The 288,358-nt window shown below is 39.8% G+C and overlaps 1 protein-coding gene and 2 long non-coding RNA genes across 16 annotated transcripts; 2 read left to right on the forward strand and 1 right to left on the reverse strand.

Annotated features, from left to right (window-relative positions):
• The first annotated feature begins 14,234 nt into the window (after positions 1 to 14,234).
• Positions 14,235 to 222,594, forward strand: NTRK2 (neurotrophic receptor tyrosine kinase 2). Of its 10 annotated transcripts, XM_032675906.1 has the most exons (18): positions 14,235 to 14,975; positions 33,398 to 33,472; positions 33,715 to 33,786; positions 40,043 to 40,111; positions 43,142 to 43,296; positions 57,154 to 57,290; positions 60,282 to 60,414; positions 61,970 to 62,269; positions 67,062 to 67,094; positions 71,182 to 71,282; positions 72,567 to 72,666; positions 94,515 to 94,586; positions 132,632 to 132,820; positions 162,929 to 163,059; positions 169,191 to 169,363; positions 173,438 to 173,672; positions 216,249 to 216,407; positions 217,263 to 222,594. In XM_032675906.1, the coding sequence occupies exons 1-18, from the start codon at positions 14,767 to 14,769 to the stop codon at positions 217,446 to 217,448; spliced, it is 2,529 nt and encodes an 842-aa protein (XP_032531797.1). In that variant the 5' UTR covers positions 14,235 to 14,766; the 3' UTR covers positions 217,449 to 222,594. The 10 variants fall into 10 exon arrangements, with proteins under 10 accessions (XP_032531797.1, XP_032531798.1, XP_032531801.1 ...); XM_032675907.1 differs by lacking the exon at positions 94,515 to 94,586 and having other exon boundaries at positions 14,236 to 14,975; XM_032675910.1 differs by lacking the exons at positions 132,632 to 132,820; positions 162,929 to 163,059; positions 169,191 to 169,363; ... (1 more) ...; positions 216,249 to 216,407; positions 217,263 to 222,594 and adding exons at positions 103,696 to 103,746; positions 105,045 to 105,113; positions 105,982 to 109,122 and having other exon boundaries at positions 14,238 to 14,975.
• LOC116780657 lies at positions 147,790 to 177,679 on the reverse strand. 5 transcript variants are annotated; one of them, XR_004354558.1, is made up of 4 exons: positions 177,307 to 177,679; positions 169,147 to 169,256; positions 155,793 to 155,896; positions 147,790 to 147,915 (listed from the first exon to the last, which is right to left on the reverse strand). It is a non-coding gene; the product is annotated as an uncharacterized LOC116780657 (long non-coding RNA). The 5 variants fall into 5 exon arrangements; XR_004354557.1 differs by having other exon boundaries at positions 155,781 to 155,896; XR_004354556.1 differs by lacking the exon at positions 147,790 to 147,915 and adding an exon at positions 150,388 to 153,603.
• Positions 191,804 to 192,373, forward strand: LOC116780658. The gene is made up of 3 exons (XR_004354560.1): positions 191,804 to 191,996; positions 192,127 to 192,128; positions 192,299 to 192,373. It is a non-coding gene; the product is annotated as an uncharacterized LOC116780658 (long non-coding RNA).
• Positions 222,595 to 288,358: the final 65,764 nt, after the last annotated feature.

The following is a 288,358-nucleotide window of genomic DNA, read 5'->3' on the forward strand; positions in this document are numbered from 1 at the left end:
ATCTCTACTTTTCTAGGGGTCTGCCTAGAACAGGGATAATTCAACTTTATTTCAACAAAAGGGGTTTTGGGGGATGAGTGTTGTGTACTGAGTTTTTTCTAATGCGATCATGTGGTTGAGGTAGTGCTGTCTTGTAAGTGCAGCCTTTTTAAGGCTTATTGGGTTTAAAGTGCTTATACACTCATATATAATCCTATATCTACACAATTCTCTTTCATTCACTTATAGACATTCATGCAGACAGCCGTCTCACTCTCTCTTCTCATGCATACTTATGATTTTTATTAGGTTTCTGTATTTTAGCCACACAGGTCAATCTCAGCAATAGTCAACAGTTATGTGTCTTTGTAGTCTCTCCAGTTGTCACCTCCGGCGCTTGCTCCTGCTGTGAAGGTGTACCTACATAAGGTTTGACACATCTGGAAGGAATCCATTTTAGTTTTGTGCCTGTAGATATGCAAGCACATGCTCTTCCCCATGTTACAAGATCTACCGGTCCCATCCATTGTCCCAATATTAAGTTCTTTATCATGACTGGTGGCTTGGGAGAGGAAAATGCTTGGGGTCTATGTTGTCTTTCGTATCTACTTTGGTCTGCACTGTCACAATTTAAGAAGTTTAATATGTATGTCGCTTTCCACAGATGTTCCTGTGGGCTACAGATGGATTCCCCCTCTTTTTGTTTTTGCAGCATGTCCTTTAGGGTACGGTGTGCTCTCTCCACTATCGCCTGTCCCGTAGGTGAGTGCAGTATGCCTGTGGAGTGAGAAATTCCCCAGTCTATTAGAAAGGATTTGATTTTTGCTGAATTTTAAGCAGGACCATAGTCAGTCTTTATCTTTTTCAGGGTTCCTAATGTTGCAAAACAGTTAAGCCAGTGCCTTATGACATCTTTTGTCTTTTCCCCAGTATGTGCAGTGGCAGTTGTATATCTGGAATGCCTGTCAACTGTAACATGGACATATTTTAGTCAACCAAACTCAGCTATATGTGTGATGTCTGTCTGCCACATCTCATTGGCTTTCAGTCCTCTGAGATTAACTCCTTCCTGGGATGGCATTGGAGTAATTTGTTGGCAGTCTGGACATGACATGATTATGTCTTCAGCTTGGTTAATGATGATCTGAAATTGTCTTTTTAGAGAATGTGCGTTCTGATGGAAAAAGGTATGAGACAATTTAGCTTGCTCGAGAATTCTAGGTACTGTGGCAATCATAGCAGCAGCATCAGCTCTTTGGTTACCTTCTGCTATGGGCCCTGGTATTTCTGTATGCGAACGAACATGCATTACACAGAAGTCAAATTTTCTACAGTTAACAAGAAACCATACAGTACGTATCTCAGCAAATAAGTGGGGATTAGTAACATCTCAAAGAAAGGAAGCCTCGAGATGTGAGACTAAACCTGCTGCATAACACGAATCTGTGGCAATGTTAATTGGCTGATCACAAAACAGTTCAAAGGCAATACAAATGGCTGCGAGTTCTAAGACCTGTACTGAGCCACGGTTTATGGTCTGTACCTCTTTGTCCCATTGTCCTGTGACAGAGTTTACTCATGTCAGTGCAGCTTTTCTGGACTGCCCAGATGTGTCAGTAAAGACAGTAGGGCCGTTTACCGGTTGGTGTCGACATTGGCGTGTGGCTCTTAAGGGTAGATTACCCATTTCTGCCCAAAGTCTGTGCTTAGGATAATGAATTGAAATGTCACCATCATAGCCCGCCAAGGCTGTCTGGAATCCAGCATCTTCTGCCAGTAGCCAGTCGAGTTGTGCTTCGTCGCTGGGATGTAGATGGTTGCAGGATCCTGTCCATCCAGCTTCTGTAGACATCCTCTGCCTTTAATGATAAGCTTAACAAGCATTTCATTAATTGTTCACACAGTCTTTGGTGGTGAGTGGGGCAGAAATAGCCACTCTAGGATCCTCAGGGGATCAGATTTGGCCTGATCCCACTGGAACAAAACTGCAAATGGCTGGAACCTGCTAGGAACAAGTGCAAGGCAAATGTGAAGGTCAGGATTTCATCTTCTGCCTTGTCTACTCTCAATCACCTGAGAACATGTCTTTAAGGTCTGCTTTGCCTCTGCAGTTAAGAACTGAATGGATGTTAGATCTGGATCGCCTTTGAGCAGTTCAAAAAGAGGATGAAGCTCCTCTGTAGTTAAGCCTAAGATAGGCCTTAACCAGTTAATAGCTCCTAAGAGTCGCTGTAAGTCATTTAAGGTTAAAGTGTCTTTTACCTTGATCATCAGTGGCTGGGGTGCGATTTCCTGCTGCGTGATCCTCCATCCAAGATAGGCCCACGGATCTTCTCTGGAGCGACCTGCAACCCTGTTTCTTGGACAGCATTAGTCAGAGCACTTATGACAGATTGTAACTCGGTCTCTGTGGCCATGGTTACTAAGATGTCATCCATGTAATGGTAAATAATAGCTGAAGGGTGAAGTTTTCTGACAGGGTAGAGAGCCTTAGCCACAACAGTCTGACAAATTATCAGAATATTTTGCATCTCCTGGGGCAAAAAGACCCAGTGGTACCTCTGCATAGGCTCTGTGTGGTTTAAAGTAGGGATTGAGAAAGCAAAACATGGGGCATTATCAGGGTGTAGGAAAACGGTGAAGAAAAAGTCCTTTAGGTCAATTACCATTAATGGCCATCCTGCTGGAAGCATAGCAGGTGAGGGGAGTCCTAGTTGTAATGCCCCCATAGGTTCTATGACTGAATTCACTGCTCTCAGATCTTGCAGCATACGCCATTTGCCACTCTTTTTCGTAATGCAGAACACCAGAGTGTTCCACGGACTGGAGGTTGGCACTATATGTCCTGCATTTAGTAGCTCTTGGACTAAGTCTCTCAGATGAACGAGCTGTTCCCTTTTTAAGGGCTGCTGATTGACCCATATAGGGTCATTGGTCTTCCATGTCAGCTTAATTTGTCCTTTCAGTGAGGGCTGATCAACAGCCCTCACTGAAAATCCTGAGCATCCCTTGTCGCAATTTGCATGACAGTGCCAAACTGGCCTAATACATCTCTTTCCCACAGAATGCACGGGATAGGAGCAACAAAAGGTGCTATCTTGGCAAACTGCCCCTCTGGCCCCAACACTGTATGCACCTGTGCACTCTGCCTAGGCCTCTGCATACCTCCAACCCTTCGGATAGTCGAAGCAGGAAATACAGTGGGCCAGTCAGCTGGCCACTCAGTGTCCTTTATGATAGAGACATATGTGCCTGTGTCCATTAAGCCTTTAAATCTGCATCCATCTATGTAACAAGTCATTATAGGTTTTGCCGCAGAGACAGCCCTTGCCCAAAATATTTGAGGCTTGTCTGTGCTCCCGAAAGCCCCTGAGCCCCTTTCACCCTCCCCAGGTGGTGACGCACTGTAGGAAGGAATTAACTGGGCAAGTCATTGTCCCTCAGCTACGTAGCAGGGAGGCACTGGTGTCCATGCCATAATTTGTATTTCACCTTGGGAGTCAGAATCAATCACTCCAGGTAGGACAAACAAACCCATCCTAGTGGTTGATGAACATCCAACTAGAAGGGCATGGATTCCTGGGCCTAAGGGTCCGCAAACTCCTGTGGGAATCAACACTACAGCAGTGGAATTTATGTTTAGTGGTCTATCGGAGGCCAGGTCCAGGCCTGCACTTCCTGCCATGGTGGTGAGTAGGTCACTAACCAATTTTCTTGGGCCGTATTTATTTGATGGACTGGGGCACGCGGCTTCACACCCCACTTCCAGTTTCCTGATGGGAAGGGTTTTACCTCAGGTCGACTCAAGTCCAACCTTCACTAGACCACTGCTTCCCTTTATGACACCTTTGGCATACTGCCAAAGGGGTTTTCCTAGGACAGTTCTTATAGAAATGATCGGCAGCCCCACATCGGTAGCAGCTGCCCTTCCCTTTTGTTCCGTCCTGTATTCTCAGCTGGGCACTTAAGGCTGCTGCTAGAGAGGCAGTATGATGTTCAACTGATCCGACATTCTAACATGCTTGGACCATCTCAGCAATCGTGCAGCTTTCCCTTTCAGGGATGGTCTGCAAGGCTCACCGACAATCCTGGTTAGCATTTTCGTAAGCAAGCTACCTGAAAAGCAATTCTCTCGCATCTTCGTTTTCTATCTGCCTGCTTAATGAACCCTGCAGCTGATTGAGGAATCGTGAGAAGGACTCTGTTAGTCGTTGTAGGATCTTTGCAAAGGATAAATTACTATCCCTGTCTGTGTTAGGAAGCCTCCTTACTGCCTTTAAAGACATTTTTGTGATTACCTCTTATGTCTCTCGAGGGTAACCAACCTGGGATTCGGGTACCGTGTAGGCTCCCTCCCCCATCAAATGATTACAAGTCACACCCGCCTGCAAGCTGCTAAGATCATTTGCATAAACCATGCAATTCTCCCGGAAGTCAGTAAGCCAGATGCTGTACTAGGTTGTTGTTAAAATCATTTTTAACAACATCTTCCAATCTTGGGGGGTAAAAACATATGTAGTACTCAGTGTCTCCAAATACAAAAACATATGAGACGAGGAAATGCCGCTTTCTTTAACAATTTGCTCAACTCCTTAGTTACATCCTAAGGCAGACTGAAATTGAGGGTTTTGCCGCAGCTGGTAAATGACGTGCATTTATAACCTTCCAATCTCCCGTCCACATCGCTTCCTCTCGACACCTTTCCCACTGGCTTACTGAGCACCCACTCGCACACACTCGTCCTCACCCAGAGGAACCACAGTGGATTCCTCTCCTGCATCTTCCAATGCCTCACCACTCGCTGTACCAACACACTCAGCTCCTGGTAAAGGCATGCCAGAAGATGGCTGCTGTGATGGAAGAGGCAAACCTTCCCCGTTTACGCAGTTAGGACAAGATGGCTGCGGGGCTGGAAGAGACGGCCCGAGTTCTGGTCCCCTGACCGTGTGAGATGGCAGCGCCCATGCAGCAATCTGCTCGCCACGTGGCCGTGACTCATCAGCGACCGTAGGGGGTGAGTTGTCTGGGATCCCCTCCCCCACACCACAGTGGGAATTCGAAAACTGCTGCTCTGTAACGGCTCCACAGTTTGAATTTTGTGCCCCATAACCACAGCCTGCGAGCGCGCAAAAACTCAGACTAGAGCCGTAACTTACATTGTTCCCCTCCCGTTCCTGCCCATGGTAAGTCCAACTCAAGTCCATTACTAAGTCCTCTCACCTACTTTCCTCTTGCATTGCCTGTGGTTCCCCCTCACTCCTGTCTTTAATCGCGATCTCTGGGGAATACCTATGCCTAGCAGCATTAGTAGGGGGTGCAGGACAATTGATGTTTGTCTCTATGGAGGGATTTTGCTTTCTTTGAGCAATTTGTAGAGCATTCAAAACTTGTGTCCAGGTAGGCAAGCGTTTAAAGGCTTCTACATCACTGAACATTGATCTTTCTCTCATTTTTCTCCCGATCCTTTGCCAGGTGGTTACATTTAAGGCTCCAACCACTGGAAGCCCTGGTGCAATTACTCTTATCCATTGCAACAGTTCAATCACATTAGCTTGCGTTATTTCTGTGGGATATTGTCTTAATAATAGGCACACAGCTTCTGCGTCCTTGTCTATCTCCCTGGAGTCTGAACCTCCCATGCTGGCTTCTCACCTTGAGTTCTCTGCCGCCTTTTTTCCTTGGTGTACCTTGGTGCATGCAACTTCAGTTTTCAGAGCTCCTTCCCGCAGTCCTGATGCGCTGGTCTCCCAATGCCTGAATTTTTTCTTCGGAAAGCGTTGTTTTAGCTTTTAAAACAAGCTAGCCCCAAACGCTACCGCAATTACCCTGATACAGGGCAGTCCCCATTCACCCCTGGCACAGGGGAAGTCCCATTTCGGGTGCCGTGTGTGGCAGTTTATTACTATATTATATAATAGACCCGCATGGACCCAGTTGGTTGAGGGTTCAGTAACCAGATCCATTTATCAGAGACAAACAACAACTTTTATATGCACTTTGAAAGTACACGTCACAACACGTGATTCTACCAACCAATCACACAGACTACTCCACAGCCCATGTGTGCTGGAGTACATAGGAGACTTCATTTCCCAGGATGCTCCTCAGACATCCCTCCTATAACACGAACCCTATAAACAGGTACTTCCAGGAAATGATCCATGTGATCTGGTCAGACTTTACTGTAGGATGAGATATATCAGCCATTGTCTATTTCTCATGACTAAATATAAAAGGAACATAGAGTTATACAGTGAATTTCTACATGTAATAAGATGAATTTTGACACTAAAATCTGTCTCTGTTGCTAAGGAAAATGTATCTTCTTCAGAAGATGATCTTTCTTGAGGAGATGTCTTCAAAAGCAGATTAAAATGGGCACAGCTAAGAAAACCTGTTTGTTTGATATTAACAGGTTTAAAGCATCTGGCTTTTTTTTGGCTTCTTTTCTCATTGTGGGACAAAATTACTGACAAAATTACTAACCAAATCAGAGAATTCTTGCTGCAGAGACAAAGCAAAGAGGAGTACCCAGCAGTACTCATGAGGAGTAATGCTAAATTCACCTCTTAGGTGTGGGGAGCAGTGAATACACAGTACTTGTTCATCTTTCCCTGTCATAGGGTGAGTTCCTCTCCTGTTATTCCATCTACTTGTCTCTTCAGCTGGAATGGCCTGAAATTCTGAAATAGCTGAAAAGAGAAAAGATCTGGCGAAAAACTGAGAGGCGATGATGTGCCACCAGTGTTGTCAGTTACTCCACCCCTATACTTGTATTTACCTAAAAAATTTAGAAGAACCCCTGTGACATGACTGAGGTGTGGTATCTGACAGAGGCCCAGGAACAAAGAGAAGCAATTAAGAGGTACTTCTAATGGGAACAGATCCCAAAAAGCATTGTCTATGTAAAAGACAAGTAAAAGCACCAGTCTCTGAGGAGAGAAGCTGCCCTTCAGGTAGGATATGTAATGAAACTGCAAAAGATGGAGGAAAAACAAGTTTAAATGCTGTATATTGGCAACCTTAATAGAAGGTTCTTTTTTGCTCTGTAATTCTTCGATAAAATGTTCAAATGAAAAATATATTTAGTGAAAGTTCAGGCATCAACATGCCATGTTAAAAAAAAAAAGCAGCAGCATAGGAAGAGAACAAAATCAAATATTTTGGACATGAATAGAATACATTAACAAGAATTCTCATAAATCTAAAAAAGATAATCCCTAAAAAAACTTAAAGTGAATTCTACTGAAAGTAGGTATAAACTTTCGCTACATTATCACTTCAAGCTAACACATGGAACATAAGGCCAAAGCAAAAAAGTACAACTCAAACAGAATTTAACTGCTAAGAACTAAGCTGCGCTTAATGGATAAGCTTCAGATAATACAAATCTTCCACTGACTTCAGCATCAGAACCTAAGTTGTAAGGTGAATTCACCTTAAATTGCTGTAAATATTGTTAATAGTCAAGAGACACTCCTTTCTGCACTAAACTGTACATAATGTGCTTCATACAATTGGTCCACCTGCTTAGACAGCAAGCTGGACACTGCCTTAACTAGACATTTAAAGAGGGTAGCAAAAATAGCGAGATTGGTTTAAGCTAAAACTTTCAAAACCCAAATGTTCTCATAGTTTAAACTTTTATTGCATTCTCTGTGAAGAGAATGGTGACTATCAGCTCCATCTTTGATCTAGATGTTGCCAAACCACAAGGCAACATTGTTTGCTGAACTTCAGAAAACTGAACCAAATGGTGCCTCTGTCTTAACCAGACATGGCCATGTGAAAAACCAATGTTATTTGGATCTTGGAAAAAGGATTTATAAGTGATGATGATGGTACATCTTAAAATGTCTCCTGCTCTGTATGGTTGCTGTGGGAAACTGAGGGGAAGTACCATAGAAACCTAAACATTATGTAAGAGTCCCTCATGCCCTGTGACCAAATCTGTGTGTTGCGGAGGGGAAAGGTAGACAGGGAGAGACAAAAAGGAAAGAGAAGCTGTTAACAAATACTACATTTACATAGTATTGCCTCTAGTACTAATATTCTTAAGAAAGGGAAATAAAAATTAAGAATGCTCCCATAAATGTGATTTTCAGTTAGAAGATTAGATTTATCAAGACATTCACAGTACATTATCCATAAGTGGAGTAATGACCTCCAGCTACAGTTGTTTTACCAGCCATCAGGATCTCTCAGTCCTAAACTGATCAGCTGGAAGCAATTGATTTCTAACCTTCCAGGTCTCTACTACTTTGATTGCTTATCACTGCTCACGGCTGTTACCTATGTCATTGTGACAAGAGGCATGCTCAGACATCATCAGTAGTTTTGGAACAGAATTACGATGTCCTCTGCACGCCATCAACAATGAACATAACTGTACAAGCAGCATTTTCCCTTGGAGAAACAGGCCTTATAATGAGATTTGCCCTTTGTTTGAATGAAATGCTAGCATAGCCATGACAAGCATAACTGCATCATAAATTAAATTATGTCTATCTTGAGCAATAAATTACAGAGCTTTCTTTCTCCAGGTTAGTGTATTTCCCACAACCTGAAAGGACAAGGAGTCATAAATCATAATCATGAGCAATGCATATTCATGTTATGTAGTCCCTGTGCATATAAATGACAACAGTAGCAGTAACTCAGCAACTTGTAATGCCAAGTGAAGCTAGCTTGCAATGTTCCAATAGCTAAGTTTTCAGATGATTTTGGATCTTTTTAATTAGTGTCCTGGAGACTGGGTTTTGGGGAATCCTTTTTTTTTCTTTCTCTTCTTGTTCATTGACTACTGTAAAGGAGGATTCAGAATATCATGTGCTCATCGTGGCAAAAAAATCCTACCATTTTCTCCCATTAAACTGGAAGAAAACTGACAACTGACTGACAGATTTTTATTATGTTGCCATTTTCCATCTGTTGAACCCTCTTAATCAGAAAGACAAGTATGATTTGCACAACAAAATATATGTGTGCAAACAGACATATAGACAGATGGATCATCTCAGGAAAAAACAATTTCCCTGAACTGAACAAGTCCATGCCATTAATGCAAACTTAACCTGAACAAACACTGTTTGAAATAACCCAGCAAGACATCAAGGCTGATCAGTTGCTTTGGGATCCCTGTTGCTGAAGTCTTACTGGTCGGCACATAATTTATCTTTGGTTTCAGTTGTCCATAAGGTGATAACTGGATAGTTGCAGAAACAACAAGCTGCCCAGTTTGGCTAGCTGCAGAGCGATTCACAAGTGTGGTGGAAAAAATAGACTGATGTTGGGGTAAGAGCCTGCAGTGACACAGAGGGGGGGCAATTAAGCACATGGTGGAGGAAGATACCTTTTCAAATTTTTGTTCTAGTTTGACCACCTTCAGAATGATGTTTGCACTCACACATTACCAGGAAGCCACTTGTGGAGCCCTGTCAGCCAGAAAAAAAGAATGCTGCCTTGGACTTCAGCAAAAAAGGGAGATCCATGTTCCTTACAATCACTGCTTTTACCATTCCCCCAAGAAATACTAATTTTTTTTTTTTATAAATGAAAAGGGTCTTTCCCTCCACTCTATGATGTGACTGCTTATTGATGAAAAGAAAGCAGCACTGCTCTTATAGCAAACAAACGTGACCAAGAGTAACCAGGAACTCTGTGATTAATACCAGCAGCCATCACACAAACACTGGCTATGGGACAAGAGGCTAGTTAAACGTCTTGCCCTCATAAGGGCATGGGCGTGGCATGGGGAACTTCGACACTTTGTAGGGATATGAAAAGCAACACTCCATGGTGTGAACAATGTCCCTAGAAGACTAACTGTCCTTTTTAAAAAATCTCAGGTGGACATCCAAGGCAATATCGAGCTGGACCCAATCACTGTACACTCAGAGCCCCATTTTATTCCTTGTTTAATAGAAACATGGTAGTTAGTCAACTTTTCCTTCGCCTTTTCTCTTTTTTCACTCCTTCCAAAAACAAAAAGATGTGCTAATTTTCTTGAGCACAAGGTGGCAGGATTCAGCTTCCCTTAAAACCCAATAAATGCTGAACGGTACTTGAAAGCGTTAAGGTAAACGTTTCCATTATTAGGAATGCAAAATCAGCCATGATCAAGTAGCTAGATAAATCTGCAAATAGGTGGAACACTGCAAAGAACAAAAGGCAGGCTAAAACACTCAGAGAGTGCCTCCTGTTTGAAGGAAATTCAGAAAAGAGCTGTGTGGAAACCAATTTTTGTCATTGAGGGAAAAGATGTGGGAGCTCATTTAAAAGAGGCAGGTACATCTCAGAGTAGTTATCAGCCCAGCAGACACTGGTGATTGGAGTTCATAGGCTTGCTCTGGGTTGTGGTGCAGATGCATGTCTGATCACAGTTCTTGAACACAAGGACATCTTTGTATGGAAAGTTTTATGGGAATTGGGATATTTCTCTAGAAAACAAAAGGCTTCTGACAAGATCATGAGTTCCTATGAGGTGTCCAACCTCTTCCTCTTGTAAGAGCTAAATATTTCGAAACTGGAAGCTAAATGTAAGCATTTATTTCTACGCAGTTTTGATAAGATTGGTCTTTCTGTATACACACACTTTTGCCAAGATAGGGTACACAAATCATGTGACCTGTTCTCAGACTCAGCAGTATAATTTCTTATTCCCCCACCTAAATAACACTACTCTCAGGGGGATTCTTTGAATTTTCAGGTGCTGACTTTTTCCCACAAATTCATGTTATCCACCTTTACAGATATGTACTATAATTTCTATTCAATGATACGTTCTTTATATATGGTGTATGAATTAAAGCTTCAGAGTGATTAAACTTAACTTTAGGATAGTGATTTCAAGGAAACACTGAGTATTTCAGCATGTTCAGGTTTTGCTCCTAATATACTCAGATGAATGTGCTGCCATGTAACTTTATCTACAGCAGTAAAAAAAATGGGCAAAGAAATGTGTATTGCAAGGAAACAGAATTTTTGAGAGGTCGTTAATTTGCCTTCATCTACCTAAGGCAAATCTGACTCCACTGGCCCTGAAAAGGTTCACCTCACTTGCTCTGAGAAGACTCTATTACTCAAGATTTCAGTGTTCTCCAAAGTGATCTATTTGTGGTGCTTAACTGTCCTTTTCATACAAAAGTTTTCATAATGTCAAACATGAATCATCCTTGTTGTAAATCAAGTGTATTACTTGTCCTATTCCCCAGACAAGGAAAAAAATATTACCTGTCCCTTTGCATGCCCTTTTACATATTTCAGGGGTGTTATTGCACTTCCCGTCAGACTTTCATGCACTGAAGAAAGCCAGTTCTTTCAATCTTGACTCAGAATTCCTATTTACTAGCCCTCTAATCACACTCTATAGCTCTGTCATATTTTCAACTTTGCTCCAGTTTTAACACCTTCAGGATGATGTTTGCTTTTGCAGCACTATCAGAAAGCTATTTGTCTCTACTGGTTTAGTTGTGGCTCTCCCTTAAGTATTGATTCACATTGTGGCTCTTAAGTACTGATTAATAGGAAGTACTTGAGTATTTGAAGTTCTTTCCTACTTTCTTTAATCTGTAAGAAAAAAACATAGAATACATAAAAATAAACCTTATCTACATAAAATAAAGTCATGACTTACCACAGAAATTCTTTATACAGCTATCTAAATAATTCTAGAATTTAAAGACTCAAAGCAGGAACTGTGCTTATTGAAAGAGTTGCTGCTTCCCCCACTAGGTCAGCAATGGTATTTCTCAGTGCAGCATTCCCTAGCTTTCATTTTGACAATTCTGGTGGCACTTTCAGTCTGCTATCTTCCCCTAATCTCGCCTCAATCTATTTTGATAAAATACTAATTTCAGTGGGGAAATAGCTTTTTAACAGAATTTGGTATTTTACCATCACGTTTTCACACCTGGTAAGTTTTGGCATTGTCATGCAGATATCTATGTCTACAAACTTCTAAGCAATGATTACTGTATAACTCAGCAACACCCTCATGAGAGAATTTTTGAATTGCAGAAAATATAAACTGATGTTTACCACAATGGTGATGATTCCTTTTCCAAGTGTTTGCTCTAGCATTATTTAACGCTTACCTGCAGCCTTATGAATTTATGGTCTTGCCTACAGAACTGTGTCGTTTCAATACTATTGAATCATCTCATTAGCCAGTTTGATCCAACTGCATAGTTTTATCTAAAACTTCTTTGACAACTTGTCAGTTTTGCAAATTCATGGAAAACAGAGACCTAAGATGTCTGTGAAGTAATAAAGTTTAAGTATGTGCCCATATATGATTAGATAGCTGTGATCTAATTGTCATAAAATCACAAGTAGAATTGCAATGAGTAATTATTGCCATAAAGAGCTGATGTCTTCATGTTTATCCAGGAGAAAGAGGGGGAATAAAGCATATTTTCCAAAGCTGTAAGTAGATTTCTCCGGAGAACAGTAAAGAAGGTTTTACGGCAACTTACAGATTTCAAAATTTTACTTCTGTCCTGCATTAAGGATCTTATTGAAGATTGAAAATAGAATCATATTGCATTTTATGCTAATAATTTTTCTCTCTTTTAACACATGCCTCCAAATCCTTTAAAAATACCAAACTGTTTTGCCTCTAGAAAATTCTTCCATGACCTTTTTATCTTACTAGCTATCCTCCTATAAATACCTTGTTTGGAGAAATATTTTATTTTAAAGCTATTAGTGCCTTAAAAAAAATTGTATTAATTGTAGACAAAAGGCCTTTCACTGAATAATATTTTGTATGGTCCTTCCATGTTTTTATGCTGCATCATTGGCTTTGTTATTCCTTGAGCCTCTCTTCATCTTCCTTGTGTTTTATTTAAAAAAAATAAAGTGCTGAACTTGGTAAGGAGGCAATATATTCTGAGTATCTCTGTAAACATTTTACTTAAACTTCAAATAAATTAGGTTTAAGTATATCATGATCAATAGTATTTTTCAATTATGTCTTTTTGTCTAGTCTTCATTTGTTGCCTCATGGGGAAGTATAAATCAGTGTTTCAGCTAGGTATAGCTTTGACTTTCTTAGCAGGATATTCTTTGAAAGCAAAACTAACCCTGTCTGTGGCCATGCCAGGCCTACAAATGCATCTAGTAAGATGGGGATTTTCCTGTTAGCCTGAGCAAATGCAAAAAGAATGAAGTGTGCTTTCAATTAATAAGTGCCATGTCAAATTGATTCTCGAGCACTTTCTATCAGCCTATTGACTGTTTGTTCTGTATCTTAGTAAGAGGAATTCTGTAACCTTTTCTTTCTTTAATTCACCCAGATTTACTAATCTGAAAATAATTAGGTAAGAAAGGTAATTAGGTAAGAAAGGACCATCACCATCTTTTGATGTAACAGCAGAGGTTAAGTGAAGAACCTTTTGACAGAGAGCAAGGACTACCCGCCGTGTACCAGGACAGAAGCACATTGTCTCAGAAACGGCAAGGGAAGAACATCCCAGGTCAGCTGCTCTTTGCACCTGCGAATGCGTGACACACGTATGTCGTTCGGACTTGCCTCAGCCTCGATGCACAGCAATGATAACTCCTTGCTGTGTGCCGGGTGTCGTCCCCCTGGCGCCTGGGGGTCTATGGGGCGGTCGAGGGTTCACTGCTCCGCGCGGAGGCAGTGCGGGCCGGACTGCGGTACGCGGCGGCGGCGGGACGCGCGGTGGCGCCTGCGGAGCGCTCAGTGCGGGGCGCTGCGGCGGGATCCGGCTCACCGGCAGCGCTGCGGAGCCCGCAAGCGGGGGCGGGGGCAGAAAAACGCAAAGCACCCCGACCGCAGAGCTGTCAAGGGAAGAACATGGAGTACTAGAGTCGCTCATCCGTTGATTTCCGGGGTTCTCACACCATCCCCGATGGTTTATCACCCGATGGCGAGCTCTCGCCCTGGCGGGGATGCCAAGTGCCCCTCGGCAAAGTGCCTCTGTCTGCCCGCCGGGGCAGACAGCTCTTACAAGCGGCGGGGCGCTCCCCATCCCGCAGGGTGTGTGTACGCTTCTTTGTGTGTGCGCGCGTACGTATGTGCGAGGCTGAAAGCTCAGGCGCAGCCTGCCTATTTGGTATCTGCTCTTCGGCAACCTCCCTTTCCCCCGCTCCCCCTCCTCCCTCCCATGTCCTTTTTTTTTTTTTTAATTATTTTTTTTATTTCAAGCTCATTTTGTGGAGTTTCTGCCCCTCTCTGCGTCAGCCCCACGTCACTTTGCCGGCAGCTCCCCGTCTTGGGCTGGAGCAGGAGCCGGAGCTGGTTTATTATCAGCTGGAGGGAGGAGGAGACGGTGCGTAAAGCGGCGAGCGCGGAGCCCCGAGCCCCGCCGCCGCCGCGAGCTGCGCCTCCCTCCTCATCCGCTCGCCCTCCCCCCGGCGGGCAGCGCCGCCCGAGCCCCCGCAGGTAGGCGCGCAGCCTCCGCCACCTGCCCCCGCCGCCCCGCGCGTTTTGCAGCATCATCGGGAGTAGCCACAGGGGCAGGCGGTGTCGCTGTCAGCCCGCGGGGCCGTGGGCAGGTGCCGCGCCGCGCCGGAGGCCCCGGTCGGCCTCTGCTCCGCGCCGCCCGGGTCCGGCCCCCGCCGGCTCGCGCAGTGCCCGGGGCGGACAGCGCCGTGGGGCGGTGTGGCTGCAGCTGCGGCGCGCCGATGTAAGCACCGGTCCCGGCTGCCCGCCCGCGGCGCGGAAGGCTGCGCACCCTCCGGCCGAGCGCCCCGGCAGCGGCGGCGGCGGCGCAGGGAGCAGGAGGCCGTCGGGGCAGCGCTGGAGTGAACGGGGACGGCATGGTGTCCTGGCGGCGGAGGCCGAGACCCGGCCTGGCGCGGCTGTGGTGCCTGTGCTGTCTGGTGCTGGGCTGCTGGCGGGGTGCGCTGGGCTGTCCCGCGTCCTGCAACTGCAGCTCCTGGCGGATCTGGTGCACGGAGTCGTCGCCGGGCATCGCCTCCTTCCCCGTGCCGCAGCGGAGCGCCGAGGGCGACAATGTTACCGAGATGTGAGTACGGGGCCCGGGGCCAGGCGCGGGGGCGGCGGGCCGGAGCAGGCGGGGGAAGCTGCGGGCGGCGGTGGCGGGTAACTGGCCCGCGCCGAGAGGCGTTTAGTCCGCGGGCAGATGCGGTGGCTGGAAGCCTAAAAGCCCGTATGATTTAATTTGGACGCGACTTTCCAGACGTACCGTTGTCAGCCTGTTTAGATGGTGAATCCTAATTGCCGCGATGCGGTTCCCAGGGCACTGGGCGGGGGTCGCCGCCGGCCGCAGCGGGAACACGGGGCAGCCGGGGAGCGGGACGGGGGGCTGGGGCTCCTCTTCCGCCCCCTGTTCCTGCCCCTGCCAGGGGCGCGCACCGGTCAGCCCGCACCTCTGCGGCGGCAGCAGGTATGGTACGAAGGGTTTATTTTATTTATGGGGTTTTTTACATTCTCTCCCTCAGTTTATTGCTGCGAACCTCACCCCAGATCTCTCCTGTTCTCTTTTTCTATGAAAAAAAAAAAAGAAAAAAAAAAGGAAAAAAAAAAAGAAAGGAAAGGGATGCGGCAGATTCTGGTGGAAGTGACAGCAAACTATCCTCCATGCCCTAGCCATAGGAATGCGAACCTGGTTTGCCTTTCTCAGTGGAGGTGGCTGGAAGGAGAAAATACGAAGTCTGCAGAGGAATGAACATTGTGCTGTTTGTCAGCAAGTGGTAGGCGATTAGGAAACCCTAATTAAGCATGAGGAAGGTGCAAAAAAGTTTTTTCCCCCCCTCGTTTCCATGTGGTACTTCCATCCTCGTTGGCCTGTAGACGGTCTTTGGTGAGGGAGTGCTCTTGCTTTTCATGTTAAATCCCGCATCCTTTCACAACTCAGAGCACTGTGGCGTCTATATACGTTCATGAGGAAACTTGAAAAGGTTCTTGCTGAGCAAAAAAATTTGAGTACTGGATGTGGAGATGATAGCTCTCAGGAAAAAACCATCTCAAGCTGTCTTCTCCATCTTCTTATTTCCCTGTTCTTATTTCTGAATTGCTTTCTATGGCATTTAATGTAAAAGATACCAGAATATTTTCCCCAAAATCGATTCAGGTTTCTCACTATTTGGCTTCACCATCCTTCTTCTCTTTGTCAGTTTCCCTTAGAAGCAGTATAAAAATACTGTCGAATACAGTGTGAGTTTAGATTAAATTCTAGCCTTTGAGCTACATTCCTACAGTTTGTTGAAGTCAATTTGCTGCATTTCTCTGCTTGGGGAGAAAGCTGGAGGCATTCATTTCTACTACTCATACATGGCCTACCTTTGGTAGATTTTTAGGACCTATGGTAAAGAAACAGTCTTTCTGAATTGTAACTGTTATTGATTTAGATGTTTGTGTAATATTCTGTAGATTGCTCAATTGGAAAAAAATTACTTTGAGCTATGCATCTGTGCTCATTTAAATAGGCTTTGTAGCTTTTTTATCTGGTGCTTTCAAATTAGAAGTAACAGAGCCATTTTCCCTTAGAATTTAATCTCTGTTTAAAAGGCCAGAGGAGAAAACAGGTATTGTAAATATGTGTTCCAGCCATGATTAACTTAAAACATGTCTAATAATTTTGTGTTGCTGGTTTTTGTTTTCATTTTCCGGGTTTTTTTTTTTGCGCATCGCTATCTTTACAGGTTTTTTTGGTTTTTACTGTATCATTCTGTGACATTGCACATTGTTGTGTTTGGTGATCTAAAAATAATTTTGAGTCATGGATTTCTCAGGAGATGCTGTCACACATATTTAAGATGGTCTTTTCATGTGTACTTTTAACATAAAACACAGAGGCCCTTCAATTAGTTTATAGGCATAAATTAAAAATTGGACTGCAGTAGCTGTCACATTATTTCGTTGTGTGACCTCGGTAAACGGTAACTATGTAGGGAAGCAGTTCTAATACAGTAGCTACAGATTGTGGAGCCATTTTTAACGCTGCAGATCTTGCTTTACTCTAGCTAAGAAACAGGTTTAAGAGACTGGGGCATTGCATTTGACTTGTGAATCTTCAGGCCTGGTTCTTCTTTTATGTGGTTTACAGATACAGGAGCACAATTCCATTGGTCTCTGGTGGAATTCCTCTTGGTATAAATAACAGGAGAAGAGTGTAAGACAATTTCAAGAATTTGTTCCCTTGTATTTCCATAGTGTCTATTGAAACCAGTTCTTTATTTGTTGGTTATGTACTGCTCTTGATGGGAGTGGATCCCACAGTCCTAGGCAAAACATCCACAAGCACCTGGGGCATGTGTGCTGACTCCAGTTCCTTACGTGCGCCACAAGTACGGGAGGTTGGGATAACTGCATGGTCAGGGTGGGTGTGTGAAGTCCGAGGTGGTTCAGAGGGTTGGCTGTGGGCCAACTGGATGGCACTGAGCAGATGGGATGTGAATGGGCAGCCAGAGTTTTCCCCTTTAAGAGGTGGGATAGAAGGCTTGAGCAGTGTGGTAGGAATAGCAGAGCTGAAGTGCCATGCATGAGGCAGCCTCCGTCCTTTAATGCTCAGGTGCTTCAGCTCTGTTTTGGTCTGTAAGTAAACTGCAGTTTAGAGCTTAGTAAGCAGTCTTGTCCCAGCTGAGCTATTTCTTGGTTCCTGGTTGGATCCAACATCCAGATCTACTGGGGGCAGTAGAAAGACACCCAGAATGCTTCTGCATCAGCCCTGTGAGGGCCAGCTGCTGAAATTTTGTGTGGGAGGGCATAAGAGTATTTATGCCTGATGCTTTCTTAGTCATCTTCCTCACTCTTTCCTTTCCTAGTTGTTTTTGTATAGTTTTCTATTATAGTTAATAAGATGCATTTTAGATTTGTCCAGCTGGCTAGGATGATGATGTGGGCTGGCCTTTATCTAGAAAGCAAGCGCCAATGCTTATCATAACAGGGTGTAATTGTAATAATTGTTTGGTTGTTTGTATATTATTGGAGATAAATTGAACTCTAGAGTGAGATCCTGCATTAAAATAACCATATCAGTCATTGAAGCTCACATTAAGAGCCAAGGACCAGCAGTGGTGAGAGCAAAATAACTATATCAGTATTGTTAAATCCATACATTGTAGGCACAATAGCAAATCAGTAGTTCTTGTCAGGATCCCTCATTACAGAATATCAATAGAGTAGTAAATGAGTGATTTTTAAAGTGTTCAGGACTTCTTGTAAAAGGACCAGTCTAATATTTTCTCGCTAAGTAAAATCTATTGCTGTTATATCTCAGTGTATATGACTCTTTGAAGACTTTGATTTAAAAGTGATTTCTTGCAGTGCAAGTATATTCCTGGCCTAGTTTCACAGTTCTGCTTTCAAGTCATTAATATGTTTACTTATGATTATTCAGGTGAATGGGGTTTGAAATTAATTGGTGTTTTTCAGGAAGAACTACTTGCCAACAAAACAGTAGATGACTTTTAAACTCTTGCCTGTTAAAACAGGGGTGATTGTTTATTGCGTACATTTCAAAACCACAAAATAAATTTCTAATGCAGTTATATAAAGCACTCTAGAATTGTTAATAAGACAGGATAAGTAATTTATAGAGTAAATTATTTAGCAAGTCATGTGAGCTTGTGCTAAAAAAAGGCAGGTTTAAATTCATTTGAAGATCAGAGCTGTTGGTATTTTGATTTTTTTTTCATTTGATATTTCTAAACTGTTGTAGATTGAATGTAATATAAAACTGGCTACAGGGCCTCTCAACCCCCAGCCCCTTCCTCCTCAAAGCAACTTTTGGCTGTGCATCATTGCATGAATTTGGCTTGATTGAGAAGTTATTTCTGGTGACTTGGAATTGTATAATAAAACATGAGACACCAGGCTACAAATTGTTAAGGGGACTTTGGACAGTGGTGACATAATAGCTGTTTTTAGGATATTGTCCTTTTATTTTTCAAATCTTTTAAAGATCTGGGTAAATGGTTAAGGTGAGTGGAAAGTAAGGACTGAAAATTGGTTTTCTAAGTTCTAGGCTCTAAAAATACTCCAAATATCACAAAGCATTGGATTTTGTATATACTGGGGTTCTTCTTTTGCTCCCAGGGAACCTTTTGTGTGTCTTGTTTTAGTCCTTGTCCTTACGGTTTGTGAGGACTGATGTGGCTCCTGGGGGTCTCCGCTCTGGCTGTCAGGCTGAGACGAAATAGCTCACAAGGCTGGAAGAGAGCAGCATCCATCAAGAGAAGCTCCCTATGGGCAGGGTGGCAGGGGAACACTGTCTCTCCCTCTTTGTCTTTGGTCACTCAAGAATTTTGAGAGGTTTTGGATTTATATACTGAAATGAAAGCTGTTTATATAAATTCAAGAATTTGGTCTTGAATACGTTGTTTTCAAGAAATTTCGACTTCTTTCCATACTAATGAGAAAACAGGGCTCGGCAGTGCAGCCTGTGATATCTTTAGGATGACATTTTCCAGATTTCTCAGGTTCTATTTTTTCTTCATTATTTTTATGCTGCCAAGTGTAAGGGAGAAAGTAGCTTAGCAATATTCTGGATCCCTGATCACTGTAAAGTAAAAAATTTTACATAACTAAACAAGGACCTTATTTCTCCATTTTGGATTTCGTTTTAAAGTGAAGAGGGATCCCCTGCCCTCCTTTATTTTTTTTTGATTTCTATTCTCTCTCCTCTATGTTTGTCATCTGTCATAACACAAATGTCTAACACTGTGTCAGTGAATGTGGCCATCCAGATGCCCTTGCCCAAGCAGGATGAGTGTAGCAAGTAATGAGTAATAAAAAATGAAAAACGGAGGAAAGAGCTCTAAAACTGTTTCAATGTTTTGTTGATGTTAAATGTATATTTAGCTTTTTACATGTGATAAACCACTCTTTCAAAACTGTCCTTTGAAAAGTGAAGCACTGATGGTATAAATTCACTAATTCATATGCATTTCAAATGGAGAAATAAATCCATAGAGGTTTGAAAGCCTGTACTGCCTGGGATGTGAATATGCTCTGCTACTGGATGCTGTTTGTGTCTGCAAAAGTCTCTTCATCCAGAGGTATGTAGGCATATAGCTGCTATTAAAATCAAATATAATTAGGATGCTTCTTCATTCCTGTTTGATTATGAGCCTGTATTTTCAGAAACTGCAAGAGGCAAACCAGACTACTCCCCCTCCTGAATGGTGTGGTTTATATAGCTACCGTTAAGCATAACATTACAGAGTCACAGAATCACAGAATGGATAACATTAGAAGGGACCACCAGTGGTATCACCTAGTACAACCTCCCTGCTCAAGAAGCTTATTCTAGAACACGTTGCACAAGACTGTGTCCACATGGTGCTTAAATATCCCCAGTGAGGGAGACTCCACAACCTGTCTGGGCAATCTGTTGTACGGTCACCCAAAAGTAAAGTTGTTCTTCCCTGTGTTCAGGTGGAACTTCTTGTGCATCAGTTTATGCCTGCTGCCTCTTGTTCTGTTGCTTGACACACTGAGAAGAGCCTGACTTCATCCTCTTGGCACCCTCCCTTCAGTTACTTGTGTATATTGACAAGATCCCCTCTGAGTCATCTCTTCTCAAGGCTGAACAGGCCCAGCTACCCTAGTCTTTCCTCATATGAGAGATGCACCGGTTCCCTAATCATCTTCGTACCCCTCTGCTGGACTTTCTCAAGTAGCCCCATGTCTCTCGTGTCCAGAGGAAATGGACACAGCACTCCAGATGGTGACCTCACTGGAGCTGAGTAGATGGGCAGGATCACCTGCAGTGACCTGTTGGCAATGCTCTTCCTAATGCACCCCATGATACCATTGGCCTCCTTGGCCACAAGGACACCCTGCTTGCTTATGGACAGCTTGTTGTCTGCCAGGACCCCCAGGTCCTTCCCTGCAGAGCTGCTTTCCAGGTCAGCTCCCAGCATGTGCTGATGCCTGAGATTATTATTCCTCCCCAGGTGTAGGACCCTGCATTTGCCTTTGTCAAATTTCAGACAGTTCCTCCCTACCTGTCTCTCCAACATGTTGAGGTCCTTCTGAAGGGCTGCACAGCACTGTAGGGTATCAGTCTCTCTTCCCTGCTTTGTGTCATCAGTGCCCTTGCTGAGGAGGCATCTGTCCTTTCATGCAAGTCACTGATGAATAAGTTAAACAACTGTGGGCCCAGTATTGAACCTTGGGGGTTCACCAGTGACAGGCCTCCAACTAGACCCTGTGACATTGATTATGACCCTCTAGGATCTGCTGGTGATCCAGTTTTAAATCTACCTCACTGTCCACTTCCATAGTCTACACTTTCTAAGCTTGCCTATGAGGATATCATGTGACACAGTGTCTAAAGCCTTGCTGAAGTCAAGGTAGGCAATATCCACTGCTTTCCCTCATCCATCCAGGTAGTTGGCCCATCATAGTAAGCAATCAGGTTGGTCTAACATGATTTTCCTTTAGTGAATCCATGCTGACTACTCCTGATCCCCTTCTGGTCATCCATGTGCATTGGGATGGCCTCCAGAATAAGACACTCCATCATCTTTCCAGCAATAAAGGTGAAGCTGACTGGCTGGTAGTTCCCTGGGTCCTCTTTCTTGCTCATTTTGAAGATACCTTTCTTACTGTCCTTGACATCCTTGGCCAGAATTAAGTGCAGATGGATCTTGGTCTTCGTCATCTCATTTATGCTTACTCTGACAACATCCCTAAATTCTTCCCAAGTGGCCTCTTCCTGCTTTCACCTCCTCTGTATCTCCTGTTTGTGCTTCACTTTTAATAGGAGTTTCTTATTCATCCATGCATGTGTCTTGCCCTCTTTGCTTCACTTTTTGCTCATCAGGATGCACTGATCTTGAGCCTGGAGGAGGAGATGCTTGCATATTGACTGATGAGCTCTCTTGGACCCCTCTTCACTGCAGGGCTCATTCCCATTGGATTCTTCCAAAAAGGTCCCTGAAGAGGCTAAAGTTAGCTCTCCAGGGTTGTGATCTCACTTGCCACCATACAAGGGGCTGAACTCCGCAATCTCATGGTCACATTGCATAATTGTAGTGAATTTACAGGAAAGGAGCCATGCCATGGAAATTCCGTTGTGAACTTGCATTTATTTTTTTAAATTTTCATGTAAGAAAATGACCTGCATTGAGTGTTGATCATCGACAGAGGTTATAGCAGAAACTTAAATATATTTAATACCAGTTCAGCTATACATTTCTGAGTTGTGTTATCATTGTTAGGTTACATTCTTGGAGATCAGATTTGAGGTCAGTATTCTTTTATTCTTAGACAAGGCCTGAAGCAGTGAGATTTTCTTTTTCAGAAGTAAGATTAAAATGGAAGAAATAATGCCAAAGGTGTCCAAGGCATTTTCAGGGGCACTTTAAGAGATCATAATCTCTGAATCGTGTAACTTGAACTTTACTTTTGCTAAGTCCTGATCTAGCAAGGTAATTAGATGCCCTTTATTTCAGGGGGAATGTGAGTCTGAGATTCTTGCCTTCTTAAAATCAGTGACAATAAGGGATGGAATTAGTGTTTCACCAGGGTAGTTTAGAGTATATATGTGAAGGATGAAAAGAACCTTGATTCAAGCATTTTCCTGCCTGTTTTAAGTTAGGAAGAGATGGGGCCTGTTGCTCCATCACTTGATATGTTTTTGACTTGCAGCTTTTTTTGCTTTTCAAATGTTTTCATACTGTATGAAGACAAAATGCATTGAGACGTGAAGAAGCTCAGATTATTTTCGTGGGGGAGCCTTTTACAAAGTTTTAGATAATTTTGCATTGAAATGCAACTGCAAAACAGTTGCACCTGCAGGTACTACTACGGATCGATAGAGGGTATATGGTTCATTGTATACAGTTGTCTGATGTAGAAATAAAAGAAAGGCAATGCATTTATCAAAGTTAGTCTGTTTCCAGACTGTTGCTGAAACAGGCAAAGCAGTGAAATGGCGAAACTTTGGAGGTCCTTTTGGAAGGGTCTGTCCACAGAGCTGTAGTTGGGGCTGGGAAAGTTGCCTGCTTTTCTCTTGATTCGGCACTCGAGCCAGCAGTTTTAGATTTAAATGAAATTAGTCTTACCTTCTCAATTTCCTAACTGTACCTGTAAAACTAAGTAAGGCTGTGTTGAGCAGGTATCTTGTGAAACACATTACCCCACATCACGTGCTCAGATGCTGTACTCCATACGAAGGGTGTATGGGGTGTGACTTTTCCCATTCTTTTGCAACAACTGCCTGCTTTCCTGAATGTCATATGGCATAGCAAGCATATGTGAATAAATCATGTGCCCGTACTGAGCATGTCAGTCTTACTGGGTAGGGACTGGGAGACTTTTCACAGCATGTGCTGTGGGTGTTATGTGGTGGACTTCTGAATTGTGTCTAGGACTGTTCCAGGCCTCGGCATTTAAGATCTGGCAACTCCCTACTAACGATATAGTGAAGGCAGTTAACTCAGCTCGCTATTCTCCTGCCAGCAATGGAGAACTCACTTCTTCCAGAAAGTGATTCAGGAGGCTAAATTATGTTCCTAGTGCAGATTACCCAATGGAGTCATCCTCTTTCCTCTCCACTGATTATAAGAAAATATTGGGGACTTAGTTCACTGGAGTGAGGGGCAAAAACAAGACCTTCTTTTTAGCGAGCGGAGTCATTCTGTAGATGTAGAGTAAGCTGATTTTCGTGGTTCCAGGTGAAACATTTCAGCATGCATGTGAAGGGCTGCTCTGCTAGAAGCAGAACATGGGGCTGAACCAAGGTCTTGCATGTCAGCATCTTAACTGCTGGTCCTGTATGGTGTACAGATGTGGGCTTGCCTTGGTTCTTCCTGTCTGAGTTGCCTTCTTTGGCATATAGTATTCAAATATGCTTTTGGGTCCAGGAGCAGGACAGTCTGTTTAGCTAAAAGGCTGTGACACTTATTTGTGTAGTGAGACAGCTGCATCCTGCTCCTTCTCCACTATGTGTTCAATTACAGTAAAAATTAGAACAGCACAAACAGGTAAGATTGAGATTGCCCTCTTTCAAGTTGCTTTATAAGTATGGTATTTTCTGAGAAACTGGGATCACATTCCCTTAGGAAGCAGAACGATTTGAACATGGAACCCCTGGACATTATTTATAGCTGGAGCATTATTTATGGCATTTCCTTCAACTCTGTGGTCTTCAACCTCACACAGAGATGTCTCTCTTTTTTTTTTTTTTTCTCCCCCCCCCCCCAGCTGAATCTATCTGTTGAATATGGGTCTAGTTCAGGAAGCTGAAATTTCTTTTTTTCTTTTCTCCACCCACTAAATGGGTGAATAGTCTACTGCATATTCATCTCCTATTCTCCCCTCCAGTCTTGCCTCTTTTAATTTTTAGAAAAAGGTTTTGGAACACATTATGCATGCTGTGATCCTTACCTGGTAAATATATACTGTAGTCTCCAGCTGGGAGCAGTTTTGTTGACTTCATGGGTCTAACTAAGCATATGCTGAAGTGTGTTAAGTTTAGAGTGGTGGTAAGTAAGCATCTTTTTAAGACTGCTGTGTGCATATTTATAAATATTGAGAAAATTACAATAGATTTACAAATATTTTTAATTGGTGCAAATCCATGTGACATCAAGGCACCTAAATAAAAAAATATTAATGCTGGATACTGCTTCTGCAGTACCTGTCACTGCAAATTCTGGATCAGGATTTGTGTGCAATGACTGTCATGTTGCCTGAAACCTATGTCATTTGAGGGATGTGAACCGAGGTGGCACAGCTGCAGAAATAGATGCCGCTTGTCCTGGAGGTGGGTGTGGGTGGAAGACTGTCCATCTTCCCTGCTCTGGACGTTTCTCCCAACTGTTCATGAAATTCCTGTCTGCACAGAGACAGGGCAGTTGTTCCTTCTGTTTACGTGGTCTGGTAGTGTGCACAGTTTTCGCTAGAGCACGTCTGCATGTTCTTATGACTTTCAATAAACGGTTTAACTTGTAGCAGCTTTGCTCTTCTTTTTTTTCACTCTTTCTGAAATGAAAGGTTTAGGAGGTGAGCTTCCTAATAGTTGGAGCTATCACCAAAATGTCTACTCTGTCTTATATTTGCAGGTGAACGCCTTTACCATGTACATCCTGGGACAGGGGCAGTGCTGCAAAAGGTGTGTAGGAAGGAGTGCTGAAAGGTGTGCACATCAGTGCGATGTGGTCATGAGAACTGTAGGCAGAAATATGCTGGTGGAGGAGAGGAATACTACTCTACTCATAAGCAATAACAAGGACAAAAGCTATAGAGGTAAATGAAGAATTCTGTGAAAGTAGTGGTGGTGAAGAGATGGCAGCTTTGCAGAAATAGTGAAGAAGTTTGAAGAATACTGTTGCAAAAGATGTCACCTTTTGAAACAGGTACATGCAGGATAAGAGTTTTGTTTGAAGGTAAAATGGTAGAGAAGGTGACCTAAGACTTTGACATTATATTAAAATGGAAAATTAATACTTACAAAAGAGTATGTTTTCCTAAAGTAGAGCAATAAATACATCCATGAGCACGTTTTTAAGTAAAAGTTGATGACATTCTGGAAGGGGCAATGTGTATATGTCACGTAGCAGAACAGAAATACAAGAAGAATACTGAAAGACAGACACAGAATGCTTGTCTGTGTGTACCATTGCAACTGAGAATTTTCCCGGGATCAAACTGATCTAGTACAGGAACATGGAAAGTTATGGAAACAGTAGCAGCAATTTGGCATTCAGCAGAAGTATTAAATATACTCTGGATACTGACAAATGTGCAGAAAATATAATAAACATATCATTATGCTAATATATGCAGTACGAGTAAGAAGCTACTTATATTAAATGAAGAATGGGATTCCTCAAGTGAAAGAATGCTAATGGAAGAAGCAATAAATTCAGAAGATTGGCTAACTAAAATAAGAAGTGGACTATGCAGTAATGTAAAAAAATGTGATAAAAGAAAGTTAAATAGGTAACTATGAAGAGCGCATGAATGTGGAACAGTGAAGAATGCCTTTGAAAGGGTTTAGCAAAAAAGCAATATAAGTGCTGTTGAAATGCTCTCTGAAAAATGCATTGGTTAAATATAAGATTCACTTGGACATACAAAAGGTGGCAACTTGTTCTTGGCCTAGAAGAGTGAGGTAAATGTCAAGAGAGTCAATATCACAGAAAGTCAAAAGGACAACCCATAACCCTTTTGGAATGCTTTGGTAACATAATGTGAAGTTTTATTCATGTATGTCTTTCATTAAGAGACAAGAATGTCTTCAAGAAGACACAGATCTGTTATCAGGGCTACACAAGATGCTTCACAGGTTTTGGGAAGGAGTCTGGGAAATCAGTTGTGACCCATGGCAGCAGATGGTATCATTTGAAGAATGGAAAAACATCTACCAGTTGAGTTCTCTGTGTAATAATTGCATAGAAAAGGGGTAGAGATTATAGCCATATGTAGTCTCTCGAGACTTAAGTAAAAACAGAAGAAAGAAACTTTTTGCTGGGTTATGGAAAGGGGAATATTGTTTGTGATGTCAGGAGTCAAATTGTTCGGCAAATTTAATGTATTAACAGGATATAGATGGATTTTCTTGGATAGATGTCCTTAAGTTTTGCAGCTTCTCTCCATCATTTGGAAGTCGTACCTTTTGATCTGTATTTGGCATGGGATGCACTGAATGCAGTGGATGAGACAGTGGACAGTGTAGCAGGTACGTCAGACATACATCTCGATGATCCAATGAATATCAGACCACACTGAATGGAGTATTTGACATTCTAAGAGCCAGTAATTTTAAACTGAAGAAAGCCAAGTATTAATGTCTAACAGTGGAAATACTATATGTGGGGGAAGACTGATCTCAGAGGAAAGTTCAGAAGGAAACTCTTATGTTGAGTCAAACAGTGAAGGAATACTGAACATGTCAAAACCCGGAGATAGGAAAAAACCTGTTGTGAGGGATACTGATTTATGTCAACAAGTGCTATCTAGCTCCAAAGGACATGCAACTACCAAAGACATCTCTTCCACTGCCTGAGCATGGGTACCTAAAGAGAATTCAAAGGTTTTGACATTAACCAAGAAGCTTTAATGTTTTGATTCACTGAAGGACATAAAAAGATGCACATAAAGGACAGTTATGAGGAATCTTGCTGTGCTGTTATGGAACTGATGTTTTGCCATTCTCGTTTGCATGAAGGACAGTGATAGCTAGAAGAGGTGGTGTATGCAACTGCTGAAAAGAGTATTTACGTTACTACTTTTTGAAGAGTCACTGCACACGTGGTTCTGTGGAAGAAAGAAATGTCACATGTATTTGTATTTATTTATTCCTCTGAGATGCTCTTTCTTCCTTGCAAGCCAAATAATAACAAAATTAATAATAACAAACCCAATAATAATAATAAAAATTAGCTTTATGTCTGCTTTCTGTTGAGTAATAATGAAAAGCCACACACACGGCTCTCCTTTTGTATGTGAATTTATTGTGTGATTTTTAGCATATGTATTGTAAAGGAGCTATATTGGAGTTTAAGCCTCCTCCTAGCAGTCTGCAGAGATTACTTCATACCCAGAGGATGAAAACATGTTTTCTAGATAAGTACAAGGTCAGAAATTAAGACATCTTTTGAATAAATAGGTGATTGTTTGGCCAGCTGACAATAAAAAGGAATATCAGCATTTCCAAAATACCTTTGCTAAAGAAAAGCTAGACTGTAGTTGTCAGTTGTTCTCTGGAGAAATGTCAAAAATTGATGTCTTGGTGCAATATCAAATGTATAAACTTACAGACCTCAAGGAGGAGGACAGGTCTCTGAATGGAGAAAATACTTAAATAAGTCTTGCATGCATTTGGGGAAAAGTAATTTTGGAGGTGGAATTCATCAAGGACATGAATCTTAAATCTGGAAAGCTGCATGAAATGTCTTGAGAGTTTGTTTGATTTGGTAGTCTGCTATTTGAAGAAAATAGAATAAACACCTTGAAGCCAAATCAGAAACATAAGTAAGCCCAAAGGTGTTTTATGTTTCATTTTCCCTGCCTTATAGTAACTGTTTGCTTAAACTTTGCATTTTAGACATACTAATTTATTTTTGGTTTTGCCTTCATGCTGTAAAGAGGAAACTAAAGCTGGCTGGGAAACTGTGGGCTTTCCATTTTCTAGGCAGTTGTAGCAGTAAGCAACAGCATGGATCTGCTCCTTCACTGCCATAAGAAGATTGGTATCTCCACTAATTTCCTGTTTTCTTCTGCTTTAACATGGTGGGTTGGCACTTATTGTTCAGGATGGTGGCTTTGGAGAAGCAATTTGCAGTGGCATCTGTGCTACTGATTGGATAATCATAGTATATTGATGTGGAACAGAATGTCTGGGGCACACTGCCTCCTGGCAATTGACACAGCTATACATCCAGAATAGGGAATTCTTGAAGGTAGCTGTGATCTCTGATCTTTGCTGTGAGATGCTGAGTCCCAAATTGTTCTGAACAACTTGTTACTTGAGTGTAGTCTATGTGTAGTGCAGGATTTGCTCAAAAAAGTGCATGCCTATGTCTGTGAAGAAAGATCCCAGAGTTAATTATATTGCCTCCAGAGCTGTTGTACTGGCACGTGGAGAGCTACCTCCTGTAATCTTCCATGACTCATGGTTAAATACTCTAAATGGGAGGAAAGAACCCTTAAGGAACCCGTGATACTGGCAAACAGTTTTTTACTCTTCGTGAAATACAATGATTCACAGTTTTAAAAAAAAAACACCAACCACCAGAGCACTTGCTCTGAATTTGTCAGGAGACACCAGGCAGCCAAGGAAGGAGTTGAGCACCTGCTTGTAAAATTGCTGAATGATAAGTAAGTCCTCCATGAACTAACTTGATACTCTGCCTCTTTTCTGAGTTATGGCACGGTCTTTTAGCAGTGGAAGTTCTGTTTCTTAAGGTTGTCTTCATGAAAGCTGGCACTTATGGTACCAGATAGATTAAGCAAAATATAACAAAATGATTGGAGTAAACCTGTATATCTATAGAGAGGACTTGTTGTTGTTGCTCATTGCTTGCTGTTAAGAGATTCCTTCCTAAAGGGAGCTTGGTCCTGTGTAGAACAATTTCTTGATTGAGCAGAGATTGTATCATTGGTACCTACATCTGTCTGAAACTTCACATTCCTGATGTACAACATTATGTAGGTCTGTGCTTTGTTTTCCAACCATATGAGTTCACACCACTTGAGCATTACTTTAAATTTGGTTTCAGAGGGGCTGCAGTTGAAATCTATTTGAATATGCCAAGTTTCATCAACTATTGTGTCAAGCTTACAAATTCTGCATGATCTTAATGCATAACCATAAAGCAGGCCAGGTTTGTTGAAAATGGCCCTAAGTTTTAGCTTACCTTTTGATGAACTTGGCATGACAACTGTAGTTTGTAAGAAGATACAGCACTAAGGAACTTTGCAATGTTTAATTGTTAATGTTAAAATAAAGCCCTCACAGTAGTGTAGACTGGGGACATACATGTCTTGTCATTAAATGGTAGTTCATCTACTGACAGTTCAATATGTGAAGTATGCTGCCTTTTTCCTCTAAAGGTTCAGTGAAAAAACAATTCGGAGTATGAAGTTTTCCCAAAGTTCAGAAACATTTCACCAGTGAATATGAAAGTTTTTAAAAACTTTTTTTCCCAGCTGTATGAACCAGAGCTGGACATATAATTGATTTATTTTTTGGAGTGTTAAGCAAATATGTTTCCCATAAAGGGAGTTTTCTGGCAACAGAAATACTTTTGGAGCTGCATTACAGTATTACTTGTTTGCGTCTATGTTCTTAAGACTAGCGTATACTGAGGTTTTTTTCAGCATGTCCTTATAGCTCCAAATGGAGTAATATGCTTTAGCATACATTAAGCTGGAGGAAACAGTTAGTTAGGAAGGCATACTTCTACTGGTCAGTTTTTTTCAGGTTAAGGAAAAGATTTCAAACTTGCAATGAAATCTTCTTTGAACTTAGAGAGGAACAAAATAATCTAGGCCACTTTAAAGATCAGAACCTGCTTTCTCTTTATGCTTTTGGAATTGAGAGGTTGTTATACATAATCTATCCCTAGTGTTTCACTTGTGTAATGAGAAGAATTGAAGACAACTCTCTTAAAGGAGATCCTACTTGGGGGAGTTAGGTCTTTTACAATAGGATTTTAATCTATCATTTCCAGAATGTTGTAGCAGTGATGAAGTGTGAATGTGTGACATTATTCAATAGCTGCTGAAGTGTGCTGAGATAAATGTGTTATTGTAGGTTGCAATCTGCAGTCAGTAGGTGTGTGATTCTGAATGCCTTTATTAGAGTTAATGAGTAGTTTACAATGGGGAGATTAAAGGTCTGAAAGCAACTATTGTTTACTGATTACTCATTGAAGGAGAGGCAGAATGCTATAGTATAATCAAGCAAATAGTATTGTAGGCAGCTGCAGATTTGGTTTAGAGGCAGCAGTCAGTATTTGTGATCTGTGTGATCTGTCCGGGTACTATCCAGCCAGGTTTTGGCGGTGCTACACTCTGCTGTGGTGTGCATTGGGAGCTTCCAAGCTCTCCATGTGACTCCAGCCATCTGTGAGTCAGTATGTTTTTCTTCTGTGCTGCAATAAAAATCTTCAGTTAAAGAATAGGGTGGATGTTCTTAAGGGCAGGCAGGCAAATTACATTTCTTGGCATCGCCCACTGCAAGTCAAAGCTCTTAGAGTATTAATGTTTGATGATAAGTAACATTAAGGTAGAGTAGTTGTGAAGAAGGTAAAAATAGACTTCAGAAAGGGAGAGGTTTTATTTCAGGTCTTCCTCTAAATTAAACAGAAGAACAACTTCCCCTTGCAATGTACAGTTACATCATTCTACTCCTTTCTCTCTCACTGCTGTGACATAGCTGCAGAGGCTTAACTTAAAGCAGACTTGTTAAGCGAGTAAGGAAGCATAAGGGGATGTGACCTGCTTATGGTAAATTACATCTGTCCACTCTTTCTTGCAGGATTTCCAACTGCACGAAATTTGCTTTACTGTCGTGTTCTGTACTAAGATTTTTTTACAAGTGTATTGTAGAGCACTTATTGAGTTAGTTGCACTTAGACAAAAATTCTTCTGTGTCCCTATTCAAAGTATCGTCGTGGAAAATCAGTGGTTTCTTTTGGTTCTCTCGGTTAGGAACTGGAATTGTAAATCATTCATCTTAGAGAATCTGCTCTGATTTCTTTTAGGGGATGCAATAAGAGAAGGAAAAAAGGTACCATAAATTCATGCCACTTCTTCTTCCCGAATGTTGTCCTTTTGGTCTATTCCCTAATGGACCAACACTGATCTTTTATATAGATTGTGTGCTCATACTCAGATCTTTGTTCGATGTAAATTGTGTTAGCTTCATTGGCTTCAGCAGAGCTGAGCTGTTTTACACTGAGTCTTAATACAGGATGTAATACAGTGACGTATTTCTGTACAACATTGTAAGTTATGTCAAGTTCTGCAGCTTCTTTTAGTGGGTGTTTCTGGTTAAGTATTTATATGATTAAAATTGGAATGTCAGATTTGGATGGGTGATATGTGTGTTTAAGTGATGGGTGTACATTTTGGCAGTGTTTGTCAGAGATTTTTTTCGATGGCTTAATCTTTAGCTCGTACAACTGATTTCTCTGTTTATTTTCTTTAAGTCTGAGTCTCTTCTCCCTCTGTGTTTCATTGTCCATTTTCCTACATTCCCACTCTTTTGTGATTTCCCTATCTCTGTCTGATCTTGACAGGATTCCTGTTGGTTGAATACTGAGGACAAGATGAGGAAGATATCTTTGATAACTTTATTTTAACATTATGAGGTCCAAGTGACAGAGAAGATGATACATAATTAAACAATGAATTCTTCGGGGCATGTTTAGAGGAAGTATGATCATTCATTTCCAGGATTCTTAGATGAAAGAACTGATAGATTTTTATGTACGATTTCATTGTTTTTACTTGGCAAAATAGGTAAACTTACGCACCAACCAACAAACAAATAAAATAGATTAGTAAATGCCGAGATAGGAAATCAGCTCATCTTAAAAATTCAAGAAAGGAAACACAAAATATGAAGGACTCTTATCTTCTAATGAGTACGCTGTGTTAATCTTATCCTGAAAAGTCCTGAAGAACAGTTCAGTGTCATATGATGCTGTAGTAATGTGTTCCGTCTAGTGTCATGCATTGTCTTTTTACTGCCCTTCTTCTTCTCAAGGGACAATGAATGCCATTAGAGGAAACCTTTTGCTTTTCCTGGTGCATGGCAAGAGCAAAGCCCAAGTCAGCATTGCGGCTTTGGAGGAGAGCCCAACCCGACTTTGGGATTCTCAAGCTTCTGTTGGGATTTGGGAACATAGTGAATTTTTCTAACACGCCAGCGAAGGTATATGGATGGCCTTTGGGAAAGCAATACACCTTCTTTCTAATTCACCAGATTTCCCTTTAAATAAATTTTAAAAAATACTTAGAATGAATAAAAGGTTTCTTCTAGCAAAGAACGACTCCTCCTTTTTAGGAGAACTTGCATTTTTGCTTAGTTCAGCATGCTCATGAAAATACAGGTCAATCTCTGAGTTTTTCTGGGACTAGGCTTATCTTCTGAAAAATCTGGAATCCTGTAAATCAGATATATTTTTCTGTCCACAATGCCAGAAGAATTGCAAGTTTCCACCAATTTCTTCTTCCTAGACTGCATGATTTGCACTGTGAAATTCCTTCTTGCTGCAGAAGAGGTAACAATGCATTATTTGTGAACATTTTAATTTCCGGTCTGTCGGATGTCACTGGTTATTCATAGATCTCACATGGTGATAATACAAAGGACCGGCTCACATACCCACATCCTTTTGGGGTTCGGGCAGATACTAATGCTATGTGAGTGGACTCAGTGCTTTGGTCTAATATGGCAGTTTGTCTTCTCTTATTTTCTGCTTTTCTGTGTAACGTCATGAAATACAGTCTCTCTTTCCTCAGTTTTGCCATTACCACACCATGTAGAAAGAACTGAAATTACTTTGTGTCAGGGAAAAAATAAGTTTAGCAAGTGATTAAGTTAACATGGGAGAAAAGACTAGGGCAGTTTGATTCTCCCTCAATATAAGTGAGGATAACTCCACTGCTATTATTGAAGTTGGCCCCTTCACTGTTGTTAAAAGGGACATGTGTCTTGGAGAACAGTGACACTGTAATGCAGCTTTATTTGGCTTTCAGGTTGATTTGTTTTCTTCATTTCCCCTGTGTAAAACTAAACTTTTCCCTTTCAGCAGTGCCTCACAAAGTACTATTTAAATGATGGGGAAGATTTTAAGGACCACTTTTGCTTTGCATATGGTCTGAGTAGGACTTACTTCTAATTGTAGTAGGTCAGCAATCACTACTGACTTTCATACAGCAGTGCATGATCTCTGAACACTCAAAGCCCTGGAAGGGTCCACTTACATACTTTTTTCTGTCTTGCTTTTTCAACAGTTACATCGCAAACCAAGAAAACTTAAAAAGTATCAATGACAATGAGGTTGGATACTATGTTGGACTTAAAAATCTGTGAGTAGGGGATACTTATCTTATAAAGCTATCTTTTTTTCTATTTCTTTCATAGAAGCATATGGAGACATTATCAAAGTGTAGATCTCACTTTTTGTGTTAGTGAGAAAAATTGTAAATCTTGCAGTTGAGCCTTGTTGAAATTTCACCAAGACTCTTACTTTAACCATTATTATCATTATGCTTTCCATTATATTTTAAATGAAACATAAATATTACAACAGTTTTATTTGTTTTCCCAGGACTGTGGTGGATTCAGGCTTAAGATTCGTGTCCCGTCAGGCATTTGTGAAAAATGCGAACCTACAATACATGTGAGTAAGAATAATGTCTGTCTTCTAAGTTAAAACTGTCTAACTCATGTTAATTTATTGTTAATTTATTTCTGTCTCTTACCATTTCCTTAATAAAAAATACTTTAATAAGTCAGACTTACAATGTTCTTCTGTCATTAATTGACTTTAAATAAGGTATGTATGGTAAGGAACTGGCAGATTGTAAGAACACAATGTGGGATGGTAAAAAGACCATGTGTTTCATTATCCTGTCTTTTACAACAGACTTTGGCTGTGTCTTTTGTCGTAAGCAGTGTAGCACAAAGAATGCCTCTCTTGAGCATATGATGTCCCCACTGTGCATCACACTCAGTGACATAGGTTTGACTAGCTGTAGTCTGATTCGATGGGCGGAACATGTTTTCACAAAATTACAGTATATGCCAAATTGGAAGAGACCTGTAATGATCACTGAGTCCAGCTGCTGGCCATGCACCCATTCCCAAGAGCAGCTGCAGTCCATTAGGTGCATACATGAAACACGTCTACTATAATTTGACCAGTACACATGCCCAGAGACTGTGACATGACTGTGAACTGAAGTCCTGGGAGTGACCAGAAGACTTACTTTGAAAGCTCACACACTAAACTAATACACCTAAAGCAAAACATAGGAATGAGGTTGCTTTCACACCCAAATGCGATTTGTAGATCATGAACTTCAGAATTGATGCCTGTGCAGCTTTTTGACTGTGTTTTTCTAGATTTCTTATGCTTTAGATTTAGCAAAGGCTAAACTGATCAAAGTTCTCTTTTTAGTATGACTTTTTTGCTTTTATCCTAATGAGATCAGGAAGACATTTTACCAAACCTTGAGTTTGTAAGATATTTCTTTGTAATAGGGAAGAACTGCTGAACAGAGAACAGGGTTGATTGTTTTGCTTATGAGATGAAATCACTTTCTGAACTCTGTTTTCCAAAGAATGGCAATTAGTTCATGTAAGGAAGTGGACATGGATCTTCGTTTCTGCCTAAACAATTAGTGCTGTCCTTAACGTGGAACAGTCACTGGAGGAGTGTGAAACAGATCTTCTGAGCCTGTGAGACTTACATATTACTTCAGACAGTCATTAATAAAACAGGTAATCAGTTGGTACCTGTAGTGGGTTTGTGTAGCTAAATAACATTTTTTTTTCTGGGAGGAAACTAGGATAAGTCACCTGACTCAAACAGGAAGATATTCCATACCATGTTACGTCAGCAAAAACATAAAAAGAGGAGGAAGAGGTAGCTTGCTCTCTTCTCTTCTGGGGTAGCTGTGTGGAGTGGTCAGGCAGTTCCATCAGGAGAGGAGATCGTTGGTTGTGGGGAAGTATCTTTATTTTCAGTTCTTCTCTGTATGCCTATTGCTTATAGTGTTTTCTATCTTTGTGTAAATATAAATAATCTTTCTTAGCAGCTTCGATCTAGTAGTTTTTCCCTTCCCTCTTTTCCCCCCTCCCTCCATTCCCTCCGGAATGGAGGCCCAGTGGATATGTGGTTGTTCAGCCAAAGTAAACAATAACAGTACCATAAGGGAATAATCTTCTGTAGTAAATTTGTGTGTTTACCTGTGTAAAAATTGCTCAGTGAATTATGGTTATAAAATATGAAATTCCATTTGCACTGGCTGTGGAAATACACAATACCAGTAGAAATGCACAATAAGAACGTACTGTCTAAGAGACACATTTGCAGAGAAAGACTTAGTGACTCTGCTGGGACAGAATCTCAGAACAAAGCAAATCCAAGTCTGGAATCAAAACGAATTTTGTGTTACATTTTTACCTCTTTTTCCCATTACTTTAGTGGCTGGGAAGGAATCTGTCAAAATATTATGTAGTGATTAGGACACTGAATCTACTCATCTTGCAGGATACTATAGAGAAGAGCAACAGAGCTATAAGGAGCTTGTAAGGCAAATAATGTAAGGAAACTTAGAGTCTGAGTCTGTTCAGTGCAATAAAGAGAAGACTGAAAAGGAACATCACTGCAATAGGACAAGGAATAATGTTTTGAAACTGAAAGAGGGTTGATTCAGATTAGGTATAAGAAAGAAGTTTTTTACAATGAGGGTGGTGAAACACTGATGCAGGTTGCCATAGAGGTGGTGGATGCCTCAGTCTTGGAAACATTCAAGGCTGGATAGGGCTCTCAGCAACCTGGTCTATTTGATGTTGTCCCTCCTTGTTGCTGTGGGATTGGACTACATGACCTTTAAAGGTCTCTTCCAACCCAAACTATTCTATGATTCTGTGGTGTCTATGATCATCTTTGCTTTAAAAGAAGAGTAATTATGATGAGGAAAGCAATCGATTCTCTCCACGACTATGAGTGCAGAGTGAGAAATGATGAGTTTAGTTTGGAGCAAGGTAGACAGATATTTGGAAGACCTTCACAGCTATCTGGGAAAATAGGCACTGCAAAAGGTGAGAAAATTGATGGGATCCTCTTGAGAGGCTTTTTTAACCTGTTGCTTTAAGAAAATGGGTTTCATGCAGTCATAAAGTGTCTCTGGCCCCAGTGGTTGCTTCTAACCAAAACTTGAACAGGTAAACACATTTTCAGACATCTGACCATTTAAGCAGAAGAGGGACACCCTATTAAAGTTACCATTTAAGGAAAAAGTATCATTGTGTATATATGACCTGCTAGGTTTACAGAACCCACTTGGATGAGATGCCCTTAAAATACTTCAGCCGTAGGAAGAGCTTCAAATGGAGCATGCAGTCAAATGGGGAATTGCGTATCTGTTGGTAAGCAGGCTTTGCTAGAGCTGAAGTTCATGAACCTCCTTGTTAGAAACAATTTAGACTGACTTGACATCTGTTCAGTTGATGGACATGGATGCTTGATGCAGAATACTTACATTATGCACCATAAGCTTATCCAGTATCATACTGTGTTTTCTTTTGGTGGGGATTTAGTAATGTTAGCAGAGACAGGATAAACCCAGATAAGATGGAAAATATTAAGTGTCACCCGCTGCTCTAGATACATAGAATAAAGCAGTAACTATGGAGGTATTTTTTACCGAGGCTCATCTGTTATCCCTGCAAAATGCATTTGTTTGTTTTCTCTGGCAAGTCTTTATGCGCATCAGAATGTTTCTGAAACCCCCAGTGAATCACGGTTTGTTGTCATCAGCAATAACAATCCTGTTGACTGCACTAGGAATGAGATATAGCTCCTGTTATGTTTGGGACAGTGAAAACTATTAAGAGCTGAAATAATTTCACTTTTCAAGAGTAAATTCTGAGTACAGGTCTTTGAAAAGTTTTACATTTTATTTTGAAACAAATTTGTTACTATCCCAATTAAAGCTCCAAACACTTTTCTGAAGACTGATGTAACTATATAAGCTTTAATTTTACTATGATACTATTACAGCTTTCTTTTTCTTCTATGAAAATCTTTTAATGCAGTTAAAGGGCTCTTATGATATGAAAATAATATTTATTTTATGAATCATACAACAATATCAGTTTAAAATAAACTTGTTAACACACATTTCTTTAAGCCCTTTTTGGTCCTTACCTTATTTTCTTGGTGAAACTTATGTAGCCCAAATATCTTTCTAGCGTTATGTATGATGGAAAGATTTGTGTAATAACATAAACAACAGGAAAATAAATGCCCTAATGGATACTACTTAAGTGTAATTAATAGCTTTGCTCATCTAATTCTGGTGTTTTCATTGACCTTAGACTCAAATTAGCCAATAGTTGCATTTTAGTAGTGCTGTAGTTTATAAACTTATCTGCTGCTAACAGTAATTTGTTGGAAATGTGTAATACATATGCATAGTATATTGTCAGTGTCTTTAAATATTAAAACACATTTTACAGGGAGTCGAGATTTCCAAAAACTTTAAAAAATAGCTGTTGTTACGTGCCAGGCTGCATCTAACTGTGTTACTGAATCATAGATTTGTAAGTGTAGTATATATACAGCTCCAGGTATTAAGATGAATTTGTATCTCAACACTGTTCAGGTTTAGGCAAGACAGCCAAATGAAACAATTTGAGATGTACCTTACTGCACACAGGGCTGGCTCATAGGCAGAGCAGGCAGTTGCCTGTGCAGGGAGACTGAGTGTAGCAAAATGGCCTTTTCTTCACCTCTTTCCCCCAGTTCTCCTTAGATCTATTCCCTCTCCTTCTTTCTTGCTTCTTCCCCTTGCCAGAAGCACTGTAGGTGGTAGACTATACCCATGTTCCAAGCTTTGTGAGTTTTTATGCAGCTTCCTGGTCTGCTTTTGGTCTCCTCATATTGCCACAGGTTTGCTTTTAGTTGAATTAGGTATAGCAAGTTTAATGTGAGCTTGATATTTGCATGTGAAATACAGGTGTGCTTTTAACTGTATTTGGGTCCTGTCTGTGGGTAAAGCTTTGGAGCCAGGCTCTGTACCCTTGACTTTTTTTTCCCCCATAATTAAAAAAGTCTTTAGAACCCCAGATGGATCTTCTTTGGGCTGCTCACCATGATCTTTTAATGTATAGTTCAATTGGGGAACTAATTCTTATTCTCTTTTCATGAAAGTGGAAGTGTGGTCCTTAACATCTTCAAAAGAAGCTTGGCAGTGATTTTTTCACTTAACATGAATTAAAGAGACTGCAGCAGGCATCCCTGTAGTCAATACAGAGTGCTCACTTTATGAAAAAAAAATAATTTAAATTTACTGTCCAAGTATTGTTTAAGGTGATAAATTCATAACAGTGGTCTGCAAGTAAAGCCCACTGTATATATCTGGTTGTCTTTAGGAAAAGGTAGTTATTGTGCAGGTAAGAGATGCAGGTGTATGCCTTGTTTGGTAATACCACAGGGCCATCTGCATGTGCTGCTTGTCAATGTCAAAACTGGAAGGATTCTCTTGCATGGTGAGTGTAGAGTTTCCTGTGGAGGGAGGGTGTTTGATGTGCCTCCATACAGGAGGCAAAAGCCCAAGCTGACAGGAGGATCAAACTTCCTTTATTCAACCTCCCAACACAGAGCATATACATATTAGGAAAAAAACATAGTGACAGTTTTTGTTTAAACACGACTTCTGTTCTATATGCAAATTGTACTTTAATGTTGCTATATCCAATCAGGGTCCATGAAGCATTTCCACCAGCATCTTGCCATAGGCAATCTAGTTCATCTGACTAATGAAATAGTACCTCATTTGTTTTGTTCTCACGCGTAAGGACCAGTCAGTTTGTAAACCTCAGGGTGTTGTTTGCCAGAAGGAATCTGTGATGAAATGTAGTAAATCTCTTAAAATAATCTCTTAAAGATTCTCTTATAAACATTTGTAGAGAATCCAACTTGTAATTTCTGTGAAAGTTATCTTGTACTCAGAGATCAAGGACTGAAAGTTGGGAAGTAAACACTGTGTTCTTTAGTCAGGTTAAAAAAAATAATAATTAATCCCTAGTTTTAAATGCAAAGCAACTTTTAAGTGTGGAGCCTTTACGGCGCCTTTATAATACCACATAAAACTCATGGTATTTTGGCTCATAACTCTGATTTGTACTTTACTGCTGGCAGTTACACAGTTTACTGCTCTATTGGTAGACCGATAAGACTGTAGAAAAACTAGCATTATTTTGCTTTGGGGTAGAGAAAGCAATTTTGTAAGCCTATGAGAGGAAGAGTATTTCTGGTTCAGATCAGCATTTCTTTGCGGAATAGTAGAGGACCTTTCCCTAAATTACCACTGGAAACCGTAAATGCTTAATTGACATAAAAAAGCCCAATACATGCATTTTACAGTTTTCTTTTGATCTTCCATGTGGGTGCATAGTGTACATGCAATTTGAAAAGAACAACTAAAAGGCTCTGATACGGATGTGTGCTAGCATGTGAGGAGGGCTTATGTGAGTGCAGAGTTTGGTGCAGCATCAAAGAATGGAATACACCCATTTCAGATGAATTAAATTGAGCATGTAATTAACACGTGGACTTTACAAAATACTTTTGAAACACAGTTAAATCTGCTGCTTTTCTGCAATGAACAAAGTGCTAGAAGTGAAAATATTGATCCCTGTTTGATTTTGAGTGTATTTGACTTTAGGTGCATTCTGGTTTCAAACCCTTGAAACCCTTCAAACCATGAAGTAATACTGAACACTGTCTTTTTATAACTGAAGTCAAAGGACTTTCAGAGCTCTTAATTATTGAGTTCTTAATTATTTTCTTGAGAGATGCAAACTGTATTTTCAGTGTAAGAAGAAACAATTCTAATTAATGTACTCCTTCTCTTTTCCCATAGTAATTTATCCAGAAACAACCTCTCAAGTTTGTCCAAGAAGCCTTTTCACCATCTGGGTTTGTCTGATCTGTAAGTTGTCATTTTTTAAAATATAGTTTATTTTTGGCTGGAATGGAAGAATAGGACTTTGAAGCTTTTTCTGTTGAAGGTAGAGGTCCATCAAGGATTAGGGTGAAATTTTGATCCAAAGAAAGCATCGATGCTGGACACTTAAATACAGAAATATTTTCATTCCAGGGCTTCAAGAAAGTCAGGTATATATTTTAAATCAATTAGAGGTCAAAATAGCCTCTTCCCTTCAGCTTTAAGATATTCTATTGTGAGGGTACTTCACACAAAACTGCTGGTGTTTATATTAAATATTTGAGCTAATGAAAATACAGTCTTCCACAGATTTTCAAATTAAGATTCTCTCTCATATTCTTATATAGGCCTCACAGCTGCTATGCTTATGGTTGGCTATTGAAGAATATTTTTATTTTCTCAAATTCTTTGAGTTGCACTGTGCTTTATATAATCATTTAGTAATGAAAGCACTGGTAAACATATATTTATTGATGGTTTCAATATTAACATTTTTATCTTCTGTTACATCAACTGGATTTTTTTTTAATTGGTATACATTCCAAAATTTTGGTCATCTTGTACATTCTCTGCTAATATGCAGAGAGCCTGCAGAAGCTTTAGGAGGGCTGGGGCTGCACTGGAGGGGGAGACTGCTCTCCTGGAGCTCAGAGCAGAGTTAGAAGTTGTCCAAAAGTGCAACAGCAGACATGGAATCCTTGTTCTTTTCTGGTGAACTTCAGCATGTGAGAAGTGAAATGAGGAAATCTTGGTGCTAAAAAAGAAGGTTGTGCCCTTTAGGTACATTTTGCTGATAATTAAGTTGGTATAATTATTTTCTTTAAAGCCCAGGGAACATTGCTCACTGGAATTTTCTTTCATAACTTGACGGTCGCTAAGCACTGTGATGGAAAGACTAGCTAGTTGCAGAGCACTCCCATTGCTTCATGTTCTGTGTTGGTCTGTTGGTTCTGCATGAAGAAGCAGGGGAGGGGTACTGGGAGTGAGCCAGACATGGGAAAAAATGGGTGATGCGAAGGTTAAACAGAGTAGTGATTGAGAGATGGAGTCAATGTGTGATGAAGTACAAGTTGAGAGAGAAAGGGGATACAAAACTGAGATAGAGTGTTGTGGACTTGGGAAAGGGAGTGTAGGAGTAGATTAACTGAAGTTACGCAAACAGACGTGATGAAAGTGAGATAAACAGACATAAAGTAAGGGGAGGGATAAAAGCAGAGCCTGAAGGGAGGAAGAGTAGTGATAAAATCAGTATAGTTTAACAATTCTGTTTTTAAGTAATTAATACATAGGTGGAAGATCAGAAGCAGGGGAGAAAGAAGAGTGTGGATAGATGAATCTGAGATAAGAATGTTGCCATAAATAGCTTCTCAGGAACCTTCTGACAGAAAGCTGACAAGTATGCTTGTACTGTTAGTACTCTTATAAATCAAAATGTAAAGGGATGAAAAGTTCAGGATAGGCTGTAGTCGAGGCTATTCACCAGGTATTATAGAGATGGAGGTGTCACTTTGGAAGGCTTCTTTTAGAACAAACAAACTGCACCTGTAAATTTACAGCAAACAAGATAAAGACTCATAATTTGCTTTTGCTAGGTCAGATTCTTTCTTTCACGCAAGTGTCTATAAAGGGCCATTATGCCTCCAGCATCATGCCTATGATATGCCTACCTCCTGTGGTGCATTTAGCACAAAATAAAAGAGTGGAAGAAAAAGACAGCTCAGTCACTGGTCAAGAGACATTCCTCTTTTACAGGGAAGCTATAGGATGAAACAGAAGATGGAAGTAAATCTGACAGTTTTGAAAATGCATGTCATAGGCTTTGACCCAAGAAATCTTCACGTTCATACTGTGTCTTGCACAAGCCATTTTTGTCCATTCTGTTGTGGTGTTGAAGTCCAGCAGATGATTTGTGTGATTATAAATTGCTCCTTTAGAGACTTTAGAGGATGAGCCCTGCATTTGTTAATCCTCAAAGAATTTGAGATGACTTTTGGGGGAACAGGTTATGGCTCTGATAAGCTGATTTTTTAATTATTTGCATACTTTATGTCCTTAGGAGGCTTTTATGAGCATAGATTCTGTGAGAAACTTGAGCTTTTGTGCGTTGAAAATACCCATGAATCTTTGTTAAGAAAAAGTTCTCCTTCTAATGAAATGCCTTAAATAGTTACTTGCTCACCCACTTTATTGAATCTCATGTATGCCTGTAAAAGAAAAAAAATAACACTGGGTAACTATTTATGTAGACATTAGGATGTTTCTGTTTCTATTTAACTTGTGCATTACTGCATCACATTGTTGTGTAGTTTTATTAAATTTTAAAACTAGAAGTTGTTAAGTTCACTAACCTATAAATTCTGTGCGGTGTACCGTATCCATTTCTGTTTCAGGGCTGTGTTTTCAGTTAGTATTTCTTCCTGACCTTACCTAAGGTTTTACTGTGAGATTTTCTGAAAGTTTTGTAGTACATAGTAGAACATTAGGTAAAATCGTTTTTAATGATTAGACTTTGTTAGTACATGTATATAATCCAAAAGTGTTTGACTCTATAAAGAATTTACAGTCTCACAGCAATAAACTATATTTGAGGTAACTGAGGAGAGACTCAGGTGTAGAAAAGAGGAATTCTGATCTCTGCTATGAAAAAAATGGACCTTCATAGAAATGCCAGTTCTCCAGTTGCTCCTGATTTATCCTGATGAACTGGAAATAGTAGTCGAATCTCCTGTGTGATTTCTCCCACCTGTGAGAGTTTGGGTCCTTGGTGCACGCAGAGCTTAGTTCCCTACATGGAAACTGTTACTGACTCGCAGCTTGCACTGGGCTGTTTACCAAGGTTGCTTACCTTATGCTTCTTAACTAGAGGGTTCTACTTGCATACTTTAACCTTCTTAACTAAAGGATTCAACTTCTACTTTCACTCAGCTGAATGCCTGGACTCCCCGTGCCCTTCATTTTTTTCTATATGCATGACACGTTTTTTCTTCTAAATAAATTAATATTTTTTTGCTATAGGATATTGGTGGACAATCCATTCAAGTGTTCCTGTGAAATCATGTGGATCAAGAAATTTCAAGAGACCAAGTCTTACACAGAAACTCAGGATTTGTATTGCACAGATGAGAACAACAAGAGGACAGCCTTGCTGGATATGAAGGTCCCAAACTGCGGTAATATTCTTTTAACATAAAACTACTGCTAAATTATTGTGAGCCAGGAAAAACAAACATGCTTTTTTACAAGGTACCTCTCAGAATGACAACAGTGCTCTAAAGGAAAAGTTTTCAGTGGAGATATTGACCACTCTGTCATCTTTCACTCCGCTTGTAATAATTTTGGTAATTTCATAGAATCATAGAATATGCTGAGCTGGAAGGGACCCACAAGGATCATTGAGTCCAACTCCTGGCTCTGAACAGGACACCCCAAGAATCACACCCTCTGCTTGGGGGCATTGTCCTAACACTTCTTGAACTCAGACAGGCTTAGTGCTGTGACTGTTCTCTGGGGAGCCTGTTCCAGTACCCAACCACCCTCTGGATGAAAAATCTTTCCCTGATGTCTTACCTAAACCTCCCCGACTCAGCTGCATGCCATTTCCTCTAATCTTGTCACTAGTCACAAGAGTGAAAAGATCAGTTCTTGCTCCTCCACTTCCCCTTCTGAGGATCTTGAAGACCACAGAGATCTCCCCTCAGTCTCCTCTTCTCCAGGCTGAACAGACCAGGTGACCTCAGCTGCTCCTCATATGGTTTCCCCTCCAAACCTTTCACCACTTCATGTAAAGTTGTTTGTTTTTTCTCTTGATTCTTTAAGGATGTTCTTTATTCTAGTGCAGGGAAACAGAATACTGATTATAGGTAGCACACAAGAATTATATAGAATGCATGTGCCTTTGTTGAAGTAAATAGCTTCCAAGCTCAGTAGACATGAAATTTTACCTCCTTGAATTTTTTTTCAGATATTTGTGGTTAATGAGGTCTTTATTTTCCTTCAAAAATACGAACTGTAGTACTAGGACCATAGGAAGAAATTTCAGAAAATCTATCTGTTAATTGAGACTGATTAGCAATAGCTCTGGTCTTCACACATAAAGTTCTGCTGAGTTCATTTGTAAAGGCTATACAAAAGAGTTATATCAAGCTTAAGTCTGTGACATATTGCAGCATACTTTTTCAGTTATCATGTATAGATCTAGAGATAGTGAAAAAATTATGTAACCCATAATGCCATCCCCTTTTGTTTTGTATATGAAGTTGTTGACTGTATATGGTCCTGGGACAGTGGGGGAAAGGTTTCACCCAGTAGTTGAAAAGATTTCTCTTCCTCTCTGTATGAGGGGCAGAGATGGGGTGTTTCTAACATGATATCACATCTACTGGACTCTGGAAATTCCTTTGTGGAGTGGGGAGCTGGGGTGCCCAGCAGCAGGAAGGCAAGAAGTAAGGGGAGCAAGGGCATCCTGATTTGGATTGGAAAAACTGTAAGTGAAGATGAACAGCAGGATAAATTATACCTTTTCTCCTTCCACCTTTGCCCATTGAGTGTTCTTTTCTGCACTGCCTGTATGGAGGGTATGACGTCCTCTGATAGCAGTTGCCAGTAAAGAACAGCCATGATGGGGACCTATTGCAGGCCCAACAAGTGCAGCATTTAATGACAATGATGCATTTTGTGATCACATATCATGCTCTAAGTCTTGTGTCCAGCTTCCTTCTGGGACCAGGTGTGGTGGTGTATTCATGGCAAAAATAGTGCTAGTGTCTGGTACAATCAAAAAAATCCCTGCAAAACGACCTGTTTAGGGGTTCTTGTGAGCTGCAGAGTAGGTCTTGTGTACTCTAGGATCTGATTTACCTGAAATGGGAGATGGTACCTAGCTGAACTCCAGCTGCATAGACTAGAAGGTAGATTCATGTGCTGGGTGTAGAGAGGTTGGTGTGCTGTTGGAGTGACATCGGTTAGTGCAAATCAGGAACTCCAGCACAGTCTTTCGTAACATTCTTGGCTGGCACCTCTATGAGCTACCAGGGAGTTGGGATTTTCCTTTGAAAACTTTTGATGTTAAATACCCAGAATTAAACCTATGAGACATTAGTTCTTCCTCCTGATTTCTTAACCATCTGCAGTCAAAACAGGCTTGTCTCTGACCTCTGGGTGCTTTGTAGGTGCATATGTGTGTGCCCATGCGTGCATCCTGTGGGCATATCTTGACTGAAATACTTGTCATGACAAGGGAAGGTGGTACTTCCAACCAAGGAAAATGAGGAGGAAAGATGAGTATATACAACATTTAGATTGGAAGTTGCAGTATGTGCAATTTGCATATGGAAAACATGCATCGTTTTGAAGATTTGTGTGGATGTCAGCACATGCCTACAAATCATTTATGTTAGCTTTCAGAGTCCAGATATCACCAAGCTTTCCATAACATTTTTTTCCTTATCTTGTAGATGCCCTTTCCCCTTAATTTACCTTTTCCAAAATGAACCAATACAGTGTATAGGTTTTTAATAAAGATGACAACACAGGCTTTTCCTAGACACAGAGCAGAGAATCCCAGATAAAGAGGAATGACCATTTTGATGGAATGTGTTCTGGAAGGTATCTGAAAGATCCGATGCATAGCTCTTTCAGTACCTTTGCAGATATTTTTCTGTATTTTAAAGGGCAAGACTTAGTTTCAAAACAAAACTACTCATGATACTGGTTTATTTCATTTCCAGAACTTTCTGTGAGGCTAATAGGTAGAACTGAAATAGAAGAGGAATTCAGCCTTTTATGTATGTGAACTTTTTCTTCCCATGAGCTATGTGACCTTTTTAGCTCCCTTTAATGTTAAGAGAAATTTTTGGCATGCAGGCCTCTGCATTTTGTTAATTAGATGTTTTCTAATTTTTCTTTGCTAATTAAATGTTTTCATCCTATATTCTTGTTGAATTTGTTAGGTTTGTTTTTTTAAGTTAGAAAATAAGCAAAGCCTATGTTATGTCTTCAGGTGTTATGAATTACTTCATAATATTATAGTTTATATATAAATGCATATATAAAATACATATAACATGTACGTATATAGTTTATATATATACATATATATTACAGTATGCGGTGTTTTGGCAATAGGATGTCTTGCTACTGTGTGTTGTGAATAAATCTCTTGCTGAGAAGTAGATAGAGACCACTATGGTTTCTTGATCATAAGGCTTTAGTTTATACAAATTGATGAGAAAATTAGCAAATTTCTGTGGCACTTTACTTATTGTTTGTAGGGCGGAAGTGTTCAATAATGTGCTGACACTGATTGCAGTTTAGATGCCATCAACTTTGTGATTTATTTTCTTGAGATTTAAATTGAAGTATACTCACTATGTAGAAGATCCTTTCCAGCTACAGTACTAGAAGTGTCAATCAATAATTTTTTTAACTGCATTTGAAATGTATTTAGATATGATGAAAATTGTCAGATTCTCCCAAGTTTTAAATTCACACATAATTACTATGTCAAAGGTTTTCAAGTTTCATCTACCCCAGTAGAACCTTCTGTGTAAGAAATGATGGTGTTTACTTTTGCCATTTTCACAGCATTTGCTGGTTGTCTGTATAGCATGGACAACATCTCCACCTAGTCAGTCCTCTTTTGTTTCCACATGATAAATAGCGTTAGAAAATCAAAAAGAGAACTAAATAAGTAAACACTTCATTCTTATGTTACTTCTGTAAGTTCTGGTGGCAGTTACTACCAGCGTGTTAAGTGCTTGCAAGCAAGGTATGTTGTATACCTGGCATAAGGTCACTCAAAAGACCCAAGAGATCTTCTCCAGATCACCTGGAGCTCACTCAGTGTCAGGGAGGCAGGACCATGTCTTTGAGACTGGTTGCTGATGTGTTGCTCACTCCCTCTGGTAGGCAGTTACTCAGCTGTTACTGACTTCAGTGATACTGGAAGAAATCTTTTTATCTTGTGATGTTTGGGGGAAAGGAATGGCTTCTACAGCTATCTCTGCAGTCCTATGCAGACCTCATGTTGCTCTGGATCTCAGTCTGGTAATGGCATTTTGCCTTATCTGGTAAATTATGCAGATACGATGCCTAATCAGTTTTTCAATTTTGCTTACTGTCACAGCTTTGGATGCTTGTTTATCATCTATGGTTTTTCAGATGCCTTCTGTCTTGTCATTGGTCATGTATGCTTGTGAAAATCTACTGTAAAATGCCGCAAATTGCTTCTGTGTACTAATTTGCTGTACATATAACTAAGGTATGTTTAGACTTGTGTGTTTACATATGCAGCTGTGGAACTGTTGTCTGGTCTGAGAACTGTGGGATTTTATGAATGCTCACATTCTTTGCCTGTCTCCTCCCTTGCACATGAAGTATTGCAGTGTTGCTCTTAGTGCTGCTTCTTGTGTATGACTGACAAAATTTTAGAAGTCATTGTAATGTAGAATTTCAATCTAAGGTGATGGATTGCCCATTTCTTTCTTGTTGGGGAAAGCCATGAATTTTAACAGGCAATTGTTCAGATGACTGCAAATGTACTGGACTGGATCTGGCCTCATTTCAGCCTGTTTCTGATGATTTTTTGGTCCTAGAGGTAAATAAGTAAATGGTAGTACCAGACTGGAGGCAGGTGGTTATAAATTCTAAAGGGCAAAAAAGGCAAACTGAAGGACTGACACATGTGTTTCTTTGAATTTGCAGAAAAGATTGTGTTGTCAATAAAATAGGCAGTCATGGTACAATGCAGTCTAAAACCATAAGTAAAGGCATAATCCAGTGGGTGTTGACATTTTTTTTCATTATCAGCCAGGTTTCACAGATAAGACTATTAGAAGGAGAACATTACAGGCGGAATGAAGTGAGTTTAAAAAAGCCTTAAATGTTCTTAATGTTTAGTTAAAATATTCATGGAATCTGTGGCCTATGTTGTTTATTTTGGCTCAAAAACTAGATGTGATGCATGATGTTTGGTGACAAACTGTTCTTATTTTCTCTGTAAGAGTTTTGATTCTTGTCTGTGATCATGGGCTGTGTGAAAAAGTTTCATTTTTTATGAGACTTCCACAGTATTGGGGTTTCACTGTTGCTCCGGAGTTGAATTAGAGTTTTCCATACTTAATTAAAACAATTTTTTGGCTTACAAGTGAAAACAACCAATAATTTATGGAGTTTGAAAAGGCAACAGTAATCTTATTTTCGAAGACACATACGTAACTTCTTTGTAAGCATGTTTGTAAATCAAACATGAACTTTTAATACAGATGTTTAGACATGAACATCTACATGCTATGTAAATTAGGGATTGTGAATGATGATAATTGAGTGATGTATTTGAATGTCTCATCTTAAAAAATAAAACAGATTTTTGTTTGGTAATTCTGATTGAAGTTCTACTTTAATTTCAGTGAAGCAGATTTGTAATAAAAAGCATGTTAGAAACAGAAGGAAGCAAGGCACTATCCAAGGGAAAGAAATGTGTCTGGATCACTCAAGTATTGTCCCTGAATTCAGCATATTGTGCAGATTTGCAGAGGTGCTCTCTATACCTGACTTGACACACCTGTCTAAGTGTGGAGTACTAATCCACTGAGTAGAACAGCTGTCTGACTCTTGTCTGGCGGTATTCTTACTTTGCTCTTACAGTCTATCTGGGTGAAGACTGATGACTAGATAACTGTATTCTGGAGTCTAGAGAAAGTATCTTTTTCTTTAAAAGTGGAAACTTCTCATGAAGGCATCCCTTCAGTAATATGCTTGGTATACCATATATTTGGTATGGATAATGAAAGCCATAATTTTACTTTTTTATATTGTTCTCTGAAAATATTCCTGTTTCAGGATCACATGTTTGCAAGATTACACAGGTCAGCATTATTTTGAGCATTTTCTAGACACACATGAAATTCCACAAATAATGATACAGGAACTGCAACTGCATTACATGCACTTAGTGAATAAGAATCCATTTGTTAGATGTTTGCATAAGCTACTTTAGGCCTCATTAACTTACATTACAAGGGCTGTTTAGCTCTCAATTCATCTGTTAACCTTGTGGCTGCCGTATTCAGCCCAACTTCACCACATATCTTTGGTTTTCTTTTGAAAGTTGTTGTGGATAAACTGAAGCTTAAATGCCAGGTAACACAATTTCTCTAGGTGTAATTTAATTTGCTTAGCCATTCAATGAACATGGCTAGATACCTTCGTGATAGTGCTAGAAAGGGAAATGTTGACTAGACTGATAGCATCTGTAGGAACACATAGTCTCAAAATTCTTGCAGACAAAGTGTTTAAATAAATACTGTGGACAAGGTCAATTAAACAATTCAGGTGCTGCAGGATCCTGCAGCTTCCTACTAAAACTGAGGCCATGTCTAGGGACCTTAAAAGAAAGGTCCTGAGCAAAAGCTAAGGAGGTGATGTAAACCTTGGAAATGTAAGCCCTTTTTCTGGTTTGAGATATCAGCAACAACCTTCAGAGCTTCTGTACAGGTTGACTGCAGAATTCAGCTCACTGTCCAAGTGAATTTGAGTGGTATGGTGGGTTGACCTTGGCTGGATGCCAGGTGCCCACCCAGCCGCTCTATCACTCCCCTTACCAGCTGGGCAGGGGGGAGAGCAAGGTGGAAAAAAACCCAAACAGTTCATGAGTTGGGATAAGGCAGTTTATTTAAAACAAAAAGTAAAGTGAAGCTTGTGCGCGCAGAAGCGAAAGATAAGACGGTTTATTCTCTACTTCCCATGAGCAGCGATGGTCAGACACTCCTGAGCAGCAGGGCTTCAGCATGCATGATGGTTCCTCAGCAGGCAGCTGTAGGAGACAATGACTGCCTGCCTTCCTGCTCCGTGCTTTAGCTATTCTATCTGAGCTGACATCATATGGTATGGAATATCCCTTTGGTCAGTTTGGGTCAGCTGGCCCACTTGGGTCCCCTCCCAGGATCTTGGCCTCAGCTAAGGAAGCAATGTTACAGTGCTGATGCTGTGCTCAGCAGTAGCCAAAACAGTGGTGTGTTATCAACACCCTTCTAGCTACCAATGCAAAGCACAGCACTGTGAGGGCTACTGTGGGGAAATGAACTCCAGCTCAACCAGACCCAATACAAGTGGGTGCACAGCTGTTGGTGGTTTTCACCTGCACTGCATTCATGATGGCATTTGAAGCCCTGGATGGGGGTATTCTGTTGAGGTAGTGCTTATTGCTTTGGTTGTGAAGATAAGTTAGCACGTTTTGTGGTCTTTGCTGTGGCACACGCTGGCTCTATATAAAAAAGTTTGCTTCTAGTGACAAGTTCTGTTGAATACAGTGATGGAGTGTTTAAAGGCAAAGTAAGAGTGCATTGGCTGTGGGAAAACATACTTTAAATTAGACTCATCATCTTCTGGTGGAGACTGTGCTTGTTTAATTGTTTTCTGTGAAGGTTCCCAGCTGAATGTTACAATCAGGTGTGTCATGATTGGAGAAAGATTTCTTTTAGTATTTTAAAGTATTTGTGTGGCTCGGTGAGCTGCCATGTCACTCTTTCTGCCTCCTGACAGAAATTCCTTCCTCCATAGACTAATGAGGTAGGTGCTGTGAGTATCACATCTGGTGCAGTAAGAAAATGAGAGGTGGAATTCTAAGGTGTGCTGAAGCAGCAATCCACATCTAGCAAGAAGATGTCAGAAATGAGTTTGTTCAGTGTTCATATGCCTTCCAGCTGCTTATTAGTAAATGCTGAAGGCATGGGACAGTCTTAAACTTTGGTCTCAGTGACTTTTCCTCAGGTTCAGTTCAGGAATATAACCTGCAGCTTTGGAGATAAAGTACTCACCACCGATCTATAGAGTGTTTGAGACTATTCTAATTTAACTGTATCAGACCTGTGCAAAGTACCATTTGGTACATTTGGTCATTGTGGAAAACACTCATCAGGATTTTCTGTGCCACATGGCAAGCATATGTCGATTCAGTGAGGATTTAGTGCTTTATTCAATGCCTGTATTTTCCCCTAAAGATTGAAAGAAGTTTTGATATGGGACCGTTTTTTTAATTTACACTCATACTTGGTCAGCAGAGTATGGAAGTTTACTGAGGAAAAGGGTCATAATCCAGGATTCCTTTTCATCTTTTCCCCTTATATCTCTAATATTGATGCCTTTCTTTGTCATTTTAATCAATTGGAAATTTCAAGTTTTGTTGTTCATAATGGCAAAGTTCTAGTGGAGCAATGGAGAGTAGTGCCTGGTGGTTAGTGCAGTGAAATGAGAACAGGAGAAGAATGGGAACTTAGGCCTTCAGAAAAAAAAGGAAGATGGAGATCTTTGGGCTCCAGAAGATAAATGAAAGATGATAATTTGTTTCAAATGTTCCTTATTTCTGCTAATCCTGTATTTTATTTGCCTAACGTATTTTTAATGCTCATTGAAAATGTTTGTGGATATCATCTTGTAGTAACTTTTGTGAGATTTCTGCAACTTATCTCTGTGTATTGAGCATTTTGATTCTGTATTTGTGATACAACAGGAAATGGAAACAATTATTTATGTGTCTTTAATTCACACTTTGCATGTAAAATTCTGGGGTGTCCTGTTTATAGTGTTTTAAAGATGCAGCCAGATGATTTTTGACCCTGTCATTTTGCAGACTTTAAGTGGAAACATGCCCACTTACCCAGTGGCTGAAATCTGGCTCAGAGTTTGTTGGCTGCAGGCTGCAGGCATTTAAACTTAGGAGGTGAATCATGTATTTAACATCTCCTATCTTTATAGCTAGAATTACTAGAAATTTTCCTGCTTAGTGTTTTTTAAACACTTTAAAGCCCATAGGAAAAGACCTTTGAAATTTGTAAATATTACTGTATTTTCCAACAAGGCAGAACTTTAATAGAATGATAAAACTGTTTTCCTTCCGTTGATAAAACCTGTTTTGAGCCAGTGAGACCTCTGAAATATCAAGAGCCATGACAGTTCATAACAAATTACATTGTGAACCATTCTGTTTTCAGGCTCCAGACAGTACAGGTAGTGGGTGTTATGAAGCTGTGATGTAATCAATTGTATGTTTTCTCCCTAGAAAGAAAAAGCAAAACTAGGGGAGCCAAGAACCTTAGACTGTATTGAAACTTTATGTGAGGCAAGTAGACTGGATTTGAGTCACAGTACCTTAAGAATTGTGGTGGATATTGTATAGATTAGTGATTCTGGTAGTCTGCCTTTACATAGTTCAGTTTGATAGATGGTTGCTGCCTCAGTATTAGTTTAATCATTCTGTGTCTGATAATATCTATTAAAAAGATTATTAAGGGTTTCAGATAAGGATTAAAATGACCTTATTAGAAATCAGATGCAGTTGGCTAGTTTCAAGAAAAAAATTGTCATTTTTTCGTGGTAATTACTTGTTCTTATCACAGATTGACCTCCAAAAACATGACAAAGAAAAGGGAGATGTCATGGGCCACATTGAAAACCATTTAGTGACACGGCATCATGTCTAGACTCCAAGGATTTTGTTGACAGACCAATGAAAATCAGGGACTTAGTGTGCAAAGGATTTCATAAATGAATGCAATATTGAATTTACGGTATTCTCCCAGGTACTAATTTATTCGTCATGTAATTTCTTAGGTATTAGTGATACTAATTGACCATATTGAGAGAATTGTTGAAGATTTTTGAGCAACTGAACAAATCCCAGAACTGAACAGATGAGAGTTGAAGCAGAAAAAGTCAATCTGGTACTAATTTTGTAAGAATTTTTGTAGCTGAAGATAGTGAAACAGTATCTTTGGTGTAATGGTGGATTTGCTTATTCTGGCTTAAGACCATCACCTTCGAAAAGTAGCTTTAGTATACTGGCTAAAGTGTTCTTGCTGCTAAGAGTTGAGCTACAGACTACAGCTTTTGTTAATATTCAGTTATTTCTTCATTAGGTTATATCCTTACTTTGACATACAATGACGATCTGGCTCTAGTAAGGCCAGTTTAAGCTTTCTATAGAAAGTATTAAGTAGCAGCATGAAGCCTTTGAAAGCCCTCTAGGAATTTAGGCACGTTCATTTTATGAATTTCCATTGATAGTTGCATAGCCCGATGTGGTAGTAACCTTTAAAAATTGCATCCAAGGTGTTTGGTTTTGTGGTTGCTGAAGTCCCAGCTGTGCACAGGAAAGATGTGAGTAATTCCCTAGTGATGCTTGGCAGTTCCACTGTCTGATGGCCTCGGGTCATCCTTTTGCACTAATGATGGTTTGTGAAGGTAAATGCCTCTCTTCCCTACATAAGGGAGAGTTTGTTCCTTCTGAAGTATGAGATGATATTTGGAGAAGCTCAGCTGGCACAAATGAGTTCCTTCTGCTTGTCTCTGTTGTGTCTAGTTGTGCTGGAGTGAGGGAAGAGACTGCTTATTCTAATCCTGAGCTGCCTATTCCTGGGAATAAAGTGTAATCAAATTGAATAGGAGAAAAGATATTCTGTATGTGGTGAAGAACATAGCTGTTATATACCAATGCATAATGAAACACATGGATTTTAGTGTACACCTTCATCTATTGAACTGGGTTATTTTCTACATTATAGTTTAAAGTTCTCAGTAACAGGTTCCATCCTCCCATTTTTGCAGAGATTGAAAAGCTTTGGGTTGATTATCAAGAAGAAAAGGGATTTGAGAAACAAAATAAAACAAGGTGATTTTGAGGAGATTATTCAGAAACTCTCTTTACTCTGTTCCACTAGAACAGGAGAGTACTCAATAAATTTGAAAGTCACTGAGAAATTTCAGAACTGGTAAAAGGGAATTGCTTTTGTATACAGCCTGAACATTACACCTGTAACACTCATTGCTGCAGAAGGTTGCTAAGGCCAAAAATACAGCAAACTTGAAAAAGACATTGGATACTAAATGGGTCATTGCTGATATCCAAAGTTATAATAATTATTGCTATAAAAGTTTGAAACAGAGATTGTGTTTGAGCTTTGGGGCACAGAGTAGTCTCTGTCTGACAGATATCAAGATGAAACTTATAGAAAGATAACGTCATGACTACCTTTTATGGGCTCTTACCCTACAGTCTGAACTTACTATGCTGGCAGTATACAATAGTATTTGAATCTGTTGTCTGATTGCATGTATCAATTGCTGTTTGCAAAGTCCTTTAAAATGTACATCTGTATCAACAGAAGCGATAGCCATCTAAACCCCTATATTTAACCAAATTAAGTCAGAAGTGAAAGCAACATGGTTGGATATCTTTTATAAGTGTCAAAATGCTACCGACCCATATAAATGATCTCACACTACACTGAGCATACAAACTGAGCATGTATGTATGTATGTTAAGGTCCAGTGTGTTTGGGTTTTTTTTAAAATACAGTTATTTTTCAGTACAGGCTTGTTGCTAAGTCTCATTGCTTTGTTGTTAAGTGCAGTGCATCACGTCTGGATATGAAGCCTTAAGCTACTGTCCACTTTTCTGAAATAGAGCCACATCTCAACCAGTGTGTATTCTGAATGTGTATTCTGCTGTGGAGCAGTTTGGGAGCCACTGGAAATAAAAGCAAAATGACTTTGCAGTTAAAGTTCATTATCTCAAGACATGTAAGCAGAAAAAATGAATCCCAAGGTATTTCTTAGGTTTTCCATCCACCTCATGACTGGGAAAGAAAGTAAAAGAAAACACACACAGCAACATGATTTCTATTTCTAATTCTATTCTATTCCATTCCATTCCATTTGTACTTGTTTTGAGGCAGAGGTCTTGCAGCTGGTTTTTAGTGTAACTTTAGGAACCTATAGAATAATAAGCACTAATATTTTATAACCTTCTGGCATGATGTAGTGTTTCCATTAGAGACTTAACATGACATATGTAGACTTTTGCAAATAAACAGAACTAGATTTAATTCTGGGTGAAAAACAGAGGCAGTACCAGAGAAATTAAACTTCAGTCACCTATCCTGTACATAAACACATTGCAGGAAGAAGTTGTCTCAGAACTTAACAGCTATCAAAAGAGAGCTCTGAGGGATGAAAGTTGGTTTTATTTTATTGGTGGTTTCACCTGAAATTCACCTGTGTTAGTAGGGACCGTGCAGGTTTGCACAGTGAAATGCTAATCTACCAGGTAGACCTTATCCCAAGTGCTAGAGCTAGAAAGAGCAGAGACCTTTAATCTCTTTGGATGTTCAGGTCTGGCAGGAGTAATTGTAATGGTTTTCAGAAATGGTGTGAAGGTGTAACTTTATGAAGCAAATTATCTTATTACTTTTCTCTTTGTTCCCTAAATAGCGTAATTAATATCCAGATGTTCCCTAAGATTAGTTTTATTTCCTGCTCACCTAGTTGACAGACACTGGTGAGATTTGAATTCACAGCAGGCTAGAGCAGATGGCTACCTTTGCTAACAGATTACTGCATCAAGACATACAAACTCCAGCTCTGTCTCAATAAACTTCAACATATGATTTACAAAGTGAACATAATAGAAGAAATCCATGATGCCTATAATGGGAATCATATTACAACACTACTTAAAGCACTGGGAGAATTGCCTGAGCAGTTAGTGTATACTTGTGCCGATCTCCAAATCTTATTAGGCAAGAAAGCATTGCCTGGGAAATTATTCACCTTCTTTTCTGTATTACTTCCTCTAATTTTTTTCTTTTATTGAACTAATTAAGGCAGATTTCCAATACATATAGCTTCTATTGAACCTCCAGCAAACATATGAATGTGTTCACGTTGCTTTGGCAGTAAATTATTTGTTTTGGATATTTTATATAAGGAAAAAAGTCTCTGTTAAACTTCTGTACCACCAAGTCCATGATGAAACTGCTGTAGTCTCAACTAAAAAAAAACAACTGAAAAGAACTGTTGTTTCAGAAAAAGAAAAGTTATTGCAAGATAACTTTGATGTATGATGCATACATATCCAGCACGGTAGATAAGCTTGATTATTTGAGGTGATAAATTGCAAGTAAAACTTAGCTGGAACCATTGCTGAGAAATGCCTCATAAAGGAAACTAAGGCTTTTTACAGAGTGTGGCAGCTTCAAATGATGACATAGTATCTTTAAGAAAGGTGATATTTATTTGCTATGTAAATAAATATGAAATGTGACTGCCTGTGTGCCTACAATCTACTGATATTGCTGTTATTATTTTTGAAGAGGGTCAGTCTGTAATTCTGTGTGTTTTTCTAAGCATTCAGCACATATTTATCCTTTGGGAAACTCCCATTGCTTTTAGTGCTAAAGAATGAGATACAGAGTGATTTATAGCTCTGTAAGATGAAGTGGGAGTCCTTACTCTTGCAAAATCCAGTCTTGTTTCCTGATGAGTGATACCATCTCACTCCTTTTCTGCTTTTCTGAGGGCATTAGAAAAGTCAGCTGAGGTGCCTTGGATAGAGCTCTGTGCAATTGCTAACCCTCTCTTCTGTCCTTTCTCTTCTCTAGTTTGATCTGTTCAGTGCTCTGTTTCCCTCACTTTGTACTTAAGATCTAGGTTTTGCCCTGCTCTCTGTGGTCTCTGTCACTCTATGAGAGGAGGGCTGCAGTCTCCTGTGTGATACTGGGAGCTAATGGGATTTTCTTGTTAGTGTTGTGGAGAACAGAGGACTACCACAATGTCAGTTAGTTGAACATAGAGGTTGCTTTGTGTTTGTTACAAAAAGATAGATAAAGTTTCCAGTTTTGAAGAGTAAGGGAAGGGTTTTTTCCATTTTGAAGTTAAAAACTGAAGTTAGGATAACTTCTGTTTGCAGACCTGACATATTTCCCTATATACTTAACTAGCATAATGTATTTCCTCATGCAGTATTGTTTTCTTAGGATATGAAGCAGAGGAGGTGTAGAAAATACATAGCAGCTAAACATTGTAGTTATATATTTCCAAAGATTCTGTTTGACTGCTTGACTGAATAGTACTGACTAGAGTAAATATTTGATGTAGTAATGGTTTTGCTTGCATTTATATGGCTTGATTAGAGTTGCGTGGTGTCTCTTCTGTCAAATATGTGTGGATGTTTTTTGTTATTGTTTCTATCATAGACTTGCCCTCAGCAAACTTAAGCAATTATAACATCACCGTGGTGGAAGGAAAGAGCATCACGTTGTACTGTGATACTACTGGAGGACCACCCCCAAATGTGTCCTGGGTGGTAACTAATCTTGTTTCAAACCATGAGGTAAGTTTTATATTCAAATATGTGACAATTCGGAGGCAGGTGATACCTGATGAATGATGGAATGAAGTTTCACATCCAGCTTTAGTTAACTTTTTATTAAAAAGATGAAAGAGAAAGTTAATGTTGGGATTACGTTTGTTTTCCAGTTACTTTCAATCATGGGTGACTGTGGCAGTGCTTTTGGAGAATGGCAGACATTTGTTTCTCAAGATCCTGATTTTTACTCTGGTTTTTTGATGTTCACTGCTAAATGAGAATAATGTAAATTTTTGAAAGTAATGTGAATCGGGATACTGAAACACAAGGACTTTCTTGTTATCAGTGATACCCACTTACAGAAAATAAATCCAATCTATCCTAATTGTGAAAAAAGCTTTGTGTTCATAATTTTATTATATTTTCATGTCAAAGGTTTGGTGTGTTGGAATTTGGTTGTAAATATTTTGTGGCTTGTTTAATTTTCCTACCACGTGTTGCTACAAAAGGAAGCCTTGGAAATTGAAGTTAAAATGTTACTAAAAAGAATGGCATGTGTTTGTTTATTTTTTAAATGAACTATGAAAATGTTTTCTCAGTGAAATCATCTAGGAGGGGGAATGTTGTTTTCTGGGATCTTTATATTTTGTGTCCCTACTGTAGACTGTGCGTACACTGGAGATGGCATGATTAAGTTCTTTCTCATGGAAGTATTGACAAAGATGAGGCATTTAAGCAGATATTCAACATGCAGCTACTGACCTCATAAATTGCCATTATTTACACAGTGGAAAAGACCTTCTCTTTATTAAAATTTTGTGGCATTGTTTTTCCTACATTCATGATGATGCACAACTGTCTAAAGCTTCTTGGTCTATACAAGGTGTGGGATGTGTACTTCCAAAACTCTTCCTGCAGTGTGGAAGAGACAGGATCTCTTGGGTCTCATAGTTTTTGTACTTTCTTTCATAAGGTCATTATATCAGGCTTGTATAGAATTTAACTAGCCTGTCTTTCATTTCAACTCCATAAGTAAGAGCTCTGCAGAGCTCTAGTTGTATTTTTAAAGTAATTTTCTCTGATCTGTAAAGTTCCCCAAAGTCATCAGTCATCATCAAGAACAAGAAATTAAAACAGTTTGGAGAATCTATGCCAAGTTGTGCTCTTTTTCTCTCTCTTTTTTTTAACCCTTTTTTTTTTTTTTTTTTTTTTTAATTAGGAGCCAAAACAAATGTGGGTTGCTGTTCAGAAAGTGAGGTCACCTCATTTTTTAACCCTCCTATCTTTGAAATGCCATGATCAGTTTGCTTCAAGCTCTCCAGAAGTATTTTGTCCTGGAATAACTTCATCATGGTGTTTTAGAGGGGCTCATAATAAAGGCTAGCTACAGCCTTAGCCATGGAGCACAGTAGTCTTTTCAGTAGCAGGAGAGCACATGCCTTTTAAACCTTGTTTGCCATTCACAACTGTCCTTTTCTGTGAGTGTCGCTTTCGGTTTCTTTTCTCTCACTTGCAAGTCTCAGTTTCTGCCTCCCTTTCCTTCACCTCATATTCTGCTTTTGCCTGTTTTCTCTCTCTTTCCTGTTTTAAAAGAGACATTAGCAAAAGTTAAAACTAGACTTTAGTTCTACAAAGCTGTATGTTCTGAGTTTCTATGCTGATGTATAGTCTGACTGATGTTGCTTAGATTTTTCTTGCTTTAGATTTCAGTCCTGAACCTGTGGTTGAGCCCCTCTGCTTTCAGTCCAACTTTGGGCACTGCTCACCTCTGAGAATTGCACGCAGAGAACTTTGCGATGGGATGTTTGCTTTTCCACCCACCTCCCCTACTGTAACACTGAAATCAAAGGGACATTTAACAAATGGAGTTGTGCTGTCATCTTGAGGTTCAAAATTCTGGTTGCACAGGACTATATGCACAAGTGTTCCCACAAATTCCTGTTGACTGCCATGTCAGGTTGCTGCAGTTTTACAGATGCATTGTGTTATTTGTTTGTCTTCTGTGCAGTGCTGGTGTGTGTGTGTGTACAGTAAGAAAATTACCTCAAAAGTAGTTTTAAAAAATTATCCTAATTATTGTTTATTTTCTGAACAAAATAGTCTTGCTCTTTGTGAAAAATTCAAGTATGGAAATAATGATTTGGAGATCATATGAAGGCCTGATTTAAGAACATCAGAGTCATTAACAATTAGCTTGCTTTTTGTGTGTGTGTATAATTCACCCATATTTCCTTAATCAGTATGGCATAGCTGCATATTCAGTATGTCATTTAAGACTGTAGATGGACACTGAGCTTTCTAGGAATCATAAGAATCAAGATTTATAAGAATTATCATTCTTAGCTTAATTAGGCTGTACTTAACACATAAAACAGTACTTGGACAATAACATAGGTAGTAGAAGGTATTTAGTTTCTTGTGGAAGGTTTCTTGAGAAAAGAAAGCTTCCAAGAGAAATTTGGTTGAGGAGGTAGAAGACACATCATTGTCAAGGTACAGTAGGGCTCAGAAGGCAGCAGTGGAAGAGATGTCACACAGAATTTTAAAGGAAAGAGAGAAAAGGATAAGTAAAGCAAGGATTGAACAGAATATAGTTAAGAAGAAAAAGTTCAAAGAGAACAGGCAGAGATAGACCACAGAAATCGGTTATGAAGTAGGAGAGAGGGATGACCAAGTGTGTGGGTAGAGAAAAACGCATTTGTGTGGAGAGGATCAAGTGTTAAAAAAAAAAAAGGCAGGGACTGAAAGTGGCAGGACAGAAATATGATTAAGTGCAGTGTTTGTAGCAGGACTTCAGCTTTGAATCCACTGCCACTAACTGTTACAATTGATTCTGTAGGTGATTTAGGTCTGTGTGAATAAGATGCTAAGGTAAGGATTTGATTAATTGTGGACTGATAGAGTTAAAGGAAGGGAAAATGAAAAATGCCATTCAGCTATTGACAATAATGCCCTCCCTCTCCATTGTTCTTAATGCTGTGGTTGACACATACATGTTTTTCTGATCATTTGTAGAGTGACACAAATAAGAACCCTGCCTCACTAACCATAAAGAATGTTTCGTCCATGGACAGTGGACTGTCGATTTCCTGCGTAGCAGAGAACATTGTGGGAGAGTACCAAGCCTCTGCCGAGCTCACGGTATTCTGTACGTATGCAGGCCTCCATACAGATCCTGAGGCCAAACCGCATTAGCAGGAGCTGTTTTGGGTATAAGTGTTCTTTGGTCTCTTAGGTTGTTGAAAAGAAAACCCTTAAGGCGTGTGAACTATCTACTTCAGTTAATGCTAAGGAGTAGCCCAACCAGCAGTTGTTGCATTTATCTTTTTCAGCTCTGTATTCTGCAAAAAATATGTTTGTAACTGCTTCCTCTTTCGCTTAGAACAATCTGTAAGTAAAGGTCTAAAATCCCAAATACTAAATGGCACTATCAGTGTGGGAAGGTTTGTAGTGATGTGCGTGTCCATACACACTATCTTAGGAATTGAGAAGTGTGAATGCATCAAAAAACTTGTAGAATTCTGTGAGACTACAAATGCGTAAGTTCTTACTATCTAAAACAACAGCTGCTTTGTTCGAAAAGTAATACACTCTCAACATTTGTACGGCCAGATATAAATTTATTTGTCATAGCTTTGAATAGTGCATGTATTTGTCAGGGCCAAGGAAGGGGGAAGGGACATTTAGTGTAGAGGCACTGGCTTCTTAGATCTAGGCTCCAGGCTAAATTCATTTTACATGAATTTACACTGTCATTTTACATGACAGTGTGTTTTCACAAGTTCCAACCCTCTGTTTAATTGAAGATGAGAATGGAACACTTCGTAGATGGCAAACTTGGCTCAGCATGTGCTCATGACAGAGCAAACTAGAGAAATCACTGTACATGTAGGTTTGTAGGTTGAAATTGGATATGTAATAACTATGGGAAAGAACATAAACTAGAAATGTTTGAACAGTGTAATGAGATTCTGAGCTTGGCACTGTTATGAGTGATAAAAGGGAGTACAACTAGTTGAAATTGGATGTAGTTAAGAATAAATATAGAGGAAAATTTCCCAGTAGTGAAATAATGGGCAAGGTGTTGGAATAATCTCTTGAGAGAAACAGAAGTAGTCTGTAAACTTGAGGCATTTAGCAGATTTGAACAAGGATGAGAATATGTATAGTAGAAAATCATCTTTAAGAATCCAGGGAATTAAGTAATCTGTTCTGACTTTGATTCTGGGAAGAAAATAGTCTGTAAGTTTGGATTCCTAGCTGAGAATATTTGCAGTGCTACTTGCTTTTGGCCAGCTTTTAAATATTTTCAATACTGCTGTTTTCCTTCAGCACTCCTCTGCACCATTTTTTCAGCAAAATAAAGCTAAAATGTCTCTCTTCCAAGAGAGAGATTTTCTCAGTGATCTAGTAACTGAACTTCCCACACCTTACAGGCTTTAAGTGATTTAACACATGTTCAGTCTTTGTCTGAAACTAGTTTGCTTTGTTTCTTTGAAGAGAAACATTTCAGTTGTAAGCATAGGCAGAGCAGGTGCTTTCCTGTGTGAGCATCCTTCAAATATGTACCATTCCTACTAGTAACATGTATTTGTACTGGTGAATAAAAAATACTTCCCTGATAACTTTGGAGGGAGGAAAGGAAAGGAGGAAGGACATGTTCAGAATATTCTGATGTTCTTCATTCTTTTTTTCCAATACAGTTGCACCGAATATCACGTTTATTGAATCTCCAACCCCAGACCATCACTGGTGTATTCCATTCACTGTGAAAGGGAACCCTAAGCCCACATTGCAGTGGTTCTATGAAGGAGCTGTACTGAATGAGTCTGAATACATCTGTACTAAAATACATGTTATCAATCAAAGTGAATACCATGGCTGCCTTCAGCTGGACAATCCTACACACCTGAATAATGGTGCTTATACCTTACTGGCAAAGAATGATTATGGAGAGGATGAAAAACGGGTTGATGCTCATTTCATGTCAGTCCCTGGAGATGGTAAGTGTAATTTTTTTTAATGTTAGCACTTGCAAATTTATACTGTTGAGACAGTGCTCTTGCCCAGTTCAACTATTTGGAGGAAGCATTTTATAGGACTTTTTTTCTCTGAATAAATTTCTTCAATATTAATTGTAAAATAATGTTTTCCTTGATTATTTTCTTCTTGTTTATTACTTCTCAAGGGAGGCCATGCCAGTGCTCTGTAAATCTTTCCTTTGAGTAGCCATCCTCACTGCCAGCTAAGGCTAATAAAAGGTTGCTTTTCTGAAATTTTCCCAAGCCTGTTTTGATCGTGGAAGGCACTGACTGCCAATTCAGCCACTCTGTAATTTGCTGCACTGCATACGAATGGAATTAGGCAGTGTATTGCAAGACATGGAGGATACCTGTGTAGCATCTAGTGCCTTGTTGCAAAATTGATTGTGCAGTCCAGTGAATTGATGATAATATGTTGTTTAGGCCATCAGTAACCCAGAAGCAGGATGGACAAGGTCTCAGGTGCTTATAGGCATTTTGATGTCCAGTTCCCATTCATCTATGTGGAGGTTGGGCATCTACATGTCTAGGAGTATCACTGTTCAAGATTGCTGCATCTTCAATTGCTCTAAAAGTTCTACCAAGGCCACCTAAATGCTTTTTGGGCAGGCTTAAGGTAGACTAATTCACTGAATTGCAGGGACTACCATAAGTGATTGTTATTCTCTGTGATTTGATCTTTTCTCACATCTTCAGAATCATACATGAAGTGACTACAAGAACAGTCACTGTACATGTAAGCATACTGGTGTATGTGGAAGAAAACACTGAGGGGACCTTGCACACCTGGAGTAGAAATAAAGTCACGGTTTTGTGCAGATAATTACATACTCATATCTGAAAATACGAGCCTGTATGTACCTTTGACTTTTTAGCCATGTGATATAATAAGTTGTCTTCTTTTAAACAGCAATGTGCAGTGCTAATGTTATCTGGCAGGAAAAAAGGGGGATGTTTAAATTCTCTCTTCCTATATCTCAGGCTACAGAAAGTAAAAATATAGTCATATGTCATTTTTTCCCTATCAACTCAGTTTGCTGTAGGGAGAGAGAGAGTAGGTCAAAAGACTTTCCCATCTTTAGAAGGAGAGGATGCAGAGCTCATAAAATCAGACTATTTACTTCTACTGTCCTTAATGCTTCTCTCCTCTTTTTTTCTCTGGAGTTCTTCCTTAAGTAGACTCATTACAGAAACATGCCATGGTTTCAGCTATTGGCATCCTTTAATACTGCTTTATAACTGTTCAGCAAAACAGTTCACCTCATGGATATTCTGTGTACAGTGGAAGTTCTCTTACATGCTGCTTATTTACTATGAACCTGACTTCATTTTCTAATAGAATAACAGTTAACCCCTCATACATTTAGGTGATTTTATAATTTTTTGTCTTTGATCCAAATCCCTTCTCCTGTTTTCCTTTATGCCTCTCCCCTGTACACTGAAAACTTTCCAGTTGTGTTGTTTTAGATCAGTAAATAGAACTGTAGCTATCCTCTAAATTAGAAAGAAAACATTATTTATTTGTTCCATCATATTTATATTCATATGGAATATGTCTATATATTATCTATATATTATTTAATCTGTGCTGTGTTCTTTAGGCATTTCCCAAGTCCTGTAGTGGATTAAACTTCACGAAAAGAGTACAGAGGAAATGGGACTATGTATGGACAGGATGTAACTGCATTAGAAATTAGTTCATATATAGCGAATGGCACCAAACCAGTCTTAAATATTAACAGCAGGGGAAATGGCTTATATACTTAGCCTCTTCAATATTGTTTTTAGTATTTTCCTGTAAGAATTCATGGCATTGAGCTGCTGAAAATGTCACAATGTTGTTGTCTCCTCCACTGAAGCTCACATAAAAGCAGATGTGTTGTATTACAATTTTTGTTCTCAACTATTACTATTTAAAGCACTGTCAAGCTTTTACAAATCCTTAAAAGGCTTTTTCAGTGCTGTTGTTACTGTGTAGTTTCTTCTTTTGGCCCATATATTGTACAATGAATCATAAAGGTTAAGGCCCGTGCCCTGGTATTACGTTCATTTCCATGTCTTCATGACTGAATTAAATATTAGTCCTGATGTTTCATGGAGTGAGGTACACTCATTGAGGTTAAACTGATTCTCTGCTTATTGCATCACTTGGGCAAATGCTCAGAAGGTAAAAACAAAAAAAATAAAGTTCAAAACCTATAATCCATATGTCTAAAGTAAATACACATAAGTCTGAAACATGTTCTACTATCAACAGTGTAATGCTTCACTTTCAGAGTTGCATCAAACATGGTGAACATGTGATTTCTCTAAGATGCTCTCAATTTCCAGCATGCTACTTGGTGAACTTTTTTCACGGGTCTGAGGATGGAGGAAACTATGTACCACAGTGGGATTTTGATGGTGTTAATGATACCACAATTAATGTTGTAGAATAAGAATTTGTTTTAAATATGAAGACCTAGAAGAATAAAGTTTATATTTTATTGGCTAGATTTTAGCTATCTTTAAGCTGCTAAAGTTCTTGGTTTCCTGTTCTTTCTGAAAGTGACTTGATTATTTGAGATGACACTGCAGTGAAGAGTAAGCCAGAAATGGTCATGGTTTATTCTGGAGGCTGTTCTCATAGTTGATCCAAAATGGCTAATGAATGTCAGAGAGATTTTTACCAATAATAGGTATTTTTAATTAAGCTTATTCATCTACCAACTGTCTATGCTAAAATTCAGCTGAAGGTTCCAAGCCACATATATCTTGTTATAGTAAAAGAATATGTTAAATATGCCACAGAAGTAGCATTTGCTTGTGTGGCATAATGTGTTTTACAGATGTATTTGGAATTGAGTCCTTTGCTGCTGTTTTATTCTGAAAACATCAAATTTGTAAAGAAAGAAGCAAGCAATCCAAGTGTAGTTGGTGTAGTTTGTAAAGATGAGTGAATAGGATAAGTCTTTTGATAATTCAGTTACTTAACAACATCTTCTAAAGGGGACCAAAACAATGGTGCCATTCTGTATTTGCCTTGAAAATAAATGTGTGTAAATGTGCAAAATTATTGTGGTGAAGTTTAATGTTAAAATAACTTCAACTGATGATTAAGTAGGTGTGTTTTTTATGTGCTAAATAGAAAAAACAATACTAAGTAGAAAATTGGGAGTTGTCTACGATCTTGATTTTTGAAACTTTATTTGAAGTATTCAGTTATATAAAAGGAGTTGAATAGAGTTGATGACTTCTTAGTTTATATCTCTGGCAGGAGTTAAGGGTTTACTAATCTGCTTACTTTATCCCAATTTAAGTGAACGTTAACAAAAATGTTGCCAGAAATAAAGGACTGGGAGGCTTTTTTATTGTTGTTGTTTTGATTTTTTTTCCACTTCTGATTGCAGAATGTGAGTTAAAAAATACTGTCTTTCAGCAGATGGATGTTTTACAGCAGAAAAACTGAATCCGTGGATTTTTATGGACAGAAATCTCTGGCCAAATGTTGCTTGAGGACAGATAGTGCAACGTTTCTTCACTGGTTATTTATTTCTGTCGATTGACATGATGCTTCTCATGGGGATTATTGAACTGTATCTCTGGATACCAGAATATCTTCAGATGCATTTTAAAATAAACCTAATTATCTGTTGCCACTCTGCACATAGGTTGCAACTAATATTTTCAGCGCAGTTTCTCATGCTGTGAACAATGGCGTTCTGCTCATATTCACAGTGGCTTTATGCCAGTATAATGCCACTGCTGTGGATTTACTGTATAGTATTCTAAACAGAATTATGCTATTTGAAGTTGGATGCATCTTTAGAGATTTTAATTATCTATAGTTTTACTTCCAAACCTACAAAAAGAAAGACTAAAAATATGGAAGACATTATTAGACACCTACTACATAAGCTATGTTATGAATACATTATAAACTAGAATGAACAGGTATGTTAAGATACAAAACAAGTATTCAAAGCATGAATAGTCTAATAGTGCACAATAATTCTATGGGCATTCTGTGCATTACATTCACATATGTGCTTAGCCTTACCTATGTGCAGTAATTAGAAAAGGATGCAAATAGGAACTAGTAAAATTTAGAAAAGTGTTGCCTGGACAGGAATCCATTTGCTTGTGTAAATTCTGGTTTCTGAGACATCTGACTCTTTTGGTAAGAGTTCTGTCTGTGTATCAGCTGTGCAGTTGGCTTCTTGGAAGTATCCTTTTACGGACTGAATGAAATAGTACTGCTTCAGTTGTTGCTACCTCTAGCCCTTAAATTACCAGCTCCCGTCTAAACCGGTTTGCTCTTACAGTGATATAATAGCAATTTCTTTATCAAGTAAAAATCCATAATTGTTAGACCTCACTGAAGTCTGATTCCGCTTGAAGTCAGGGAGAATTTTACCATTGACTTTTCAGCAGGAATAGTTAATGTTGCACTTATTCCATATATATATATTAATAGTGGAAAGTAGGATTTTGCCCAATTAGGGAATAATGTGTGCCCTTGCCAGACCTAGCTTGGAGTAGCTCTTTCACATGAAGCAAAATATTAACCTTTGGGATAGCTCTAAAATGGTTGTAAATGTAATCTGATAAGCAGGTACTGCAATTATTGGTGTTGACTTGCATTTATATAATTACTGGTGATTGCTATGGCGAATAAAGTCAACTCTTAAAACAATTCCTGTTCTTATTCTTCCAGCATTTGCAATCTATTTACATAGCTTTTCTTTTTTTTTTTTCTCTTCTCCGTGTGCAGGTAGTGGCCCAATTTTGGATCCAGACGTTTATGGTATATATTTGATTTCCTTTTTCTTTTCTTTTAATGCTAGAAATTAAGGAACTGAAGCCATTAAAAGATTGAATGTCAGGCTCAGTTAAATTATAACATATTATAACACGATTCTAAAAGGTACTTTGTGTTTTTGGTTCTTCTGCCTTATATTTAACATACATGATGGCAATATGATGTTTTACTTACTCTGCTGCTTTTGATTCACATTAGGAGAAGCATAAATCCACTGCTATGAATGGGTACAGTTGATCCTGTAGAATGAAAGCTGTCTAATGTAGTTCACAGACATTAGGTTTTGTGAACCTTTTGGAGGCATTTCTTGGAGGAAAGAGAGTTCATGATTTCTCCTTATATAACTTAATTTATTTTTTCAGGGATGATTCTATACTTATTTTGCCTCCAAAAATGTACCCCTAAATCCCACTTAAAAATGAAGTTGGCATAAGTAAGTTTTCCTATAGGCAATTTGTTCTGCTCTGTCTAATCATTTGTACCTTCCCTTCATCTCTCTTGCATAAGCAGACCATCAATTCAGTGTAGCTGAGTGTGTGCCAGGAGATTCGATGGCACAGTGTTCACATTAGTTTTTTAGTTAGGAGAAATGTACCTAGTGAAAGCCAGTGTGCACTAGAATAGAAGCTGCAGAATGAAAAGCAACTGGCTAGTTTTACAAAATGTTTCTGGTATACTTCTGGTGAGTGGGAAAGTTCACCTTAACCAACATACCCAAACAACCTAAAGCTGGATCCTATTTGGAGTAATTTTTATTTGGATTAAATGGCCCATGACTCGTTAGCTAAAGCTGATCTAAATGTTATGTCTTTGATTCCATTCCATGTCATTAAACTTTAGCAAATGTGCAATTGAAGCATCAGTTTGACTTTAAATGCTTAGAAATTCCAAAGGATAGCTTCCCCTCCCTCTCTTTCCAAATTTTTTTTTTTTTTTTTCGGTGGGGAGGATTGGGGATAGGAAAGTGGTGATGATTTGCACAATTTCTTCATGTGTTGCATTATATAAACTGTATGCATGAAGATTTTGATTCTGAGTTGTTTATGAAGGCCCTGATGCCTGTGTATGGCTTTAGTCATGTGAGCGCTGTATGCTTCGATTGACTTGGGTAGGATTCTGCTAATATGCTGTCCTTCGAGTTTTGCTGATGGATTACACCCTGCAAGACCCAGTCCTGGTGAAGGCAGCCTTCCTTTTTATTCTTGGCTGTTCTTTCTGCTGTTTAAAAATGCTGTCCTTGTGATGTGAGGTGATTTCCAAATGTTTTCCACTAAGTATTTTGAACATACAACAGAAAATAGAAGAACTGATGAGGCTACATCAGGCTGCATGACATTGTGTTTGCCCGTGGGAGTCCAGACTGCATGGGGCAGTTCCTGCAGTGCATGGAGCAGTCACTAGTGCCTCTAGCTCACCTCTGTGGCACCTCTTGGAAAAGGCGAAGAGGGGAAGCTGTCCTGACACCATCTGGGAAGTAACTGAGAGAAATAAAGCAACTCACTTGGGTATGAGCAGGAAATTTAAGTGCAAAGCCAGCTCCTTTGGCTCTGAGTTCACATTTTCATGCTACGATGCTTCTTCTAATGTGGTTGTGAATGTGAAAGAGACAACCCGCCCCATATCAGTCAAACCCCCAGAATGACTGTGCAGGGCCTGCCCCCTCTGTGTGTGTGTCCCCCCCCCCCCCATACTGATATGACTGTGCTGTTATGTCTATCCCAACTGCCATGCACCTTGTTTCTGAAATTGCTGCAAAATATGTCCCAGCCTCAGCTGCAATTTACTGCAGTTTTTGTAGTTATTAGTGGCTGCATGAGGTACACAGCACAGGAGAACTTGGCCCTGCAGCAATATGAGTCCTACCTAGCATGAGTCAAGAGGCGTGACCCTGTCTCTATAGTGCTCAGTGTTTATGTCAGGATTTCATAGTGAAATGAAGAGGAATTTGTTTAACTCAGAATCATCCAGTTTGGGCTAGGTAGCTGTTGTGTGTGTTTCCCTTGACTGACTCACCCATTTCAAGACGCATTGAAGATCTGGCACTATGCACCTCAAATGCATATGATTCACAATTAGACAGCAGGGAATGTCAGCACAACACCAGTGTACTGATGCAGCCTACTTTAGCTCTTGCCCATTTGAATATAAAAGTGCATTCAGGGGATTCACAGACCAGACCTGAAACACTCTGTATGGTTCTCACTAGTCCTTCAGGGTGCGATTTCCAGTAGCTTAGTACAGATATAAGCACAAACACAACTGCAAATAACATCGTCTTTTGCCCACTGCTACTTACATATGAAATTAAGAGCAAAAAATTTCCTTCTTCGAAGTTTGTTTTACAAAGTCAGATCAGTGGAGGCCCTAAAAATTTGTTTTATATGTTGGTCTTACAAACCTACAATAAATATAAGGTTGGCCAAAATTGTATTTGTGAAAATGTTCCCAGCTAATTTTAAAGGAAGCCCAACCTTCTAGGCCTAGGTATTTGTTATAAAGCAGGCTTTGCCTGCAAATAAATTAAGCAGAAGTCTCTTCCTCTCCTGTGGCAAAGTGTGTAGTCATGGTGACAGATGGTTTTGTCCAAGAGTCCAAGCTGCTTGTGCAGGTGAACTGTTCAGGCAGGGGTTATACTACCCGGATGGGCGAGAAGTGCTGTTCATACTTCTGTTGCTGATGCATGGTAAGCTACACCCATAGAGATGCAGTGCAGAGTTGTGGAATTCAAATGGTAAAAGACCAAGAAATTAATTTTTTTTCCTCATGAAAGCTCTGTATATTTAATATGTATTTTGGCTTGAAAGAGTCCCATCCTTGGGCATGTATAGTTTAAAGCCAAAATAGAATATGTGAGTTGTTTAGACATCCTGACTCTGCTGACTATAGCACTGATGCCAGAGGTAGCTTATAGCTTCCTCTACCAAAAAAGTCTGCAACCTGCTAGTGCCTTGCAGAAAGCGTGTTCTTGAAGATCAAAAGCCCAGTGCAACATCTTGCTAGCACTGCCAGCTGAGCTCTCCAAACTGGCTTTTGGAACTAAAGGAGAATACCTCTGCTGGGGTGCAAGCCTTCCCTGTGCTTACTCAGCAGCAGCTCTGTCATCGGAAGAGCTCCTGCGTCTGTAATTAGCAAGAACTGTGCCTCTGTGCTCTGCTTTTTCAATTTCATGGTTAAAATTTCATCTGTAGGCTTATGGCACTGATTTTAATCCAAACACGTAAAGAAATACCCAGTGAATTGCAAACTTGAATTACAATGCTGGAGGTGCGTTTTGTAATAGGTGCAGTTATTGCCTCTTGTTTCTTTCATCTGCACACATTACAGTCATGAAATTGAAATGTTTTGTGTGTTTCCAAAAATAAATACAAAATATATGCATTTTTAAATTTTATTTTAATGCGTGTTTCTCTTAACATATATTACTTTTGATTATCTCATTTGAATAATTTTGTCAGGAAATCATGGACTATATATTTGTGTTTCATTTTAAAATTATTATAAATAATTAAACCATGTTCATTCTTTGTATGGAATGGTTCTAGATTTACCCCTGCAGCCCTATCAGTGGAATTATTTTGATAAGTCAATAAATTTCTTCATACAGGTTCAGGCACTTGAATTTTTAAAGGATTAGCTGTATGACAGCAATGGTAAATGGTAATCCCTGTGCACGCAACAGAGGTTAATTTCTAAGACTGTCCTATATTTGACTGAATGCAAGGGTTCAGTGTAGAGGGCAGTCTTTCATTTTTAATGGGAATTCAGAAATGCATTAAAATAGCTCTCTGGATGGAGTTCTCGTTTAACTCTAGTGTTTCCAGCAGGAATACACATTATGATGTAGATTGCTTCTTTTTTCATGTTTGTCAGTCACAGCACATTTGTTCAGTTATATGCTATAGTGATTCCCCCCAAAACATTCCAGCTTCATTAGCAATTATGGGTTGTTTCCAAAGAGCTAGAAGTCCCAAAGTTGATAGTGACCTTATCATCTTACAAAGCCTAAATAATGAAAACCATTTCCTCTCCAAAGTGACAAAATTATAAAAGCAACCCTTTTTCCTTTCTTAAGAGTATGAAACCACGCCTAATGATCTTGGAGATGCCACAAATAATAGTAATCAAATCACTTCCACGGATGTTTCCAACAAAGAGAATGAAGATAGCATCACTGTAAGTATATGTGTTGTTTCCTGATCTGTGATTTTTGTGAACTTCCTGGCTATAAAACTCACGAAGCTGCAGACACTGTAATAGGACCCTGAGCTACCAGAACACTGTAACTATTAGTGTGTTGTGATCAAAACTCAGAAAAAAAAAGGAAAAAAAAAAAAAGAACAATCAGTGCTCCCCACTCATGTCCTCCCCCCGTTTTTTTGAAAGAGTGAATCAATTTTCAGTTCAAGTAAAACTGTTATTTTATTTCTTGCTTTTCTGAACAACTTAACTGTAATTTTTTTAGCCTAAGACTTCGCATTTAATTTTTAGTTAAGGAGAGCAGCTCTTCATTTACAAAACAAAGACATACAAGGTAGTTTGAAGATTGTTGTTTGAATACCAGTCCTGGAGTCAGCTTCTCCTTAGAGAAAGGATGGGCTGCAACGAACTTTCAAAATCTTATTGTATGGTTTTAAAACATGATTTCTTGTAGGTTTTTGTTTTAATGATGTGTAATAGATTTTAGTAAAAGTGGCTGAATTGGTATGGGCTTCCTCCTTTGCTGCCTTGCCTCTCATGCTTTCCTGAACTGAAATGTTGGAAGCTGATAGTGGGTTACCAGCCTGGTTGACGTTGCAGCCTCCCTCCACCAGTGACTCGGTAAAGCAGCAAGCAGTGGGGCGTGTGCATTCATGAACCAGAGAGCAAACTGTGAGCTGGGACACTGTGCTAAAAACTGGGAGGATCCAAAACAGTCTTGTCTCATCTGATACTGGAGTCACTGAACTGCTGAGGCGAGAAGGGAGGGATCTGTGGAAATCCGCTGGTCGAAGCCTTTAATCAAAGTGGGGCCAGCATGGATCCTCTTGGGTGTGTCCTCTCTGGTTTTGATGTCTCCAGTGATGGAGGCTTCCCACCCACTCCAGGTAATTTGTACCAGTATTCAACCATCTTCACAGTAAATTTTTTTTCCTATGTGCTTTTCTTACGTGTAACATGCCACTTTTCTTGTAACGTGCCACTCTGCTGGAAGGGAAAGGGGTGATATATGCTCCCTCCCACCTGCTTTGAATGTGTAGGATGTTGAAAAAGGTGTTCTTATAGCTGTCTGAATCTCTGCTCCCTGCAGAATAGAAGAAACCTCAACAAGAGTCTGTTTTCTGTGCTATTTGATTTGAGTTCCCAGTTGAAATGAATCTCTTTTCCTGACTGGATTAATCTGAATGTATGCTGGATATCTTTGAAGGTAGTTTACAAGTGCAAAACAAGCAGTTCTGTTTGTGTCCTCTTCTTTTTTAGGTGTATGTTGTAGTGGGAATTGCAGCATTGGTGTGCACTGGGTTAGTAATAACACTCATTATTCTGAAGTTTGGAAGACACTCCAAGTTTGGAATGAAAGGTAAGCGGGGGGGTTTTTTTATACCTTCTGGAGCTGTTGTGGGTTGTAGGAATTGATACTATAGGTGGTTGTTCTGGGAACAGTCAAAATAGCTACATTAAATGCTATCACATTTAATATTTTTTTTATTCATCAGGTAAGTAAGGGCAGAGGTAGATGCAGAGAGAGTGTAGAATTTTGGATGATAAATATTTTTTCTCTTTTGTTCTTATGACAAATCCCATTTCTCTGCCGCCTTCTGCAAATCCCCCTGAGACACTTCCTGGAGTAAAATATTTCTCAAGACAGTGTAGGTAGGAAGAAGACAAGAAATTAAATTTATTGTGCTACAAGTTTGATAATAACAGTTTGATGAGGATCTATGCTGTATGTAAGAGGTACAACACAGGACAATACAACAATGTCGCGTTAAGGTGATTCAAGAGGAAACAATGACAAGAGTGGAAGGTGCATTTGCAGTGGATCCTGTCAGATTCTGACAGATGCATTTTCTTGTGCTTCTTGGGGAGTAGCATGTGGAGGAAGTGGCGAGTACTCATGTCCCTGTGAAAGAGGGAAATCTCAGCCCTTTGTTTATTCATTTATTTATTTTACAGCCGGATGGAGGTATATATAATACAGAGGTACCTGCAACAACTCCGTTACCATATTATTTTACTGATATCATCAGTCTGTGACTGCTGATGTGAGTGAAATGGTATTAAAAAAAGAGAGAAATTTAAAAAAACCACTATGTACTAAAGGAGATGAACTTTTGTTCTTAGTATGCGTAGATGAGGGTCTGTGGAGAATGTGGTGACTAATCTTCTGTTAACCTCATGTACTTCCTCTCAACTGTGCTTATGGCATAGTACCACATGGATGTATATTTCGGTAATCCTTATGTGCTCTTGGCAAGTGGTCTTTTCAGAGATATCTACTGTATATTTTGTGTTCTTGTATTCTGTTTAGAGTAGATTTCCTGGAACAAATGAAATCTGAGCACAACAGAAATGTAGTGGGTGCAGATCAACTTGCTGGGATGGTAACCTTTTCTTTCACCTCCTTCTGATACAATACAGTCTCTGCTCTTTGGGGTAGCATAAGAAGAGGACAATCATTTTGATATACTCTGAATAACAACACAAAGTCAGCAGGATAGAGCTGCAGTTTTGGCGGAAGGCTAGAAAAAACTTTCTGTGACTGAACAACAGTTCAGCATAAATTTTACTTGTGTTTGAGGCTTTCTGAATTGCATTTACAGAGCTGAAGTAGATGGAAGCTAATTGAGAGAAACAATGAGAATTGTCTGTTGTTAGTTCTTTAAAGCTGAGTACTTGTTAGGTTTTTCCAGATGTGCATTAAATATTTCAATGCTATTGGAGAAACTAGGAAGTAAATTCTACCCTGAGGGAGAATGCACGAAGTTCTGTTTTGTGTGGTAGTGTTAAATTACCTTCCAGGATGCTATTAGTTTTTTAATATCTTAAGATACAACTCTTCTCACAGAAATAATGCACTTGCCTAATCAGTAAATTTGACCTGAGTAGTTCTTTGTTGCAGAATTGTCCATGTAGATCATATTTTCATAAGGATATATTTTGTGGAAATGACTATATGAAATAATGAAATGGCAGCAACCTCATATATATTGTTTATTTTTAAATCTGACCAGTGATGGTTAGGAAAATCTACAGTAAAATGAGTTTACAGTTCAGGTACACCCCTTCAAAAATTAATTACAGTCATGGTATGTGTGGTAATGGTGAAATGTCACTGTGAGCTACAAATAACTCTTTAATGTTTCACTAGAAGGGAGTGACTTTCACTTGACCCTTAAATGGACCTCAGACTTCTCTAAAGTGTGCATTCACACCTCAGCTTCACACTGTGGATTTATCCATGGTCCAAAGTCCCAGAAACTCTCTCTCCCTTTATCATTATCAGTATTATTGAATTGACCCAAGATTAGATTTTTATAGATATGCAATACCCAGACTAATAAGAAAATATTACCTGCTCTGAAAAGCCTGCAGCGTATGTTGAGAATTCATATAAACAACTTGGTGTGTTTGAACATAAGAAAAATAAGGCAAAGATGACAAGAAGGGGGTTTTTTGATCATTACTGGTCAGCAGAATATATTTAAAATGTGTGTCTTGGAATTTGTGAATAAAAGGATCAAGCCAGCTACCTGAGAACTCCTTGAATCATTTGCAATTGAATTTAGTGACAGCAAAATTAATCCAAACTGCATAAAGACAATGTGCTGTAGTGGTAGTTTAATAAACAGTCTTAACAGGGAGGTGGGAAGGAGTGAAATATCCAGATTGCCATGGAAAATATTTATAAAACAAGATTTTAAAGTCCTCTCTAAAATTAATAACTATTTTGTATTCATAAGAAGTAACTTCCTGAGTTATATCAAGCAGAAATGCATGAAAGGCTGTGCTTCATTTTTCTGTTACCTTCTGAGAACACAATGTGGTCACTTTGGACACCTTGTCATTAAGCGTCTTCCCACCCTTCTTTAGCAAGCGGTTTGGAGAAAAACTCCAAGTAGTTACTCAGTAACTGGAGCAGTCAGACTGGCACCAATGGTATTTTATATGCAACCATGTATATGGAAAAAATGTTCCACTGAAAATCAGAAAAAGAAATGTGTATATACCCAATCAGCACTGTCTGTGCCATAGGAAATGTGAGGGATGAAATTTTCATCTCATTGAGGTTCTCAGCAGGCATCTGTAGCTTCTGTAAACATTGTTTTACACCTCATGTTTTTAAATGCCAGTTGGTCCCATCTTTTACATGGGCATCGTTTTCCCATTTCTTAGACTGTGTCCTTGCTGAGTTCTTCTGCACTTAGAGCTCGAGCGTAGTTGGAATGTGGGACTGACAGTGATAAGAGTCCCCAGAAAGAGATGTGGAGCAGGCAGTTGTATCTGAGCTATGCTGCCTCAGAGCTGCCCATACCTAGAAGCACTGCTCATGCTGAGGAGCTGCTCAGCCTGCCACAGAGCTCACATTCCCCATTGTCTTCTTTTCCTTACCGGACAGAGCAGAAAAGTGTCCACTTTATGTGTTAGGGAGTATCAGGTCCTCTGGGAGCTTTTAGTTCTTTGGCAGTACTGATCAATCTCTTATTAAGACCTCTCAAAGAGTTGTATAAAAATTATTTTTTTTTTTACTTTTCTCTATTCATTTGGTATATCTAAGGTAAGAGAATAAGTTGGTATATGTTAATTTCACTCAGTTACCTTTCCAAATTGTAGTCATAGAGTATTTTTACAGGTAAGGAGGGCAAGCAAAGCACTCATTCACCACCAGTAACAAAATGTAAACATTTTGTTTGTGTTCTGTATTCTGATTGAAGTTGGATTGTCCTGTTTGAAGCAAGCAATTGTTTTGAATCTCGCCTTGCTTCTTTTTAGTCTGTCTTTTAGAGCTAGAGAAGATAGGAGTTTCTGATTATTGACTTTGGGAACAGTATTAGTATAGAACAGATCTTTGATCGGTACTAGAAGAGACTTAAAATAGGGTGAGTAGAAAAAGCTCTCATGTTGTGCTAGACTTCCCGACTTCTGTTGCAGAATTGGTCAGAGTAACTGGTGAAACATAATTCTGTATTGGTGCTTGTGTACATTTTAAACACCTTCTTATACAGAGTCTGTTTGACAACAGCTTTGTATGAAAAGCTGCTTTTCATTCCTTGAATCTGGAGGTGAGGTTTTTAGACCCTTGTAAGATGCAGCATAAATGGTTAATTTCTTAAATGCATTTGTTAAGACTTATGAGTTGCTCTTATAAAACACTTTGGCTTGCTTGCTGGGGGATGTGAAAGTGCTCATGGTGGGAATTCAATGAAAGCTGCCAAGACAGCTCTTACAGTTTTGTGTGTATTTCTGACTCCATCTAACCAGCTTATGAAACTGAAAAATAACAAGGGAGCTGAAGTAGAGAGGGCAAGGGAGTGTTTGTGAACTCCCTGAGAGGATTTGTGGAAGAGTAATTCTAGTCCTGTTTTATTCTACTTTCCATGTTGAAAACTCAATATAAGTAATCAAATGGTTGCAGCATAACCAGCCCAACAGACAGTTTGCAAATGTTAATAAAACCACTGAGCATGAATGGAAGTATAGAGGAAACCGATGGAAAGTAAATTAGTGGATAACTTTAGAACATAATCATTCAGTTAAAAGGATGAAAACATTTTTGTTTATTTGAACTGTAGTAAATTTTAGCACAATATGTCTCTATTCCAGTGACAAGGCAGTATCGTTGCTGCTCCTTGCTTGCTAGGGAAGTTGGAAGTGGATAGTTACGGACAACAGTATTATCGCAGCAGCCTTACTGTAGAGATAAATGGAGTTTGTGTAGGTTTTACCAAAATCAGAAAGGAAAGGGAAGCCACTCTTATCCAAAGCAGCACCTTTTGTCTTTTAAGAAGTTAACAAATAGCATTTGACAGAAGTAGAGGAAAATCTGCGTACTTAATCCATGTGGGGTGAGAGGAGTTTTTATTTCTGTGTTTGTAGGAAGTTTCTGTCAGTGCTTTGAGCTGTGTGCTGTAATGCAAAGTGCAAAGGTGAGAGAACAAATAGTCTGAAATTCGCATTATACTTAGACAGTGCCAGTTATCCTGTCTGTGGGCTTGGGTGTAATGCTTTGAAAGGTGCTTCTCCTTCCCCGAGCACTCTCTGAACTACCTACCATGTCTAAATATAAGTCCTGACTATGAATGCTTCACCCCTTTCAAAATCTTGCAAGTCTGTGCAATTCAGGGTACAGAAATTTACCTTTCTGTGATTAAGTTATGAGATTGTACAGGTTGATCCAAGAAAGAAAACTGTCCCTTTTAGGACACCCCAAAAATACTACATTTCCTTCAAGTCCTTGCTAGCTGCTTCTTGTCTTTTTTGAGTGTAAGTTTAAAATTTGGCCTCTCAATGAGGATGCCGTTCTCTTTTATCAAGCTGATTAAAAGTTAGGAACACACCCATGTGTTTAGCCTGCCAAGGTCGAAACTGTATTTTCTCCTACTTCTTGATAGCTTTTTCTCTCAGGTGATTTCTGTAACTTCTGCACTGAACCCTGAATGTCCTTGAAAACTTTTAAATAAAGGCACTGGTTATTCCAACAGGAGCACACTGATAGTCCAAGAATGTTTTTTCTTCTTTGTATTTCATTCACTATATTCTGTTTGCTTTTAAACTCTTGTTACATTTTGAGTTTTGGCCCAAAAGAAGCACACAGGAAGGCAGCTTGGAACTCATCTCATTTGCTGCATATTTCTCAGCTGTTTTACTGTATTTTAGTTTGGCTAAGAAACACTGTACAAAAAGCAAGATAAGAGCCTCCTTAAAAAGCAGTATTGTCATTCTGACACAATGATGTGACATAATGACCAAAAGACTTTAACCCTCATTTACCCATATTTACATGACTTCAAATACAGTGCTGTCTAGGTGAAAGTGGAGTGCTTTACCATTCTGTCTGACATGTAACCATTTATTCAGGCTTTTGCATATTCTTTTGGCTGTATTTTTAGGGCCATCAAGAAACATTTTTCCTGTCTTGCTTGTCTGTAAGCATATAGCAAATGGTCATTGCTTTTCTGCTTTAATATATTTTGTTTGACTTGTTGTTGGTGAGGGACTGATTCCAAGCTACTTAAAAAAACCTCCTGCTTCATTCACATTGGTGGTTGAAAAATTCAGATTTAGGAGAGTTTAGATGACTCTGGGTGGTTTGAAGTACTGATGTGGGAAAAGGGAGGGCTGTTCTGTTTGTTATTAACTCATGCATCACATGTCTGGCTTAAGCAATTGGCTTACTTTAGGAGAAGGGTGAAATGCCGTTAATATGCTAACACTTTTACTCCTTTTAATTCTATACTGATTACAAAATAGAAGCTTTTATCTTCTGCAAAAACCTGCAGTTTGATAGGTGTGATCTAATGTTCAAATTGGTCTGTAATAAGCTTCTAGCAGTAATGGCTTCCTGGACAATTTTGCCTTGTTTGACAAATAATTCAGAAGATCAGTTTGTAGCTTGGGAACACACTGTTTGACTTTCTTCAAGTCACTGAAATACTGAACTTTTTGAGTTTTCATTTATACCTATAGAAGTGCTTTTGTGCTGTGTTGTACCTACCTAAATGCCAATTCTGTGGGTGTCAGTCCTTTAGTGTCTTTAGAACATTCTATTATTTAGTCAATGAGCAGAATATAAAAGAGAGATCAATTCATATGAGTCAGTGTCATAAAATCAGATGTAGAGAAACGTGAATGTGCTCAAATCTACAGTATTTTTAGTGAGTAGACAATGTAAAGGCAATGATGATATTGCTCATCTGAACCACACACAAGGAGTTGTTTTTATTATTTGACAGTCATTCTAATCCCTGCAGTCATGGGCAGATCATACAAATTGTCTGTCTTAGGTGCACCATTTTTTTAATGGGGGCAGTAATATTACTTTACTAGATGAACATTTGGAAGATGGAGTTGTTAATACTTTTAAGTACCTTACTTTGAAGAAGCAAATTTTTATTAAGTACTTTTAAAGAATGAAAGTTTGTATTAACTGATCCATGAAAGTAATTTTGCGTAGAGGATTTTACAAAGACCTTAAGATATTTAAGCCACCATTCTCTTGTGTTTCAGTAAATAAAAGAACATTGTTTCTTAAAGCTTTGTACTGGGTCCATGTCAGCCTATCAGAATGTACTATTGGGCATAGAGTTCCATTGTTATAATTTATATAAAATTTGGTCTCTAGGACTCAGATGTCTGTTTTGGTCTGCTACTGTTTTTCCTGAATCCAAACTGAAGTGCAAGATACAAGAGAGGAATGTAGCTCTGTTTCTGTAATAGGAACAAGCAATGGATGACATGCCTCATCTATGAAAAAGGATTTATGAAGTGTCGTAGTTTGACTCGTCCAGCCTCCCTCTGGGGCTGGAAATGGTTAATCCCAAGTGAGTTTCTGATGCAGAGCCAATAGAAAGCTGCAGTACATCCCTGTGAAATTACCATATTTCATAGGCTGGAAAAGAAGGCTTGTTGGCCTAGTTGGAAATTAGAAGCAAGAGACAGCAGAGGGGCCAGTGGGCCCCCCTGTGGGGGGCCAGGCCTCTCTTCCCCCCCAGCCAGGCCTAAGGGGTGGCCTGGCATGGCATTGGAGTGGCTTGGGCTGAGCTGGGTCCCTGGCCAGAATATGCAGCAGCCAGGGAGCGAGAGAGAAACTCGCGAGGAGTTTCCCCGGATGGCCTTGCTGCCTTCCCTCCCTGCGGGGGAGGTGTGGTGAGGCTGGCTGGGCCCTGCGGCAGCCAGGGAGGGGACTTGCGGTGCCAGCAGCAGCAACAAAACACGGCAGGGAGCGGAGCAGGCCTGGAGTGGCCCAGACGGTGCCAGCGACCATCTGGAGCCGGCCAGAGAGACAAGGGGCCCTCCAGCTGGGAGAGAACTTGCAATGGAGCGAGCCTCTGCGGACTTGCAGCAGCAGAAACTACACAGACCGAAGCAGTAAGAGAGGGACAGGCAGAGGGAGCCCGGAGGTGCCCTGTGTGAGGTTTGGACCAGGGCAGCTGAAACGAAGGACACAGGGGATAGCCCCCCCACACATTGCAGCCGAGCTGATGCCTGCAACTGAGACAGAGCAGAAGAAGTCTGCTGGAACATTTTCAGGGTAAGAACTGAACCAAAAACCCCGAAAACGTTCTGACCCGGGGAGCTTGATGCCCAGGGACAGGGACTTCCATGGAATAGAGAACAAAGACTGTAAGCTTTAACTTCCTACCCTCCATGGTATGACCATTGGTGAGGTGAGTTTTGTCGCTGCTCGCAGTCCATGGATGAGACCCTCAATTTGGAATTGAGGGGCAGAGTAGGGGTGAGAGACCCCTCCACATTCTAATGAAGAGAAAGAGAGATTTTCCAGCTGCGACAAATCAGAACTGCTGCCTTAAAAAGGAGAGACTGTGCTGCCCTTAAAGTGAAAAAGACTTCTTCTTTCCTTCTGGACTTTATGGGGGGAAAGGAGGATGGTCTATGTAAATATATTGTTTTACCATAGGAGAGATAGGATTGTTGTATAGATATATTGTTCTGTAGTATTTATTGTGTTAGTAATAAATTTTAATATAATTCCCCTATGCTGAGTTGTGCCTGTCTGAAAACTTCTCTCACGTTGGAGCAAATTGTGGGCGCTTGAAAATTGGCTTTTTGGGGGCTAAAACCACCACATTTTTGGTGGAGAATGAGGGCATCGATCCCGCTACTTCTCGCTACCCTCGGGCTTGGGGCCCCTAGGCCACCCTCTCTCCTCGTGGTCTCTTAATTCCAACTGCCCGAACAGCTTCTCTTCCAGCCTATTAAATATAGAATTTCGCAGAGGTGTTGTTAAGTTTTTGATTGGCTCTGCATTGGAAGTGCCACTCTGGAATTAACCATTTCCAGCCCCAGGGGAACTGAACGAGTCAAACCACAACATGAAGACAGCTCAAATTTGAAGCTGGAGAATTTTTAGTGAAGTGATGTGCATTTGACTCTGATTTCCTTTGGTTGCAAAATTTAAACTCAGTTGTAACGATTGAGGCAGAAAAGAGGTTTTTAACTTGCTGAGAGCTTTTCATTATGCAAACTACTACACTGATATTATTAACACTAGTATTATTAACAAAGGAAAATTATCTGAGGCCTCAAGTCTCTTACTGGGAAAAATATATGGAAAGAAGTGTAAACAAGTACTTGTATTTCACTCTCCCTCCCCCAAAACAATATACAAGCAGGTGATGAGATGAAGGAGTGCACATGTATATGATGTACCTGAAGTGAAATGGAGAACTGGGCAGATGCTGACTAGAGAACAGCTTAGAGACAAAATGGAAAGAGACTGAAAAGAAGACTATAAATGTATTCAGTAGAAATAAGGAAAGCTGAAAATCATGGTTGCTGGGGCTCCACCTTGGTATGGGCTTAGGCACACAGAAATAGCGGAGCTCCTAGGTCAATGTAGTGACAGATGAGAAGAATCAGTCTTAAAGGTGTAAACTGCAGAGACCCAACCCTGTGTTTAGTCTACATCCACAGTTGCTTTATAACTCTTTATTTTACAGACCCAGAGTTTCTCCTTTAGTTTTTTATGTGCAAAGGGTGAACACTCACCTGTTTTCATATGAACTTTTGCCCATAATACAGGTCACACTGTTTTGGGAATGCATTAGTTTGTGAGGGCAAATTGTGGCTTAGTCCATGGAGAATTTTAGAGAAAAATGAGGTTGGATGTAGGAGGAAATAGGAGAGTGAGAGAAGTGAGAGGTGGGGGAGAAGGTAGATCATCATAATGATACGCTTACCTGTAATCAGAGTGAGGAAGTAATCAGCTGTGGGGACCGAATAGAAAGAATGAAAATGACCAAAGAATAGCAAAGCCAGCCTATGTTAAAGAATAGTTATAGCCAACCTCTATCTGTCTATCTATCTATCTGCCTACCTACCTACCTATTTTTGAGTGGCCCCAGTTCTCCAATGATTTAAGCATCATTTACTATGAAGTACATATGTGCTTGGTTTTGATCACCGTTTGAGGAAATGTTGAGGGTAGGCATGCTAGAAAACTGGATGCTAAAATACAAGCAGTTCTTAAACAATATAGGTGGTGACATGTATAGTAGATTGAAGGTATTCCTGGTAGAGATGAGATCCCTTGTGTGATCTCTAGCTAGGAAAAAGGCTTATAGGGAAATGACTGACAGTAGAGGCTTCTCCTGGAGAAACCTTTCTACAGAACCCAACAGAGGCTGATGGGCACTCTGAGAGTGTCTAGTCCAACACTGTTCAAAGCAGGGTAAGCTGCTGTGGCCAGCTAGAATTGAATATCTCCGAGGGTGGAGGCTCCAAAACCTCTCTAGGCAATGTGTGCCAGTGTTCAATCACCTTGGGTACATTTTTTTTCCCTCCTTATGTTTAATGAAATTTCCTCTATTTCAGTCTGTACCCATTACTGCTTGTCCTGTCACTGAACGTGTTGACTCACACTGCAGAGGAACACAAAAAATGGGTACATGAAGTTGGCATGTGGACAAAAGACACTTTCAGAGCTCTTCTGTATTGTCTTCGGATACTGGCTTAATTGCGAAGACAGGGAAATATTGAAAAGTATGCTGCACACTATTTACAGAACAGTGACTTCTTTTACAGGGAAATTATTTGGCTCAGGTATGTGAGTCTCAGTTGGATAACACTACTGGGAATTACAAGTATATATTGCTTAGGGCTTTGCTCCTCTTATGATAACTCTCAGAGTTTATGAGAGTATCATTCCATTTGTGTTCCTCAGCTTTCAAAGACTGCTGTAGGATTCCTCTTCTTATTGACTGGCATTGATTTCTATAAATGGCTCTGAAGTTTGAACCTTTTTCCTTCGTTTTCCTCCTTTTTTTTTTTCTTTGAGCTTGGGACAAACCCTTTGCTTGCAATAGTAGATAATACAGTTACACTGCATCGTAAAGTTCTCATTTTAAATGCTTGATCACGTTAGCTACTTATCAATTGTGTTAACAGATGCCAAGATATTAGTACACTTGAAGTGCTCTATTTTTGCCATATTCCTGTAAAAGCGTTCAGTATGGAACTTCGCACAACAGGGGAAGATTCACCACGGCCTCAGAGCCTGGCTGGCACAGAACACTATAGTCTAGCTCCTCAGCTGTTGCTATTCTGCTTCCTGCAGTGGAGCCATGTCTTTTTAAGTAGTATGTATGGAATCACAAAAAAAATTGAAGACTTGTTAAAATATGTTCCAGGCAAATGTGTGCATCTAAAAAAGCCCCACAAACAAAAACTGCTCAGAGATTGAATATGGTTTTCAAAGTTTTCTGATGCTTATTTGAATTTTCCCAAAGTCAGACAAACTACTTGTTCTTTCTTGCTTGATTTTGTGAAAACACAGAAGAGTAGCCTTTTATCAATAGCTTCCTTTAATGCATCTGAAAATTCCTTTGTTTTGTTTGTACAGTCTCATGACATTACACTCTTTGGGTCTGAATATTTGGAGAAAGCATCAATAATAGATTTTTTTTTTTGCTAGGTTCACAGTATCTTTTCTTTCAGAATGAACAAGAAGTACTGTAAAGCCATTCTTGTAGCAATGCTGTTGCAGCTTAGGAAAAAATGAGGAAGTACGAAAGTTCAGAGGAATTAAGAAAAATTAAGACAAAAGATAGCCAAACCGCTTGAATATCTAGTAAAGGGAACACTTCAGGTTTTATTTAAATTCTGGGCAAAAGTTCAAATAAAATTGTATTATTTGAATTCATAGACCCTTTTTATTTCTCTTTTTCAGACGCACCCCCTGATGCATGTTTAATATCTCCCAGGACATCTATAACCTGGGATCAGCTTTGTATATTAGCTGTTAATTCACTACAGTCAGTGAATTCCCCAAAGTTTTTTTTTGTGGGTAGCTGAACACACCTTTTCGAAGTGACTCATAGCTGTTCTCAATTAACCTTTTCCTGGAGATACTGTACCACCCCAATGCTTCCTTACTAGTGCAATATGAGTATGCCTCTCTGCCTCGCACCGGCCAGTGTTTTAGCCTTTCACATTTATTTACTTAAAACATTAGGGCTATACTCAGTCCTCAGGCTGGACGATAATCCAGTGTAAAGATCAGAATAGTGTATTATATATAATGACTTTTTTCCCCATAAATGAATGATGAGTGAAATAGGAATGGTCTTCTCTGTTTTGAAGGAGCTTTTTGTGCTGCCCTCAAAGTCCATTTTCTTCTGACACCTGTTCTGTATCCTACACAAAAATCAGAATTACCTTTTTAAACAAGTCTTTCATTCTCTCTGTTTTGTCCTCTACCCTGTTTTGTCCCATTTATTGCTGTTCACTTTGCCATTAGCGGAAACCAGGAAGAATTGATGCCATTTCTAGTATGGCAATGAGAAACCAGAAAACACAAAGGAAAATGAAATCTGTCTTTGAAAATTTAAAAAAAGAAAATAAATTAAGGAGGGGTTGAGAATCTTTCTGCTTTTTTCTGTTTGATTTTTTAGAGCTTCTTGAAAAAGAGGTTTGGGAGGGAGCAATGTAATAGGATACTTTATAATGAAGTAAAATGGGCAAACTATTTGGTAACTGTTATTTAGCCTAGATCAGTTTTATTCTTAGCATTAAAGGTTAATCTCAGTGTTCCTTCAACTGCCTGGCATAGATGAGTACCCTGGAGCACAAAGAGGAGTAATGTAAACAGGCAAGAAGTATTTATAAAAAGTTCTTCACCTTTTGCTGCTAGATGACAAGGCATTTTGTCTGACCGAAAGAGGTTATGTTTAGGTTAGATATTAGGAAGAAATTCTTTACTATGAAAGTGGTGAAGCACTGGAACAGTTGCCCAGAGAAGCTGTGGATGCCCCATCCCTGGAAGTATTCAAGGCCAGTCTGTATGGGTCTTTGAGCAACCTAGTGGAAGGTGTCCCTGCCCTGCAAAGGGATTGAAACTAGATGGTCTTTAAGGTCCTTTCCAGCCCAAACCATTCTCTTGATTCTTTTTGTCACAAAGTTTCGCTTCTTCCTGGTACTTTGACCAGCCAGTCACAACTGTGGTCCTCCTCCCTCTACAGTCCCTTTGCTTCTTGCCTGCCCCAAATATTGATGGTATGAAAATAGAGAACTGGCATGTCTGAGAACTCAGATCTTTTCCCTCATACCCATTTTGGATTTTAAATGCATCATTCTTGTGAAGTAAGAAGAGGACGGCTTACAGTTGTGGCACAATTTAGTCCCTGCCACAACTCTTCAGCAGAGCATATGTGGAAGCAACTGCAGCTGGAGGAGTTCATTCATAACCCTCATGAGGAGTGCCTGTGTTCCTGGATTTGCCTCCACAGTTGACAGGGCCAGGCCCAACATGGAGACATACCCTAATATGGCCTTTAAAGCAGGACAGATTTTAACTTTGGTTCTGGTTAGAAGATGTTGTGAGTAATTCAAACTGGTAGAAAAACATTCCTTAAAAATCAGTGAATTGAGTTACCATAACACTTCGTTTCTTGTGGAAGCTCTCAGGCTCAGGAGCTGGTGCCCACAGATGAATTATTTGTTACTGAAGATGTTCCAAAAGAGGTTTGTGGCCTAATCGCTCTGTTTGTTCCCTCTTGCTGGAACAGGCAGCAGAAGAAATATACTTTGTAGAAACATGCCTTTTTGCACAATAGTGTCTAAGCTAGAATCTGCTGATATCCTTTTTTTTTTTTTTGAGGGCCGTTGTAGTGTTCTCTCACACAAGCTGTACTGTTATGTGTCCTTCTGTGGCAAGTGGGGCTGTGTACTACAAGCAGTCCATATCTTGGGTCTTCAGCTGCTCTGATGCAGTTGTGCATGTGTTGAATGTCTTTCATGCTCTAGCTGCTTGAAAGTCAAGTTAAAACAGGTCAAATCATGTGTTTGTGTCTACCACAAGCTAAATATTTCTGCCCATGGCCATCCTCTTGGAGGTCTCCTGTAAGTGCTCACAGCCTTCAGTCACTTAAGAGAGCAGAGAGCCTCCCCTGCTAAATTTCTCTCTTTCTGTGCTTTTGAGTGCTAGCTTACCAGCTAGGCAAGTATTGTAGCTGCTTTTCATTATTCCTGGAGCTTCTGCATTGCAGCTGCTCTTGCAATGGCCTCTCCCAGCACGTTCCAAACATTAACGCAGACTATTCTGCTGCCATCAGAAGTCATCATGCAACCTGCCAGTGGCACAGTAAAACTCAGGTGCCTTAGGAGTGCAGACTGTGAGTCAGGTGGATGGCACAAGGCCTGTTCCCTGCCCAGCGGCTCTCAGTTTGAGCGATACAGCTATTAAGCACAAAGTCATCACCTCGGGCACATGAAATCTTTGTGGTGTGGTGTGGCAAAGGTGTTCTGGTATGCACTTGCTCTGTGCTAACATGATCCCTCAGGCAAATGCTTTTGACTTGTGTCAGAGGCTGGGCAATAGATTTTTCGTTTGGTTGGACCAGCATGGCTGTTCTTGCATTCTGTGCTGCATAGAGGAAGGCTGACGAGGGAGAGAAACTTTCTTTTCTGTCTATTAAGCAGCCTGTTGTTTTGGTAAAAAAGGGTATAAAATAAGTACAGATGGCTTTATTTTAGAAAAGGAATAGTTTGGAATGCCTTATGGGTGGTTTAAAGTGCAATTCCCCGGCAATCTAGCAGGAAGGCAGAGGAACCAGAGGAAACATTCTTTTTACTCCTTGGCAAAGCAGGCTATACCTGAGTCTTGGACATGGCATATTCTACGGGTCATATGGCACGCACAAGAGAAGCATGATAGCAAACCAGCAGAGAAACTGAGGAGATTTTATGCTTTCAGGCTGTTGGACCGTACTGTCCTGAGGCCATAGAGAGACTTGGATAATTTGAACACCAGCTTTTCCTTTTGGTGTGTTCAGACAGTTTCTCAGGTCAGAGTCTATGTGTTCCTGCAGAGACTGGAAGTGTCTATCCAGTTACGTGGCTCAGGCTGGAGTGTGCCAAATTTGAATAGGGAGAAGTTGATATTCCAGGGAGAAGGATGAGACTGTCTTTTTCTGCCATCCTGCAGGTGTTACCTGTGGCAGCTCTGGGCTGACAGTCTTGCCCTCATGGTGCTAAAGGAAGACTCATACTTTGTGTTTGCAGTTTCTATGCAATTGACTGTGACCCATCTGTGTTCTTTTAAAAATGTTCGTGCTACAGTAGACATTCGCTATTAATCACAATGACATCACCTAGAGTTTAAGTGCTTAGGTACTGCAGTGATGGTAGTTATCACAAACTTTAATTTGCTCCCAGCAGTCAGGACATTTTTGCTAAGTAGAAGCTATACTTCTACAAGCAGGTGCTTTGATTGATTGAAGTATAAAGCTAGGCACCGTTCTCACTGACCACCACCTGTTGTAAAAGGATGTTCATGTGAACTGTTATGTACATCAGCTGACACTGGAACAATGGTCTCTACCACTGAGCTCCCATACTCTGTGCACACTAAATTCCTGTCATTTATTACTTGCCTTCTAAGTACAAGGCATAGAGCTTCTGAGAGTTTCCTAGTGTCTCTTCCAGCTGTCCTAAGTTTCAAGTTTACTCAAATTTTAGTTAAATACTTCAGAGTTAGCTGGTTAGGCACTCTGTCTTTTTCCAGTTCCTTCCATTGCAACTGGCTAGTGATAACGTCTCTGTGTTAAAATCCTGAAAATGCAATCAAGCCCGTGAGCAATATTATGGAAATGCTTTAATTGAAATGTTTTCGTTCAGTTCCACAACTTGCTTACCAGTTTGTTTTGCTTCAATATGAGGTGGAAAAAAAGAACCTCAGCTACGGTGTCAGCTTCAGAATTCAGTGTCTATTACCGTTACTTAGTCAAAGAGTTGTCTTGATGTTTAAAACTGAAGGAGTACCCTTGCTAAGTGCAGGGATTTTTGAAAGGGGAGAAGGAACTAGGCTGATAGAATGCATCACTGGTATCTAAAGATGTTGGTATGGTGATGGCATCCTCCATAAAATACAACAAAAAGGTCAGTGAGCCAGACTTTTTTTTCTACACAATGGCCCCTTTATACTATCCTGCCAGTAAATGAATGTAGATGGGAATCAGACTCATTTAGATTGATGGGTGTTAGCATTTCTTTGGGGAGAGAAGTGCAGCAAGCAGAGGTACTGCGGTTAGTTGTGTCAGCTTCTGTGTGCATCTGGGAAAATAACATGGGAAACTAAATCTTCCCAGAGAATAGGTGGAACTTAATCTTGGCCTTTAGCTCCTCAATTAACCTTGGCACTGTAACACACTGGATTCTGGATGAGTGAGGCATCTTAGACAGCTCCTTAACCAGGGGATGAAATATCAGTGTTTTGCTATATTACTGCTTCCAGACAACATGGCAGGACTTAAAAAAAAGGTAACAGAAAAGAAACCCAGCTAATAAGGTCACTTCTGAATCTACTCTGGACAAGATATGAACCAGGACCAGTTCTTCTATGTCTTAGCTTCTTCTATGTTATGGAGGAGGGAGTGTAAGAAATATCAGAGGGTGCTCTTACCTGCACTTCAGATGCAGTCGACTTCATTGGCTGATGTGTGTGTAATGCACAAAAGGTACAGCAAAAAGTATTTTGCTGGTGCCAGTGAGAAAACTGTGTGTGTCTAGTGGTAGACACAAAAACAGGTTGTAGACTGAAGTGATTAATCCTTTTTACACAGACCGAAGGGTTCACGTACATTCATGTTTGTGGTCACATATGCTTGCACGTTCTTGGTTTCGTGTATAGCCTCTCAGCTATAATCTTTGAAATGTGACTCAAAATAGTTTTCTGCTTTCTTTAGCGTAACTTTTATGGTGTTTGAATGGTTTTATTTGTCCAATCTAGTCATAGTTTAGTCACTTAACCAAATTCATCAATTTTTTAAATACTGCATGACTTCATTGCTTTTGAAATGTGACTGTAGTTCTGGCACATTTCTCTTGTTTAATTTCACTAAAAGGGTTTGCTAATAATGCAAAATAGGTCTAAAAGATGATAGATCTAGGATGGAAAAACATGAAAAGCAAATTTTACGTGATTTTGCATGATTCCTGCAGCCAGAGTCAACAGATTCAGTTTTCCTTTTCTGTAATACAATGCATTCTAGTTCTTTGTGTAGAGTTTCATCTGTCTTCAACAGTACAACACTTGGTTGGAGATTCTGTGTGTTAGCATCACCTTGACTGCTACTTTGTGAAGAAAATTCCATTTTCTCCTTTGTTTTGAAACTGACTGTAAGGAATTCAAGGATTGTTTTGTAAGGAAATGTAGTGTGTGGCAGTTTGGATTGTACAAATAGCTCTGAACCATGAGTCATGCAAAACTAAGCACAGGTAGTGAATGATAGGTTACATAAAACTAATAGAAAATAACTGCTGTGGGTTGGGACTACACTGAGCAAGATTTTGGGTACATACAGGGATACTGTAGTCAGAAGATTAGTAGTCCAAGAACAAGAGCAGGTAAACCTCCTGCAACAGTGAGAAATATAGTAATAGTTTGAGAGACAGATGAGATTACTTTATTAAAAAAAAAAAAAAAAAGGAAAAAAGACAAGCTGGTTGTTAGAGAAATTGGGTTAACTGAGAAATGATGGAGAGAATGCCAGAGAAGTGAAAAAAGAGGTAAGGAAAATGATAAGAGGACAACTTCAGCTCCAAGTGAGAAGACCAGAAAAGGTAAGCAGGTGGGGAATTTCTTAAATTGTGATGGGGAAAAAGGAAACGGTTGTTGTGAAATTAAGAGAAAGCAAGCCAAAGAAGGCTAAACAATGACACCTTTTCCCAATTTTGTACTGGAAGGATTGTTTGTATTCTGAGTAGGAAGAGAAGAGTGGGAAGGTATTAACATGAGAACCTGAAGTTGTATAGGAGTTGCTGGAATTGAAGATGCATAGTTAGTTGTGATGAGGAAGGTGGGACTAAAATCTGTCAGTTGGAAGAATGACAGAAACAGGGGTAGTGTGATTTCTTGTCTGTCTGGGGAAGGTCCCAACCTGACTTTGAAAGCATGGTCTCTGATATCCTAGAGAGAAGCAAAAAAATCAGTGAGAAAGTGATTGAAGAAAGGAATGAAAGCAAGAGAAAAAGCCCTGAGGGGAGAGGATTGAGAGCTGTGGAGAGTATCAGCTCTGATGATCTCTAAGTGAGAGATAGGCCAGGTGATGTATCCCAGAAAAACAATGTAAGAGTTTGTTCTGGATGAGGCCAGTATTGGGAATGCAACCTTTACAAGTATTTTGCAAATGTTGCCAGACTTAGTCTAGTCACCATAACTGGGGCCAGGAGCTGCCCTGAGCTCAGGAACAGCAGAGTGAAAGCTTGGGAAGCTGGCTTTTCTCTTGCCTCTAATTGCTGCCAACATGAAATTAAGCTCTTACAGTCAGTGGAACTCTATGGTTGTTAGGCTGGTTTGCTAGTGTGGAATTTGATACTAGAAGGTATGTATGTTTCAAAATAATATCATGGGACCAGAGGAAGAAATCTGTGCTTCTCTTGTGAGTGATGTCTTGATGCTTAGTTGTTAACAGCGTTCTGCTGTCACCTGTTTTTTATGGTGTCCCTCACTGAACCTGCATATTCATGAATTCCAGTGCATCTTTTTAAGAAAACCAACCAACCAACCAACCAACCAAAAATATTTAAACTTCCACTTGGGATGCACCAAGGCCAGACTAATGGCACCCAAAATCAGACAGGCAGAGCCAGAAATGTGCTTCTTGTGCCACAGCCACTGTAGAATCAAAGAGATAGGAAGATGAGAAAGTTTATTCTGCAAAGCTCTGTACAGTGGCATTTAGCCTGGCCTCTAGCCAGGACACTTCTGTTGACAGAGGTTTACTTAATCTGTCCTGTGCTATTCACATGTGGTCACAAGATTGAATGTGAACACATCAAAGAATACAGTAACAAATGCAAGCAGTAGTCAGACTTTCTATGATTATTTCAATGAATACAGTGAATTTCAGTGTGTACAATGTATACAGTTAAAATAATGAATGCAAAAGAAATGAGGCCTCTCCCACCCACCATGTGCAAATCATTGTGCATGCAGAAACAGATGATTAAAACTATGGATAAGCTTTGTAAAATTAGAAGAACGGCTAGTCCTGTTGTGTTGGGTGCTATAGGGTTCAGCCATCAGTGAGAGCAAACCTTTTTGCCCCAGCCTGTGCTATTGCTTTTTCAGCACCACAAACACCACTGATGGAAATAGGAGCTACCAGTCTGCAGAAGCAGCATTGTGATAGACTCCACAGATAGTAGCATGCATGGAAGAGGAGATTTTTGCCCTTGGCCTGGAAGTTACAGGTTTATGCATAGGATTATATGCAGCTTATTTTTTTGCTCATCATTACAGGTCCTTTCTGATGTTAGGTGGCTATAGTAGTTAAAGGTGGTAAACTTTATTTTTAGAGTTACGTTCCACTGTCTTTTTCTTGATATTGTATAAAGTTTATGTAAGAGCCATGAGGCTGAACACAACCATGCAATCATAGTGAATGTTCGTAAATAGGAATGAGATATTTAATAATGATCTTCTGATTTGGAATATTCTTTTTCTGTTTTGTTGCCTAGAAATACTTCACATTGTCTTGAATGAATGTGTAGTTTATTTTCATGTATGGATTGTAAATGTGCTGTTTTTGAGGAAGCCTGAAGAAAAACCCACTTGGATATGTAAAAAACTGGAATTAAGAGCATGCTGTGGGAGCTCATTAATGATTCAGGATGATTGGTTTGAGTTTCCCATCCTTCCTTTCACAAGGCAAAATCGGATCAATACTTTTCTTTCAAGGTCACAACTGCTGCTTGGTCTCTGTCCTTCTCACAACCCTTGCCCATCATAGGAGTGTTTTTGAGGATTTAATTACTATTTTAATTGAGGTTATCATCAATAACTCTTAGCATAAATGTACTTGGACAGAAAGTCATATCATTATAGTAGAGGGCTCTGCCTTGATTCAAGTACAGGGTGCTGTGCTCATAAATGGCTTTGTGTCAGGCATGAAACGGGCTCTCCCTCTGTCATATCTCCAATAATCCTGTGGTTGTATTAGGGACAGGAAAGCTGTGAAGCAGTGTTATATTATATGTCAGTTATTTGATTTTGCAAGATCTGTAAAATAGAGTTGAGTTGTGGAAAATTAAGTTTCTGTCTTTGCAAGGGAAAGGTTTTTTCCACTGCATGAGCGATGATACTTCTTAATGTGTTCTGGCAATTTGTTTTCCAGAGCTGGAAATGAAATATATATTTTAAAAATTACTATTTATTTTGTCTACTTTTTTGGTACATTTGTGACACATTTTTTCCGTTTATTTAGAATTAAGTTCAGTGTAGATTAAGTAAACTTGTTACGTACTCATTAACTCACCTTACTTTCTGAAGTTGTATTGTAAACCCTAAGGGGAGTACCAGATCCAGTATTTAAATTGCAGAAAAGGAAACAACATTCCTTTAATGGGAGTGGAAAAATTTATCTTTCCTGGTTTGAAAATACTGTAAATGGTAAAAAATACTGAAAAATATTTTAGTGTCTTTTGTTTAGAATCATGTTAGACTGTTCTCTCATCCAAGCATTTGCTTTCTGAATAAGCTGCCAAAATACAGGTTTGATGTTTCATCAAGAAGCAAGCAAGGCTGCCTATGCCTCTTTCAATACTTCAGCTTTCAGGAAGACATTATACTACTTTACAGTGTCTGCTTTTAGAAAGTTAAATTCTGTGGCTTAAAAGTGATATTTAAGATCTGTTAACTTGAGTAGAATAAGCTGGATGTATTTGCAGGAGCTAAAAAGGTTGATCCAGTATGATTTTTATGTTAGCTGAAAAATAACAAATAAAATTCAGGCAATTATCTCTTCCTTCTCCTGCTTTTTAGGAAAATCTGGACAGGATAAAGGTCTAAAGTCATGACAGACTTCAGAGTTATCATAATAATTTCAGGAGCAAGCTTCTGGAGGTCAGCTTTATTGTAGAATATTATGAACATAGTTAATCATGCTTGTTGAACATGACAGGTCTAAATTTGCTCTTGGTCATAATCCCTAATCAGTCAGAGAAGGTCCATGGTTCATGTAGCCCATTCTCCTGACAAATATTTAATATTGCCCAAATCAGTTTTTTATATATTCTATTGATTTTATGCTGTTCATAAAATGCTAGTAATAGAAAATCTATTTCTGTTGCTGTTTTTTAACGTTAATATAATTTCTGAGGAAAAAGCTCTTCAGTGACTCATGTGAAATATGTTGGAGAGAGTTTGTGTGTACATATATATAAAATGTGCAGTTACACAAATTTTCAAGCAGTATAATTTAAGTAGATGATTTAAATTGAGCCTTGACATTTTGGCTGATGTTCATTTTTATATATGTATTTTTTTTTTAGATGTTTTTCCCTGTAATTGAATTCATAACATATAACCAGGTCTGCTGGCCATAGATCTGCTACCTTTGCATGTGAAGTTCATTTTTTTCGTGTTGCAAAGAATACTTAGCACTGAATTTCTAAATTTTCTTTTAACGTTTATTGTGATGCCTCATGCTGAGGTACCTTGGAGTAGAACAGGAGGAGGTGTAGAAACCTGTTGTTTAGCTGCATTGCCTTACAGGAAGCAGTAAGGGAACACCAGGGTCTCTGACACAACAGAGAGCTTACAGAAGCACAAGTTGGTTAAAGGTTAATGGGAGCGAGGAATTGGGCCAGGTGCTGAACAAGCTGTTTTGATCTTATGTCTTCTGAGAATTCATTAACCCAGTGAATTCTTGACTTGACCATTAATGAGTCAGGTTTTTGCCTCTATATGATCCCCAACAAAAGTGAAAGTCCCAGACATAACCCATAAGAGCCAAACAAAAAACTCCTGCATGCAGGATGACTAAGAGTATGACTCTTGACTTCTGTGCAGAAGACTTCTGCACATACATTAAGTTTGTCTTTGCAGGCCAAGAATATATACCAAGAAGAATTTGGCCAGTGACTGAAGAATATCTCTTCACTGCTTATCATAAAGCATTAAATGACACATATTTTTATAGCTCTAAAATACGTGTACAAGTTGTGTCTGATAGATTCCAGTCCAAAAAATATCAATAATTATAGCCTTCCTCATGTTATAGATGCCTAAAGGTGAAAAATGTGAACGGACAACAATCTAAAAGTATCACAATGAATGTTTTCCCTTCAGCAGAGTAGGATGAAATAAGGCAATTGATGAAGAAATATAAATATAAAAAAAAGAGTAGAATTGGCAATTGCAAACCAAACCCTTGACAACTGCATTAATGGTAGTGCATTCCATTCCAGTTCATGGTGAAGTAAAAGGAGTTGGTCTGGTAGATCAAATATGGCTTTCATTGCAAGACTGCGACAATGAAGGTGAGATAATAAAACTATTCAGACTAACCTGTAAAGAGTGTTGTTATTAAATATACCTGATGAATTTATAGAATTATTTATTCTTAGAGCAGATGTAATTATAAAATAACTATATTTGTTTCCAGTTATTTTTCCAGGATGTATGTATCCTGTTATGTCTACGTCTGTATACATGAATACATACATTTATTTTAAAAAAGTATATATGCAATCGAAATTGTGAATAATTAATGATGCATGTTAGGTTCCTTTATGAATCTGGGAAATTCTTTTTGTCTAAATGTCAGGGCTTTGAGCAGGGTTTAAAAGGGATTTTAGGAAATATTTGAAAAATTGGGATGGCCCAAATAGTCATGTGAGAATGTAACTTGCTGTCCCATTTTGCTCATTGCAAATATATTGTGGATCAATTGATATGAATCCATTTGGTGTAGCAAACCCAGCTGTGTGTTCAGGGAGAAGTCCCAAATCTTGTGTGTAGACTACTGATCTTAGATGTGTGTTCATTTTGGGTGGGTTTTTTCTTTAACTTTGTTAACATGTTTTCAGTCAACATCTTATTTTCCAGTCCAGGCAAGAGTAAAATCACAAAAGCTCTCAAGTGCCTTTAATACTGTTTTTCAGACAGAATGTCAAAAACCGCTTTGTGTTCCATCAATACTAATTCATGGCAACAAGCCTAAATAATTATAATTGGCCAAAAGCCAGGCTTTTGGGCCCTACACTAATGAATATTGGTACAATTATTTTGAAAATTATAAAACCAGTTGCAATAATAGCATGCATTTCACCTAACTGACTCACCTCTTCCAATTAACTTCAGGTAATCAGAAATAACTCGGTTCTGTATTATCTTTTAAGTGGTCCCCCTGGAGAGTAGGCAGTGTGTGATTTGCATGTACTGTATAATTTCACTCAGTTCTGGGGCAAAGCACAGCAGTGTTTGAGGCTACTAGTATGCCATCAAAGCAGCTGGGGCTAGGGCACATTCTCTGGCCCTTAGGGAAAGGCACAGATCATGACCATAGGTTTAAATCTCTCTTCTCCCTCATTCTTCAGATAAGATGGCTTCATACATACTTGAAAATAATTCCTGATACACATTTGAGACATACTGGAACATTGTCTAGGAAACTGCCATTTGTCTTAGGCCAAAACGGCAACTTACTTTAATGGAGAATAAATAATTGTGGATGAAAAAAGATACACCGTTGCTTATGCCTGGGCTCTGATGTCTTTTTATTTACTGACACAAATGTATTCTTGAACCTCTGTCTTTGAAGTCTTTATGTTAGCACACAGGTCTGGGAGCAAGTAGGCTTGCACATCCCATTCACACCAAGGAGGTTTTGGCTTGTTATCTACTGTTCTGATCTTTTTGTGTGTCTGTTCCACGTCTGAATTCACATGATTACTCTAGTTTGGTAGAGTCAATCAAGCTCTAGTTTGCAGCAGCCTTGCTCCATATAAGTCTTGAGTTTAGTTTCTGGGAGGAGGTTGGGGAGGTGGGGATGAGATGGGAACGCAATCTCATGAAAGGAAGGTGGGAGTAAGCACTATTGCTGGTTCTTCTTGCAGAGGCAGTAGCTGAAGTGGAGAGCATCACGTTGGCCAGTGCTGGCAAAATCATGGCCAAAGCATTACCAAGTTCCATGGACTCCTGACCTGTAATTGTTGCAGGCTGGGACCTGTTTGGTTTCTGGAGCCCAAAAGTCGGCATTCTGTATGCCTGACCAAAGAAGAGTCAGGTGTGCGGGATTGTCTATTTATTGATTGGAAAGGCAAGAATATTTAACTATAAAGACTGAGGACTCTGCTTTTCTTAAAAAATTCTTCAGGGTGAATTGTCACCAATGAAAGCATAAATATTTCAGAAGAAATATCACTTATTTCAAATTAATTTCAGGCTTTTATTAACCTTAATACAGGTACAAGGAGGGAAATTCAGAAGGCTCACCCTGGCAATGCTACAGAGATAACTGAACAACAGCACTCTTCCTTTCCTGGTTCTGTCCCTACAAAGTTATATGACAGTAATATGTTTGATGGTGGTTTTCTTTGATTGGGTAACAGGACAGGAGTTTGTTTCCTTACACAAGAGGGAAAGGATATTTGCAACCAGCAGTAGAACAAGAGGGCATAGTCTTAAGCTGTGCCGGGGGAGGTTTAGGTTGGATATTAGGAAGAAATTTTTTATGGAGAGGGTAATCAGGCATTGGAATGGGCTGCCCAGGGAAGTGGTGTGTTCTCCGTCCCTAGATTTTTAAGATGAGACTGGATGTGGCTCTTAGTGCCATCGTCTAGTAACTGCAGTGGTGTTGGATCAAGGGTTGGACTTGATGATCTCGGAGGTCTTTTCCAACCCGGCTAATTCTGTGATTCTATGGAATAGATGCAGGACCCAACTGTATATTCTTCAAGCTGCCTACAAGATATGTGCAAAACTTTGAGGTGACTTTTCGGTAATGTAAATTCAGACCATGACATTCATGAGGAAACATCCTGTGCCTCATCCTTCACCTACCTCAAACCCATTTGTTGCTGTGGAGGGAGGACTAGTGTAGTTAAAAGTTCAGTGGAAGGCAACTGTAAGATTGTCTCTTCCCTGTTCCGTAGCATTGGATTTATGGTAAGAGATGACTAGGAGCATTTTTATGGTATTTTCGGTTTTTCCCTGGGAAACACCACTGGTGACTGGCTGCCAGCTGGATATAACTCCATTTACCAACACCCTGTGGGCCCAGCCATCCCTTCAGTTTTTAACCCCATGAACAGCACTCATCCAAGCCATAAGCAGCCAGTTTATCGAGGAGAGTGCTGTGGGAGATGGTGTTAAAGGCTTTACTAAAGCCCAGGCAGACAATATTCACAGCCCTTCCCTCAACCACGAAGTGCATCACCTCATCATAGCAGCAGACCAGGTTTGTCAAGCAGAACCTACCCTTCATATACCTGTGCTGGCTCGGCTTGACTCCCCATGGGAAATACTTGAGCCAGGATATCCAAGTGTGGCAGTGATCTCTGCTCCTGGACCTTAAAATCTGCAGAGGAGGGAGGAAGAAGAGATGTATAGAAATGTAGTAGTCTTCATGGAACATGACATTAATGGGACTAGCTGGAATTTGGCTCTTGGTTGCTTGCTATCATTCCAGTATCTTCTTCATTGACCATGTATAGGTCACTTTTTTTAAGGAAGATTTTTAATTGCCACATGGAAGTGCTTGATTAGTAGTGACTTTAAAGGAAGGCAGTTGAGATTAATAAAGTAAAAAAATGCCACAGTTGTTTTACTAGAGGCACTGAGCGATTATGAGATACATCCTGTAAGAAGTATTCAGATTTCACAGACTCAAGATAAAATGCCATAGGAAGGAGGACTGTAGCTGATCAAAGGTGTTAATATTATTGTATGGCAGCAGTAAACAAAATAATCCCATTATAATTGAATATGCGTGAATATATGTTATGAGTTCTGTAACTCATATTGTACTGTAATGAGCAACATTATTTCCCTAATTTGTATATAAAAACTGGCTTACCAGGTCTTGTCTAGAGGTCATGTCTTGAAAATATAGAATATTTCTTGATCCTTGGAATTATGCAAGCTAAAAGGATGTTAGAGTTGTCTTCAATATTTGGGCAGTCAGAACAGTTTCAAAGTTGATAGTGGTTCTCTTTTTCAAAGGGACAAGACGTAATTATGCTGTCCTTTCATGTGCTCTGATTTTCTTTATTGTGGCTGTAAACTGATGCTTGTCAAAACTGTATCTGTTTAGTAGGGTTTCTGTATTTTACATGCATACCAATTAGTGTATTAAACACAAATCCTAGGAATGTCATAAGCTAAAGAGTCTTCTTTCCTAACAGCTTTGACTTTTCAAGTACTTGCAGAAAGCTTTGAGAAAGCATCCGTTGATCTATCGATTGATCTCTTGGGCATACAGTGTTTCATGCAAATAAAGTGTAAAGTAACCCGCAGCCGTCCGTGTTTTAAAATGTGTATGCAGATAGTAATTGCTACGCTCTTTCTTATTAACTGGGTTTCTATTAGTGCGCATTTGCTGTGGTTCTGTGGGGAAATGCTGTTAATATAGGGTTCTGTTAAAATTTCTGAACAGTTCCTTATTCACACTCTCGCTTTTTTACTTTAACCTGTACCTGAATTAGAAGCTGTCCAAAATATATATACTGACTGTCTCTGTGCACTGGTAGTTTGAGCTTCAGCTCTTGATGTCCTTGGCTCTCAGTAATCAATAGGAAGCAAAACAACTACACCAACAACCTCATCACTGTAAAAGGAAACTTCTTTTGGGTAGTGTGTTTGAAGATAGGAGGATAATGGCTCTCATTGAGAAAGATGGAATATCTTGTCCTTAAGAGTGCAAACAAAAATGTTTTGTTTTCTGCTGCCTGCTTGGAAAATGAGCATGTCTTCCAGTGTGTCATACTGGGAAATAAAATCAAAACTCCAAATCAAACTAAGGAAAAACAGATTAAGATATTAAATGATCCTTGGTGGCAGTGTACAGGACTGTTACCCAAAATATTTTTTGCCTCTAAAATGCTGAGTAAAAAGGTTGAGTTTTAGCATCTCTTAGTTCTAACTTATTTCACAGTGAGAACAGCTTTATAGGGTTCTGTACTAACATATATATAATTCTCTTCGACCCCCATTCTCATTTTATGAACTTGTAGATCGATGAAACAAACCATTAAATAGATTGAATACTGCCTGCAACACTGATGTAGATGACTCCAATTTTATTAAGCCTATTTGAAAATCTCATACAGGTTGCAGCATCCATAAAATGACAAACTGTGGAGCACAAATTTAAACATTAGAGGAAAAGATTCATTCATGGCTAGGCTTCGCGAATGAAAATTTGGGAAGGCACTATCCACATTTGCTACAGGCACGCTGGTGGCTTTTGAGGCCAATACGTGACAGACATATCCGGTTGCAAAAGGCACAGCAGAAGGACTCCTTAGATGGTGTATTCTGCAAGACACAGTTGTTTCTGCGTTGCCTTTTCTCCTCAAGAGTGATCCTGCGTGCGTTCTCAAAGGAGACAACTGCATTATAGATGCTGTGTCTCCAGGCCTCCTGATTGGAGGCCAGAGTAGACCAGTTATGATGATCAATATGGCCAAGGCTGAGATGTTGTTTCAGGGAGTCCTTGGATCTTTTCTTTGGGGCTCCTCTCATGCGGCAGCCGGTGGCAAGTTCACCATAGAGCAGGATCTTAGGGAGGCGGTGGTCCTTCATCCTTGAGACGTGTCCTGCCCAACGCAGCTGTGTTCTCAGTAACATGGCCTCAATACTTGTGACAGCTGCTTGCTCTAGATCAGATGTATTGGTCGCAAAATCTGACCAGTGGATGTTTAAGATTGTACGGAGGCAGCATTGATGGAAGCGTTCTAGGAGATGCAGGTGGTGGTGGTAGACGTCCCATGATTCAGAACCGTATAAGAGAGTAGACAGCACTATGGCTTTGTAAACACTGATTTTGATACTTTTCTTCAAGTGTTTATTACACCATACTCTTTTGTGGAGTTTTCCAAAAGCACTATATGCCTTTGCTAACCTGTTGTCTATCTCTCTGTCTGTCTTACCATCCGAGGAGATGAGGCTACCAAGGTAGTTAAACTGTTGGACTGATTTGAGCTCTGATTGGCCAATGCTGATGTGGGGATGATGGGGGGCTTCCTGAGGTGCAGGTTGATGGAGGACCTCTGTCTTCTTTAAGCTGACTTCCAGCCCAAAGAGCTCAGCAGCATCTGCAAAGCAGGATGTTAAACACTGCAGAGCTGCTTCTGTGTGGGCGACAAGGGCAGCGTCATCAGCATAAAGCAGCTCCTGGACAAGATGGTTTAGGGTCTTGGTGTGGGCCTTCAGTCGCCTTAGATTGAATAGACTTCCATCAGTACGGTATCGAATGTAGATACCGTCCTGATCATTGAGGTCTGCCGTGGCCCGTAACATGGAAAAGAAATCTTTAAAATACACTGGATATTTTTAAGAATTGGAAAGGAGAACAAAAACTTTTTAGTTTTGGGTTACTGTAAATAGTCCTCAGTTTAATATGATACTATATTGATTATATTGTGTGCTGCCTTCCTGTTGTAAGCAACTGGAACATGTAAAAGGATCAAGACTCTTTATCTTGATGTACAACTTCATGGGATAGACTATTTAGTCTGTTTTGCTCCTAGTTTTTCCAGCTGCTAAGTAAATTCAGTTATGGGAAAATCTGATCTGAAGAGAGACACTGATGTGTAATTGAGATACAGAATTTTCAGTGAATCCCTGGCTGCTAGTAAGTTAGTTTGTCTTCTATCTATGCTTTTGTCTTTCGGTAAAAGAGTAATATTTATATTTGTCATTAGAGCTCTTAATTATAGGAATTAAAAATATGGTGTTACTTCATATATAGTACTTCAGGGGTTAAAAACGATCATTAGAAGGAAGGAAAAAAATTATATTAAATGTTTATGTTACTATGCTCTGAAGCACAAGGCAGTATTGAGCCTGGTGCATGCAAAATCTGCAAAATTCTGAGAAGAAGTATGGATTTCTTAAGGCAACTTCATCTTCTGCTGGATTGCTCTAGAAGACATTCTTCTTCTTTGTGCAACAAACATTCTCCAGAAATCTATACAGGAGCCTCTTCTTGCTTGCCAATAAAAATTAGGTGACATTTTGTCCTCATTTTGCCACAGCATTAGCCAGCACTGCTCTTTGAAGCAGTGGCTTAAATCCAACAAGCAAATAAAACTGGGAATAAATTGTTTCATTGTATTTCCTACTGGAAACCAGAAACTGATAACACAACTACATATTCTCTTTGCCTTCGTCCCTTCCAGTCAGCAATTTGAGCTTCCTCTGTATAAATCATGGTTCATATAAAAAGATCAGAGATACATGTCCTGTATGCTTGATTTCCTTCAGTGGAAAAGAGTAAAAATGTAAATTGTTTTTTGATTCAAAATACTCTGTTTGGATCAAGGATCCAAATAACATTCTGCTTATAATAAACCTTATGCACTTGGTGAAGAGAGAAGGTGGGATGAGACTTCACATTATAGAAAGTTTCAATTTCTCAGCAATTCTTTTGCTTGTACTTTCCCTTGAATGCTTGAGTTTACATACATGATCTCCAAATTTACGCAACTCATATGTAGAGACATAACTGGCAAGTGAGATGTGAATATATAAAATTTATGTTTTAATTCACTTAAGTCATCCTTACGGGAAACTTTTATTTATTCTGACAGAGTTTAGATCAGGTTTGTAATGACCAAGAAAGTCTGACTGCAGACCTCCAGTTTATATACAACTCATTGAAATACATTATTTCAAATCCTGTTGGAGCATAAAGGATTTTAGATGTCTAAAATTTAGCATCTTGCTTTGAGAAAAAAGTTCAGAATATGACCATGTTGTAACATTTTCCTTTCTGAATGACTTGAGTGGGGGCTTGTAGAGAGCATAACCAGTGAGAAGGGGGATGATTGAGATTGTTTGGAACAGGTAGAAATTGAGCCCATGGATGTGTGACTGTTCTCAGAACAGTGATGTTCCCAAATATGGCAATACATTAGATATTATGATGCATAAGATGTTATGATGCCAGTGACTGCTCAGTGTTTTGTTGTGTGCTTGTTGAAGAAGGAAAAAAATTGGCTTCTTTACATATAAAAAGGATCATGTTTATGAAAGGCTCTTTCAGAATCAGTTCAGTATGTATAAACACAGGGGTTTGCTGTCATACCTTTTTTTTTACTCTTTCTTCTCTAATGAATAGAAAAGCTAGAAGCAATTCATCAATGACAGTTTATTCAGCTCCAATGTCAGTAAACTTTTAGGACATTACAGGTCGTCCAGTATCCCAGATACAGGTCTCCAAAGCTCGTGAGATAGTCATCTGTGGTACTTCCAGAAAGTAGTATTAAAAAAGTTCCACTGATGGCTCAAGTGGGTCCTTGTTAATAACATAATTCAAACTAAATAATTTCTCTTTGGGGGAGAGCAATTAGACTTAAATTTGATATTCTCAAAATAGTGTACTCCAAATTCTTTAGGCTGTTTGTTTAAAGACTAATAATTAATACAATGCTGATTTCAAAGCTCTTTGAATGAAAAGCTGCTGTTGGAAATAAAGTTATCACTAGGTTACATTTTAAGCTACTTAATATTTTCTTTACTGTCTTGGATAAATTTGCATTTGAGAGAGACAGATTCGTAATGTTCCTTTAAAGGATGAATGAAGTTCTGCTATTCCTTGTACAGGGAAGAAGGATAGTTTTTTTCTGTCTTCCACTTTTATTTTGAGATTTTATTTTTATTCTTTAGTGTACTTTCCTCTGCAAGTCTGAGTGGCAGCTTATATAACAGCAGTATTCTTTTAAAACTAATATTAAACTCAGAATCCAGTGTCCTGACAGCAACTCAAGGCAAAATCAGGCTTTGGCTCAACTTGCCTGACTGCATTTGAGCATTTGAACTCTAAGAAGCCAAATGAGAGGCTAAAAGTTAGGACATAAGAAATCTTCTAAACAGCCACTGCCTGTAACATTTTGCCTTTGTTAGCTTGATGACTCCAAATAGTCAGAGATCTATTGTACCAGTTAAGTTCATATTGCCTGCTGCTTAATGGGTTTGCAACTTTTTGTACTTTTTCTGGAACCATTATTTTAAAGCACTTCCATTCGGTTTCTGCATCTTTATATTTCAGTCCTATTTCCTTGTTTCATTTCATTGGTGTCCTTCTAGAGCCTTCTTATCCCCTTCACACACCCCACTTCCCCCCTCCTCTCCCCTGTTCCCTCCTACCTCACTTCCCACAATTATGCTGTATTCATGTATCCTTTTCATTTCTATGTACTTCACCTGGTTGCTTTCCATGTTTCAATGAATAAAGTCAATAGACTCTCCTCTTCTTTTTCACCTTTTTCTTTTCTTTCACTGTTTTCTTTTCTCTCTGATTTTCTGGACTCCTTTCTGTTAACCAATTTTTTTTTCTTTAAAAGAAAGATATAATAATAAATATTTAATAAAAATTTAATAATATATTTAAAAATTCATTGTGATTAATTCTTCTGCCTTCAGTAGGACTTCAGGACTCTCTTGTGGACTTCTTGACTCCTGTAGACTGCTCAGGTCCTAGGTCTGCGGCTTCTTTCGTAGTGGTTGTTTTAGATACCACTATTGACTAATAGGATTACTAATATACATGCAAAACCAACTAAGAATATAGAGTAAGAGAATTAATTAGGTTGAAAAATACCCTTAAGATCATGAGGTCCAACCATTAACCTAACATTACCAAGTCTACCACTAAACCATGTCCCTAAGCACCTCTGGTGGTTTGCAAGAACACATTGGTTCACTTTCCTAAAGTTTCCTTAAAGTTCAGTTTCCTTAAAGTTCACTTTCCTTAAAGCCTTCCCAACCCCCTCCACCTCCCCGCATATGGCTTATCATGATCTGAAATTTACAGGAGTTGTAAGCAGATCTGTTTTCTACCTGTGTTTGCCCATGCACTATTCACTGAGTAGTAGTTCAACAGTTGAAACTTCTCAAAATTCAGAAATGACTTTAAACACAGCAATATGATTTCACTGTGATTGCAGCAGACCAGGTAAGAAACAAACTAAAAGGCCAAAAAGCTTTCACTTGCAATTATTTACTTTGATGTTAAAAGTGTGGTATAGATGTGTGGGTTTACATGTATGCGTCCTTTGACTTAGTTGACAAGAATGTATGCAATCTCACATATTTAAGAAAACAAAATTCCACAGAGGAAGTCTGAATGGCCTCGGAAATTTGAAGGGAAAGTAGCAATCATGCAGTAGCTCTCAGTTCTAGACTACCAAAACCCCAACAATATTTCTCCCTTTCCATCTAACCTGTAAATTCTAAACCTCCTTCAGAAAATTACTTACTGTTCTGAAATGAGGCCGATACTATATTTTTGCGTGTGAATTAGCAGATCCCTTTGTTTTTTCTTGACATCTTACGCTAAACCTTATTAATTGTTTCAAAGAAAAGACATTTTACTGCATGCTTTTAGAAATGTGGGGTTGCATAAGCTAGCACATTCAACTTCTGTATGTGTGATTACCTCCTTTCAGGGTAGAAGTACTAAGAGTGCCTCAAGATTAGAACAAGCAAGAAAATGCAGTGTAAATGAATTAATCATTGTTACTAACAGTCACATTCAACTTCTCTTGAAACTCATAATGTAAGTTCCAATTTTTTAAAGCAAATCAAGATTTGGCTCTGAATTGTTTAAATTTCTGTGGAATATTGATAAGCTTTCGGTCTTTACAAACATTGAGGACTTATTAAACCAGGTAAAAACACCCTGAAAGCAAACAAACAAAAACTACTGCTGAAATTTACATTTGCAGATGATTAGTATAATTCTCACACATGTTTTTTTCAAATGTCATTAGAACAAGTAATGGTGACTGTCAACAGTGATGTACATAATAACTCAACTGCATCAGATAACAACAGACTGGGTAAGACAATGCTATTCTAGGAAGTATCTGTGCCACAGAGTCAGCTAGTTTAATTTTGCACAGGGCCCTACATAGCATTTTTTTAAAGTTCTTAGCCTTAGACAGTCAGGTAAGGTTTGGGGGATAGGTTTCTCCTTCATCTCAGAACAGAACATGTCCTAAGGATTTTTTTTTTGTGTTTCAATGTGCCATCATATTTGTTGATGTTTAAGTTTCTGTTCATATTTAAAAACAATAAATGTCAAGATAATTGACTAGTATTTCCCCCAGGTCCACTGTTTTTCTACCATTACAAAGTCATTTAATGACATTAAAGGCAGGAACCTGTTTGGAGAAGGCAGAAATGATGATGTGCACAGAGCTGAGGTGTGGAAAGTTACAGAGGACCCTGGTGTTGTACTTAGAATATCTCTCTGGTGTAGAGGGGTACCCTTCACTTAGTTGGTGTAACGTACTAAAGACAGAGAACTTAATTGTGCACACCAGGCTTGTTCACCGTAAACCTTTGCACAAGGCAGAATACCTGACTGAAGTTTTTCTAACCCATGCATAGTACAGTCCTTGGTTGAAAAATTCTGTATTTATTGCATTACAGCTCAATATGAGTATGCGTTAAAGACAAACGTATAGCACACTCTATACATTCTTAGTAAGCAAATAAAATCTTTGGCCATAAGATAGAGCTAATGTTGTCATTTTCATAAATTCATATACAGTTTTTATGTAACACTTTATGTATGCTTTAAATGCATTTTATGTGTATGTGTTTGATTGTTAAGTATTCATTTGTATTTGGTCTTTTATATTAATTTTTCTTTGATTTTTTTTTTTAAGCATGATTTCTCACATTTTATTTTGTTTCTTTTAGGTTTTGTTTTATTTCATAAGATCCCACTGGATGGGTAAATGAAATAAGGAAAAGATGAGAGGGGCTGTATGCTGCACAGTAGGGAGTGGACAGTGTTCTTGCCCAGTGAAGTGTCACCTCCCTTGGATTCTCTTTTAGTCATTGGTTCTATATGGAGAACTGTAGAAGTACATTCAAATCAGTAGCTGTTTTTGCAAGAGTGGGGCAAAGCGAAGCCCTGAGGCAGCTAAAAAACTCAAGAAAGTCCAGAAATAAGCTACCACTCTCTTTCCTATTGCCTTGTCCTCACTGTATCTTCCAAAATGACATTGAGATGAAATGACATTATATTGTTTCCTCTGTCAACTATTTTTTCTGTTTGAACTTAACTGGAAAGATGTTGATTTTATAAATAATATTTATCAAAGGTGAACTGCAAAGCTGCTTTGATTTTATTGCATTAATGCCTCTGCAAAACTTCTGCATTACTTGAGTGTGTGTGTAAGCTCACTGATTTCAATGGGAATGCTCACATTCTTTAAAGTTAAGTTCTTGTATATTTGCAGGATACGGTCCTAAATCATGAAGCAGTAAATTGCAGAGCTGGCCCTGCAAGTCTTTTTATGAATGTAGTTCCACTGACTTTACCAGGAAGACGGAGAGTCTAAAATGTATACAGAAAGGTGGCAGTACTGTTTGTTAGTGTGTTTGAGTATTGAAGCAGCACCACCACTTAGACATTCAGTTAGGTCATGCTTATTCAAGATAGTCCATAAGTTTAGATGAACATACAAATTTGTAGTAGGACAGAATGCTGATTCTGAGCCAAGAATAAGAATAACATTATGTGGCTGTTCCTTCAGACTGTAGACTTAAAGGCTTGTTTAACTGTTCATATTTAACTGTGAAGTACGCTTCAGAATATGCTTCAGTATACTTCAGAGAAGAGTTTAACACGTGAAGCTAAGTGAAGGCACGAGCATATTGCAAGAGCAAGTATGGCATTTAGATGGAGTGCTAGAAATTAATTTTCATTCTATTTACCTATCAAATCCTGAGTTTCTACTTTGATCTTTTCAGTTTAAGGAATTCTAAGAAATATGAAGTTTCTGGTTTGTTGTTTTTTTTTTTTTAACTGAGAGCTACAAAGACTAGCAGCAAAAAACTGAGATAGGTGCTTATGTTTCTGTCCATTTTGATTACATTTTTGAGATACAGTTTGATTTCAATTCCTTACAATTATGTGTAGTAAAAAAGCAGAGTAGGTACTGTTTGTGTCTCCAGTATTTGCTTTTCATTGTTACTGCTTTTTAATTGCAGCCATTTTCAATCTTCCATCGTAACACCATTGTCTTGTCTTTTGCTGCAGTCTTTACAGCCATACACCATGCCTCTCTTTCTACAATACTATCTTGACTCTTTTGTTCTATATCTATAAACTTACTTGCTTTTTGCCTTTTTAGACTTAGTCCTTCAGCTTTTTTCTTGTGTTCTCTTGAGTCTCTTGCATCCAAGTTCTTTATTCCTGCTGTGCTCAAGTTTTGGAAATATCCTTTTTAGTCAAAAAATGTGTCTACACTTGCATTCTTCTAGGCCTATGTAGTAAGAAATTTCCTCTCTCTTGCCACTGGTTAGGGATGGGGAATGGCAGTTGCTAAAAATCTGTCCTAAAGATGTGTTCTTCTCCCCACACTAAAGAAGAGGACAGAACTGGAAGTCTACTGATGACCTAGGAATCGTGTTATCTTTGTCGCCCTGCACATACTGTGGTGATTTGGGGAGGGATGGCAGCAATTAAGGATATCCATCATAGTTCTGTTTGAAGTTAGATGACAAGTGTTCTGCTGTTCCTCAAAAACAATATTAGGAATGTTTGCTTTTTTTCTCCCTAAGTCTATGTAGACATGGTCTTATTTTCCAGAGATCATAACTTTCTCTTCTACTTACTGGTTCACTTTTAACTTCTTTTTAATTATTTTCTTCTCAGACTTCTTGCTTAACCATGCATCTCTCTTCCTGTTGAAATAATATCTGTTGTCACTGAGCTGATTCTAAATCAGTGGAGAATCATTTAGCAGCAATATCTGAACTAAAGTCAGTGGACTTACATCAAACATATGTTGGATCATGAGCAGTGCTTGACCAGTATCTGAAATTCCAGTTTGAGGTTTTGTTGGTACAAAGTCAGCATATCTCAGTTATGTGCTCACAATTTGTTTCCAAATAAACAAGGTGAGAATCTGAGCCCTTTTCTTTTAGCAGGGAAAAAGCAAACTCAAAGAGCTGGAATTTGGCAGTTGATTTTTGAAATATTTAACTTTAAAAGGTAGTTCTTTCAGATTCATAATATTTCTATGCATGAATATGCACAGTTATTGATTGGGGATTTTACGTAATTTTTTGTAATTTATTTTGTAGCACTTTGCAGTTCATCTTTATCATACAGGGGTAGGTTTGACCTTCAAATGTTTCAGTATGTACTGACACAGTGTTTTGGATTTTATGTAATCATGGAGGTAACTTTAATAAACAACAACTGATTTATGCACCACTGAAATATATATATTTTTATATCTATATTGTAGAATATCCTTCTTACGTATTTTGTACTACATTGTGTTAGCCACACAACACACTATTACTTGATGCAGATATTCACAGAACCTTATGGATTGCAGCACCTGATTTGTTACTAATAACATCTTAACACAGAAGTTTAATGCTTGATGGAAAGACTACGAGTTCCTGAAACGGTTCCTTTTCAGTATGTGGACAGAGCCTCTTAAAACCAAGGGAGCTAAACGTTTAATGTGGAAATTACAGTACTGACTAGCTCCTGTCTTACAGCTTGATTGTAAGTGACATTGCTTCTAACTGTAGAGATTATGATCTGCCCAAATGGTGTTGGTTTACAAAGGGCTCAGTTAATTACAAGTTCTTGACCTCCTTAAAATAAAGTGAGACTGAAACTAAGAATCATGCAGGAACCATTAACATGGTAAAAGTTGCTGAACAGCCAGGATTTGACATTAAAAAGCTTTTATATTGTTTCACTGAGCAATAAAAGAGGCTATGAAATGTCTAAAGGCAGAGTTGCTATTTTTTTCCCCTGTGCCAGATATGAAACTAAAATAAAAATGTATTTCTAATGTTCTGCTAGAAGGGGTTTATTTGTACTAGAATTTATTTTAGGTAGACATTTAATATACTCAGAGACATACTTAGATAAGCTGTTGAGCACTTTGATGGATAGATTAGTTTGGGGACTGGAGAGGAAGCACTGCTGGGGGTGTTTTGGTTTGGGGCAAGTCATATCATCCATTCTGTTAAATAAACCTCTTTTTGTTGAATTTGGTCAAAGTTTGACCACTGGCCAGGTCTATATTGCAAACAAGTGGATTGTTTCCCAGGCAGAGCCCAGTGTTGTGCTTACTGCAGCTGCCTCCCATGAAAGGCAAAGTAAGGGCACTCACAAAGGCTTCTCCAGCAGAAAGGTGTTTGGGGATCATGTCTTTCTTTCATGAGAGTCATGGGAGCTCACAACCAGGTCAGACAGAGGCTGGTACGAGACATTTTCATGGCAATATGTCTCCGAGTACCCTAATCTGTGAAAGGCAGTCTTCAGCCTTTCCAGTGCCTTTGTCTACCAGCTGGATCTCTCCCAGGCAGCAGTGAAGAAAAACATGCATTTCAGTGGGAGCAAGATCAAGATCCTAGGGAACAGCAGACAATGCCAAGAAAACCTGTGGATAGCTAACTGAAAACAATTTTACTTCACATAGTTCTTGCAGGAATTACTCTTTCTTTTTTGACTGTCAGCAGAAGCACTAAAAATCTATTTTTTCCTAAGAAAGCCAATTTCTGAGCATGGTTTCTCAAAAATTAAAGAACATACGGAATTTCGCCATGTAGGAATGACCGATACACTTCCAACTGGCTCCTTACTCAACAGCCTTCATGCAGAGGTCCATTTTGTCAATCCCTTTATCTCACCATTCATGATAAGTTGACAATTAATCATCACCATGAAGACCATCAGTTTGTTTGCATCTGTTTAAATGTTTAAAAACTTGCAAAAGGTTTGTAAAGTTGGAAGCTATTATCAGATAGACGAAAAAATGTATCCTTTCTGACCTCTTTTTAATTCAGCTGTCCTTTTCCAGTTGTATATTTAACATTTGAAATAATTGCAAAGTTTTTAGTGGATTGGGCGACTAAGTGTTTTGCTCGTGTATGTTTCAAAAGAAAACCCCAAACGCTTACCTGAAGGTTTTTAGTATTTTCTGCGTCTTCATAATTTTCTCTGGCTTCTTCTCTTCCTTCCGGTTTTCAGTCATTCTGTTTTCTGCTCTTAAGAGAACTCAATATCCTCCTTTATGAGCTGTAGTAAGCTCTGTTCTCCATAGGGCACAAATGTGCAGGGTCTTGGAATATCCTTTTGAAGGGCTTTGTCATCATTATGTGATGTGGCAAAGTACTCCAAATTGAATGTAGATCCATGTTGTTCCAGATTTTGTCATCTGATCTCCAGAGCAAGAGTTTGTGGACGGTTGGAAGTGTTGAGAAATATGAGTACAGCGTTATAGGGAGCACAGAGAATGCTGATGCTGTGTATTTCACATGTTACAGCCTGTGTCATTGTGCCACTTCCATAGGAATGTATATCCTCAAACTTTTGAAGCTGACTTCCATTTGTTCTGTTCTTCTTTTGTTCATACAAAATAAATCTGCTCTGAAAATAGCAAATGATGCATTGATTGGAAATAAATATAGCTGTTTAGTTCCACAAGCATGTAGACTGTATGATTGAACTTGCAGAACATGTTATTGTCTTTTAATCAACCTCAGGTTAACTGTTTCCCCTATTTTCATCATAAAAGATTGAAAGAACCCACATTAGAATGTGTATTGTTTTCATATAGAAATGCTTTATCCTTCTAATTTTAATAGCAACCTCCATGATTAGCTATGTTTTTGCAGCTGCACGGAGTGTGGTGGATAAGCATATGTGTCCTGGCCTGGAGCAGAGTTGCAGCCAGTGTAGAGCCAAACTGCTTTCATTTTGAAGAGGGCAATTAATTCCCTGTAATCTCTAGAGGCAGCAACTCACAGCAGTGTTACTAAGCAGATTATGTCTTAATACAGGAGGAAACTTGTCTCGTTGCATACATGTTTTCACTGTAACTTTTTCCTCAGCTGAAATGACAAGAACAATCATATAAGATTTCAGGGAACCATCCAGTATTCAAATAAGTAGAGGGTAAAGTCATGGCTTTCTTATGATAGCTCTGATTTTTCCTTCATGTAAGCAGAGCAGGGCTCATCATCAGGCGTGTCGACCAAACAGGAAAGAAATCTTGATTTTTTTCCTGAGACCTTTTTTTAACGTAACTGTTTCATTGATATTACTGGCTTTACTAGTGTAAGAGCAGAATTGAGGTGCGACATCACTGCACAAACCCAAGACCAGAGTCTTTGACAAATACATTTTAGATGTCTTCCACTGCCATTCAGAGCTTTATGTTCCTGGGTCTTTTTTATATTTCAGGCTCAGTTTAAAAATAGGAAGAGTCATTCAGTCAATATCAAAATATAGAAAATAAGTATTCTTTTCTGAATTATTTTTTTCATACACGATAGCATGAAATTGCCTTCTACCATACCATCACATCATGGATGGTAAGCACTGGGACAAGAGACAACGGGTAGAAACTAAGGCACAGGAATAAGAGGAAAAACTTCTTTGCTGTGCAGGTGACCAGGCACTGGAACAGATTACCCAGAGAGGTCATGGAGTCTCCCTCACTGGAGATATTCAAGAACCGTCTGGATGCAATCCTGTGCCATGTGCTCTGGGATGACCCTGCTTGAGCAGGGAGGTTGGACCATGTGACCCACTGTGGTCCCTTCCAACCTGACCCATTCTGTGATTCTGTGATTAAAGAATTCATAGCTGTGATCCATCAGCAAACTGTGAACCTTTTGTCCCTCTCTTCTCTCTAATTATTCCTGTTGAAACTGTTTCATATTCTTGTAAATAACAGACAACCATTGTTTTTATTCACAAATACCACCATAACAGTTTGGAAAAATCTATATTTATAAAAAATGGACTTGATGAACTTACTTTTAACAGGCCAATAAAGTTTTATAACTCCATATCATTGTGTTTTTCACTGCTTGTAAATTGATCAGATCTTGTTTTTCATTAGTAATAGTACAGTACATTAGAAAATATATAAATCTTTGAGTTCCTCACCTATTGTCTGTTGTTATAGATGTGCTATTTTTTGTTTTCTGATAAACAGTGAGATTCCACTCCTTGATTATATTTTTATCGGATCTTTAATGGTTACTCTGTTTATAAAGCACTCCTCAAAGCCTCTTTGCAGTAGTTTTGTATCTATTTAGTTTAAATGTATGTGCGTTTAATATGTACCTTCAATCACGTATGGGTATTCAGACCAAATGACTACATATTCAGCTATTGGCCATAAGATAGCAACTTTTACATGTCAAGCCGTGCTTCCTCTACTGACTACTTAACATAGAAAAAGTTGATTGTTTAAATATTCAAGTAAGCTGTGCTTATTTTCCAAACTATTTTGAGAAAACATCACTGCTCTGATTTGAAGGGTATGTTTTGCTTTGTGACTGTGTTTGTTGGCCCAGACCATCTGGATTTCTTGACAGATCTAATGAAATGGAGTACACAAATGAAACGATTATGTCACAGTTTATGTCCAACTTCTTCTCTTTTTTTGCTTCTTACTAGGGCATGTCATATTTTCCCATTAACTTGATTACTGTATTTGGACTGCAGCAGATTATATGTTAATTTTCTTGCTTCTGAAATGTTTTGCCACATTTTTCTCTTTTGGGAGCTCAGCAGATCTCTAAGTATTGTACCAAGTCTGCTTTGTATACCTGTAGAAAATTTCAAATATTTCATCTCTTTGAACAGTTGTGGTGTTATGCAGTGTATTTTACACATACGCTTTTTTATCATCATCTATGTAAAATATGCTTTTGGAACTAATTTGATATATCCTCAATATCTAGAAGAAACAGTCTCAATATAAAGGTCAGTTCTTTTTCTAAGAGGAGCTTTCAATAAGACTTGCAGGTAAATTGTGCTGTTGATTAAGCTGCTAGACACAACTATTTTAAAGAAAGCATTCAAACAATATAAAACATTAGATTCTTGAAAATGCCAGATAGAAGAAGATGCTGAGATGTGTTTGATATTTTTCTGAGTGGTAGCAAGCTTGCCATTGAAATACTCGTAATATAGGGTTTGCAGACTCAGTAGAGCAAGGTGTTATTATCTAGGGAGAACGATCAAAAAATGAAGCTGAGTAAAGGCAAAAGTGAAAATAGCCATTTACACTGCCCAGGAACTTAGACAGTCCACACCACACCACAAGAAATAAAAAAATCTTAATATTCTTCATAATCCAAATTAGTGTAAAAATGCAAACAAGGGTTTATTTTTTAATGGACATTAATTATAACTTAACATTATTGTTGTAGAAGTCTATATTTTGTTCTTTTAAATGAGAAAAAAGATACAAATGGCATGTATTGGATATTTGTATCTTGAGAAATTGTAATTTCTGTCTAATTTAATCATTAAAATACTTAAAGAATAAAAAGTTAATTTCATAGGTTAGTTTATAATTCTGTTACTATTTTAAAGGTAAAGTGAATTTAAAGATCACCTTTCAGGTTGAGTAATTGATGTTTCTCCCTCTATTATGTTAGTAATCAGGCTCTAAATGAAAAATGCAGAGCACATAATAAGCAGTTCTTTGTATATTACAGTTCCATGAGAATGGTTGCAAAAAGTCACAAGATACTGTGTTTTAATTTATAGATAATTGTATTGAAAGACCTTTTGGCAGTGTGTTTTACCTGTTAAAAGCAAATACACTGTGCAGTTTTCTAAAACAAGTGTCAGTGAAGAGAATAGAAAGGTGGGTTTGAAAGACAGATGAAAATTAATTTGGATTGGAGTTCTTACTCTGGTAATTGAAGAACTAATTTTAAAACCACTCTGTTGTTGTATTTATGCAATTTGATTTTCTACTGTAGTTTTCAAATTCATGGTTTATTCCCACTATGCCATTTTATGATGCCATGATTTCTGCAGTTTTCGTTGTAGCAAACTTTAGATCTAGTTCCCTAATACATTGCGTCTGTAATCAGTAAAATCCCAAATAGTGTCTCGGATAAGTTAGAATCTCAGTGTGACAGTATCTTTCATACATGCATTTATTCTTGCCACATAAAAGTGCTGTGCTATTTTCACATTCAGAAAGAGCAAAGTATTCAACTGGCTGTTCTAGCCATGACACATTCCCAGGATAGCTGATATGTAGAAGGAAAATATGGAAGTTTTTGTTGGGAACCACATACCAATGACACTACGGATCACATTTCCTCAATAACTCCTTATAGCTGGTATTGGGGATTAGAGTCAGAAACCAGAAAGTGGTGAAACTCCAGATGGACAATTGGGTGTTCCTTCATGACTGGCACGATCCACTGAAGGGTCACCATATTTTTCCCTGGAACAGTTTTAGCAAAATTACAGTGTCTAGACCACTGAAGTCAATGATTCCTCAGGAAGGGATGTGTCATCCCTGCCTCAGGGAACAAGATCCGAGAAAACAATTGGTTCTGTATAAAGGTTCTATATAAACCTTTGTCTGAGAGCTGGATACTGTTTCGTTCATTTTGTTTCTCAGCCCATGCTGAGTGTTTGTGGTGTCTTTACACTAGCAGACATCCCAGCATAGACCCTGCTGCCTAAACCAGAATTCTGCTTTCTTTTTCTAAAGATGCATGCCATGCAATCAATTTTAATGCTTACTTATGAGACCTAGCATGATGGTGAGGTCATAGCTTATACGTTAGCTCACACTTTTCATCCCCAGATGGTCCCATGGTGAAGGTCAATACAGCTAGCCATGTCAGAGATTCCTGGTGCACTTTCTACTATACAATTAATGCATAATCATAAGAAGTTCCTTCACTTTTAAGACATTTCATGTCTTAAAAATCCAGGGAAAAATCCAAGGGCTGTATATACTTGTACAGAATAACCATCAAAATTAGAACAACATGCGAGATCTTAATAAGTCTGTACTTTGTAGACAAAAACATTTACATAATACTTCCATTTGCATTCAGATTAAAAACTGTCTATGTTGCCTTAAATATGAGATAAAAGTCAAGCGTGAAAGAATATCAGTGTTGTCTTTCTCATGGTAAGCCCCGCACATTGACTTTTCCATTAATGTCAGGTGATAAGATGACCTAGCAAGTCGGTTTGTCTCAATTTTATAAGCCAAAAGTAATTTTTTGGCGGTCTGAGGTACTGCCTTTATGTTGTAATGTAACTGTCTGCCTGGTGAAGTCTGTCTTCTGGGTAGCAAATAGTCCATTGACAAATATCTCAGTCTCTGATGGGTCTTGTGAAGGTTTCTGCCCCACAGCTCTCTGTTATTACTCATTGCTTAGTTCTATAATTTTTAAATACGTGCAATGTTCTTTAAATACTACTCAAATCACCAACTCTGTATTTGTTTGCTTACAAGATTATAAATCAAAATCATGGAAAATTCATTGCGATTTGCCTGAGTATTTCCTTTATCCAGGCATCTAACACACAGTTTTTGAGGCAGAACATACGGAGACCAGCTTTCTACTTGTTGTGTGATACAACAGGTTACCTTTTCCCATATGTAGGTTTTGTTTTTCCTTGGGAGTTGGCAGTCTCTTTCCAGGTAAAGAATCACACTTTATCGTACCTCATCAGTGTCTCAAAAAAAAAGGCACGAAGGGCCCTGCACCTCTTCAAGAGGAAGGCAAAGATTTATCATAACTGCTTTTTCTTTCTAAAGAGGATGCCAGGTTTCCATTGCCTGCTGCTACTTCACACTTCATTGGATTCCAAATGTATATATAACCTGTTGCTGTTGAACTCAACTGCCCTGGGACACAGGTGAAGTTGTTACCTGCCATTAGGAGGTTATGGTATGGCCTCTGGAGTCAGTTGTTTCCAATGGCAAGGCTCCAGTATGTTTTGCTCCTGGGTTCTGGTCTGAACTTTGCCCGTGGTGAGTGCAGCTGTAACCACTAGTGATATGTAGTAGATGGCCCACATGATAGCAGTTTGATCAGTGATTGCCAGGGGACAGCTACTTATGCCAGGAAAGGGCAGCCTTTGGCAGATGAAGCAGAGAGGCTGAAAATTGATGGCAGAGAGACTTAATTACTGTGTGATCAATCAAATCACAAAGAGTTTGATTGTCTCTAAGAGGGGAGTGGGAATTCCTAAAAAACGTTTTTTTCCCATTTGGAGACATGCAGGTCTTGCTTTGGGTGCCATAAGTCAGGCTACTGTGAGATTTATTTGTTTAATACAGAATATCATTGTAATTTTAACTCTCAGCATTCATGAGGATTTCCGTCTGCATGTTTCAGGTTGCAAAGGGTCTGTGCTGATGCTTGTCTGGTTGCAACAGAGCCCTGGCTCTGACTTCAGATAGAGCACAGTTCTGTATTCCCCTGTAAAACAAATCGGGGATGTTTAATTCATCTGGGATTCTTGTCATCCCTGCATTTATGGGTGGGAGAACTAGTGTGTGTTTGTGTGGTCCTACCTGGAGTCACATCTTTTTCTTACTTGAATTATGGTGTCTGCTTCAGGATTCTAAGGAAGTCTGCTAGTGTACCACATTGAATTGTTTTATGTAATGTGTAACTGCTTTCTTTAGCATCCTGAAACATTTTAGCATTGCTGCCTACACATTGCAAGTGCACAACTTGTGCAGCCTGATTCTCCCGTGTCTTTCCTTGCATTGCATTTCTGTTTGCGCCGTGTAGCTGTAAAATGCTAACAGATCAATCTGTCCAGCAGTGAATGTATCTGCATGGGATGCAAAACCATGAGGAACTCAAAATCAGTAGGGATGGAGAAAAGTATGAGTCAGATCCTTTAACCAATTCACATCAGCTAAGAAACTAACTTAAATACTTCTTGTTTGTAAGTACTACTACTCCTACTGTTTGGGAATGGTAGATTTTAAAGCTTGAATTTCACTGTCTGTTAACATTTTGAAGGAGTAGACATCCATCTTAGGTCCTGCCAGACATTTAACATAAAAAGGGAATGCTAGCCGGTTGAAGTAATGCAATTTTAACTCCAAAACTGTAAGGTTTTTGTGGTGTTTAATCCATAATAGCCAGATATCACATAAGATCTGTATTTATCTGCAGTTTCATTTTTTCTACAAAATGGCCTTTGAAGATGTTATGTATGTGTAAAATAGTGCTGTATATTGCAGTTTTCATCATGTGTTACTAACACAGTGAATAAAGTAATCTCATTTTTTTACTACTAGTCGTGAATTAACTTTTGTGTGAACATACTTTGAAACTTGCTTTAGAACCGAGATCAATGAGTTTAATTCAATAGGATTCCCTTATTTTAAATTCAGGACTCTAGTGTCTCTATGCTGGTATTTGAATCATTAGTACTGTATTGATCTTTATTCTGTAAGGAACAATGGTCCCTAGCCGTATATTTTTTTCATTAAGAATTTTAAAAAATATCCCTAAATGTGAAAATTTTTTTAGTTAATTTTTTAGCAATAATTGCTTGGCAGTTTGAAATTAAATTGGTGCCAGATGGCATTGCTAGGGAGACTAAAGGTCAGTAATCTGTTGTAATCATACTCTTAAAAATGAGGTTTCATTTAAGAAATGACATCTGTAGTGAGATGTTACTGTTGTTTTCTTATAGAAATTTAAATGGGTGAGTATATCAGGACTTACTTTTTGCTTCATTTTTGTAGACTGGTTAGAAAACTTAGCTGTTTCAGGTTGTCATATCTTTGTTCCTTTGGTTCTGCTACCACATCACGAAAACATGAAGAAATTTGTTGATAACATAAGAAAAGTTGTTACTGTTTTAACAAACTAAATCCTAATGCCTCTGGAAACTGTACTGGAGAACAAAACCATTCCAAACACTCAGTTGATGAAGAATCTACTTTTTTTTTTAAGAGTTTCTGTATCCATTTAAGGTAACATGACCAAGTGGATGGAGCTGCCGGCAAAATCTGAGAACCCCAAGAAAGTGCAATGTCCCTTCCCTGCAGAGCCAGGTAACCCCCTAGGGATAGCAGGCTCCTCTAGTTACAGGTGTGGTCTGGTCACCCCTGGCATAAGCTCAGCGAAACTGTTATGTGTTGACTGCTTCCTACCATCTCCCTTTAGATGTGTCATATCTCTGTGGCACAGGGTCCAGCCTAGAACCTCCCAAAGGGGCATGTGCCTAGGCATTCTCCTAGTGCTGGAATAGCACAGATACTGGATGGCTTCAGTATTTTTTTGTGATGATGAGCTTGATGCACTCCATCCAGCTAGTGCTGTTTTGCCAAGCACCCAGGCTTGCTTCCTTGCTCTTTCCTGCCTCTTGTTGGGCCTTAAAGAAGAGAAGGGAAGGGAGATACAGCAGGAGGGATACACTTCTGCTGGCTCCCAGCCCAGCATTAAGCACCCTCCTTCAAGCTCGCTTGTCTGCCTTTCATCTCTCCTTCCTCTGCAAGCCCACACAACTGTGTGCCTGGAAAGTGAAAGACCAAAATCTTGCTAATTTTAATAATATCAGCAGCATTGTAATAAAAATCTAGATCTGTAGCTTTTACGTGTCTGATAGCATGCAGCAAATCATACCATCTTTAATCCTCTCCATGGCAAAATTCCCACTGACTTCAGTGGGAGTTTTGTCTGAGCATGACCAGAGTTTGAATTTGAGGTTTTGGTCCTATATTAATTTCTCAGCAAGAAAGAGAAATGGATTTTATAGATTTTTGGTTAAACATTATGAAGACATAAAACTGTCATTCTCCGTAATGTAATGGTACAAATATGGGCAATTACCTTTTTGTCATTGCCTCTTGGTAGTAATACAGATAAATTACTTTAACCCATTCCTAACATAATTCATATGCAGCCATATATTATAAATGCTACCTTTCAGTAATATAACTGTCACAAGTAAATGCCACAGCAGCAGGAGACTGTATTTGCCAAAAAGGCTGTCATCATTCTTAATAAAAAGACAGCATTCCTGATTCCACTGTCATTCATAGGGATTTTGAACCATTGTCAATATAGTAACTTACTCCTGGTTGATATTAAGGTGAAGGGAATTGCTATTTCACTTTATCTGCTTGTAGGATTTCATGCTTGCATATTTGGGTTGACTCTTTCACCCTGTTCCTGAATTGCTTTTGTCTACATTTTTGATGAACTATCTGGTTGGAGCTTAGCACATTATTTTGGATTAAGGGAAAACTAAAAGAAAGGAAAACCTTATTTGGCACAGAGAAGTAAGGTGTAGAAGAATCTTTGGGTGAATATGAATTCTTTCATTCTAAATTCTAAATTCTTTCTAAATTCACATTCTTTCTAAAGACTGAAAATTAGGAACCTAATGTACTGAGTGTACTGAAATTATATTATAGATGTGGTGACACCAGAGAATGAAATATACTTATTATGGTCCTACACTGAAGTCCATTTCTTGGTTATCTAATATTGCTGTGCTTGAAGTGAGGGTGTGCATTTTTGATGCACGTAGGAAGTGCACGACTGCCTTTTGCAGTTTGGTCCATTGTGTGTGACCATTGCAGATACCAATTTTTAATCTATTCCAGTGCAAGAGAATTGTGGCTGTGCATGGTTTGCTGTTTTGGTTTTGTTTTTTCCTTTCAGTGTCTGAAGGCAAGATTATTTTTGCAGATCAGTTCAGAGATGAATTACTTAGGAAAGTTTATAAGGTCATCTACTTCAATTGGTGCTAGTGCTGTACATGTGTTCATTAAATTTTTTGTGAAATTACAAACCTCTTTTCTTTTGCTTTGTAGCATTTGCTTTTAATGGTGGTCAGGAATAAGGCTATGCTATCAGCTTCCTTCAGCAGTTCCTTTTTGAGAGAATTTGATTTTCATGCAGATCTGTTCTGATAAATCTGTTGCTAAGAAACAGCCATGACTGAATTTTTGATAAAAGAGGAAGCTAGACTGAGAATAAATGAATGTCATCCTAAAATACTTGAGTTTAACAAGTACAAATGCTATTTAATCCTAACATAAAATTTACAACATCACAGGAGGCCACGGTTCTTAGAAAAAGAGGGGATAGATGAGTCAGGTGGTCAAGAGAAAATCAGTTAAGAAGAGAGAGGCAAAACTTTCCATGAAAAAAGAAGCGAGTAAAGAAGTAGAGGAGGCCCATCAGAAAAATGGTAATGCTAAGGGAAAATATTCAGAAGTAGTAGAAGCAGTAGAAATTATGAAAATATGATGTGCAGCATCCCAAAAAAAGAGATACACTGCTTTACGCAGAGCTGTGCAGAGTAGAAGCAGTGATGCATTCAGTATTTTAGCAAAACCTCATTGTGGTATCATGACCAGTTTTGTCACCAGTTTCACACTTAATGCATCCGTTTTCAAATCTGAAATCTGCTGGAGCCAAACTACCAGAGTTTAGCTTGTAGCATGACCACTTTTGGGATAGCAAACTAGCTGATATGTTGCAAATAGCTTCGAGTATGCAGCATTTTTCTGCTTGCCATAGCAGCAATTTCAAGAAAGCTGGTAGGGAAGAGGTGACAGCAGGAATCTCCAGCAGATGAGGCATCATGTGGCAGGGAGGAGGAGGTGTCTGTAAATGGCAGTTGAGGTTTAGCATACAGAGGCAAGTCAGTCAATTTGTGCGGCTAATCCTATAGCTTGGGAGTGATGCTGCTGGGACAGAAATTTGACACGTTGCCTTTCTATCCGTGAATGTCATTTGCTCCACTGTAGTCATTTATAGATATGCATTTGAAGAGGATTTTGAGTATGTAAGGCGTTGCTGCCTTAGGAGCTGTGCTTGGGGAAAGAAGGGTGTTGTTTGGAGGCAATTTCTGCATCTTTGATCTGAAACTGTATTAGCAGGGATGTTCCTCCAGTCTGTGAAGCTCCCTCCCTGTTATGAAACAGGTGAACTGTTTCATGAACAGTGTCCTCAAAGATCTAATTGACCGTAATCCAGAAGTCTGTAACAATGGAAGATGATTGCTTTTCTTTTCTTTATGGTTTCTTAGAGGTGCACAGAACAACCAAGCACTAGAATGGGTCCATTGGTAAGACTATTCCATTTTGGAGAACATGGCAGACAGAGACTTCCTGTGGATATCACAAGCATTTTTAGTGATACATGATCTTCCCAGAAGATTTTAGCCAGTCTCTTGCTGGCTAGAAAGGTTTTCTGAGCATGGGTTATGATCTGTATTTAAAGGCCTGGGACAGGTTCTGTAGAAAAAGCACTGAAAGGGCTACTGTGGAAGAGACATAAAAGGAATCAGTTTCACTGTTGCTGAGTAATCTAATATATAATTGGAATAAAATGTCAGGTATTAATGTTCAGGAAGGAAAGTAAGCTCCCTTTTGCTTTGTGCTCACTGAGGGCTGGTTTTGGACAGCCTGTGTTCTGTGATGAATTCTCCTGACCTTCCAGCCACCCTCTTCCAAGGCCAGATACTACCTCTCCAGCACATGCAAAATTTGGGTCATAAGTACACAAAGCTTATTCACCTGAGGAGAGAGTGAATTACTTGACAAGAAATAGATGGTGGAGTGTTAGTTCACCATCTTCCTATACTCTCCTCTTCAGGTGTAGGGGGGCATTTGAATTTTGTTTTTAAAACCTGTTTTCCAGGTTGGGAAGTGTTTGGCGACGAAGAAGAGGCAGTCCAAGTCAGTGCAAGTTCAAAAAACCTTTAGTTGGGCTGCAAGATCATCTGGTAAACAGCAAAACCAGACTTCTGCAGATGTTGTTTACAATCTGAGCATGATGTTTGGGTAGATTTTTTGTAATCATTTAGTTTTACTTCTTTGTAGATTGTCAGGTTTAAGGTTAGCTGATGTGGTCGTAAATGAAAAATTAATTGGAAGCTGTTATGTTTGTTGAGAACAAGTTGAGAGGTATATTTCAGTATAATGTTGACTTCATAATTCATGCAATTTTGGGGGCCTATGATAATCTTGTACTGGCAAAAAGTAAGAAATTATACAAGACTCTGTGTTATAAGGTCATGTAGTTAACACTTCCACTAATGAAAGCTGTTAATAAAGGGGGAAACCCTCACTGAAATAAATTGTATGTAAAGATTGCTATTAAATAATGTGTGTTCTAGTAGAATAACCCACATTAGTACAGCACTGGTGTTCTTCTCACCCAACTAAACCTATCTTTGTTCTGCAGGCTGGAAAAGTGATCTTCTAATGCATTGAAATATATATAATCCATTGAGATATGTTGTGTATTTGTTGAACTCTTCAGTTCTGAATAGGCATAAATCAACATTTTAAGACCCTAAAGTGTTTCCCATAAGATCACTCAAGGTCTACCTTTTTGTCATTATGGAAGTTTAGAGCTGAAAGGGACCCTATCCTAAGCCTGTATTTTTTTCAACAGACATTTTCCTCATGTTGCTTCAAGATCTCCAGAAATGGAGGTTTCTGAGTCTTCTGTGAGCAATTCCAGTGCCTGAGGATGTCTTCTCAACATTTTACCTCAGTCTTTCTTGATGTACTTTTGCCATGGAACTTTTCATTTCTGTCCAGCATAGGCATGCAATAAAAAATATCCCCATGCATTGGAAGGCCTATTCGCCTATTCTTGTGTACCTCCTCAGACCTTGGTTTAAGATAAAAGAAATCCCAGATCTTCAGTTTTTCATCAGTCTCTGAGTATGTCTACCTTTTTCCATATCATGTTTTCAGCTGATTTGCTTGAATGGAAGAGGGCTATAGTATCTCTGTACTTCCAAGAAATAATCAGGCTTTGAAAAAAATGAAATAGTGTCATTACTAATGTTTTTTGTTTGTTTTTTTAAATGAAAAAAAGGCACAAAAGCAAATACGAGTTTAAAATCAGGGAGCTTTTCTCTACAATCTAGCATATCTGCCATATAATCTAACCATATCTAACTAAACAGAATTTGGAAAATTATTCAAGTTAACTACTCCAAATAGCTTTGTTCTCTCAGGTAAAGACTGACTGCCAAAGCAGCATGGGGAAACCTGTGTTGCTTCTGTACACTTTTTATTTATCTTCTAAACAAAGAGGACCTCATTCCCGGCCCTAGGAATGGAAATGCTAACACTTAGATTATTTATGATAAGTCTGGAGGGAAGCAAATGTTAATTAAATAATTTTAAATTAAATGAAAGGCAACAAGGATTTAATTTCAGGTGAATTACTATTTTTTACTCAATGCCAACAAGTGTATTCCAGCTGATCTTTTTTAATATTGTGATTTTTCACTGTAGTATTTTTGAAGGATTGTAATTTTACCCACATTTCCAAGATACCCAAACCTGCAGGTGATTATAATTAATGATCTTTATGATCTATATTAAAAATAGATACTTTTTTTTTTCATTCTTTCACATTTTCTGCTGCCTTGTATCCTTACTTCTCTAGCTGATGTATTCTTATTGATTAATATGCCACATCCTGGCTAGATTTTTGTCTCAGGTCTCTGTTTCATTTGAGCTACAGATACTGCCAACATGTCCACAAAGCAGTGGACAGCTGTATAGCCACCATTTATCCTACAACTGAAGGAGGGCAAAGGGCTTGTGAGTCACAAAGGGCTTCATGGTTCAACAGTTGGGGCTGCCAGTTCCTCTCAGGTTCTGATCAAGACTTTGACAGAGATCCCACCTACAGTCCTGGGCGAATCAGTGAGCCAAAGAGCCTTCTGCTCTTCTACCTCCAAACTGGCAATAATAGTAGCATGTACCACATTGAAGACAATCTCTGAGGATTTATTGGTTTTGGTGCTTAAGAATTTGAAGATTATGCCAGATTGCGGTTGTGAGATCTGTTACACAAATGCCTCCCATTCTGGCTAAAAGGAGAAAGAAACTGGCAACCTTTGTGAAGCAGGCTGAGGTTTTGCTGGTGGCATCCCTGGGGAGAGCTGGCACTGGAATGAAGCCAGGGCAGAGGGGGTTGCAGACCTTTCATCCTGTACAGACAGTACTAGCCAATCCAGCATGTATTAGAGACTGCATTCTTGTTACTTACAGGGCTTTGCAGTACTGCAAAGGGGGTTTCTTGGGTGAACTGTCTTGCCAGTCTGTCCCAGACCAAGACACCTGTGTCTTTGGCCCTGCACCCCATAGGTTGCATGACTTTCAGAGAGTGACTTGCATTATGAAGGAGTCCCCCAGCCTATCCTAGAGAGTTCTCCCTTTCAGAAACAATTGCTCTAGGCTTGTGTGTGAAGGGATGCAGGAGTATGTGCATACAGGGAAGTAGATGAGGTTGTGAGGAGAAAGGCAGCTGAAAGGAACTGACTAGGCTTCTTTCAGTCACACACCAGAATAAAACCAAAGCAAAAAAATATGCAGCTGTGGCTCTTAGATTCAAAGCCACAACAAAAAAGCCCTGATGAAATACTGAGTGGCTAAGATCTGTGCACAGTCACGTCAGTGGAAATTACCCAGATTGTGTTCCTCTCTAGAGGAGCTAGGCATTTGAAATAAATTATTCTGCAAGAGGAACGCATGATTTAGGGGAAAAGGCATCTTGACACCTAGCAACACTGAAAATTTGGTACTGTAAAGCTGAATAACATACCTGTTGTTTCATTAGACTCAGAGGTATGCATTACTTAAATTATTCTATGTGGGAATGAAGGCAATCCAACACTGTAGTTTACTTGCTGTGTATGAAAGCTATTCAATGGCAGAGCAAACCACCTTTTATCCCTAATCACCCAAATCAAACATTACATTGAATTGGTGTGATTTCATCATGATTTTCAAACAAACATCTCCACTTTAGTTGTAAGTGAACAGACTCCTAAGGGCTGCTTCTTGAGTTTAAACCTTGATTTTGCGCTACTTATTCCTTCAAGAGACCTTCAAGGAGCCCCCTTACTTCAGTTATTTAGAGAATGTTAGAAGTGCATGCTGATGGGTAACAGAGGCATTTGTCTGCTAGGTGTGAAGATGTTCTCCAGCTCTCTGTTCTGGTTCCCCTGACTTCCTGGGAGCATCTTCTTGGATGGGAACTGAACTTCTTGGGCAGTGTCAAGAAGTTTTTCTCATCTCATATATCAAGAAGCAATAGGGAACAAGCTTAAACAAGCACTGGTGAGTGCAAATCAGTTAAACAGATTGATGATACCTGTCAGAAGATGTGAAATTATTTATCCACTAAACGCCCAAGCCTGGCAAGTCTCAGTTTTCTGAGTCAGAGACTTAATGTCTAACAGTGGCTCAGTATGCTGTTCCAGGATAGAAGGACGTGCACTCTTTGAGCTGTGAAGAGAAGTATCCTTCAGCAGGATGGACTTGGGTATAATGTTGTTTAGGGTGATCTTGCATTTTCTTCACCACAAAGGAGGATTAACCCCCTTATTAATTTTGCAACTAAATGTGACAGTGAGTATAGAAATTACTTCACTCATGGTTAAAATGAATGGCTGTTTTCTGGATAGCTGGCAGGGATGGGGATATGAGATAGAAAGGGTCAGTTGGAAAATAGGGAGAGGCAAGACATGTTATTGCTCCACACAGCTGAACTGCTGACAGAACATGAGAGTACCATACCTTGAGTTTCCCTCATTAAAAGTATCAACAGCTACAAAGCAAAACCATAATTTTAATAAGCCCTCTCTAGATTTGCAGAACAATCTGACTTTGAACAGTTCTACCAAGCAAAGTGAGTCTAAACTGGCTTCTCTTTGAAAGCTTATTCAACCATCTTTGGTTTTTTCTTTCTTATGTTCTATTTATGCCTTTTAATTCAATTCCCTGTATTTGGCATGCAGCATTTTAAGAGAGCAATAATATAAAATAATGTTTCTATAATTGCATGGCTTTCTACTTTGCTGACTTTCTTATCCAGTCTAATAGAATTGCACATTGTATTCCTTGTGTAACTTAGGAATACAAAGGAATATTCAAAGTAAAACTTATAGCACCTTAGTCAAATAAAAGTGTGCCAAGCTGTGACTGATTAGTTGTCTTCCAGAGAGAATAAAAGATAAGATCATAGTTTAAGAGTAAAGCTAAAAAGTTGACTGTTCTGGTAAGAAAGTTGGATCCTACCTTGATAACAGGAAAAATTGAATATCTGCTCTTGCTGCAGCACAAAACTTACCTTTTAATGATGCAGAAAAGAATAACTTAAAATCTACAGCAAATAAGGAAATCTCATGGGAAAAGAAATTTGTGTAATTGCTTTTCAGAACAGTGTATTTAACTAGTGAAAAAACATACCCCTCCCAAAAAGGAAAAAGAGAGAAGACTCAGTATGGCCTGGAAATTTGGCAGAGGTGGTACTGACTGATGTGACATGCAGTCACTGTCCTGCTTTTAACTCGGTGATGTGCTGTTACCATACCTCAGCACAGACTGGTCCCTGTTTGCAGTGGAAGTCAGAGCCAAGGTCCATTGAAAAATAACCCAGCAGTCAACATAATTTTTTGTGGAAGGAACTATGTTTATTAAGGCATCACAGCACAAAATCAACTCAATGAACATTGCTCTTTATGTAATCTGCTTTGTAACACTTGACTAAGTAGATGCATCCTTATAAATCACAGTCCAACCACAAAGCTAAAATTGGTTTGCTTTCCAGAGCACCTAAGCCATTAGTAGTGACTTCAGGGATAATTGAAGTGACGTGTATTGCACAGCAGTGTGTTGTGAAGAGGATGCAGGATATTGTAGCCTCCAAGAGATCTTGTTAGAGCTTGGAGTACAAACATGCAAAGTAGATTGCTTACAACTTTGACACAGCAGGTGAAGGGAGAAGTAGATGGACACACTGCTTGTTTGTGATCATCTAAGCAAAAGTCTGAGTATATGTGCCTGCAAGATCATGCCAGGTGCAACCAAAACCCATACGTTCTTTCTGATTCTGCATTTGAGCACCCCCCTTTTTTATTTTTTCCCAAAACCTGCTTAGCTGAGAATTATTCACTTTGAGACTCTTTCTGTGCTTTGATACACAGATGTAAGACTCCAAGTCTCGGAGCTACGAGCTCAACCAACAGAGTTTTACTTTAAAAATATGCAAGGCTCCAACCATATCTGCCCTCTGGATTATTAGAAGAGCCTTTGGTTCTTTTAACACCTTAAGAGAGAACGCAGAGGAGAAATGCTACATACATTTTCTCAGGAGGGACTTTACTGGTAAACTTTAGAAAAAATAAGAGTTCTCGGCAAAAGTTTAAGAGGTAATATACAACCAGAACAAAGCATTCCACAAAACATTGACTTAGCACATGCTAACACATACAACTTAGCAAAACCAACCTATCCAGTATCCAACTACCCAAAATATTAAGAAAAGAGATTAGAAGAAAAAGAAGAAAAGAAAGAGAAATAAAAGGAGACGTATAGCTACCATTCCTAGATCTAGTGTAGATCCAGCTACAGGAGTCTAGAAATGGTGGGTTCAAACATGTGGACATCACATACCTGTTTTTATGTGCTCTGGCAGACGGGTCTTCCAGCCCACTGGCCACTCAGGGCCTCTGGGGTGAGGTGAAGAGTGGTGCTCCCATGATGTGAGACAATCTAAGGTTGAGTTAGGGGCTCCAGGATGTGGTGTAGACCATGCTTCTGGGCTACCTTTGACTGATAATTGCTCCAGGGTCACCCCAGGAGTCTTAAGGGACATGTGGGACAAGGCATGACCTCACCTCCATGAGATTTAACTTGTCCCTCCCCCCTCCCACACACACACCTGAGTTGTTCTGACCCAATAATTAATATAATAATCTCGTGTCTCATAACAGGAAGGTCATGTGCGTTATTTCAGTGGTAGGCCGTAGTCAAATGTGTTGCTGCAACCAACTACCTAAATATTAGCAGAAGTCTGAAATTGCAAAGCAAATTTAGTCCCAACAAATAGCAGTGTAGATAGGTCTTCGTAGCATGCATGTTAAAACCGCATTAACTCTGATGGTGATACAAGTATCATGAATCATAGAATATAATCACAGAATGGCTTGGGTTGGAAGAGACCTTAAAATTCATCTAGTTCCAACTCCTTTGCCATGGGCAGGGACGCCTTTCACTAGATCAGGTTGCTCACAGCCACATCCAACCTGGCTTTGAACACTTCCAAGGATGGGGCGTCCACTTCACTCTGTAACCTGTTCCAGTGCCTTACCACCCCCCACAGTAAAAAATTTCTTCCTAGTATCTAATTTAATTCCATTGTCTTTCTATTTGAAGCCATTCCCTCTTTTCCTGCCTCTATGTGCTTTTGTAAATGATTTCACTCCATCTGTCTTGGTAGGCTCCCTTCAGGTACTGGAAGGCCACAATTACATCACCCTGAAGCCTACTCTTCTCCAGGCTGAACAATCCTAAAGGCTGTATATAATAATCATAAATCTCCTTCTTTTGTCCAGAAATAGCAGCACACCTTGAAAATAGCTTAAATAAATTTTATTTCTTAATGTAAGAAAACCCACATTTGTTGGTACCACCAAGATCAAGAACAGTGCAAACATGCACTGTTCAAGAGGTAGCACAGAAGCGAGTTATATTTCAGAGAAGAGTGCTGACACTGTTGAAGGTAAGCCACACCCCAAACACAGTAGTGTTTGACTGTTTCCAGTTCTCTATGGAATATGCAGTAAGAGAACTTTGCTGTTTCTGCCTATCCCCATATTATGTGCTGAGGATAATTCCCCACCTAGTTGTTGGAGGTATTTTGGTTTTATTATAGCTCATCAGTTTCAAATAGAATTGGTTTTCTTACACGTCACCACTTTTAAAGAGCTGATAGCAGGTTTTTTGTACATAGAAGGGATTTTTCTTGGGCCTAGGTGATGCAGAATGGGGAGGTCTTTCGCTTAACATTAAGTAAAGGTGAAACTCATCACTGCGGTGTATAGCTTATATCATCTCCAAGGCAGGCTACCATTTCTTGTCTGGCTCCAACTTCTATCCTCTCAAGAAGTGTTGTCTAAAAATGAAATCAAGGAAAGATGCTGGGAAGCACGTTGAAAGGTGCAAAAGGTCTCTGGAGTTTTCTTAAAAGCTCAACCTGACTGTGAATCAGATATTGGCAATAGCTAATAACTACTGACAACCCATGATTTTCACTCCCTCTATGACATTTTGTCTAAAATTTGCAGATATCAGGTGTAAAACAAAAAGCAGATTCTATAAAAACCAGAAGCAGTAACAGGTGATTAAGTGTAATTACCATACTCATTCTGCCTTTGACAAGTAATTCAGTGACCACATTTCATCTGGATGGAACCACACTCCAAGGTGCTTTAAGAAATTACCATTCCTTTTGAACTCAGTGCCTATTCAGAAAAGTGCAGCTCTAGCTTCTTGTCAGTACAGGTGATGGTCTCATCTTGCGTCCCAGAAATGGTTTTGCATTTCTTGAATATCATAGCCAGCTGCAGTGCTGGTCAGTAATTGTAACGTGGCTTAGTGATTTCAAAAAATGAAATGTAGCTTTATAATGAGTAGATAGTCCAGCAAATAAAAGTCTATGTACAAGTTTGCTCACATTGAAAAAAGTCCCAGCAAAGGGCGAGTTGGAAAGAATGTGAGCTCAGCTACCTCTGATACATAAAAATTTCCATCTGTTGATGGAATTGTCTTAATTAGAAAAGAAATAGACAGGAAATAGGATTTTTGAACTCAAACAACTATTCAGAAAGACCATTACATGAGATGTTCACTTGCTAATATATTAGTAAGGGGGATCACAAAGTGATGCAGGAACAAAGTTCCTACCATTGAATTTTTCTTATACTGTTTTGTAGTGCCAGGAATTGCTCTGAAAATCATTTAATTTTCCAGGTTTTCCTTACCAGCATCAGAGAGCTGAATATGCTTGGAGCCTGCTTCATACCACACAGAAGAGTAGCTTCTACCAGCTAGCCTAATTGAGCAAATAGATTTATGGAACAATTGTCTACTTTTCACCTGCAGCACTTTGTGGTTTATACTGATTGAAAAAATAGTTCACCATACAAAATTGGGTCTTGAGGTAGTGCGGAAGTTATACGATGAACAGAGGTCCTACTCATTATCCCACTTTAACATCTGGAAATGTCTAATGGTCACTTTTCCTTGCCATCACTGCATGTATGGTGGAAGCAAACAACAACAAAAAAGCCTTCCCCTGTGCAGCAGAGAACAGCAGGGCTGAAAACGACTTCAAGACTTGCTTCTATTAAGTTTCAGAGCCAAGAGAATTTGCCTGTTTACTGTGACAGAAGGGATTCGACGCTCATAGTATTTCACTATAAAAAGTCTTTGTTTTCCCAAGAAAGTATGTATTAGTCAGCCTGCTTTTTTGAAGCAACTAAGCTGATATTCAGAAAGCTTAGAGATGCAAGGATGTTATCTACCAAAAATTGAATGCAGTTTTAAATGGGTTGCACTCTAATACTTCTACAAACAACACTCATGCATCTGAAAAATTTGTTGTGCTCTAATTTAAGTATCTTCTGTGCCATCTGAGGGACTCTTTCCCGCAATTTATTAGGCTCTGCCCTTCATTAGAGAAAACTTCACCAAAAACTCTTAATCCTGGCAGTTTTCCCAGGAGAATCAATCGTTTGAGGATCTGGGTGATCAGTAATAACAAAACCAGCCTTAGTATTAGTGGTTTCACTTGATAAATTGCAGAGATCTAGGCTTTGGTTAAATTTGGCAACAGTGACTTTACAGTGAAGTGCAAGGTATTTGAAAAATTACTTCTAATGTTTCAAGCTGGGGGGGAAGTACTTTTTCAAACTACAAGAACGTGTTCGTCATGCACCATTAAACCAACTGGGAAGAAAGGAAACCAGGACAGGGGTGTGAATACGCTTGAGTCTCAAAACATAGGGTTGAATAGCCACATACCAGAATATTTAAGCTTTATTCCTGTGAGCCATGTCATGTAGTGATGAAGTGATTTTGTTAACAATACAGTGAGCCACAGAAGAGTAGAGGTTTCTTTAAAGCTACCTTTTCTTTGCTGTGTTTGGGACTGTCCTTTTTCTTATCATATTCCTTAACTGTATGTCTGCTGCGGTGAATCCTGCCTGTCTTCTCTCGTGTCCTCAGTAATGTGTATACAGAACCTGCTACTGGTCCCCATTCTTACTCTCTCTTTCTCTGCATTCCCCATCTCTCCTGCAGACACAGATGCCACCTATGTGGCAGGTTACTCAGCTCTGTCTTGACTCTGCAGTGTTCTTCTGTCCAGCCAAAACTCATTCTGGGAGTGCAACATGTTGCAAGGGGTTACCAGTTACTGGTTACTGAGTAAACACAGCTTTGTATTGTTCTTAAGGTCCTCTCTGCTGCCCCCTTCTTTGGGGGAACATTTGCTCAACCTCTCACTGCTGCCCACAGGCTAAACACAACTATTGTCTAAGGATGCCATTCCAGGATAGACACTTCCAGGGGGTGAATTTTTCCATCTGTTTCTAGCACCTTCTTTTGATGTTACAATTAGAAGATGTGAATGTCATCCCCAAAACCCTAGTTAACATGGATGGACAGCGAAGTGAAATATGACGTGTGTTATCTCTGATGGCTCTTCAGTCGGGAGATGAGGCAAAATGTCATTACTGCTAAATGGTGCTTCTGGTTTTCTCTGAATACTGGATATAAACGGGAAAAAGTGATGTGGAATTTAAATGAAATGGCATTTAAATGGCATAGAATTTAAATGTCAGGAGTTCAAATGTCGTCTGTGCTGATCATGCTGTTAGTTCAAAGGTTCCTGGAACACTGCACTGGGCAGGAGTTTTTAAAATCCATTTACAAGGTATTATCTCAGTGGTACTTCCATTAAAAATACAAACCACAGAGTGGAAACAAAATAAAAACTGTCACTGAATTACTGTTCACAATAGACCTCTTTTTGGAAGGTGACTAGACTCAGATATGGATGGGGGAGCCAGTGGGATGTTCATCTGGGTTCGATGAGCCTCTCTGCAGTGACTCCAAGTTTTGCAGTGCGGTGGGATGTGTCTTTCCCACTAATCAACTCAGCATCCATCTTCTCTGCACCTCTGTGACTGTGCAAATTGTTCCCTAGATTTTTTGACCCTGAACCATGTTTGTTTCAGAAGTTTCCAGCTTCCCACATCAGGATGAACCCATCTCCTCTGTGTCTTTTGTCTTGTTATAATGCCAGGTAGGGCAGGCATTCCCTGGATTTGTGCTGTTGCTGCTGTGTGATTCAAGTAGGGCATAAAGTAAAAAAGTTAGTGCATGTATTTTATAGCCTAATTCTGAGACTGACAGAATGAGTTCAGAAATTTTGAGATCTTTCCCAGTGACAGACTGTGCTGGACGTTGACATATTTAGTCTAGGTGATGTGCCAGTATAAAAATTTGTTTCCTGTTGCACCATTCTCAATCTACTTCCAGAAATATAAAATTTCTGAGGTAAGGTCAACAAGGCACACAAAGAGAGCTGTTGACCATGGACAGCTGGTCAAAACTTCAAAATAAAAGTGGTCAAAACAAAGATAAAGGAATTGTCTAAGGGAAGGATACCATATGCTGAGTTACAAGAAAATCTTTGTTTCTAACTCTAGGTCCTTCTTCAGTTATCAGCAATGATGACGATTCAGCCAGTCCCCTCCACCACATCTCAAATGGCAGTAACACTCCATCTTCTTCTGAGGGGGGTCCTGATGCAGTCATCATTGGGATGACAAAGATTCCTGTCATTGAAAATCCCCAGTATTTTGGAATTACCAACAGTCAGCTCAAGCCAGACACTTGTAAGTACAAACAACTGTATGTGTTTCAGTCATTCATTTTATCTGTGCAAGTGTTGTGGCTCCTTAACAGAATTAGCATGATACAATACTGTAAATTCCTGGGAGTGGAAGGGTGGGGTTAAAATGTATGGAGTTTGTTAAAGGTACATGGGATGAAGCGCTTTACGTCTGTTTAAGCAAAATTCAGCCCTTGTGGTGAATCAATTAAGTCAACTGTATTACACTCAAAGCCCAATCCATATTTCTTCAAGTCATTGGTAGCCTTTCCATTGATTTCAGTGGTCTTTAGCCAGTCCTGTGCACTGAATGTATATTCTTAGGAGAAAATAAATCTTAGGTCAGAAGCAAAAGTCAGTATCGTTACGTATGTGCTACAGTTAAATTGATCATATTGGCAATTAACATAACCCAACTTTGTAATCTGAGTATTTGCAAAGTTTCAAGAATGACAAGGGTTAAAACTTCAATTCTTTTAATTTCATTGTATAATTCAACCCCTGCAGACAGAAAAAATGTTTAATATTTAAAACTAGAGCAGAAGGTTACATGATGGACAATAAATGTCACATACAAATTCTTTCATGTTCAGCTAGAAGCAGGTGGAATGTGAAAAAATATGAAGAGTTAAACATAATTAACTATGAAGTGTTAAAAAAAGAGTATCCCTATTCAGATGCTACTTTTCAAAACTAGTAACAGTTTTAGAATTGAACATGTAAAACGCTGATTTTTGAACCAGCAGTTAGCACTGCATATAACTGAAAAAATACCTAAAAGATATTGTAATTAATAGTAACTGCACTGCTTACTATTTCTCATCAAGACACTGAATTCTTTAAGTGTTTCAGAGAAGGTTGCTCCTGCCTTTTTTTTCCTATTTTTGTGTGTTTGTGTGTGTGTGTGTGAATGTACTTACATTTCTGAAGTGTCACTGGAAGTCTGAACTGTTTCTCTGAGAAGTCACTCCAGAGATTCTCAGTATAGCTAGTGAGCATTGGGCTTGCAACTAAGGGACACTATATCCTGTCTGTATGCTACCCTGAATGTTATCACTTCCTAGCACAAACTATAGTATAGAGGCTTACTGACAAGGTCAAAAACCTTTGCCCCCAGCTTTGTAAAGTTTAAAAGCTGTTACAGGAGTCCTTCTTGACCTGCACATGAGGGCATGCGTTCATCACACATATGCATAGCTTCTAACACTGCAAACAAGGACTGATGCTGAACTATCCTCTTGTCTTGTGAATATTAATGCTTATCTACATCTAGATTGATGTTCCTGTAACACAAGGTCTTCTTCTGCCTTTTTATTGTACATCCTTGATGTTCACACTTACCATAGTTTTTTGTGTGGCATTATTTTGTGATTAGAAATGCCCCATTATCTCTTCTACCAGCAGATAATAATGACAATAATCTGAATAATCTGGCCTAGCATATGCAGTGGAATCACAAGGAAATCACTGAACTGATGATACTTGATCAGCACCAGGAAAATGTTATACAGATGCATTCTGATTGGAACATTAATTCGTGTAAAGAGTAGAAGCTGCTAGATAATCGGAAATGGGCCACTAGTGCTCTTTAATGTTATATAAAAGGCTATGCTTTTAAATATGAGGCTACTGTATCTCTGTTTCCAGCTGCATTAGACAACTTTATAATTGTTAAAATAAACATCAGTAACTGCAGAGTTTTGAACTTCAGCATTAATGTTGAAACAACATACATGCTGTTCTGGGGAAAAACACAAACTGTACCAAAATACAGAATTCTCTCACATTTAGTAAATTGCACATTAAGTACAGGCACATTAAATCACGGCTGACTTGTGTTAAGTATGTCCTGATCCTAAAAATACATAAGTCCGTGTTTGGTTTTGTATGCTGCAATGAAACCCACATGATGTCAGGGAAATTAATCACAGTACATGAAGTTCAGTTGGTCTGTAAATGCTTGCAGGAGACATCTTGGGACTTTACTGTGGTGCTCCAGGGAGGTTTGTGGAACTGATGCTTTGCATTCTGCCACACTGCCACAGTGGTCCCAGTCTTTGTCATTTTGGGGATTTTTCTTGTATTCTTTTTAGAATTTAGCAGAGAGAATCAGGTAAACTGTGGCAGTGTATAAACCAAGGCAGATTTCTTCTACTACTTTGAGCATCTGTCCAATAAAAAGCATAATTAAAATTGTCTTGGACAAAAATGGACTTCCCAGATATAATTTCACATATGCACTCTTTCCATCTTTCTCAGTTATTATTATAGAGCTGTGCTTGTCCTTTCTTAACCTGCCAACTTCCTCCTAATGTGTATATCTGGTATTTATAAACCTCTAAGCTAAGTAGCTTTCATACCTTTTTCCTGTTTAGAATAATGCCAGGTCCAGACATCATCTGGTTTCTCATCTCCAGCAAGATAGTTAACATTTATGTTTATTTCTTCTGCTTTAAGTTCCATTTTGCACTAGCATTAAACACAACAATCACTGATAGACACACTGGAAAAGGTTTCTTATGTATTCAGCATATGTTGGTCTGTGGAAGGTGGTGAGACACCAAGCTAGGTGAAACTGTACACAGATACTATTACAGTTTTCACAGAAATTGAAGGAATACATCTGCTGTGAGTAGCAAGTTTATTTTATTTTATATTGTCTATGTAAGGCATATTTTGACTTATCTACAGAAAACCATTTCCGATTGCAGTGTTTCAAGCTTCATCGCAAAGTATTAGAAGTGTATGGGTTTAAAAGAAAATTAAAAAGTTCATTACAATCAATTTCATTTGAAATTCTATCACTGTATCAGTAAACTGATCCTTTCACTACTGAATAACTAAATCCTGAAGAGCGATGGCTTCTAAAGAGTCAGCATCAGGCTAAAAGTTATAGCACTTTCCTCCTCTTGAGATACAGCCTTCAAGGTGGGAAAAGCAACATGATGAAGACCAAAGACCTATGGACTTCAGGGGTCAGGTTCCAGTCATTACTAAGAAGGACTGTATTTCTCTCAGGTTTCAGCACAATGGCTCATCTGTACCTTCAATTAAAAACGTAACAGTAGAAGCTTACTCTACATCTTCCAATTGGGATTGGATAATATTTCCCACTTTTCTCACCAGCAAACCCACTGATGCTTCTTCAGCACTTGTCTGTCTGACATGCTATCCCAGTACTCCTGGCTTTTCCTTTCTATGCCATGTATTGTTCATTGCTGTTGGCTGGTGGATTTATCTGCCACTCCAATATCTTGAATATTTTCACCTTGAAAGGATATAGTCTGAGGTGCATAGAGAAGTTTGAGATGTGTACCAGATTTCTTGATTCCTTTTTGTATGAAATCAGAAGGTATTTCCATTTGCCAGTACTTGGCAGTACAGTGACAGCTCTGACTTCAGATGTGAGACTTAGGTGTGAGAGAGAGTCTGAAACCTGGACATGCTGAAATGCTCTTTCCACTTAAGGCATTATAAACCAGGTTGTGCTGTGTTAGTGTCAGCCTGCAAAACTCTTGCCTGCAAATTACAAACAAGGTCCAGTTGGTGCTGTTGAAAATTGAGCCATAACTTTATAATGAAGTGACACCACCAGGTCCAGAAACCTTGCATGGATGGCAAACCTTGCAAAGATTTTTGTCTCCTGAAATAAGCTGGACAATGTAACATCTTATGGGCATAGATTCTAACCTTTATTAGGTGGTTAGCTTCACTAATCTGACGAGCTGTCCCAGATCCTAAGATGTTTGATACTTTCATTAATGCCATGGTATTTCAAAAATTAGTTTTCTACATCTCTGCACAGAATCTGTAGTTGCTAAAATTTCAACTAAGCCTACAGAATAGAGGAAACAAAGCTATTTTCTCAAGGAGTGACTATGGACTTTCTTCATCACTTAGTTTGCAGCCCAGCACTTGGAATGTATCAGTCCATTACTGTTAGATTTCCATGCTTAATGGTGGAAATATAGTCAGTAAATAACATTGCTGGTTTTTTAGTAATGTGAAAAGCCAAACCTGAGGAGAGGGCATAAAACACCAGTAGGAGTGCCCAGGCTGAGATTCTCAGGGCAGAACTTGGGTAAGAAACTTCTTGCAGGTGGTTTTGGGATTTTGAGAATCAAATTGTTCTCTGAGCCTTACCTCAGTAACCCCAACACCTGCCCCACAAAGGCACTGTGGTTGCTTGGGTGCAAGTGAAAGGAAGGTTGGATCTTTGCCTTTTAATAGAGATGTTTACGAGCTCAAGGTTTCAGGCCCCCTAAGGTAGATAAATAGCTGCACTGACATCAGTTTGCACTTCTCAGCTAATCTGTGCTTGCAACTCACTCTATTTGATCAATTTCATTGATTTCAGTGTTGGAAAAGAGCATACTGTACTTGGGTAGGCTTACTGATTAGTCAGTGGATGGGTTAGTGGCAAGATGTTTTCAGTGACTGGCCGTATAAACAGCCGTTGCATTTCAGATGATGTGGTGTGGATTGTGACTTTCATATGGGAAATTTAGGTATATTCTTGAGGTAGTCTTAATGTTTCATCCATATTTCTACAGTTTAAGATTCTGTTCTTTCAAGTATAGGGGTCTGAATATGCAGTTTATGTAATAGTTATTGTACTTCCAGTTGGCCTCTATTAGGGAAAGTCTGATGCTGATTACAGGTTGGCAGAATGGCATTTACCCACTGAGTTGTATTTCTCCTTCCAGGCTGTTTGTGGAAGGGTGCAGCTGGATGTATTTCAATACCTGGTTGTTTTTGTGTCTCTGACCACTCACACCCTGCAAGGCAGCCTGGTTTCTCTTCATTTTGGAGTATGTTGACAACCTTCTCACCAGTCACTAGCAATGGGTCATTTAATATGAAAAAAGAAGTAGTTGTCTGTATTTCCAGGGTAGGTTTAACAGAAGAAGGAATTGTGATCACCTGGTCCGTATTTCTCAGGCATCCTTGCCCAAGTAGTCCCACAGCAGAGCCTGGCCCCAGCGCATATGTTTCTTCACTGAGTGCGGACGCTCTCACTGCTGAGCAGGGATGGGACAGACTGGTAATACGAAAGCTGCTGTCAAAAAGGAAAATTCACCAAGAGAGTCTCTGCTATTCAGGGATCTACCAGGCCTCTGACCCAGAGCAGCAGATTTGTCTGTTTCTGGGTGCTGCTTGTCTGCACTCACAGTGTCCCTTAGAAAATAGCAGTGTCCAATGAGCAGACTGCCTGCAGCGGATGGTCTCCATTTGACTTTATTTCAGGTTTTATCTGTCACCTTACACTTTCCTACAGTTTTGAGGAATAGGGGTAATTTTCAACAGACATGAAAAGGTAAAAAATTAATCTGATTGGTCCCTGTGCACAGAAGGAGAATATCGTAAGACAAACTATGGGCATTTTCATCTCTTGTGAAAGGCTTTTATATTTGAGTGACTACAAAAAAAAAGGCTGCTGCAGTGTTTTCTTAGCCATCTAAGCCCTAAGGCTGGGGATTTTCCATCAACTTCCAAAGTTTACAGAGCTGAAAATTTATAAGCAGCTCATTTGCCTATAAAAGAGACCATGTCCTCAACAGCCAGAATGCAGACAGGCAAAACTGATGAATCTTAGTGAAATCCAGACTGGGACGAAAAACCTATCCAAGTTGAACTTGCCATTCTTGGCATTCGTTGTTAGTTGGGATTGCAAGGCTTAACAGGGCGCTCATGTTGAGATCTTCAGATGCTGAAAATCAAAAAACTTTAGATAGTGAAAGCTAAACATGAATGCAGTTGAGATTACAAGGAGGGATATACATATTATATTTACTTATTGTCCTGATCTCACTGTGTGGTTTACTTTGGAGATATTTTATTGGCTGAATAAGGATATAAAGATAAATGGAGGTATATTTTGTTATCTTGACTAAATACTTCTGTATTTTGATTGCATGTTTCAATCCATGGTTGCAGCCACCATTTAAAATTTGTGTCTTTGCAATTGTTCATCAAGTCATAGGCATGTCAGAAATGACAACCACATACATCAGTGATGTATTTTCATTAGTTGTATTTGACTTTTGTTAACTGGGCAAAAGATTTTTCTCCCAGACCATAGCATACTGAGTCTTAGATACTTTTCCCAAAAATGTGGTCACTTATTTCCTTTGTCCAACTAATAAAATGTAATGGGGAATAAATAAATTTATGAGAATCAGATACTTTTACTCCTGCTGCTCATTCTGAGACTTATCAGACCTGCATTTTTTTTGTTTTCTAATCAGGTGGAAGAAAGGCAGGAGCCTTCAACTTGAAAGGTGTGGGTTTCTCACTCATTAGGAATTCAGATCTTGAAAGAAAGGCTTATGTATTTTTCCTCAAGATGTTACTTGTGTTGCTGTCTTGATTTGTCATTGAAATCCATTAACATCTAATAAAAAAGAGGAAGACATCATGCTTTCTGCAAAATATTTGCATTTCATCACACAGAATGTTGTTCAGTGACCCAAATAATTCAGTAAATTATTTGCACCAAGAGTCCAAATGCTGGAAATGCAACTGCAAGAAAGAACAGCTTTGACTTTGATCTCTACTTTGTGGAAAGCACAACTGTTTTACTACCTGGAAATAGCAGCACATGAAACATACTTCAGGGTAAATAAGGTAAATAAGATATTAGAAGGACATTGAGCAATGAAGATCCAAAGTATACATTTCAACAGTGGAGTATGAGGCAAGAAAAAATGAAACATGCACTCTCAGGGAAGTTTCCAGGGTCAAAATTAAGGTAAAGCATACACCTTCTTGTTTAAATTTGTCAGGTAGACTTCAGATAAGAACACTGTTCTTCCTCAGCAGAGCACTGTCTCCATCAAGTCCAACCGTGGGCTAAAGGGGAAGAGCACACTTTATGAAAGATAAGTGAAATTAAACATACGCTCAAGCATTCTCTGCAATTTAGTGTATTAGTTGAGGTCAAAAAAACAAAAATGGTGCTTTTACATTAGGTTTAATCTCTGTGGCTACATTCAGTTTGTCATTTGATAGTACAACTGTATCAGAAATACATACAGTGTCTTAGCACCAAAACACCTAGCTAAATCAGTAATATGTAAATGACAAATAGCACCATTTTTATTGTAATGATTAAATTATGCCTTTCAGACTCTGTGCTGCATGCTAAGTTGTATGGATGTTGATTTTATATACAAAAACCTGCATGGGTAGTACTTACATTAAGCTGAATGGCAGAAAGGGTAATCCATTCTGAAAACCTCCTTATCATAAGCCTGTGCTTGGGAGCAGGATTGGACCTTGGATTTATTTCTTTGTGTCAGTGAAAGTTTTGGTAAATTGAGAAACACAGGGAAGCAAGGTAGTCTAAATAAGAATAAAACGAGAAATTTGAAGTCTGATAAATACAAAAGTCTGAGAAAGTTAGAAATAAATAAGTAACTTTGTAACCAAAATTATTTCATAAACCCTACTTCGAATTTTCTTGAATTCACCACCAAGCTAGTGCATCATTATTAAGAAACATGAGTGTGTAAAAATGCACTTAACTCTGAGCATAAACCGAACCAAAGCTGAATTTTGGGAGAGAATTATCACGAATACAGTTGTCCACAGTAAGCATCAGTTAAGACAGGGTAGTATTTGTTGCAGTTGCAGTGTGAGCCATGTTGGTTTTCAACTGTGTTTAAGCACAGTCTTAACATCTTCACTACTGTTACCAGCAGCTGTCTTTGAGGAATTAAGGCTGTTAGTGCTTTAAGACTGACATTTGAGAGAGGTTTAGCAGTTTCTATCTTGCAGTAGACCATGTGGTTGGCTTTGCAAGTTTGCAGATCTGCCATCTGCAGAAGATTCCGTGGCCCACTCTGAATATATGCATGGCCTTTGTGTTTCTGTATATGAATGGGGGTGACTTGCGAGGCAGTCCACACACCCAGCAGGAGTTCACTTGCTCTGTGTTGTCCCTCCCTTTACTACATCATTTGCATGCTGGCTGTCAGATTCTGTGAGATAGTTGCTTTCCCCACTGTATCCCACTGGTGGTGGCTTTGAGGGTGGAGATGCAGAAAGCTTGTGCTCTCACCCAGAAGTGCATATCAGCTGCTCTTGCTGGTTGATCTCCCAGACATCTTTTTTATTCTGTGGCCTCTGCATCTTGATTATCATCTGCCTTGAGGAACCTTTCCCAGCAAAAATGCCACAAGGTTCATAAGGTCTAAGTATGTTTGGTTTTCATAGGTTTTTGCTGGGGAGCTCCTCATTGTCTCAGATTTAGCTGCATGTGTTTTACAAGCATAGGGTAGACCAGCAGTAAGTGGAACTGAACAGACATTTAAAATATTGTCAGAGATAAAAGTAACACAGTTGGCAATATTACTCTGTAATGTTTTTCAAATTTTTTTTTTCAGCATTAGCTTGTTAATTAACCTCTTAACAGGCTTCTCATGTTTTACAAAATCAATTGGGGAAAAGTTCTAAGGTGTTTAATTAATATGCCCATTTTAGTTTAGACATATATTCTGTATAATAAAATACCTGAGCTCAGCATTTCTAACTTGTATAAAAACTACAATTACATCAATAGACAATTCCAGAACACTTTTCCGTCATTAAGGAGTAGAAATAAAACCTCAACAGCTGAAATGTATTTTACGAACATTTTTAGAGCCCTCCCTTTGTCGCTTTTTCTTAAGCTAGTTTTTTTTTGGTTTGTTGGGCAGAAGTGAGAGCAACTTTTATTACCATCTGCTTTCTCAGTTAAGGATGCGGAAGGGACCTCTACATTGTGGGATGATGACTGAGGGGCAGGAAGAGAGACAGGCAGCCCTTGAGCTCAGTAGTACTTGGCAGTGAGAGTTGGTGTGAATTTCTCAGCCTGTGATTGAGCCAGACATTCCACAGAGGATGGGTTATTGGTCTTCAAAGGTCAAAATGTGGATTGAATCATGAGGCCTACAGATCTGGTGTGAAGTGAACACTGGTTTGGTCTTACTTCTAGCCCATCAATGCCCATAAGAATTGAAGACAATAATTTGCAGATTGAGAGGTTTTCACCATGATCGAAGTACAAAACTGCTGCAGGGGAAAATACACGTCAAATAACCTAAGTCAAGACCCTGCAACAAGGTCTGAAGTTGTTAAAGCTCTGTGGATGAAAAGTTTTGCAGGACCTCTGGTAGCGACTTGCCCAGTACCTTTGGGGGGCAATTAAACAATTAAACTGAAGACATATTGCATGGAGGTGTTGTTTGCATTTAGTAAAAATATGTGGTGTATGCATACCAATTATTGCCTATTTCTCTAAGTTGCAGCATATCTCTGTATAATTAATACTCTGGGGAATTTGGTTTTTTTGTAGTTTCTGCATTTGGGGAATCTAAATTTCATTTTCAGAAGTCAGCTAGGCCCATGAAAGGGCATTCCGGTGCTAAAAAAAAATCAAGTAATTAATTTTTGAAATAGCCCTAAACAGCTTTGAAGTGTAAAATTCAGCATCTTAGTCAGCTTAGTACTTTGTGAAATTCCAGTAAATGATGGCTTCACCTTAACTACCTAAATGCCTTTTGAAACCTGATTGCTGGAAACTGTTGAAAGTCAGTTAGTTGCATTGGGTGCAGGAAAAGGCTCCAAGAGGATCTCCTCAATTTGGAAGTGGACAAATTGCTACAGTGGATCACAATAGTAACTCTGCTAGTACCTTAAAATATTAGCTATTAGAAACCTTTCTTTAAATAAGTATCCAATAAACCTTAAGGTGTGTATTTTTTCCAGGTCTTCTAACACATGAAGATTGGTTAATGCTCAGTGACATATTGATGTCCTTTTGTAAATACTAACTCTGTCTAATAAACAAGCAGATATTCCCTGAATGCTATATAGCACCTTCCCTGACATTAACAGCAACATATTTTTATCCTCCTGTGACCAAAACCCTCAGGACCAGGAGAGCAGAGGAGAGGAGAGATCAGAAGGTCAAAGGCCAAAGGCTCACAGCTCATCCCCAGCCATTGCAGGAGAGAGCTGAGGCTCATCTGCCCTGGCAGGTCATGATGTGAAACAATGTTAGCATCACCAGAGGTCCATTAGTGTTCTGCACCCCGTGGAATCATGGGGTTGAGCCTTTGGTACTGCCTTGAGGGCTCTGAACACCCACAGCTTTAACAATGTGCCTGGAGAAGGGACTGCTGCCAACCTCTGTTTCAGGGGAGGAGCAGAGGCACGTTTGCCGTCCTTCAACTTCTGCAGCCCATGGCTTACTACAGGTGAAAACTGCCTTTGGCACAAGTCATATCAGTTCTCTAGCCACCACTGCGGAGGGTGGATTCATGGGCTGGACTCCTTCAGCTGCCACAGCCAGCCCCAGCAGGCATCAGAGGTGAAGCTCAAGAGCTCTGTGTTTAACTCAACCTTGAGGCTTGTCACCAACTATTATCAACTCAACCTTTCAGTCTTGAGCCCAACTCTGAGACAAGAGATCAGGTGCATGTTTTCAGTGAGGTGTGGTTTCAACACAGTAAATTACAGTTCTTGTGCTGAAGATGTGATAGAGGAGCACAGACTTAAGACTCAAATTCACACAGTCCTTAGAGAACATATTTCTTTTTTGTCTTAGATTTTTTTTTCCTGAAGAGAAAGATGACTATTTCCCAATTCGTTGAAGTCTTTTGCATTATGCATTCTGATGTAGCACATCTCCTTGCTGGAAATGGTTTCCCACCTTTACCACAATGTTGTACTGCACTTTAGGTTTACAATTTTTTGCCTCTCTTAATGGCAGCATTTTAGAGAACCCTGGAATTTTACCACACTGATGAATAAACACAGTGCCAAAATAAAATATCTTTTAGAAATTATAGAATCATAGACTCATTAAGGTTGGAAAAGACCTCCATGATCCCCTAGTCCAACCTTTGACCAAATAAGAAAGACAAGAGTAGTTTCAACTTTTCTTTACAGTGAGAGCTTTCCTCTAGAGGCCCAGTTCAGAACAGATTTCTAATTTTAACCAGTGAGTCTTTCCTACCTCTTGATCTCTGTATGTTTTGAGTTTGGCCTCAACATCTGAAACAGGACTGTGGTAAATGGCAACATTAAACAAACTGTTAAGAGATTTATTTTGAACTGGTAAATTTTATTGACTGTAAGATAGGGTGTTTTCAAGATAGAATAAAGCACATAGGTGTTCACTGGTCCTGCAGAAGACAACTTTGCCATCTCAACTTTGCAGCATCTGTTTATTGATAGAATATGTACACAGAAACATGGAGAGCACTTTCTATTGGAGAAGCACAGAAGAGCGTAGTGTGTTTTTCATAATAATGGAGAGAAAGTGTACAGAGAAATATTTGAATGTTTTTTTGGTCTAGCCTTGGGATGGAGTCTCTTGCTTGACTGTGTAATATTTATTCTTCATCATATAGAAAAGGCTATGCCCACCCACAGTGAGCTCTTTGCCTCATCAGACCAGTTGTCCCATCTAAATGTCTGCAAAAGCCTTTAAGAAACATTTTGTTATGCTTTCTGTGGCATTTCTCTATGGGTCTACTATAAACAAGCATACATGTTAAAATGCACACTGTTCATTAGCTAAAGCTTCTCAAAGATGAGTTTTCATTTTTAGGAAAGAAGGACAATTCTTTAAATGGAAATGAGTCTTGAGTTTAAATCTTTCCTAGATCTTCATACTCTTATAATAAGAAAAGGAAATACTAGTTTACAAGCTAGGATATAAACCCTCTATGGTCACAAGCTGCCCTTTGTTCCCTGTGCAGCTTTCTGCTTGAAATTCTGAGAGGCTGTATCAGTGCTGAGTAGAACTTGGGGAGTTTTGCATGGCATGTTAAGTCTCTGGCTAATCAGGCTAAGAAAGCTATAGGTCAAAGCCTATTTGAACGTATTTGAGCCAAACCCAGCAAGTACTGTTTTCTTTGTATTTGGAATTAGCTTTTGGGTTATTGCTTTTAAGTAAACTAATGAGCCATTTAATACTGTGCAAGCTAAGCATTTCTGCATTCTGATACACTTGAATTACTGAGGTTCTTGGTGTGTGTGGTTAAGTTGTGGAAGCTGTAGGATTACTCTAAATAAAATCACACTTTTGAGCAGCTAGTACTCAGTCTGATCTCCAGAAGGTGATAGTTTGATTCATAGGAGACAAAAGTTTCTTCTCCCTTCCTCTTCAACCCAATGAAAAGTGATGGAGCAAAACATCTGGGAAAAATAATGTAAAGACTTGCGAAATGCACCCTGTACATGAATGCAAAAAATACAAAGTATATCTTGATGTGATACTCTCTTATAGCAAGATTATGGAAAAAAGAAAAGGCAATGCAAACTCTTTAACATTTTGCTTGTTACCTTTAACAGGCAGCTGCTCTGTATGGGCAGAATTTGATGTATGTCCTCAGGCTTTGCTACAGGGAATACCTCCCATGTTGCAAACACGGAGAAAAAATTCTTATCTTTAGGTGCTGTTTATGCCAGCAAGCATGTTGAGGGTGACACTGGCATCAAGAATATAAACTCTGAGACACAATTACTGATAAAACTCATTAGAAAGGACAAAACTGAACCAACATCACAAAGATAAAACTGCTAAATCATGATCAGACAATTGGGAAACTAGTAGGAAAATACAAAAGCCTGCATCTTGTGTGTACTCGAGCAATAACCAGAGAGACCTCCAGTAAGAAGTGGCACCTCGTGAGACTGTGATGTGTATAAAACTCCTTCTCCCAAACAAAGAGAAGGAAGGAGGGGGTGGAGGAGGAAAAAGGAAATAAAAGATAAGAAAGACAAAAGGGTAGGCCTGTTGGCAGTTTACTCTGATTAAGTCGTATTTTGCAGCTATACTGCTCGGAGTTCAAGTGATTGAGGTCACTGCCGAGGTTCTGTCCTTGCCGACTTCAGGATTAGGATTCAGAGAGCAAAAGGGTTTAGGCAAATAGGCTTTGCATTTAATACATTACCTGACTTGTTAAAAGCAGCAGTGTTTGATTAAGAGTTTTTTTAATTGCCTTTCACTAGTCTGATATCTTCATCAAGTTTTCTCTTTTTTTGTACATTTCATCCTGACAGCCAGGATGATTGGGTTGGGAAGGGAATTTTACCCACACTCCTCTCCAGCCCCAGTGAACAGAACTAGACGTTGACATGACAGAGCCTTTTATCTGTGGCTTTAACCATTTGTTGATTTGGTTTTATAGCTTTTAAATTGATGATTATTGCTTATCTAGACGTTCAGGAGAGAGATCTTAGGTCCATGATAGCATTTCATTATGGTCATAACTATAAAATTCCATGGATCTTTGGAGAGTGTGAAAAGATCAATAGAGTATAAGACAGATGAAGAACAAAACTCTCTTCTGGGTCACTGTTTATTTCTGTATCTGTCCATGACCCCCACCTCCAGACACCAGCTGCTACTTGTGCTCCTGGAGATAAAAGGAGAAAGATTATTAGAGTGTTTGTGATTATCAAAGGGATTGGGTATTTAATAGGTATCATGATTTGCTTTAGTTGCTGAAAAACAGAGAAACTGTTCTTCAGATTTTCTTTGTATCAGGAATATTAATATAACAGCACCAACCTTACTGAAGATGAGATGGCCCATCATAATCCAGATTGTTCTAACACACAAATACTTCTGTATGCAAAACTTTTACTGTTCCAAAGGATTTGTATGTAGACAAGTATTTGCAGTAGCATAACAATTAAATTGCAGAATCTTTCTTTGATATTTATTATTTACTCAGTCTGGGAGAGATTTTCAGAGCAATTGCTTTTAACTCACGGAATTCAGATCAGGAACTAAAGTTTGTCAAAAGTAAGTTGTACTCAAATATTGGATTTTGGTTTGAACTTCTATAACTTCATTAGATCTTGGTTAAAACTTTGCTGTGCTTAAAGCTGAGTTTTGACTTCCATTCTCAGCATCCCTTTGACTTGCTCATGATTTTTACTGGGTAAGTTTACTGAGAGTCAAATTTGGTAGCTTCTGGATAAGAATGAGGAGAACGATCAGTGAAGCAGGCATCCTGCATAGGCTTCTGTATGAGACTGGCAACCAGTTCTTCATCTGATGACAGCCTTGAAAGGGTGGTTCCTCCACCATAATACAAAGTGTGAGAGGAAGGTCCTACTTTACCACTTTGTACAGCCAGAATAATGCAGCCTTTACTGAATTATTCCAACTTCAGTACAGCTCCTCCCCCTCCAGAGTTTCAAGGTAGTAGGTGAGATTTCAAATGCACAGAAGTAAACCTGTTCAAAAATGGACTTTTCCTCCCATTACTTTCAGCTTTAAAATGTAAGTGAAGGCAGAGGGCACTTGGTTAAATTTTATCTCAAGTTTCAATCTGAAATGTTGAAATGGAAAACATGTGCATCTTCAGTAAAATTTAAATAATTTGGTATTTTTAAAATTATTTCTTTTTAAATATTCACCAGGGAAAATATTTCAAAATTATGGGAAAGAGTTTTTTTATGGGGGAGGGGAAGGATTTTTCCACTTTGGAATGTTAAATTTTATTCTTTGTTTTAGGAAGCCAAAAACATAACTAAAAATCATCATTTTTCTGCTGCCAAATCTTTGAAACTTTATTTTATGTCATTAATATTTCTTAGTGAAATTTTTGACTGGCTTTATGCTGAAAGTAGTGCTGTGGGAATCAGAATTTTGAATGTCCTGATTGGTGTTCAGTTAAATATTAGTATATTTTCTGTTGTTCCTGTCCCTGTTTCCATTAATTTTCTTGTTGAACTTATCTGGTAAGGGAAAGGACTCTAAAAGACAAAAGGGATTGTATGTTACTGCAAGTGATATCCAACAAGTCCAAACATTCTTGGATTAAAGGGTGAAACTCCACTGAAGTCAATGGAGCTTTAAATTTTGGCACCACCAGAAAATTTGTCCTGTGGAATGAAATTGCATTGTCACATTTTGAATGCTCTTCATTCTCATGACAGACATTACTAAAGGAGTCTCTTTTCAATCACTTATACATTTATTATTTTCAAAACCCATTTCCTCAGAGAGGTCAAAAGCTCTTCTCACCACCACAGGGAGGCCATGGGAATTTAGGCATTCCCATTTAGGCATGAAATACCGTAGGTATCCACCTGCATATAAGATGTTAACACCTTTTTTTAGTTTTTCTTTTTAACCATGCTTTGTTTTTGTCATGAATCAAAAGTGGTAGAATCTAATTATTTTTTGATTGGAAGGGCAAACATTGCAGCAGGAAAAAATGTCATATTAAAATCAGATTATTTCCAACTAATCCATTAAAGAAATTCCCCTTATCCCTGATTGCTCTGTGTCACTAGTGTGGTGCTATAGTACCATTTTTATACCATGTTTCTGGCAGTTTTCAGTATTATCTATGCAGAAAATAGATTGCAGATCTCTTCCAAAAGCCAAACATTTTTTCCTGCTTGGAAAAGTTGGAGTAAAGTAAAGTTGAGTTTTTCCTCTTTACCTTTATTGATATTTTTCCTTAACAACAGAAAACAATGAAATTGTTTGTCATTACTTTTGTCCATTACTTTAGAGCCCTGAGATCCAAACAAGACCTCTCTGTACAAAGCATTGGGGAACTGTGCATCTGCAAATAACCCCTACCTGAAGAGCTTTTGGACTATGACCCCACTCCTGTAACCTGGAGCTACTTGGTTGTCCTGTGGACAGGTTGCAGACCTGGGGCTTCACACGTGGGGTGAAGAATGGGGGAAGGATTCTTGGTTGTCCTGCCTATATGAGCAGGGAGTCTTGGGAATTAAATCCCTTGTCCCAGATCACACAGGAAATCTGTGGCTGACCCTGAGGTGTAAGCCAGATATCCTGTGTGGTACCCTCATCCCCTGGCCCATCCATCCATCCTTGCTCCCCCGTGTCATATTGGCCTCCAGCGCAGAAACTTCTAACCAAGGAATTTTCCATTGAGTTCTGCTGCTGATGAGTTTCTTTCTCACCAATAGGTGGAAACTGACAGCCCGGTTTCTCAGGTGACACAAGGAACGGTTCTGCCATCCCAAATGAGGCAGGAAAAACATCACGCAGAACAAGGAATTTTCCATAAGAAACTGTACCATAGCAACTGAAAAAGACGTTGAAGCACATTATACTTTCTCAGCTTGTTGCAACCTGTGCTTTGATGCAACAGGACATCAGAAAAGTGAAGACTTGGGTTTTTTGTTTTTTCTTTTCCTCACTTATTTCTTTGGCCAGGAGAGTGATTGCTTTAACTGGTGCTGCTTGATCATAATGAATTTATTGCAAAATTGTGTAACCTTTCCACATTCATCTCCAAAGTCTGCCAGAGCCTATGTTCTGGCATGCATTGTCATGCTATAGCTGGGGAGGGTGAGGGGACTACATCTGCAAACTTCCATAAGAGATCACAAGCTTCTGAAATTGTAGGTTAACTAACTAAATAGGATGCAGAAATATTTGCAACAGGCTGGCAGCTGTGCAATATGTGGCATTAAAATAAAGTTGAGTCACTAAGAAGTAGTGATATAGAAGCTAGCAAAAGTTTCTGTCTTTTTTTCTAAATATATCCCAAATATGATTGTCTACTCTAACAGAAAGAAAATCACTATGCAGAGACAAGTGGCTTGAGTCATTGGTTTGGATATGGACAAAGTCTTGCTATATTAGGCGCAGTATTTATTTAAAATGTTGCATAAAATCTTTAAGTGAAGTCTTTGCAGGGTAGATGTTTGTCTTGTTCTTGATCAGCTGTAAAAGGCTATTCATAATGAAGAAATCTAAATTAATAGGATCTAAAATGTTTAAGTGAGAAAATGGGGAAATCTGATTAGCAGTACTAATCAACTGAGGTCTGGAGATGCCTCTTCTTTTCAACTGGAGCAGTTTAGTCATCTTCCTTTTCTTTTTTTTTTTTCAGAGTTCATGCTGTACCCTGCCTGTATTTTATTTCTTCACTGTGTTCCTTCTCAGTAAACTCCACAATGTGGATCATCCTCTCTGCATATATATATCTGCAGATATGAGTTACTAGGTGGAGAGTTGCAGCATGTAGCAAGCACTTTTTCTGTGTATGTACCGTCTTTTTGTTCAAACTCACAACCTGTCCAATATCTGAGGTATTTCTGAGGCAAGATGTCCCTTTTTTCTGTGAGACTTCTTGTTTCAGATTCTCCTCAGTGTCAGTGACAAGTCTGTCACTGCTTTGGGAAAGTTATATCAGAATCCTGCAGAGCTGGACTTGAACTAAAAGCACTGTACTGGAGCAGGAGTTGTCACAGCTAACTGTGACTGTCTTTAACTAGGGCTTCCAGCAAGGTCTACATGTGAAAGCACAGTACTTTTTGTACATTAGCAAGGATAATGCAGGTTTTCAAACCACTTGCTCCTAGCTACTGTCCTAGCTTTCAACTTGGTTAATTATGGGCAAAAAACCTTTTAAAATAGTATCAAGAAGAAATTTTTCCTGATGATGTTTCTCAGATGCTTAGCTAGAATAGCCCTCATTAGGATGCAATTTTCCATTTTCTTTAGTTTCCACAACAACTGGCATTTCAAATGCCTACTTGCCACATTATGAAGGCAAGTGATTCCAGTAGCTCCTGTTCAGAAATCTTTTTTTGTTTACATCTATGAAGGTGTGGAAAGGGAGCTACTGCAAGTAGTTTTGAAGTGTTCATTGTGGTATGTTAATCCCTGAGGGCCTGTTTATTTTTATGCAGGATAGTACATAAAATACTGTAAACTAGCAACATACAGACTGGAATAACCAAAGAATAAGGGTACTTAGCTAGCAGCAGACCTCATGTTTTCTTTTGTTCATGGCAAGTCTTTTTTCTGTGTATGTCTGTGTTTTAAATTAGGGCATGCTGTGGGTTTCTTAACTGTTTTCTTAGCAGCTTCTCTTTGTGACTGTTAATCTAGAAGAACTCCAGTCACTTTCCCAGCTCACATTTTGTGAGTGAGGATTACTTTCATGACATACAAGACAACACTATATTCTTTTTTTGAGTATGTTATAATACACTTTAAGGAGGCCAGAATCTGTAAAATTACAAGGAAATATTTATTGAAGCCAAATACATATCTGAGGAGCTTCCACTTGAGCATTTGAAATTAGGAAAGTGATGGCAGCAAGGAGTTTATGCCATTGTTTTCAAAATATACCAAATAAGAACCTTGGCGAATACGTCACTCTACACTTTATAGCTTTGTGACACTGTTCAAATAGAAAGTAATTAATATTTAAAAAAATCCTCACCACTATTATGAAACATCTAGATATGCATTTCTAGCCTTATTTTCTAGGTAGGGGAAACAACCAGAAAGGGATTCACTTGCCAGAAGCTCATAAGAATTGTTTGCCAAAGCGCTGATGACAAATACCTTTTCATCTATGTGTGCGTGTCTAGGTTTCAGAAGCAAACAATGTTGCCTCTGTGTAGTTTCTCTGTAAGTAAAAATGCAAATATCAATAGTGGTTATTTTTGCAGTTAGAGCCTGTTATATTCTTGGAACATGTGGCTGAATTACAGTTCTCTTACTGAAGAAAATGTTACAAGGAAAGAATAAATGTGACAAGCAATGGTGAAAACAACACACTAACCTATAAGTTAGTTGACTGTTGTATGTGGGAAAACACTGGAAAGACTACCCAACAAGTATTGACATTGTTTATAAACAATAGTTAGTTTCTGACCCTTCCTCTTCTCTTTAAAATTCTGACCAGAAGGAGGCTAGAAATAAGAGTCCTGGAAACTGCTTGAGGGCCATTTTGTGGATGTTGGAGTACCAAAAGGCAAATTATCCCTCCAGCTTCGCAACAGACTTCAGACAGGTCTCTCTTAAAAGCAGGTCTGTGCTTGCCCTCCTGCTGGTGGTGGTCTTGCAGGGGGCAGTAATTAATAAACACTGCTTGTAAGGTGGTCTGTTAATGTACCATGGTAACGTCTTGTCTGGAGGGTTAATAATAATGCTTTGTGTATCTCTGTGTTTTAGCTAAGTGCAGACCGGGTGTGTACCAAAGGACAACACCCATTTCCTTAGCTGCAACTGTCAGTTCCAGCAACTTGAGGCAAAAATCTAGCTGTTCCATTAGTAACAATAAAAATTATGGCAATTTTTAATATTTCCGTTACTGATAAGCACACCAGGAAGTCTGCCATTCAGTTCAATAAATGTAGCAGCTGTTTGTGTTGGTTACTGCTGCTTAAAATGTTTCCCAAGTACATGACTATGTAGGCAGTTGGTATTTATTGCTCTGGGAGAGAACTTGAACTTCAGAAGGAAGGAGAGAAAAACCCTACATTTTGCCTATCTTAGTTCTGTGGAGACTACAGTTGCTGTAAATATCATGGTGTACAGTAGTTGGAACAAAACAGTTTTGGTTTTTAAGAGCAATAGTCATAGAGATGCTAGTTGAGAAAAGAACTTTTCTGCTCCATGCGTTTTTGGTGTCTTGCAGAGACTGCCAGAATTACATTTGCATTAATTTCAGTCTACAACAAGTACTGAAGAGGATTCAACTGAAAGTACTTCCCAAATATGAGGAGCACAGGGGAGAAAGAGAACTATGTTTTATGGTGACAGCTATTAAGCTTTTACAGAATATCATATATATGTACTAGCTATCAACATAAAATTAACTGGTACTAATTGGTCAGAGCTGCCAACTCAGACTGCTTGTGAGTGTAATACTCTTCTTTAGGTCACATTCATTATACTGACATCGTATGTCAGATTCTGAATAAAGTTCATTCAGCCATTTCTGCCGTTCTTGTTTGCCCTGGTATGTATATGTGCTGCCATCAGCTAGAGTTCATGTCTCAGCAAAGACTGGGTCTGTGTGCTTTGAGAAATACGTGTCTCAGTTATCTACCCAGTGACCACTTCTCCAGCAACAGCGGGTCTGTGGGAGGGCATCCTTTGATTGAATCATGCCTGGTGTTTTCTTCATTCTTGGAAACTGACTGGAACAAAATGTTCAAAGCTCTTTCTTCCTCTCTTTCCTCTTTTTTTTTCCCTCTCTCTTTTTGTTTTTCAGTTCCATGCCTCAAAAGGCTGTAACTGGGTTCATTATTGTGTGATAAATCAGCAGTAAACTTCTATGCATTTTGCTTCATTTGGGCAGCTCCTGTTCCTTAGTGACAGCTGCTTGGCTCAGCAGACTGTAATTATCAAGTCAAAACCAAGATGCTTTTAGGTAGTGAAAACATATTGGCAGAGACTGAACTTGTCCTAAACTTCCTCATGGGTCACAGCTTTAAAAGATACCCTTTGTTGTTGTTTTGTCACTGTTGATACAGGGGATTTGACAGTTATTACACTGGACCATGTGGGAAGCTGTTGTTATCCTAAAGGAGTACAGGTCTTTCTTTTTCGTTAGATGCCGACATACTGTGTAGTTAACTTTTGATTAATGTATCTGTGTTCATTCTTTTTCTCTAAAATAAAGTTTTATTGATATGTGGGAGGGGATTTATTGGGAATTTACAAAGCCTTTATTTAAACAAATATCTGAAGGAAGCTTTGCCCAGAGACAGATGCATGGGTTTGTTGTCCATGGTGGAACCAAGGCACTCTCTGATGCTACTTTAAATGTACCTCCATTTGACAGACCGGCTACGTCTGTGACTGTTGCCTCACTGTCCATGGCCATGGAGACATACATAGCATGGCATTGGCTCTGGTCTGCTAAAGGCCAAGAGGCCCTGGGCTGCGTGTTGTGCAGACCAGTTGCAAGGGGCTATACATAGTGGAGACTTCTGCTCCCTCACCAAACTTGTTTTAGCAAAGAAGACGTATTCCTGTTCATTTGTCTGAAATGTAGAGAAACATAATTTCAGCTGACAGATAGCACAATCCAGAGCTCAAGTGAGTGGAAGGAGATTTCTCATATTCTTTGCTAGATGTGTTAGCTTTCCTGTTATGTGAAAATAACATGCAAATCCAAGAGAGGAGAAGAGAAAATACATGACTTTCTTTTGCAAGAGAAATTACCTGTAAAGTCCTCCTGTTCCCATTGACAAGTCACAGGTTTTCTTTTCTCTATATATTATGAGGAAGAATGTGTTTTCTATCAGGACAATTAGAATAGGCACTCATTTTGCTGCCATTTAAAGTGTTCTCAAATCTGGCTGGGCTGTAGTTTAGTGTAATTTAGAGAGCAGTTCCAAGCAGGAGCACCGTTGTTTGCATAAGCAAATCTCAATGCAAGGAGCATGGCACAGTCTCATTTGCATCCTTCCCCGGGATTTGGGGGGGTTGTCAGACCTTGAAAAATGATGAGAAGTCACCCAGACTGTAAAAAACTCATGACCTTTACACATGGAATAATTTGTGTTGTATAAACATACACTTTATGGTATTAGTACTTTGGAGGACAGAAGAACCAGGATACCAGAGGAGGTAATGTGTGGTCTGTAGTAAGCAGATTTTTTTCAAGCTTGAAAAGTTAAACATGTGTTATGTTAATGTGGAAACAGAGAAAGACTTTTTTTCCCAGTGCATTTGCAACAAGACAAAAGAAAAGCCATCTTTACTTTGCAATTTTTGAGGATCCTAAAAAAGCCTCACCATGTTCAGTCTTGCAAACCCTTCATGACTTCATTTGGTTGACCTGTAAGTAAGAACTTGCAGGTCTTCTATTTGAAGCTAGTACAATGTAATAATCTTTTGACTGTGTTGTGGCTGCCGTAGAGGTATCTGTCACAGCCCAGGGATAAAGATGAATTTTCTGGGTATGCTTTGCACTCATATGCTGCCAATTACATCATAACATTGGAATTCTGAAACAGTAGCAGAGGCCAAGGGGGAAATGCCCAATAGGGACATAAGGCTCTGTATATGGCATGCCCTGGCAGAAAGGTGTGCCGGCCTGTCAGTGGAACAAAAGCAGAACAAGTGCCTCATCATGGAAGAAGGCTGAAATGCTGAAGGAGAGCAAGTCTGTAAAAGGGAGTAGCCGCTTTTTCAGGTTCGTTCATCTTTTATAATGTTTTGGTCATCTCTCCTGTCACATGGGGCTGTGGGACAGTATAATTGTTAGTGCTAACCCCTTCTGTGTTTCCAGAAGACAGAGGGCAAACTGAGGTTCTTTCCTTGTCAGTGCATAGAAAGACTTGAGACTTGTTTTCTCTTTTGTCTAGTGATTTTGTTTTTCAGTGAATAATGTGAGAATCCAATCAAAGGGTGAGGAAAGTTTTATATTTTGTTTGTTTGCAATGTCCAATGCCTTTATGTGTCATTTTTGGGTCCTCCTCAGATTCAGACAAACCCAAAACTTTTCTCTGTGTTTAAAGGCCACTTATGGCAAAACTGAGGAAAGGAGGTGGTACACACAGAATCATAAGAGCAAATAACCATGTAGCAGCAAAGCCTTAACTGTATGCAGTTAAGGAAGCGGGCAGAGACTTAACCTTCTGCTTAGGAGTTTACTTCAGTTGGCCCAAAGAAAGCAAACTATAAGATAAAAAATGCATAAGATTCAGCTTTTCTCACAGGAAGCCACACAGTGTAGTGCAGCCTGATAGAACTGTAGAAGGAAAAAAAAATATTAGGAAAAGGGTAAATAATATGCTCAGAAGTGATCTATAAAAGACTGAGTTCTGTCATGTTCTTGTGATATTTTCTCTAATGTTCCCTTTTATTTCTATGCATAATTAGCTGCAACAGGGCAGACCTAGCCATCTAGCATGGCTTGTCAGATGCTATGCTGTCTTTCAGTAAAATAGTTCATCAAAAGGTAAAGACTGGATATGTGCTTAAGTTTTATATAAGGGGATAGAATTTGGGACTGTGAGCCAAGAGTATGGTTTACTCCTTCACAGGCTCGAAAGCTCCATTTACTTTTCATATTTCTTTTTGAAAGGCCACCAGTAAAACACTTCCTCATGTTGAGGTATAACATTATTTCCTTTTCCTTTTAAAATAAGAAGACAAAAAGCAAAGCAGAGAAAAGTACATCAAAACCAAAGCAATCTCCTTTGAATTTCACCTTTATACCCACTTCCACCAGGCTTGAATATGACTCAGTCTCTGAATGTAAGTTTCTTTCAGGTCCTGCTTCTCAGACTGGTGTCCTGAGATGCTTGTACTGGGCTGTGTGTATTTCTGAAAACAGAGATAGAAAAGAGTAAATATTTTTAGTATTTTTATTAGCCCTTCCCCCTCTGCAAGTGTCTATTATATGAGACATGCTACATGGTACTCCCCCATCCTTTGCTGAGTACTTCTGTTTCTATAGCAAAGATCTCTAAAGGTTAGTATCATGCAGTTCATCTTCTGAATTAAGAGAAGGGTGTTGGTGGTGAGATCATAGTCTCCATGGAAGATGGACCAGATTTGCCGCTGTAAAATAATACCAGCAGAGGTTTTATACAATAGCCTTTAAGTTGTACAATCATTAATCGTTTGGAAGAAGTGCATTGAGATTGGCATTTACAAATTAAGTGCATACATATCTGCAAAGGCAGTGTTTTGCCAAAATTCAAATACAGTTTTCTGCTTAAAGCAGATTTAATATACTGTGCTGAAAAGCTTTTAGGAGGCTGGAAGCAGCATAGAAAGAGAAATGCAGGGTGATTAATACCTGCTACTTATTCTGAAAATAGAGGGCCAAATCTAGCTTTCAGATATTCTGATATATTCCAATTGTTTTAACATGTAAAAGATCATTTTTAGGTTGCTAAGGCTTGAAGGCCTTGTGTACCTTAGTTTTAGTATGCAAGGGCAAACTTATGTATGGGTAAACTGTCAATTAATTATTATTTTTTTTCCCGAAGGGTGAATTTAACTCATAAGGCTCATGCATTTAAAACAATGATAGCATTGTTATTGTAATTTATTCTTAAGTAATGTTTATTTGTGTGTAAGGGTCTAACCAAGTATGGCCTTATGTCAAGCTGAGAGAAGGTTGGCCAAATAAACCAAATCAATTACAGTAAAAAAAGAGAAAAATCAAAGGTCTCACCAGAAATCAATTATTAACCCCAAAAGATAGCAAACACTTGAGTTTCAGCCAAGTGAGAAGCGCCATGCAAGCTATAGCAAAATGAGTTTACAACGGGTAAGAGCTATGGTGCTCCTGCTGCTGTGGGCAGTCGGGAGAGGGATGGGCATCTTTCAAGGACCTGCAGCACTGTGTTACATAAGGAAGCCTAATTCTAACCCAGAAAGATAGAAATTCTGGGGTTTAAAGTATAGATCCTGTGAGGATTTAAGTTGTAAAAGAAGCAACTGAAAAGTTAAGCTGCAGCAATCACAGATTTATTTGATTTTTCATCAGATGTATCTCCAGGCAAGTAAGAAGTGCGTGCCTGGGAATTATGCCATTCCTGTGATAATCAGTGGTTTGCCTTGCATAAATGCCTTCAGTTCTTCCTGGAAGATCACTTCCTATTCAATTTGACCATTAAATATATCCTTAAGGTCCACTTAGACTCTGATGCCTATGAAAAACCTGTCAAATCACTGATGGCCGCTCAAGGATAACTGTTTTACAACTGCTGAATTAAACTGGGTTTTTTTTCAAAGAAGCAAAAATCAAAATGCTTCAGAAGCTGTATTTGCACAGGTAATGTGGCAAGGCCCAAGTGCCTTTCTGGCCTCATTCTGGATCCTCCATACTCAGTTTTCTATAGCCTGTACCAGGACCTTTCATTTAGAGTAGAGTACCTGGGGAGCACATGTAAACATGCTGTTTATTTGTTTGTACCTACAACATGTGGGCACCAGTCTTGCATGAGCATTTGTTGCTGCTATATGGTAAAAATTAAACAACAATAGCACTACACAAAAATATATATAGAATAATAAGTAATGAATGTTGTATGTGATAAATACTTCAAATAATCAGAAATATGCAACTGAGCTGGCCTACTTCTGGACCCAGGCAAGGCTGACAAGTTAAAAGGTTATAAAAGGTTACCAGGAAAAAAAAGGCGTTGTTATTGGCTTTTATTGCCATGTTAGAGAGTAGATACTTCAACGTGCCAAAATTTCTATTCTGGCAATAGCTTGTAGAAACTGTAGAGGTGCTGCTAGTGCATAACCAGATGGCCATCAGTCTAGACTTGCTCTCTGCTCTTCACAGTGATTTTGTATCCTTCTGCTATGGGATTCCATCAGAAATTCCACCCCCCCTTTTATGTGGATGAGAAATGCTGTACAGATTTGGAATACTATCTAAACAATCACTTGGCCATTTACACCTGTTTTTTCTAGCAAGATCTTAGAAATATTTGAGTCTTCACAATTGCAATAGAAATAGTGGGAAAAGAAATTAAGAAACCTGCAAAATGTCTTTCTATGGCACCTCATGTCACATCACAAGCTAAGTCTTTTCTATGACTACTTTTTTCTTATGCAACTGTGAGTATGTTTATAATATTACCCTGCCTGTTCGCTTGGCATCTTGAAGGTCTTCATTCTCTTCTCGGAGTCCTGGCACAACAAATTTCATCAGGACTGTTCCACATGTATACTGCTAGCAAAATTTTGGACAGTATTCTCAAAAGCAGACTCAGGAGATGATTTAAGTGGGCATGTAACACAACAGGATTTTCTGGTGTTGGTAGTTCAGTGAAGGGTGATGGTGGAGCCTGTCTGCTGTGGCTCTTAGCGTCCATCAAGCAGTGAGACTGTGTTTCAGGCTCCCCCTAAATCTTCTCTGCTGTTCTCATGAGGCATGTGGGAACACATTTGAGACTTACAGCACTTATGGTGTTGTAATTGGGTGAGGTGTTCTAGATGAGACACTGTCATGCATACCACATAACTGTGTAATTTTTGTGCTCTTTAGGAAACCCAGCCTTAAAAGGACTGGCATAATATATGGATGTGCAGAGATACAAGGAGCTGATTTTGTGTTTTTATCACAACCCTGTCAAGAGTGATTAAAGAATGTGCCTTCCAGTTAGGAAAAACAACTGGAAACAACTTATTTTAAAAGGTTGTTGAAAATATTCCAGAGAAAAGTCATGAAAACAACTGGAGAGGATGTTTTCTTGGGAGGAGGGACTTCTGTCTCTTTGCCTCTCCAAGAAGAGTAAGAAGAGTGTTGATTATGTGTGTTTAATACCAGATCTTAAAAGGCTGCTGAGCTATTAGAGGAAGTCTCCTGGAGCCCAAGGGAGGTGCAAACCAGACAAGTTAATGATTAAGAGACAAAGAAAAAGGCATGCATTTTTATTAGCAATGAAAATGATTACACATTAAAACAAGTGGATAGTTCAGACTTTCAAATCAAGACTGGTGCAGTCACTTTCTGGAGGCAGTCTTCTGCTAAGCACAAGTCATTTAGCTCAATACTATGCTCTGTGCAGTGTAGAAGGTCAGCTTAGGTGGGGTAATGGTCACATATGGGGGTAAAAAGACCTATTGTTTGTGACCGAGGGGAAACACTTTTACTCTGTCACGTTGAATTTTTTAATTATGGGCAGAAAGTTTTTAATAATTTATATGCTAAGTATCCTGCTGTCCATGGCTGGATTCAGTCAATCCAACTCAGTGATTTCAATGTGGTGAGGTGATCCTGAGTTGCCTGTTCTGCTGGGACCCATTCCAGAATGTGGTGTGACCCTCTCTGTTCAGCCTCATCATCAAAGATAGGTTACCTGGGGAGTGCAGTCTTGTGCCTGCAGATATGTTTTGCAGGATAAGGCTGATGCAGCATCTCCAGTGTGACATGATGTTTGCTAGTGAGTGAAATATCTAGAGGTCCAACTCTGTTGGTGGGATGTCTCTGTGACCTTGAAATGAGAAGAGAGACTTTTTCTGCAGTATGCTCCCTATTGCCTTTTGATTCCCTGCAGTCATCCATGGGAGCTGCCTGCTTCTAAAGGTACGGCTGTGTGGTTATTATTTAACACCACAACCTCTTCTCAGCATTTACCCTTCTTTAATTTGTTGTCTTGCTTCATATTCTATATTTCATTTCTCTCTGAAGTGTTTCAACTCAGCTTTTAGCTTAATGGAACATATTTTTTGCAGTAATCAGTCAAGATTTTAAATCAGAGATGATACGCTCTTAAAAGTACAAATAGCAGGTCAAGTGCAATTTCCATTTAGAATCAAAAGGAGGAAAATATATAGCTGCCATTTGAATGTTTGTCTGTGTTTGCCTATGAGACAATGTTGTGAGATGACTTCTTTGTTTATTCCACCTCTTTGGCCAAATTCTACTTTTTTTCCTTCAGTGTAAATCCAAGATAATCTCTTGAATGTCAGCAGAGAGAATTTGCTTTATCCTGACACTAACTGAAATCAGATTTTGACCTGAATTTTCCAGTGCATCTGCTGCTGCAATATCCTCCTACTGAAGATGGTGTCATTATGACTGGGGCCCTGAGTTTGCTAAATGGATCTTTTCCTTAGCTCATATAACCATCACATCTTATGTGTTTGATTTACTTACATTGTTCTTACATTTAATCTCTGCCCATTTAGTCGTATTTACTGTCATTTTTTATTTGTTTAGTTACACAATGCAGCTCAAAAAGGTTACAGGGGTGGATAGAGCGTAACAAGTTAAAATGCATTCTGTGCAGACCTCCTCTGCACCTTTCTGTGTCTCAGTTTTGACGGTTTGGTTTACAGGAGGGATTGTTCAGTCAAATGCTTGGCTTATATAAAAGTATTTAACAGCAGCTGTAAGTGTACTGCAGAGAAGTATTTGATATGGTTTTTATTTGGTTTTGCTCTATTGTCCTTCAGGAGCTTTACAAAACCCCCCTTTGTACTGCTAGGGCCAACATTTGGGTAGGATGGGCTCAAAATGGAGAGGACCCACACAAAATTCAGACTCAGTTCATCACTGAGTCTTTGACAGCTGCGGAGAGAACCAAGTGAAAAACTGCCTTTACTGGAATTTTCCTACTGATGCCAGTAGGACAAGTTCTCAGCCCCGTTCCCTGTCTCTAGCATTTGTGCACTTTTTAAGATGGTAATACTGGTAACATGGAACTGAACTTTTCTTTCTGGGAAAGGAAGAGAGACATTCTTCTGGCACTACTGGTAAAGCAGAGGGTAAGAGAATTCCCCAAGAGACGGGGTTGGATGAGAAGTTTTTCAGGGGATAGGAACTAGCCCTCATTTAATAGCGATTATTTTTAAAGCACAGGTCACAAGATATGCCACACTCCAGAGCTCAGGTGGCATGCCAGGGCAGCAGTTCTACCTCTGCCAGTCTGTGTTATGACCAGTATTAGTAGAGGCAACAGATACTGGTTAACTTCTGTCTCTGGGGGAAAAAGGTGTGTTTTGGTTCAGACCTATCTTGTGCTGACTGCATTTTCGGCTTTACTTGCAGAGCCAGTACTGAGGAGGAAGTGAACATAGAAAACAATTCCTGATGACTGCAGGGGAGCTGCTAGGGTAGCTGGCCAAACAAAGCATACCCATATAAATGCATCTCCACAACAAAACTTAAGCTTATGCTAGACCGGAGTTTGACAAAAGTGAAAAACATAAGTATCATGAAGTCTTATTTCATGTATACCTGGCTATTAATGAGACGTGCCCTCTTCCAGAAGACTTGAGATTGGAGGAGGAGGCTGGCAATGCTCCACCCTGCAGCCACCATCTGCAGGGACAGCAGTGAGCCTTGGTGAGTCTGGTGTGCTGCAGGGAGAATCCAGCTTTCCTCATGCTATACGCAGGCTATGGAGGGCCTGCTTACACGCTGATGAGAGGTTTCTGGCGGGTACCAGCTGGGTCTGGTGGAGATCTGCTCCTTGGGTGTGCTGCCCGCCTGACAGACTCCTGATGGATTTCTCACTTTTCGAGCTTGCTCCAACACCAGGTTCCCCTCATGTGCAAGCATGTGAATACAAAGTGTATTTACGTGCAGTGCTCTGGTTTTACGTGTCTGTAGGCTTAGGATGTGGGACACACATATTTTTCTCTTGTAGGCTGTGGTCCTTTTCTCCAAATGCTGGTGATAGGAATAGGGATAGGCTGTGCCATTTCTCCCCACTGTTGTTACCACCAGCACTCCATTTTCCATCTTTTAGTCATGGAGGTAAGGTGTTTTTTGTACAGGTGATCACCCACTTTGGAACAGATTTGTGGCCAAATATGGTGACTGCATCTGCATAGATCCTAAATTATTGGCAGGGTTCAGTACTGCAGTTAAGCAGCCAAGGTAAGATTCAAACCCTAGCAGAAGCCAGCTTGATGCCTGTGCACCCCAATTTAATTCACTGTGTCTAGGATTTAAGTTGCAAATAGGCCTTTTCCAGGCAGGGGTTAATTCCAGTGTTTGCAAAGGCAGCTAAGTGCACTGAGGTTCAATTCATCAGTAGATTCTGTCTGTTTTGTACAGATTCAGCAACACAAGCTGTCCATCCAATTGGCAGCTAAACCGCTTCACTGAGCTTGAACATTGCAAACTGATAATGTATTGTACAAAATTTAGTACAGTCTCTTAAATATTAAAGGTTTTAATGGAAGCTTTTGCTGAAAGGAGAATGTAAAATAAGTTGAAAAGCTTGAGGACTTCAATGAAGTTTCTGTCCACTGTGTGGACTAAAACCTTTGTCCATCTTTTCTTTTACTTCAGAGTAATACTGTAGATCATGTTTGCGAGAATAAAATTTATCTTATTGTAACTATATATAGCACTGAGAAGGAAAGCAGTTGAACAAGTGGTAAGTAAACCAGAGTAATAAGTTGCGTTTAGTTAAAAGAGGGCACATTTGGTTTTCTTGGATTAGCTTTATTTTAAAACTTTTTGGCTTTGGACAAGAGTTCTGTTATTGTTAAAGGCACAAAATTAGAAGAGGTGTGAGAAAGGTTTGCTTTATTTTCTGATTAATTTTCTTAATTTTTTTAAAAAAACAGCATTGGCTCCTATGTGTTGCTCTGCAGCAGTCCTCCTAACACGATGATAACTGACTTTTTCCCAGGTGACTCTGAATTCCACGTCTTCTTATCCAGCAAATGTGCTACCCTCCAACTATAAATATTTAAGCTCAGTCTTTTTGCACAAAGCACTAATAAATGGCACATGGGGACTTTGATTCTTTCCACAGTACGCACCCTACTTTACAGGCAAGCTTGTCTCCATCTGGTTGTAAGCACGGACTCCGTCCCATCCTGGCCTTGCCACTCCTTTCTGACCTCCATTTTGTCTTCTTTTCACAGTTGTGCATCACATCAAGCGCCACAATATTGTTCTCAAAAGAGAACTGGGAGAAGGAGCCTTTGGGAAAGTGTTTCTGGCAGAATGCTATAACCTGTGTCCTGAGCAGAGCAAGATCTTGGTGGCAGTGAAGGTAAAAGAATCTAGGGTTTCCATTACTAATTCATGGTTGCAACTAATACTATTTTATTTGTAATTTATCATCTTCACCTATTCCATAATACAGTGTAACTGTTTTGATATGTGTGGAAAAGTTCACAAGGCTAATTGAGTGTTAAGAGAATGCAGTATTTGATCTAGTTGTGGATTATAAAATGAGATCTGAATCTTATAAGAAAAAGGAGGAAAACAGATTGTGTCACAAGGGGGCAAAATCTTTTATGATCTATCTAGAGTACAATTAGTGAAAAATAATGTCTAGATCATTAAAAATACAGGTGACATATGTGTTATGTGTCTAAAAAAGTAATCTATTACTAGCTAAGTGAATAGGTTGTGTATAATTTCTAGGCAAAGAATGCCTTTCTTTTTCAGGACTATGACATTCTTCAAGTCAACAACTGAAATTATCTGAGGGTAATTGTCATTAATATAGCTACCAGGAATATTAAAACAAACTTGTGAATAGTATTGTCATGTACTGTTAAACACTGGCAGTATGGAAATCCAAAAGTCATCATATGTCAGACCTGGAGGAGTGATTCTTGATTATATACAGCTCCAATCAATGATCCCGAAACAAAGTCCAAAGGATGAGGAAAATGCATGAAAACATGTTTGGAGTTTCAAGTATACAGACAACTTTTACATTTCTGACGGGGGGAAAAAAAGATTTGTCTGATTCTCCTAAAAGGCAAAGAGCACCCGCTATGTTGGGAATCTACCAAGGATTAAAAAGATTTCAAGGTTGATCTCAGAGCTTGGAGACCAAGCCTACTTCACTGCACCAAGTCTTTTCATCCCCCTAAAATTCAAGAGTTCAGGTTGGCTGTTGATCTCAGCTCAGGATGTAGCTAGAAAACAATATCGGTGAAATTACTCTCTCAAAATTTGCAAAGTTTCCCTGGAAACAATCTCTTATCTCCATCTGTAGTGTTCTGCCAAAAACTGAACAAGGTGTCCAGCATTTGAAGTATCTCATTAAATGCAGGTGGAATAGATGTTTGGAATTTGAGCTGTGCCTAGGGGAAAATAATTTTATCTGACCAGTCACAGTTAGGCAACCATGTGTACATGGAAGAAACCATACAGTAAAAGAAATGGAATAGATCATATTTTTGAATTTGGTAACAAGAAGTAGAGTTTTGGACCTGACAGTGAGAGAACATGAAAGGAGGATAGACCTGTAGAGTGATCAATCAAAAATAACACTTTTTTGGGTTTGCCAGGGTTACAGTCTTTATGATAGTTGGGAGTTGTTCAGTCATGTTGACTTGTGAGAAAAAATTAAGCCCTGAAGGGATATAGTATAGACATAGGGAGAAAGCAAGAGATAGGAGATGACAAAACTAGATCTGAATTAATTTTCTATTGTATTTTGGTGAAACTACAGTGGAAATTACCTTTCCTCTATCACTTTAGGGAACTCCTTGATAGCAAAATAAAAATGCTTCTATTCACTTGCTTCGTTTCAAAGTCCTGACCAAATGGAGCCTAGCACTTCTGCTATTCAATGCTGCACTGCACTTCCTCTCTGCATAGTTCAAAAGGAAAAGCATTCAGCCTTTAAAGATAGAGATGTCTCCATGGATTTAGATGAGAAATTTGTCAGTTTTCTGGACAAGTTGCCATACCTTCTTCTTTTTTTTTTTTCTTTTTTTTTTACCAAATCCACTCTTAGTAGTGTCCTTAATAAACATCTTGCGGGCAGCTATGAGAAGAATTATCTCTGGGGACAGGTTATGCCCATTTTATGTTTCTGCCATTGGCTCTTAAAGACATGACTCTGGCTGCTGTCAAAGAGCAAATTTTTTGGTGAACTGAGCCACTGGATTGATCGTTATGTAAGAGGGGTTAATTGCCTAACACTTCTGTCTTTTCCTATGGTACCAACGTAGATCACAAGTATCCTTCAGTCACAGTGGAGGTCAAGGGATGGGACCTAACCGGAGTGCAGACAGCTATCCAGAGGACTGTGTTTGGACCCCACTGCTGAGCACAGGATTTGGCGGTGTCTTAGCTGTAGTCTTAGAGGAGCAGACTTTGATGCCAGCAGCAACAGCAGCTCCTTCTGACACACAGCAAGGGCTTTAGAGAGCTTTAGCCCATGGGCAAAACCAGAACACATCCATCACCATGACATAGATTTGGTGAGACTAGTGGAATATGTACTTGGTGAGGAGTAAGAGCTAGTGCCAAGGGGATTTCAGCAGCAAGGAGGCACAGTCTCACCTGCACAATGTCCCTCAGGATGCTGGTGGTCCCTGGCAGCTGCCTGTGCCTGCCAGTTGCTGGACAACTGTAAGGTTCATGCCTGACTCTGAGCATCTCTCCTTATAACTCCACATGTTTGCTTCTTCTTTTCAGCCAGCTGGTATCCAAAATGCTGACATGCTGCAGCAAATTATTTAGGAGCTAAGAGGCCCAGAAAACTTTGGGATGATAAAAAAAGATCAGGCTTAGCATAAACAACACAAAGAGCTTGAGCTTTTGCTCCTTGGGAGAGGAGAAAGACAATTCGTTTAAATTAGTTTTGATTAGTTTAGTCTTTTGAGGGCAGCACGAAATGTTTAGAAATGCTTACCATGGGACAAACCCTGTGAGCATGGGCACTGTACTAGCTTTCCCCCATGTGAGTTGCCACATCGTTTCAGCACACTATTTGCTGTAGGCACTTTTAGAGAACAGAAGGTGGAGGAAGGAAAAGTTACTCTTTCCTTGAGAGGCATTTTGCTGTGTCACTGTGGTTGTTCAGGCCTGGCTCAGTGCTGTCTCCTCATAGGATTGGATCCCCAGGCATAATCTCTTAGCCTGTCCAGAGCTGGAAGTGAGGCTGACTGACAAGGCACAGGTTAGCAGCTGCCTCTAGCTCCCTTGGGAGGTTGGAAGGGGATTCACCCTGTTCTGCTCAAGGATAGAGCTCAACTAGCAGACTGCTATGTGCATGAGATCAAGAACATTTCCTTGGCACCCGCACAGGAAAACCAAAGGTTTCCAAATCTTTGGATCTTTATTTCCAAGAAGGTGGAAAACCATCCCTTCATTTCTTGAGGACACATACCACTCAGCTTTGTATGGTGTTGAGGAGCAGTAGCAATGATTTCATAGGGGAAGGCTGGAACAGTAGAAAGGTCATATGTCATGAGAATTTCGATACCAAGTCCTGCTGATGTTTGTGACAACCATATCCTCCTCTTCTTGCTCTGACTTGCCCACGAATGCAGCTTTGCGGTGTCAGCATGGGGTAAGGAGCTGGCAGTTCACACTCTCTACAGAGCACAAGTCTGCACAGACCAGATGGACAAGGACTCTGTAGTGGAGACAAAGCAAGGGGTAGTGGTCCAACTGTCACAATGATGAACTTGGCAGATGTGGAGCTTCTATGAGGGCCGGGAGCTCCCTCATAGGGAGCCTGTCCCTCTTCCTTAATGCTGGCTTGAGTGGCTGGAAAGTACATGTGGTTGAATCTCAGATCCTACTTGGGAACACCTAGTGTCGACTGGTGAGAGTGCTTTGTATGCAGAGCTTTGGCGTAGTTGTCAGTAATGATAATAGTAATTAATATGTCTTTTTCTCTTTTAGTGCTCTTACGGTTTTATTTTGGTTTTATTTTTTTGTCTTGTGCTGAGATCAAGTTAAATGCATTAGTCAATGTCATTTCTAAGTAAATTCTACATACTTACAATTTTTTTCACCTTCCAGTCTCCTCTTTGCCTGACTGTGCCAGCTCTCTCTCATGCATTGCGTCTATTCTATGCACTGCATGAAATAACAAAAATGAGATTTTGCAATGGTGGGTGATAAAAATTCAAGTCACCCCTTGGTGAAATACTGCATGAGTTTCACCTGAATTTTAGACCTTTCTGCATTTTTCTGTTTGACAGAAAATGCAGAATTGCCATGGCAACTGCTCTGTCATACGATAATTTTGCAGTTTCTGTGAGAAACTGCATCTTCTCAAATATGCAATATGCCATCCTCACAGGGCATAGCTGTCAGCATTTTTACTGTCCTTCCAGGGAAAGAGCCCACTGGAAAGAGGATCAGCCTCTGTTTCTCCCGGTCAGTTTTTTTCAAGGTTGCTTTTATTTAAAAATTGGTTTTATATGAATTGTTTTTCTAATTCTGTTGAGAGGAATTACAGTCCAATCACTTTATACATTAAACTACCAGAGGAAACTCAAATGACAACAGAATTATTCCCCGTGGTTTCATTACATATAGTGTAGACTGGACTGTGGGTTGGTGCCTGTATCATGTTAAAGCCGCATCCCAGAGCTTGGAAATGTCTTCACTCAGTTCAGACGTGATTGTGTGTAGACCATAGTGGGCAGCAAATTTGATATACATGATATAGCTGTGTATACTGACTTATTGTGCCTAGTGAAGCCTTGACGATGCAATATCCTTTTTGCATCATTATTGGTAAAACTTACAGAAGAAGGATTCTGGGCCTGAAGGCATTTAAGATTCATAAGTCCATCCCTCAGGGAAGGGACAGCTGTGGCATAAGTGATTTCTCTTGCCTCTAGAATCCACAGAGCCTGAAATCCACAGGAAAAAGCCCATGAACTTGGAAGACAGCTATCTAATCTGCCCTGCTCCTTGTTCCCCCATCTGAATCTTGTTGTGGTAGCTTTTCATTTTCAAGACCTGGGGTTGCAGTTTCACAAGTAAAGCAAGTGTTTTTTAATGACAGTCATCTACGAGTCTGTACGTTGCACATGCATACATATAATATTAGAAAAATGGGCAGAATTGTCTCTATGGAACAAAAATCTTGAACAAACCATGACTATTGTAGTTGAAAATTCAGTTTGTTGGTAGAATGATTGCACAGTATCAGTTTGTTCTGTGTCTCTTCTGATGAATGTGGTTGATCCCATGCTCTGTATATTAATTCAGGATGGAAAATAAAGTGACTAGATGGCCAGGAAAAAGCATCTTTGGCTAAAACTTTGCAACTACTTTTGTGTCTTGTCTTCTATTGTATTAAGCCTAGGTATTGTTAAAATCCAGATGTAGAGAGCCCAGACAGCAGTTTCTGTGAAGAATAATTTGTGAACATTGGTAACTTGCCATCTTTCCTTTGCAGTTTTAAAAATATTGTTTGAACTATTATAGTGCAACCACTATACCACTTGAATATAGAGTCTATTAGTGGTTTATTGCCAATTGTAATTATTCCTCATTTAACTGGTGTCAGAACTTCCTCTTTTTTTGGTGCATGAAAGTGTTGCTTTGCTCATGAACTGTATTCTTAAGAAGAAATCTGAAACAGCCTGTGTTTGACAGTTTAATTAATATTATTTCATTATACAACATTTAAGCCTCCTATTTGATCCAGTGTTGATATATTTCCTTCAAAATTAAAATGTGCAAGAATTTAGAGCTATATAAATAAAAAGAGGTGAGAAAAAGTGACACTCCAAAATTCTGATCTGCATCTGCCTTCCTCTCTGCCTATCACTTCAAGAGTGATCCTGCAGTTACTTATGCCTAATTTTAAGCATGTGAATAGGTTTACAGAACTTCAAAGGAGTTTCTGGCTCAGGTTGTAAGTTCCGATCCAGGGACATAAGCTTGTGTAAATCTGCCTAATGTGTAGCACACCATAGGGGCTAACAGCAACAGCGACGTTAATAATACATAAAGAATACATCTATGTTACCACCAAGTATTTTAAACAAGCAGAGTTTTATTTTAAGGAACTAACAAGAAAGGTAAATGCAAACAGGATACTAGGGGTTCCATAAGTTAAATGCTAAAGCATACAAACCAGCTGTGTATGAGTATATTTTTGGATGAGATCAGTTTATTTGCTCTGTGTTTGGAAAACACTTGCCACAGCAAGAGCATGAGTATTCCTACATCCTCTTACAAGAAAAAATGTTGTTTAGGATAACATGTGGCAGGGGAATGAAAACTGTACTGCCATTTTTTAATTGCACTTAAGGATCATATCTGCATTTCTAAAAGAGTTATTAAGAAAATACTTCATCCTCTGTGCTGTAGAATGTCCGTATCTTACCCTTACAGTGCTGTCCTACATGTTCCCTACCTTCTGTGAACATCTGTCCTTTACATTTTCATTCTCTCCATCAGACACTGAAGGATGCCAGCGACAATGCTCGCAAGGACTTCCACCGTGAGGCAGAGCTGCTCACTAACCTGCAGCATGAGCACATTGTCAAGTTCTATGGTGTCTGTGTTGAGGGTGATCCGCTCATCATGGTCTTTGAATATATGAAGCATGGAGATCTTAACAAATTCCTCAGGTAAACCCATGAACATATATTGTGCTACTGAGCCAAAAGTGGGCAGAAAAGGTAGGTGTTATTGGTACTTAATGTAAAATTAACTACTACCACTGGCAAATATTGACATCTAGGAGTATAAATTGTGTGACTCTTGTCTTCTGTACTGGGATGTGGGGCTCTGTCTCTTTGCCTGTTTGGAAGTACCATTAAGTCAAGCCTTATGCTTTTTACCAAACAAATGTGAACCAAAGAAATATTGTTTCCAGTATATTTCAGTGTATTCTGAAATGTTTGGTTATAAATCCTACAGTAGGAATCATTTTCTTGCAGGCTTTCTGATAGCACTTGGAAGATCCCACTCAACACCTATCACTATCTGTAGGCGTCTAAGAGCTTTTGAGGTCTAAACCCTTTTCTCTTCTCTCTTCTCAGTGTTTTGGAAAGACTACCATAAGTCTACAGCAAAAAAAATGTGAGCCATGGAAGCTTCTGTGAATTGGAAAATGCTGCATCTTGGGGTCTGGATTAGGGCTTTATTTCATAAAACAGGAATATGCATCAGAAATTGAAATTTGACAGTAAAGCAGTCATAAATAAATAGATGATACCTAAGATTCACAATAATAGGTAACTTATGAACCCAGAAGTTGTGAACAGAGGCTTCATATATATACTATTTCCACTAGCCTGCATTCATTCACATAAAAACAAGCAGTTAAGGCATAGCTTTTGCTACTATATTAAAAATATAAGGGACTGTTGTTTCAGCGCATTCTATGTAATTTTCATCAAAATATATCCCAAAGACATTTCAACATACAGAGGTCTCTCCTGCTGAAGACAACTAGAAGTTACCACCACTTTGGAAAGATATCTGTAACAAAGCTGTAAAACAATCAAACCTGATGTCCCTTTAAGTGTGTTCATGTTTTCTGTCTCGTTGAAATGACTAGTGATTACTAGTGTCACCATATATGCACTTTCGGTAGTCTATGTGAAACAAGTTTGCTGTCTTTCTGATCTCTTGAACAAATAGCCACATCATAAAAACCAGTGACAAAAACTAGCATGCTCCCTTATTGGCAGGGCTGACAAGTTTGGCCTGGAGACTGGGTTCTGAACTGGGGATGCAGAGCAAAGACTGCTACTTTTCCCAGACTGATTGTCTCTCTGGCAGAGGATTTAAATATATTTAAGAATTCAGGGCATTTATATTGGCCTGATTGGTCTTCTGCTGTGAATCAGAAGTTTGGGGAAACTGCAATTTCCCTAGATGCCATTCCAGTATGTTTACAGAACACTGAATTTCCATTAAAAGAAGCCAGATTCTCAGCTGATGAGAAATAATTTCTTATTTCATAAGAAATACTTAAGCTTTGATTCTTTTTGATTGGCCTTTTCTTACCTTTTAGCTCTGATTTTGAATTATTGTACAGAAAAGTAGTTCAGCAGACAGTATATTTCCTACATAAAATGATTATACTGGGACAAGCTGTTAAACCTCTGCTCCAGTTTGTCCTTCCTCTCATATTTGCTGCAGCTTGTGCTGCAGACCACAGGTTTGTAGCAAAGCGGGCTGTAATAGCCTGTATTTCTTACCCTGCAGCGCCGCCAAAGGCTGTTGGGGAAAAACTGATCCAAAAGTTTAACCCAAATGAGTCTGGCTGTCTGCATGCAGCCAAAGGCTGTGTAGGTCTAGGACTAAAGCCTCAAAGTCATGCCTGCCCAGTACTTGTTCTGACTATTGGAGTCTATTGTCGCTGCAGAGAATATCTCTGTCAATGTTCCTGGCTGTTGTAGACACTGAGGATCACCTCATTTATGACCAGCACCAAGAGAACAAGCAAGGTGGATGGAGCATTAGGAATTAGCTAAAAGTTTCATTAGACACAGACCATGTTCTCATGAAGGCTAGCAAAATGTGATGAGTTCTCTAATTTAGCTACTCAGAGTTTCATGTCTGAGAACAGTCATTAAAAAATCCATGCATGATAAAGGTACAATGTGTTTCAGTAGGAATTTGCCTGTGAGTTTTAGTTGGAGATTTCTTATCCTCCCATTTATTCCCCTCTACCAACCACACCAGGTGAGTGGCTGTATGTACATACCCTGTGGCAGAGAACTGGCTTTGCCTGGTACCAGATGCAGTCCCAGCAGTGCTACACACCCTCCATTTTCTTTTGTGTCACTTTTCTCATTAAATTCTTCCCTTGGGCAATTTTAATATCATGTTTCTGATAGGTAGTGTCAGAACTGATCTCACAGATTCGATTAATTTGCAACTCTTTTCCAAACTCCTGCACCCTTCCCTTAGAGATAAATTAAGGCCTCACCTCTGTTGATTAGGAAGGCAATTCTCTGAAACTCCCCTTTATAGGAAGGAAGGGCTTTGAGAGGAAATAAAAATCAGTTCTAGAGCATTTTTCAAAAGCAAAAGTTGATGAGGGAAAAAGAGAGGTGGTCTCTTAGAAAGAATAGTCTTCCGAAAAGGAATAAAAAAGGCTTCTGAAAACACAGAAAAATTGAATGAAAGCGAAAGGGTATTCAGAATATTATAAGCTGTATCAAATGAAGAATGATTGCCAGATGATCCTGCTAATTGGATAAGGATTAGCTAGTAATTCTTACTGTAAAATGTTGTGCATATAGTATCTTCAAGATACTAGGATGTACATGCGTTTCAGAGCTAACATAGTTAAGACGGGTGAAGCACATGTGTCCCAGTACTTTGCTGGGCCTTTCTAATGCAAAACATCTCTGTTTTTTCTGGAGTGCATAGAAGTATTCTCCTTAATCAGTTGATTGTTGCATCTTAGAGACTTGCTAGTTTGTATTTCTGAAACTGTTTTTTTGGTGTTTCGAATAATGTGTGTTTTGTGTCCTCATCCTATCCTCAGGAATTCCCATCTCAGATAGGACTCACCCTTGGTGATGAAATAAGCAAAAATTCTTTCCTGCTGTGCATTTGGATAGGAAACTAGAAGTATAAATCTAAGATTGCTGCCCTTGTTTCTCAGAAGGAAGTGAACTTTTTCTTCTTAAAGAAAAGATGGAAGGGGTCAATGTCATGTCTCCCTCTAGAAATCAAGGCATGCCAGTCATAGGAAAGGTGATGCTATGCATGCCACTTCATTACCTTTCTTTCCCTCAATTGTCTTTCACACTTATAGTGTTACTAAACAGGTGTTTTTGTCAGCCTTTCTCTGGATTACTAGATTGGAACAGGAGAAAGGTGGTGTTTTCTGACAGATGGGTATTATTGTGAACACATGTGCCTTATTTCCTTGAGTAATACATATCCTATTGTGTAAGGCTCTTCACACCACCTATGTTTCCCAGAATGAAGGAAACAGCAAATGAAAAAAGCCAAGATACAATATTTTCCCTATTTCACCAAGGAATTTCTAGCCCTTTTGACTGCATTGTGTGGATTTTGATGTCGTGGGATTTAGGTGCTGAAAAAAATCTCCGGAGCAGTTAATTAGGGGTGAGATAAGAAAGGGTTTATTATGCCAAGGCAAAAGATGTTACAAGACGCGCGCAGGCCGTGCCTGAGGTGTTACATTTTATAATACCATCCATCCAATCCCAAATGAGTCCACCCTGTGGCCTTTACTCTGGACCGCCCCAGGTCCACCCCCTGAAAATGGGCCTGGGGTGTATTTTGGGACTCTCTGTTCATCCCATCTTCATCTTCTTCAGAGCACAAAGGGTACATAGTTACCTAATTCTTGACTTCATTTTGTTGTTCAGGCCCTGATATGCTATTCTGCCAACAATCTAGGCCTTGCCTTGACAAAAGACTGAACATTTCTACTGGATTCAGGGGTAGGAGTGATATAGGGAGCATAGAATGGGGTAAGAGGGTTAAGGAATGTGTAAACAAGGGTGCTACAGGGAAAGGGAAAGGGACAAGGGACAAGGGAAGGTTGCTGCTTTTAAAATATACTTATAAAACTTATAAGGTTTACCAATATTAGAAAAATAAAAAAAACATTAGGGGCTTAAGGCATCAATTTAAACTCACTAATGCCCTTTACCTCTCCATTTTACAAGTGGCCTGTCCATTTATCCGCTTGTGTTTTGGTGCAGGGCACATGGACCAGATGCAGGACTGATGGCAGAAGGCAACCGTCCTGCTGAGCTGACCCAATCCCAGATGCTTCACATTGCCCAGCAGATTGCATCTGGTATGGTTTACCTGGCATCACAGCACTTCGTTCATCGGGATCTTGCTACCCGGAATTGTCTGGTTGGTGAAAACCTACTGGTGAAGATTGGGGATTTTGGGATGTCTAGAGATGTGTACAGCACAGACTACTATCGGGTAAGTGAACTGCTGTAATAGGAAATAACCTAGGTCTTGTTCAGTCTTATTGCCACATTGGTGTGACTGATTCTGCTTTTATACTCAACCACCTGTCTGTCAAGTAATTTAGAGGCTGGCATATGGAGAACCTGGTTTTGAGTTAAAAAGTTTTGGTAAATTTGGAGAGTTAGTCAGGGTAAGTTTGTTATGTCTTGTTTTTTATATATGTTGGGTTTTGATTTTGATAATAAATCACAGAAAGGTCTTTTTCTCTGGGCAAAAATTTTGCATTGGCTTTAGTGAAGAAAAAGCAGCAGACAAAAATGAAGAGTTGGTAATCGAATTTGGTTCAACACTTTGAAGTTATTAAAATATGTTCTTAAATATTGCAAAGACAAATGGAAATTTTGACTTTGGGGAGATTTAGAATGTTTCAGTTAACTAGAGAAAGTGTAAGTACTGGACAACAGCATGACCAGTTATTTTACTCAAGAAGAAACTATGTGAGAAATTTTTATACACTCAGCACCTGAAAAGTTGTCATTAAGCTTTTCCTGCCTGTTATGGTTTGAGAGCCTCAAAAATCCAATTCCTTAGTCCAAGCCCCCTCCCACATCTCAACCCAGTGTGAGATGGGTTTTCCAGACACCACACAAGACTCGGAATGGGGGAAAGGGAATACATTACAGTGACTGTACAAATAAATACTACAATACATTATATGCAATCTTAGCTATCTCTACCATGACATAAAAGTATTTACAATGGATCAAATCTCTTCTCCCCTCCAAATAAAAGTCCATGAGGGAAGAAGGAAAAGATCCCTTTCCACTCTCAGAGCAGCAATGTCTCTAAGGCAGCAGGTTCTCTGTTTCTCTCTTCCGTGCAGCAGCTGTAGCTGGATCTCTGCCAGTACACATGCGGGGGGTCTCCTCTCCCCCTCTCAGCTCTTCAGTTCCAATTGAAGGTCTCACCCATGGACTGCCAGCAGGGACAAAACTCACTTCATAACGGGCATATCATGAAGTGCAGGGGCATCTTTGTGGAAGTCCCTTCCTCAGGGGATCTACCTCTGAGTCAGAACGTTAGGGCAGCTTTCAGTTGAAAGTCTTTGCCTCAACCGTTCTATCAGAACTTCTGTGCTCTGATCTCAGGCTGCTAGCTTAGCTTAGCAGCGGCAGCGAGGGGGGCCAACGTCACCCCCTCCGCATTCCTTTAATCGTCCCGGTCCAGCTTTCCAGGACGCCTGAGCTTTTCAGCTCTTTTCTGCAGTTCTGCTGCAGTTTTAGGACTTCCATTCATAGGAATCCATCCTTTCCACTTAGGAAAGGTCACAAAAGGAGTTTCGGGTTTTTGGTTCAGTTTCTTACCCCAACTCCATCTCTGTAGAGCTTAGTTGTGCTCTCTCTGCTGCTGGCTCTCTCTCGGCTCTCTCAGACAACTGTGTGTCTTCCTTGGCTGCATGTTTGTTGCTGCTTCTTCAGTTATCTCTTGGCTCTTAGCCACAATCTCTGGATGCTGCTTCTGCTGCTACTCTTTCTCTGCTCACTCACGGTGTAGAATTCTTTAGCTTTCAGCCACAGGTACTTAGCCCAGCCTTACGCTGTTCCAAGTCCCTACAGCCCCCAGCCAGGGCTGGGGGGGGGGGGGGGGCAGAGGCCCCAAAGGGCTCCGAGCCCCTTCCTTGTGGCTCTACAACATGGCTACTTCTTCAACAACAACTACAACTACCTTCTCTTCCATTCTGCTTGTGATATGTTTATATTTTGCAGAAGCGCTCATTGGGTAAAACTTCAAAACTTCAAGGGTCACCACCCCCTGGGGTTTTACCATTTTATAACTTCAGGGGGAAAACTGTTTCCCCCCACCACACTGCCTTAAGCCAGGGCTTTAGACCTACTTCTTATGGTTGAAAAGTTGTTTTGCAGAGGGTAGGAATAGCTGGTTGCGCTTGTTCATTCTTGCTGGTTTTGCTGAACGTGGTTGCCATAAAATGATGTCTGAAGTTTCCAAAGACCTTCTAGAATTGCTGGGATAAACATAACTGTGTGCATTAATTACTGTTGTTGACACTGTCTTGGTGCTATGTGGCAAGTCATGTAGTTGACAGCATTTGTTGTTTGCTATCACATTTGTAATTTCATGATTGGAACTTAAGCTGTCAGGTGTTTGTAGCTTGGGAAAGGCAATCCGTGGCCAAGCTGTTAATTTACAAACCCTAGAGTTTATCCTGTAAGATAAACTAACTCATCATCTTTAACCACATGTTATGTATCTGCTTCTCACATGACTTGTTGCCAGTGAATTCCTTAGAGATAAAATAAAGACCTCTTTCTTAGCCACTCAATTTGGACTGCTGTGTTAGTAAAGGAGAGCGTCACCTCAGCATCAGTGTTTGTGGGATGTCTGGTGATATGGTTTGAAGCTGGCTCCCTGCCAAGTCTACAAACCTCACCACAAGAAGTCCCCCCCCACCCCCCCAAAACCTCAGGGAGGAGAGGGAGAAAAACAACCAAGAAAACCTGAAACGAGAGAGAGACAGCTAAAGTGATATATATAAATATATTTACACTTATATTACAATTATATACAATTAAAATATATACAATTTCACAAGGGAAAGGGAAGGGGGAAGGGAAAAGGGAACAAAACCAAAATAAAATATATATATATCCCAGTCAGTAGCCCAAGATATAGTAACTAAAGAGTTAGCAAAGAAATATCCCACCACTCTCCTTGGGACAACCGAGAGTTGCTCTGGTACGATCACCGGCAACCTCCGCCTCCCAAGGTCGACAAGGCCCTACCAGGCCTCGCTCCCCAACACGGCAGACTCAACAGCAGGGAACCTGCACCTCCAAGCCGCCGGAAGGAAAGAGGGCGAAGGCCACTCCTCCTTTCTTCTTATAGTCTGGCTTATGTAAAAATCGTAGGGAATACCAGGTAAATCTGGACCCTTCCTTGGCTACAAACTGGTCACGAAGGAAGGCCTAGCCCAAACTACCACATCTGGAAAGAAATTGTCTCTACATCTGGCTGAGCCTGAACAGGGCAAAGGAAACTACACACAAGAATTATTGATGAGTGCTGATTCACTTGACAACTGAGAAGTAAGTCTCCCCTGTTAATGGTCTTTTCTTTCAAAGACAAACCTAGTATTTAGTAAGCATATGATCCAGATTCCTCTTATAAATTGTTATTTTGGAAACTTGGCACTTCGAGTTATTTGATCAATGTAAAACAAGCCTGACTGCACTTTAGAACTTAGAAAAAATATACAGGATGGTAATCAGTACCTCTGTTTGCAAGGACACCAGTGAACACCAAGGGCCAGGGTTTCTTATTTTGCATCTGATTTTGCATATTGCATTTTTACAATACTTGTTGGGACTGAAGGCATTTCTGTTCTGTACTTCAGTGTTTACCATGTTAGTTGTTACACTTTAGAATGAATGTGTATGGTGAACAGTGACTGTTGCAAAGATCTTTACACATATGCACTGCTTATTTTTGGAAAAAAAATAGTAACCCCCTGCTACATAAAAAGCACCTGCAAAAAGGGATAGAAGCTCAGTAATCATAGGGGCTTCCAGGAAACAACTGAGGCCTGACTTAGGTGCATGATAATGTACTGACTCTGGCATCATCTTACCTGCTCATATACCTCTGGATTTAATCCTTGAGTCTTACACATGAGTATTCAAGCAAATCTTCTACCCAGTGAAACATGGATTTAGAACAAGACCCATGACCTGGAGAAAGCAGCAGTTCACCAAAGGAAATTCTGCGTAACCCGGATAGTCCTTCGATACCTCTCAAAAGACCTCGTTCAAGGGGTACACTGCATTTCCCACTGCCTCTTATACAGAATCACTCTCTTCTTTCCTTCTTCTCTCCATCATCATCACTTACTTTTGAGGTCAAGGAGGGATTCTGTGTGGTCCACTATGTAACAAAGGAAAAGGAAGAGGGAGTAGTGCGAAGAGGGTGCAATCATGGATGTGAGGGAGGGAACAAGTAAGGTGGGAAAGGTAAATGTAAAGAACTGTTAGTAAAAGACACAAACATGAATGAAGGGAGAAGGAAGTAAACAAGTGGCAGAGGGGATAATGTAAAATAACACGGCTAAATCCAAGTTGATGGTGTAAGCTTTCAGGGAGATGGTTGGATATGAAACTTCAAGCTGGGTAGTTATTTGTTCTACACAGTAAGAAAAAAAAAAGGATCATTTATCTGGCCTCTCATGTTCCAGCTGGTTCATAACTGGTGCAGAGGAGGGACAGAGCCACAGCCTGCCACACCATCGTATTTCACAGTGATAAAAGTTGGAACTTACAGTTGAGCCTGTGAGGTTTTGGCTTGCCCTGCTTGGGCCATATGTGAGCTGATCAGAGCCTGGTCATGAAATAGTCAAGGCAATGATAACTTCCCAGATGATTGCCTGGAGAATTACATCCATGGCAGGCCTAAGTCAGCGATAATACTGGAATGGCACTGACCTACCATAGCCAGTTGTTTGTAGCAGGCTAAGTCTTTTTAACTGCTCAGGCTTAAACACATACGGAAAAGCAATTAATCCCCAACCCTGACAGCTTTATCTGATGCTTGTTGGAGGGATTTACACAACTCCAAAATGTTCTGCAATAAATGGTTTGGCATTTGTGTTTATTGATACACTGGAATTGGTTTTTCGGGATCTTGCCACCCAGTCATGATGTTAGATTTGCCCAAGATTATTATTTATCACTTGCTTCTGTAAGATAAGGATGATCCCAAGTCATTGTGCACTGTTAGATTGTAAACGACATTATGCATTGAATCAGCTCAGTTCTTGAGAGGTACCTCAGGGAAGACGGGGAGAGAGCTAAGCCTTGGGCTGGGAATGCATGTGATGTGTGGCCCTGATTGCACAAGCTTTCTTCTTTCTCCCCAGTTCTTTTTTCCTTTCTTTTTCATTGGGCAGGAGTCTTGTAGGTGGGGGAAGCCCTGATGTACATGCTAGCATCCACTGTAACAGCAATAGTTTTCAATAATCAGACCAGATGAGCCTGGGGACATGAAGAAACTGCAAAGACTTTTCTTACTCAGAACTGCTGTCCACCCCAGGCCAAAGTAAAACAACTGTCAAATAATTGGTTTGGCCTGTGTGCCAAACAGCTCCAGTGACACTATGCTGCACTGCAGTCCTTGGAGCACAAAGAATCCTTTCACAAAGTTATTTACTTGCAGAGCTTAGGTCTCGGGTTCATTAGGGGCTTTTATTTGTTTTGTTGGTGACTGGTTTTTGTTGTTTGATTCCCAGTCTCCACAGGTCAGAGTTTCCCGTCTTTCGCTCAGATACACAGGTATTGCTTCAAAGCAGCTTTCAGTGCTTTAAAGTATTGATGCTGAATCATGGAAACAACTACTTTGTTATTATTTGTTCTTGCACTCGGAGATAATGTATCAGGGCCTTTTAGTCTTCCAGTTCAGGTTTGCAAGTGGTTGCTTAGTACTTGGTCTTAAAATATTTTCTGCATTTCTTTATCATAAGCAAAAAGCTTAAAAAAAAAAAAAAAAAAAGAAAAGAAAAAAGAAGTCATCTTGTCCAGTCCTTGGAAAAACTCAGCAGGGATATGTTTTAAATATCCAGCCTGGTCAGCCAACTACAGGCTTGAGACAAGATTTTGGATGAAACTGTGATCTCACAAGACTAAGCAAGAGTTTTGCCATTAACTTCATTAGGACCAGAACTTCACCCTTCCACGTTTTTGTTTGTCCAGTGCAGGATAGGGACTCTGTTTCTGATTTAGATTTATGGAGCTCAGTTGTGTAATCCCTGTTTAGTTATTGTATTGCCTTTATGCAACAGCACAAGGAACAGTGGAGAAAATAAGGACTCCCTTCCTCTGCTTGTACAAATCACTCAAAACTCTGTCAAAAGGCTGGGGCTGTTCGTGATGTTTCCATCTTCCTTTAGGCCTAGTTTGCCCTAAACAGCAGAGAGGTTCACAAATTACAGAGTCACAGAATATGCCGAGTTGGAAGGGACACACAAGGATCATCAAGTCCAACTCTAAGCCCTGCACAGCCCTGCCCCTGTTCAACCCCAACAGTCACAGTGCGTGCCTGAGAGTATCATCCAAACACTTCTTGAACTCTGCCAGGCTGTGACTCTGCTGTGACCACTTCCCTGGGGGGCCTGTTCCAGCGCCCAACCACCCTCTGGGGGGAGAACCTTTTTCTAATATCCAACCTAAACCTTCCCTGACACAAAGTCAGGCCATTCTTTTGAGTCCTGTCCCTGGTCACCGCAGAGAAGAGATCAGTGCCTATCCCTCTTCTTCCCCTCACAAGTAAGTTGTAACTGCAGTGAGGTCTCCCCTCAGTCTCTTCCAGACTGAACACACCAAGTGACCTCAGCCTCTCCTCATACGGCTTCCCCTCAAGGCCCTTCACCATCTTTGTTGCCCTCCTTTGGATGCTCTCTAAGAGCTTTATATCTTTCTTCTATTGTGGTGCCCAAAACTGCACACAATATTCCAAGTGAGGCTGCACCAGAGCAGAGTGGGACAATCCCTTCCCTCGACTGGCTGGTGATGCTTTGCCTGATGCCCCCAGGACACGATTGGCCCTCCTGGCTGCCAGGGAACTGCTGACTCATATTCAACTTGTCATCAACCAGAACTCCAGTTTGTTGAGGTACATCCAGGGTTACCCCATTCCAGGTGCAGAATCCAGCACTTTCCATCTGGTTGGTGATTGCCCAGTCCTCTAATTTGTTGAGGTCTCTCTACAGGGCCTCCCTGCCTTCAAGGGAGTCAGCAGCTCCTTCGTGTTTTGTGTCATCTGCAAACTTGCTTAGTGTCCCTTCCAGTCCTGCATCCAAGTCATTTATGAAGATGTGGAAGAGCACAGGGCCTAAGATGGAGTCCTGTGGAACCCCACTAGTGACAGGTCACCAGTCTGATGTTACCCCATTCACTGTTACCCTCTGTGCTCGACCCATGAGCCAATTGCTCACCCACCACATGATGTGTTTATCCAGCTGTGTGCTGGACGTTTTGTCCAGATGGATCCTGTGAGAGACAGTATTGAAAGCATTACTGAAATCCAAAAAGATTATATCAACTGGCTTTCCTTGATCAGCCAGGTGAGTGGCCTTGTCATAAAAGGAAATTTGATAAGCAAGATTTCCGTCTCATGAAGCCATGGTGGCTGTGACCAAAGACTGCATTGTCTTTCAGGCATCTTTCAATACTTTTAGAATAACATTCTTCATAACTTTACCTGACACTGAAGTGAGACTAACAGGCCTGTGGTTTCTGGGGTCCTCCTTCTTGAAATTAGTTTCCTCCACTGCTGGCACAGATGAGGTAGAAGACCAAGAGGATGCAGTTCAGTATAAAGGATGCAGTTCTGAGGATAAAGTATAAATGACCCCATTTCTCTTTAAAGTCTTCTGCATATTTTGTACCATGTTTTGCTATTTAAGGAGATATTCGTTATGTTCAGATTGGAAAAAGAGGTATAGGTTACTGAGCCTAAGCCTTCCACTCTTGCAGGAAGCCATGCAGTGGGAGTTAAGGATAGGAGCAATAAGAACCTGAGACCTCGTCATGCTACACGAAAAACCCCAACACTCACTAATACTTTAGCCCCTTCTATGTAAGGCACCAAACCCCATAAAAATTTCAGTCTGCCAGGGAAAAAAAGATGTCAAGAGTGTCAACAGTGTCCTAAGCCCCTAAAGAGAAACTATGCTTGGCAAAAATTCCTGAGAGATTTTAGGAAGTCAGTCACACCTGACACACAGCAGGAGGTGACAGCAATCCCCATCAGTCTTTCCTCTGAAAATTACTTGCTGAGCTGGCAAAGTGTATAACACTAGGTGGGCCCAAGCCAGCTGCGCCAGCCAGTGACATAACTGGAATTGTGTGATGCCCTTCAGAGCACATCTGGCTGTGTCACTGTCCTGAGTGCCTTAGAGCAAAGTGGAAACTGAAGCTGACCCAGAGCCAAATCATACCACAAGAGGGAAAACAAAAAGGCAGGTAACCAGTGCAAGTCCTGAAGAAAGACTTTAGTTAAATAAATGAATAAGGAGCAGCCTGCAAAACACTGACAGGGTTCTTCTCAAATGTCTCTCAGGTATACCACAAAATTGGATAGCACCAGTCTTGTGTTTCTGAAGCCTGGATTTCTAACTCCTGAATCACTCCTGTCCTGTCACACAGCCACTTCCGCTGAAGTGGATGCTGCAAATAAGTAGGATCCTGCTGCCAGCACTTTTCCCCAGACAGCTGTACCACAGTCTCTCTGTCCTAACAGATGCATTTTTTTTTTTAAATCAGCAATCTGAATTAACTCATGACCAATATACAACTACTTGATCACATTATTCTCCTCCCTTTCTAGCCCTTAAATCACAAGTGTATTTAGAGAAAGTATTCCTGTCCCTTATCAGACTGTTTTAGAGGGTTAAAGAAGGCACACTGTCAGGAAAAAAAGTTTCTTCGTTTTTTTCTCTTCACAGTAGCCTTCTCCAATGACTTTCAGCATGTGAAAGAGCAGTTTTGGTGTCTCTTTCTGCTACAGATATCACCTAAACTGTGAATAGTATTTTCCAAATCAGATTTTGCCCATTCTCGGATTAGAGGTACTAATGAGGTGTAATGAAAACATGCTGCACAGTGCGTCACAGACTTGCATAGGCTGTGTCATTGGCATGTGGTCACTGTGTTGTCAAACAGTGCCTTGGGCCTCTCTCATCTTCCATTCCTTCCAAATGAAGAACATCCTTTTTTTTTTTTTTTAAACTTTTTGGTTTCAATCTCTCAGTAAATGACTTTGCAGTTCATACTGGCACATTTTGTACCTCTAGTGATTGAGAAAGACTATTGTTTCTCTTTTATTTTTAACTTCTTTGAGGGGTGCCTTTTTTTTTTTTTCTTTAAATTAAAATTCAGGTCTTGTCCAATTTGGTGATGAGTAAGGAAATAAACAAACAGAATCATGGTACCAAAAAGTAAACAGCTGAGGAAGTGGGAGAGGTTTGTAAGGAAGTTTCCTAAATTTTTGTAGCTTTTTTTCTTAATGTTTTTCTGATAATTTCTGTTTAATGTTAATGTTAAATGAGTATTGGGAGGAAAGATGTCTTTTAAAACATAGAGTCACCATATATTTTCAGTTAAAACAGAAGTTATTGCACTCCTTAGCCTCTCAGGTAGACTTCCAGAAAAACTAAGAGTTACACAATTTGCTATTCCAGGCCAATTTTAAAAATTCATAGATTCTGGACCTTTTTGCTACATAAAAAAGATTGAAACCCCTTTTGAGAAACCATTTTGATGCTTGTGAGTGTTAAAGTCCTCAGCAAACAGTTCTGATTCTGATCTTCGCTTATCAAGGCCAGAGTAGCAGTTTGAAGAACAGTGAAATAACATTAGTGTTAAAGGAGTGAAATGGCAAAGAGTATCTTGCCGACTAGCCATAGCCCTTTCTTCATGTGTGAACCTAATATTGTAGAGTGCTGTATTTTTGGCAACTGCATAATACACTTTTCTGGTGATACTCTATATAGAACATTTTCTAAAAAGTAGGGCTAGTAAAATAATCACCAGAGAGTGGTCTCACTTAAACTTTTTCCAGTACCAAATGTCTATTTGCAAAGAGAATTAATGCATGACAGCAAGGGGCTAAGAACACAAAAGGCTGGTTTATCATTATTTGGGCTGTAACTAACCAGGCAAACACCATGATACAGATGTTTACAGTGAGGAACAACTGTCTATTCCAAAAGGGCAATAGCAGCAAACACCTTCAGGTCTCAACTGTCACTGCAGAGATGAATACCTATGTGTGGGAGTTTGGAGGAGGCTACACTAAAGAAAACAAGAAAGAGTTATTGGGAAGTCAAGCAGCTTGTCAAGGCATCCTCGTAGGTGTGTGTATTGAATTGTCACAGTTTGAAGGCACAGTTTGAAGGCTTTTTATTAGCTGCTATTTTTGCATCCATTGCTCTAAAGGAAATTATCTGCTTCCCTACATGGACTTCTCGGCTTTCCTCCTCCGTCAGAGGCTCATTGCATCATGTGTGGTGCTGGGGAGGACAGAGGGTTCCAGCAGCCCTGGAGGACGTGCACAGATGATTTCATGCAACTGGAAACAATACAGGAAATAATAGGCCAGCTCGAGAGATGTAAATCCAAACCAACTGCCTGAAAATCAGTGCAGTAGCTCTGAAGTTAAAGTAATATAATCACAAGAAGAATTAGGCCTGATGATTTTAGAGGGCTTCCTAAAGGTCACCACAATGTCATCATTTAGAAACTTGTATGCACCAGGACATGACATTATCCTGATGAAAAAGAATTAGCACCATGGCTTAATGCCTGTTACTACTTGCCCATGCCAGAGTATATTCTGTGGCATGCAGGAGGCATGCTCTTTCCCCAGCTTTTACTTACACGACTTTAACTGCTGGTGTTTTACCTGGAATTGCAGTTGTCTAACCTGCTCAGTTCTTCACAGAAAACCCAATTTCAGCTTTGTCTCAAGGCAGTACAGTTCCATCTTTTTTAGCATAGTTGTAGATGTAGTCACCTCCTAAGTGAAGTTTTCTCATCCTCTTCACACCAGGGTCATTGGTCCTACTTACAGTTCCGTTTCCATCTGTTTTCACTGACACAGATCCTGGGAGGGGAGTCCAAGAAAGTTTTCCATATTACTGTTAGGAGAAGGAACATCAGATGTCCAACATATGTAGTATGCTGTATTTAACAGTGAGGTCTTATTAACATCCGTCTTGCAGGATTAATGACAGGTTAGTAATACAGAAAGTGAGATTTTTAACTGGGAGGTTGTGACATATTTCACTTTGCCAGATTTAAGGCCCCTTTCCCAGGAAATGTGCAAATGGGAAGACAGTTTCATAGCTTCTGGAGTATATTCTCCTTCAGTCTGTGAGATCAAAGAGTGTAAAGAGGGCAGAAACAAAAACCTGTAATAACGAGGTTGAAAAATGAAGCTGATTAAAAGACAATCTAAAGAAAGAGTGACCTTGCTCTGTGACCAGTTACTTGATTACCCATTGAATTTCAGTGCCTAATTATTCCTTTGTAAATCTACCCCCATTAGATTTACACCAATGTGGCTCTCATGCAGGATGTCAAGAAATAGGTTCATCTTGAGGAAAAAAGTTCAACCCAGGAGGCAGTACCTAGAAATAAATGTTATGCAGAAATCCTGTTTAACTACACTGTAGTTAAAAGTGTTGAATGTATGTCAACCAAAATATCAAATTGTTTTGAAATTTTCAAATGGAAATTTTTCCCTGTGTTTGCTTCTGCTAAAAGCATTGCAAATTTACTGTTTGATCCTGTTTTGGTTATAAAACAGATATTAGAGTTTTCAAATTCATGGAAATTTTGGGTTTCCTACACGATTGTTAAAGCATTTTAATGGTGTGGTTCTCAGCTGGGTTACTCCTGCAGTATGCAGCTGATAAGAGCCTTAGGATCCACATGTATGCCTATAGGATAACAGGAAGTTTGCACAGTCAGCGTCACCAGTGGCTGACACAAGCTTTTCTGTTGAGAGGCTCTTAGCACAGATGTTCATTAACTTAAAAAGTCCTTTTAAAATTATACATACAAAACTGAATCATTCTCAAAAATAACCACACATATGGATATAAATTGCAGGAAAGCAGTGATTCACTCATTGAAATTAGCCTTAGGAACTGTAATTTGGAGAGCTTTGCAGAACTCTGATCGTAATCATCCCATTCCATTAAGTAGCAGCACAGCTCTACAAAGCTATTTTTTGCAGGTGCTGAAACAATTTAACCGTTGTTTGATGATTAGCACATAAGAGAGCCATGTCCTCAATCCCATCCCTGTTCACAATTTGCTGGATTGTACTTGGAGTATTGGTAGAGGCTATTTCCATTGAGTTTACTAGAGTCAATGCTTTGTCCAGGGTTTTAGAAAGTGAAAAGTTTATGGGCAGCTTTTTCTACAGACCAGGCAAGAGAAACAATGAATTAATTTCTGTAGTTTTTTCTTTTTGGGCGTTTGTGCAGACTAATAATGCCTTTTAGTAATTATGGAGAGGAACCACGTGTAAATACTGGAGATACTGTACTGTAGTGCAACAGAATGTCACTTTTGTCAGGAAAGCTGGAAAGCAAATTAAGCAACTCCAAAGGTTAGCAGCTGAAACTGTTGACTATTTGATGTGTGATGTACACAGTATGAGGAAAAGATGATGTGGGAACAAAATGAGTAAAAGATCTCTGGGACCACAGTCAGAAACCTGAGCAGCAGCTCTTGGCTTCTGTGCAGAGTAGTGGTGCACTCTGTGCAGCCGTTCCATTGCCCCACTGATGGTGGGGACAGCACAGAAAGACCACCCAGGGGGAGCAGGACTTAAACTGGACTTCTCCTTTGATGTCTGGTCACAGAATCAGCTCCCAGCAGAGTCTTTGCAGACTTCCAGCTGGAAGGTTTTCTTATGCAAATAGCCTCTCTCCTTACACTAGAAAAGCAGTTGCTAGGCAGTTTTCCTAAATATGCATTTTTTACCCTGGGCCTGAAGAACAATGGCACTCTTTTGACTCACAGAACTCAGGAAGCATGGGAAGGAAGAACTACACAATTAGACTGTGAAGTGCTATGTGTAACAAGACTGGATGAAGAAGATGAGAGGACAGCACCAGCTAGGAATAGAGCAGAGCCTACAAACCTGGCTATGTAGATTCATGTGTGCATAGCAAAGAGCTGCTGGTGGTGATGAAAATGAGGAAGCCTTGTTTGATACTGCAGATCATTTAGATGTTCACTGTCCTCTGAGTCCTTTGTCTGTCTGATGGAACAGCATGGAATGGAAGGAAAGGAAGACTTGGGTCAATCTGAGGCTATTGGCATCAGTGACAGAGAACATGGAGACAGAGAACCTACGCTTTAGATTACCTATGTAGCTGTAACACATATGCCTTTGTGAAGTCTTTTCAATACCAGACATGATGAACAGTAACAAAGTTTTTGACAAGTTGTCAGGAACAGCTCTCCGAGTTTCCCAAAAGGTGAGGGCCCTAGAAATTTACTGATACTGCATCTTGCAGTTTCAGTAACTTTGTAATTAGACTTCAGAGATAACTTGTTTTTGCATTAATCTAGTCTTACATGAAATGGAGCCAAAACACCTATAAAATCTGTCAAGCTTATTGCTGTGGCCTAACTTTCAGAAGAGATGAAGGCCTGATTTAAGGTGCATGAGGGAATATTCATCTGATACCAAGGACAGGTATAAAAGAGTTAGAAAGATTGTGGTGACTCAAATGCTTCTGTCTCCATCAGGTGGATAAACAAACCTGCAAAAGAAAAGCCACATGAGTGAGAAGTAACTTCATTCTTCCCAGTGTGCTGAAATGCTTTCAAGAAAAATACTTAGCCTACTCTTGAAAAGTTACTATTTATTTGACCCCTAAAAATATCCTTGTAACACTGCTGTCGAGTCCTTGAGGATTTGATGAGCTTGCATTAAATTTGATTTACAGTCGGATCCTACTTCTCTTCCACTTTATTTCATCCAGGGCTTTATATTGCCACAGTGGTGTCTTAGATGTTTGGACTGGGAGCAGAGTCAGACCCATTGAAATGCTCAGATAGAGGCGATGCAAATGAAGTTTTAAAACTATTACTTTATTTAGTCTTATATTTGTGTAGTTCTCTGAAGACATATAAAATTTATATTTTCGGCTTTCAAGCAATTTCCCAACATGTATGTGCTGCGCTGGTCAGAAGTTTAACAGTCTGAGTAGATAAGCCGTAGTTTAACACCTATGAAAACACTTGAACTTAATTGAAGTTACATCTCCTGTCTTTGCGGATCAATGTAGTTAGCTTTTAGTTGGTATTTTAACTCTTGATTTGACATGTAATCATCATGCTTTTAATTTGCTGTGGCATTTTTTCCTTTGTGACAATTTTGAGGAAAGACTGTTTGAATTTGATTTTGTTTACAGTGCTACATTCCTGTATGCATTATGTGCTGAGGAACTCTGAAAGTAATAGTGCTTTTTGAGATTAATCTGAGTTTGTCTAAATCACCCTATTCAGAGTTGAATCATGAAGACCAGTGATGTGGCAGGCCCCCAGGTCAGAGAAGCAACTAATGAGAGATTTTCAAGAATCTGTATCCTTGCTGATGTAGCAAGTTCAGACCAAACCATTTCCAGCAACATTCCAGAAAATACATGTGGTGCCATTGTTTTCCATGCCAGAAATGCTACAACATTGGTTGCTCTAATTACTAAAATAAATCCTTACTTCAGTCACTTCCCTACAGGCTAAGTCAGAGGAAGCTTAAATTCTTACACTTAAACAAGCAAATAATTGCTGGATTCTATAAGGTATCTTTGCTTTCCTGGACCATATTGCTAATGGCAAGAGTTGTGAACAAGAAATATAATAGGGCAAGATGTATAAATAACCAAGAAGCTAAAGAACAATTCAAGCAAAAGGTCATTGCTGCCTCAGGAGCAAATAAATATGCACTGCCATGACTGCGAGTGTATGATAGAATTTTGTAAGTGAAAGCAACAGAGCACAAAGAAACCCAACTACTTTAAAGGTAGAGGTGGAAGAAGTTTAAATGATATGCACCTATGATACTTGGTCCTCATGAAACCCTGTGTAGTCCTCTGTTCCACATAGCTGCATTCAAGGTTTTCTGTATAACTGCAAGTTCCAGAAGTGAACATTTTAAAATTAATGTTATTTCAATTATTCACATAATCACGTGTTTAGAAGCCCTGACCGTGAGGAAGACCTATGGTACAAGACTTTTGATAATAGTGTATAAGGCTGCAGATCTATATCTACAAAAAATAATAATTCTTTGTAATAAAGGAGTACATAATGAAAATAAAACAGATTAAAAGCCATTTAGAGATAAAGGAACCTTGAGACTGCAATGCTGTAAAGCACAAAATACTGGTTTTTTTCTTTTGCTGGTGAAAATTACTGTGACCTAACCAGTTAGTTTTGTAGCCTATACAATTTTTATAGAAGACAGAAAGACATTGATACATATTCAAAGAATGTAAACTTGTCTACCTTCGAGACCAATAAGCAAACTGACATTGATATCACTGAACCAGGATTTTTACTTTTATTAATTGCAGATTTGTAATGGCTTTATATCTGATTTCACTTCTGTGTTCACTGCTGAATCTAAGGGGTGGGGAAAAAAAATCACATCAGCTGTGATCCAATCCTTGCATAGCACAGCATGACGCAAACCAATGTTTTGCTGGAAACGTAAGCTGATGGGGGGTTCAACTGATATGCAAAATGTGATGCAATCTGAGCCTCCCTTAAGGAATTATTTTATAACTTCATGTAGTCCCTTCCAAGGCATGTGTGAAGAAAGTCCTTCAGATTATTTTATCACCTGCAAGATTGTCTTCGTAAATCTGGATTAAATGGTGTACACAGAAAGGGAGAAATTTTATCAGAGTGAAGAAATCACTCTCGTTTTCTTTCTCTTTTTCTTTTTTTTTCTGGTAGAATTTTAAGAAGATAAAGAACTGTTCATTCAATATGTTGTCAGATATTCTTTGATAACACATCAATGTTGCAATTATTTCAGAGCCAGTATAAATATTACGGGGGGCGAAGGGGGAAAGAGATAAATGAGTGACAGTCCTGATGATTACAAATCATTCGTCCTAATGTTTCTGTCATCTACGTTCCTCATACTGCCTCAGCCCAGGCCCACAAAATAAAATTGTGATGTTATCTGGAGAATATGGATTCTTTCCAGATTGATTTACCAGATGCCTGTCACCACCAAGTCTTTTTGAAAGGCTAACTGATAGGCTGGGCTTTTTGCAAATTACTGCTCTGTATGCAGTCCTTTTGCAGTGTTATTTTCTGATGGAGAGATTTAGTGCAGCATACTGGCTGGCACTATCCGTGTAGGAGATTTTTCTTGCTTATGAGCTAAGCAAAGGGCAGGGCCTGCGTTCTTGGCAGACTGTCCTAAGCATGAGCTGTTTGTTTTCTGGATTCAACAAGCAGAGTCTTAAATCATCTTTAGCAAAGCAAGACACAGAGAAAAAAGAGAGATCAAAATAGAGCTAAATATGTCATAGTTTTGGCAGCACATCTCGTCTTGTCTTCTAGATTGAAAGCACCAATGAAAAAGGGAATTTTGAAGTTTTCAGTTGCGTGACTTTTCCATGCTCCATGAGTATCCTCATATATTCTTAGGTTGGTGTCTCATGCCATATCAGCCATTTTTAGAGAAAAGAATCTAATGTTGAATACTTGTGTGGGAAGAGCATAGCTGTGTTACAGTAAAGGTCAATGCCAATACAGAGTGAGTGGAATATGTCTCTGAGCAGAAAACAAATAGATACTACTTGAATCTGCAAAATAGAGCTTAGATATTGTTTAAGATATATAGGCCCAAGATTGCCATTTTCTTCAAAGGGAATTCTGTTGAAAGTAATTAAAAATCCATCTTGCAGAATTCTATCAGTGGGTTTGGAGCTTGCATATGCCCACATATTCAGTATTAACCTTGTTTTCTGTCTCGATCAACTTTAGTTAGAATAAAACACTAAATAAAAAAGGAGAAAACTGAAAGCTATGCTGTATACTACACACATTAAAAAGTTCTTCAAATACAGATTTAAGCAGAGCTAAAATGGCATAAACTAGAAAATGCAAATGAGTGTCACAGAGAGGTTTATACAACTTCACTGTAGATTGTGAGATGGAAGGTATGTCTCGTCTGCAGACACTGCTAGCTCAAGAACTGTGACATGAGCTTGATTCAGACTGCAAAGCTATTCAGAAGCAGGATGAATATTCCTTTTCTGGGCATACACTTCTTTGTGCTACTCATAAAGTCCAAGCTAGCTGCCTTAAAGGTAGCTTGTGTTTATATGTACTCAGTTATGTCATTAGGGATATGGAAAACAGCATTATGTTAATTAGCACAATCAGAAAAAAAAGATATGTAAATAACACTTCTTTCCTTAGTTATTCCTTTTAATCTGGCAGTATTTTACATTTTAATAGATTTCTTTAAGATGAAAGACAGGAAAAATAGAAAACAAAAAAGGAATAGGTCTGGATCTGTTTAGCCTTTGGATTACATAAATAGGCAATTAGTCTGCACCTGTAGTTAAATAACTTCCCATTGTAAGTACAGTTCACAGGGGTATTGATGGATTTAAAAGTTTCCTGAGATTCTCAGAATTCCTGGCTTTAAAATAATTGAGAACTCAAAATTTTGGGGGTACCTCTTTTCTTATTGACCTTCTGCTGCTGCTTTTTCAGCCTTTCTACTCTGAAAAATAGAGAGAATTAGTGGTTAGGATCAGCTTAAGAATTGGGGAAATGTGGATTTTCTTTAAATAGAGGTGCAGAAAGTAGATAGAAGTTGTATCCCTAAATCACAGGAGAAAGTGAGGAGCAATAGGTTGCAAGACTATTGGTGTTTTCACCTCATAAAGGACACTGGAAGTAAGCAAAAACACTGAAGAAGGAAAGGCTAATGGACAAACAGGGATAGAGTGAAAAGTGCCAAAAAGCATTTCAGATTGACTTTGAAAAGAATACTAAAATAAACAAGAGAAGTTTATATTAACAGTCTCTTGACTGTTTAAATGTCAAGAGTATGAGAAGGAAAGTATTGCCACTACAGACATGATGATGTGGGAAGGACAGTTAGTTTGGCCTGGAAGCAAAATTTATTCTTAACATCAGGTCTTGAAAGGAGAGTGATAAATATGAAGATATAGGCAAAGTGACCAATGGGACTAAGAACATGTGAAAGCTAAACCCAGAGCAGGTATAGAGAAGAGATCCTCAAGGAGTGAGGTACAATGACAGCCTGTTTTATGATTGGAGACAAAGAGGTCAGTGAACTCTTCGAATAGCATGAACCAGCCCTGATGCCTAAAGTAGAGGTCCTGCTCTCCTGTTGGTCTTGACAGCTAATTTCTGCATCATCTGCTTTTCTGCACCAGCACAGGTGTTTCTGCAGCCATTGAAATAACTTCGTTAATTAAACAATCCATCTGAAAAACAAGCATTTTTTTTTCCCCTGGTTGCAGAGTAGACAGAATACTTCTCCAAACCGAAGCACAGTACAAGGGCATTCCTGATTAAGATCTTTGTTGAAGGATAGTCTAAAGGAACTGTGCTATATGAGTGCATCAAAAGAATAAAATAAACATGAGGGATGAAAGAATTTAAGCAAGAGACTTGAAAAGATTTCTCTCAGAGGAATGGGGTTCTTTGACAGCCTGTGAACTGGGAAGAAAATTGTCCCTTTCGAGGGGTTTCTGGGGGGTCACTGCCGGCCACTCTGTGAAGGTTTTCGGGGCTGGAATCATCCCCTCGCCGCCCTCGTGGCAGGGACAGGCGCTGGAGGTACTTAAGCCAGGAGACAGAGACCACGCAGCACGCAGGAGTCCAGCAGCGAAGAAGCGGCTTTATTCAAATTTCCCGCAGCTTATAAGGGCTGCTGGGCCAAAGCGGATTGGCCATTTGGCTAGCCAATGCAAGGAGACAGTATAATAACTATGGCAACACAGAAACCAATGGTAGACAAGTGAATTAACAGCTTCCAAACCCTGACAGTACTGTCCAATTTATGAAGAGAATGATTTGATGTAGATGAATTGTACGATAGGGTACAAGAGGACCACAGGACTCAGTGTGCCCCATGTAATTCTTAGCAGGTACCTTGAAGCATATAAAGAACCAAAACTCCTGATAGTGTCAGAAGTATTTGGTTCCTCAGAGTGCCAGCATGAGTAGCAATTTGAAGCATAGATATTTTATTTTGTCTAGATCAATTTACTCCATCTTTAGTTTGCACTGAATATGCAAAGTAGAGTTTCTAGTATTTATGAAAGACAGTTCACAGTGGCTGATTTTTCATGGCAAGGAAAAAGTTTTGAAAATAAATATTTCTTATTTATGAAAATACTTGCCAATAGTTCTGCAGCTCTTATTTGGAACTTCTTATCTTCTCTAACTGTATACAAAAGTACACACACAACAGAAAATCAGGCCTGACTGTATCTTGTCTATGAACAGGGAAAACCTGTTCTTTAATTCCTCATGCAGTCTTCCCACCCTTGATTTTGGTTAGGTTTAATTAGACTTTAACCCTCAATGTTCCAGGCAGGTTGGCTTCCAGTTCTACAGATGCTTCTGTTTGACCATGGCTGAAGGAAATATTGCTTTGACCTTGTTTCCCCGTATCCTGCATTTGTTATTAGTTAAAGTCAGAAGAAGATCTTAAAGGATGAAAACATGTAAATAGATCTGCTCTGCTCCAGCTATATCTGCTTTCTATTGTCTTCACATTTTCTTTTTTGTTGTTGTTTTTTTTCAAGATGGGTGACAATCAAGCTTTCCTTTTCAGCCTCTGCCCATCTCAGAACATGAATGGCTTCTGTCGGTGACAAGGTTTATTGTGGCCCTGGTTCAGTGAGGTGGAAGCTCACTTTAGGTCAAAAAACTACAGCTTCACCTGCAAAGTGGAACACTGGGGCTTCCAACCTGGATTGTGCTGGATTCTCCCTGGAGTTTTAATATATAGCAGATTCATCACATTCATTATTGTATATTATATGCCATGCTCCGAACTTCTTTCACAGAGAGCACAAAGCCATTACAGCCTTAGCCACTTTGGAGCATTCAATTTCCAAAAGTCTGTTCAAGTTCTGGAGGTTACCAATGCAATGATGAAGTCCAGCAACCCAACACTGATACGACAAACAGGACACTCAGTCAGGCAATCTTCCTCAATCTTGCATGGTGGAGATAGGGAAATGGATAAAGGCTAATTTTTCTAATGGATGTAACACCAGAAGATGTAATAAAACAAACCTATACCTGTTGTTCCCAAAAGGTGAATGGTATTTTTCTCTCAATCCACCTTCTCAGTAGCTTCCACAACTTCTAGAAAAAAATAGAAAAAAAAATTAGTCCTTAGAAAGGGACTAATGGAAGTTGCCTTGTTCACTTAATGGTTCATTCTTTCTTCTATTGCTGAGACTGGGACCCTGCATTTTTTTGGTCTTGCACTTCATTGGGAGCCTTGAATAGCAGGAAACACAAGTCACAGAGGGGCTACAGAAATTTTGCTCCACCTTGAAATCCCAGAGACTATCACTCTGCAACTGTAATTTTAATTATATAGGATGATTCTGTGCCTTTTAAAGAGCAACTACTCAGAATTTAAAAGGAGTCTGGAGACTTCTGGGGACAGGCAAGTTAGATTATAGTTATTACCAGACAGCTATTTCAAGATTACTACTCTCTGAATTAGCAATCCCCCACCCCCATGAAACACAAACAAAACAATGAGTTTACTTGTCCTTCCAAAATTCTTTTGGTGTTCAGCTTGTAACTTCCAATTTGCAGCCCTTCACCTCAACACTTTCTCTGTAGGAAAAAACCTGATCTTTAAAGTTTCCAGTATGTCAGATTAAGGTCCTGAAATTTTTGATGTGTAAATGCTAAAATTGTTTCTTGCATGTGCATGAGAGTGAACTGGGGAAGGGAGGCATTGGGAGAGTGGGGGGGGGTATGCATAACTAAATCTGTGTTGTTTTTTTCCTATTTTGTGAAACTCCACCTGGAGTGCTGCACCCAGCTCTGGGGCCCTGTAACTAAAAGGGCTACAAGAGAGCTGAAGAGGGACTTTTTACAAGCACAGGTAGTGATAGGACAAGGGGAAATGTCTTTAAACTGAAAGAGGGTAGGTTTAATTTAGATATTAGGAAGAAATTCTTTACTGTGTGGGTGGCGAGGCACTGAACAGGTTGCCCAGCGAAGTTGTGGATACCCCATCCCTGGAAATGTTCAAGGCCAGATTGGATGGGGCTTTGAGCAGTCTGGTCTAGTGGAAGTTGTCCCTGCCCATGGCAAGGGGATTGGAACTATATGATCTTTAAGGTCCTGTTAAAACATAACCATTCTATGATGATGATGTATGGGAGTAGGTTGCTAAACACTTCCTGACATAAAAGGTTCCCCTAGCCTCCTCTGCTGCATTGCTTAAGGCTGAGCTTGCATGACTGCCCAAGACACTCCAGCATACTGCTGAGAAGGGCTTGGCTCCCACAGTAGTATGTGGAGAAACTTGAGCTGTGTTCCCTCCTGCTACAGCTCTGCCATTGTATTCCTGTCAAGGCAGCATATTCTCCTCCTGGGCATTCCACAAGTAGGATGAGCATCTATTCTTCTGAAAGTCAGCAAAAAGGCAACATATTTGCAGTAACTGCTGTGCCAGTACTTGGTCCCAGTGCCGGCCCATTCTACATTCTTTTAGTATAGTAGTTCCAGGACAGCCTTGTTAATCTGGTAAATGAGGAACCAGGTGTCTGTGCTGCAGTTTGAACCTTCCATGGTCAAATGTAATTTCTGATACATTGCAGGGAACTGTTGTGTTTGGATAAAATTAGATGTGGAAGGAGTTAGCCAGGTGTCCACATACACACCGACTAGTGAGATTAAGAAGTAATATTTAACAGCTCCCTCATTTGCTGAACACAGTCTAGCAAATGTACAGAATTAAAAAGACATTCTGTGGAAAAACATTATTAGATCCTGTAATTAAAAATGTTTTCCATAATGTGTATTTAGATTCCTAATAGTGCTGGAATCTTTCACTCCGGAGCAAAAAAAACCCGTTATACATCATATACGTGATATAAAAATATTTATATAGAAATGATACAGTTGTAAACATGTGAGCAGTTGCAGTGATGAATTATATTCAGAAATGCTTCTGCCTTTATCCACGACACGTAAGTGTTGTTGCCCACTCAGAAGCCCAACTCCTCAGGACTTTTTGTAAAATGCCAAAGATCTTCAAACATTTCATTATGTTATAATTCAACATGCAAGGGAGATTTTGTATTTCCATACCAAATGAAAGGTTTAACCCACTGATGCAAAATACACACGGTACATAAAAATAAGCAACAAAGTGCAAACTGGGCCCATCTTCAAAATTAAGACATTTCATAGATACATCAGGCTCTCCATTTTGACCTAATTTTCTCTGACTAGGCAGATACTCTCCTGACTTGCCCAAGCCAGCCCAATATGCATGTACGTCTCCAGCCTTTGTAAGAAATGACTGAGCCTGTTCTTAAATGTAAATCACATTTGCTTGTAAGCTATCTGCCCTATCGTTGGCCATTTTTGAGGGCATTTTCGTATGCTGTGCCAGAATGTATGATCTCAGGATATGGGATGTTAGGGTTTATTCCTGACAGTTTCCAGTACTATCTGTATATGAACCAGTTCATGGATTTGTCTCATCTTTGTTTGCACCTGCTAGTACTGTCTACATTCATAACTGTGGCAGCAAGTTCCAGAATTCTAGTACCCATCATGTAAAAAAGTGCTTTCATCTGTTCTGAATTTATTTCTTACTAATTTTGTTGAGTATTCTCTTGTTACAGTATTTGAGACTTTGTTAATAACAATTCTGCAGTTGTTCCTGATTGACCTCAGTTTATCCATCACTTTAACGAGTTCGTAAACCTCAACCTAAGTTTAGTTCTCCTATTCTGTGCCTCTCCGGTTACATTATATCCTCCTCAAGCTGTGAAGACCACAACTGCACACTAAAGTCATGTAAAGGCCATGGCTTTGTAATGTGGTAGAATTATGCCCTGTGCCACGTTGTTGGTACTTGTTCTGGTGATGCTCAGTGTCTTGAGTTTTTCTGGTAGATGTTTCTCACTGATCTGTTGGTATTGGAGATGGCTCCAAAACCTCCTTCCCAATTTGTAGCTGCCAGTGCAGAGTGTAAACATAGGTTACTAGTTATTGCACCTGTTTATCATGCACTTAGTTAACTACATTAAGCTCATCTGCTGCCTGTTCTCTCAGTTTAAAAAGCCTCTTCGAAAACTTAGTATCACCCTGTTACTTGTACTAATTGACAATGCCTTCCCATCTTTGGGCCATTGAAGATGTTGAATGTAGCTGATCCTAACACTGACCTCTGGGGACTCCACTAGTGCTTCCTCTCTGTCCTGAGAAGTCTTGAAGTCCTCCTGTCCTCCTTTCTGCTTCTTGTCCTGTAACTAGCCTTCAGTCCATTAAAAGGCCTTTGCAGCAGGTTTGTTTTTTTTAATAACCTTTGATGTAGAGCCTTATCAAAGATGTTTTGAAAATCCACATATGCTTTGTCTGCTGTATCACTTTTGTTCACATTCATCACATGCACCACCACTGGGCTGGTAGAGTGGGATCCCTTTCTACAGAAGGTTTTCTTTCACACTCTGCTCAGAAGGATACAGACAGACTGTTTATGTCCATGCATCAGCTCTCTCCCATAGCTGCTCTTTTTAATGATAGTCAGTTTCCTGCCGTTTCCCACCTGCATACCTTCAAATTCAGGTGAATGTCATTTAGTCCTGGTGATGTTAACCAGCTTCTCTCTTTGCTTGAAAAAACATTTTCCTTCCTGTAATCCTCTAACATTTTCTGTTTCAAACCTTATTTTCTATTAAATAAAATCACTCTTAAGTTGCATTAAAGGGGTGGCTTACACAAATGCTGTAAACTCTGTAAAAAAGTTCTCTCTCTTAGATTAGGCGTTCTTATGTCTTGCAAATACTCCTTCTGCACTTCTTCAGCTTTTATGTACCAGTTTGTGCTGTAGTAGCAGATCATGTGTGATAGACCTAGCGTGTTGAAATTTATAATGGGGTGGTCCTCTTCCTTTTCAAGTCAATGGCAAGATCAGGTGCAAGACAACATTAAGTGCCTGAAAGAAAAAATCCAAGCAGAAGTCTCTTTTTGCTGGTCTTAGCTAAAGAGGAAATATATCTGTGGGAAGACAGTTGAGCTGTCCTTTGTTGTCATGTCTAAGACCTGTCTCACTGTACTCCTCAGCCTGTGCTGCAGTAGATCCCCCTGTTTCACAGGAATACCAAGTAGTACCTTTGTTGGGTGTCCAGAGAACTTCAGCTTCTAAACCCTGCAGCGTTTCATGGCTTAGCAAGTTTTCACTTGTATCGGAAGCAAATTTTCAGTATTAAGCTGGTTGTTCAAGTGGTTGGGACAGCACAGGAGAGCTGAAACATTTGTTATGTCCCTCGCATGGGTCTGCCTGGGATATAAACAGCTCCATCTAGTCTTCAGAAAAGTGCTGACCCAGTGAAGTCTTCCCTGTTTTGTTTGTATGTTTTTGGGAGCATGCCAGTTTTATTGACCTTCTGAGGGCTCCCTTCATGAATAAATCATATCATAGGGAGCTCTGCTTAGAAAAACTACACACAAGGACATTCTCCATTGCTGGCCTGAAAGCTTACAAGAAGACTAGATGCAAGTGACAGTGTATTTCGAAGGCTGAAGTTTGGGGTTCAGATTGAAGTGTACACTCATCTTACCCTCATTATATGGCCAGCAACCTTCAGCAGACAGAACTGAGGATAAAAGTGCAATTCCCACAGCCGCACAGCCTGAAGAAGGGACCAGAATGCTTTTGCACACAGAGCTGGAGTTGAACTACATGCCAGCCCAGAAAAGGCATCAGCGCATACAGACAGTGCCACAAGTGCTTCATTTTCATGCAACTCCAGTCCAGTGGCTGCTCTGGGAAAGGGAGGCAGGGCTGAAAGGCTGGGCACAGGATCACAGCCTTATTGCCTAGACAGCAGTTTGTCTTCTGGCAGCTTGTGCCTGAGGCCCCCTCAAACCTTTTGCTCACTGAAATCAGCACTTTTTATGGCTACAAACAGTCCTTGAGATGCGTGAGTCATATTTGGGATTGTCAAAACCCCTTTGATGACATGGTATGTGCATGTATTAGGGGTATTTGATCCAGACAGTAAGTGGATGGGAGAGAGGGGCAGAAAGACACTTGAAACATTCAGAAGAAAAACATTGGTAACAGAGGGTTAACCTCGTTTTCCCGTAAATGTCTGATTTCTTATGCCCAGTATACACTCACCTTGTCCAGTGCCTTGGCAGAACAGCCCAGACCTGTTCCTGCCACAGTCAACCTTACACCTTCCCACTCCTCCACCTTTACACCTCCTCCAGCATCCCCTTCTTTGAGCTTCACCACTGGAATCCTCTCCCAAGGCTGGTGCTGCAAGTTCAGGGCATTTGGAAGGCTTGGTTTCCATGGCAGCTGGGCTCTCCTGCTTCCAGACAAGCAGCTTAGAAGGAGAAGGGAAGGAGAGCAAGAGAAAGTCATTAAATGTGCCAATTAGTATGCAGGGCCAGGCTGCGGTGGCAGCAGTAGGGGTTCCGGGGCTGCATGGCAATTAGGGGAAGATGGCTGCAGCAGGTGGGAGCTGAAGGGCAGAGTACCACACCGGATACCTACCCACTCTCTTACAGATGAGCTCTCCAGCATCATTCACACCCCACAAGCTAAATGTGGTCTGAAAATAGGGAAATCCCCTAATTTCCACTGGGCAGGAACAGGGACAAAAATTATGCATTCTGAAATTTGTGTATTTGATGACCAGCCAGGTACCATGGTGACATTCAGCTGGAGAACTGCAGAGAGGAGAATAAGAAGAGAAAGTGAAGTCAGATTAAGATTTTATGTTTTCTCTGTTGCCTCTTAGCTTGTAGCGCATGGCAGAATTCAACTAACAGAAAAGATGCAGCTTGAAGACCAGAGTGTATTTTCACGGGAACAGAGAACAGGGCTCTGCTAGACTGTGGTTTTTATACCAAGCAGCATGCTGCCCCCTCCTGTTAGAGCATCCAGTTTCTGTTGGACATAATCTTTTCCTTCATTTCTTGGCCTAGTCTGGTGGGTTTTTTAAAAAATTCTCTGTTCTCTTAAATGGTTGCAACATTTTGTCCTGGGTTGACAATATTTCAGTAAGAGCTGTCTGTATTTTATGCAGATGCACAGGAACCGTACATTTTCTGTGATGTTTCTGAGTAGACAATGCAATGTGACAATCTACCGTGGTTTAACCCCAGCTGACAACTAATTACCATGCAGGCCTATGCTCACTCCCCATCTCTGCTGGAATGGGAGGGAGAATCAGAAAGAAGTAAAACTTGTGGGTTGAGATAAGATCAATTTAATCATTGACATAAAGTAGAATATTCTAATAAATATTGTATTTAGTATTTCTATTATTAATAATATTGTTGATGTAATGAAAAGGGGAGAGAGAGAAATAAAACCTAAGGAAAGAGAGAGATTGCTCACTGCCAATGCCAGCTCATCCCTGAGGAGTGATTGGTGGCTCCCATCCAACTGCCCCAAGTTTGTATACCGAGCATGATGGTATGGAATGTTTTTTTGGCCTCTTTGGGTCAGTTGTCCTGGCTGTGCTCCCTCCCAGTTTCTTGTACACCTGCTGGCTGGCAGAGCATGGGAAACTTGAAAGTCCTTGACTCAGAGTAAGCACTACTTGGCAACATTTTCATGGCTAGGCTTCGCGAACGAAGATTTGGGAAGGCACTATCCACGTTTGCTCCAAAGGGCCACAGCAGACCTCGATGATCAGGACGGTATCTACATTCGATACCGTACTGATGGAAGCCTGTTCAATCTAAGGCGACTGAAGGCCCACACCAAGACCTTAAACCATCTTGTCCGGGAGCTGCTTTATGCTGATGGCGCCGCCCTTGTTGCCCACACAGAAGCAACCCTGCAGCGTTTAACATCCTGCTTTGCAGATGCTGCTGAGCTCTTTGGGCTGGAAGTCAGCTTAAAGAAGACAGAGGTCCTCCATCAACCTGCACCTCAGGAAGTCTTCCATCATCCCCACATCACCATTGGCCAATCAGAGCTCAGATCAGTCCAACAGTTTAATTACCTTGGTATCCACATCTCCTCGGATGGTAAGATCGACGGAGAGATAGACAACAGGTTAGCTAAGGCATATAGTGCTTTTGGAAAACTCCACAAAAGAGTATGGCGTAATAAACACTTAAAGAAAAGCACCAAGATCAGTGTTTACAAAGCCATAGTGTTGTCTACTCTCTTGTATGGTTCCGAATCATGGGTCATCTACCGCCACCACCTGCGTCTCCTAGAACACTTCCATCAACGCTGCCTCCGTACTTGGCAACAACTAAAACATCAATGTGTTATCAACATTATTCTCATATTAAATCCAAAACAAAGCACTGTACTAGATAGTAAGAAGAAAATTAACTCTATCACAGCTGAAACCAGGTCAGAGTCAGAGACTGTTAGATGGATTAATTCTGTTGTGATACAGTCATGCTAAAATATTTAATCTCTAGAAGGAAAGCATTCTAAGTACCTTTATAGGACATTGACTGCTGATATTTCAGATTTTGATTTTCTTTTAACAACTAATGACCACTTTCTCCCATCATTTCACTTTCCACAGAAAGAGTCTGCCTAGAGAAATGTCAGAAGGAGTTGCCTATTAATTGATCATTTTGTTGTTGCTTGCTTTTGTTTAGGCTGTAAGATAATCCATTCTCTTCCCAATATGTGTTTGGTCCCTATAGTATATTTTAATGCTTTACCTGGGATCCAGTTGTTTTAAGGCATGTTTCATTGATCTAGTGTGAAGCTTGGGTTTTTTGTTTTTTCTCCTGTGAATCTCTGTAAAATGTACCTTTCCTCAGTGCATATCTTGAGTATCTGAGTTGTATATGGAGCAGTTTTGAGCAGGGGAGGAATTCCTCCAGGAAGTAATAATGAAAATAATTTAGAAACCAGTGATATTGCATTGAACCACTCCTCATGCCCCTGCCAACCTCTCATGCCAAACTGCCCAGGGCTTGAAACACTCTCGGAATCCCCTGAATGTTGCATTCCCACATATTCAAGGAGGTGCCACTGTCTGCAGGAAGATGCCTTCTAAAAGCATAATGTTCCCTTCCACCTCCCAGCCCTCCAGCAGCAGCCACTGCTGAGATTTTTCTGAACAGACCTCTGTAGGTCTTTGCTTCGTTTCAGAACCCATTTAGAGGATGCACAATCCTAAAAAGCATGCAATAGAACGTGTAACCTAAATTGAGCATCAGTCACATTTTCTTTTTAATTATCTGAGTACATTTTGTGCTAAGTTTCCATTCAAACAAATCTTTCAGGAGCATCTGACTGCTTTGTTTTGCTGGGAAACACCATTTTTCTTTTTGAAATTTCTTGCTCAAAACTGTGCTCAAAATTATGAGAAAATGGTGAGTAGTTTTGCCTGATACAGAATCAAAGGCATTTCAAAACATCAGTAATTCTCAATAAGAAAAGCGCTTCTTTTTATGACCACAGTGGTTTTGTTGAATGGAATAATAAGGGTACTGTAAGTAGCCTAGGTAGAAGTTCATTTAAATTTAAATTAGTTTGAATTTATTGGGAAAGAGAAGGTTCAGGGAAGACATTCTCAGTTCAAAAGTACAAGGGGAACTTTCCTATTGCCTTGTTGATTCCTTATTCTGCTTATCCTGTCCTCTCATTCTCCTGCTTCTGATTCTTCTGAACCACAATGTATTAGCATGATAGTCAAAAATTGTTGTGATTCTTCTGTTAGTCAGTCTTTAGACTAAATACAACCATTTCTTCCTTTACAGAGATTAATTCTTCTCTCTTCTTCTTTGTATTGGCAATACAGAACAAAAGGATTTAGGCTCAGTTGCACATAGACTGCTTCTCGATACCATTGCACAGTATAAAAATATTATCCATTATTTCAGAGTACTAAAGATGATTGAATTCTAGAACCAGCATCCCACATCATGCTTATAGAAATTTGCGGCCAATCTATGTGCTGTGGTTCTAGCTTTCATTTAAATTAGAGCATTTTTCTCTTCCTTTGCATACATAATGCTATTATTATCATAATTAATATGAGCAGTGATCATATAGTGTTAACATAAAATAATAATTTTTAAATACATTTAAATCTTGAAAATAAAAACCATAAGATTTTTCCACTATATATTATATAATTATTAAAATTAATAAAATTAATTATTCAGAGATGAATTTGTGGAAAATACATTGTTGTGTTTGGCATCCATCTCAGTGCTAATAATCAGCAGAAGGTGTATAGTATTGCTTCCCTTGCTCTCCATCTGGGAGCATCATGAGCAACTGGCATGGCATGCCCTTGACGTGGTCCCACAGAGATTTCATTTTACCCTTGGTGCTAAATCATGATAACAGAATGCAAGCCTTGGACACAAATAATAAAGGTATTTACAAGTGCCTTACTTGGCGGTAGTGTATTTTAGCTCAGGCTTCTCAGAGAACTAGGGCATGGATAGTAATGGAAAAGGCTCATTGGCCCAGTGTTGGACATTCCAGAAGAGATTCCTGGTTCAAATGTACAATAACCAAAATCTGTACTTCTACTGCAAGACAGAATGTACCTGCATTAGCTGTTTTGGAGGGAACAACAATTGCATTTGTTCCTATGGTGGCAGACGTAACCTACAGAAATTGCGGCCAGTCTGTGTGCTGTGGTTCTTTCCCCAGACTTTTGCCTGAGTTTCACCTAGAGAGAGCCCAGAGGCTTACCCTGACTCCATGACTCAGTGGAAAGCCCAATTTCTGGTAGTGACAGCTGAAAAGCACAGTTTCATCAGGGCTTTTTGACAGCTGCTCACAACCTGTGAAATCCTCTAGGAAAGGCAGTGCAAAGCTGTCTCTGTGTTCTCTTACAGAAGGTAGCAGTTCTGCCTTTATTCCCTCTTTAATTCCTTCCCCATCTCTCACAGACGAAAAGCAAATGAGCAAAGGCACTGCAGTTTTGTGTCCTCCATGATGGAGAGGTGAAATTATAGTTATTATTGTTTTTCTGAGTATTGTGTTCTTTTCAGCAGTGTTCATTCTGAATATTATATTCCTTTTCCTGAAGTAGAAAAGAGTTGAGGCTTCTTGTAACTTGGCAGTGTTCTGACCATAGGATATCTTATACAGGAGGCTCTTAATGTTACTGGATATTTACTGAAATAACTGAAAGGTACATGTAGGATTAGAGCTGCAAGAGTCTTCCCAGGCTTCAGCCCATCCATAAGAGGACCACTTGCAATAAGAGCTTCATGTGGACCATAGTGCTCACTGATGGCTGCTTGTGTGCTTGCTTATTGGAGATGCTTTACAATAGAAAGCAGGCTGGGTGGTCATACATTCCTGCATGTCCTGGTTTATGATTGTGACCATTTTGCTTTTTCCTCATCTCTTTTTCACCCTCTGTGCTTTTCCCATACCCACACCTTCTTTTCTTCTATTGATATTCATCTTGATTCCTTTCCCTATTCGACAGGGTGAGGGTGTCTTGTTGTTGCTTCATTTAGTAGATGCTTCTTCATTAAAGTGCTCCTGCTGAGCATAAAGAGGCCCTTATTTGAGCAGGTGCATCAGGGGGAGTAACCCATATTAGATTCATTTAACAAGGAACATTCTCCCCTATTTTCTCTAGAGCCAAGACAGTCTTGGAAAAAATAACTTCCTTTTCCTGTTATTGTGTCCTCCTGCCGCAGGAGGACATGGACTCTGGACAGCTGTCTGACCCTAAAGAGCAAGAATTTGGGTTGCGTTTTGTTCGGGAATTGTCATACTTAATTCCTGTCTGATAGAAGCACATTCTGTATTGGCTTACATATGATATTCATTGTTATCTCTTCAAAACAGGCAAAGAAAATACATGGACCATTATTTCTGCCTTTCAAATGGCTAACTTCCACCTGACTGTTTCCATAGCTCAACAGTTTTCACAGAAAACCAGAGCCATGTTTTGCTTCCCACCAAAGATGACATTGACCGTAACAGTGAGATCTCAGTAAGACTTAAGCACCTTTACCAAATACACTGCAGTGCATCTATTATCATACTATAAATGTATATATATATAGTTTTATGTATATATACAGTAACATGTCAAAATTGAGTGGCATACATTTTGTGATGGAGTCTTCATGATCTTGAATTAATCCAGTTCCTTCACTACCTAGTTCAAGGTTCAAGCAACAGAGCACCCAGACACTCATACAGCAGTGACTATGTAAAGTGTTCAAAAGAATTGAAAAGAAAATTAAACAAGATAAATACACAGTTCAGCAACTCAGAGGGCATTAATTTACAATGTCAGTATTCACATGTAATTACCATACTAGCAAGGCAGCCTCCTTTGTCAGTATTACCTAATCAGTGATAAGCTCACTGCCAAAAATTAACATGTCATAAAATAAACATTCATTTAGGATGTCCTGGAAGGCTGGATTAATCATACAGAATGGGTCTTGCACAGTATGGTGGGTTTTCAAGCTAAAAATCATTATGGTAGGAAGAAGATTCTTTCAGGGGAGAACTTAGTGTTGCATCTGCTTTTCATTAACAGAAGTCTCTTAGCTCAATGACTGAAGTGTCTTGAAGGAGAACTGCTATCTAGCAGAGAGAAAAGGAAAATAAAATGGGACTGTAGCCAAGGCATGAGGTCAGGGCTAATGAGAACCTCAGATGGATACAGGATCGAGAGTTTTTCAGCAGAGATAACTGCAGAGGTCAGGATGCAGGATTAGGTGAAGATGGTGGCCTAATACACGAAAAGAATAAATAGATTTCCTGGCAAGAAAGCAAAGAAAATTAGATACTAAGGCCTGAAGCACATAATATTTTAATAAGAACATCGAGTGCATGTGGTAATACTCTGTGTGGATCATCCTAAAAGTGCCCAGAGTATTATAAAGTAGCATGACTTTAAAAGGAAATGCAGGCTTTATGAAACAATATTTCAAAAGTTTTCAGCTGAAGCAGATGAAAAATATTCTGAAGTACAAAGATTCACAAACAGTATTAGGGCTTTATTAACCCACTATGATATAAAAAAGTGACACTGCAGCTGCTATGGAGAACCCATTTGTAATTTTTTACAAGTGGCTAGAAAAAGTGTTATTATTATCCATTGCATGTGCTGCAAGTGTGTGTAGGAGCCTTATGTAGATTAGGGCTTCATTGATCTAGGCATTATACAAGCATAGGTCAAAATACTAGTGCCAACCTAACTGAAATATGACTTGGTTGAGTACCAGATTTCTCAGAGATTGATTTGGGAATCCTATCCCAAAGTATTCTTGAACTGTCCGAAAAACTGGAGCTATAGACAATCTCAGAAACCCCCCCAAAAATTTGAAATATGTTGTCTTAACCGCATGGGACATGCATTTCCCACTTGGCATATTTTGACTGTCTCCAAGACCTCTTAAGTCTTGGCAACTCTGGAGCCTGGGAATACTGTGTATAAGATTTATATTGAATATCATACAGTTGACTCTCAGTTCTTACAACAGACATCTCAAAAAATTAAATTACTTGTTGGAACCACTTTGGTGTAAAGCATGTTTTTGTTTAAAAAATGGGTTCTAACCTTTGAGCTCTCAGTTTTACTGCAGATCCTACTTTTATTTGAGCAGTGAAACTAAAATTATGTTTATGTATTTATTTTGAATTAATTATAGAAGTGCAGCAAGGACTCCATGTTTAATAGGATTCTTATTTATCCAGAGAGGAGGCTGACCATGCATGAGGAAGGAACCACTTCAATGCTGCATGGTTATAGTAAGGATTAGCTTCATCCTAGGAAAAGGTGGAAGATTTTCCAGAGTGCTCCCTTGGGGCAGTGAAAAATGTGGGGGGAAAACAGGGAGAGTAGGTGTAGTTTTGGGTTTCTTCCCCACCTATCTCTTCTCCTTTGTTCACATACTACTACTGGCATTTGGTAGGATTTGAAGGATGTAAGGAGTACATTGCACAATCCATGGTGTGGAAATTCATATATGTTAAATCTTCAGAGAGCCCATACCTGAAATGTAGCAGTGCTGGTGAAGACCTAAATCCTTTCAAAGATCACTCTGATCTTCCTCTGTTCCTCAGGATCACCTAGTAGTAAGAAAGTTTAACAGGCTTTGTCAGAAAGCCAAACTTTACCCTGATCACATGTCATTAGGGAATGGATACACCCAGAGAAATTTTGGGGGTCATTTCTTACTAGACTAACACCTTCTGCCAATGCTTGCATGTCAAGGTTATCTGGCCTTATTTTACAGGCAGAAGGTAAGATGCTACAGCACCACAGGCAGAGTTTATACACTTGGGCTCTCGTATCCAAGAACAAAATTTTAAGCATGGCTTGAGGAATAATTCAATATATGAATGTGATAGGAATTTAGGATTTTGAAAGCACCATAGGAATGAGAAATCTTTTTTTCCCCCCCCAGTAATAGCAGTTGCTGGTATTTTTAATGATCATATTGTGTGTTGTTTGATGGATGCCTCATTTCAGAGCAAATGCCTGTTTCAACTCATAGCATGATGTTGTGGCACAAATAAGGAGACAAAACCTAGACTTAATGGAGGGAAAACAACAGAGAATGTTTTCTGTTCTATTTTAGTTAAACTTTTTTCTTGTGTTTTCCAGTTTATGTAAACAAATTATGGCCCAGAGAAAGTGCAAAGCAGAAAACATCATCAAGACTGCAGAAGAGAAGAAAAATGAGCACAAGGACCTTGTCAGTGCTTTGTTGATTAGCATCTGGGGGGAAAAGGGGAGAAACTGTCTTAAAAAATTCAAAGAACTGAAACATCTGAGACATTTCAACTAAAAATTGTGGTGCTCCCATGCGGTATACATTATAAAAGCACGTTTGTGACTCACAAGGGAGAAGAAAAGCTGCAAACCAAGCTCTGTTGCTCTCCTCTTCCCCTGTGATGTAATTTGACATGAGCGATAGAGCCAGACATGCTACATTAACCTACAATAAATTTGAAAAAAATGTGGGTTTCAGTAAAGTATGGGGAAAAGTTGTGATCTTTAGTACCTGAGAAATAGCTTTCAGACTATTAGGAATACATATTTCCCAGTGAACACAAGCTGCCTTACGTGGTGTGATATTGGGCTTTCAGACTCTATGCTCAGGTGACTGCAACTCGTTGATATTGACTGTGCTGTTCAGCTAGCACATCACATTACGTCTTAAACAGCCATCTAAAAAGCAAAAGAAGTTAGGATTTCAACTGTGATGCAGACTTGTAGAGGCCAGTTTTTTCCAATGCAAAGTTATTTTGTAAAATTTCCTTGGCACTGGTAGCCCGGACTACTTGTGATTAATATAAAAGTGGAATTTGATATATTGTAAACCACTTTGAAAATCAGAAAGTGCAATTCATTAATGTTGCACTGCAAAATTGTTTGCTGACTTGCTGTTGACTTGGACAGATGAGATGATCACCTGGAGCCTGTGAGGATTTTGACATAAGTAATTCCAACTGCTTGTCTACTGATTCTTAATACCTCTCTTCATCTGCTGGTACAACCAGCAAACACTGAGGTGTGGCAACGGTGGTAAGGTACAAGTGATACAGTGACAACTTTTTGTAAGGACTTCAAAAACACAGGACTTCATATGAGCTCAATATTCTGAGTTGCAAGTTGTGCCACTGGAGTGATCAGTAACTATATCCTATGGCATAACTTGATATGGCAAATTGGTAGAATACAGTGTTTTAAAAAGGAGAGACCATCTGATTCAATATGCTGAATGTTCTCTGGCTTATAGTAATCTCATCTCCCTGCTTTTTTCACTAAGTCCCTGAATCCCATCTTCAGAAATTAATCTAGATGTACACTGAATTCACTGAAATTCACTGTTCAAAGTGCCTTTCCTTCCATTTTGCCACAGCATACCTCCCTTTCTTTTAGCTTAGATTATTGTTTATTATTTAACAGTGGAAAATTTTATCATTTTGAAGTAAAATGAATTATATTTTAAAGGAATAGACTTTTTTCTCATTTATACACACTTCGTCCAGGGAGACCAAAGAGCTGTCATCCATTACTTTTCGTGCTGCAGATTTCTACTTGGTTAACTTTCCTTCTGTCCCTCTGTCTGATAGGAGACATTTCTTTCAATCAGAGATGTGAATCACGTCACCTTCTTTGTAGCACTCATCTGATCTTACCTCCAGGGCACTTCATCTTCCTTTCTTGGAAGAGTAAATGGCCTGTAGTGCAATAACTACTACAGTTTATTAATTATCCTGTGTATTTGACTGGCCCAAACTGATGCTGTGTTATGTAAAACGTAACAGTAGGCACTGTTTCTATATCCGTTCAGCTTAGCATTTTAAAATCTTTGGAGGATGCCGAATTGTAAGATGCATTAGGTCATTCACCTACTTTGATTCTATGTGTTATCTCCCCTTTATTCCAACCTTTTGCCAGAATTGTTTCTAGCCCTCCTTAAACATTGCCGAGAGGTTTAATAAGGACTCCATATTGCAATGTGTGGCCCTTCTGTACAGGAACATAGGAATAGCTTCTCCAAAAAGACCCTTCTAGTCCAGGGTCCTGTCACTGTGAGAAAACAGTGTCTGTGAAATAGTATGGAAACAGGTTAAGCATAAATTAATATTTCCCTGAAGTGCTCTGTTAGCCTTCAGCATTCTGCAACTCAGGAGCTTCCTAGGCCAGAGATGGTATCTTCATGTTTGATAGTCCTTGTCCTATTTTATCCTCCATCCGTTTGTTTTATCACTTTTTGATCCCTGATAATCTTTGAGGGTTGACAGTACCTTATGGCAGTAAGTTCCACATGGAACTATATATTACATATATATATATTATATATATATGCCTCTTTTTGTTATTTCTGAACTGCCATCTACAAATTTTTTTGATATCTTCTGGTTCTTCTGTTATGTGGATGTCTGAGTAATTGGTCTTCCTTCATCTTCTCCATACTGCTCGTGGTTTCATAGAGGCTAATGAGAAGAATTTTATCTCCATGACACAAAATTAACATACAATATTGAACTGATGTTGTGCAGTTGAAGAGAGAATTTACAGTTGCAATTAATGTTGTTCTAGACAATGTTTCACTTTTCTGAAAAAAACACTGGTTTAGTTAATTAAGAACTTTAGACATAAGCCCCTTTTAACTATGATGAACTAAAGCAGGGTTAAAAGTGAAAAAGAAAGGACACATTTTTAGCTATTGGCTAATAATCTACCTTATTTTATAATTCAGTAAACTCATGTGTTGGAGTGGTACGGCTTATTATGACTGTGAAAATAACATATTGCTTTTCTGCAAGTAGACATGCAGGACTGATATTTTAAGAGAAGGCATTGACTTTGTCTGGAAGGCCAGGGCATGAAAGAAATGAAAATAACAATTATTGATTTATTTTTTTTTCTTGTGCTGAGAGAAACATTTGGCAGCTTTTATGAGGGGGAAAGAGCAGATGTTTAGCGAGAGAGGAGAGGTTTTCAGTTTTAGCAATAAGACATGATAATTTTCTCAGAGAACATTTCTTTGCAGTTTTATCATCCTGAGATGGGGAAACAAGTCAGAAGACCAAAATATAAATAGTGAAAAGTACCCTAAAATGCCATTATCTTGCAAGTATACTGGATGCTTTTTTTAGGGAGGAGTGAACAAGTGATTGGAAAGGTACAGCTTGTTTCCAGTTTGAGAAAATTATCTAGTTGTGTTAAAGAGATTGAGTATATACTTGTCACATGATATGGTTTGAAGCTGGATCCCTGCCAAGTCCCCAAACCTCACCACAAGACTCTCCCCCCCACCAAACCATGGGAGAAGAGGGAAAAAAAAACCCAAGAGAACCGAAACGAGAGAGAGGCAGCTAAAGCAATATACATATAAATATATTTACACTTATATTACAGTTATATACAATTTCAGAAGGAAAAGGGAAGGGGGAGGGAAAAAAAAGGAACAAAACCAAAATAAAATATATATGATCAATAGCCCAAGATCTAGCAACTGAAAGAATTAGCAAAAGAATGTCTTACTACTCTCCTTGGGACAACAGAAAGTTGCGCTGGAACGACCACCGGCAACCTCTGTCTCCCAAGGTTGACAAGGCCTTACCAGGCCTCACTCCCCAACACAGCAGACTCAACAGCAGGGAAACCTGCACCTCCAAAGCCACTGGAAGGAAAGAGGGCCGAAGGCCTTTCCTCCTTTCTTCTTATACCCTGGCTTATGTAAAAATCGTAGGGAATACCAGGTAAATCTGGGCACTTCCTTGTTTACAAACTGGTCACCAAGAAAGGCCTAGACCAAACTACCACACATGACTTTTAATTGAAACATATGCTGAACTGCTTTGCTGCTTTCAAGTCCACCATCCTGAATTGCAAAAGGTCTGTGAACAGCAGGGCTCTGGAAAGATGCACCAGTCAAGCCAGACAGGGCATCCATTTGGTTGTTCTCTGTAAGAGAGCATCTCCATTTGCTAACAATCATCAGACAACAAGGCCTTGGATTCCTATGGCAGCTGGGCAGTAGAAGTTGGAGGAGTGATCATGGCAGGTATAGACAGGTCTATTTTTAAATGGACAGAAAGTGAACGAACTTTAACAAACTCTAAAATTATATGCCCTGCTTCAAGACTAAGACATAGTCCTCCTGTGACAAACTTAGAGGCTAAATGTTTGCAAATATATCAAAACAGTATTCAAGGCCAGCTTTTCTCGCACCTTTTAAAGACCGAAATTCGTTAAAAAGGTGGTTGCTGAAAGTGGTGACAAGTGGAATGACCTTGTATTGTTGAAATTGCAACATTCATATGTGGCGCAGTGTGGTTGTTTTTCCTTGGAAGAGCTTCATTGGTGAACATCATAGTTCACTGGCCAGGCATAGCAGACTCCTCCCTGTGGATTGTTTACACAGTGCAGAGTCTAATTCACCAGGCTTTATGGTTTAGATTCTAGACCAATATTGCTAGTAAAACCAGCTAGTGAAGATAATACAAGGCTATAGCTCGGCTAGGGTATGCTTGCTTTCATAGGCTGACATTTGGAAATAAGTACTTAAATCTGTACTTCTGTAGCAGTACAATTCTAAATAAAAATGAACTATGGCATTATATGGTATTATGGTAATAATGCAGCTGCTTTCAGATAAACATCAAGAAAATCTACCCTAACTTGTATACATAAAGTGGTCATTTTTACAGCTACAGTATGGATTTTAAAGTGATAGCATATTACGTAAAAACTTAATGCTTTAAATCCTGTCATAACCTTAGGTAGGCTGAACGTAAAGGTGTTATTTACCTATAAATGTAGTCTGCTTAGCACACAACCATTTGAAATTTATGTATATCAAGCAGCACTGCAATTACAGTGTGCATAGCAGGGACTTTATACTGCAGAATGCTGGTGATATCTGAGAGCTGTGTAATAACTTGCATTTCTTAAAGAAAATGTGGAAGGCATCCCTGTGAAGCACTCAGAACCTTTAAACTTTGGTCAGTGCAGTCATGTTTTCATTCATTGGTGCTTCTTGGAAAACCTCTTGTAGCCTTGCTGAGAGTCTGGCAACAACAGCAAAAAGGCACCCCACCTCTCTTCACTGCAGGTTATGCACAACCCTGGGTGCTTGAACTCATCAGATAAAGATAAAAGAAGCTCTCAACAGACTGACAGCTTGTTTCAGGCATCCTGCAAACAGTTGTGTCAAGTTCCAAGCTTCAGTTCAAAAAGCTCTGAAGTATGTGCTTCGTTTTAAACATACAACTAGCACAGCCCCTAATGCTTTTCTTAGCTGAGTGTTGACTCAATAACCACTGATTTTTAATAGAAAAGGAAGAATAGAAGAAGTGCCTTTGACCCTGACATGTGCTTTTGATGGGACTGAACTGAAATGGAAGGTGCTCTTAGATCACAGGTAGATTCACAGCCTGCCACAGGTGATGCTCAGTGTTGCGCAGGTATAGTGTTTCATTGCAATGCCATCTGTCAAGAAAAGCACCCTGTGTAATACTTTTGTTGATACTTTGAAAGGCAATAAATTCTCTCTTCAAAGAGATGCTGAGGTGTTGGAAGTAACTTTGTCTAAAATGATTGGTGCTAGTAATGATAAAGATGGAGAGACCTCAGGACTTCTCAGTCCTGGTCAAGTCCTCTGTCTATGAAGTCCCATGCCTTTGGGGACAGAAAGACACCAGTCCAGGCAAGATCATGTGGGAAGAACACCAAAGAGCCCTGTGGCAAGTCAGTCTTGCTATGACTGCAAAGAGAGACAGCTAGGTGTGTTATGTTACAGATCAGTTCATCACAGAGCCATTATTTGGTGGCAGTTTATCATCACTCTAGAAATGTGTTGTTCGTTTTCCTGAATGGCATCAGAAACTCAGCAGAGAGTCCTACCAAAAATACATAGTCGATCTATAGTGAGGAACCATGGGAAAAGAGTGGTTGGGGGTTTTTTAAATGCTTTTTCAAAATCTCTTGATTTAAGATATGACAAATAAGAAAAAAGAGAGAGACATATTTTGTTGTCTATAGCTTTCATTAATTTTTAAAGGAATGAGTCAAAGAAATTGATGAACAGAACCAATAGCAGAGGTTATATGATGAGAAGATCTAAGAGCTATTTTAATAATTGATGAGACCAAAAGGTCTCATCACTAACCATCTTTTAATGGCACTTGCCCTTTATCTGGGTGTATGTGACTGCATGTTTCTAAGGGTCTGACTTTTCTGACTTTCTAATGAAATACCTCACAAGGGGTAAAAGTGGTGGTTTGAAAGTGTTTGGTTGTCATGTCAGTTTAGGTTATGATAAGGTGGACGACTGAATGTTTGTTTGCATCTCAGCATGTTGGTGTGTTCAGACTCCCCACATCATTGAGGGACATCTCAGTCAAAGTTGATGAAAACTGCTGAAACATAGGAGCTTTACAGCCACTCTGTCTGCCAGACGGATAAACAGACAAAAATGGACCAGGGAACCTGCACCTCCAAGCCGCCGGAAGGAAAGAGAGCGAAGACCTTTCCTCCTTTCTTCTTATAGTCTGGCTTAGGTAAAAATTGTAGGGAACACTGGGCCCTTCCTTGATTACAAACTGGTCACCAAGGAAGTCCTAGCCCAAACTACCACATGAGAAAAGTACTGAAAAATTTTTATCTGTTCTTTGCCTATGAAGTGCATAGGAACTGGATCCCCTTTTTAATGGCTCTGAAGCCTGTGCACAGCAACCTGAATTGAGTCAGAAACAAATCCACAATGTAGCCAGGAACTGAAATCAGGAGCTTTGCCTTTCATTCAACAACCTGTCAAAAAATACTCCTCCATCACTCATATGACATCTCACATGGAGGGAGGAGAAGCCAGTTGATGTAATCTTTTTGGATTTCAGTACTGTCTCTCACAGGATCCGTCTGGACAAAACATCCAGCACACAGCTGGATAAACACATCATGTGGTGGGTGAGCAATTGGCTCATGGGTCGAGCACAGAGGGTAACAGTGAATGGGGTAACATCAGACTGGTGACCTGTCACTAGTGGGGTTCCACAGGACTCCATCTTAGGCCCTGTGCTCTTCCACATCTTCATAAATGACTTGGATGCAGGACTGGAAGGGACACTAAGCAAGTTTGCAGATGACACAAAACTCGAAGGAGTTATTGACTCTCTCGAAGGCAGGGAGGCCCTGCAGGGAGACCTCAACAAATGAGAGGACTGGACAATCACCAACCAGATGGAAAGTGCTGGATTCTGCACCTGGGATGGGGCAACCCTGGATGTACCTACAAACTGGAGTTCTGGTTGATGACAAGTTGAATATGAGTCAGCAGTTCCCTGGCACCCAGGAGGGCCAACCATGTCCCGGGGTAATCAGGCACAGCATCGCTAACCGGTCAAGGGAGGGGATTATTCCTCTCTGCTCTGGTACAGCCTCACTTGGAATATTGTGTGCAGTTTTGGGCACCACAATAGAAGAAAGATATTAAGCTCTTAGAGAGCATCCGAAGGAGGGCAACAAAGATGGTGAAGGGCTTTGAGGAGAGGCTGAGGTCACTTGGTGTGTTCAGCCTGGAGAAGAGGAGACTGAGGGGAGACCTCACTGCAATTACAACTTCCTTGTGAGGGGAAGAAGAGGGATAGGCACTGATCTCTCCTCTGCGGTGACCAGGGACAGGACCCAAGGGAATGACCTGAAGTTGTGTCAGGGGAGGTTTAGGTTGGACAGTAGAAAAAGGTTCTCCCCCCAGAGAGTGGTTGGGCGCTGGAACAGGCTGCCCAGGAAAGCGGTCACAGCGCTATGCCTGGCAGAGTTTAAGAAGTGTTTGGATGATACCCTTAGGCACATGCTGTGACTCTTGGGAATGGTCCTGTGCAAGGCTAAGGGTTAGACTCACTGATCCTTGTGTGTCCCTTCCAACTCAGCGTATTCTGTGAGTCTGTGAAGTCTATGAAAGTTTTAACGTGACTTTCTGGTTTTGTGAAGTCAGTAGTAAGCATGGACAGGGTTTAGCTCTCAGAGCCATAGCTGCATTCAGTATGCTGTGCTAACACTGAGTTATTGACAAATAACTGGAAATGGATGTTCTGTGTGATTTAAAAATAATAGGAACCCTGACTGAACTGCCATTGTATTTTCCTTCCATTTGCTGTTTCAAGATGAGAACAAGGAGGGCATTATTTATACAACAAATGTAATGTCCCACAAAGAGAAATGATATTTTGAATTGACAGAATTCTGAAAGTGCAAATATGGTTTCATAACTAAATACATTTTCAGACAGGAAAGTTAATCAAGGTTAGATATCCTTGAAAAAGCTTTCTTTTTTTTTTTTTTTTTAAGTTTCCTTGGAAATATTCTCAGCTGTCATGATGCAAAAGTAATTAGCATATCTGTATATCTATGTCAGAATATCTCAGCAGTTACACTATTTTAAAAGAACTTGAGTGGATTTATTTAATGATGTGACCCAGTCAGAATGGTACATACCAGGAACAATAAATTTTTTAGGAGCTGAAAATAAGCAATTTTTTTAAATTTACATTAAGGTTAGGAAACCTAAGTTTAAGGACATGTAGCATTCTGGGAAAATTAAAAATGTTCTAAAAGCCTTCAGAAAGGCCTTCATTCAGTGAAGGTCCCATTCAACATGACTTGATTTTGGGCAGAGTTCATGTCTTACACATTGTTTATTATCAAGGGAATATATCCAAAGGACTATTAAAAAAAAAAAAAGCTGTATTGTACTGCGTAGTTAATGAGGAACAAAATAATTTGATGCATTAACTGGGGAACTTATCAACAGAAAATAACATTGCTTTATTCAGTCAAAATTAGGATATTAAACCATGTAAATCCAGTCCTACCATGCCATGCAATGAGACCACTGTGTTTTCATGGATTTTGGTCGATGTCACTGAGTTTCTAGGAGAATCATGCACTGTAGATTTCATTTAATGAATCTTTTTTAGTTTCTTGAGTTTAAAATGGGGAGTAAAACTGGTCTAATTTAAAATAGGTTGGTAGTGTGATACAGAGCTTCGTGTGTTCCTTGGGTAGGATATGCCAAGTAAAAACTAAAGATTAGTTTGAATTTTACAAGCGTCTTTTGAGATTTTGAGAAACCTTTTGTGGTAATGATTGTTGCTGGGGGAGAAGTGTTTGGACCATGAATCCCCAGTTCTTTAAAGGTCCTTGAAGGAAATGTTACCATATGGGAAAAAAAGAAACCATGGATTCTCCTTATTTAGTGTCTTGGCACTTCCTTGTGAGGCTCTCATGGAACTATTTCTGACTCTTTCATTTGTTTTTCTCAGGTTGGGGGTCACACCATGCTGCCCATTCGTTGGATGCCTCCAGAGAGTATAATGTACAGGAAATTCACCACAGAAAGCGATGTCTGGAGCCTGGGAGTTGTATTATGGGAAATCTTTACTTACGGCAAACAGCCATGGTATCAGCTCTCAAATAACGAGGTGTGTGTAATACATTCTCAGACTGCATTAGGAAAGCTCTCATGGTAACTGGTGGTGTTGCTTTTCTGGAGAAGGGACAGCAACAAATTTATTCAGTAAAGACAAATACTATTATCAGAGATTGTCATGAATCATATGATCAAATTTCTTCCTTTTTACCCTTTTCTCTCTTGAGTGGATGGAAGTAGTGTCCAAGCAGAGTGTCCAAGTAGAACTAGAATAGTTGGAATTTAGGTTTTTCTTTTGTATAGGATAAAGTCTGATCTGGGTATTAAGAAAGGCATGAAAAGAACATGAGGCAATGAAAAGAACCTTAGCTGTCTCCTTAACAGTCGTATCATACATGATATTGTTGCAGAGTCATTGTCTATAACCATTCTTGAATAGATTGAAGCAATCTAGATAGCTGTTGATTTCCAGGCAGTCAAAAGTAATCTCTTTCCAGAGATTAGCTATGGTGATACTCATAAATTTAAAGAGGGAGGGAGAGAAGGAGAGGCATTGAAGCTCTGTGTGAGCAGGCTGAAAATTTAGCCTCCTTCTGAGATGAGATGAGGTTGATAGATGGATACAGAGAGAAAGTATGGGATTAATTCCTAGCTATTGTGTGAAAGGGGCAACATGGGTGAACTTAATATGAGAAAAGTTATTGCTCCTTGACCACTTGAATTCAGTTATTTTTTCAGATCGCATAGTGCTGCTCATGTGTCTCACCTAGAAATGCAGCCCTTGACAGAGCAGGTTGTATGACCACCACCAGTGAGGCTGCTGTAGTGATTAAAGTTAACTCTTGCATGGATGAACTCCACGTAGTTGGCACAGCTGTGCTGATCCTTTCCTTGTGCTTTCTTGTAGGTGATTGAGTGCATCACTCAGGGCCGAGTCCTGCAGCGACCTCGCACATGCCCAAAGGAAGTGTACGACTTGATGCTGGGCTGTTGGCAACGGGAGCCTCACATGAGGCTCAACATCAAAGAAATCCATTCCCTTCTTCAGAACTTGGCCAAGGCATCTCCAGTCTACTTGGATATTTTAGGCTAAAGTCTCCTAGCATTTCTTCTTCTGGGCTGCAGGAATGAATGTGTTTGACTACCGCTGAACTCCATTAAAATGTGTTCTTAACTTTGACAGTATCAATGACAAAGTTGCGGAGAAGCTTTCAAAGGGCAAGCAATGTGCACTTCTCCATCTGTAGACACAATATTGACTTTTTAGACATTACTGAGATGTATCTTCTCTCTCTCTCAGTTTCTATCTTTTTTTTTCCTTCTCTCCTGTCTTTCTAATCTATTTGGCTTCTGCGTTATTGTAACTGCATAGACAAAGGCCTTAAAAACCTGATCTGTTATATCAGCAGACTCTTCAGTTTGCCCACCACAACTGACAATGCCTTGTTGTATTCATGCCTTTGATGTGGATGAAAAAAAGGGAAAAATATATTTGACTAAAACTTTGTGATTTCTGCAGTACAGCTGCTGGGAGTTTCTATGGATTCACCTCATTTTTTTGCTTTGGCCTGTGGGTGGAAAAAGAAGACTGGTGTTCTCTAGATGAAGAATGTTCTTTGCAGAGATAAAGCCAGATGGAAAGAAGACATTCTTGTGTGATACACTGTCTGGAGGAACTTGAGAATCAGGTGGCATTCAACCCTACAAGAAAACACTGAAATGATTTGATAGAAGGCAAGAGGGGATCTAGCAATTTCCCTGAAGAATCTTTCTGAGGACTAAAAGGATTGTTTAAGGAGGTGCTTTGCCAGCACCATTCATTGCCAGAATCAAGTAAAATGAAAAAAGATGCTGCCTGCACTGCACACAGTTGTGTTACAACACGATAAACTAAACACATGCCCTTATTTTGTCTACTGCTAGGATAATGTCATGCCACTGGTGTAAAAATGTTCTCCAGGTAGTCTTTTTTAGTAAAGGCTGAAGCTAGACTTAGTTATGTACAGTATTAATTTTATGATCACATGCTGAAACTAAGGATTTTGATAAGATAGGATGAGCTATAGATGCTGGGGCAGATATATCTTATACTATGCTTGTCCAGCAGCATATTCCTTCCTTCCTTAATCCCTTTCTTTTTTTTTTAACCATGCAATTAAAACTGTGCATGGTCTTTGTCAGTTAATGCCCTTTGTGCAGAAATGATCACTCATCTTGTAATACACCCTAGTAGGCATAGCGAACTCATAACAATATTTCATTAGTAGGGGCTAATGGAGGACATTAGCCATGTTAAAATGCCTTTACAATGTTATAGATACTATAGGCTGATATAACATGAATAATCTAAAGCACGGAGATCACTGGTTATGTTTGAGACATAGCAGGGGATAAAGATCTCTAGAGAAAACAAATTACTCTGTTGTTATGGCTTGCTATTCAGAGTGCAGATATTCTGAGCTCAGCACCATGTTTGTATTGGTACTATTGCTGTCATAACCAACATCCACACTTTCTTAAATAATTTATTTTTGTTTAGATTGGCATTGTATATGTACAACATTTGCATGGCCACTGTGTTGATGACAGCTGCATGGGCATACTTGTTGTTTTTCAAACTAGAAGTTGACAATTTGAAATTTAGAGTTAGGATTATTTTTAATATAAATTCTTACAAATGAAAACCTACCTTACCTATTCCTCAAGACTTTTGCCTCCCTCTGTGAGGGGGCATTATTGCAAAAAAGTGATCTTTCTTTCCATTTTCTCTTTTTATTATTTCTTATTGATATGAGCCAGATCAAAATAGTTCATCTTCGTGTTGGGGATATTTTATTTAATAAATTAAGCATTTTATTTTTGTAAGTGTTCCCATAGAACATTTAATATATAATTTGCTTGCATGTATTATTTATTGAGGCACTTCAAGTTTTTCCTTCAGAAGCTTTTAGAGCTAGCTTATAAAGATTCTGAACATTTTCAGAAGAAAACAGTTCACTGGACACTGATGAAGTTTTACCCTTCTCAATGTCATTGAAAAGGCAGCATTACAAATAAACATGACAGTGTAACTATAAAGCCATACTCAGTATTTCTTTAATAAACTAGATGTTATTTCTTAACACTACTGAACTGGAAACACATAAAAAGCCAGAGGAAGATTCCTACAAAATGGGCCTTAAGATTTTATCTAGACTGTCTTGGAAGTTCTCACAGAAAACTAGAAAAAGACTGAGCATCTGCTGAAACCCATTCTCTTGAGAAAATGAATGTTATGTTTTAAAGGAATTTGAAAATTATTTTCAAAATAGCAGTGGTGGAAAAGAAAGATACCAGAGTCCTCTCTTACTGTGCAGTGGGAGGAGGATGCAGGTGATGGAGAGGGCTGCTAAGTTTCTACCTGCATATTCTGTCTTAGTTTCTTTTGAGCTGAAGAAAAAGGCATCTGAAATGATGCTTCTACTGGAAAACAGGCTCCAGCCCAAAAGCAAACACTTGTGTTTTGCAAGCACTGAAAGAATGTATACCAAAAATAACCACAAAACCCTGAAAATATACTTAGTGGCATCTTCTTTTTGATTTACTAGTGAGAATAAATTTTAGAGTCATTTCAGAGAATAAATAGTATTAGAAAGCATTGTGCAATAACATAGCAGTATGTTAAACTCCTAAAGGACCAAATGTTCTACAGAGCCACCAGTATGGTTAACCTTGACCTATATCCTTAATGTTCTTGATAGTGCATAAAGTGTATAATCACAGTAAAAAGCTATAAATTGTAGCTATACATAGTTTGCGTTTGTTCATGAAAAGGTGGGTAAATGTAGCAGAATGAGCAGAGAAGAGGAAGAAATAAATGAAGGGTGAGTATATGTGCATATTCATCATGCTTGCACTGTCAGGTAAATTGTGTACACAGTAAATATGACAATCAGGCTCATTTAAAAAGTCTTTCTGAACTGTGTTATGAACTGATCATATATATAATATATATAATATATCTGTGTTTGCATATGGCATATATATATACACACACATAGCATATACATGTATGCCTATGTCTGTTGTATTTTATTTATATATGTGCAGACATGCATGCACATTATGTATGGGCTGTGTGTATATGTATAAATTTACATACACCTGTGTTATTACAAATTATGATTAGAGTGCTATTAATAAATTGATAAAGTCTGCTGAGCAACCAAATATTTTTCTTTTGATATTTCTTTTTTTATGTTTGTAAGATTCAACTTTCTAACTGGTGTGCAGCAGAGGCAGTGCTAGAATGCCAGAGATCCAACAACGAGCACTTTTCTTCCCCAGATGATTGCATAAAAACATTTCTTCCATTCCCATCTCACTTGTCGATTTCTCACAGTGAAATGAGCAGACAAGCTTCCAAGCTCAGAAAACAAAGTTTGTTTTACTGTCATTTCTGGGTTTGTGCTATTCTTGTTTTATTTCCTAGAATAACATGCAGCTCCATTGGCATTTTATACTTGTCTTCAGTAACAAAATAATTCCACGAATGAGCTGGACTGTTCAAACTGCAGCATGACTTGTAAAAGAAGGAGAACACCGACATTCAGGATCAATAACAGTAGAATTCACTGCGCTCTGTCCTTCACTCTCAATAGATCCATGGAACTTAGAAGTGGCCATAGAGAACAGATAACTGTAAAGCAACAGCACCCAATGATGCCTGATGGACTGTACCCTCTTTAAAAGGGCTGCATTCATTTTGACCTATAAAACAATATATCTATATATTGTCTACAGTTTAATAAGTAACTTCTTATTTTTCTCTTCTTCTTTCTTTTTTGTCCTTTCTTGTTATTTCTTTGTTAGTTTTTTTACTTCTCTTTTTCTGACCTTCCTTTTCTCCTTCTTTCCTTCTTTTGTATTTTCCTTTCTCTCTTTCACTCTCTTTCTCTCACTGCACCCTCTCTACCTTTATAAGAGATTATGGTTGATATAGACTTTTACAAAACACTTTAAAAAGAAATTAAATAACCCGATAAAATTATTAGATCACTGGATGACTAAGCTATAATGCATATATACTAGAACAAGTCCACGTTTGGTTTGTTGCAGCCTGTAACTGAATTTCAAATACTGCTATAAAACATGAGGAAGAGGAATGGGGAGGGACTGGGAAGCAAGGTCAGGATTTCTAGGTTTTGATAGCACAGGAAGTTGTATTTTCATGTTGTAAGGGCTGGGATAAGCCACTGCTGCTTTAAATAAAAGGTCCTTTAGAGCCTTAGTTTAAACACCTTTATTTGTGTGGGGTGGGGAGATGTGCTACATTCATCACAAATGTGACGAAAAAAAATAAGCTACACGTTGCAGGGAAAACACTGTGAAATTCACAATGGTAACCAAGTGACTATTCTGCCATCTTTTTAACATACGACTCAGGAGAAGAAATGGGGAATGATGAGTGTGTTATTTTTCTGTCTATGCATTCTGGACAAGGTCTGTGGGGATTTTTTGTTTGCTTGTACAAGGTTCTGAGTGATAACCGGCTGATGTTTTATAAACAGTGAATACTTCAAGCAAGGATTGTAAAAGCTGCCAGTAATGAGGCCATTGTTTGGAATATGTGAGAAAACAGAGAACAAATCAAATCTTTCCAAGGCCTAATTCTTGCAGCTTATATGTATCTTTCTGTAACTTAAAGAAAAGCAGCTAAGAATATTTTATATACAAGTAATTTAATTCAACATTGATGTTTAATTGAATCACCAACAGAGAGAGAATCAATTAATTAAGAAATTTTTGTCCCTGCCCTGCTCTCCACCTATACTTTATGTATATATATTTCTAGATATCACTCTCTTTGTCACTTAAAATAAAGAGGATGATATCTACATACAAATATAAATCTCTATATTGTCACCAAACTGTGACCTGGTGTGTAGAGCTATCTTTCTCCCTTTTTTTTTTCTTTTTTTTATTTAATGTGATGTCTCCGTGGAAATATTTAGTGGTTCTTGTTTTGCAGTTTGTTACGAATAGTCATTGCTTTAAAACTTTTCATTGCATCTTGGCTGATTTCAAAGTGATGCCTAGATATCAGTGTTAAAAGTTTTGTTTGTGAATCATGTGATCAGCTTCTCTCAACATGACATGGAAAGTCTCTTGTATTACAGTGTATTTAATAAAAATGGTGTCTTACAATAAACAGTGTCATCCAAAAGAAAGATAAAATGGTTACTTTAAAACACTAAAAATTTCATGAAGTGTTGTGTGCTATTTTCTGTTGTTTGGATGGCTTTGTTTCCCTCCATTCTTTTTAAAAAGAATGAGATTAAGGAAAAGTTTGGTATGCTTATAAAGGTGGCATGTTTGCCCTCTAAAGAAAAAAAAGGTCACTGAACTCATAATTCGTGAAGGAAGAGACCCATAGTAATAGGGCAAAGGAACAGTCAATCTGATGGCAGTCTCAGTTTTTTTAGTCCTTGTTTTCCAACTGAAGATCCTATTTGAATGTTTATTCATTTGGGCAGCTGGCAGCAAAACCCAGTTTATCTTCTAGCAGAAGCAGGCCTTCAGGTATTTTCTCACTCTTTCCTAAAAGTATCCCGCAAACCACAACCATGTTAAAAATGTAGTTTGTTCTTTTTAACTCATGTCAATCTAGAATAAATATATTCTGAACAAATATATATAATAGCATTAAATCCAAGTCCTTAAAGAACATAATTAGGATTCATAACATGGAGTGTTTAGGCATCCGTGGGGAGGTTCAACAACCTGATTAAAGATCCCTCCACAAGCTGTTGATCTAAACCAAGCCCTTCAAGGTCAGAATAAAACAATGTAAGAGCCACTTTACGAATGCATGTGCTTCCTTCTGTCAAGAGACCTCTCCAAGATAGATGAGCTGGCTTTAAGCACTCAAAAAGTCAAAGGAAAATAATCCACTGAGAAGAAGCCTCAACATAAAGTCTGTTCAAAACTGAAAATATGGTCGGACCACACTAAAAAATATTTGTTGGCAGTTCATATTTAGGCAGGAACTTAGAAATGCCTTATCTGTTTTCATGGTAAAATCTGGATGCCTTTCTGGACTCGATGGGTTGTTGCCATCCCAAAATGAAACACCTTGCTGCAGGCAACTGGTTGCAATGAAGTATGTTTGGCAGCAGCAAGAGCTTCAGAAATGCACAGGATTGAACTCGTGTAAGTATCGTCCTGCAGTCCCAGCAGCACGGGCACAACAGCCTGCACACCCTCCCTACCATTCTGTTTCCCCAGGGATTTTTAAGGCTAGGGGCACATAGCTGCAGCAGGGACAGGACATTGCCATTCCTCATGGCTGTTTTGTGCTACAAGACACAAAGACAGATGACCTATCAGGGTCCATGGGCCTCCTCAGCAGAATTTTTGCAGCATTGTAACAGGGCAGGCAAGTACCTCTCTTGTGCAGTGTAGCCTCCTCAGTACTCAAGTTTGAGTTTCTCTCCCCAGCAGCCATCCTGCCTGCCTGCAGAGTCCCATAGCTCCTTCGAGCTCCTACCATTGGGCCCTTGGGCAAGCAAGAGGTGTTGATACACTGATACCCTGCTCATCTCTAGTTGAGGGAGGAAAGTTTTGTGTGTTCTGCCTTTCGCACCTGGGGGTATGTGGCCCTGCAGCATGCACAGAGCAGAGGCTCAGTTTAAAAGCAATGATTGGTGCCATTTTTATTGCCTTCTATTCACTGCAGCTGTAAGGGTAAGGCTTCATAAGAGGCTAGGGGAAGACTAATGAGGCTGATGAGCTTACTGATGCTCCCAAAACAATGCTACCAAGTCGGACTTGGTAGCCTCTTTAAGGTCACTTGTACACAGCTCAGAAATAGCCTTCCATGGCCTCAGCATCCAAAGACCTGTCAGCTCACCTGTGCCAGCCATCTGCATAAAATCCAGAGAGAGCTGTGAAGGACCAAGCAGATCAGCAAGGAATATGCAACACAAATCCTGTACCTGCTTCTGATACGTCTCAACAAACTTCTACAATTGATTTCCTGATGAAGAAGTCATATAACTGGACAATCATCTTGATCACTGTATTACTTTAAAAGTGATCCACAGTGCCTGTTGATTACTCTAATTAGTATTTTTTAATGGAAGTTCTCTATCAACCTGCACCTCAGGAAGTCTTCCATCATCCCCATATCACCATTGGCCAATCAGAGCTCAAATCAGTCCAACAGTTTAATTACCTAGGTAGCCTCATCTCCTCAGATGGTAAGACTGACAGGGAGACAGACAACAGGTTAGTAAAGGCATATAGTGCCTTCAGAAAACTCCATAAAAGAGTATGGCGTAATAAACACTTGAAGAAAAGTACCAAGATCAGTGTTTACAAAGCCATAGGGCCGTCTACTCTCTTATATGGTTCTGAATCATGGGTCATTTACCACCACCACCTGCATCTCCTAGAACGCTTCCATCGACACTACCCATACAATCCTAAACATCCACTGGTCTGATTATGTGACCAATACATCTGTTCTAGAACAGGCAGCAGTCACAAGTATTGAGGCCATGTTGCTGAGAACACAGCTGCGCTGGGCAGGGCACGTCTCAAGGATGAAGGACCCCCGCCTACCTAAGATCTTGCTTTATGGTGAACTTGCCACCGGCTGCCGCGAGAGAGGAGCCCCAAAGAGGAGATACAAGGACTCCCTGAAACATCTCAGCCTTGGCCATACTGATCAACATCACTGATCTACTCTGGCCTCAAATCGGGAGGCCTGGAGACACACCATCTATAACGCTGCTGCTTCCTTTGAGAACGCACGCAGGATCACTCTTGAGGAGAAAAGACAATGCAGAAAGAATCGTGTCTTGCAGAATATACCACCTGAGGAGTCTTTCTGCTGTGCCTTTTGCAATCGGATATGTCTATCTCATATTGGCCTCATAAACCACCAGTGTACTTGTAACAAACGTGGATAGAGCCCTTCCCAAATCTTCGTTCGCGAAGCCTGGTCATGATTTTTAATGGCTATAAAAATTTATTTTTAAAAAGTGAGAAAGTTTATGTTACAAAAAAGACTTTTGGCCCTATAAAGGGCAAAAAACGTCTTGGATGTACTCAGGACAGGGTTAGGCAGGCTCTACTAAACCAGCTCACAGATTTGATTACCAAAGCAGCTTATTAGTATTTGTCATAAACCATTGTTCTGGCAGGCAAGATCTCATGCAAGAAAGAATAATATTTGAAGTAATCACCTGAAGAATTACCCAACTCATTTCTATGCTAAGAGCCCTGTGCTTCAACCTCTTGAGCATGGATTACTCTGGACAAGACATAACAAAGTTCCTTCAATAACTCATGCCTTTTGAGAATTGAGAGTTGAAGATTTTAGGGATTGGGTGTATTTTTATCAGTGATGCAATGAAGAATCCTAATAAAAAAGACCATAAGCAGAACAACAGTAGAGCGGGAAAATAATTGCTTTACTTTCTTGAACTGATAATAACATCATGCAAATAAATGTACTATTACAAGTTATAATAATTTGAGCTAAAACTCAGCCTAGACTACAGATTAATAAGAATGCTCAGAACAGAATAGCTTGTGCTCTTTCTGGCTGGTGTCTGTATTAAATTTGATACAAGGGAAGAAGAGACAACTGGGGAAGATCAGAGAGTAAGTGTGCAAAACCTGGTTTAAAATGTGCTGTAAACATTAGACGTGTAGCTTTACTGTCTCAGTGTCTGACAAATAAGACAGATACTTGGCAAATTATTTACACAAATTTTAGCACTTCCAATATGGAAGACTTTTCTAGGCCTAGCAGTTCTTTGTTATGATACAATGACTGTTGGAAGGTCTAGGTCTGCCACTCTGTTATGCTGATTTTTGCCTTTTTTTTTCTTCTGAAACAGTTCATTTAAATACATAAAAAGTAATACTGCTGTTCACTGTGTTACAGTACGGACAGAGCCAACTTCAGGGTTCATTAACCTGAGTTCTCAGGAGGCCCAGTTAGAAACTGTTGGGAATGACTCAGTAATTTATTGATGATTAGCAGAGAAGAGGAATATTGATTGACACGGGTAACTCCCAGGGTAGGTTCCTGCTCAGGGTAACCCAGATCAGTCTTTGGAAGGTTGAGGCTTCAGCAGAAATGACAAGGCCTTTATCACCTTCTTCACAGTGTGAAGCCAATTTACAACTGGTTTATGATAGCTGATCAAAGGGAAAAAACTCTCTTTAGCACTTTTCTGTTGCCCTTTCAGCCAGTGCTACTGGCCCTGGACCTGCATAACATTTAATTTGAAGCTCTTCCCTGGCATGCATTGCCAGGTCAGAACCTTCCAATCTGGAAGCAGACAGTTCCTTGCCAGTTGTTTTTGCACATGTAAGTGTCCTCTAATTTCTGTGCCCTGCAGAGCCAGCAGATGCTCTCAATATGTGTGAGGGTAGGTGAACAGTGTATTTATTCCATGCAACAGAGAGGAGGAAAAACATGAAAGTAGGAGCCAGTCCAGCCTACAAAGTGGACAGAAGCTGAACTTGGGCCATAAACAGTGCTGAGAGCCCGTGGTATCTACTGAGGAGCAATATGGGAACATCTCAGCACACTCATGTCTTATCCTCCAAGACAGATGTTTCCCCCTTCCATCATGACCTGAAGTACATAAGGGATAGAACAGCTGCATAGGTGTCCCCAGAGGGGAGAGCACAGCCTTGGTCCCCCACCCTCATGTGACTTCTGGGCACAGTTCTGGCAAACACAAAGTCCCTGTCCTCAAGTTCCTGAACTGATTTGGTTTCTGCATGTCCACATCCTGATAGAGATGATGATTCCCTTTCACTGACAAAGGCTGAGCCCAGTGCTAACAATAAGTCTCTATCGGTCTGCGGTGAGTCCGTGCAGTCCCATGGGATGCTTGTGGAGGTGGTGTGGTGTATCTCTAACATGAGAAGGGTGTGTATGGCTGTGGTTAGCCTGAAACCTGTAATCCTCCTTGGCTCTTTCCTGTGGCCTCTATATCATCCCAGGGCCTAGACTGGAGAGAGGGAAGGAGGGAGGAGCACACTTTGACTGAAGCAGACAAAGGCCTCAGCATGCAATGGTCTTGATCTTAGACGAGTGGGAAAAGATGCCAAACACTGCAATGACACTTGCCTGTCATTCTGTTCATCAGAAACACTGTGCACACAGCTGTGCATATTCATGTACTGGATAGCATCAGAGCACCCATCCACCAAGGGTTGTAGCTCTGCCTATCTTGGCATGCATAGGCTGGTGTTTGTTACAAAGGGTAGCTCTCCTCAGGAGTACACACTGGTGGACCTGCTGGCTGGGAGGTGCCACTCATGGCCACTCGGGCAATCCGATGTTTGCTGTGCAGAGGGCTGATGACTATGCCTTGTCCCTGTACCTTGGTCTTGGCCATTTTTTGGGTGCCTTGTGTGGCTGCTTGCCTTGCCCCCAGCTGGAGGTCTGCTAGCACAGAACTGGATGACTCACAGGTGCCAGGAGGAGACAGCTCCCTGGCCTCACCCTCCTTCTGCAAGATGTTTTCTAGCTTATCCCTGGCATGGTAACTGATAAATCACTCAGTAGTGTAGCTCTGTAGTTTTAATTATCTTAGAATTGAAACACCAAAATACCTGTCCTGGTTTTATCTATTCACTGATTTAATCTATTCACAAAGGGAGGACTGATATAGCTTGTCCCAGAGACTAATCATTCCTTAGAGGGACAAGCAGGCGTATCACCTTTCCCTGAATTGCCTCATCCCAGTGACACCCTGGATAGCAGCAACAGTATTTGCACCCATGTGCCTCACCATTGTGGTGGGAATGCCTGCTTGGCCCTGTGAGTTCCTGTAATTCTTGCTGAGGTTGGTTTTGAGAGCCAGCACAGTGGCGCATAGACAGCAGCCAAACCCTGGCCAGCACGGTGGCAGGAAGGTAGAAGTGCAGTTCTGTACTCCTCATACAAGCCACTGCTTTTGCTACAGCCAATGACTGTTTCTAAAACTGGCATTTTATTCATTGTACGATTTTTTTCAGCAGTGGAGTTAGTTTATTAAGAGGACTGTTGACGTCTCCAACTCCTGTAATTAACATTTCAAGAAAAATCACAGCCAGGAACAGCAAGACTTTAAGAGACAAAGTAAGATAAAAATACAGATTTCATATCTCCTGCTCCCCTCTCCCACCTCATCCCAGAAAGTGGGGCAGTTTGGTGCAGAGACTGTCTTCCAATTCATCCAAGCTGTTACACAAGAAAGTGTCTGCAAACAGTCCACTGTAAACTTAAGTCATCTCTTTCCACTTTTGTTTTGTTCTTTTTTTTTTCACTACTTTGTTATTTGGGGAATTATGTGGACAAAAGTCATTAGCACCAGTTGTTTTTAGCAACCCAGAATCTAAACAGGTTTGGATGAGGGAAAGTAGATGGAGAGTAAACATGGTGCTTTCAATACCATAAAGGCCAGTAAATAAATATGCACTTTGCTTGGTCAAAATAACACCTATTGGCAGTATTTGTTGTTGGTTTTTTTGCCAGTGGGATACGAGTCACTCTGGCAAGAGATAGGTGATCCACAAGCTGTTGCAGTGTGCTTTTTACTTGCCTTGTGTTGTACAACCTCCCAGATTTCCATGCTAGGCAACCATGAAACAGTCAGCGAAGTTTGCAATATAACACTGATATTGCAGGTCACACTGTTTTCACAAGCTGTGCAAAATTCTACTGCACCATCATATACATTGCTTAGTGGTTATTTTTAGACTACATTTACTGCTAAACACCTATGTGAATGTGACTCGGGACGGGGTTAAAAAATGGCTTTCCCAAGCCAGAATGGCACATGAGGCAAATTTGGCTTGCAGCTTTTTTTGGACAAAGTCAGCGTTCTTCTTAGAAAGGCAGAAACACAACCAATGAACATGAAAATTCTTCATTTCAATTTTACAACACCAGCATGCCAACCTAGGTCTCAGCACGAGTGGCAGTATACAACTGAACTGGTGGCTGTGGCAGCTGTAAATCCCAAAGCAGCAGACTGCTGTGGTGTAAGCAATGGGGATGTCTTCTTTGATCCTACCCAGGAATCAAACCTTGCTGTTGTTTTGCCTTCCAGTGGTCAAAACCCAGTGTTTGGAACAGGTGTGATGCTAAAAGACTTGGGAAGGGATTAGATAATCTCATACCAGACTAAGAAGTCAAGCCAGGGCCAGCCTGAAAAATCCCTAAAATTTACAATCTCTAGCATTACCTTGGAATAGTAGCAAAGCTGTTACACATAAAGTGAGAACAACAGTACTAGTGAAAGGCAGAAAAGTGCACCTGATGTTACATTCATCTCTCTGGCTGTTTGGTTACCTGCCGTATTACTGACGGCAGTAACACTGTCAGAACAAGGTAACCTTCCCATGCTGTTATTTTTAGCTTAAAATGTAGCAGTGATTAAATCTATATGGGCAGCCAGCATTTTGGAAACTAATGCAGCACAGATTTGTTGCGTTCTACCTCCATTCTCACCCTGCAGTTGGCGATTCCCCAGTGAGCGGAACACTCAACAGGAGACATACACATCAGATTGTTTTCTAGTGATGTTTAGATGAGGTTAATACTGGCCACCTTCCTCTCACTGGTTACCCAAAGTTGAGTTTCTATATCTTCTACCTCTGCTCTGACATAAAGCCTTTGTCAAAAGAGATGAGTTACCATGGCAGTGCCTCTTAAATAGCACAAATTCAACACACACCAATATCTGTACAATAAATACAATAGAGTACTTCTTATAATGCATTATTTTGCATTCATTGGGTGGTAATTTGTGCAGAGGGCTCCAACTAGTTCTTATTCATTCAATTATTGGAAAGTAATTCTTCAAATGGGAAATGCTCTGTGCTTGGGAAGGAACAGAACAGAACCACCGAGTGATTAAAAAGACGGCTCTGTTTGCTAAAATAGAGCCACTAACGCGGTTGCTCTTCATGGAGAGACTGATTTACCCATACTGGGGGCTGTATCAAGCCCATACTTTCAGAGAAGTGCAGACTTTTAAGGGTTCAAACAAGGCTGTTTTTATTTTGCAGATCATGTTGCTATTTCCCAGTTGCTGCAAGACCTCAGTAGATCAGGACGTTTGGCCATAAGCCCAGCAGAAGGAGTTCAGCCAAGTTCCCTTCCCTGAGACGAGAGGTATTAAAAGGCAACTAAAAAAACCAGTGCCATTTACCCAGATGTGAGACCAAGGCTGAGACATGATGCATTTCACACCAAGGCAGGGGTCTTCCTGGTTTGAACTGTACATGTTATAGCTGAGCCAGGCCACCAGGAACAGCTCACAGAAAATGTCCATCTTCATATATCTCCTCGGTCAGGAGAATAAATGTTTGACCTCAGAGCCCACTAGGTACATGACCCAGTGGAGGTTTTTCCAACCTTGTTGTTCTGTGCTGGGAAGCTCTTGCACCCCACTGAAGTGCCTCCGACATGCTGAATGTTCCACTATAGAAGTACGGAGATCAAGTTCTTCTTAGTTGAATACTGTTTTTCTTTTTTTTTTTTTAAGACTGTGTATCATGCTTCGGCGCTTGTAGAGATCCTGATAAACTGATTTTCTGGTTCCGTAGTTCACTGCTCTAGGTGACTGTGAGCAGGGGAAGGAAGGTCTGTAATGAATATCTGTTGGGAAACCTTTTGCGTCTCTCTGGAAATAAGTGATAAAAATTACTTTGATGCAATCAATGAGACTTGCAAGAGATGAAATCATGTTCAGATGCTCCGACAGCAGTTTGAATTATTTGGTTGAATGAGTGTGGGGTGTTGTTCAACAAATTTTCTATTCATTTCCTCAGTCCTTATTTAAGTAACTGCTGTGCTGAGCTAACACACTCACATAAACTGGATGTCCTGAAGATAGGACAGTTTCCCTGACAGTACTTCTGAACCCAATTCTACTTTTCAAATGCACAATGATTAGCATTTACTGTTGCATTTGGTGCCACTGAATGAGCTCGGTGAGTCAGTACTCTACCTCTTGTATCTTCACTGATGCCTGCCACAGCAGTATGCTCAGGAAAAGCTTTCTCACATGGTTATTCCTCCATTTATTATAACATTCATGCAGTTAGGACTGGAGTTTGATAGTCACCAACCAGATGAAGTTCAGTGAGAGAAAGTGCCGGATTCTGCACCTGGAATGGGGCAACCCTGAGTGTACGAACAGACTGGGGAATGAGATGCTGGAAAGCAGTGTCACGGAAAAGGACCTGGGGGTCCTGGTCGATGGTAAGTTGAACATGAGTCAGCAGTGCCCTGGCAGCCAGGAGGGCCAACCGTGTCCTGGGGGGCATCAGGTAAAGCATCACCAGCCAGTCGAGGGAAGGAATTGTCCCGCTCTGCTCTGGTGCAGCCTCACCTGGAATATTGTGTGCAGTTTTGGGCACCCCAATAGAAGAAAGATATTAAGCTCTTAGAGAGCATCCGAAGGAGGGCAACAAAGATGGTGAAGGGCCTTGAGGGGAAACCATATGAAGAGTGGCTGAGGTCACTTGGTGTGTTCAGCCTGGAGAAGAGGAGACTGAGGGGAGACCTCATTGCAGTCTACAACTTCCTTGTGAGGGGAGGAAGAGGGATAGGCACTGATCTCTGTGGTGACCAGGGACAGGACCCAAGGGAATGGCCTGACTTTGTGTCAGGGAAGGTTTAGGTTGGATATTAGAAAAAGGTTCTCCACCCAGAGAGTGGTTGGGTACTGGAACAGGCTGCCCAGGAAAGAGGTTACAGCATCAAGCCTGGCAGAGTTCAAGAAGTGTTTGGATGATACTCTTGGGCACATGCTCTACGGAATGGTTCTGTGCAGGGCTAGGGGTTAGACTCACTGATCCTTGTGTGTCTCTTTCAACTCAGCATATTGTGTGATTTTGTGGTCATCTGGCAGTTCCTTAAGGTCTGACAGAGGTTTCTTTTAGATCTGTGGAAATCTTACTGTGTATTTCAGAGGGCTCTTAATCTGACAGCTCTGCATGCAATGCATTCACATACCCTATGCCAGTAAAAAGCTCCCAATAAATATAAGGTTTCTGCCAAAGAGGAATGCTGAGACACTCTAGACATGAAGGTATGTCTCTCCCTAAATCTGAGGTAACAACCATTTTGTTGCTCAGTTGCTCATCATGCTCATCAGCTGTGCAAGCACCGGTATAGGCAGGAATAGAGAAGGAACAGAAAATAACATTATATCCCTGAGTAAATCTTTACTTCTCAAATACTGCACATATGTCACATAGTACCGTAGAAGTGAAGAAAATTCAAAGAAACGCCAACAAGAAAATCTAGGTTGTGGTAGCAGCTATGATGAAACAAATGCCTTGGTAGTATGCTAAACACAGTCCTAAGTCTTCTGAATTGAGGAGGTTAAAATGAAGATGACAAATCCCACGTGGCATGGTAAAGGTGAGTACTGCATGGTTATGCATAAAAAACCAGGAGCATACTCTGGAAGCAACAGAGGATGATACCCCTGCAAATATGCAATTTAGCTGTGTAACATTGCCAAAGCTTCTTGTGGGCACTGGGAATGAAAATTAATTCAAGAATTGCTGGACATATCATTGGAAGAAAAGTCTACAAAAGAAGTTTAAAAGGTAGGGCATCATCACTCTGGGGAGGTACTATAGGTACCGTAGCAATCAGTTTACAGCTCACACAAGGCTGTGAAAAGATTCTGGTTATTACTGTGTTCCTCTTGTCCTTGCCTCCTTCTCCAGAAACCTACTCCAAAAGGCTCCACGTATCAGGAGACCTTTGATCTGACATTCTCACCTGATTATTGGAACTAAGCCATGACTTTCAGCAGTACAATTTCTGACAATAGGAGTTTCTTATTTATTGTGAAATGTTAATTGCAATACTATCAATGTTCTTTAACATCTTTAGTATCTGGCAATATTGTTTCTAAAGTGAAATCAAATTTTTCTTTCTTTTAAATATGTATTTTTGGTGATGAACTAAAAAGAGTTGACAATGAAATTTCATGTATTCAAGAAAATTCAATCTTAAATAAAAACTCATCTCATTAAAATGGAGTCCATGTTTTTATTTCTTTAAGCATTGACCAATCTTTACATTTTTAATGAATTTGATATAACTGTGCTCCTCCTTGCTGCTGTTTTTCTCATATGGAAGGTGCTTAGGAATTACTGGAACCTGTAGTGAAAATGACTGTAACAATAGGCAATACACAAAGGACACAAAGTGACAGAAGAGAAAAATTTGTGTTCATACACTTTTCAGTTATCATCTAGTCATTTTCCCTGAGGTTACCCGGGTGTTCAACTCCACTTCCTTAAGTGAAGTAAAAAAATCTCAATCAGATGTTTGCTGTACCAATGGCAGGTTAAAGTCCTCAAGTTTTTTGAGGCTACTCAAAAATTATGGAAGTCCGTGGAAAATATAAGTGGCATTGATTGAACAGTTCCCCTATTAAAAGTCAGGTGCAAAAAAAGAAGCTGAAGATTGTATGATCTATGTTCAGGTCTCTTTGTTGCTTGTCTCTGATCCCCCAAATCTCCCAGGGTGAAGGTTTCTGCTCCAGGTGGTACTGTCACTACTGTCCCAGGCTTCTAACACAGCAAGATGATCCTGTCCCAAGGTTTTCAAAACTGTAGATTATGTGTGGAGAACTGGTTGTTAATATACTACAAATGTCTTTATAAATACCTGCCTCCATAGTATGTCAAATGGGAAAATGCTGACATTTCTCTGCAGGGATGAGCAGGACAGCTCACCATTATCTTCACTTTTAGCTTTTTAACTAAAACTGCAGCTTCTTTTAAACTCTTACATGTTTATTCATGTGTTTTATATGCCATTATGTGTTCATCTCTAAGTCAAAATAAATAAAACATTCTCTTTTCCTGAAGAGAGTCCTGAATAAGTCTGGAATAGAGAGAAATATTTAAACCATTAATTCCAAAATAAAATTGTCTTCCAAAATATTAAATAATGATTTAGAGAAATAAGAATGAAAAGGAGTAAACCCTAGAAAAACCCAACAAAACTTGCTGTGTGTGTTTCTACCATGCAGTACGAAGCACAGTGAGTAAACAGAATATTTATAATTGTCTTTAAAAATTAAAGCAAAATTAAAGAAACCCACACCAAATCATAAAAAGCAGTCACTTCACTGATATTTCTGAAGATGGTCTTTGGATGAGAGCTAGAAGCAGAGGCTTACACTGAGAATGACCATTTCACTGGTGAGCATGATGTTTATTTCAGAGCATCAGACAGAAAGAAACAGTATTTATAAATGAGCAAATATTTTAGCCTGTAGTGGATCCTAAATTGATTACTGGGGATAATGTAATTAACAAATAGCAGTAGAGAGTGATCCTTATGCCACAGGAGAATATTTTAAAATCATCTATTTACCAAAAATCTTTTAAAGGATTGGATTGACACAAATGGATAGTAAATCCCACTAATCCTGTCTGCAAAACATGTAGCTTCTTTCAAAGGAAGATGGAGTCTTGATGTTTATGTAGCCTAAGTTTTTTCTCTCCAGAAACACTGTTGAGCAAGAACTTTGATTATTCTTGCTGCTTTTGTGATCTTCTCTTCTTCCCTTTTCTTTCTTCACTTGTGTTGAGCTCTGAGTTTGGGGAGGCAAATAAACAAAAAAAGTATATGTAAGAGTGCACGATGAGTTAGAAAAACTGGAGAATGTAGATGCAGAAGTTTGGAGAAGTGGCAGTCCATCTCAGCAGGACATACAAGATGAATCAGGCAGAAAGGGTTGGAAACGTTAGCAACCTGAGAAAAAGCTACCTGTAATGTCAGAAATAAGGTTTCTGTGAAGAGACACTTGATTGTCTTAAGTGACTGGGAAGCTGCAGGATGTTTCATGCTGTGCAGGTCACTTGTGTTCAAGCCAGCACACAGGAGTATCTATAGATAATACTAACAGACTCAATCTGACACAGGCATTATATCTTGCCTATTTCAGAAAGCCACCATTCATCCTGTTAAACTATTTATTTGCAGTGATAATATTCTGAATAGGGAGATATTTGTGCTAACAGTTTCCTTATCTTACGAGCTACATATACATTACACACCACCTTCATTGTATTTAGAAGACATCTAATTTATTTCCTAATTTAATTTGATCTAATTTATTTGACCTAATTTATTTGATCCTAGGAAGCTATAATTCAATCCAGGCACATTAGGAATTGCCTCCTCTTTCCACAAGCAGAGCTCCATGTGGAAACACTGCAGGATACAAGGATATTTGCCAAAACAATAACTGAAGAGTAATGAGCCCATAATCTTCAGAGACCATTCCTAGAAGGTTTGACACAGGTGTTCTGTTGTCTTACTACAGTGACATGGTACTACAGTTCAGGACTTCACTGTCATTCTGAACTGAAGCACGTTTGTCATTCATACTGAATAATAGCCCTGTTTACTGTATAGCAAAGGTGTTAGAGTAAAATTATTAGCAACTGGAATTAAGAGCTTTTCAAATTCCTTTATTCACAGTACCTAAACAAAAAAAAATTATGACACACCTCTGAAGCTCTGAGCAGGATGACTCACCATTACCTTTGTATTTGACATGCACTTTGAACCTTACATATTTATTTCTGTGGTTTGTATGGTATCATTTGCTGCGCTGATTGTGCTGATCCATCTCTCCTAACTATCACCAGAAAATAAGGACAGATAGATATAGAGGCAGAATAACACCAACAGGAGCAGGGAGACATGGATGTCATGCACAGTTGCACACCCATTCTTAGAAAGCAATACAATGCAAAAATGTAGAGCCAGTTAGCACATTGACACCCAGACTGTACCACATCTTTTGCAGCATCTTTAGTCAAAGCAATCACAAAGCTGTCTACAACTTCGTCTGCCAATTTTATCTTTTTCCCGTCCCAGAAGTGGCCTCGTGTTTCAAACACTGCTTTGCCCAAGTAAATGGTGAAAAGGGAGGCAAATGGCACATTTAAAAAAACTATTGAAATTTAAAATTTTGTAGTGCTAATTTTTCTTAGCTGTCATCAGAATAATAGTTCAGAACATTACTGGAAATACTCTAGAAGAAAAAGAAATTGAAATTGAACTGAAGTGAAACATTTGTTGTGGCTGCAGCAAGTGAAAATTTCCTACTGAAAAATTTGGTACGTTGAGAAATCCGTGCACTTTCCAACTGTTAGCTCCCTCTAATTAATGCCAGTGCTGTAATGGTTTGTGAAATCACCTTCAAGAGGACAGTGGCCCTCATTAAATCTCAGTGCTTTGTTCACAGAATCTGAAAATCTCACCAAAAAGGAAAAGGTTAATACTAGATTAGCAGAAGCACCAAGGTTTGATTGGTAATCTTAAGGTTACTAGACATATACTACATGAATTCTTGCTAAGAGCTTCATTTTGTTTTAAGACAGTTTGAAATCTTTTTTTTTCTCTGTTTTGGCCTTTTGTTTTCATTTGTTACTAAGGATGTAGGAACAACCTGCTGAATTCATCTGTTTTATGTTAGTTAAAAATATCTTTTTTATAGGGCACAGGCAAAGAAACTCTTTGGGAAATACTTATTGAGCAAAATCAGCAAAAATATTCTGAGTATATAATAGTTTCTTCTCAATATTTGAAAATTAATAAATCCACTGAAAATAAACTATTTAAAAGAGTAACTAAATCCATAAAATCAACCAGATGGAATTTTCAGTTGTTTTTGTAAAATTCGGTAGAAAAATAGCCTAATAACAAATTTTGCAGACATGTATAATTTTTCCAGAATCTTAATTCACAACCAAAAATTTTTCTTCCTCACCTAAATTTTTCCAAAATATTTCAGCTTCATTGAATGAAGAAAGACTAGTAATGGACCAAGACTTTATAATGTGGATCGAAGCATATGACTATGATTTTCAAAAGGATTTTGACATTACTTCAAATTACCAACAGCTTCCGAAATGCAGCGCGTTTCCCTGAATAGATTTTTAAAAATTATACTTTGTTGATGGCAAAGGATACATTTAAGAAAGATTGCCTTTCTTCTAATGAAAAGCTTATTGATATTTTAAGGTACAATTCAATGCTACTGCACATTATTCAAAATGCCTCAAAAAAATTGAGGACCATTAACACAGTCTTGCTTTCCTTCATACATGCTTCCATACTACAGAGAGAACAAAACAGACCAAAACTACACTGAAGTCTATTGGCTTACTCTGTTATGGCACAGTGTGTGTGCCAAAGTGCAGGACCTTTCATTTTTATATGTAAAGTGTGTTAACTTGTACAAAGCCCAGGGAAGGCCCTAGGAGCATTTGCAATGAGCTGACTGGCCTGAAGTCAAGACTCAAATCCAATGAGACATTAGTAATTAAAAAAGGTATTTAAGAATGTTTTTGCAGTTACATTTTATACTTATAAGTATTTTGGAACAGTGGTGGCACATCACTTAATTTTAGAATTAAATATTTTTCCAGTAATTTATTAGAAAAACCCCCACCACCATTATTTTACTTTTTACTAATTTATATTATTTTCAATTTTAAATTTTAATTGCAGTAAAATTTTCTAATTGTAAAAAAACCCCATTTATTTCATATCAGCACAGAAAACCACACATACATACGCACATGCATGCAAATTTATAAGGACTATTTAAATTTTTCTGCTCCTTGTTGCAATCACCATGTATTTAATGTAATGGCACATAAAGGGTAAAGTATCCAGTTAACTTTTTTAAGTCAAATATAATTTATCAACTATGTCGTATGAGCAAATGTGTCTGCACATATGTGTTTCTACAAAATAAATACACGAGCTAGCAGTGATTTTTGTGGTCAGCAAACTGTATCAACCTGTGATTTTGTATATAACTAAGTAAAGTGCTTGATTTCATGGAGGGCAAGAAGAGAACATTATGTTAAATAATTAATTAGCAGGATAAAAGTGTAACAAAGATATCTGAATAATAGGGCAAAATTTCAAGGCCTCATTTGGAAATAAACTGTACCCATGCTTTTGCTGATTACATACAGATATAATTTCCAATACATTAGAGAATTTACTATGCCTTCAGGAGCTAGGAATGCATCAACTCAAGGCATTTGGTTTTGAAAGTGTTTTAAATATTACTAAGGAGACAATTTTCTTCCTGTCTGATGATGTCCTTTTGGCTCCAGTATCAAAGTCGTTACATATTTATTGTAACCATAAAGCCATATCAGAATGCCTTATCCTTCACAAATGCAAGTTAAACTTCATTTATGATTAAATTTGAATGAAAGGATATCACTAATTTCTAGCAAATTTGATGGACGTCTGTCTTTTTGTGATGTCTACAGAAATTTAATCTCTTAACAATTGAATCACTCTACACAAAAATGCTAATATATGGGAGAGCTTCATGCGATGAAGAAGAAAAGCATATTCTCCTTTGCACAAAGCCCCTGAAGCAAGGTGTAGCCAGCTGATAAACTAAACTATGAGATTATTTTTCAAACGAGACAAACAGCCTTCAGGCTACCTTCTACCTAAAATACAGATTTTTAGGGTATTGTTCCACAGAGGCTCAACAGGGACCTGTTCAGCATGCATCTGGAGCAATGTCACACTCTGGTGCATGTGCAACCCCACAGATGTGCATACCAGCTCACAGGCTTTTCTAGCAATGAATTTGGAAAATAATACCCTTTGAAAAAGATACCTTTTGGGGAATAAGTTAGCTATGACACTGAAACCTCGAGAACCAGCTCCAGAAACAAGCAAACAAAAATTCTGAAAGCCGAGTCCCGTGCACCAGTGCATTGTGCCACTCCTGATGTGTATGGGATGCCAGGTATGAATCGTTTCTCAGTCATCTGCAGTGCTCCTGGATGCTACCATTGCATTAACACTGGAGTGGGAAACACAAAGCCAGCTCTGGTCTGAACAGGGAGTTAGCTCATTAGGGCAGCTGTGAGCAACAATTTATGACGTTTAAGGCCAGAGGGGACCATTAGATCATCTAGTTTGACCCTGTGTACATCACAGGCCATTGCATTTCATCTAGTTATGACTGTATCTTGCTCCATTAACTCTGGTTTTTTTATGTGTGCTTTCCTGTAAGGGGACTAGTCTTAAAGCCAAGACAGGGAGAGGCTGATACTTGTCCCTCCCCTTAGAAGTGTCAGAATGGCTGGTCCCTCTTGGATCAAGTAAGGAAAGATATGTTCTCAGTTTTCACCTAAATATATCGGACCTTTTTCCACATGCTGGATTGTTGTGCCTTTATGCACTATATCAAAGATCATTAAAGAGCATGTCTTCACAAAGCAGTGATAAGGCGTGATCAAAATATAAAGTGGTGATAAAAGATTGTAGCCTTAGCTGCTTGCTAGAGCTAATTTTTAGATAGAATACTATTAAACTAGAATAGGACCTTGCTCACCTATGCTAACTTGCAGACAAGATATGGTTTAACTTTGTAATAAGGATTCTAGCAGAAACAGAGGCCTTGGAGTTGTGATAAGGAGCTCTGAGGGAGACCTTGAAGACTGATAAAGGGAGGCCCTGAGAGAAGGAGACAAGATAAAACCAGTTTTGAGGGGAATGGCCAGTGCCAGCTTAGTATTCCTTGCAAAGTTGAGAAGGTCAGAGCTGAGGAAGATGTCTTACTTCACCCAAAAGACCCTCAGTGAAGACTTCCAAGGGGTGTTCCAAGGCGGAGTTATAGGAGTGGTATATGTTAATGATTTCCCCTCCCAATTTTCAGGAATTTGCTGACACAGCTAATGCGTATGTAACACAGCTAATGCATATGTAATATAACTAATGCATATGTAACATTGTATCACATAAAAAAAGGCTGAACAAAGGCAATAGATGTGCATGTTTGGTGAGATTACTCCCCATGCACCCGGCGCTGTAAATAAACATACCTGCTTTGATGCTTTTTGTGAGTTTTGGTGTTTGTTTCTGCAAGTCAGCAACGATTAGGTCTTGAGGATTATGGTGCATGGGACATGCATACCATAGTCAAGATTTAGCTACACCTTAAATGCACGAGAAAGGAGGTGAATACGACAAGCTAGAGGTACTCTGACTAACAGGGACAGCAAAATCTACCCTAAAATCAAGGCAAACACTCAGACTATGGCCTGTACTCATCTCCATCTTAGTACTGCCAAAAAGATTTCTGGACAACCCAAGCAAGAGAAATGAGGTTTCTGTTGAACCACTGAGGTTTTATACCTATTAGTATAAGCACTATTTGAAATAAATGAAAAGTAACTCTAAAAAAGAAAACTTAAGGTATCATTGATTTGAAGATTGCAATCATCTCCTGTTTCCTTAAACTGTGATGTGTACCCAAGCCCATATGTACAGCGCAGATTATTAGACTCCCATCTTTCTTGCTGAATATGAAAAGACTGCACACACAGACAGGGTACCAAACTAATTATCCAGAATACTTGTAGCCAAGATACAGTCTATGAAAATTAATGTTTGTATTTTCCCTTAGAAAGGAAGATAGTGACCTTAAATAAATTGTTCTGAATTGTAGTAATGGACAGTGAGAATAAATCACTTTCCTATTTAATTTCCAGCACTACTACATAATCTCCAGCTACCTAAGGAGATTTCACCACTGGTGGAAAGGAGTAACTACCCCTATGTCTATTATTATTATGTCTATGTATTGAAGTTGGTCCTCCAAGTTGGACTACTGTGCACCTGTGGCATATGCTCTCTGAACCCAAGTTCTCCCTTTCCCCTGCACCAGCAGACATAGAAACTGAAGCAGGAGTAATTGAAAAGGCCTATATGCCTTCTCCATGTTGGTTTTTGACCCTTGGAGACACTGCAGTTGCTCTGATAGTGTGCAATAAGAGCTGCAAGAGGGGCAGTGGGCTGGAAGGATGATTTCCTCAGGAACGTGACCCACATGCAGGCTGCCCCATGCTGACTAATTTCCACCTGCCCCAGCCAAGCAGGTCAGACTCACAGAATCTGGCATGAGCATAAGGGGGACAAAGCCACCATGACCTTGAGTGCCAGTCAGCAAGAATGAAATTCTTCAATGTTTGCCTCCTATTAGTGATGGTTACTCCTTGATGGTTGTCTTTTCAGTGCATGAAGTTGCTATGCAAATACTGAAGGCAATAAGGCCTGAAACTGGCAGAGAAGCAAAAATAAGATTTAAAAAAAGAAAGAAAAAAGAAAAGAAAATGAAAACTGGCCTTGCAGTGACAAATAATCACAAGAATAATTAGGAGCTATACTTTCAAAATGTCTCTATAAACAAAGACCCCCACATTCAATCATTTCTACGATTTGAAGTTTGTTTTTGCCCTTGTGCACACTAATAAGGTATGACTGTACCTGAACTGCCCTAATGTTAAGAATTTCCTGGCTGCTGAAAAGCTGGTAAACATAGCTGTTATCATAACAGTCTCCTCAGCACCCAGGCAGGACAGTGAGCCTAGGCTGAGCAACAGTTTCCCCACCATACCTACCCAGAGAACATCTAGGAACAGCATGGATTACACATGTGGACAACCTGATACTGGGGCAGGAAATGCAAAAGACATGAACCATGTCACCACACAATTCAGCAGGAGGCTACATCAGAGATATCAGGGTGCACTATTGTAACACTGAAACCAAATGCTGAAGCATGCATAAGGCAACGTCTGCATATAATTTCATATACAGAGTGCAGACCGAAATAAAATGGTTTTGAACCCCATGTCCTTTTTGGAAAAGTGTTCCCTCCAACAGCTGGCTTTCAAATTGTAAGTTGCATTTAACATAGTTAAATAATCTATAGTTATTATATTATAGTTATCTATAGTATAATAATCTATAGTTATTGGGCCATCCTAGTGTTGCCCCAGAGATTGCCTCAATGAGTAGGAGTGGAAGAGTTGATGCTAACAATAATTTATAGATTTATTTTTGTCAGTACAGAGAGAAAAAAGAGAATGAGTTACACATTGCAGGTGAAACTGGGGCCATGATGCAGTTACCTGTTACTTTAAATGGTTTTAGAATTGTTCTGTGTGGTTGTGGTTGGCTGACCTTGGCTGGATGCCAGGTGCCCACCCAGCCACTCTATCACTCCCCAGCCGTACAGGGGAGACGAAGTGGAAGAACAACTCATGGGTTGGGATAAGGCAGTTTATTCAAAGCAAAAGCAAAGCTATGGAGGGGAAGCCGTACGAGAAGCAACTGAGGTCACTTGTTCTGTTAGTCCTGAAGAAGAGGAGATTGAAGGGAGACCTTATTGCAGTCTACAACGTCCTCATGAGGGGAAGAGGAGGGGCAGGCACTGATCGCTGTGGTCACCTCTGTGGTGACCAGTGACAGAAACCAAGCCTGAAGTTGTGCCAGGGAAAGTTTAAGTTAGATGTTGGAAAAAGTTTCTTCACCCAGAGGGTGGTTGGATACTGGAACAGGCTTCCCAGGGAAGTGGTCACAGCACCAAGCCTGACAGAGTTCAAGAAGCATTTGGACAATGCTCTCAGGCACTTGCTGTGAATCTTAGGAATGCTCCTGTGCAGCACTAGGAACTGGACTGATGATCCTTGTGGGTCCCTTCCAACTTGTCATGTTCTGTCATTCTGTGATTCTATGATACAATATTAGCCTTCCAGGGTAGCATCAGGTAAACTTTAAGTTTGTATTATTCTCTCCTAATTATTTTCCTCTTCTTTACTTCAGTACAAATGAAGTAAAATCATTGCTGCTTGTCTTTTTTTCACTCCTACCAAATGTCTAGGCTTTTAATCATAAAGTAACCTGTAAGCTCCTACTGCAAAAGCTATGTGTGCCTCAAATCAACCTCTTCCCTAGCAAGTTAGCAGGTAAACATCTCATGGATTCATAGGACAAAAGGGATTTATTTCTGTGTGCGTTGTCTAACCTAGGTGAGCAAACAAGCCTTCTAATGTTGGGTAGAGTGCACTCAACAGTCCATGATCAACTTCCTAGAAATGTTCCAAAGATTGTCTTAAAAACTTATTGTGTGGGAAAATTCAGTGGTACACTGTCTCACTGGTAACCACCCTTACTGGTGAAAAACATAATTGATTTTCTTTTTTTTTTTTCCTTCAAGTTCTACAACTGGGTTTTGATCTGCTTCTTTTTTGTTAGTAGAGTTATGAGTATTATCTTACAGTTGTACATAAAACACAATGGTGTACTGGAACAAAAGAACTGGAAAACACCAGTAGTGGTGCATGTTTCTTCTGTAGGTAAATATGTCTCCCAGATTATCACCAGTATGAAGTAATCACATAATTTTATACAATTAATTCATTTGCATCTTCTCAGTTTCCAAAAGTAGATGTCCACTGCTCGGTTGAAATGGTGCTTTCTCTTATAAAAAGCAAGAAGCTTGCTTTGATCTTTCTCTGCATGAGCTTAGTTGAGTCTAAACAACCTTCCAACTAACTTGTCCAGCTTATAAATGGACAAAAAAGGTAAATCCTAAATGTTTTTAAAGATAAATAGACCAATATTTAAAAGCACTGAGAGCCCTTTCATTCAATATGTTTCCAGAACATTGTATTATTTTCAATTATCCTGCTTTTCTCCAAGCCTAGAAACAACAAATGAATAACAGTTGTCACCTTCTATTGAAGCCTACTTACAGAATGGTTGCTGCTCTTGCTTAATGGAAACTCTTATAGAAATACTCCCCTTTCTTTCGGTTACCATGACAATATTTGGCCTAATCCCATGGGGTTTTTTCCACATCTAAGTACTCTTAGATGTGGGCAAGTGGAATTATCATTAAAACTAATCCTATTCAGAACTGATAATGAATGTCTTACCTGTGCTCTTGTTTCTAAGTGCTCCATTCTTGCTACCATTCCTTCAGGAAAGGTAATAGGGAAAATACAAATCCTTAGCTATCTTTGATTATAGTAAATTGTTCCCTGGGTGTACTAGGGCATGCATCACGTTGCTCTGGAAACACTCTTTTTGTGTTGATAATATTCTGCTGTCCTACAATGGGACAAAGTTACCCTGCCAGACTTAACCTTCTTTATGAATGTGTAAAGATCAGAAGATCTGCCCCCAAATTCATCTACATATCAAAAAATCTATCCAACCTATCTTGTGCTCACAAAAAAAAACCAAACCAAACAAACACAAATAACACAATTTTTTTTAAAAGGAAAACCTCTAATCTGAAAGCACATTAATTTGTAAATATAAATGTTAACACATACATCTCTAGCTATTCTACTCTTAAGCCCTCCCCCGTTCTCCTTCCCAAATCCATGTGGGCTGAATTGCAGGCCATTTAAAAATATGCTTCTTAAAACCTTGTGCAAGAGAGTAACTAATGAGGGAAAGAGGTACATGCTCTGAGTGGGATATCTGTAGGAAACACATTCTTCTCAGTTTTCCTTTTGTATGCTAGCAAAAAAAAAAATCAATTTTTATATTCAGGGGCACTTATACATGTGGAAGTCACTGTTGTGGGTATCCAGACTAGCGACCTGTAATACAATCAATATAAATGTATTAAAAAAATACATGTAAAGCTAACATGGTATCTCTTCTGCTGGGGTTACAGGTTTGACTGTTAAAGGCCATAGCATTAATCTGATGTATTTAGGCTTCTGTAAATTATTTGGTCTGATACCTCATGATATTTTAAAAAATTAGAACAATCTAAAATCAGTGTGGCCTGCATTAATCATAGAATCATAGAATTGTTCAATCATAGAACAATATGGGTTTGAAGGGACTTTAAAGATCATGTAGTGCCAACCCCCCTGCTGTATGTAGCAATACCTTTCACTAGACCAGGTTGCTCAAATCCCCACCAGCCTGGCCTTAAACACTTACAGAGATGGGACATCTACAACTTCTCTGGTCCAGGTCCAGCACCTCGCCACCCTCACAGCAGAGTTTTTGTCTAATATCTAATGTAAACCTACTCTCTTTCAATTTGAAGCCATTTCCCCATGTCCTGTCACTACATGCTCTTCCAAATAGTCCCTCTCCATCTTTCCTGTAGGCTCACTTCAGGGACTGGAAGGCACCAATTAGGTCACCCCTAAGCCTTCTCTTCTCCAGGCTGAACAATCCCAATTCTCTCAGCCTTTCCTCATAGCAGAGGTGCTCCATCCTTCTAATCATCTCGGTGACCTCCTCTGGACTCACTCCAACAGTTTTATGTCCTTCCTGCATTAGGGACCCCAGAGCTGCATGCAGTGCTCCAAGTGGCATCTCACCAGAGCAGAGTAGAGGGGCAGAATCACCTCCCTTGCCCTGCTGGCCACTCTGCTTTCGATGCAGCCCAGGATACAATTGGCTTTCTGGGCTGCAAGTGCACATTGCCAGCTCATGTCCAGCCTCTCATCCCCCAGCATCCCCGACTCTTTCTCGGCAGAGCTGCTCTCAAGCAGTACGTCCCCTCAGCCTGTATTGATACCAGGGGTTGCAACCACCAGGAGCAGCACCTTGCACTTGGTCTTGTTAAACCACATGAAATACCCATGGGGCCACTTCTCAAGGTTGTCCAGGGCCTTCTGGATGACATCTTGTCCTTCAGGTATGCCAACTGCACCACTCAGCTTGGTGTCATCTGCAGATTTGCTGAGGGTGCATTTGATCCCATTGTCTATGTCATTGATGAAGACATTAAATAACACTGGACCCCTGAAGGACCCCTGAAGGACACTGATGTCCATTGAGACTCTGAGCCATTGACTACCACTCTCTAGATGTCCTTGGTGAAGCCATGCTGTCTGTCTTGAATCATGTCCCTGTCTTCCAGGTACCTTAGCACAGCTACTAGAAGGATCTGTTCCATGATATTCCCAGGAACAGAGGGTAAGCTGACAGCTTGATAGTTCCCAGGATCCTCCTTTCTACCCTTTTTAAAGGTGGGTACAATGTTTCCCTTCTTCCAATAAGCTCGGACTTTCTGTGACTGCCACGGCTTTTCAAATATCATGGAGAGTGGCTGGGCAACTACATCAACAAATTGCCTCAGGGCTCTGGGATGCATCTCATTGGGTCCCCATAGTCTTGGGTATGTCCAGGTTCCTCAGATGGTCCACAATCAGATCACTAAAACTTATTTTTGCTTCGCCTGACCCCATCCTGCTGTTCATCCATTTGCGAGCTGTGGGAAGAGAGGCTGCCATTGAGAACTCAGGCAAAAAAGTTGTTGAGTACTTCAGCCTCCTCATCATTCTTTGTTACCATTTTACCAGACTTTTCTATTTGCAGGGTACACTTCCTTTGACCTTCCTTTACTGCTTAACATATCTGTAGAAGCCCTTCCTGTTATTCTTTACATTAAAAACTGGTTATACTATATATAAATGACTTGGAAGGAAAATTGAAATCTATACCAACAGAGTCAGCAGATGATATAAATATTAGGGAGAGCTAAATTCCTAAATGCTGTAGAAGATAAATCACTGAGAGTGACCTCAGTCGCTTGGTACACTTGTTCTTCTAAACAAAGGCAATTTAACAGAGTGAAATTCATGATCATAGGCCCAAAATTCATCCTTTGCCTACAGATGGGGCAGATCAGAAGAAGACTCTTGATCCGGAAAGTTTTCAGCAACCGCATAGACAAATGTTTCAGCATTTGTATCTGAATCTCATAAAGTCAATCCTGGAATTCTATGTCCAGCTCTAGAAAGGATCAGAGATGAGCTAATGGTATGATCAAAGACAGGAGAGACGTGCTTTGGAGAAATACCTCAAGGTGTGTTGTCTATTTACTGGATTGAAAAGAAGCTTAAGGACTGATGTGCTACGAAAACCCTGACTGCCTCCATGAGGAATGTACATTTGATCTGTTTGGTTTGTTGGAGAAAGGCATATATATATCAGTGCCTGGAAGCTGGAAGTAACGAAGGCAACGTTAAAGTTTGAAAGGAAAATTAGAGCACTGTATGTTATTGACAGCATTGAAAGAATCTGTGAAATACTACAGTCAATTCTTGATTGCTTCTAAATTAAAATACTGTTGAGATTAATTTTTAGAAGTCGTACAGTAGTTTCAAGTGAGATCTCATGCAGAGTAGTCCTCTGATCTATGTAACACAGAGAACAATAATTAGAAATTACAGTTTTGGCTATTTATAACATTTATAAGCAAATTTATGAAATTTGGCCCTATAAACAGCAATAAAACAAACAAACAAAAATTTCTCCTAATAAATTGGGTTATGAACTGGACTGGTGCCTATGCATGTAAGGCAAAATCCAAATAAAGAACATGGATATTGTGGCACTTGAGAGAATGAAAGATTCCAGCTCCTCCCTGTACCCCAAAAACTGCATATGAATGTATGAGATACAGTAGATCTCCTTCCATTTGGGGTGGGAACTGGAGGCCAGAAAGGATTCCCACAGGCATCACAGATGGCTTTCAGTGCCTATTCTTAGGCACCTACGTGGGTTCCTAGTTGTCTAAATCTCTTAAAAGGCTAGACTTCAGGCCTTCCTCACATATGTAGGGCTTTTGAGCAGAGGAGACAAAGTAGTAGATTTTGTTGTCAGACATTGCATCTGCTGCCTGCTCTTTTTGCATGTAACACCCATTGAGCAGTTGAGACTCCTTGTTAAGTCCTTTCCATTTTCTGTGAAAAACTAACATAAAGTATACATTCAGAGCACTCACGTTTGTTAAATAAGATTCCCACTTCTGTTAATAAACTAGATATGTTGTACTGATTTGAGAATGTGCAGTTTTCGAAGAATCTTTCAGATGGCATATTAATAGTCAGTTAATTATTTTAGCTTAAAGAGGAGTCTTCCAAGGAACTTTCAGATTCATATATCTTTCTCCCTCTCTTTTAGTCTTCTGAAGATGGTATTTTGCGTGATATAGGATGTACTTTTCATTTCAAGTGATTCCTCATATTTTTTGTTTTCTTGAGATGAATACTATAACATACTAGGAAAGAAACGGTCATTTCCAGATAATTTTGGTGAGTGACTCACTGACAGTTTTGTATCTAGTTTTTATGCTAATTCACAATCTCTAGGTAGTTCATGACCTTTTTCTATATGTCTAACATATAGAGACATAAGCCTCAGAGGAAAACTTTGTCTTAACATGTGCATGCATGTGTCTGTACACAAACATATCCAAAAATTTTAAAATGTGTTCCAGAAACATTGTCACCTTCAGGGGATGGGGATGGGCAGAATTAGGTCAGAGAAGATGTCTAAGATCCAGAAGTCCAACTGTTGACCTGGCACTACCAAGTCCACCACTAAACTATGTCCCTAAGTACTACATCTACATGCCTTTTAAGTACCTGCAGGGATGGTGACTCAACCGTTTCCCTGGGCATCTTGTTCCAGTGCTTGATAACCCTTTCTGTGAAGAAATTTTTTCTAATATCCAATCCAAACATTCCCTGACACAAATTCAGGCCATTTCTTCTCCTATTGCTTGTAAATCCTTACTGACAGCCTCCCACAAGCCATTATTCACGTTAATAAGCAAGAATCCTTGATCTTTAACCACTGAGATCTAGACAGACTCTTGTGGTCCCTTCCAGCAGCTTCATTTGATGAGACTGTGAGTTTAAAAACTCCTTTGAAGAGAGACCGTGTGGCAGTTTGAGCCACATTAGAAATCCAAAATGCAATTTCCAGGCTCCCCCCACCCCTTCCCAAAATTTATCCTAACACCGGAGAGAAATTTTCAGACCAGAGGCTTCTGTAGGGGAAGGGGTAAGTATATACATTTATTTACACAAATAAATATACTGTACAAACTAAAGGCAACTATATATATATATATATATATATATATAACATTTCTGTCAGTCCTTTTAGCCCCTTCCTTTAACTTTAGTCCGGAAAGAAGCCTTTCAAGGCTGGAAAGTAACCAATCCCTCTTGCGGAAGTGTTCTGGGTCTGAATGTTCCCCCCTCACCAGTTGTTTGTTGCAGTCTCTCCTCCTCATGAAGTCCAAGAAGATAGCTTTGAGTCCTTGCTCTTCTGCTGCTGTGTGATTTCTCCCTCTCAGTCTCCCACTTCAGTTTGTAGGCTGCTGCAGTGCAGCTTATCAACGTACGCGCCCTGGAATCTTCATTCCTCTAAGTCAGTTTTTTGGCTGCCCCCGGTCAGCTTCAGCAGGCAACTCCCGAGCTCTTCGTCCGTCTCCAGTTTCACCTGGGACTCTTCTCCCGAGCGCCGAGCTGATTTATCAGCCCATCCACTTGGCTCTGCTCAAATGCTGAGCCTTAAAATCCACCCCCCACCAGCCTAAATGCAGTGGGGGGGAAAAAGCCCCCTAGCCTTGGCCACAGGCAGCTCAGTTCAGTTATGCACTGTCCCACGCGTCCCGCAGCTGCGGGGGGGGAAAGAAGGTCTAGCCTCCTCCCTCTTACCTCCAAATGTTGACTCTAACTCTAGCTAAAGGTTGAGTTGGGGGGTCGCAGGGCTCCCCTCTCTCCCCTAGAGGGGGTGAGAGGGAGCCCAGCCACCCCCTGGCCTTGTCCACCTACACGCAGCAGACACCAACAGCAAAACAACCAAGACAGAACTGCCAACAGGTTCCGGTGCTGTGATATATGATTTTGAGCAGAAGCGAACAACATGAGTGGGAACACTGCCAGGGAACACTGTCCTGGCACCCAATCACCTCTGAGTTCCCCCAGCCTCTCAAGAGGGGCCAATCTCGACCTATGACAGGCCGTCTGACAATGATTTCGTGCAGGTCAACACTTTTTCAGATATTTAACTTGGAGCACTTGGTGCCTCTTGATGACTTACCTGGTTTCTTTTTATCTGTCACTCTCAGACTGTGATGCCGCCAATTTTAAGTCTAAATTGTTTGTCTTTCTGCCAAGTACAGAAATTAAACCTGGTCATTTTGTGTATAAATTTATAATACCCTAGATTATATGAACCTCCGAAAATCCTGGAATTGAAGAGGGGCTGGAATGCATAGACACCCAACACACCCTAAGCGTTAACTTCAGTGATACGCTTGCAGTAGAGCACCTCTTATACAACATCTGTCAGTAGGCATTCCCACTCTTTATTTTATGAGTATATATCTATTCACACTTATATATCTGTGTACACACACATGTGAAGGTTTCCGTGTTATGCATTTTATGTATGTATTTATAAAAACACACACACACACACACATATGTAATCCTAAACTAAAACAGATGACTGTATGTCATCCTAATGAGTTTCTGATAATTCTTAAACCAGTGCAAATCCATTCCTTTTTTTCCTCCACATTGATTAGTAATTTAAAAACAGGTTTCTACCAGAAATTTCCAGTTTCATGAAGACAAATGGGCTTCCAGTTTTAACCTGAGTATAAAAGTGAATGCTAATGTTCTAAGGATACCCTGGCATTGTCATTACATAGCTGATCACAGTCTTGATGAGCATAGCAATCTCATATCTGTCTCTATCACTGTACTACTAAAGCAATGTTATAATATGCATGAGAGGAAGACTGCCTCTTAAAAAAGTGAACAAGTACTCACTAAGTAATGTTCCAAAATAGAACAAGGACATTGTGCAAGAGACCTTGCTCCCCACTCCTTTAGTTTAGTGAAAGAGTACTCCACATAATTGCAGGAAGGAGTGCATTATGTCTTCAAAAAAGGTTTATTTCAAGTACCATCAAACCCATACCTGGCACAAAGTAAGTAAATGGACCAAAATGGAAGGAGATAATACAACTTAGTTTCAGTCTTGATTTTATCTGCTTTGGTCAACTGTATATCTCAGATTAGAGGCACATAGTATTTTGAAGCAGGAAAGAAACCCATCTGTGTTTTCTTCCAGTTATTAAATGGAGCTTGGAAATAATTTTGAAAAAATCACCAGAGTACCACAGGATTTTTCTGAAACTGCCAGCTATCCTGTTCTGACACGAAGCCTAGATTTCAGAAATTGTTAGTACAGAACTTTCTTAAGGTGGTACATTGCTGCATTCAGTTGCCTGACACAAAATATTCTTGTAGCAGCTCAAGACACTACACTGAGTTATGAGCCCACCTCATGGCACGTGGTCAGTCCCATTGAATTCAGTCAAGTGCAGAAGTTTGTTCAAACTTCTCAAGTTTGAAGTCTGAGCAGTGATTGACTACATTTGTTGCATCAGGATGCACTGTGTCTTCTAAAAGGGGTTTGCTTACAGCATCTGTAGCTAGTAAAAATGGGATTTTCAAATTTTGTAGTAGCAGGAGGATGAAGATATATCAGGATCCAGGAAAATACCTATCATAAAAGTCTGGGTGACTACTTTTTGGTTGACCTTGACTTACAGAAGTGGTTAATGGCTGAAAATTCATCCTTGCAGTAAGAAATAGCATAACGTTTATAAGCCATTTCACTTTTACTTCACTATGTATATCATATATATATGATATACATAGATTATCCAGCACTTCCATGTATGCAGGAATTGTTATCATATATATGCATATGCAGAAAAAAAAGGCAAAGGAAGATACAGCAATGGAGCATAAGGGGAAAGGTAAGGACAGAGAATGATAGGAAAATTCATTTTTCAGAATTATATGATTTAGTGTACGCAACTGCGTGGTTTCTGTTCTAATCAAAACACAGCACAACTTCTATATGAATATATATGAATATATGAGCATATATATGTTTAGACAGGGATTACCATGCTGGCAAATACTGGCATATCACTCAATAAAAGCAAAAAGTAGCTGATCAACTAGTCCATCCAGCATAAAAACTCTCTGCTTATAAACAAACCAACTGGCTTCATGGAGGGTAATTAAAATTTTTATTGTCCCCAGTTGTAGGCAAGACATATACTGTGTCCAGAGAAAATCTAAGTGTGCCTAACTGTTTGCCATCCTAGCAAGCTACAATGATTTTAGCCAGCTGCTCTAAGGGCATGTCAAAGTCCTAATTGTCTTGAAGGGGGCAAAGCAATGCACTTCAGAAGATGACCAGTGTCACTGCAATGGCCTGTAATTTCTGAAATTAGTTTTAATGTCTGCAATCAGAGAAATAGGGTGAAGTAGATATGTTCCAATGGTATTGTTGAGTTTGATTTCAAACACCTAAAAGCAATAACATTTATGTGTGTGAGCCTTTACCTCTGGCAGTTTAGAAGAAGAATAATTTCTAAAGAAATACATGAGTTACAGAAGGCATAATTTTGACATTAGTCTTCCTCAAGTCTAAAACACACAACTGAATAGGAGCTCCTGTCTGGAATTAGCAAAACTTCAGCATTTCATGGATAATTTTAGCAACTTAATTATTGAAATAGTCATTAAGAATACATGTTCTCATGGTCCTTCTTATAGCTTCCAAAAAGTTTATTACTCCACATGAGCTGTCAGTGTGCACTCACAGTCCAGAAAGTCAACCAAATCCTGGTTTGCATGAAAAGCAACATGATCAGCAGATTGAAGGAGGTGAATCTCCCCTTCGACTCTGCTCTGGTGAGACCCCATCTGGAATACTGCATCCAGCTCTGGGGTCCTCAACATAAGAAGGACATGGAACTGTTGGACCAACTCCAGAGCAGGGCCACAAAGATGATAAAAGGACTGGAGTACCTCCTCTACGAAGACGGGCTGAGAAAGTTGGGCCTGTTCTGCCTGGAGAAGAGAAGGTTACATGCAGATCTCATGGCAACCTTCCAGTATCTGAAGGGGCCTACAGGGAAGCCAGAAAGGGACACTTTGTCGGGAACTGTAGTGATAGGACAAGGAATAATGGGTATAATTTGAAAGAGGGGAAATTTGGGTGAGATATTAGGAAGAAATTTATTACTGTGAGGGTGGTGAGATACTGGAACAGATTGCCCAGGTAGGTTGCAGATGTTTCAACCCTGGTAGTGCTCAAAGTCAGGTTGGATAAGGCCTTCAGCAACCTGGTCTAGTGGAAGGTATCCCTAGTGGAAGGGTTGGGACTAGATGATCCTTAAGGACCATTCCAACCCTTTAACATGCTATGATTTGGACTTCTTTCCTGAAAGGATTCAAGCAGATGCATTAGACTTGGTGGGAGCTGTGCTCTATCTTTTGCCTGTAATGCACACAAAGGGAGGTGATTAGTTGTGCTGCTGGAGGTATCCTGTGGAAACTGACTGTGATGTGAATAAGTGTGAAAGGTTCCTGCTGCCTACACCAGCCCCAGACCTGACAGTTTTCTGGTGCATCCAAAGATATTGTCAGGGATTTGACTATTTGGAACTTCTTCATGAGGGATTTTGTTCCTCTTCAGAGAAACACAAGTATGCTTGTTGAGGGAAAACAAATGTCCAGCAGTTTTCACTGACCCATACTTAGAATAAGAAAATTCCACCCTCATAGAGCAAACAGCAGCTATTTAATCTCATTGTTGAAGATGTGAAGAAATTTCCTGCCTAAGTACATTAACTGACATTCAAATTACATTATCATGCAGTAGAAAAATAAAATTTAAATATGTCTGCTGGCATCAGGCAGTCCCAAATTTGAGGGACACTCAGAGGAGCTTAGGGAGTGTAAACTCTAATATTGCTGTGCTTATACTCTGATTCTGATTGTGTGAAATATGAAGGTTGGAATTAGGTCTTCCAGAAAGTAAAGGTTTGGAATCTCTAAAACAATCCTTGGAATTGTGTCTAGTTTGGTAAATACCTCAAGCTGAAGGCAATTCTTTCTGGAACATAGAGTTTTGCTGTTTTCAAAGTGAGACACATCAATTTTTCACTCTAGAACAACATTTTGTCTCAAAACTTAGCTAGCAATGATACCTAAAAAGCATTCAGATTTCCAGAATTGAGCTAAACATATTGTTTCAGATCAAGGGAAAATCCTTCTTCAATTAATTATCATTTTTCCATAAAATATCAGTTATTCCCACGATGTTACTCCTGCAAGCAATGGGTAGCTAGCGCATCACATGACAGTCACAGAGGTATACAGTTGAGGAAATATTCACTGCCTTAACAAAATGCTGGAGGGAAACCTGGGGAGTTTCTGTGATGCTTAACACGTAAGTGTGTGGTGGGGAGAAAACTGCAGGAAGTTTTATGCCAAATCCCTGACGTTACAGTTCTACATAGAGATGATCCAATGCCTTTGCATAAAAACAGTGATGAGGGTTTTAAAAGTGCTGGGAAGACTTTCTTTTGCAAATCTGACTTAAGAAACACAAATGTCTGGAAACAAGATTTTTCACCCTCATCTCCTCAGTGAGGACCTTTATTCTCACAAATAACCCAACTTTTCATTTTTAGCTGCCATTCATTGTAAGTGTCATGTCATGGTAGATTGAACTCCTTAATATAGCATCATATGTGAATGAGCTATAGCGAAACAAAAGAAAAATAATTTAAAAATGAAGTTTGAACACTTCAGATTGTGTATTTAATAAAGCTTTCAAATCAACTGTTTGTTCTTGCTTTGGTCTTCATTTAAAACAGACCAGTTTCTTAAACCGAAGTTTTAATATTTCATATGATGGTTACCAAAACACCAAAGCACATTATAAGACAATAGAAATGCAAAAGGCATCCTGTTTGATTAGATCAAGACCTTTCAAAAAACAAATTATGTGACATATCTTGGTAACTTACCCTCAAGGGAAATCTAGGACATGTTTTTTAGACTGAAAAGTTAATACAATGTTGTTCAAAGGCGCACTTACTCTGTGCTGTGACTGCAGTCTGTCATTCATGGCAATTTCATCCTTCTGCTAATTTATATTATTTGTAGAAAGAACATGTTTTAAAGAGTGATTTTTTTATATTAACAAATGTCACTGCTTTGCTATCTGGCCACATCTGAAGAAATGTACTTACACTGTTCTTCTGAATAGCAGTTAAGTGCTATACAGTTTTTTCTTTTCTCTTATGAAACAATATTGGTTCAAAATTTAGGTTCAGCTTTTCTGCTTGTGTGGGTTTGAGACTGACAAAGCAAGCTAGAATGAGACCAGATGCTGGGCATTTTTTACTGCCCAACTTCTCTGAACCTTTCAGTTTTTGTTGATCTTTTTTCCTTTGGGCTTTCAAGGTTAGAGACTACTCATTCCAAGAGATTGTTTTTTTGGATGTGACTGCCCCTCCAATGAAACTAAGCTAAAGTCATGGACTTGTTTCACTTATAAACCCCAACAGTGTTAGTCACAGTTGCCCTCAAAGGATTTAATTTGCTTACTCCCATAAATTTCATAATCCTATAGAAATAGTACTAACTATACTAGCACTTGAATCACACCATGTAAGAAAAATAGAAATACTGGAATGGTATGTGAAACAAATTAAATCACTCTAGTGCTGGAAGGTCAGTCAGCCAGCCAAATCATCTTTCAAAGCAAGTAACAGAAAAACATCAGTGGCTTCCCTGAGTGCTCTTTCTTGCCACCCCTCGTCTTATTCCTGAATGAGGTACGCAGCGGGACTCTGAACCCAGGAAGTGTATGGCAAATACAGAGATTGTTCTTCAGTTTGAAAGGGCCTCTGCCTTCACCAGAGATCAGACACGGACAGGAAAAAATGATGAGGTAAAATAATGAATAACAGAGCTTTCCCTCATCTTTCATTATATACTAGTTAATTCAGTGCTAAGTTTATATGAGAATTTCCTTCACATCTACTTTTTATTTGCATCTATACTGAAGGACGGGATCTTGCTGTGCCAAGAACTTTGCTAAACTGTGGGAGATAAATGCTGTCACAGGAAGGAGGGAAGCTGAAACCCACTGTGTACAGACACTGTTTATTGGTATGTGTGTAAAATATTCAGTACTGCAAACTGTCAGCAGTCTTCTTCCCTTGTTGGTGGGTCTCCCCACTGATGTAGGAGGGGAAATGAGGAGAGCCATGAAGGAGGTGAGCTCAGGGATACCCTCAGTGATGACGTAGTGCTGTACTGTGTCACTGGAGCAGACAGGGCTCTTGGTTCTTCTGGTGCCAAAACAGAGATGTCAGGTCTGGGATGGAAAAGGATTTGGGCAGGGACAACACCTCACAGGACAGAATTGTGGAAAGCTTTGGAGATGAGAAGGAGGAAACTTCCTGTGAGGGATGCCCAGCTTGGTTTAATTTGCAAGTGCATTATCAGTAAAGGGTGAATGTTGCCTCAATGACATTTTATATTCTTGAATTGAATTGATGACCTGCTCTTCTTATTTGAAGCACTTGGTGCTATCTCAGGTAATTCCAAAAGCAAATAGAGGCTCAAAAAAAGGTTCAGTTTTTTTAGCTCCTCCTGCAGAGGTCTGGCATGGGATAATCTATGCTTCATATACAGTATTAGGAGATCTGCAAGAGATCGAAGAAATTCACAAGGTGGAAGTGAAAAGCATATATTGATTGGACCACTAGGTTTGTACTTTTTTTCCAATGATGTGCTAAACCTATAATATATTGAATATATTAAAAAGAAGAAAAACAAACCGCACATTTCAGACAGACAGTAAAAGTATTTCTATTTTTATGTTTCAGTGGTACTGAAATCTTACTGTAGAGTCAAGCAGAAGCATCCAGATGCTTCAGATAACTTCAGTGCTTGCTACATACAAGAAGATTTATCCGTAAGGAAAAAGCCATATTTCCAAGTGAAACATTCACATAACAGGAATTTACTCACATCCCTTACCCCTCATACCAGGAGGTAATCATCTGATTTGACAAAAAACCCTGGTTGCCCCTGAAGTTGCTGACTGTTACAAATTTTAGGTGAAGCAGTCCCATTGAGTATTTGAAAGTGTTTAACTGATAATCCATAGCATCTCTTTCTCTGCATAGCTGGCATATAGAAGCTGTTAATGGTTCATTATAGCACATACTGCACTTAACCATGATATCATGATTTTAGGTACTACTTCATTGTCTTATTCAAGCTTATCATTACAAGTTTGACATTATTTTAATAGCTTTGCCACAATATATATAAATAAATCAGAGACATACAGCAAGATCTGATCTGCTTTTCATGTTACTTCCTGACTTTGTTCAAGGAAGGCTAACTTTCCCCCAAAGTTATCAAAACATTTACACAATATATAAGAATGCTTCTCTTCCCATTTATCTGTGTACACAGATGGAGATCTCTCTTTCAAACTAAAATCTGAATAAAATAGCTAGTTCAAGACTTAGAATCAGCAGAAACTGATGATCTTTTATTTCTATAAAGAACAGTGTTATTATAACAGAAAGAATTTGACTGAAAGAACACTGTGTCTTTCATATTGTTTAGCCTCTCATTGAACTGATAAAATGTTCCAGGAACTCCATCTCTCTGGGTGGGTATGAAAATATACTGGAAAGGTTTCTTCAAAGAATACTACCAGGTGGCTTGAGAGCAGCAATCTGATTTTGTTTTAGAAAGAGGCCAAGTGTGAGAAAAACTGCTGTGAATATGAATTCTCTCCCTCTTTCTTTTCTTTCCAGAGATGATAGATAAAGTGTTGGCTTTAAATAACAAAACATAATTGTGTTCATTCATGTGAGCTATGGTATTCCAAGAAATGAGACTTTGTCAGAATCTCAGAAAAAAATAACTCCATATAGGATGTGTATTTATTAATTACAACAAATACTAATAACCTAGACGCAGATGGTGAAACAGTTTCATTCTGGTAGAATGGTGGAGCTGATTACCCAGCACACAGCAATAGGACCATTCCATGGTTTATTTAAAATGAACTACAATAATTTCAGGTTTTTTCAACAACATTATGTGAACACTCACATAGAAGATCTTGTCATTCACTGGTAAGAAAACATGCTAATGCCACTTTTGGAAATTATCTGTCATAACTACTTATCACAAATAACAGACTGTAAGTACATTCTCTTCTCGTTTACTTGAACTTTAAAAAAAAACCCCAACTATTACCTGTTATTCTAACCTCAATTCCTGTAAAAATCATGGAGAAGATTATTTAAAGAATAATACCATCATCAGACTCAGTCACCATAGGTCACAAATGGAAAGTCCTGTTTATCTAATTCGATATCCTTCAGTGATAAGGTCATCTGTGTAGTGGATGAATGGAAGATGGTTTTTCTCCATATTAATAAAGCTTTTGATACTATTCCTCACAGCATCCTTGTTGATAACCTGTCCAACTGAACAGATACATAGTGTGCTGAGTGAAGGACGGGCTGAAGGGCAGAGCTCAAAAGGCTGGAGGGTATGAGGCTATACCTGGGTGGTGACTGGTCACCAGTGGTGTTCCTCAGGGTTCAACGTAGAGCCATTCTATTCAACATCTTTATCCAATATCTGGATGCAAGAGTTACTTTTAGCAAGTGTTGATACCAAATTGGAAGGTACTGCTGACTCTCTCGAGGGAAAAGAGCTTTGCAGAGGGATTTGCATACACTGGAGCACTGGGTACTTATCAACGGCACTAAATTCAACAAGAACAAATACCAGATTCTGTCCCTGGGATGGAGTACCGCTGGACACAAGTATAAACTGGGAGAGGAGTGTCTGGAGAGCAGCCACTACACCCTGCAGAGGGATCTGGGGGTGCTGGTGAGTCAGCAGTGTGCCCGGGCAGCCAGGAGGGCAAACCCCATCCTGGTGTGCATCAGGCACAGCATCAGCAGCTGCCAAAAGCGGATCATCCCGCTGTACTCAGCCGTGGTGCGGCCTCACCCTGAGTCCTGTGTGCAGCGCTGGGCCCCACAGTTTGAGAAGGATGTGAAGGTCCTTGAATGGTCCACAGGAGGGCAACAACACTGGTGGAAGGGCTGGAAGGCATGTCCTGTGAGGAGCAGCTGAAGACCCTGGGGTTGTGTAGTTTGAAGACAAGGAGACTGAGAGGTGATCTCATTGCTCTGTACAACTCCCTGAGGAGGACCAGGGAAAGGGAGGTGCTGATGTCTTTTCCCTGGGTTTCAGTGACCAGGACACAGGGAATGGTTCAAAGCTATGCCCGAGGAGGTTCAGACTGGATATTAGGAAGCATATGATGGTCAAACACTGGGAAAGGTTTCCTTGAGAAGTGGTTGATGCCTCAAGCCTGTCAGTGTTTAACAGGCACTTGGACAATATCCTTAATAACATGCTTTAACTTTTGTTTGTCCCTGAATTGGTCTGGCAGTAAGACTAGATGACTGTTGTAAGTCCTTTCCAACTGAAATTCTTCTATTCTATTCTATTCTACACTAAAAGGAGGAGCTGAGATTCTAAGAAATACTTGTCTAAACCACTAATTCTTATCCTTATTTGATCCCATACTTTGACAACTCCTGAATTTCAGCCTAAGATACTTAGACTGACTGGGAAAATTATTATATTTCAACTGTACCCCGTGCTTTAATGAAATCAATTTTCCATTACTTTCTTGTCTTTCGTTCAGAGTCAGTCAAAAGAATGAAGTGGCTTTTTTGTTTCTGTCATGAAAAAGAAAATTCCAGCTAAAATTGAAGTAGAAAACAGCTATTTATAAATATACTAAATCAAATCATTCTCATTTTGTCTATGTTATGATTTTTAAAATATATGCTGATTTATATTATAAAATATTACAATTAAAACTTCATGGAGTTTTTCAGTAACAATCTGTATAAAACAAATGTGTGTAATCACCAAAACTTGTTCCGAAGTGAGAAGCAGATTAAAAAAATCTGAACCACATTTAGAAAAAACTGTAAGTATTCCAGTAACTATTAATTATTTTGGTGTAAATCAAAGTAAGTTTTTCTTAAGTAATCCCTAATATATAACACATACATAAATATAATATATAGAATGATCAAAAATACATCAATGGCTTCTACTTTCAAAAATGAGTAATCCCTCAACAGTGATTGAGGGAGAGGCTCAGCAGTCTCTACAAGTTTGAGTTGTCTCAAGCAGTTTCCTCTAACCACACTGGAAGAAGCAAAGGATTGTTTACCTTATTATTTCATTCCTCTGTTCTCAGACACTATTTAATTATGCTGTGGTCACCAGGCAATGCGGATGCTAATAATAAAATTGCTATATAGGATGAGTCCATTGGACTCTTAATGTGCACTGTACTGGTGTAAGTCATTGCTTACCTCTCTACCTCCTCCCAAAACACTGCATTGAGAGCACCATGGAGTCACTGTCTAATCCAAAATCCGTAGTCCAGATCATAAATGCCTTTTTCACACGCAGAGACATGTCCATACATACGCCTATATTCACCTTGCCAAAAGGGAATATTTATCTCGACAATGGACAAACTTTCCTGAGGATCTGAGTTTTTCCTGTAGGCCCATTGCTCTCACACTCACACTTTCTCCCTTTAGTGTTCTGAACTGATAAAAGTATTTAAGTTCCATAACAAAATAACTGCAACCTTTATCTTCTGCTATGGCTTTAAGACTTTTTTTTCTCCCTTGTAACCACTGCTGCATGTCCACAAAGGTTTGGAAGGCTATAGACCTAGGGACCTTGAAGAGGTTGTTATGAGGGATCCTTGTAGAGAAGAATCTCAAGCTGCAAAACCCAGATCTGTTTCTCCTCCAAATGATAGCAGGAGGGAAAGCAGAAATGACCTTTTCTGTGACAATGAAATATGTGTGAAGTGACAACCAGATAAGTATGACAACATCTTGCCTCATATTTTCTCAGAGTGCATTCAGATAAGCTGTGGAAAATTGAGCCGAGGCAATTTAAGGTGCTGCACTGCACATGCTGACAGTTACCCACACTGCAGCTAAGCAAGCTAAGACAGTAGTAACCACCAGTTTCTTAGCACTGAAGTTCACAGTATTAATTTCAGGTGTCCTGCATTTTGTTTTCCATACGTGATGCCAGATGGCTGCATTGAGAGAGAGGCCAATCCATGTGCTCTCAGGAAGGTTAACGCAACCCAGTGAAAAGCAGATAGGAAACACGTAGTCTGTCTCATCCTACACCTGTTAGTTACTAAGTGCTTTGCCTCTCTGAAATACTTAAGATTTTCTGACACATTTTGCCTCCCTTTTTGCATTACTATTAAGTATCTTATTATACAAAGAGCACATTCTCTTTTCTTTTTGAACTTTAACTTTGAAATCCATTCTTGGCCAGCAGGGCAGCCAGTGGTAATTGCTTCCAGTTTAATTATGTTTTGTATGGGATAATATTTCCTTTTATCAAGTCTGAATTTGCCACCTTTTGATTTCTTTGAATGCTTCATTGTAACAAGTTATGAGACAGGAAGGATAGACGCTTCTGCTCTGCTTTCTCTGTAACAATTAATTATTTTGTATGCTCTTATCATGTCTTCTCTTATTCACAGCCTTTGACAAATAAATAATCCCAGTCTTTTTAATCTATCTCCCTAACCAGTTTTTTCATGTGATTACATATTTTCAGTGCCCTGCTTTGACCCCTGTCTAATTCTGTAATATCCTTTGTGGGAGGGGTGCTGAGTTCAGTAGAATACCAAATGAGGACCTGCCATTTATGTGTATTACCAACTGTAACACAGAAAGCAGAAGATGTTATGTTACAGAAATTTCATAAAAGGCCTAATGTCTCATAGTAGCCTAGGTAAGAATAATATAGGGCTTATGTTCTATTTATGAAAGAAATCTCCAATATGACCTTATTTTGTGTAGTATTCCTGATTCCAGCTGTATCTTGAAATATTTTATGGAATAAATACAAGAACAAAAGGACTCCATAGTAAATAATGGCAGTGAGAAATAACAGCTAAGGATAGATCTGAAAGAGTATTTAGAGCACAAACTCCCATATAGTCCGAGAGAAAACTTTGGTTGCCATACCTTGCTAAATGAGTCTATAATCTCATATTTCAGCTGGGGTGTGTGCTTTGAAGCAAATTTCCTGTTTGCTCCCATTTACTGCAATTTGGTTCTCACGGCAGGCCACTCCCATTAAGGAGACAAGCAAAAAGAAGAAGAAGACTCAGCCAGTAGTAGGTGTCCAGCCCACAGACCCAGACTACAGCTAATACAAAATAAAGCCCCTGCAATGTGTGCAGTGTGGGCTTCAGGTTCTGTGTCCCATGGATTGCTCTGCAGATGCAGTCTTGTTTTGCTCTTAGCCCTGTCACCAACAGCTGGCAGTGCATTTAAGTAGCTGAGTCAAAGGCCAAAACATCTTACAATTACCATCAACTTTTCTCATGTAAGTCTCCCAATGCTATCTCTACTATGGGTGAGGAAATATGTTGTTAATTAAGATAGTCCCTATCAGGAGACCTTTCAGTACCTAGCTTCTATAAGCTGAAGGAGGAGAGATACTCGGGATGTGGTTTATTCTGAGTTTGCTTAGCAACGAACCCTGGATTTCTGCCTGCAAGGCATTGGTGCAGAACAGTGCTGGGAATGGTTTTGTGGAATACAAGGAGGGACAGGGATTGCTTCTGGTTACAGGGAGCACTGGACCACCAAATACTGCCTGCAGTGAGAGTAGAGCCACATCATGACTGGATGTGTATGCCTAAGGAGTCATTTTTGTATTCACCTCCAAAAAACTGTGTCAGGCCCTCCCACACACATCTCCCGCTAGCACACATCTGCCTGTGTGGAGATCAGGCAGGAGTTAATCCCATTCAACACCTTTGGTTTATCCTCAAGGTGCTGCCCAGAGCTTTCCAGCAGCAGCATGCGTTAGTAGGAGGCAGTAACAACAAAATGGGGGGAAAACAGCAAAGTGGAATTGTGCCTTTTGTGAACTTTTGCAATTTCTTGTTACTTCATCAGACTGAGAACCCGAAAGGAAAAGCCAGGGGAAATTAGGATTAGAGCAGGGGAGAGGAAGCCAAGGGAAAACACCTGGAAATATTAGTAATGGAGACAACATAGTAAAGGGATCAGCTCAGTTGCCTACAAACCTCATTGATTAGCTATACAGAAAAACTCCTTGGTGCTGTATCTTTTTCTCCAGACAGAGAGGGCAATGGAAATACAATCACCTGTTTGCAAAGCAAAAGCATCAGAGGATAAAGATAGGGCACATATGGGAACATTTGCTCTTCCTGAAAGATAAGGACATAATAGAATGGGAGCTAAGACAAAATCACAGTCAGTGGTTTACCATTTGTGCAGCAGGGAGGAACTAGAATTAAAGGCAGCAAAATGAAGGGAAAGAGGCTGCAGATAAAAAATAGCTGTGAAATTGAGGGTACAGCTCGTTTGCATCAAATATTACAGCCAAATAGTTTTAGCAATTCCAGTAATCCTTACTAGCAGGGGTGAAAACTGGAAGCAATACTAAATGTTTACAAAGTGAGCAGATGTAAGTGAATGAGAAGAAAGAAAAATTTTGTGTGGACATATAAATACATATAGGAAAAAACATAAAGTAGAAATAAATATAAAAATATAGAACAAATGCATATTGATAAAGAGAAATATTTATAGTATATAAACATATAATTAGAGTGTGTCATAGGCATAAGTGCTATAGCTACAGATGTATTGATATTTCTAGTTCCAACCTATGAGACTCTCAGGCCTCCACTCAGAAAAGAAGGGCCCTCAAGTGTCAGGGGTTTTTTTCTGCAAGTCTTCTATATTGGCACCACTTGAAGTGTGTACTCCAAGCCATTCTCTGTGCTGGATATAGCACAGAGTGCTGGATATAGCAGAGGAAAAACTGGAAAACTAAGCAAGAGAGTAACAATAGGCAAACTACTAGCATATCAAAGTATAAACCCAGCTAGCATAGGGGTGGTATATAATTAAACCACAGGAAAATCGCTAAGATTAGAGATAGGAAAAGAAATCATTTATGTTTCTTATTGTAGCAAGCAGAGGTATATTCCAAAATTAAACAGGCTCTTCAACAGAATTTTTGAGATGGTCTAATTTTCTGAACGTACACAGCAAGTTCTTGAGGCACTCTTCCTCTCTTTTGAGTGTCCTTTGTATGTCATAGTTATGTAGACAAGGCTTCATGCAAAACAGACAGTGGTTCATTATATTTGAAAAATTATTTTGATCCTCTGAATAAAAAGACACAGACCTGTGTAAAGCAATATAATTAGGGGCAAAGACCTTTCGGTTTAAATTTAGGCTATTTTTTGTTTTGCATAGGTGAGAACTGTGCAATCTCATTCACTTTCTGAACTTGGTAGCACTGGATAGACATATTCTAGTTCCATCTTCTAGGTTTGATGGACTCATGCAAAAATAAGCACAAATCAGCATGGACACATACTCCACACATATAAGCAGCAATTTGCAGGGCTGAAGCCAAAAACTGGACTAAAAGTGTTGATGCAAAGAGCAGCCAAAGTATGCTGTTTCCTGTGCACAAGCTGCTACATGCATTGGTCTTCCAAAAGCCAATAATTATTATCAACACTTATTAAGTGACATCTATTGGTACCGTCCTTATTTGCTTACATGTAAGCGTGGCATGTGATTTTAATGGTTCACTAGCACAATTGAGAGATAAAGGACACTGATAAAGGGCTTTCAAAATGTTTTTGCTAATTCTTGTCTTGTATTATTGCTTTTTTCAGATGATTGTACATCAAATGGTAACTCTGGCTTCAAAATAAACTAAGTTTGTTTAAGTGACACTCACATCCTTGTTTAATGAGCTATAATGTTTTGCAATTTAAAATTTTTTTTTTGATCAGGAAAACAGTCTCAAAATTGCTCCCCTGATTATAATGTAACCACGGAAAATCTATACTGATGACATTAGAGCACAGTTATCAGCCTCTTGTTTATCCCAGTGAGTAATGGGATCTTTTGCTGTGATTTATCTCAAATACTTTTTCATGGTCAGAAATGCCAGTCTCTGTACAGAATATAATAAGAGAATTTCTCATATGTAATTGTCACTTAAGGACTTCACACAGCCAAGTGGGATGAAATTAAACTTACATAATTGTATCCTCTAGGCTGGAGAGGTCTCTCAACCATGGAATTGTTCAAGAGTAATCATGTCCCTGGATTCTGCTTGCAGACGAGATGTGGTTTGACTGCTTGCATTGTCTTCCCCTCAACAGAACTGGTCAAAGACAGTTTGTGGGAACCAGGACTTTTTTATTCCTAAATACTATGTGTCTGAAAATAAAAGGATACTAAAACAAAAATATTCACTCACTCACACGCATGCAGGTAGAACATATTATCAGCTGCCTAGGGCTGATTTGAGGAGTCAGTCCAAGATATGAGAAGCATCAGCTTTTATCATAGAATCATAGAAAGGTTTGAGTTGGAAGGGACCTTAAAGATCATCTAGTTCCAACTTCTCTGTCATGGGCAGGGACACCTTTCACCAGACCAAGTTGCTCAATGGCCTCGCCCAACCTGGTCTTGAACACTTCCAGGGATGGGACATTCACAACTTCACCGGTTAACCTGTTCTAGTGCCTCACCACTCTCGTGGTAAATAATTTCTTCTTAACATCTGATCTAAATCTCTTTTCTTTCAGTTTAACAGCATTCCTTCTTGTCCTATTACTATCTGTCCATGTCCTCATTTTATTAGCCTCCTTTGAGTACTGTCAGGCTGTTATGAGGTCTCTCAAGAGCCTTCTCTTCTCCAGGATGAACAATCCCACCTCTCTCAGCCTGTCTTCAGGACAGGTGTTCCAGCCCTCTGATCATTTTCATGGCCCCCTCTGGACTCACTCCAACAGGTCCATATCCTTCTTGTTCTGAGGACTCCAGACCTGGACATACAAGGGCAAAGGGAGTATGTTGCTGAGTTCCAGGATTCATTTGTTCAGTATAACTTTGATTTAACTTTGAAGAGACAGAAAAGGGTGTATGCCAAGAGTTCAGCATTGAAGTTGTCATTGTCATGTCCTTATGACCTCAATAAAAATTCAGGAACAATATCTGAAATTGCTCAGAAACAGACTATCATTATTCTTGCATATTGGTGACTTTCTCCCACTGTTACTAAATTATGTTTAATGTGGTTGAACCAGAGGTACTGCAGTTGAACTTTCAAACACATTAACAGTTTGCTTTATGGATCACAAAAAGCAAAGCTTTAGCAAGCCATATGACAGTGTTAAAGGTAGATGAAGTTCTGCTCAGAACAATATAAGGTTTAGAGAGTATTGAAGCACTTATCTCCAATCCTTTCAGCTACTGGAAGAGCATTTAACAGTATCATCTAGAGAGAAAACAGCTAATTCTTTGTCTCTTGTCCCTTGCTCCACAAATTTCATTGTAACTGTAAGGTAAACAGTATTAGAAAAGCCTGAAAAACATGAAACTATAGGCTTCAATTCTAAATCATATTCTCTCCCATGTATTCTGAGAATATATTCAGGGTCCTGGCTTGATTACAGAGGTTTCTGGGTTTCTTCTTCAAGGTTTAGGATCTCTCTAAAGCACATGGATGCATCTCAGTCTGAAGTTTGCACTTGAGATGTGATTAGCTTTTCTTCATAAATGTCTTTATGAAATGTTTACATGTGGAGCACAAAACCTCCTATGTATGTTTTATGAGGTTTTCAGCATTAATGATTCAATAGAATGAAGGAGAATGCTTCTAATGGATTAACTTATGATGAAAGGGACTGGGAAAAAATTCCCAGTTCCTTAGGAAAAACAGACTTGTAACAGGCAATGATAACAAAAGCTAAAATGATTCCTTAGGCTTATACTTGATTCCTTACAACTGTATCCCTGTTTCACCCTGGTAGGGCACAGAGCAAATAGGCAACAAGGCTCATGCTTTACAATATGGCTCCAAATCTGAATTTCAAATTTTCAAGAATGAAGATTAAAAAAAACCCCTATTGTCTCCTATTGTCCTGGGCTATCTGGACTGATAGTAGCTTCAAGATGAGCTTTGAAAGGTGTTCCCAGCTGTGCAGACACCTTATGCATCTGCCTGGAAGGTATGATGTGACTTCCACAGTCATGGCACCCTGTCTGAAGCAGTGAGCATGGCTGGAAGGATGGGCAGTCAATGACATTATTTTGACAGATACTAATGGGATGCTGAACTCCCATAGAGGCATTTTCTTGCCTTGTTGTAATCTTTAACGTGTGACTAAGACTGTGTCTGTGGTAAAGCTGAATTGCTCTGGTTATCCCCCTATTTTTTCTTTCCCTTTTGGCTCAGTAGGAAATGTCGTAATCCACTCTTAGACACAGCACAAGAGACAGAGAGAGGAGTCTGCACTGTCGTCTGAGGTATTTCATCTAAGTTGCCTCAAAATGCTTTAATAAGCATAATATATGTTCTTACCTAAGAGTCAAAAATAGATCCCTTCTTCTTTGGAGTACCCAGCAGTCTAAGCCACATAATAATTTCTTCTCAAGATTGTCCAGTGGATGGCCTACAGCCCTGACAGAGCTGCCCAAGAGCCAGGCCTCTCAAGAGGAGTTTGAGGGCTCTGAAAATGCAAGACAGGTGGTTCAGATGAGCCAACCGCAAAACAAGAGAACAAAGTAAAGATTTCTTGCATGTCCTTGTTTCTGTACAGATCATGCAAGTTTAAAATCCAATCTTACCTCTGAAGTTTCAAAGGAACAAAGAGGGCATACATATATGCCGTACAACAGATTGAGCCTGTCCTTCTTGGTGCATCAGAACATCTGGATTTATGTAAAACTGGGAGAGAAAGCAATAAGGATTTGGCTAATGTTTCACACAGAATGAATTTGACGTCACTCATAAAAATCCTTTTATGGGATGGAGTGTAGGTGTCAAAGTGTGAGACTGTAGTGCTGTCCTGTCTAGTGAAGAAGCTTCTAACCCAGGGCTTGACAGACAAGAGCAAGTGACAGTCTGTGTTCCCAAGTACCCAAGTCTTTCCTCAGGACCGCTGCTGAGGCCTTCCCCATCAGTTCTGGTGGAATGGGCAGTAAAAGTCCCATCTGTCCACAAGGATGCACTGAAGACCTTTTGTCTTGCTTTCCTCTAAGAGCTGATAGACTGAACACAGAAGTGTTTGTCTTTTCTTTTTATGAAGAAGCAACTGATATCAAACTTCACCTCCTTGCATCTCTCTTTAAGGTCTGCAGATACCTGCACCCTACAGTGGGTAATTCCAAGAGGGTCACTGGCTGGTGTTCTGGCCTTTTATACCAGGAAGAGCACATTGAGCCTATCTACATTGTCTGACTTGTGAAAAGAAATAAAAAAATAAAACCAGACCTCCTGAACTTTCTGCTGCTTTTGGTCCCTGACAGGTTGCTGGGCTAAAGCTCTTAGACAAACTGAAGATAAACCTGAGTTCTCCTGTAGCCACAAGGAGAGCAGAGCACGGTATGTGTTTCCTTATCCATGCACTTGGTTCCTAAAAGCAGCAGAGGTGATTTTTACATGATTTTTGTTTATAAACACAAGCTTCACACTTGCTTTCTGCCATTTTGCCTTTCTCTACTGCTTCTATGCACATAGAAATGAAAGAACTCCCATTATGCCTTCATTAAAATTCTGTAATTTAGCTGCAATTGCATTTAGGGAGGGCACACAAAAAAAATCAATGCAGGGAGACAACCATTCCAGGGCTAAGTAATGAAGAGTCTTTGGGAACTCAAACAATTGGAGTATGCCCAGAGCAGTCCCAAGAGCATCCTTTGCATGGTAGCTTTAAGTTCTGTTGTTACCAAACACTGACAATTAAGAAAGGGAATGGAAATCAATGCCTGACCTTTGAGAATGTAGCGTCCATCCCAGATGCTGCCTTCTGTTAGCACTTACCTTACCTGTGTACACAGGCTGTGGTGGATGAATGTCATGACATTACCCTCACAGGGAATAAAACCGCTTCCTAAAGTACAAAGCATGGAAAAAGAGACATGTGAAAAACATGTCCCAGAGGGAACTGAGGGATGGTTGATGAATCAGGAAAAGGAAACCTGGAAGGAAGGGGGTCTTTTCATGAGTTCTAGGTGTTCTGGTAATATCCTTAGAGGAAGGGATAGCCAGTTAATTTCTCATGTGTGTAAAGGCAGAATTGCTATGGTTTTGGAGGGGAACCCTGCTCCATATCAATGTGGAGAACAGGCTGATGAGCTGCTTTCTGAATATCACACATTCCCTTTGTAGTCTTGACATACATTGCCCTGTGATTCAAGAGTAACTGGAGCACTGATAGACAAAGCACATGAAGATCTACCAGGGACTCTGAAGCTACATTTTGGGATTGTTTTAACTATACAGACATGTTCCCTAGTGCCCTAATATGATGGTTGAATTTGGTTGGTGCCCTCTTAGGAAAAGTAGAAAAACTCTGAAAGACAGGTAAATAAGCAGTCATGTAGAAGTTGTTGAGGAGCTTTAGTTAGAGGTAGGGAAACAGCAGGATGAGGAGGCTAGAGAGTATAGGACTTACTGATGACCTTTACTAAGAGGTACAGTTTCAGATGACAGAGATTTGCACCTGCATGAAAGTGGTTGCATTTAGCCTGAAGAATTGGATAACTCAGCACACTCTGTGGATCTTGATTAGCTCTCTCTGCTCGCACATGGTAGATTTCTTCCTGTGGTTTGGGATGCACCTTGTAATGGGTTTGTTACTCTCCCTGAGAAGGAAACGGAAATAGGATAGGTCATTTGATGTGTATTTTACCAATAAGGGTATTTCATACCATACTACATCAGCTCAGATATAAAATAGACGGGAAGGAAGCAAGTGGCCCTTCTCTTCCAGGTAGCTGAGCGGAGTGATTGGGCAGTTCCTTCAGGAGAGAAGAGCGATTGTTGTGGGGAAGTATCTTTAGTTCTTCTCTGTGCGTATAGTGTTTCTAACATCTTCCCTCTTTATGTAAATATAAACACCCTTTCTTAGCAGCTTCGATTCTGTGGGGTTTTTTTAGTTCTTTTTCTTCTTTTCCCTCCATCCTCGCTTCCCTTCCCTCCGGAGGGACTGAGTGCAGGCCTAGCAGATACCTGGTGTTCAGCCAAAGTAAACAATAATAATTCTGGTGCCGAAACCCAGGAACACTGCCAGGAAAAGTTGTTTATATAAACACTACCTTACTTATCTTTTTGTTTTGCTAACTTGGGAACATAATAACATAAACATCACTATTCGCCCAGTTTCAGTCTCTGTAACCTTACTTTTACTAACAGCCTTTTTGAGATGTGGAATTTATCTCCTAAAGGATCTCCGGGGGAAAAAATGCATTTTCTTTCCCCTCTTAATTTTGACGTAGAGGGCCTTATAATGAAGGCAACAGTGATTTTTACTAATCCTTACTTGAGTTGCCTGGCCGTGGTGCTGCTTACAGCCAACATGATGAGAACATTGTGGAGATTAGGGAATGTAGTATTGTCTTTGTCGCCTTGTTGTAGGACAAAACAAATTTCGAGAGAGAATTTACCAGGATGTGCTTTAAAGGGGCCAGTTTGTGCGTGGTAGGGCATGTGGATGAATTTAGGCAGGTTCTTAGGGCGTTTAACACCCCCCCCTTTGCTTGGCATTTCACACCAGAACAAGTATTCGACCCCAACAAACTGACATGTCATTTCATGGAACGATGCCCTGCCTACCCCAATCAAAACCAGCAACCAGAGAAAGGTACCCGTTCAAGGAAGATCTAATGAACTCCCCAAGAAGGTGGACTACTGCAGAGGAAGGTGTCCAGTACCTGCGGGAATTGCCCATGCTGGAAATGATTTACAGTGACCCAGATGATAAAAACTTCCTCCTAACTCCAGAGCTTGTTCCTTGCACACTGCCCATAGTGGGACCTGGCCTGTGCCTATCGAGCTGCTGTTCAATACTCTAAAAAGACTATGACTGAGACAGGGACCCAAACTACAACATCTGAAGTCTTTATTGCCCCTGTAGTGAAAAGGAAGACATGGATAAGGAGATCTACAGGACCTACAGGACTACCTCCATGATTAGTAAGGGAGGAAGGAGGAGAAGGATCTATCCCACCTGCGCCTCCAAGAGAAGAATTAATGGAAGTTACAACAGGAGAAGAAGAGGAGGCGGGGCAAAGAGCCAGTTCACAAAGAGCCAGTTTATCAACAGAAGAAGTTCAATCAATCAGAGAGGAAATTAGACAGGAAAGTGAAGTTACTTGGTCCTTGAGCCCATCAGAACTTCGGGACTTGCTGAGAGATTACAGCCGCCAGTCTGGTGAACCAATTCTTACCTGGCTGCTCCGATGCTGGGTTACGGGGCTAGAAGTCACCTGTTAGAAGGTCATGAAGCACAGCAACTAGGATCTATCGCCAGAGATCGTGAAATTGAACAGGAAATTGGAAGGGAGAGATTTATTCGCAGTCTTTGGCTCCGGATCCTCTTTGCTGTGAGAGAAAGGTACCCGTTCAAGGAAGATCTAATGAGCTCCCCAAGAAGGTGGACTACTGCAGAGGAAGGTGTCCAGTACCTGCGGGAATTGCCCATGTTGGAAATGATTTACAGTGACCCAGATGATAAAAACTTCCTCCTAACTCCAGAGCTTGTTCCTTGCACACTGCCCATGTGGAGAAAAGTAATTCAAGGTACCCCTGCATTGTATGTTAACTGCTTGTTAACAATATACCATCCAAGGATGGATGAACCAACTGTGGACACGATGTGTGCGTGGATACGGAGTATATGGATACAGAAGGTATGGAAGCCTCCTCACTCCCACGGGCCAGCAAGTTAGATTTCAGAGACAGCTCCGATGTCTATCAACGGCGCACCCACACTGGGGAGAGGAGGGAGAGGCCTTACAAATGCCCTGAATATGAGAATCACAGAAGAGACAGCCCAAGAGATCGGTCTCGGTCTCCTTCTGTCTCACTCAGAAGGAAAGGAATCCCCAAGAGCAGGCCATGTGGTGAGCTATGGTTCTTTCTGCGTGACCAAGGGGAACACATGAAGAAGTGGGATGGTGAACCTACCTATGAACTTGAAGCCTGGGTACAAGAATTGAGGGGGAAGAAACCTAGTAAGAAGGCCACCCACGTAGTTGATGCAGAGGCCTCAGAAAGAGATCAGCGACCTTTGAGACACAGAAAGACTGAAGACAATTCTTGTGATCCCAGTGAGGGGACCTCTAGCTGGGCTATGAAGGATCAGACAGTGAATACTCTGATCAATAACAATAGAGGGGCCCTGCCTTCAGCCAGGAGAAGGAAAGGGATAATAGGGTTTACTGGACTGTGTGCGTTAGATGGCCTGGCACTTTGGATGCACGGAGATATAAATCTTTAGTAGACACTGGTGCACAGTGCACCTTGATACCATCAAGGCATAAAAGCACAGAGCCCATCTGGATTTCTGGAGTGACAGGAGGATGTCAAGAATTATCAGTGCTAGAGCCTGACGTGAGTTTAATGGAGGACAAATGGAAAAAGCACCTCATTGTGGCTGTTGCAGAGGCCCCTTGCATCCTAGGTATTGATTACCTCAGGAGAGGATACTTCAAAGATCCAAAGGGGTATCAATGGGCTTTTGGTGTAGCCACAGTGGCTACAGAGAAATTTAAACAATTATCTACACTGCCTGGCCTCTCAGAAGATTCTTCCATTGTGAGATTGCTGCAAGTCAAGGATCAACAAGTGCCAGCAGCCACTAAAACAGTACATAGATGACAATACCAAACAAACCAAGACACTGTGATCCCCATCCATAAGATGATCCGAGAGCTGGAGAGCCAAGGGGTGGTCAGTAAGACCCACTCACCCTTCAATAGCCCCATCTGGCCTGTACATAAATCTGATGGAGGATGGAGGCTGACTGTGGACTATCGTGGCTTGAATGGAGTTATCCTGCTGTTGAGTGCCACTGTGCCAGACATGTTGGAGTTCCAGTATGAACTGGAGTCCAAGACAGTGAAGTGGTATGCCACCATCGATATTGTAAATGCATTCTTCTCCATCCCCTTGGCAGCAGAGTGCAGGCCGCAGTTTGCGTGCAGTACACCTTGAACCAACTGCCCCAGGGGTGGAAACACAGTCCCACCATCTGCCATAGACTGATTCAGGCTACATTAGAGAAGGGCAAAGCTCCAGAACACATACAACACATTGACGACATTACTGTATGGGGGGACACAGTAGAGAAAGTTTTTGAGAAAGGAAAGGAAATCATCCAGATTCTCCTCAAAACCGGTTTTGCCATCAAAAAGCGTAAGGTCAAGGGACCTGCCAAAAAGATTCAGTTCTTAGGGGTGAAATGGCAACATGGACATCGCCAGATTCCGACAGAAGTCATCAACAAGATCATAGCAATGGTTCCACCAACTAACAAGAAAGAAACACAAGCTTTACTGGGGGCCATAGGTTTTTGGAGCATGCATATCCCTGAGTACAGCCAAATCGTGAGCCCTCCTTACTTAGTGTCTCGTAAGAAGAATGATTTCCAATGGGGTCCTGAACAACAGCAAGCATTTGAACAGATTAAGCAGGAGATTGCACATGTCGTGGCACTTGGACCAGTCAGGACAGAACCAAACATGAAAAATGTTTGTGCAGCCAGGGATAATGGTCCCTCCTGGAGACTCTGGTAAAAAGTGCTTGGTGAGACCCAAGCCTGACCACTCAGTTTCCGGAGCCAAAGCTACAGAGAATCTGAAGCCAACTACACCCCCATGGAGAAAGGAATCCTAGTGAAGGAATACAAGCAGCCTCAGAGGTGATTGGCACAGGAGGACAGCTTCTCCTGGCACCCCAACTACAGGTGCTGAGCTGGATGTTTAAGGGAAAGGTGCCCCCTACCCATCACGCCACTGATGCTGCAAGGAGTAAATGAACTGCTTTGATTACACAGTGTGCCTGAACCAGAAACTCGAATTGCCCTGGAATCCTAGAGATCATAACAAATTGGCCTGAAGGAACTTCTGTTTGGCCGATGAGGAAGAAGAAGAAGAAGTGGATTGAGCTCCACCATACAATCAGTTACCCAAAGAAGAAACACGTTATGCCCTCTTCACTGACGGTTCTTGCCGTATTGTAAGGAAAAATCAGAAGCGGAAAGCAGCCGTCCAGAGTCCTACCCAACAAGTGGCGGAAGCTACTGAAGGAGAAGGTGAATCGAGTCAATTTGTAGAACTCAAAGCCATTCAATTGGCCCTGGACATTGCAAATGAGAGAAATGGCCAAGGCTTTACCTCTACACCAACGTGTGGATGATAGCCAATGCTCTTTGGGGGTGGCTGGATCGGTGGAAGATCAATTGGAAGCATAGAGGAACACATATCTGGGCTGCTGATTTATGGCAAGACATTGCCACTCGGGTTGAGAAGCTGACTGTGAGAGTCCGCCATATAGATGCCCACGTACCCAAAAATCGAGCTAATGAGGAACATCACAACAACAAACAAGCAGACCAAACTGCACAAGTCAAGGTGTCACAGGTAGATCTGGACTGGCAGCATAAGAGAGAATGGTTCCTAGCTCAGTGGGCCCATGATGCTTCAGACCATCAGGGCAGAGATGCCACCTATAGATGGGCGTGAGACCAAGGGGTGGATCTAACCATGGACACTCTTCCCCAGGTCATCCATGATTGTGAGACATGCACTGCCATTAAAAAAACAAAGAGAGTGAAACCCCTATGGTATGGTGGACGTTGGCATAAGTATAGATACTGGGAGGCTTGGCAGGCTGACTATATCACACCACCACAGACCCGCCAAGGTAAGCGCTATGTGCTCACTATGGTGGAAGAAACCACTGGATGGTTAGAGACTTATCCACACGCAACTGCTCGAAATACCATTTTGGGTCTTGAAAAGCAAGTACTGTGGCGACACAGCACCCCAGAGTGAATTGAGTCAGGCAACGGGACTAATTTCAAAAACAGTTTAGTTAGTACTTGGGTAAGGGAACATGACATCGAATGGGTATATCATATCCCATATCATGCACCAGCCACTGGAAAAGTTGAGCAATGTAACGGATTGCTGAAAACTACTTTGAAGACATTGGGGGGAGGGGGGGCTTTTAAAAATTGGGATCAGCACCTAGCAAAGGCTACTTGGTTAGTCAACACTAGAGGCTCCGTCAATCAAGTCAGCCCTGCCCAACCAGAGTCCCTTCACACCACGGACGGAGGCAAAGTCCCAGTGATTCACTTGAGTGGTATGTTAGGTAAAGCAGTTTGGGTTAACCTTCCCTCGAGCAAAGGCAAATCCATTCGTGGGATTGTCTTTTCTCAAGGACCTGGATATACTTGGTGGATGATGAAAGAAGATGGAGAAATCCAGTGTGTGCCTCAAGGAGATCTAATCTTGGGGGAAAACTAATTCATATTTTGAGTTGTATGTTGCAGGAAAAGTCACTAGATGAGGAAGACCTGAACTAAGCTGATGCTGGTGCTCAATGATGAAACAACCATAGAAGACAAGACCTATAGAAGCGCAGGATATAGGCAAATATAGGATACGAATGTGACATAAAATGTTATGGAATAAGGGGTGGAGATTGTAATGGGTTTGTTCTCCCTGACAAGGAAATGGAAATAGGATAGGTCATTTGATGTGTATTTTACCAATAAGGGTATTCCATACCACGTTATGTCATCCCGGATATAAAATAGATGGGAAGGAAGCAAGTGGCCCTTCTCTTCTGAGTAGCTGAGCGGAGTGGTCAAGCAGTTCCTTTGGGGGAGAAGAGCATTGGTTGTGGAGAATTATCTTTATTTTTAGTTCTTCTCTTCATGTATACTGTTTCTAACATCTTCCCTCTTTATGTAAATATAAACACCCTTTCTTAGCAGCTTCGATTCTGTGGGGTTTTTTTTCTTCTTTCCCTTCTTTTCCCCCCTTCTCCCCTCCCCTTCTCTCCGGAGGGACTGGGCGCAGGCCCAGGAGATATCTGGTGTTCAGCCAAAGTACACAATAACACACCTTGAGCATCCCTGTGTGTTGAAGACCTCACCAAAGCCTGAAGGAGACAGGCAGCAAGCAACTGTAAGTCAATGGAATACCAAGTTTCTTTACTAAGACTGTCATGTTTTTAGTGCAGTGACTCCAGTGCAAAGCTCATGATTTTGCATGTAGTAGAAACATTGATTTGGAAACTATTGACAAGAACAATGAGTGATGAAACATAATGAACACTGACTGCAACTCATGCTAGTGGAAGCACATGTATGTCCTAAATTACTATAAGTGTTTCCAATCTAGTGCTAGCAGGAACAATATTAATAGCAGCGGTGAAATGATGAATGGTATCCCAATATTCATCCTTCACTAGGAAACTACAACGATACATGTACATTAAGTAGAAAATATAAATACCATTGATTTGCTTGTCGTTTTCTCTGATAAGGTCAGCTGTCTAAAGCTATTCTCACGGAAACAAAGGCAAAGATGTCTGTAAAGTCTCACTAAGGATATCATTCACGTCTTGCCTTCAACCAGAGACTGTATTAAAAAAATATCTTTTACATAGCAGTGCCTTGTTGTCATGGTTTGAGATAGCCCAAAATCCAATTCTCTAGTTCTATTCCCCCTCCCACATCTCAACCCAATGTGAGATGGGTTCTTCCAGACAAAACACAACCAGACTCAAAGTGGGGGAAAGGGAATATATTACAGTGACTGTACAAATAAATACTACAATACATTATACACAACCTTAGCTATCTCTACTATGACATAAGTATTTAAAATGGATCAGATCTCTTCTCCCCTCCAAATAAAAGTCCAGGAGGGAAGAAGGAAGAGATCCTTTCAACTCTCAGAAGCAGCAATGTCTCTAAGGCAGCAGGCTCTCTCTTCTTTTCTTGCAGCAGCTGATAGCTGGATCTCTGCCAGCACACACGAGGGGGTATCCCCCTCGGCCACTGTCTCTCCAACGAGGGGTCTTCCGTGGCTTCGTCACCCCAGACAAGGTCGTTTCACCACGTCATATCACGAAGACACAGGGGGGTCTTCGTGACAGTCTGGTATCTCCAGGAGATTCAAGCTCCTTGCAGGGCCTCTGTGCCCTGTCTCAGGCTGTGAGCTTCTTTGTAGCTTGCAGCAAGGGAGGGCCCTCAAGGCCAACCTCCCACACTCCGTCCTGGCTGAGCTCTCAGGACGACCGAGCTTCTTAGCTCCTTTACCCATTTAGGACTTCTAATCATTAAGAGTCCACCCCCTCCATTTTTGGAGGGATCTCCAACGAGGTTTAGGGGAGTTTTACAGTTCTTACCCCCAAGCTTTCTCTCTGTAGAACTTAGTTCTGTTCTCTGCTGCTGTTCTTTAGTTCAGGTCTTATCAGTTGGCTTTTAGCCATAACCTCTGGATGCTGCCGCCACTTCTGCTCTGTCTCTGCTCACTCACGATGGAAAACATCCCCCAGCTCACAGCTACAGACACATAGTCCAGCTTAACACTGTTCCAAGTCTCTGTAGCCCCCAGTTGGGGCGGGGGGGGGGGGGCAGAGGCCCCCCCCGAGGGCTCCTGCCCTCTCCTCGTGGCTTTCACAACATGGCCACTTCTTCAAACCTAAAACTACAACTCTTCTCTTCCGTTTGGTTGTGGTATGTTTACATTTTTGCAGGAGCGCTCATTGGACAGAATTTCAAAACTTCCAGGGGTTTCCACCCCTTGGGGTCTACCACTTTCCTTATCCTCTGGGGGAAAACAAAGTCCAAACCACTACACTTGTAATGCCTGTATGCTTACTGAGCATACTTGAGTTGATATCTGAAAAAATAACTCATTTTAACTAGGTTATGCAGTTTTAATAAAAGTAGGTCCAAGACTTCTAAGACTTTTTTTTTAAGTAACACAAAGTCATCTGGACTGACAACTCTAGAAAGCAAAGGCTTTGAAAGCTACAAGTGAACATTCGCTTGTTATACAAAGAGAAGTCTATCTTGTCATACCTTAGTTCACTACAGCCATCATTCTGGAGATGTTCTTACATGACATGAGCCCTGGCTTCATCAATAGCTCATTTCATAGAAATGGACCCTGAAAAGTTGCCAGTCTTTTCCAGAGGTAAGGGATGGGGCAGGATGTACATTGCAAAAAAATGGAGCTATACTATGTGGCTCTGGAATTTGAGAGCTGTCATTTCCTTTTTGGTGGCCTTTCTACCCTAAAGAAGGTAGCAGAAACACAAAGCAGCTGTTTCATCCCTCTGCTGTGGTCATCTCATGACATCCTATTCCTGAAAATTACAGAATCTAAGAACCACAGAATATGCTGAGTTGGAAAGGACACACAAGGATCATTGAGTTCAACTCCTGGTCCTCTACAGGACAGCCCCAAGAATCACACCAGGTGCCGAGAGTGTTGTCCAAATAATTCTCAAACTCTGTCAGGTTGGCCATCATTCAGACATTAGCTAAGATTTAAATAAATCAAAATATGAGACTTTTTTTTGTCTTGTCAGTATTTACAATAACTTTGCCATGACTTCAAGTCCTCTCAATATTAATCTCCTCCAAGTAAACAAGATTTCTTTAACCATATGTAACAGAGTAGACAAGTTTTCTTAAACTTCTGTAATACAGTTGCAAATATTAATGTTCAGCATCTGTATGGGTAAATAAGAATTTAAAACAGCTATCTCGGGATACAGAAAACCCTCTGATCTGCCTCAGGTCTTTGACTAGATTTATCAATGAATGCAATGTTCAGTGCCTGGTTTCCTCAGCTGAAAATCACCTCTGTTCCTACATAAGGAGAGTAGCAGGGCAATGCGGAGTCCAGTTTAGTTGTACTCCCATGGCTCAGGAGCCCATGGTGGCCAGGCTTTTTTCCTAGATGGGCTCCTCGGTCATATTGCCTTGAGTTTTGTCCTTCTTGCTACTGATAATGTCATTATTTAGGTATATTTGTTCAAGCTCTAAATGGCAGTTTCAGACTCAAAAAGTTGCTGTCTAAGCTCAAAAGACATAATTTAAAAAGTAACTGCATATTCTTGCTCCAATTCAGTCAGGATGAGCCATGATGAATCAGAGTTCATTATTTTAACCTTCATTGTATTTAGGACTCTTGTGAGAACTTTACTACATAAGTGCATGGGTAAACATATACATAATAGCACAGATGCAGGCTCGTGCTATACTCATCTTTTCTGTCAATTCCTTGTAGGTGTTGAATATGCAAATTATAGTCTCAGCAATTTTCTGTTACAAGGAAGTCAGTGATGTCTCATTCAGAGACACAGAATCATAGCACAGACCTGTTTCAAAGGCTCCTTTCTTCAAGTTCACTCTCAGACTGTGGCTGTCAGTCAATAGGGCAACATCTACACATTTGCCAGGAACCCAATTTCTTCTTTCAGAGCATATCCTTCACATCCACTTTCAAACTGTGTCCCTGCTGAATGTCCCATAAGGAAGGTACAGTGGCCTATTTCCTTGCTTACATTTTTCTTTGGTGAAGAGGGGAAGATTGCATCAAAAAACTTGCTGAACTGTCAGTATTTTTCCCCAGAGTAAGGTTACTTGGAGTGTTTATTTCCTTATCTTGTTTGCACTCCATTTCAGACTGAATGAAACCACCTCAGTTTTTTGTTTGGGTTTTTTGTTTTGGGTTTTTGTGTGGATTTTTTATTTGTTTGTTTTGGTTTGTTTGTTTGGGATCTTTTGTTGTTGTTGTTTAGGGGGTCTTTTAGTTCTGAGAAGTACTCCTTGTACTTCAGAAAAGAGGTATCATCAGGTCATGGAGAACAGCTACAACCTAAGGAAAGAGGGTAAGATATATAATTTTTTTGTCTTACCTTCTCCACATAAAACAGATGCAATGACCCAAGATCACAGTCCCAAATTACATGAGTTTAGACTGCAGTTACAGAAACTTTTAGTACTGCTGGAATGCTATTAGAGCTGCATCTTCTCTGTCCATAAGGATCATGAAAAATTTAAGAACAAAATTTTGATACTGTCAGACAGTCCTCTCTTTCTGGAACTGTGTTTCTCTAATGACTCCATTTGTTACTCATGATAAAGCTTCCCAAAATATGTTTTACCATTTATCAGTCAATACACAGGGCATTTTTTTGTGGATTGCAAAACAAATATTTCAATAAGGAACTGAGTAGCAAATTGCCTTGAAAGGAAATTTGTACATAGTGCTACATAAAATGTAAAATAATGCTACGATACCCTGAAGAAATCCACATGCTTTCTGAGGGACATCATCCTTCTCTTTGAGATATAACAACTAGATAACACATTTTTGATATACTGACATCAAATTAAAATTGAGGAAAGGCTCTACTAGGGAAATATTTTATTACTGCTACCTGAAAACAAGCATACAAAGTTCTCTTTTGATGGCCTGTTACATGATATTATTTCAAAATCTTTGAAGTAGTATAGGTCATTTTCATTTTTAAGTCTGCATACTTTCTAAAGAGCACACAGGAAACACCATACTACAAAAAATCTGTGCATTTGCTAATAAAACTTTTCAGAAACTACACTTTTGGGGCTCAGGTCACTGTCCCAGGTCAGCCTGGCAGGAAATTAGAAAAAAATCTGCAATCACTCCAAACTATGCCAGCATTTCAAGACCCATACTTGTTTCCACTGCATTGACTTTTGTCAAAATGTTTTTGAGGTTACTCATCAGGTATTTTGTCTGTAGTTCATCTGTAACTCAGACTCTAAATGGAAGATGCTGCATACTCTATTTAGGCTGTTCTCCATTTTGTGCCCAACTTGCAAATTTGAAAATAAAAATGTGAAAGGATAGTGGCTTGTTTCTGGGCAACATGTCTCTGTGCATTAGAAGGAAAGCTAGGGTCTGGGTAATAAAATTTGGCTTTGAGTCTTTAAAGCTCCCCTCTAGGGCATTTTGAGGTACATAAGGCTCTATGCTCTTCAGTCTTTCAAGTCTCCAGAGGCCACAGGCTCATCAAGGAGCTATGCTGTGGGTGTTTGGCCCCAAAAATACAATTTCCAAGCTCCCCCATAATTTGTCTCAATGCAGAAGAGAAGTTTTCAGACAGGCACAACTCAGCATGGGGGAATTATATCACAATTTATTACTAACACAACAAATACATTAGAAACTAAAAAGTAAATAAATACACACTATTAATATAATCTCTACCATTCCTGGGGGTCCTCCCACATCAGTTCAGAAGAAAAAACCCTCCAGGACGATAGCTGAAATCTCTCTCTCATTGGGTATCAGGGAAGGGGTCTTTTGCACCCCCACCAGCTCCTTGGCTTCTGCTGAGGTCTCCTCCTGGGCTACAAGAGAACACTTGTTTTACCAGGTCTTCATCATGATTACAGGGAGTCAGCTTTTGAGTTCTTTCTCCCTTGTTCGTGAAGGTTCCCCCCAGAGAGTAAGATTTTTCCATTCTTCCTCTCCAGGTTGCAGGGTTTCTGAGTTTTGCTCAGTCTTTATATCCCAAATAGTTTTCACCAAAAGTCCTTACCCAGAAAAAGCCTGCTTAGTTTGGCTTTTCTCTGTTCCGCTGCTGCATCAGTTCAGCTTCCGCATGTCACGGGGAGGCATTCCTCCCCCCGCATTCCTCCTTCGGTTTTCGGCTGCCCCCACCCAAACCTCACATAGGGCCTCCTCCAAGCCCCTCAGCCCGTCTCTCGTTGCTCAGTCTCAGCTCAAGGTTGCTACCTCTCCCACCATTATGGGGGGGCAGAAGGCAGCAGTGAGACTGCTTCGGTCTCCCTCCTCTGCCTGGAGTTCTTCCAGCTCTGCACGATCACAGCTGCTTCTCCGGCTCCGGACCACCCCTTGGCCCATCTCTAGCTCGGCTCCAAATGCCGTGCCTGCCTGCAGGGGGCTGGCTCCAATCCCCTGGCTGGACTCTCAAGTCCATGCCACAGACTCTTCTGGGCAGTGGGGGGGGGAAAAGCCCCCTAGCCTTTTGGCCACAAGCACCTGGTTCAGTTTCAATACTGCCCGGGCTCCCTGCAGCCCAGAGAGGGGATGAGAGAGGGCCTGGCCCCCCGCAGTGGGCCTGCAGGCCTCTCTGCTCTCCCCTCATGGCTCTGAATCTCTCTCTCACACACTGCAAACAATTTCCTTCTGGCTGTTGTAATATCCTAATTTCACAGGAGCGAAAAACAGCTCTGATTGGTCCCTCACCAGAAACTCACCTGGGACCAACCACTTCCAGCCCCCCCGGGGGGGCAGCTCAAACCACCACATATGCCAACAGAAAAGACTGATGCATATTGGCTGATCTCCATGTCATCCAGAAACGGCCCTTGTGTGGAAAGCTGAAACACAAGGCAACGCAAATCTATTATGTTTTCTGTCTGCAGGTGACTGCATAAGCTTCTTTTGTATGACAGGTTTATGCACCACTTCTACTGTGTAGTGCAGAATTATGGAAGGGCAGCCAAGGATGTGCCCTTGCTTTTAAGAAAAGAGCCAAGTACTTAAAAAAAAAAAACACACCTCTGTCACATATTGTATTTCAGTCCCATTCCACTGAATTGAATAGTTGCAAGACTATTTGTATTGATTACAAGTGATAACACTGTCAACAGCATGCCATTGCCACCTATAGACAGCAAAGAAAAGCAGACCGAGCAGCTTCACAGAACTTTCTAAATTATTTTGAGGGGCATATTAGAAATCCATGGAGTCAAGAAATGTAAAGCATCTGGCATATCCTTCCATACTGAAAGTCCTGTTTTGTCCCTTAGATATATGGGACTGGGTCCTACTGAGGACTATTTGTTGACACATAATTTTTAAAAATCAAAACACTGTCTATTCCACAACATTTTCTACAGCACATCAGCCAGAACAGATTGCATGCCAGTTTGGAAATGCTTTGGCTGTTTACATGTTTTAAAAAATGACAGCGATAATTTGCAGCCAAACTCCTATTTGAAAGCTGTGGATAGAGAAATGCAGGAATAAAGTTTGGACAGCCCTAATTTAACTTTATCAGAAATTCTCCATCTCTTTCAGATGGACAGAGTAGATAAAGTTGGAGATATTTAGGACTCCTTCTGCTAGAGAAGGTCTATTTTCATCCTGTCTTTCTGACCAGTCACAGTGTCTAGAATCTCTCTCTTGTGTAATTAGCACTTCACTTCAGGATTACCTGTATAAAAATATAATTAACCTGTAGCTGTCACTTAAGTGCAACATGGCCAACTTTTTCTGAAACAGTGCTCCTGGTTGTATATATGGTTTGAAAAGGCAGTGCATTATCAAGAGCATCTCAGGAAATGCAAATCAAGAGTCTGAGGTGCAGAGCTGTGGTTCTGTCATGCTCTGCTCCTCAGAGGGCAGAAGTCACTTTGCTCCCTTTCACCCTATTCAAAAAAAGTCATGTTTTCAGAGGTGGCTGCTGATTTTTAAGCACCCATATATACATTTAAGCTCCTCTATGAAAGCAGTCTGACCTTTAAGCTAGGAACACCCCAGATTTGAAGTTGCAGGTGTTTAGCTTGGTAAATGAAATGGCTGGAAATTAAGAACCTTCTTTGGTTGACACAGACATCCATAGTTACTTGTATAACTTTTATCTCCTATGAAGAAAATTGGGATTTTAATTTTTACATATAGTATAATTCTAGTCAGTTAGCCTAAGTCCTACTAAAAGATCTGTAAGCCATGGCAGGTTTGTTGGGACATTTTCAAAATAGGGAAAGATGCCCTGTTTTTGACAGCATGATACAATTCACAGTCTAATTTTATTTAGATTTGAGAATCTCTTAAATAACCAGCAGTGGGTAAAGTCTGTGAAATCAAGCTTGAAAGTAATATAATTTTGTTTTCTTGTATTTCTGCCAATAAAAATCAATAAAACAAAACACCAGAAAAGTTTAACAATTCTGAAGCATTCACCAGACAGATAGAAGTTATTTCTTTAATGTGTTTTTAATACAGACTTACTATAATCAGGGAGCACTCTGCCACACAGAGAATAATGGCTTTGACCTTCATGGATTCAATGTATAACATGCTCCTCAACCCCTCTCATTTCAGTTGCTACATGAAAACACATTATCAGAGGGTAAACCACTCACTTAGGCAAATTGCCTAAGTGATTCGAGTACTGCCAGACAGAAAACTGTCTGGGTCTGCTCTTTCACTCATTGAAGTCAGGGTCCTTCAATGAGAAGAGGAAAGTGGGAGAGATCAGACAGAACAAGAAGATTGTCTGAGAACTTATTTGATCTTTGAAGTGTTGTCTAGAAGACTTTATGAGATTCAGGTAATCTTCAAAGGTTCAGAAACACTGAGCTGAACATTTTTTGCTGACTCTGTAATCTTATTTAACTTTTCATTTTGTAGCACTTCACTCAGTACAGTGCAAATGCAGGGGGAAAACTCCTACAAATTACATTTAATTACAGCCACAATAAAGAGAAAATGAAAAATATGCTAGTATAATTGGCATGTTTTGTAATAGGCATATAACATAAGACATATTACTTGAGGCCATTGTAACTGACAGACAAAGTATTAAATACTGCACAGGCTTTAGGAGGATTTACCTCTTTACGCACATGGCTTCTTTAGTATGTCTTCTTTAGTAGTCTACATGCGTAGACACTATGTACCCAGCATTACAAAGCTCAGGGAGGAATAGGAGTGTCCACCCAATCTGAAACTTTTGCCCACAGACACAATGTCTATTAAGAAGCAAGCAAACAAACCAACAAACAAACAAAACTGCCACCTAATTGAAATTTTTTTCATAGGATGATGCTCTAATGAAGAATTGGAGCTCTTGAACAGGGTGGTCAATCAGTGTCCAAATAGCGATGGGAGTCTCCACTCAAGGTTCTGGACTGGGCTGTGAATTCTTGTACTTTGTCTGAGCACCAGTCACACCTGAGCATGTGGGACCGGTGTTGTTGACTATCTTGAACTACATAAAAAGCATATCCCAGTTCTCTTAACTAGGAACAAAGACTGTCCTAAACTACTGTTCCTGCGCCTTCGGGCCAGGTTCTACCGACTACTTAAAATCACGTGCAGTTTGGTGAGTCCTGCAGTAGGAAATGCCTGGGACATCACTGGATGGCCAAGCTCTCTGCCCATGTGTACATGCAGATGGTGTCTACCCACTGGCCTTTGCACAGCAGGACTGCCTGAAATCCCTGCCTGGAGACTCCCACAATGATGCACCAGACTGCTTGTGATGAAGCTCTGCAGTTCATCACCTTGCTTGCACTTAGCCCATGGGCAGAGGTGAGCTGGTGAGTTTCAGGAAGAAAGTTTGCTGTGAAGCTGCATTTAATTAAATGCATTCAGTTAAGTTGTGTTCCCCTAGCATATCGCATTCATGGAAATTCCAATGGTAAATAAATCCATTTTTGTTAGCCTTCAGCTCAGGATACAAATGTCAAAGTGAAGGACTTATTAACTGACTTGTTACCAGCCAACTGTACATTTCACCATAATCTCTCTGTTTCTCTGTCATATGTCTCCCACAAGGGCTGTTCCTTAACTGGTAAGTGCACAGTGTGTATACTGACCTGTTGCAATATCTGTCTCCAAAATTAAAATAAGATCAGCACTGTCAATCTGGATTTTCCATCATAGCTCCTAACTACAGAATCACAGACTCACACAATGGGTAAGGTTGGAAGGGACCACAGTGGGTCTCCTGCTTCAACCTCCCTGCTCAAGCAGGGCCATTCTAGAGCACATGGCACAGGATTGCAGCCAGATGGTTCTTGAATATCCTCAGTGAGGGAGACTCCACAACCTCTCTAGGCAACCTGTTCCAGTGCTCAGTCACATGCACAGTAAGGAAGTTCTTCCTCATGTTCAAGTGGAACTTTCTGTGTCTCCATTTCTGCCCACAGCCTCTTATCCTATTTCTTGGCACCACCAAGAAGAACCTGGGTCCGTCCTCTTGACACCCTCCCTTCAGATACTTATAGATGTTGATGAGGTCTCCTTTCAGTCATCTCTTCTTGATGCTGAACAAGGCCAAATCTCTCAATCTTTCCTTGTAAGAGAGATGCTTCAGTCTCCTAATCATCTTTGTTGCCCTCTGATGGACTCTCTCCAGGAGCTTCATGTCTCTCTTGTCCTGAGGAGCCCAGAACTGGACACGGCACTGCAGATGTGGCCTCAGCAGGGCTGAGTAGAGGCTAAGGATCAAAACAAAAGACAGCGTTGAGTAGGTTGACTTCAATTACAAATTGAAAGGGAAAATAGCCAAGCTAGAATGAAGATATAAAATAGAAGACTCTAGCCATCCAAATTAATGCAAAAATTAGGAAGCTCAAGAAAGATTGGTTCTTTTTGTACACCCTGACTGGGTCTCAAAAAGATTTGTGAAGTAAAATCCCTTCTGTTACCATAAATTCTCAGACCTCTGAGCACTAAGAACCAAAATGTTCTGTAATTCACAGTAAAACAAGAATTGGCAGAACTAAAATATTGCCCATGAGCAAAATTTTGGAGTCTGCATCCCTCTGTGCAAGTAACTGCATCCATCCTCAGCCACCATTTCAATCCTTACAGGGACAGATGATCAGATTTGGACATATGCATGTGCAGGATCCTGGTAGCTAGTAGCCACCATTAAAAATTGCATTTCCTCCTCTGTTCTGAGGAAATTGCAAGGACTGCTACAGTCATCCAGATTAGTATCACATATTTGGCTTTCAGGGTGGTTCTTAGGTATGAAAATGTAAACAAATATTCAGCCCCTTGAATTGCTATTCATATATCACCTCTCAACTATCCTTGAAATGTTGAGCAGCTCATAAAGTGAGCAAAAATGTATTATAGACAAATATAATCTGAAAATAAGCACATTTGGAGAGTCTCAATTTGACAAGGATGCTTCAAAAGCACCTGCATTTATAATCTTGAACACTGTGGCAGTAGATAGATTTCTAGTCAATCCATTGTTTTGATGTCACTTTACGATCATTCCAAGTCTTTAAAATGGAGATTGTATGAGTATTGGGCAGGACTTCCATGGCAAAATTTTATCCTTTATTGGTGAAGTCAGATTTCATTCAGTGTAGAGGAAACTGGGGAAAGGAAGCAAGCTTTACATGTCTCCTTTCAGAAGCATAAACATTTAAATTTACACTTGTGATGCAATCTCTGTTGAACACACTGATCCAAATTAACCAGGAGGATGCTCAGCAGAGGGTCAGCAGTTTTGGAGTGGGGCAGCCCCTCAAGCCCTGAGTGGCAAAGCTCTTGTGGGGAAGAATGGGGAGGACACGAGAACGTGTCCTTTGAGCCAGCCCTATGGGCAGGTTTGGGTAACAACTGAGTGCCAGTGACAAAAATACAAGGAATAAACCAAGATACAAGTGAACAAGAAAGAAGGGAAGCAAATGGCTACAGAAAGAACAATTTATTTCTCTGCAGATCTATTTCAAAACCTTTTTTCTGACTGAAAATCCTTACCCTGAATTCTTCACTTATTTATGGCACCTATTTAAACAATCCTAACAGAAGGTTAAGAAGGTCAAGAGCACATGAGATTGCTGTGGGCCTTTTGTTTCCAGTCTGGTGTCTTGTTTCCCTCAAAGATCACTCATGTAAGGCCCACACAGCAGCAGAGCTGAAAGGAGGAAGAGGTGGAAGGAGAAACAAGAAAATTGGTAAAAGTTAGGATTTTTGTGATAACACAAAAACTCACACACTGCTCTACAAGAATCTCCACAGTGGCTTAAAGTCAGCAGAAGCAACAGGCCTTTTACAAACCATACCCTGTGGCATGTACTTTGCAATTTGCCCTTTTTTTACTTCACTAGTGCCTGGTTGGCCAATAATGAAGTAAAGTTGAACCCTGACCTTAGTCGCACACTCTACCGACAGTCTTTCCTCTTACCCTCCCAGGACAGAACTCAGGATTTAGTCTGTGAGACAGCTACTGACAAGTTTATTTCAAGAGTTCACTACCTGCAAAGGCAAAACATTTTAAAACAATATTTTGAATAGTTTTTCTACATTTATTAAAAGATAGAAGACAGTTGCTCCCTGAATATTCATGTCAACAAAAGCAATTCCATCTGACTTCTGCTTTGAACAAATAGAAGTGATTTCCTAATAGTTATTAAATAATTCCTGATAATTATTAAGGAGGAGTAACAAAATAAGTTATAATATAGTCAGGAAAAGGTTATTTAAAAATGGCTTCCAAGTGTCCTGGGACTTGCTCCTCAAATGGCTACAGCTCTCCAACATAATTCTTCAGCAGCTGAAGGCTTTCTGAGTCCAGCAATGTACTTAAGACTACCTACTTTTAAACACATGTTCTAGTTCACTCTGACTTTGGTGGGATTGCTGTGTTTAGGGTAAGGTGTGTGCT

Source organism: Chiroxiphia lanceolata, chromosome Z, assembly GCF_009829145.1.
Source record: "Chiroxiphia lanceolata isolate bChiLan1 chromosome Z, bChiLan1.pri, whole genome shotgun sequence".
Classification (NCBI taxonomy): Eukaryota; Metazoa; Chordata; class Aves; order Passeriformes; family Pipridae; genus Chiroxiphia; species Chiroxiphia lanceolata.

Coding starts and splice junctions, on each gene's coding strand:
- NTRK2 (XM_032675906.1), top strand. CDS start 14,767: ATGGTGTCCTGGCGGCGGAGGCCGAGACCCGGCCTGGCGCGGCTGTGG. Junction 72,667..94,514: donor CTCCAAGTTTGGAATGAAAG/GTAAGCGGGGGG, acceptor ATTCCATTCCAG/TTCATGGTGAAGTAAAAGGA. Junction 173,673..216,248: donor ACAGCACAGACTACTATCGG/GTAAGTGAACTG, acceptor TGTTTTTCTCAG/GTTGGGGGTCACACCATGCT.